This window comes from Hyaena hyaena, unplaced genomic scaffold (assembly GCF_003009895.1).
Source record: "Hyaena hyaena isolate Hyena2069 unplaced genomic scaffold, ASM300989v1 scaffold_990, whole genome shotgun sequence".
Taxonomy (NCBI): domain Eukaryota; kingdom Metazoa; phylum Chordata; class Mammalia; order Carnivora; family Hyaenidae; genus Hyaena; species Hyaena hyaena.
The window spans coordinates 37056-325413 of NW_024081616.1; the positions used below are offsets into that span (position 1 = coordinate 37056).

At 38.6% G+C, this 288358-nt stretch overlaps 4 protein-coding genes across 6 annotated transcripts; 3 read left to right on the plus strand and 1 right to left on the minus strand.

The window, feature by feature from the left end:
* Window positions 1–28047: 28047 nt before the first annotated feature.
* Window positions 28048–158170, plus strand: LGR5 (leucine rich repeat containing G protein-coupled receptor 5). Of its 3 annotated transcripts, XM_039221429.1 has the most exons (18): window positions 28048–28259; window positions 85382–85453; window positions 103203–103274; window positions 113864–113935; window positions 131120–131335; window positions 133029–133100; window positions 135908–135976; window positions 137575–137646; window positions 141261–141332; window positions 141484–141552; window positions 141694–141765; window positions 145085–145150; window positions 146630–146701; window positions 151869–151940; window positions 152737–152862; window positions 154110–154255; window positions 155982–156065; window positions 157083–158170. In XM_039221429.1, exons 1-18 carry the CDS (start codon window positions 28048–28050, stop codon window positions 158168–158170), a joined length of 2724 nt encoding a protein of 907 aa, XP_039077360.1. The 3 variants fall into 3 exon arrangements, with proteins under 3 accessions (XP_039077360.1, XP_039077361.1, XP_039077362.1); XM_039221430.1 differs by lacking the exon at window positions 137575–137646; XM_039221431.1 differs by lacking the exon at window positions 131120–131335.
* Window positions 158171–181692: 23522 nt separating this feature from the next.
* On the minus strand, window positions 181693–235049 carry ZFC3H1 (zinc finger C3H1-type containing). Its single transcript, XM_039221420.1, has 35 exons — window positions 234243–235049; window positions 229210–229626; window positions 220738–220802; window positions 216395–216593; window positions 215723–215946; window positions 214387–214510; window positions 211758–211855; window positions 210205–210414; window positions 209844–210008; window positions 208767–208904; window positions 207557–207678; window positions 206826–206975; window positions 204095–204269; window positions 203707–203838; window positions 202809–203351; window positions 202614–202723; window positions 201468–201599; window positions 201242–201363; window positions 200181–200282; window positions 199730–199849; window positions 198609–198792; window positions 196938–197124; window positions 195337–195525; window positions 194459–194696; window positions 192117–192222; window positions 191834–192032; window positions 190937–191031; window positions 187267–187377; window positions 186902–187006; window positions 186606–186771; window positions 185440–185540; window positions 183718–183819; window positions 183018–183057; window positions 182713–182775; window positions 181693–182583 (listed from the first exon to the last, which is right to left on the minus strand). The coding sequence occupies exons 1-35, from the start codon at window positions 234838–234840 to the stop codon at window positions 182446–182448; spliced, it is 5970 nt and encodes a 1989-aa protein (XP_039077351.1). The 5' UTR covers window positions 234841–235049; the 3' UTR covers window positions 181693–182445.
* Window positions 235050–235076: 27 nt separating this feature from the next.
* Window positions 235077–245267, plus strand: THAP2 (THAP domain containing 2). The gene is given in 6 exon segments (XM_039221421.1): window positions 235077–235784; window positions 241798–241993; window positions 243708–243983; window positions 243985–244007; window positions 244009–244082; window positions 244085–245267. Coding segments are annotated over 6 exon segments (678 nt in total). The 5' UTR covers window positions 235077–235713; the 3' UTR covers window positions 244123–245267.
* Window positions 245268–252343: 7076 nt separating this feature from the next.
* TMEM19 (transmembrane protein 19) lies at window positions 252344–273596 on the plus strand. The gene is made up of 6 exons (XM_039221428.1): window positions 252344–252994; window positions 254631–254744; window positions 268707–268844; window positions 269452–269706; window positions 270514–270723; window positions 272548–273596. The coding sequence occupies exons 1-6, from the start codon at window positions 252865–252867 to the stop codon at window positions 272709–272711; spliced, it is 1011 nt and encodes a 336-aa protein (XP_039077359.1). The 5' UTR covers window positions 252344–252864; the 3' UTR covers window positions 272712–273596.
* Window positions 273597–288358: the final 14762 nt, after the last annotated feature.

Below are 288358 nucleotides of genomic sequence, written 5' to 3' on the forward strand. Positions count from 1 at the left end.
AGACAAGTCAATTTGCAAAGTCACTGATAAGAGGTGGTAAATAGGTGTAATAGAAGGTTCAATCCTCTTTAAAAACAAATAGAGGGGTGCCTAGGTGGCTCAGTCGGTTGAGCGTCCAACTTCAGCTCAGGTTATGATCTCACGGTTCATGGGTTTGAGCCCTTTGTAGGGCTCTGTGCTGACAGCTAGCTCAGAACCTGAAGCCTGCTTCAGATTCTGTGTCTCCCTCTCTCTCTCTGACTGTCCCTGCGCATGCTCTCTCTCTCAGAAATAAATTTTAAAAATTAAAAAAAAAATTTAAATAATAAAAAAATAAAGCCTCGGGGCGCCTGGGTGGCTTAGTTGGTTAAGCGACCGACTTCGGCTCAGGTCATGATCTCATGGTTCGTGGGTTTGAGCCCCACGTCAGGCTCTGTGCTGACAGCTAGCTCAGAGCCTGGAGCCTGTTTCAGATTCTGTATCTCTCTCTGACCCTCCCCTGCTCGTGCTGTATCTCTCTCTCTCAGAAATAAATAAAACATTAAAAATAATAAATAAATAAATAAATAAAGCCTAAATTTAAGAGGAAAAATATGTAACACATATTGTAATAAGATTTTGTGAATAAGAAATAATTTTTAAATCTATACTTTTATCTTCACAGTGTCCCTGTTGTTAATTTCTTAGACATCATATCTTCAATCTAAATATAAAACTATGCTAAAAATTTAACAAAAGAAAGGCAATTTATTTTAAAAACTGAAGTTAGTACTGAAATAAATACCTGTGAATTTCTGTCCTCAAGGCTGACCCATGTGCCAGACTGAGAAATGCAAGACTGCTCTGCGCTCTGCCCTCAAAGCACCTTACATCTCCACCCATGAAGTGAGCCACCAGAAATTCTACTGTCAGTTGAATTCAGTTGAATTTCAGTTATGAATGATAATCAGCTTCATCATTAAATGGCATTTTAAGGGCCACCTGGGTGGCTCAGTCAGTTAAGCATCTGACTTTGGCTCAGGTCATCATCTCACAGTCAGTGGGTTTGAGTCCCACATCAGGCTCTGTGCTCAGAGCCTGGAGCCTGCCTCAGATTCTGTATCTCCCTCTCTCTCTTTGCCCCTCCTCCACTCACACTATGTCTCTCTCTCAAAAAGAAAATAAACATTAAAAAAAATTTTTTAAGGCATTTTAAGCACTTGCATGTGTTGAAGACTGTAAAAAAATATACAGAAAAAATAACACATAGAAAACGAACACTAACTAATCCTAAAATTTTTTTCTAATAGTTAAATGATTATGATTACTCAAGACCAAGATTTGAGGAATGAATTCGAATAATAATTCAATTATCTAAATTTAGAACATAGGCAGTTACCTGACACTGATGGGCCAGTGGAGAGTTGGGGTGCATTTAGCCTAAAGAGAGAATATATTCCCTGCTGCTTTACCCACAGGATAGGTATCTTGGGCAAAAAGGGGAAGGTCCTAAAGGGCTGAGAAAGCCCACATGAGTTTCGGAAGACAACTCCAACAAGGGAGACACCCTAAGACAAAGGTAGAACCCCAACATGGTCAATAGGAGTCTATGATGTAACATGGAGTTTTAGCAATAGCTAGACAAGCCCTCTTTTCTGAGGCCATAAAAAACTACTGCCCAAAGACTTAAGCCTAGGGAAAGCTGTAGCTGTGCCTTGAGAATGCAGTCTGCAAAGTGTCCTCTAGTGTCCAAAAGTGTTCATTGCATGTCAAAAATCAAAACCTTTCTCAGTTGCTAGGATCAAGGATTGGCTCTCTTACCACAGTCTAATACTTGGTAGTCATCAGGTGGTTTTTCAAGTTTCTACTTGATCTTTTTTTTTTAGTTTATTTATTATTTATTTTGAGAGAGAGAGAAAGAGAGAGAGAGAGAGAGAGGCTGGGGAGGGGTTGGGGGCTGAGAGAGAAGGAAAGAAAGAATGCCAAGCAGGCTCTGTGCTGTCAGCACAGAGCCCTGCACAGGTCTCAAACCCACCAGCAACAAGATCATGACTTGAGCCAAAACCAAGAATCAGGTGCTTAACCAACTGAACCACCCTTCCATTTAGTATTGTTAACAGTAGACAAAGCAAACAATGTAATCAAAAGCATAGTAATTTAGCAGCCAAAAGGAGGTGATAGAGAAATGATTCTAATACAGGCCCAAGCCTTGGAGCCATCCAATAGAGTGACATGAGTGTCTCACTGTCATTTAAGGTTAAATTAAGGCCTGTGGACATCAAACCCAATCCAATTCAACCATCACTAGCCTATCTTCAGATGGGAATGTCCTCACAGGTGGACAGAAAACAACTCATATGCCACACTGTCAGGCTCCATATTGTAGAATCTCCCATGTCACACTCATGGCTCCACTTCTATCTCTTTCTAGGAGTCACTACTTCAATAGAACATTTCCTGGCTGCAAGCACATCCAACACAGGATATCAAATAATCAGTTTTGTATCAAACACATGAAATGAGAATTTTTAAAAACAGTCTAGAGTCATGAAAAATGTGTAATGGATTCCCACCTCTCCTTTTTTGGAACTGTATTTAAACTTGTTATTGGCTATAGAAAAGGTAACTGGCAATTGCTAAGCTGTTACTCGTGCCCAATACTTTACATAAACTCCTTCATTTGATTTAATCCCTACAACAACAATAATCTGGGAAGATTGGTATCATCACTGACATTTTGGAACAGGGAAGATGAGCCATGCCCTCCAAACCTCTATAACTCCCAGTGTTCCCCACCTCAGTGAATGTCGCCACCACCCTTCCAGTTACCCAAACAAAAGAACCTATGTATCATCCTTGAAGTTTATGCAAGTCTTCATGTCCACTGTTCCCACCAGTCAACGTAATCATTATGACTTGAACTACTGCAAGAGCCTCCTAACTCATGTCCTTATTTCCACACTTGTCCACTCCATACTCTAACCCACCAGCCAGAGTGATCTTTGTAAAACATAACCCATAAAACAAACTAGCCTAGGCACTTGAGTGATTCCCCACCATGCCTCAAATAGGAGCCAAATTATTTTATCCTGCACACAAAACCCTGGAGAATCTGCCAACAACTCTAACTTCATGCCTTCTCTCCCCTCTCTCCAGCCAGTAAATCCATTTCTACTCCTAGAATCCTACTCTGTAACTATCTTACAGGGCTATTCATGTGAAAAGTTCACTGTCATTCAGACAATGGGATATCACCTCTTCAGCTGGGTCTTTTCTCAGGACAACCTAAAGAAGCCCATTCACATCTTCTTATCACACTACCCAGTTTTATTTTATCACAGTACTAATTACTCCTTTCTGTTTTCTTTTTTTTATAATTAATTTTTGCATTTATTTCTTCCCATCTCCTCCCACTAAAATGCATACTATTAGATACCCTACCTGTCACATTTAGCATTGTAACTCCTACACCTAAAGCAGTGCCCAAGATAGTACAAGGATTCAATAAGTGTTAGCTAAGCATCGCCTAAGCTTACACTGTTAGATCCAGAGCCAAAATTAAAATTCGGATGTCCATCTACAAATTCTTTTTACTACATTCTGACCTCTACATAAGTTTACATTGGAATATAATACATTTTAAATTTTACTACTTATTTTACATATTCAACTTTTATCACCTCCTTTAAATTACAATTCTGCTTATTTTTCAAGGCCTGTTTTATTTTCAGTATGATGCCTTTTTTCATCCCCCAGTCAAGTTTCATCACTCCCTTCTCAGTATCACTAAAACATCTTTATTATACTCCATTTTTGAAACATCTCACATTGTTTTTCTTTATCTGTCTCCCCACCTAAACTATAAGTTGTTTGAAATAGGAATCCTGTCTGATTGTTTTTCATTTCTCTCAATGCCTATAAGACTGCCTCGAATACAGAAATTTTTCAATAAATCCTTGCTGAATTATTTTCTCTTCATACAAAGGTCTTGTTGATTTCCAGAAATATAGGGTGATCATAATACAATAAAAATCACTCAAGGAGGCAGAACAACCTGTTTATTGACAATAATGATACTTCCAGGGAATTGGTTGGAGTGACTAAGTTCAAGGCAATATTCCACACATTCTCGAATGAATTCCATGGAGGAATAAATTGCATCTCACTGACTCAGAACCTATAAATATTTTTCAAGTAATATCTACACAGAATGTTGAATTCCAAACAGCTTTTGAAAACCACTAATCATTTACATTCTTCCCCAAATGTCACACAGTGTAAAACTGATGGATATTTTGTGACCTGATGACATTTGTCTCCATTCCTGAAGGCATCATAATGGAAATGTGGTCTTCTATCATCCTGCTACAGTTGGTAAAAATCCACTAGATACTTTTTAAAAATATTTTGGGAACACACAGTCATGCAAACCAATGTCTGCCTGTCCCAGCAGGGGATAGTAAAAGACTTTACAAACACCAGATGGGATTTAACAACGTTAGTAAAACATAAAATGCTCCAAGAGTGCTAAGTCACTTCACGAACAACTCAAAGCAAATATATTTGATTTCCATTTTACATATTTGTCTTTCTTAAGAAATTCTAAAATTTTCCAATAAATGTTTTATTATGGTCCTCTAACATGTAATTTCTCTTGAAATTAAATTATAATTATTTACATTTTAGGTACTATGCATAGATTATTATTTGTGGATATATTAAAACTTTCTAATTTTGCCACAAGTCTAGAACATATGGAGTTCTAAGTAAGCATTCACTAGATTTCAATATGTTAAATGCTTGCTTCTGCAGAAATCCAAACAATCCAATGTGAGTTTTTATTTTTGTCCTAAGTACAACCTTCTAATTATGCAGGTATTGGTATTTTAATAAATATTTGATAAAATAGTAATTGCTAATCATTTAATAAGATATGCCCTAGAAAGCCATTGTTATGTAATTTTATTTTAAAAATGATTTTCTCAGATTTTTTGGAGAATGTTAAGATTGTGATAATAAAATGGAATCAATTTTCTATTCAGAGTGAGCAGAAGCACAGATAACCTTCCCATTCCACAGAAAGAATAACTTATGCAATTGGATTTCATTGTGTGTTTCATTCAAATAACAAGAGGCAGGTTGGAGGTAAGAAGAGACAGAGGGTCTACAAATGTTCCTTACTATTGTTTTACTTACATTAAAGTTAGACAAGGGTTTGCTTTGCCTAACCATCTCTCAGTAAATGGCTGCAACTGAGAAGAAAGCAGTTGAAAGTCAACCTGAAGACTAAATTTTAGCTGCATTTAATATATTAAGTATAGGCAATAAGGCAACTCAAGAAAAAATGTATTCGTGTGGCCCACACCACAGTCCACAGCCTTGTCTATGATGTCCTTTCCTATCCTTAGAACCACCCCACCTGGGGCACCTGGGTGGCTCAGTCAGTTGAGCGTCCAACTTCAGGTCAGGTCATGATCTCATGAGTTTGAGCCCCACGTCGTCGGGCTCTGTGCTGACAGCTCGGAGCCTGGAGCCTGCTTCGGATTCTGTGTCTCCCTCTCTCTCTGCCCTCCCTACTCACACTCTGTTTCTCTCTGTCTCTCAAAAATAAATAAACATTAAAAAAACGAAAAGAACCACCCCACTAAGACAGGGAAATAATTCAGACTCATAAGAGGTTATAGCAGAAATCACAGCAACGGGAGTCAAGTACCTGTTTGATGACACTTGATGTCACTTGCTGACAGTTCTAAAACCAGAGGTCAAGATCATAGATTTGCTCTAATGTGGGGTCAAGAAAGGGTCTCTGTTCACACAGTATCTTTAATCTCAAAGAGAGCGGACGTCACTGAAAGCAAATCTAATTATGTCACTCTCCCACTTCAAACTCTTCACTGGCTCCCTCCGCCTCTGACCTCAGGAGAAAGTTCAAGCTCCCTAAAATGCCATCCAAACTTCTTTAGGAACAGGGTTGCCTAATTTTCCTGCTTGTTTTTCTACCTGCCCGCTTCCCGACCGTGCAGCTGTGCAGCAACAGGCAATTCCCCAAGAACACACTAACCCTTCAACCCAGCACACGCATCCCTTATTTTATGGTGACTTGCTCCCATCCATAACCCAAGCCTCCACGTAGAGAGCAGCTCCTTGAGGAAATCCTGGGAGACTATCCCCAAAGTCCTGGGAGAGCAGAAAATCCTCCTGCAAGATCTTCCCAGTGTTACACGCCCGTATCTCATGGATCTCACTGAATTCAAACTGCAGGGTCATTGGTTGTCTGTCTCTGCTACTGGCCTGTATTATTTAATCCTCACCAAAATCAGTGAGGTAAGCCTTATTGTGCTGTTTTACAGATTAAGTAACTAAGACTCAGAGAGTACATTACTTAAGGTCACTAAATTTCTGGTAGAGGAAGAAGAAAGCCCTATACCTTCCCTTAATCATCATACTATGCAGCCCTTCAGGGTGGAGGTATTAATCCAAGCATTATGAACTTTATATTAAGTAAGATCATACATATTTTTTATGTGTGTGTGTATATATATAATGCTTAGCATGGGACTTGTGACATACACTATGTGCTCAATAACATTAGCCATTGTCCTCATCATTGTTATTAGCATAAGTATTATTGCTGTTTGCTCATCATCTCTGTCAAGGCAAAATTCCAAGACTGATGCCAAACCCAGGATCCTTCCAAACAGTGAGAACAATCATAGGTGATGGTTTCCTCCAACTATTTCCTCTCCTTTCTCTCCTCAGAAATCTTAAAGACCAACCTGTGTTATGCTTCTAAAACAGACAAAAAGGGATTGCTCTCAAATGAAAATCCTTTTCACTTCCACTGACCAGCAATCACTCTTTGGTTATTGAGGGCTATATTAAAAAGGCTAAAAAAAAAAGTATGTGTTTCACATCTTTAGTGTTGTTATTCTATCACTGTTTTAGCATGATATCCATCTTGATCCGTCTGGCTTGACTTAGGCTCATTATATGCGAGGCCAAGGTAGAGTGGATTTTTACAAAACTCTTTATTTCTTTAGGGATGTGAAACTGAACCTTGTCTCAATGGCAGCAGCATCTATTTAAAGACAATCTGATTTTGTAGGAACTTAGATGGAAAACAATGAAAACAGGAACTGTCTGCTATTAAATATGTTTCCTGTAACCCAAGCTCAGTAAATTGAATCTCTTGGTTTTGCTGTTCTTCCACCTCTGGGAGTCCTGTTTAAATCAACAGGGTTTTGTGAGTACAGATCAATGGCAGGATTTTTGGTTTCACAGAGAAACAAAGCTTTCCCGGAGAAAGAATCAGCCAGTATACAGCAAGTACAGTGTCTTAATTGCAAATAAACTTAGAGCTCTGAAGAATTTTGTTAATTCATTGAATCTGGGATTCGTTCCTCCACATTAAAAACTAAGTGCACGATTTAACATACTTGGCATTTTCCTTTTAAGGGCAGTCCAAAATTTGAAATGCCTCTTGCATTACAGGTCCAAAGAGCCCTCATGAAAAAATACAATAAAATCTTTGATTATCATCTTATTCACAGTAGCAGATTAGAGTTGCAGTTTATAACTTTCAGGTTTCCAAGACTACATTTAACATATTCAGCCATTCAGGTCAGGCTGAATAAATTCAGGTCAATTTATAAATGACCGTACAATTTTTTCAGTCAGCTTCCATACTGAAGATTCAGCTTCTTTATTTAGAAATCAGCTTCATTTTTTTTTGTTGTTGTTTATTTATTTCTGAGAGAGAGATAGAGTGTGAGCCAAGGAAGGGCAGAGAGAGAGGGAGACACAGAATCTGAAGCAGGCTCCAAGCTCTGAGCTGTCAGCACAGAGCTCAGTGCTGAGCTCAAACCCATGAACTGTGAGATCATGACCTGAGCTGAAGTCAGATGCTTAACCAAATGAGTCACCCAGGCACACCTATAGTTTCAATTTTTAAGTTTACGGGTAAGAATGAAGAGCTAAAACTTGACCACACCTCTGTAGTACAACACTAGAAAATAAATCCAACTAGAGCTCCTAGGTATAGAAAGAGTATATCTCACATCATACACACAGGGCTGAGTATTTGGAGAGGTGGCAAGCAAGCAGAGAGGAACTGAACAGGTAATAAAATGTAGCCCACGAAGAGAGCAGAATAGAGGGGAAATCGTGAGGCATGATCCTCATTTAAGAGCATCTATATAAAGATGAAAAAGGTGCCCTCATATCACATCTGCTCTCAACCCTATATTGCAAGCTCTGGAGACCAAGTGGGAACTCCTCAGCCAATAGGAAATGAACTTCAAAGCACGAACCATCTCCCACCTCCCTTGTCTACACAGTCTCAGAGAAGCTGACAGAGCTCCAAGATCTAGGAGATTTGGACTATTCACAGATCTCAAGCCTCCTGGAAACATCAGAAGGGACCACAGTCTTCCCTCAGTGCCGGTTCCCCTGTCCATTCCAGCGTGAAGAAAAGGCCATCACATTCTTCATTCTACTCTCCTACCTTTGTGTAGAAAATATTCCAGGTTTTCATAGGCACAGGTCTTGTCTCCTCACAGTTAAGCTCAGGAATGTTTACATACTTGGGAGCCATGACATTGTTCTCTGAGTATCCTTTTTTTTTTTTTTTTTTGTCTCTGCTGTGCTAAGAGCTCAAGCTCATACTATCTTTCCCTAAATTCCATAAATATAATCTTTTTTATTAACTGTAAGGGGAAAATGAATTGAACATTTTAATGGTTCAAGTACAATGATTCTACATGCATTTTCCAAGTTTTCTGAGGAAAATGATAGGATTTTTTAAAGGTAAAAACAAAAAACTTCATAATGCCTAAAGGGGAGCTACATAAATAATCTTGCACATTTAATGAAGCACTTATTAGCATGGACCTCTGTGGTCTTTGGTGCCTCTGTACGTGACTACCCTGAAAGTTTATGAAAATTTTAGATAGATACACATATCAGCATTTTTTATAGACAGGGGTCACTGCTTTTGTAAGATTTTAAACGGGGTAAATGGCCTCAAAAATGTTTTAGAGAAGCCAAATTAATAAGAAGTTCAAAATCTCTATCTCATCCAATCTTTCAGCCCTTTAATGCCACAGAATTTTCGCCAAGGTTGAGTATTTTGCTTCTGAAGATGCAGATATAGATTGAAGACTCCACATATGTACATTTCATACAACAACATTCATCCTGATTGTTTATTCTTTTCCTCTCCATGCTTTCTAAAGGAGCCCCTATTGGGGTGCATGGGCGGCTCAGTTGGTTACACATCTGACATCAGCTCACGTCATGATCTCACAGTTCGTGGGTTGAGAGCTCCCTGCATTTGAACCTGGTACTGTGTGTGGAGCACTTTGTCTCATTTAGTCTCCATAACAATCCCATTAGATTACAACTATCATTATCCTCATTTTACACATAAAACTTAGGAAATTAAGTCTTTGTTCAAGGTTATACAATGAGGAAGTGGTGGTGGATCAAGGATCTAAACTCAGATAATCTGACTCTAGAGTCAATGTTCTAAGCCACTTATCTAGTAAGATATTACAGCAGTGTCATTGAGGAAGCTAGTGATCAAGACAGTATTTTGGTTTTTCATTCTCACCTGATATTTTTGAGTTGAGTGGAAGCTTAGATATCATTTCTTCACCCAAATTTACAGCAGGGAAAACTGAAGAGATTACACAGTAATAATGGAGAAAAAGAGAGTGAGCACAATTAAAAAAGCAAATGATAATAATGTAAAAGTACTTCAGTAAAATAGAATAAGTGATAAGTAATATTTATTAAAGTTCTCTTTCTCCTAAATACTACTTTTTAAAAATTTTTTTTAGTTTATTTATTTATTTATTTTGAGAGAGAGAGAGAGAGAGCACACACAATTAGGGGAGGGGCAGGGAGAGGAGGAGAATCCCAAGCAGGCTCCCTCCCTACTGTCAACCCATTGCCTGGTTCAGGGCTCCAACTCAGGAACCGTGAGATCATGACCTGAGCTGAAATCAAGAGTTGGACACTTAACCAACTGAGCCACCCAGGTGCCCCTTAAGTACAAAAGAGAATGTGTGTGAGGCTATAAAATGTTGCAGCCACTTTGGAAAATAATTTGGCAGTTCCTCAGATGTTAAATATAGATATGACCCTGCAATTCTGCTCTGAAATATACACACAATAGAATTAAAAACATATGTCCACATAAAGCCTTGTACACTAATGCTCATAGTAGCATCCTGTATAATAACAAAAAAAATGGAGACAACAACTCAACTGTCCATCAATTAAAGAAAAGATAAATGAAATGTGGTATGTCTATGACATGGAATACTGTTTAGCAATAAAAAGCTATGAAGTATTGGTACATGCTATAATATGGGTGAACCTCAAAGACAGTATGCTAAGTGAAATAAGGCAGAAGACCACATAATAACATGATCTCATTTATATAAAATGTACAAAGTAAATAAATTTAAAGAGACAGAAAGATTCGTGGTTGCCAGGATGCTAGGGGCAAGAGGGAGTTGAGTGAGAAATGAGGAGTGATGGGTAAATGGAGGGAAAGCTAATTTTGGTGTGTGGGGGGGGTGAGAATGTTCTAAAATTAGGTTATGATAGTACCTGAACAACTCTACAAATATGCCTTAAAAACTCTTGAATTACACATTTCAAACAGGTGAATTCTGTGGCATGTAAACTATATCTCAACATGGCTGTTAAACATTGTTTGAGAAAGAGCACGTGTGCTTCCTCCCTTTACGAGAGGGAGTGCAGCCTCTATGGCGAAGAATTCCATCCCGGTCTTTTAGCAAGATTTGCAAGGTCCACTCGCCTTCTGCTAAAAGTATCACTCACCACCAGCAGAGGGAGCTAAAACAATAGCTTTACCTCGTCTCCGCTCCCAATCTTGTTTCCTGGGAGGACAGGAAAAGTATTTCCAAATTTAAAGAAAATAAAGGATAGTTAAGTTTGTCTTTCCTTACCCCCATCAAAATGATATAAAAGTCTATATGAATATTCATTTCTTTAAAAGAAACCCACACTGATACACTTACATATCCCAACCTTTCAATTGTACGTTCTCTACAACAGAATTATGTAGACACAACAGAATAGAATATGATGCTTGACCCAGTCTTTCTGTGCTCCTTCCCTATCATATGCTTGTATGGCAGTCAGTGAACTCTGGTAGAAAAATCAAGTTAGCCTAACTATCCATAATATGCCCTTATCATTACCCGCTACATACATGCACCTCCTATCTTTGCTTGAGTGGTAATATCATCATAGTGCTTAGGATGCTGGTGCAAAATTATCATTTCCATTGCATTCCAGGCTGAGAAAACAGTTTGTGAAAGGGCATTCATCTGTTCAAGACACTGTATTGCGTATCTACTCTAAGCCAGGCTGTACTGAAAAAAAGCAGGTATAAAAACTGTCCTCATGCAGCCCATGTCCATGTGGGGGGAAAGTGATATTAAACAAACACGCAAATCAAGTGTAATCTGAAATTGTTATAAGTACTTCAAAGGAAAAGCACAAGACAGTTAGAGAAATGATAACAGGGGATCTAATCTAGATTGGGTGGTCAAAGAGGATCTGTCAGAAGGTAGCACCTCATGGACAATACAGCAGAGAATATTCTAGGCAGATAAAACAGTATTATGTGAGTCTTGAGTCTAGAAAAAACTTGAAGGAGCCCATTGGGAGCACAACGAGCTGAGGGGAAATGGTGCAGTCTGAGGCTGGAGAGTAGACAAAGGCCAGGTATGTACAGCCCTATAGGCTACAATAAGGGGTTTGTATTTTATCTTAAATGTAATGGGGAGCCATTGAAGAATTGTAAGCACATAAGTGGGTTATCAGAGTTACATTTTTTTAATGTTTATTTATTTATTTATTTTTGAGAGAGAGAAAGAGAGAGAGCACATGCACAAGTGGGAGAGGGGCAGAGAGAGCAGGAGAGAGAATTTCAAACAGCCTCCATGCTGATAGTGCAGAGCCCAATGTGGGACTCAGTCTCACAAACTGTGAGATCATGACCTGAGCCGAAATCAAGAGCCAGATGCTTAACCGACTGAGCCACTCAGGTGCCCCAGAGTTGCATTTTTAATAGACCATTCTGGCCATAAAATGGAAGCTTGACTAAAGAGCCTCAAAAGTAGAAGTAGGAAGAGTATGCTCGTTTAAAGAGACCAACGATATTGTTGTGAATGGAATATGAGGTGGGGGAGTAGGGGATAATCGGAAGTTGTAAGGTTCATTCTAGAAAACCAATACATAATCTCTGGCCCATTTCAGGGCAGTCTCCAGATGGCATGGCACAATTCTGTGTTCACTCCAGCTCTCTACCAACACCAATTCCAGCTACATCCTCAAAAAAGATGAGCAACTATGAAAAGCATAGCTAAGCAAACAGTATTGAGTATAGTTTTGTCCTCAATAAGGTTAGGTGGAACCAATCTTAATAGAGAAAAAAAAATCGACCCACTGACATATTTCCCATAGAAAACTTGACTAATTAAAAAACGTATACGTGCTTCCTAAAGTTTCAGGCCCCTGTTGCACCAGCTGTTAGAGTTCCAATGGTGCATCAAATGAGGGTAATCAATTTTACACAGATAAGGAAAGATAATATTTCAAGCCGTTCTTTGGAATTAACTAAATTTGTATGCATGTTGTAGTGGAAAGAGCATAGAATGTAATTTCAGAGGACGTGGGGTCAGGCCTTATTCTACCACTCACAGCTCTGTGGCTGGGTAATTTACTCAACTTTTCCAAATCTCTGGTTCCCCATCTGTAAAATGTAGATGATAGCAACATCCACCTCACAGAGTGGTTGTAAGCAGGAAATGAGCATATTAAATCTTCAATGGTTTTCCATACCATTGTCTTAAGTATATGCTTCCAAAAATGCAATCAAGTTCTTCAAAAAAAATTCTATATAAAAATAGAACTCATTTTAGTATACTGCTTTCTCTTTAATATTTTAACATGAATGATCGTGTAAACCTAATTCAATACATGGAAACATTTTGGTAATTCTCTACATCAAAAAAGAAAGAAGAAAACAACTATTAAAGCAACTGGCTATTAATTTTCAATATTGTAGAAGTGCTACATATTTGGAAAATAATGACACATGGAATGAATGAAATGAAGGAATGATACTTAGTGTCAAAAGAATGAGACTATTAGTTTCTAAAAACAATAGTTATATCTTGAAAACAAATACTTGTGTACCTTAAGAGAAATATGGAAATACTTTCAACACCCTACTCTATCACTTACTCATTATATGACTTGTGAAAAGCCTCTTAACCTTTGCAAACTACAATTTCCTCACATAAAATGGAGAAAATGGGACCTCATTCATAGATTCATTGTGAAGGTCAGATAAAATGAGGCCTCTAAAGCACTTCTGTACAGTGCCTGGCACAAGTAGGTGCTAAATAAATGTCAGCTGTTGTTTTTTGTCTCCGTATCTTAAACTATGTTTTTGGTCTTTTGCAAAGACAGTATTTTTGAGTGCTTCTATTTACCTCAGAGATTTTCATGTAGACTAAATTACTTCTATTGCTATTTCAAAAAGGTTAGATGAGTTCTCTCCAAGTAGATTCTGTTCCCATCACTCTGTCAAAATTGCTCTTGTTAAAATTAATGACCTCCACCATGCTAAACCCAACAGACAGCTCCCCCTCTAATAGAAGCATCTTTTACTGTTACTCACTCATTTCCATCTGAAATGTTTTCTTCCCTTGGCTCTCGGCACACATCATTCTACTGATTTTCCTCTTCCCTCACTGGACTGATCATGTTTCTGTGCCCCAGCTTCCCTAGTTGGCCTGTTACAGGGTAGACTTCAGAGTACGTCAGGCTCAGGCCTTGGATCTCTTCTCTTTTTGTTCTGCACTCACTCCATTAATGATTTCAAAAAGTCTTGGGGCTGTTAATACCTCCTATATTCTGACTATTATCAATTTTAGGTTTCCAGCCTAGAGTCTCTGAAAGCCAGACTTATATATTCAACTATATAGTCAGTGTCTCCATGTAGACATATAATATTCTCTCAAAATTAACATGCTCAATTCCAACCTTCTCCATCCCCCCAAACCTTTTCTTCCCACGGCCTCGCCATCTCACTCAATGGCAACTTCAATCCATCCAGTTGCTCAGGTCAAAAACCTTAAATTCTTCCTTGATTCCTTCCTCCTTCTCACAAACCCCACATCCAATCCATCAGTAAATTCTGTCAGCTCTATTCTCAGAACATATCCAGAATCCAACCCCTAATCCAGCCACTTGTCATCGCCTCCCCACTACCACGCTGGCCCAAGCCATCACTTGGATTACAATAGCCTTGCCTTTTCACTTAGCCCTCTTCATAAATCACCTATTCCTCACCTAGCACACAGAATCATTCTTTTACATGTAAATTATACCACGTTGCTCCTCTGCTCAAATCCTCCAGCGGCTCCCACTTCACCGAGAGTAAAAGTCAGGGTCCTTGCAATGACCCTTCCCTCCTCAGTGCTGCCCTGGCCTCTTTGCTGCCCCTCAAACATGGCAAGCCTGATCCTGCCAATGCAGAGGGCTTTGCCTTTGCTATTTCTTCGGCCTGGAGAGGTCTTCTGCACAGATGTCTGCAAGGCCACTCTTTACTTTCTTCAGGTGTTTACTCAGATGTCACCTCTCCATGGGCCTTGCCCTGGCCATGCTACTAAAAACTGCATTCACCCTCTTGGCTCACACAATTCCTACCTCCCCATCCTTGCTTTATTTCAGCTAACCACCTCCCGCTATCCTATATATTTAGTTATCTACTTGTTAATTGTCTGTCTTTCTAGAATGTAAATTCTCTGGAATGTAAAGGGTAAGAACTTTTGTCTGTTTTATTTGCTTGCTGTGTCTCCAGAACCAAGAACAACATCTTGCCTTAGCAGGCACTTAATAACTGTTTGTTGAAAAAGTGAAAATGATGAAGGGGTAGTTTTCCTAGGCCAAAAAAAAAAAAAAAAAAGATGTTAATTAACCATAAATATAATTAAAGCCTTAAGGCTTTTGGCACTTATATAGATCAATATTAAATTTTAAAAACTTGCTTATGAAACCAAATCTATTATAGCACACTTAACAGTTGGTCCCTTAGCATGCAATAGCCTTTGTGTATATGCGAGTGTGTGCCTCTGTGTCTGTGTGTGTGTCTCTCTGTGTGTGTGTGTCTGTGTATACACGCATATACAAAAATATCTATAACCCACGAGGCAAACACATTCCTTTTATAGTACCTCACTAAGTTTAGTTTATACATCACACTAGAATTTAAGCCTTAGCAGTACGGTGCTTCTCTATTTCTTCCAAGGATTACCATTCTTGCTTCTCTTTGGGGTAACAGTGATTCTTTGCAAAGCAGCCCCTTTTTGGAATGATAATTAATATGTATAAGAATTTAATTGGGGGCGCCTGGGTGGCTTAGTCGGTTAAGCGTCCGACTTTCGCTTAGGTCATGATCTCGCGGTTCGTGGGTTCGGCCCCGCGTCGGGCTCTGTGCTGACTGCCAGCTCAGAGCCTGGAGCCTGTTTCAGTCTGTGACTCCCTCTCTCTCTGACCCTCCCCTGCTCACGCTGTCTCTCTCTCTCCTAGAAATAAATAAAACATTAAAAAAATTAAAAAAAAAAAAAGAATTTAATTGGAAGGCAAGAAACAGCTTCCCTTCTTTTGGTAGAGTTTTCAATAGAATGAAAACTATCAATTTTTCTTCCTAGAATCTAGAACCTAGGTGAAATAGACAAGAGGAAAAGAAGTCACGGGTCCTTAATTAACTACATTTTTTGGATTTTCATGTTTGGTTTTTGTTTTTACTATCCCCTAGTACTTCTCAAAATTCCGATCCTTCCAAAAAGCCATCTGGCCAGTAAACTAGCATAAGATCTTATGTTCTACTAGTCAGATATTAACTACATATTATTATTATTACAATAAATGTTTTCCTTTACTATTCTAAATTCACCATGTAAGGAAGCACTCTTTTTAATACTCTTTTAAATGATTTCTATTGTCTTATCCACATTATGCAAAATAAACAAAACTTTTACATTGTAAATGGCTTTTAGTGAAAAATTTTGCCTATCTCAATGCTTTCTAAGGAATGGCAAGTTAATTTTAGAAATCATATCATATATATTTTCCATTTACACTTCATAATAAATTAAGTTGTTTGGCTTTTTTTTTTCTTTTCAATGGGGTCTCTTCTTTTGGATTTTTCTCCATTTCCAAGGTCTGTGATATTCACTTTTTTCTTTATAATATACCTATTCCTCTGAAAGAAGACTTACCAGATTTTTGCCACATGTCCTGTTTTGGGCTATGAGCACAGGCTCTCAGTGTGAAGGTTGAAAAGCATTTGGAAATGGAATAAAAACGTGTTGTCAAATGTTTTGAATTTCATGGAAAAATACAACCCTTTCTGACATTTTATATATAGACAAATCCATAGTATAAAACAACATTAGATATCAACATTTGTGTCAATTACCAACAGTCTGTGGTCACTGGGCACTAGAGTAGTCACTTGAGATTTTTTTGACACTGTAGGAAATACTCATCTTGCCCTCAAAAGATTTCAACTTACTAAGTATCAAAGGAAGTTCAACTACTTAATATAGCTACATATCTCTATGCTGAAGACAACACACCCGCACCTTTTACAACACTTAAAGCAGCGTTAAAATTGAGGTGTTAAAACCGCATTTATCAATATGATTCCTTGCTCCATTTTCCTTGTCCGCTTACCGCTAGAATGAACTTGCAACCAACAAGCCACCCCCACAATTATATAGCTTCATAAGCCATGGAAAAATAAAAAGAAAGAGGAGAAAATGCCCAAACTTAAAAAGGCAGGTGCAAAGTAAAACTGTACCCCCACTAACTCAGAAGGACAATAATTTTATTAGTGTTTAGATTAGTGTTCACTTCTGTCTAGGAGAAGAGGGATTGCTAAACAAACTAATGGTATAAAAACCATTCTAGGAAAGGTACTCATTTTCGCATCGGATTTTATTTTACTCTTTCACTGGAAAATCTTACTTCCCAGAAAGATCATTCATGGCACTTGGTCAGTTTGTTAACAAATATTTATTTGTGTGTGTCTGTTTTTAATCATTGTCTATCACTCTCACTAGACCCCTAGCTTCAGGAGGCCAGAGTTCTGTTCTACTTTTCCATTGTGTCTCTAATGCCAAACACAGTGCCAAGCTCAGAGTAAGTTCTCAATAAATATTTATTCAACAAATAAATAATTGTCCCTTTTATAGCACTCAGTGCCTAGCATACTTGAGGCTGTAATAGTGGTTAATAAATTCTTACTGAATTGCATTAAAAGGGTAGTCTTGAGTGAGGTGGTTTTGCAATTACAAATTTATTCATTAAAACGCTGAAATAATACTTGCAAGTCAGTTGTAACTTTCCTTCAGGCATGTGCTTAATTTGACATAATTTTGTTAAACCCAATTCCAGTTGCAGTTTTCTCTTCTGTTCTGGCCCTACATTATTAAATGCATTTCTTTTTAGCAAAAAGCATAGAAGTCAGGCTTTCCTCTCCCTCAAAAAACTGATTCCTCCAGGTATCCAAAATTATCAGAGGGTGTGCTTATATCAAATTTCCAATTAGTTTGATATAATTAGTCCAATTATATCAAATTTCCAAAATTTCCAATTTTCTAATTAGTAATTAGATTTGGTATTGAAAAACTGAGCATATTTAAACGTAGGTACAGACTATTATCAACCAGCCAGATAGTAGATGCTTAATAACCATATTTCTCCTGAATATTCTTCTTGGTTAAGTAACTGAACAAAACCTTGTTTCAAACCAGGTAGATGCAGCCTTAGTGTTCGACCTGAGCCTGCTTCCTACCAATATGATGTACCTTTCAACAGATACAAAATGCTTATAGTATCTGACGCTGTGCCTACCCATCATCCTGGCCACAGCCTCACCGGGCTTCTTTTCAATGCTCTCTTTGAACTGCTCCTTTTTGGTTTCGGCTAACTCCTCTTCCTGACATCTGCTCTGAGCATTGATCCTCCCATGTGTTTCCTCTTTCAATTCAGTCTGGCAAGCAGCATAAAGTAGGACCTAACAACACAGGTTTTAGAGTCAGCCTGCTTGAGGTCAAATCCCACATCTAACACTTTGTAGCTGTGTGATCTTAGGCTGCAGTTTTCCCATCTATAGAATGAGCATTTCTATAAAGTGGAGATGTTAATAGTACCTCTCTCATTGGGTTGTTGTAAGGATTAAATGAGATAGCATCTATAAAATGCTTAGAACAGTTCCCGATGAGCAGTTAGTGCTCAAAAAAAGTTAGATATTTATCTATAATCTCTTCCTCCACAATTTCATCAGTCCCCACACTTATATCCATCATCTTTCAACATCAGAATCTACTATGACCACCTCATGAACAGAATTCCCAAACATAAGGATATCTACCCCTGCCCTCTCTCAGAGGCACCAGCCTGAATAGCCAAATGAGTGTTGGACCACTCAAACTCAAATCTGGACTCTTCTTCCCCAAATCTTCTCATTTTTAAATAGCACCAACTTTCTCTCAAAAAGTCAGCTTGGAAACTTCTCTATCTGTTGCATTCTAGCTGATATATTGGCACCTAATAGTAATCAGTGAGTTTACGCTGAGTCAGTGGTCGTTCCGCCACCTTCCCCCTTCAATCTGTCCCCTACTTGGCTGCCCAAGTAAGCCTCCTAAGGAATAGTTCCTTCACTACCCATCTTGTATTGCTCTTGTAACTGACTCATCAAACAAACATTTATAGAATGCCTTCAGAAACTATATTACGGCCCAATGATATAAAAAGGATTAAGAAAGAAGACATTTTATAAGAAGAAATATTAAATTACTGGTATAAAAGCTCAGTACCATCCAAAAGAGAGGGGCATTTATACCTTCAAAATGCATCAAATTTCAGTTGCAATGGGACTGGAAAAGCTCAAATATGATAAAGAACTTCAGGAAAAAAATTTGCCAGAAATATTTGCCACCATCATTGGTTAGTACACCGACACAGTTCCTGTGTCTAAAAATCTTTTTGGTTTTTAGAGCCCTGCATCCAGTCTACCATTGGGAGAAAGCAATAGAAGCAGAGAGGCCATTGCAACAGGCCCGTTATCAAGAATTTATGTCCGGCTCCAATCAAAGGGTCCACATCAAGAAAGATTTGAAGCTGCAGGGGCATCTGGGTGGCTCAGTTGGTTAAGTGTCTGACTTCAGCTCAGGTCATGATCTCATGGTTTGTGGGTTCGAGCCCTGCATCAGGCTCTGTGCTGACAGCTAGCTCAGTGCCTGGAGCCTGCTTCAGATTCTGTATTTCCCTCTCTCTCTGCCCCTCCCTTGCTCATGCTGTCTCTCTCTCTCATTCTCTCTGTCTCTCTCTCTTTCTCTCTCTCTCAGACATAAATGAAACATTAAAAATTTTTTTAAAAAGAAAGATTTGAAGCTGTAAAGGTGCATGTTATAGTCATCATGTTTCATGATTTTAGAAACTTTTCTCAACTGCAAACTCAACATAGCCAAAGTTAAATTTACGATCTTCTTGTCAAAGCCTGTACCTTTTCCAGGGCTTAAAAGCATGGCTTCAGAGTCCAGTAGACCACAGATTCAATGTCAACTCTGCCACTTTTTGGCAGAGTGACTTTGGAAAGTTATTTGGTTTCTCTGAGCCTCATTTTCCTTATTTGTTTAAGAGGGTAATTATATTTACCCTACAGGTTGAGAGGTATAAATTAGAAAAAGAATGTGTTTAAGTCACTTAGCACAGCACCTGGCCCAAATAAGGGCTCAAGAATGGTAACGATATTTTGCAGTAAATAATCACTGTCTACCCAGTCTCTCAGGCTAGTGACAACAGAGATGTTACAGCTGTTCTGTTCCCTGGAGTCACCACAGTCACCAAGTTCTGCCAGTTCTGCCCCAGAAACCTAACACCTGTCTCCTCCCCATGTGCACTCCTCTATGCTGACGGCTGCCTGCTGCCCAACTCTGCATACTCACACCAGCAGTAAGTCCTGACTCCTGCCCCTGCCTACAACTCATGTCTGACTTCTCCAACAGTTCCCTGTGCAGATCCTCATGTTCTCTTCCCAAAGATGAAACATGACGATGTCATTTCCCTGCAATAAGATGCCTGGGCCCTTAGATGTACCACGATCAAGCCCAAGCTTACTAAAAATGGCATGTAGCCCCCCCTCTCATAATGGCCCTGCCCTGGAGTATCTCTGCAGCTTTACCTTATGCCTGTCTCCCAAGCCTCACACAAGTTCACCCTAAGCTAGAGTCACCCTACTCATCATCTGAAGATTACATTGTGTCACCATCCAGCTCCTAAGGATACCCTTCCAAGCCCCTTCATTTAACGAATCCCTGGTGCCCTTTTCTATGAAACCTAAGGCAGTTTCTCTAAGGCAGACTTAGTTGCCCTCCCTAAGAGCACGTATTTCCCCCCGGTATTCTACTGCATCTTAACAATCTGTTTTCCACATCTGTCTTCTCAGCCTAATGATAAATTACTTGAAAGCAGGTGCCATATGTATTTATCCCCCTTTCCCAGTGCTGGCCATCTGTCCCATATGCAAGAGTTACCTTTGATTAACTACATTCCAATTAAAACTAGGAACTGAGGCTTTACTAAAACTGAAAACTGAGGCATGCTGAATGTAACTCAGACTGTTTCACTAGCAAATGTTGCCAACCAAGGTGAATTCAAAATTTCATGATACATTCTACTCTCATGAGAATCCACAGTAAATGTTCCAAGTACCCATGCCACTAGCAAAAGAAAAAAAAAAGTGAAAGATCTATTTACCAGTTTTGATCTTACAATGTCTATAGAGTTGAACAGACTTTCTTAAGGAAAAAGCTCTTAACACTTCAGAAACTCTTACTTTCCAAGCATGGAAAGGCCACATATTAAGTGCTTTCTGCATGCAAAACCCTGTATTGCATTAGTCCCTGTTCTACTAACAGTCCTACAAACTTGGTAGATCCTACTTATTCGTCTTCATCTTGCAGATGAAGAAACTGGGCCTCAGGGATGAAATTCCTCCAAGCACCACAGCTTGGGGATGACACAGCAGAGATTTGAATCCTGGTCCGTGACAACCCAAAACCCAGACTGTGCTGTTCTGCCATACTGCCCTTCCCCTAAGTGACCCAGCCAATGACCCTCTTGCTCTTCTGCCCGCTCCCAGAAATCCTGACGGGAAGTCAGGGAGAAAACTGGGAGTGGGAAAACCAGAGAGAATGTAAACAAAGGACAGTGAAGGTTGATAAGGAAAGGAAGGGGATTGTCTCTTAGAAAATACGTATTTCTTGAAATTGCAATGAGATTTCTTTCTGCCAAGTATCAAGCTAAAATCTATGCCAAAGAACAAAAATCTATGAAGCTTAAAATCAAAATGTTAGTCCTAGTGAAAGAAAAATTAAAACAAACAGGCTCATTTTATTAATCCACAAACCTAACAACACTCAACAAAAGGTTTCTGTAAATTTTAATTGCAGCAATCTGGACAATGTTTTATTATGACTCATTTACTTGAACCACAATGTTTGTGCAATATATTATGCCCTGCTTTATGAGATTGTAATTGCAGTGAAATGCTACTATGCATACTCAATTAAAATACACCAGACTTATCAAAATAAAGCATTTTGGGAAACAGCGTGCTCTGTATTTGTTTATTTTACTTTACAAATCCTGAAAATTCAGAAAATTGTTCTTCTAGGTATGCTCTACAATTTCTTCTCCTTTTACTCTTTCTGTCTAGCATCTTACTTTTCTTTTCTCAAACATGCTTACCAATCATTAGGAGAGAGCTAACTCCTAACATCTAGAATGTCTTCTACTGGCCGTTTCACAAATATGTGTCCAGAGCAAGAGACAGGAAGTTTCTGCCCTGTACTTTGCAAAGGGCACCGTATTTCAGTGATGGCCACTCACTCACCTGAGATGACTACTTCCTTTCTCTGAGTCTTGTTCTTGATGGTACGAGTTCTATCTTTTTTTTTTTCTTTTTCCTCTGAAAATTGTTTATGAAATAAATATTCCAAATATAACTATCTATAAGTCTATAATCCCTTTACCAAAAACGTCAGGGTCACAGATGTTGCCAAATGCAGAATTTTGGAAGATTTTAAAAAATGAACCACATTGAGAATGATATCCCATATATTATATGGAATCCGGGTAGCAGCCTGCAATTGAGTGCATCTATATTCCTGCAGCAACCTGAGTGAATATGAACATAAAGAAAGACAGACTCGCATCCGATCAGTTCATATGGTGCCACCAAATTTGTTTCAGAAAACCTCCCTCTTTTCAGAGTTCTTAGGATTTCAGAACTGCAGAGGAGAGGGTTGTGGATTTGAATATACTATAGCAACAGGCCTTGGGAAAAACAGTTCTGGGAATAGGAAACTGTTAGCACCTCATCATTTTGGAGTAAGGCCTATGCTCTGTCTGAGCCCTGCCATTTAAATATGAGCATGTGGACATGGTAGATGTTTAAAAATCCAAGAAGTGTACCTCTAAAAAGACCAGAGAAAGAGCCATCATATTGGGCATATGGAAGAGTTTGTCTGGATATTAAAGTAGTATTTAGCAGAATTAAATAAAGTTATGAATAAACAGTAAGGTCATTTAATTTTGAAGTATTTTATTATCTTTTTTCTCATTTCTTTTATTCTTAGTTTGAAAAGAAAATCTACCCCTGGCTTACATGTGAGTTTGGTTGGACATATGTTCTCAGGAAGTAGACCACATACCAGTAGAGCCATGTTCATTATCATCTGTGAAATAAGACAAGGGGAATCAAAACGAGTTGAAGAATTGATAATATCATATCTCACTGTCCTTTCTTTTAGCATGTTGTGAACATGTGGATATATTTAAAAGTTCCCTTATAAAAAAAAAATAAAATAAATAAAATAAAAAAAAATAAAAGTTCCCTTTACGTTGGATAATATCAAAGACAGATCCAATTGACTGTGTATAATAGGCTATTTCAAAGTAATGAACGAACTGGACTAGTGCTTTCTCGCAAAATAAAGAATTCAGAAAGAAAAATAGATCTTTATTCTTAAATCCTCCTCCCTTCTCAATTAATTAGACTTTGTTGGTGAAAGGAAGTTAAGAAATTCAGCATTAGCCTGATTATATCATGAATGTAAAATGAGCAGGGCAAATAATGGGCTCTATACTCTTTCAAACAAGTTAAATAAGTCCATAATAGCCCACCAGTTGTGTAAACACTATTTCACTATACTTGTAAAAGAAATATTGACTTACCTGTTAACTAAAATTATCCTGGCATGCTTCAACTAAGCTTATTAGTAATTCTTGTGGTGCACATGAATGTTTTTAGTTGTGGACTTTTATCAAAGATTAAAGAATTAGGAAATCATCCATTTAGCAAGCCCAGAAGGTAGACACGTACCAGATTGCACTTTACCAGAATCGATTTTAAGAACTTGCAATCAAACAGTCTGAGAAGTAATAAGTGATTGAAATTCTGGCATGAGAAATTGTATTACATACCAGCTCATTAACACTGAGATGCCTTCCAAAATCATAAATAAGGATATTTCACCCAGACACAGTGCTAAATGAGTCTACTTTAGCCTATTAACTTTACTATCACAAGTAAGGGTACTGCTGTTTTGCTCTGACACCTCACCAGCATGCATTCCTGAGTTGTCAAGAGAAAATAGAAAAGAATATATTTAAAAGGAAAAATCTTGAATATATAGTTGCTCCTACTCTTCACCATAAAAAACCAACATTCTCTACTCCAATTGGGTCCACTGCAGTACTAAAGATTATACTTTTCTTTAAAAAAAAAAAAAAGATATGTGATGAGTTGCCTGGCTGGTTCAGTAGGCAGAGCATGCATCTCTTGATCTCAGAGTTGTAAGTTCGAGCCCCACATTGAGTATAGAGATTAATTAAAAATAAAATTTTTCAAAAACAAAAATTAAAAAGTACACAAATTTCTTTCTCAGGGAAATGAGAGTAAACCCAAGATCTTATCCAGTTTAAGTCTCTCTCTACATATATACACGTTGGGGAGTGGATGGTCAGAATTCCCAAGGGATTTGGAAAATAACTGAAAGTCATAAGACTCCAGTTAGAATTTTAGTTCTGTGACTGACTTACTGGTCACTGTTTGGAAAACCACTTACACTGCCTTTCCTTAAACTTGGAGTCAGAACAATATCTATTTCATAAGGTTTTATGAGGACCCAGTAAAAGCATATGAAGGTGTAAAAGGCTCAATCAATGTTGATGGTCATTAGGACGCAATTTGAGAACCTGATCCTATAAATTAAAATGGCATTTGCCACAAAACAGAGAGACTACTGCTCAGTGTCCTTACTAAAATGTTTTAATCTCCCGGTGTTCAAGGAATCTGACTTGCTGTATTTTCATCTTTATTAGTTAAGATAAAGTGACTAACATACATGCATTCAGGCAATAAAATTACCATTAGCCAAATCATTCTTATTTTCAATCTACATGATTTTCTATCTTTTAAGACCTATAAGGCCTTGGGAGTTCCTCAGGTCACTCCTAAATGTTCATGCTTCCTGTGCTTTCAGGTTTTTACTGAGCATTCTTGCTCATAAGTGATCACAACTAAAACCTCAAGCAAAGCAAAACAAAATTGATTGATTCATCAGTTTGGAGGTGATGGGTAGAAACCGTCTTATGACGAGGTGTTTAAAAGATGACTCTAGAGGGGCGCCTAGGTGGTTCAGTTGGTTAAGCGCCAGACTTCAGCTCAGGTCACGATCTCACAGTTCATAGGTTCAAGCCCCTCCTTGGCCTCTGTGTTGACAGCTCAGTGCCTGGAGCCTGCTTTGCTTTCTGTGTCTCCCTCTCTCTGCCCCTCTCCCACTGGCCCTCTGTCTCTCTCAAAAATAAACAAACATTTAAAAAAATTAAAGATGACCCTAGGATTTTGCTTCTCTCTTTGCTAATGTTCATAATATCTGTGAGTTTTCTCTATAGCAGAATGGCAGCGCCCCTGACTCCAAATTTCCTTGTTCTTACAGCTCAAGAAGCCAGAGAAGATCTTCTCACCCCAGGGTATATGACAATCCCCCAAACAGATTCAGACTGCTTTGCTTGGGTCGTACATCTGCCCAGGGGGCAGAGCATATAATAGATAGCCCCACCAGAACTACTTCAAGTTTGGGAGGTAGTTTCCCAAGGAGAAGTGTGGAGTGTTCCCTACCAAAATGAGAGAGGAGAAGCATTGGGCATGCACATAGATGATAGATAGATAGATAGATAGATAGATAGATAGATAGATAGATACTCATGATACCTGGCTTCATGCAGCACAGTTGTCTGTTCCCATTTAATTGAATCAGAAATTCTGCTCTACATGAATTTATTAACAAGCTTCAATTCCTGAAAGAAAAGGAAAAGGCACTAACACAGGTTGAAAGTCTACTCTGCTCTCGACCAATCCAGACATTTTCACATTTAGAACAACACTGGAGAATAATTATCCCCCTTTTACGGAGAAGGTAACTGAGACTCAGGCGGGCTCTTTCTGTGCCTCTGATCAAATAGCCTAAAACTGGCAGAACTTACATTCAGATCTGGTTCTGCCTGATTCACTCTGCAACTAAAGTGTTATGCTCTTTTCAGCAACCCTGAAGCCACAGAAGTATTGCCAAAAGTTTTGAGGCAGATGGTGGACACAACCCTATTTGGATGCCTGTGCTGATAAATCGACCCATCAGTAAATATTTGTGAGGTTTGGGGTCACTACTGTGAGCTTCAGCCCTACAGGTAAAGATAAGACACATGGCCCAGGCCCTGCCTCCAGCGTTGTTACAATAAAGTTGGCAAAACAAAACAAATATGCTTTCAAGAAAACTTCAGAACTAAGTTTTGTGGTATTTAGAACATACTGTTCAGTGAGACTCATCTTCCACAGGATTCGTGCTCAGTCTGTGGTCCTCTTTGGACTACAAGCTCTGTGAGGTTGCCGCCGCATCGTGATAGTTGGTCGACAAATACTTGTTGCCTGATGATGAATGCAGACTAAGGTCACGCATGGGAGGTTCACAGAAAGAATATGTCTTGTGTTGCACGTACAAAGTAAGTAATCTGGGGAGAGAAAAAAAAGTGGGAAGGAAAATAGGTAATTAGTAGGCATTCTATGCATGTGGAAGGAATGGCTAGAGAAAGAAGAATAATGCAAGAATAAGCAAAGTGTTGGTAGGGAATGTGGTGTGAACAGGGCCAAGTGAAAAAGCAGTCCGGGACTGATACCCAGAAACCAGGGTTAACTCTCGGTTTTCAGCAGCCACTCACTGTCAAACCTCCCAAAATCTGGGGGGCCACAGTTCCTTTATTTGCAAAATGAGGAGGATGGAGTTTAAAATTCTTAGCCACCCTGTCCCTCCGTCTAATGCAGAGAATTACAAACTTGCTAATGATGGGAGTCACCCAAGAAAAGAACATGTTCAGAATACTGATTTAGGGCTAAGTACCTATATTATCATAAACGTTCCACAGGTGATCAGCCAGCTTTGAGGGTCATTCCTTCAGTGAAAGAGGGTGGATATACCCGACAAAAAAGAAAAATAGCTTCCCAGTTGGAAAATTCAGAAGTTTATATGAGAAATTTGGCGGGAAAGGCTAAGTAGAAGAATACTGAGAGGCCTTGAGAGCTAAGAGGGTTTTCCACCTTCACGAAGCAAGGAGGCATTGGTGCCCCAGAGTGAAAAGTGTGCATTTTTATGATTTGATGTGACCGGCTTGGGCTGTCACCTCTTTCAGCCACTCTCTCGGGTCTGGAGATGTTCGACTTGTTGCTACTGAGGCCCTCACTCCAAGAAAGCCGCAAGTCCTTTTTCTCCTTTCTCCTGCAGGTTTACTGTAACACACTTGCTGAGGTGTGTGAGAACACACATTTTGCACTGGTACTCGGTAGCGTTCTCGAGCCCAGTCAGCGCCTCTCACCTGCGGGGACTGCACTTCGAGAACTGGGGCACTTGGGAAGAAAGGGCCCCTGAGCAAAAGCAAAGAGCCATCTGTCTGTCTGGTCGGGGCATTGTCTTATCAAAGGTGACTTCCGGGGGATCCAAATCAGTTTGAAAAATAGCCACTTCGACTTCTCACCCCAAGAGTTAGGAAGGCAGTATTGCAGCACTTGCTCATAAGCCGTATTTATTTAGCCATTAACCCGGCACTTTGATTTTAGGGCAAAAGCGAGCTACACTGTGTGCCCTGAGGTAAGGATCTAAAAGGCCACCCATCGTTCGCCCGGGAATGCCTGCCTCCTTACCCTGATAACTTCAGCTGTTTTTTCTGGATTGAATTTTAGCCTCCCCCCCCCCCCCCATTCACTCCATGCGTTGCATCCATTATTAGAAGTGGTCTTGGAGGAAGCGTGCAGCATCCTTCGGTCCCTGAGCGTCTGTGTCCCTCAGGCAGGTCCCTTTCTACTCTCGGGGCCGGGTCACCGAGACGCTTAAGAGAATGAAGGTGTGGGGTCCCCTGGCCCTCCCACGGTGCCGAGCGCCGGAATGCGCCCCGCGGCGGCCAAGCCCTAGCGCCGGGAACCCGCCTGCACCTCGCGCCGCCAGCCTCCTCCCGGCCCGGGAGCGGGAAAGGAGGGAGGGGGCCGGAGGAGGGAAAGTGCGGCCGAGCGGGGGGTGCCTGGGAAGCCGGGCTGCGCTGACGTCACTGGGCGCGCAATTCGGCCCGGAGCGCTTTAAAAAACAAGCGTGCGAGCGGAGATGCTGCTCCACACAGAGCAGGGCGCCTGCAGCAGCAACGCTCTCTGCCCCTGCAGCGCCTGCAGCCAGGGCCGCTCCGGAGGCCCGCGCGGCTGCAGCGGGCACCTCCCGGCCCCGCGGCGCTTCTCCTCGGCGCCCCCGCCGTGGGGCAGGAGCGCGGCGCCCGGCGCTGCGGGCGCCCTGTGAGCCGCAGAGGCCCGCGGCGACCCGGACGCTGCCCTCCCACCGCGCCGCGTTCGCGGCCCCCCGCCGGGGCACCATGGGCACCTCCCGGGTCGGCGTGCTCCTGTCCTTGCCGGTCCTGCTGCAGCTGGCGGCCGGGGGCGGCTCGCCAAGACCCGGCGCGCTGCTGCGGGGGTGCCCCGCGCACTGTCAGTGCGAGCCCGACGGCAGGATGCTGCTCAGGGTGGACTGCTCGGACCTGGGGCTCTCGGAGCTGCCCTCCAACCTCAGCGTCTTCACCTCCTACCTGTAAGTGCGCCCTGCTCAGCTCCGGGAAGGGGGCAATCGGGCGAAGGGAGGCTAGCCCCAGACCGGCCTGGGGGTCTGGAGGGGGCGGACTAGTTTGCAGAGGGCGTCTGGGACCGACGTGTTTGGGCCCCCTGGGAAATGAACGTGTCTCGGGGGAGCACGGGCGCACTTTGTAAGGGCCCGCGGAGAAACCGCTTGGTGTCCAAGCCGCGGAAAGCGCCAGTGCGTCGCAGCTTCCCGGTCCAGCTCTAGGCAGGTCGCAGGTCGAAGTCTTCCCAGCGTAGGCATTTGCCTGCTCTGTGGGCATTTGCGCCCCTGAGCCTGGACCGTCAGGGCGGGCTGCCCGGGCGATCCCTGCCCCAACCTCCCCTCCGCGCCCTGGCGCGTTCCACCAAGACGTGTAAAAAGTTGCCCCAAAGGAGAACTGCAACTTGCCCAGCCCCAGGAACTTGCTCTGCATCCCTTTCACGGGCGTGTGATGTAACCTTTTTCTTTTCTTTCTTTCTTTCTTTTTTTCTTTTTTAATGAAGTGATTAAAATGTGGCAACCACAAACCCTGATTAGAGCTGCCAGAACGTTATCTTTACCTTTGGCTGCCCGAGCCGCCCTTTGAAGTGCCCGCGGCCACGGTGTAATCTTTAACCATCTCCTCCTCCCGGGGAGGAAAAGGGAAGTGGGCCGAAGGCGGCGGGGAGGGTAAACAGCGGCGCCGACACCCCAGAGGAGACCCAAAGCTCTGGGTCGTCCCTCGGGGATCCTCCCACACACCCCCTCCCCGCCCCCACCACAGCCACAGGAGCCCCAACCGCGAAGACCGGGCAGCAGCTCAGTCCGCAACTTTGTCTCTGGGAAACTCAGGCCCGAAGGATAACAGGTGGTTGGGTAGATGAAGTGACCCGGGAGGAACCCGATTCTTGGGAACAAGGCGACTACTCCCCTCAAATCCAAGAGACAAATGCGGCGCGGTTCCTTCGGGCGGAGAGACTAGGGTCGGAGCCACTCTGAAAAAAGGGCACTCGTGGTCACAAGGTGACACGTGTAGGTTTTAATTCGAATCACTGAGGTGAGCCCACCCCACGCCCACGCAATCCGGGTTTCGGCTTCTCTCACGTACCTTGGCGGGACGGGTTGGAATGTTTGTGAACTCGCTCTTCCCTCTGTTTAGCTGTTTTCTGGAGAAAAGAAACATGAAGAGGCTTGCACAGCGCCTTCCACTAGATAATTCTTTTTCCCGAGACAGAATGAGAAAAAAAATTAATTTGCTTTAATATTGCATTGAGAAGAAATACTGGATTTTAGTATTAGCAGAGAGCAGTGCCCTTCTCATCCTACCATATAAAACTATTTGGGGCGCTTTTCTTTACTTGAGAGGATGGTAAGTTTTTTTGTTTCCCAGCCGGTTTCCCTTCAATTGCACTCATTGCATCTGGTCGTGATATTTTACACGGATGGAAATGACCATTCTCCAAGACTTCACATCTACAGCTGTCTGTGCTGCAAAGTGAAATGCTCATCCCTCGTCTCTGGTTTAAATGCTAAACTCATTGTTTCAAGGATCCCGTGGTCTTCTATGTAGGGACTTTTTGCGAGTAGTTTGGCAACTACACTTAAGAGTCTGGGACTATCCTTCCCCATCACCCTGAGGAAATCGATTATATGCAAGGGAGGTGTGCAATCCCCCCCAAACACTTAACTATTTAAATCATGCACTTGTTATAAAGCATGTTTAAGAATACAGAAAATAAATTTATGAGCAGTGTCAGGATGCTTTTTTTCTCCCACTTGAAAGAATGAACATTTGTTAGGCTTCTGTTACTTAAAGTTGGCATCAAATGCTGTTTCAAATTATTTCCCGCATACCTCAAATGCATTTAACTGTGTCCTGCATGTGTCAGATCTTCCTGCTACTGTTCCTTATCTATCATTATAGATAGCCCCTTGGAGTTAAGATACTATTAGGAAGTTAAATTATCATCTTTTTCTCCTGCTGTTTGATGACAGCCTGTACTCTGGCCTAAGGGGAAATTTTCTCAGTGCCCTATGAAATATTAATCCCAAAGCGTCTGAAAAGTGTCACAGCGAACGTTAAATACCTGCTTCTCATGGCTAACATGTCAGACAAAATGAGTGCTAAATGTGGAAATGAGTCCTGACATAAATAGCCAAACTGATGTTCTTCATAATGTGCGATTTCAGAATTTGGTCTCCTTTAGAGCACAAAATGTCAGAGCCACGGGGTGCCCTTTCTTCGTTAGGTGAGGGGTTTAGGGGTTTTTTGGGTTTTGTTTTTACAACCACAGGAACTCTGTGCAGACGTTAAGGGTAGATGGTGCCCTCTTTTGGTTACACCTAGAATTACCTGATCATTTCTGCCTTCACGTACACACTCATAACCTAAAAGAGAAATTTTTATTTACTCATATTCAAATAAAAAAGCATGTATTGTAATGGTTTACTTATTCTAAGAAGTAATTTCCCCCTGCTCTTGAAAGAGACCACTGAGTTGTAGCCCCTTACCCCTGGGGCCCCATGGTAATTAAGCTTTGGCGAGAACATGGAAGTCTGCCAGGACTGATGTGGGTAAAAACCCAGACTACTGTCTTCTATTGTTTGTAGCAGGTTATCACAATTTATTTGAGTCGAAATATTATCTGTTAATCTTCCTCCTCTCCCCGCAAAAGAACAAGCATTTAATTTTCTTCAAACAGATTGATGATGGCAAGTTGCAGCTATAAACATTTGGCAAATGGACTTGCCATAATCTGGTGGTAGCTGGCTAGTTAGACTCATAGGTAAAGAAAGTTTCCTAACTCTCTTCATATAAGGCAAGAGCTATTTATGTGCAGTTTTATAATCTTCTTTCCCTAGAAAAGCTCAGTCCTATAAGCCAGTCTAAACATTAATATTAATTCTCCTTTCTTACTGAACTGCATTCCCCACTAGATCTGCAACTGGACCACCGAACATTCTGGAAACATCTCTGTCTTAATCTCTCTCTCTCTTTCTCTCTTTATCTCTTTCTCTCTCTCTTGGAGTTGTGTTGGGCTCTGATGTCACAAAATAATAAATAGGCTAATAAAGCTCACTCTGCATAAGATGAGGAAAACACTAAGGTTGACATAAAAGCAGGCAATGATTGTTCACAATGTTTAATACAACACAACCTACCAGTAGTGATCTGTCAGAAATAAAGTAGCTCTAACATATAATCTTATTATAGGGAAACTATTTTAATGCATGAAACGTGGACATTTTTTGCTAACTGGGTCTTAAAAGTAAGTTCCCTTATGCTACTTAGATGTGTCTTTCATCCAGTTGGTGTGGCATCCACGTAGAAAACTAAATCCGTATGAACATCCTAATATAGTTTTAGTATAGGAAATATACTTTTCTTTATTGATCTAGAACAGACATTTTAATTTTTAAATGAAAACTGAGTTTTTCCCTGCTGTTGCTTAAAGACATGAACATTTCATCCACAAGCAAATTCATGTCACATGCACTAAAGGAACCGGGAGAATGATTTTTTTTTTAAATTTTCGTATAGTTTGCTTACTTTTCCATATGTAACTTTATAACAAAATTTAATTTTACACATAGTTAGCAAAACTGGAATTAATAAAAACTGATCAAAAACCTCAATTATAACTAATTAAGTATGGCCCTGGTGTCATACATATGTTTTAAGCATTTAAGATGCAGTTTCAAAATTAAAGAATATTGTTAGAATCTTCTTTGAAATGGCTTAATATATTTCTGCTTCTCTTCAAGCAAAGAAAAGTATTTTAAATCAAGGAAAGTGTCTATAGTTTAGAAATGGTTACAAAAGCCATTAACTGTTTTAACGGTCTTAATATTTAGATCAGTTGCAAAATTTACACAGTTTGCTCTACAGACTGCTTTCAAAATTCGTTGCAAATATAATGATGTCAATGAATATTTCAATTTAGAGAAGTTCTTTATTTTTCCCCAGGATTCCTAGGATTGTTTTAGTAGTGTTTTTGTTATGGGGGCAATTACTGAAACTAATTGACGAAATGATTCCGAGTGATTTTTTTAAGTACTTGTTCTGATTCAAAAAATTTTGTGGTGTAGACTTAAAATAAATATTTTATTGAATATGATCAACATGTGCATGGCAGAGTTTGTGTGACAAGAATGAATTTTTACATATAAGAAATATGATCTTCAATCAGAGACTTAATCTTTTTTCTCCTTATGCGTTTTCTTCAAAGTAAAGGAGTTCTGATAGCAATCACAAACAAATTAGAAGATGGAATTAAAAAGGAAAGCCTTTGTAGTTCAATAAAATTCTGCTTTGATAATGGAATCATTCCCACTTGGATGTGTTTAAAGAAGTTCAGAAACTCTAAGCTGGTCTATGATTTCTCATAGTTAACTTTTTATCTGAATGGTTTGACTTTTTTTTTTCCCATTTCCGAGACATCTAAGTGTCAAAGGCATAGAAATAGTATCCATGTAAGCAAGTAACCCAATAAAGCTGTCATATAATTAAAGACGTTGCAGGATATTTGTAATTTAATAACTGATACCTCATATCTACCTACCTTAGTAAAGCATTTTTCTATATTTTCCTATTAAACTCATACATTTAAGTCATTTTAGCTATAAATTGAAGTATGTTCCCAATTAACCCAAATCATATGCCATAAGATAGAAATGAAAAACAGTAGTGAACTCTGCATTGAGCAATTTTGTGAAGTAATTTTTTGTTTTTGTTCGGTTATTTATATGAATTTAGAATAATGTTAAATGGCACATTGCCTTGTAAACACCCCACAAGCGGATATTTCTGGAAAATTGAATTCGTGAACAAGCGAATTCCTTCCTATGAGATTCAACCTCTTCACTTCTGTTGCAATGTTTTCTTTTATGAAGTCTCATTTTATAGTAGAAAGATGAATCAGACTGGCATCAGAGCCACAACTGCTATACCACGTACGAAAGAAAACAAGCTGATTATCTAGTCCTGTTGCTGTTTTTGCTGTATCTTAGCAGAATTTCATTTGTTAAGTGTACCCATGAGTTCTAACCTGCTGCAACTTTTTTATTCCCACATCTGTCAGCTTCAAGCCACATTTTTATTCACTCGTTATAGATTCCAACTACACTCTTGGTTTCACCCAGGAACTCATTTTCTATCGGAAAGGGAGAGATTTCATAGCCTATAAGGCAGAATTTTTCATAACAGTTTTCATAATTCAAAATTAACTTTGTTCTCCAGAGGTAGGAAGCAAGGCCCATTCTTGAAACCCCTGGCATTTTCTCCTACCTTTCCCAGGTAATTTTTTTTTTATTACATTGATCGAGGCCAGTGGAAATGCCTTATTTGAAATTGGTAGGTAGAAGAACATTAATCATTTGGTCTCAAGAGATAGAATTCTATTATCTAGTGGCAATGCTAAAAGACTGTTAACAGGGTGTTGGCATTGGTTGGAGAACTGTATAAAAGAGGCTTCGGAAGCCAGACTCCTTCCTCATACCTTCCTATAGTTAGTACCTCCGTTCTAAATGTTTAAGTCTGGGATTGGAGAAGCAGAAATTTACTGTGAAAGGTTGCAGAGGAACCAGCCCTGTCCATGAAACCATCTGTCTGCCTTACGGTCAGGTGGAAGAACATTCTAGGATGTGATGATGAATTCTATTTCTTTCAGGGTTTATCGACCTCACTAGACTGTGAGCTCCTCCAGGATAGGAAAGTTCCCACTTTGTAACCCGAGTGATCACACCCAGTGCCTGACATTTAAGGGATGTTCAGGAAATATTTACACTGTTGAGCCGAATCGGCTGAACCAGCTGCTGAAATCCCAGCGGCTAATTATCAGTCGGAGAACAACTACTTGTCCGCAAGTAACGGGACAACAGAGGGCTTTCCGCAGTTATGGCCCAGCCCCACTTGAAAAAAAAATTGTTTCCAGCTTAAATGATGCAATGACCTGTAAATTTGAACAAACACACCATAATTTACATATCAAAATTACTTTATTATAATAACAGCTGACATTTATATTGTTCCTCCTGAGTACTAGGCATTATGCTAAGTACTTTACTCATTCATAGGCCCCACAAACACCCTATGACACAAGTATTCTCATCATCCCTAACTGGTGGGCCTACCTGCTTATTGCAAGGGTATTTACTTTGTTCAACATGTTTGGGGGCCTCTCTGAAATTATCTTCAGGGCCAGTTTGCCAGAAACAGAGGAAAACCAGCCTTCTAATTTACAGTTATGCTTCACAGTAATGGTAATTGGTGCTGAAATATTCCAGCACATTTTTTTTTTCAGGAGGAACACAATTTATGAAGCTCTAATACAGAAACATGCCTTCAAGGAACGGGGCTATGCAGTTTTTTAATTTTCGGTAAAATGAGAATTACATTATGTAGCTTCCAGCCAATATTTTAAGTTTAGTAGATATCTTTTCATATGTCCATTTTGTTACTACCACAGAAACCATTTCTCTTATCTCCAAGCCAAAGATAAATTGTGGCAGCTGCCTAAGTATCATAAAGAGTGATCAACTGACTAGTAATCTTCCAAGTAAAAATAAAACTTCTTTTTTTTGTCTATGACCAGATCTATATGTCAAATAAAATAGCTGAATTCTTCAGAACTATTTCTCAATTCAGAGAGACATGAACTTTCTTAATAAGCAAATTTTATGAGTTCATTTTCACTTTAAAACCAATAAGATGAATTGCTGTCATAAAGGTTGCCATATATCATTTGATTCAGAATAGAGATTATGTCAAAGTTTTACCTACTCTATCTACTGTCTGTAAACTATGCATGGTTTAATGGTTGGGCCAGTGATACAGACTTCTGCATAAATTAGAAATCTGAATAAATCATTGAAAAGTTCCCTCCTTCCAACAAAGAAAACCTCTTCCTAAACTATCCATCCTATTTCTTCAGTCTTTCATTTCATTTGCTGCTGTAAACCTGATGTGTGTTAATCATTTATGGTATTACAAAGTCAACATGAGAAACCAATAGCTGGCCAATTAAATTAATTATAGGATGTATTCAGTATAAAAAGAACCTCATCAAGTAAGAATTGATGTTTAGAAAATGTACAATACATTGGGATATGATCTCTAAAATCTAAAACGCCACTCTCAACTCTAGTTTTCTGTTAACATTAACAACTGAAAATTTCCAAGTGTCTCATTTTTAATGTATACACATTTAGTTTCTGCATTCATTTTATCCTCCTTGCCTTCAGAAGGAGTTTGGCTTCATCTTCTAAAGAGGACTGTGGTCGTCAGGGGGGAAGAAAGCAGTCTCTGTCATGCACACACTCACACACACAGCATCAACATACCAATAAGAAGCGGTTCCTTTAGTGCCACTTGCTGGGTGGAAGGGATACATAACGTGGACATGGCATGACAGGGGAGAGCCGACTCTTTCAAGGGGAGAGATGAGGAGCTGGCTGTGTGAAGGCACCTTCGGTTTAGTTCAGAAGCTGAAATGCAGAAGACAATTGTCCTGGCAAAGGGAGCCCAACTCCAGCTGAGAACGCGTGCACTGAGCTGACCTTCCTCGTCAGCCTGCCAGCTGAGATTAAGCTTTCCTCAAGTGGTCCCTTGTTAGCCCAGCCTTTTCCCCGGCGTTGCTCATCTTTCACGACTGGAAGCCAAGTGTTTCAAACTGTTACTCGATTTTGCAGCCAAATTCCTTTATTTCCTCCTTCCTCCTCCTCCTTTTCTCCCTCACACATTCACACACACACACACACACACACACACACACAGTGATGGCTAACCTTACATTCGTGCCATCCTTTCCAAAGTCTACACTCGGAAAAGAACGTAAGAATTTTTATGTTTCACTAAAAAACTGGTAAATATTTTTGTGCTTCTTTTTGTTTTCTCGAAACCTTGATTAAGTAGAACAGGGACCTCTACAAAAGATGTCTATTTGCAAAAATAACCTGCCTTTGATCAAAAAACCCACAAAAGTGTACTTCTCAGGAAAGTAGAAAAACCACACATGATCTCAAGTGGAAAAAATATAAAGAATTTGCTGAATTTTTAACCTTAGTACATAACAAAGATATTATTTTAAAGTTGGTTGGTTAATGTGGGCTGTGTTAGAAATTTCATTGTGTTGTGTTTGGGTTTACCCAATGTTATTTTAATGAGTTTATTGGTTCAACACACAAAACACCACATGGCACTTGAAGTTTTCAGGTTATAAATTTTCTTGTGAGGCACTTACTTGGAGGAACTCTGTTACATAATCAATTGGTCTTTAAGTCTATCAGCACAAAATAACCTCTCACTTTTTGTATACATATACAGTGAAGATGATTTGGTTATAAAAACCAAATAAAATTTTCCATGGAAGGAGCTACATTCTTCAATCATCTATTTTGTATATATATTGAGACTTTTGCAATAAACATTTATTTCACCATGTTTGTTGAATGAATCTACAGAATGAGTTTGGAGTCTTCTAGTTAAGACTGAAATAAGAAATCTTTATTTTCTCTTCAAACTTCCTTTCCCGAAGGGCCCCTTAGCAGACACGCCTGCATTTGGCCTTAGACCTACTCAATAATTGTTGTCAACTGCCCAACAGAGTAAAGCCTAGAAAAAACAAATGCCAAGAGAGGTGGAAAGACTAAATGAGGAAATCTGCCACCCAAAAAACAGTGCAGGCAGAACGGAGAGACTGGGAGGCCTCCATGAGGCATGGGACACACATGGTCCACTTCTCCTGTGTCTCTTTTTATCCTTCTCCATCCCCTGATTCCAGATAGTATCAGAGGACTGGAAGCGTGTATTTTCCTTATCTCAAACCCTCCTCCCCACCCTCCCCCCCCCACCTAGGGCTTCAAACAACAAGATGAAGGGAAGTTTAGAAAGAAGAGTCTTCGGGATTAAAGTATCAACTCTAAGTGCACTGAAATTGGGGTCTTTGATTTTAACTCGGGGGAAGCCGCATCACTATTCCCGGGTGGGAGGCCTTCACTCACAGCGGCCCTCTCTCCTCGGCAGCTGTTGGCTCAGGCAACGGAGGAAGTTCAAGATCTTTTTTCATTCAGTCTTCAAGCTCGGGTAGCAAAAGGAAATCCTAGTTAAACCAGATTCTCCCAGGGTGCAAGCATATCTCATTTGAAGATCTCAAAAGTTTTAGCAACATGATTAACCAACAGCAAGTTTCCACCTTCCACCTTACAGCTGCTGGCCATCCAGCATAAAGTCCACTTCCCCAGGGTCTTATAATCATGAGAAGTGTTAGGTGGATATGGTCTGGTCCCGGATGACTATTAGATAGTAATTTGAAGCCCCCTTTTACCTTAGCTATAGAAACTCCTCAGAACATAGCTTATTGTATATTGGGAAAAAAGGCTAATTTTGATAGATGTACATTAATTACAATAAAACCAATTCAGAACTTGAGCTAATAGCCAGCTACATTTAGAGTAAGTTCCACTATAAAGAACTAAGGGGGCACCTGGGTGGCTCAGTCGGTTGAGTATCCAACTTTGGCTCAGATCATGATCTCGCAGTCCATGAGTTCAAGCCCTGTGTCGGGCTCTGTGCTGACGGCTGAGAGCCTGGAGCCTGTTTCGGATTCTTGTCTCCTTCTCTTTCTCTGCCCCTCCCCTGCTTGCACTCTGTCTCTGTCTCTGTCTCTCTCTCTCAAGCATAAATAAACATCAAAAAGAAATTTTAAAAAAAGAACTAAGGATAATCTTTTATGCACAAATTACCAGAAGGACTAAGCTGTATTACCTAAGTTCACATTACACAGTGCAAAACTGAAATTTAATCATGATTGCTAGAGCATTACCCTAATTGCCCAAATAAACAGAATTAAAGTCACTTAGATGGGTTGCAGAGGTTTCTGATGAGCCAAAAGCTGTGTCTCTACCCAGGGGATTTAGAATGTAAAGGACCTTGGAGTTCACCTAATCCAACCCCTTCATTTCACAGATGATGAAATTCATGCTCATAAGAGGTAAATGGAATTCCCGAAAGCCACATGACTGGCAAAGATGGAACTGGAACCCAGGTCTCCTGAAAACCCCAGATGAGTGTTCCTTCTTGTCACTTTTTTGTTCCAATGCCAGATACTCAAGTGAATTCTAAAATCCCCAGTTACTTTTCTAGATGTGGCCACATATCCTGTTGCTTATGCATATTGTATACATAAATTTTTCTGTCTGAACTTTGACCTTTTCATCTTTTGGGGGCCCATTGTAAATGCAGATACAGTGTCTATCACCTAAAAATCTGCAAAACAGAAGGAAACAGTCAGACCTGGTTTGAGGAATAAATAAATAATTTCCCATATTTCTGATCATAGTAGCTAAACATGTGTTTATTATCATTTGAATTTCATCTGTGACTTTAATTTGACCAAGTTTCGGTTGTCTTTGTGTCTCTTGTATGTGCTCCCTTTCTCATCCAGCACTGAGGCTGCATTAGTTCAGGCTCTTGTTGCCGTTTGTGCGGATCACTGCAGCAGTCTCCTATCTTGGTTTACAAAGACCCTCAAGACACACACATTCTCTACCACCACACTAGTTGGTCCAAGATGCAACTCTGGTCATGCCTCTCTTATAGTCAATCCTTCAGTGGTTTCGCATGATTTCGTGAGGAAGTTTCATATCTCAGTTAACCCGCAAAGTAAGCTTCTCTTGCCTCATTCCTCACCCACAAACTCTGCTGCCAGTTCCACTGCCTAGCCCCTCATGCTGTCTTCTCCAGCCACATTAAACTACACCTACGACTTCCGTGTTTCATTCCTCCAGGGGTCCGTTCACATATGTGAGTGTCTGCTTGGAATGCCTTTCTTCTTTTTCATTTTGCTGAACTCTATGAGTCTTTCCACAATCAGTTCAACCATTACCTCCTCTGGAAAGCCTTCTGTGACCCACCACTACAGAAACCTCTATCTGATGCTTCCACATCGTGATGAGCCCACCTCTGTCATAGAACTCATCACACTTGATTACCATACTTGATCTGCTTGTCTGTTTTCATTTCCTGGACTATGTATACCCCTTGAATTGTAGATTCTCTTGGACCAAAGAAGAAAGAGTCTTCCTGGGACTTAGATCTGACACAGAATCCCATGTACTTTTTTCCCCCCAGCATCCCTGTGTATTCATCGTGTTTTATAATTTCTGCATTTTGTAATGCTTTGCTCTCTTGGGGACTTGCTGACCCAGGAGAGACTGCCTCTCTTGGGGCAATCTAAAATTCCTAAAAATAGCCGTGACTCTCACGCTAGTGTGCCTTTCACATCCAAGCCAATGAATGCAAAGCCCACACCCTCACCACCTTCATTATTGGGCTCCTACAGGGCTTTTGCAGTCTAGGTCAGTATTGCCTATCTTAATCACACAGGGCCAGGTACCAGACCACTCCCATGGCCCCTGCACCACAGAACCTGCTGAAATTATTTAAATTAATCAATTCCTAGCCTGCTTACCCCATCCCTTCCTTCACGTGGAAACCACGATAAAACTTCTTGCCCGTGCTTTCTTCTCTCTCCTTCTTCCTGCTAACTGACCCTGTGCTCACCCATGTGGTCCCACATGGCCTTATGTGCCCCTACTCTTGGGAACTGTAAGAAACTATCTTTTCACTAACAATTGTCTCCTAATCTATTGGCCATACCATACCTAAATAACATTAAAACCTATATTTTATTTTTTTAAGTTTTTTCATTTTTATTTATTTATTTATTTGGGTTTTGTGTGTGTGTGTGTGTGTGTGTGTGTGTGTGAAAGATAGAGAGCAAGTGGGGGAGGAGCAGAGAGAGAGAGAGAGAGAGAGACAAAATCCCAAGCAAGCTGGGCATGATCAGCGCAGGGCCCAGTTCAGGGCTCAAAACTCACAAACTGTGACTTCATGACCTGAGCAGAAGTCAAGAGTCGGATGCTTAACCTTTTGAGCTACTCAGGTGCCCCTAAAACCTAGATTTTAAAACACCTTCTCTCCATGCATGCCTGTGTCAGGGCCCATTCAAAGGACAGTCAGTACCATTTCCTCTCCTTGGGGGCACTCACCTTCCTGTTCCCCTAAACTCTACAGAAAACCTGCACTTTTCCACATCTAAAATATAGGGCACCATTTTTTTGTCCATCAAATGTGTAACAGAAACTGAAATAAACTGATCATCTCGGTCTTATAACGTGATAGAGGAAGGTCCTTTCCTCCAAATGTGGCAGACTGCAACATTTGTAAACTCCCAAGAAAGAAAGAGACAAAAAAAAAAAAAAAAAACAATTCAGAAAGTGCTCTTAACACTTTTACCCCCAATTTCTCATTTGACCCTCATAACAGACAGTAAAATAGTTACTATTACCCCTACTTTAGAAATGAGAACATCCTTGACAAAGATCACAGACCTATCTTAAGTAACCTTGGCAGGCTACTCTGTGTCTCAGTTTCTCATCTGTAAAATGGCAATAATTAATGATATCCACCTCACTGGAATGTTGTGAAGATTGCTAAGATACTGCATGTAAAGCACTTTTACACAGTACTTCCTATGTGGAGCATGCATTAAATGTTAAGTGCTATTGTCTTTGTTAGTGATGAAATAACAGTTGTTAAAACACTACACCCATGTTTTTCAAATATAGTGTGGCCTCTTATTGGTATTCTCCAAAATAGCTAAATTCATTGCCCTAAAACTTTACAATTCTCATTAAATGGAATTTTTAATGTTAAAAACAAGGGGAGAACATCAGGGAGGTACCTACTGGGCAAAAGAACAGGGAAGCAAAAAGGGGCAGCTTCAAATGAGTAGTGTATCACCCAGCACTTGTTAAGTAGAAAGATTCTTTCATCTCTGATCCTTGGTATCAAGTAGCTAGAAGCTTCTGTGTGCTGATTGAAGTCTCATATTTTCACATGGGTACCTAGCATTTCGTAGACACTGCACAGGCCTCCAGGGTGCTTGATGACTGAGTAAATGCTTTGTTACAGATCGAAGTCCGTGCTTCACATGCGATTCAATGAGTAGCCCACACTTTGTGGTCCTGGGCTTAAATTGTTTTCCTGCTCTCATTTTCATCTCACCCATCCCCATGATTTTTCCGGAGTATGTAGGCAAAATTCAGTTTGGTACCTGCCTGAGCTATCAGAAGCCCCATCTCAGCAGCTGACCTGCTGTAGCATCAGACAAGAGATAATGGATTTAGGAGGGCAGAGAGGACATAGGGAATCCAGCCTTTCTCAGAGCCAGTGATGCACCCAGGAAAACTAAAAATGTGTTTGATTTTTAAAATATATTAACAGCTGAACAAATAATTCTACTCTAAGGGAAAATAAAACGTGTATAAGGAATAGGTTTATGTCCATCTCCTGAAAACACCTTCAAAGGAGTCGAATTTTCATGAGGAATTTCGGTAGCTGTCTTTGATAAAGAAGCAGTTAGTTAAATACAATTGCAGGAAGGATCTTTGCAGGCAGTGATGACAACGAGACTAAAATTATTTCCTGGAGAATAATAGATACTGATGACTTGAAATTGTTAGGGGGAGGGGATTCAAAGTTAAATAGAGGGTCAAAGTATCACTCAGGCTTGTCTTTGAGCAGGGGGCCTTGGAATTAGGCCCAATGATCCCCAGCAGAGAAGAGAGATGGGTGGGCGGTTATTGGACCAGACAGCCTTTTAATTCTGCTGGATGAGCCCTGTGTCCCCATCTCTTCAGATTCTCTACAACCTCCTGCAGAAGAGGCAAGCTGCTTCACCCATGACCAATGAAATCAAGAGAGCAGGTCTGAAAAGGACAAGGAAAATCTCCCCTATAGGAGCACTTTCATATCTTACTACATGTGAAAAGATGATTCTGGAATTCTCCAAGTGCCTACTGAATTAGTAAAGTTAGGAAGCTGATTTATTTTACAGCCCTAAAGCCAAAACTGAAGGAACGTTCAGGCAGACATCTATTACATGTTACCCAGCAGCACAGATCGGACAAGTGGGATCTCTCGGATGAGCTTTCTTAAGTCATTTAAACAATCACCAAACCAGGCTGAATCAGAAGGCAGCAAAACTCAAACAATTTCCAATGAAGAGTCAGAAGTGTCTCCCTCAGGCAAAGTAAAATTCTCCAGGTGCAGAGGGGATAAGAGAAAAGTGACAACCCAGAAGAGACGGTGGCAAATAAGAAAAGGATAAAGAAGTGTTAAGAAACACTCAAAGGTGAGGTGAACTGCAGAATAGAGAGAAGCATGAAGCATGAGGACAGGCTGCCAAGATGACATAGACCCTGGCTGCTATCTCCTGGGGGGAGTTGGTGCACCCAACCGGTAGACATCAGTCTCAGGGCATCTACGTGCACACTCACACATACTGCTCATGCGTGCACGTGATGGCGGCATATCTCAGCATTTACATGTGGAAGAAATGGAAACTCATTTTGGAAACAACCTCAAAATCTCTGAACACCTATCTACACTAGCTGTAGGATGATAAGGCAACTGGCATCCTCCTAAGAGATGAGAAATAATTAACACTATAGTGCGACAAAACAAAGCAAACGTGCAGAGGAGCAGTGTGCTGGATTAGCATCTAGTCCATGATTCTCAAATTGTCTGCACATTAGCTCCATCTGGATTCTAATATAAACCCCCTCTAGGCCTAGATCCCACACCATACCGACTCAATCAGCATCTCTGGGGGGACGAAGCTAGGCATCAGAGTGACTTTTTACTCCCCAAGGCAAATGCAACATGCAGTCAAGTTTTGAGAACCATTGAACTAGATCTAGCTACCCCACTAATCAGCATCTGACAAGATGCATAAACTCCTTGCCTCAGTTTTCACATCTGTAAAATAGGAGAGGGGAGCACATGCTCTGAGGTCTCTCCAATTCTCTATGAATCTATCAGCCTGACATTTGCGTGTGTTGTGCTGGGACAGGTGTAGCAAGATTGCAGAAAATGGAAGGTTTCTACACACCCACACCCACACCCATTTTGTGCAGCAAATCTGGGAGCATTGTTTACTCTCCTGCAGTGAGCATTACTTAAAATGACTTTATTTGTTTTGCAGTTTAGAGGGCCTCTGTAGGTAGCCTCAGGAGCCCATTCATTTCATTAACATTAAATCAACAAGCAGACCTTCTTTCTGCCTCTCTCAAGCAGGATTAATGGATTTTGGCATGATTTGTGCATCTAGCAGCAAAACCTCTTGCTGAGAAAGCTGGCAGGCTTGACTAATTCCCAGCAGTGCTAACTTCATAAACTTACTATAAGCTTTTAACTTTGACTGAAGATTAAAGGTAATGACTTCACACTGTTACATTTGAACGCATGACACTCAAGATGTATAAAAACTATACAAAAATGACAAACTTTGATAAATTAGCATTATATATATATATTTGCATGTGTGTATATAGATATGGTTTTTATGCTTATGAAAATATTCAATTCTGTGTATGTAAAAAAGGATCCTCTTAAGCAGAGGAAAAGATTTATGCAATAAATAATGTATACTAAATAGAGCATTGACAGTTGTATACATTAAGTGGAAGCATAAAAACCTATGGTTAGGATACGATAAATATGCCAATAGAAGACCCAGTTTTGTGTGAAGCTGTAACACGATGGACTGTTGAATATGAACAATTTTCTAAGAAACAAAATGATTCCGTTCTATGAGACCAGTGTTCACCTATAAATAATCCCACATATGAACTATGCTTATATATTTTTTTCTTCCAGACAGTCTTTAAATTCAAAATTCAGAGAAGTCTGCATGAAGAAGGGAGAGAAAGGGAGAAAAATACAATATTTCCAGCCCATCTGACAAGACTACATAAAAAGCTTTTGATCAAAGGGTCTTAAGTACACTTTACTGGTGTGACAAACAACATTTTTATCCCTTTATTAGATTTATTTTCTTCTGAAAACTGCAGTGACCAGGGTATGGTTTGTGAAAGAAAGCTGGCAGGGTTGTGTTCTTTGATTCCTAATTAACACCTTCGGTCTCAAAAGAGAACCAACAGAAATACCATAAAATGTTGCAGCTGCATTGTGATTCCGCTTGGTTGGTTTGTTAAAAGTCGGCTGGGCATTGGCGGCTGCAATAAAGGGAAAGCTCAATGGATGTTTTGTATTGTGCCCACTGAAGTGAAAGAAGGCAACCATTTTATTTTTCAAACGGGCAGCTGCAGAGGGAGCTTAAATGGAGCTAAATACAAGATTTACTGTTAATTTATAGTAAATAAATAAAGAAAATAAAGCTTAACATTCCAGTTTTTACAGTCACATAGAAATTTTAGAGAGAAATTATTAAGGAGGACAATTTTGGAGCTTTTTAGCAACCAATTTGGGGAATTTGGCAACAAGGAAGAGCATTCATTGTTAAAATCAAAATAGCCTTTTTGAAAGAGCTGAGTAAGCCAAAGCTTTGGAAATTGTCATTTCCTCTTTGAAAGGTAAAGGTATATCTTCCCTGTCTTTGGTAATGTAACTCCCTCATCCCACTTTATTGAAACCCTAAAATTTATTCAGATCGGAATTAAGTAAGATTCCCTACACCCCCACCTCACTTTTTTTTAAAGAGCATGGAGTTGAATTTTGCCTTGGGTAGGGGAATAAAGGAGGCATTTAACTCTGGTCAGATAAATCTCACTCACATTCAAAAATGCAATTAAGGAAATATGTAAATCTAGATGTTTCATCAAATGCTAGCTAAGGGGTTACTAGTTCTTTTCGAACACAATGACTGAACTAAAGAACTTTAGTGTCTGTGTAAGAACCATTGTCCAAGCCGCAGTCCCTGTTGGAAACAGAGTCCGGCCTGGCCGTGGGAAATACCTACATATTTGACACAGGCCCTATTTCTGAGAGAAAGGGGATGGAAGAGAAAGTATGGCGATTTTACTGTTGCATTCTAATCAGCCATGATCTGCCTAATTTGCTTTGATCAGGAAGATAAACTAATTTTTCTATGGGCTGGATAAAAGTAATTAGCAAGCCAAAGCTTTCATGTTATTTCAAAAGAGCTAAAGTAAAGAGGATCAGAAATTGTAATGGTGGGAGCTAAATACATCTTTTCGGCTCATCTGAGAGCATTGTTAGTTCAAAATAGGATACGGACACAGAAGAGGAACTCTGGCTAACGATAGTTTCATGGGCTGCACGACCATTGTAAATCCTGGGATCTACAATGCTATGTAACTAAACAGAATTGCCAAGTGGTGATTTATAATTGGTGTCTGTGTCATGTAGCCCTGTTCTTGTACCTTTGCACACCTTTACCTTTACTACCTAGTCCTAAAACATTGTTGGTTTTTCCAGCAGCTCTGCATTTAAGTTGTTATATTTCAGTGGGGGTAGCTGGATGTGATTATTTGAACCCTAAGCTGCTGCTCCTCTAAAGCACACAGACATGGCCAGCTTGGGATCTTACGATCCTGGATACACTAGATTGGGGATCTGAGATCAAACTGAGAAAGCTAATCAGGAACCTGACTCTCCAGATGCTTAAATTTCACAGCCTGGTTCACCGGCTTTTGTGCCAGTCACCAGCTTCAGTAATGCCACGTTCTCGTCTCTTGTTTTTCCCTAAACACCCAAACACATGTAGTTATTAGATGAGAAGGAAAGATTCTGGAATATGGGATTTTGTTTCTTAAAAAAAAAAAAAGTCTACTATTTAATGTTACTTTTTTTTCTTGTTGATATGACCTTTGCTTTACTTCCTTTTCCAAGCTGTTGTACTAGATATGGTATCTGTAACCCTACTGTAAACTTAATTGCTTTTTTGGCTACTAATCTCTTTTGCTAGGGTTCTTAGATACCAAAGTGTACATTTCATGTCAGACTCAATGTGTCTTATAAAATAAGTGAATCTTTTAAAAGAATCTCTCTGTGAGGTTGGAGCTCACGAAACTTAAAGATTATATACAAACTGCTGTTACAGAATAATTACAGAGGACACTGGGAAATAAAACCACCATTCTACCCTATTTTTAAGATTATTCAAAATAATTTGACTTACTTTTTCTCATGTTTTTGTCCTCTTTTTGGAAAGCTGCAGCCAACAAACATTTTTTAAGCTTATTCATTTATTTTGAGAGAGAAAGAGAGAGCACAGGCAAAGGGAGGAGCAAAGAGAGAGAGAGGGAGAGAGAGAATCCCAAGCAATCTCCTGTCAGCACAGAGCCCGACGCAGGGCTTGTGGTGGGGTTTGATCTCACGACCATGAAGTCATGACCTGAGCTGAATTCCAGAGCTCAACCAACTGAGCCACCCAGGGCCCCCCAAACATTTTAACTCTTTGTTTAAAAATACAAATAGGTTAGGGCGCCTGGGTGGCTCAGTCGGTTAATCATCTGACTTTGGCTCAGGTCATGATCTCACGGTTCGTGGGTTTGAGCCCCGCATCTGGCTCTGTGCTGACAGCTCAGAGCCTGGAGCCTGCTTCAAATCTGTGTCTCCCTCTCTCTCTCCCTTTCCCCTGCTCACACTCTCAAATATAAATAAACATTAAAAATTTTGTTTAATTAAAAAATACTAATAAGTCTTTTCATTTTGTTCCTGACTGTCATAAGGTCTAGAAAAGGTGGCAACTGTTAGGAATAAGAATTCAATCAATGGCTGTGGAGGAAATCCTTAGTCGTGTTAACATCATGGTCCTGCATATTCATTAATTCATTCACAAAATTAATGTTTATCTATTGCCAACTCTCTTCTAGATCCTGAGAATATAGCAGTATAGCTTTTGCAGGGGAAATAGACATGAAGTAAATGCTTATTTAAATTTATGTTACTAAGATTATGAAAGACTCTCGTGGAGAACAGAAGTGCCCTTCAAGAGAATCTGCCTGGTCTTGGTGATCAGGGAACACTTCCATTGGGAAGTGACATTAAATCTGAATCCTGGAGGACCAGTTGGGGTTGGCAAGAAGGAGAGGGAAAGAACATTCTAGACACACTTTCCCATTTTAGTCTAAGCAATGGCTGGATTCTCTCCTATGCGTTCTGCACCTGTAACATACAGCATGATGCCAAGGACTTGTAAATACCTCCTACTGTAGGAGATCTTAACATAGTTACCCCTAGGGGGCAGGATCCTCCTCTGAGATCCAATCTATCATTTCTAGGAAGACTCACAGGAATACACTAGAAAGATCTGTGTGGCAAGGGGCTCTGCAGCTGTGTTCTGGTCTCCCAAGTGTACCTTCTGCTTTATTAGCTTATAGTTTTACCTAGCATACTGAATTCGTTTTAAGTTATCTGAAACATAATTATGATCTTATTTATTTGCACCCCTAATAATCACCTGAAGAAAAGTAGTAATTGTGCTGTATGGACCGTATGTTTCTCCTGCATTAGATGGGGAGCCAAGAAGCAGAAGCATGATCTTCCCTCTGTCCATCTCTCATTCACAGTAAACTTTTCCAAATTCTGTTCACATGGGGGAGTTGGTCAGACCTAAGTGTACACATTTATTAATTCTTTTCATTATTCACCTACCATTTGCTTGGCACTTACTATCAGGCAGGTTCTAGATTAAGTCCAAGAAACAAAGATGAATCAAGTAACAGCCTCAGCTCTCTGGAGTTCACAGTTGAATTGAGGAAGACAGACGAGTAAACCAAAGCAGTGCAGTGTTTAAGAGCCTCATTCTGGCCTTTTTGGAATCCTGGCACTGCACTTATTACCTTGGGCAGATTGTTTAGCTCCTCTGTGGCTTCAGTTTCCCCATCTGTAAAACAGAACATTTCTCATAGGGTTGTTCATGAGGGTCATTCTTTGCAGAGCAGTTAGAACAGAGCCTGACAGGTAGTAAATACAAGGCAGGATTATGTCTGATTATTACTAGAGGTCAGTATAAAGTCCTGAAGAAGTATAGAGAAGGAAACCATTCATCACCCCTGGAGTTGAAAGTACTTCCCAGAGAGGGTTGTGTTTGCCCTGCTTTTAAAGGATGGTGAGGATTTCACCACATGGGTAGGGAGTGTCCTTCAGAAGCACATCAGCATATTCATTAATGAACATGCCGAGTAGGAACGCACATGGAAATGTTCAGATTTGCTAACCACGAGGCCACAGTGACTGGAAACGAGAGAGCTTTGAAGAAAGAGAACACAGAAAACATCAGAATGACTGCAAGGCACCCTGAGAAGAGATTGAATGTTCAGTAGGGATAAACTTGCTAAAGCACAGGTCAGGTATGACTGACACCTGTCAAATGAAGTCATAGGTCTTTATTCAAGTTTTCCTTCAAATGATTGACCCCTCCACAACAGACCGAACCTCTGAGAGCCAGGGTTTTAATCTTATCCTGCCACTGAGTAATTATATGACCAAAGGATACCATTTATCCTTTCTCATCTGTTTTGTCCTCTGCTAAATAAGAGAAGCCATCCAGTGTCCATTTTAGTGCAAAGGTCACCCCGGATTAACTTTACATATGGCAAGGAATTCTTGACTTGCAAATTAATGCCCCAGCCATGCTTAATGCACAGGCATTGCGTGTGGAAAAAGTGGATGTGGAATCAGACTCGGGGCTTCCTCCACAAGCAGTTTCTGTTCTCCAGCTCTTCCTCTTCCTTTACCAGAGTGACTTCCATTCCAACCTGCCTTAGACCTCACTTCTATTTCCAGTTGTTAAGACCAGGTTGGGTTTCTTCCTTCTCCATGTCCTTTTCCAAAACCCCAAAACAAAAGTACATGAATGAATGGTTTCTGAATGACGCTTTCAACTGTACTGTACCTTGAAAGTCAATCCTACTCACTTCTGAGGGCCTTCGGTCATTACTGCCTCTGCTGAAAACAAGATTATAACAGATCTTCCCCCCAGAAATTGCTCCCTATCTATTGCCGGAGCATCTCCCATTTGAGGGTCAACAATCTCAACTCTTGCACCTTTCCTGGTCATAAGCATTGCATCTGGAATCTGCAGTTGAGTTTTATCTAGAACCCCAAGCTTCTGATGTCCTATGAGTCCCCCCTACCCCACCTCTCCCTCCCTTATGTCTCAAAAGGCACCTGTCCCACCTTTTTGCCAAAGCTGCTCCCCATCTTGGATTTCCCTTTAATCTCCTGACACCCATGGTTTACTCCTTCAGCAAACTTTTATTGAGAGTATGCTATGCAAGGTGCTATGGGAGGACACAAAGATGAAGACAATATCCATTCATTGTCTTCTAGAAGCTTGAAGTCTAAAAGATTCAATCACTTCATATATTAAAGTTGGTAGCCTGACATGTTATCTGATAAAGGGATTTCCATTTAAAGATAGTTATTACCAGGACCTCCTCTATTTCTCCCCACTTAATTGACTTATCATGGTGTTCCCTACCACCTAGTATCATATCAGACACACATGCATGTTCTAGAAATGTTTTCTGTGGGTGGAATGAGGGATTATTCCCTCTGTTCTGCTATTTCCCCAAACTGTTGCCCTGCTTTCTCCTTCTTCTCATTGCAAAAGTTCTTCAAAGAAGAGGCTATATCCACTGCTGCCATCCATTCACTCATTCATTCCTTTTGAAATTAGCCTGCCACTTCCATCATTCCATTGAAACCACTCTTTTTTAAAATTTTTTTAAATTTTTTTAAATTAAACTTATTCAAGATAAGTTTACTTATTTTGAGAGAGAGTGAGAGAGCAAGTGTGTGAGCAGCGAAGGGACAGAGAGAGAGAGAGAGAGAGAGAGAGAGAATCCCAAGCAGGCTCCACGCTGCCAGCACAGAGCCACATGTGGGGCTCAAACCTACTGACCGAACAGTGAGATCATGATCTGAGCTGAATCAGGAGTCGGACACTTAACCGACTGAGCCACGCGGGGGCCCCAAAATCACTCTCTCTTAAACAAACCACCACTGACCTCCTACTGCCAAATCCAAATGATCTCTTCTCAGCCCTTAGTCTTCCCAGACCACTCTGCAGCATTAGCCTCTGCCAATTATCTCCTCCTCCCACCCTAAGTGAAGGGAGTGCACCATACTTTCAGCCTCAAAATGCACACATTCTGGAATCTGCCGGGCCTGGGTTTGGCCACAGTCCAAAGATCAGTTTCCTTATCTGTGAAATGGAGCTAATAAAGCCTATTATCTATGTCTGGCACACACCCCTTCAACCTCCTAATTGCTCTCCTTACCTCCCTCTCATCTCACACGTGCCCTCCTGCCAAATTGACCTTCCTAAACTTCATAATGATCATGTCACTTCCCTGGTCAGAAAGCTTCAGCAACACTGGAAAGCTCCACATCCACACACGAGGTCCCCACAGCCCCTCATCGTGCCCAGCTGTGCTCCAACAACAGGAATTCTGGACACTCTTCCACCTGGCCTCTACTTGCCATTTAATATCTTTATCTCATTTAATATCTTGCTAGTGCCTCCATTAGCAAATTGAAATATTAGATTCATTTAGAGCTAAAGCTCCTCTTGGCTATAAAATTCTGTAATTCTACATTGTGGCCTTTCCATAATTTGCCTTCAAATTTTTATTCTTCGGGCAAATTGGATAGGACCCCACTTCCTTAACACATTCCTTGCTTCTCTGCCTCTGACTTCTGCTCTTACTAGTCTCTCTGGTTGGACTGGCTGCTTTCCCATCTCCATGTATAAATATTCTTCCTTCAGGCTCTTCTCAAGTGTCATCTCCTCTTCCATGCCCAGGAGTCATTGTCCCAACTGATGGATGTCAACCATCCTCTTCTATTATGGTGGATTCACATTAGCTAAGTCTTGTCTGGACCCCGGCAATTTTTCTCCTTACTTTTCCCCCAATGCCCCACTGGCTTCCTTTGTGCTTTGGTCAATTCTGTCTTCTTGCTAGCTTTGATTGTGCCACCCTTTACTTAAAGGTCCACCATGCCTTAACATCACCCAGTACCCCAAATCCAATGCCTTTGGCCAAGGCTTCAGAAAACGTCACTGAAATATCCCAAATAACCTTTGTTTTCTCATCTGTCAACCACTCTTTAGAGCAAACTTAAGCCAATGTAGCTGGAGTCATACAAGGAGACCAATGGGCTGTAAGGAGCCTGAATTTTTAATATTTAATTGTGTCATGACTAGTGTAATGCATTTACAAGTTAGTGTATAATCAACAAAGAGGAAAAAATGTGCTTAAAAAAACTTTAACTGTGATTATAGTTTATTAAAAGTCTGGTTGTGGTATTATGGTTACAGCACATTTAACCACTTAACAATAGATTTTAGGTAAAATTCCTTAAATATTTGAAAGTGTTTATACTCTAGTTCAAGAGTTCGTAACTGGGGCAAAAGTCAGAATCACTTAAGGAGATTTTTTTAAAGTTCACGTTCCTAATTCTGATTCAGTACATGTCGAAATGAACCTGGGCATCTGTGTTTGAACAGTGCCAAGGTGATCGAGCTCGCTGGACCACACAACTCTAGGAATTGTACAGTGCACAGCTTATACAGCAGCTCAGTGTAGAGTCGGACTGCACAGTCTCTTAGCCTCAGTTAAGAGCTTTACCCAGACTTTAGCATCAGAAACATTTGGATTAGTATCTTAGCTCTGTCACCTATTCATTATGTGACTTTGAATAAATTACTTTATATCTCTAAACCTCGGTTTCTCCATCTGGTAAATGGGACAATGATAGTAGTTACTCTACAGAAAGATAAAGGTAGATCGAATCTACACAGTACTCAATCAAGACAGTACGTAATTAATAAATGTCAACTATGATGATGACAATGATGATTATTGATGTCCCTCTCTTCAAATCTCTAATTGGCCAGGCAGCTTCAAGACCAACGTATACAGTACTGAAATATTAACACAAGTTAATTGATCACTCTACTGGTGAAAATTATATCTCTCTTACACTTCTTATTTATCTATCTGAAGGTTATTAGAATAAGTGCTAGCATATATGAATTATATTTTGTTTATGTAATATATATCCGTGTGTGTATGTATGTGTATTTGTCTGTGAATGTGTATGTAATCTCTAATATTTCAAGTGGCCATATTAAAGTCCTTGACCTTGTCTGGCTTTTAAACCAAAAGTGTTTGGAGGCCTTTTTTGGCATAGGTGAAAGCAAAGTGCTATCTCAGAAGTTACTTGATGGTTCTTTCATGTGTCCATCTTTGGTCAAAGTGATATAAGCTTTGCCATAGATATAATATATGCTATATTATAAATATAGGACTTACATGTTAGTTTAATAAAGACTATTTAAGTCATTTTTGTTTCAAAATATGTTATTTTTCTTCACAACACTTACAATTATAATTAAATAATCATTTGCCTTACAGTTCGTTTACTGTCTGTTTCCATTACAAGTATCTCAATGTAAGATTCTAGAAAGACAGGCACAATGTCTGTATTGTTTACTCTTGAACTCTCTGAACCTAGCACAGGGCGGGCCAATGTAGTAAGTACCAAGAAAATACTTGTTGAGTGGGAAATAAAAAAGAAAATGAGAGATAGGGGATGAGGGGCATCAGACATACATACTTCCACATATTTTCCCCAGACCCAGGAGCAGTGTACAGAATAAACTACATGGAACTACATGTGAAATATATAGAAGACTATATAAAGACTATATAGTCATATAAAGGCTATGACAACCTCAACTTACCAAAGTTTCCAATCTTGCTATCTGACATTCAGAAATCTGTACCATCCAGTACACTTAATTAATGTTTTTAGGAAGATGATGACAGCCCAGAGGGGTTAACATAATAGAGGAGAGGTAAGGTTCTAGACAGATCTTGAAGATAGGGTGAAAGAGACAGAAAAAGAAACAACCAAGTTAAGAAAAATTGGAATTATATCATAGAAGCTACAATTATAGCCCTCAAATAGATACAAGGGAAATAGTCCTATGTCCATATGAAATTGAGTTCCAACAAGCTAAATTATATGAGTTTATATGTTGTTTGAATAAGGTACATTCAATATCATCATTGCTTTGATTTATTCTAGTAGTGATATTTAATTTGAAATCCTTTGAACATTAAAAATTAGGCATGAGATTTCTATGTTCAGAAAAAAGGATTGGAGGTTAAAAAAGAAAAGTTTTCCTGGGAAGCAGGCTCAGAGTTGGAGATTTGAATTCAGAAAGTTTCCTGGGGCATGCCCTCAAGATGAAACCTTTATGGGGGAGGGGAGTGAAGGAGGCAGGATTGCCCAGTAGGAGAAGTGGAATGAGATGAGGCTGCAACAAAGCCCTCTGCCAGTCCTACGGGGGAGCTTTAACATTGGGGTGGCCTCCAGAAGCATCCCTTCAGACCTCAAACTGACCAGTTGCTGGAGGTACATCTTCCCCTCCCAATTTCCCTCCAGAGTGTGACCTTGAACAAGGAGGCTCCCTTTAATTGTTCAGCAGGGCGACTCCGCTGGAGCCTTAGCTGTGGAGATGAGTGATTCAGTCCTGAAAAGGGGTCATCTGGACAGCATACCATAACATTCACTACAACTAGTTTAGAAAGATTTCGCCTGGAAAAGGGAGGGAACAAAGATACCATGTTTCTTAGCAGAGTAATCGGACTTAGTACATTGAGGCCGTGCTACTCTCTGAGAATGGCCAACCCTTAGTAGGATCCTGAAAATTATTTCAGACTTTAATTATCCTCCTCATCTTCCATTTTCTTTCTCTTTCTGTTCCATAGGCTCCTTTTACATTGTAGCCAGTTTCTGTCCCATCGTAATCATATGTATATATATTTGTGCATTTCTACTGTCCCAAAGAATGTTTATGCTCTTTGGCTTTCCTCCACCTCTCTTTTAAACGAAGCTCTGTCCTAGGATTCCTCAGGGAGTTATAGAAGAGCCTCAGAATACTACCATACTAGCACAACTCCATCTCCCAAACAGCTGCGTAAACTTCCTTCCTTCCTATATTTATATTCTCCTGGTCCATTGGGTAAGCCTCCTGCCTTTTAACACCTGGCAAAAGTATGTTTCCCAATTCCTCCAGTAGAAACTCACCTCAAAACTCCCTTTTTAAGTAACATAAACTCATTAACTGGAAGTGAGAAAACAAGCAGTCCCTGGTAATTCACACAGCACAGAGGTTATCAAATGCCACTTCTTAACCACTCAGAAAAATCTAAGTAAAAATAATTCAGTGAAACAGCAGCAGCAAAGACTTTTTGTGGTCTTCAACCATGAACTCCTGAAAGGCAGTAATTGTTGCACCTGTTCTATGCTTCTTTCCATTGCACAATGTCTAGCACACTGTTAGAACTCAATAGAATGAGATAATTTTTTATCCAAGACTGCACCTGGGAAGACTGGCAGGCTGCCACCAACTAGATGGCTGGTGTACTTGAGTGATTCCTGTGTCTTTATGTAGAAGTAGAAAGTCATGAATTAAAGACAGACTGCTATGAGGATTATCTATTCAATAGAACAGTTTTCTGTTTGTATTTTTTTAATGAGGATGAAATATACTGGTATAATCTTTCTTTATGAATCAAGAGAAGAATTAAAGGAGCAAGGAAGATTATGAAATTATGTTACTTCTGTAATATCAATCCTGAAGGAGCTTAACATTCCTTCATTTCATTTTAGCAAGGATTTCCTTTCATTAAATAGAGTTCAAAAAATTTAAGGTGTTCTTATTAAGCTTGCAGTAATTCAGGACTTCTTGCTTGGTAAAATATTAGATGAAGTGGAATTCAGAGTATCATACAGAGAAAAATCATTTGCATCAATACCTTTAAACTGGGAAGATGATGAAGAAATGGAAAGTAAAGGTAGCTGATTAAATAAAAATCATCCGGGGCGCCTGGGTAGCTCAGTCGGTTAAGTGTCCAACTTTGGCTCGGGTCATGATCTCACAGTTCATGGGTTCAAGCCCCGCGTTGGGCTCTGTGCTGACAGTTAGCTCAGAGCCTGGAGCCTCTTTCAGATTCTGTATCTCCCTCTCTATCTGACCCTCCCCTGCTCATGCTGTATGTGTCTCTCTCTCAGAAATAAATTAAAAAAAAAAAAAAAAAAAACATTTAAAAAATAAATAAAAATCATCCATTTATTTGGGAGCTAAAAAGAAAGTAATATGAAAAGATGTTCTGCAACTACAGTTCTTAACGATGATACTACTTTGCATTTGGCTACCTGCTAAAAGAACCAAACCAGAATCTACATGTGATTGATGACTTCCTCCAGCTGCCTTGGCCTTTTATGAGTAGTAGCTAAGGAAATCTGGCATTTTATAAGGAATTAAAAGGCTTTTTTGGGTATCTAAGATCTGGATGTCATTTTCAGATTTTCCAAATTTAAGGAAACTGAGGAGATAGGAATGTACTTTCGGGAGCTATTCTTAAGTGAAATTGGCAACATGTCCTCATTGGAAACAAGGAGAATGCCACTGATTTTAACATTGCAGTAGATCTTGAGTGATAATGAGAGTTACCAAAATAGTTATGTGAGGCAGGGTCTACATATTTGGAGAATGAGGAAGGCAAAAAAGAAAATAATGTAGACCAGATTTTCTTTTTTTGGCAAAAATAGCCACCGTTTATGATGTGCCAGACTTTCCATATGTTATCTTATTTACTGCTGATACCAAACCACTGAGATTTGTTATTTCTGTTCTATAAATAAAGAAATCAGAGTAGTTAAAGAATTTTCCAAGGTCACCAACCTAATAAATAATGGAGAGAGGGGATTTGAAAAGAGGTCTACCTGATTCCTACACTTCCCCAGGACTACATAAAGAATTTTCAAATATGAACTTTGCCTTAACATCGAGTGTGATGAGTATTTTAACTTGCTTTCAGAATGTTGAAGTTTTCATTAATAAAAAGTTACTTTAAAAGGTGGTAAAGGTAATTGTACAATTGTGAGAGGATTGTTCAACATTTCACTGGTGTGGAAGTACCTTTGGAGTGAATTTGGCCTTGAAGAAATGGGAGCGCAATAAATGCAAGGGGTGTTAGTACTAAAGATACTATAGAGTCTCCATTGTTGTCATTTTTCACATCTGCATCAGGGCTGGCTGGCTGTTGTTCCAAGGATGTCTCTAACTATCTTGATCTTTCTTGGGGTAATCAAAGTGGTTTTGTTTGTTTGCTAGTTTTTCGTGTTGTTTCCTAAGGATGGTGTTATCTGCATGTAACTTCAGTGATAATTAGTGCCCTCAAAAAACATCTTGGAATGATGGTAGAGCTCAAAGTTGATATTTTCAATTGTACCTGAAAGTCTAGAATAATTGAGGCCAAATTGGCAGATTGCATGAAAATGACATGGACAGTAATTTTTGTTGCCATAATTTGGAATACCGTGCCTAGAAACTACTTGTTCTGTTCATGTCATTTCCATGAAAATGCTGTAAGTTCTGGAGATAAACCTCAGGTGAAGCTCCTACATAGGTGTGCTTTAACCTCATGGAAATCCTAAGAAGCGCATTGTATTGTTTAAGCTTGTAGAGCAGCACTACATCCAAAAATGCCCCACAGTCTTATCTGAATTCTTATTAATTCTCACAATATTTCTAAAGAGTTGACCTAAATTATTTTTAAAATATTATAGAGAGCAAGGAACATTATATAATATTAATGTGTGATACGCAGATTAATTTTCACTAGACATTGTGAAAGTTAAAGATTATAATTGAATATTGTTCATGCGTTCATCTATTTTGTTTCTATGTTTGATCACCAGAAACTATGCTATAAATAAAGAACTGGTAAGCAAGACAGCCTCTAACTCAGATATATGTAGTTTGAGCAGGACTACTGGTGCCCTTGGAGAAATAAAATAAAATGTTGTCTCTTTTAAATAACAACAATTGTAAAGTTGTCAAACTAAGGCACTTATTTGAACTGATTACACTTGATAAAAAAATAACAAGCTGTGAGAAATAGAAAGGGCAAGATTTCAGTAATTCACTAAAGAATGTCTCTACTCAAAGCTTTGTGGAAAAAATGTCTTGTTTGGGGCACAATTGCAGAGTTGAAATAACAGCCCATGAATACCCTAGAGAAATGACAGTGTACCCAAGGTGAATGCTAAAGCCTTCCCTCTTGAATGAGCCTTTTAATCAAGGCATTCTCCAGTCTCTGAAAAAGTCTTCAGTGGTCCTACCTAAAGATTAATGGGAAAAGCCGAAACCAAGTTAGCCTATTTGCAAAAACAATTTTAAAGATTTACTGATGGTTGACAAATGCCACTTAAGCTTTCAAAGCCAGCCATATGCTTTTGAAAAGGATTTAAAGGAAATCCTCCCACTGTAGAAGAAAACTTTGAAAAGTCTCTATGGTAGCCTCTGGTTTTTAGGTGTGTAGATATGTGGTTGAGTTTTCTCTTTCCTGCCTTCCCCCTCTCCGCCACCCCCCCCCGCCCCACATCTCTGCTGAATTCCTAAAATATGTGGCTCAGAAAAAGAAGATAGTGAGCTTTCCTCTAATATCTTTCCATGTTCAGAAGGGACCCATATAGTTTTGTCAGGGAGAGTTAGATAAACTCTTACCAGACAATTGTGCATACAGAGTGTCTTTCTCAATTACCTTTCTACTAATATAGGTACTGTAAATAGCCCCCCAATTTTGAAAGTATAGAACACATTGTTCAAATATTCAAAGCTTTTTAAAGGTGTTTTAATTATTTTTAGGTTTTTTTTGTCAATATGAATCTAGAAATCCTTTAGATTTCTAGAATGTCAGTCACATATACATTATAAATCAGATTTTAATGACTATTGGCATCATTTTCCTTGCCAGTCAGTCTCTTGTGCATTTTGCCATTGGTTTTTAGTGCAAGGAAAACTTACTCAGCCTGAAGAGTAATACATTTCCAGAGAGATCATATTCAAAATGTTTCTTCACAGGATGAAAGTCCGAATGCAATTTTTGAATATCATGCAATTATAAAATACCGGTCACAATGTGAATTAGAATTGGCCCCACTTTATACTTTGTCATCATCTTCTTCTACTCATTACAATGAAATCGCAAAGGGATTTCATAAACAGGATGACACCGCCTATCTTCTTGACTGATCCCCAGAAAGCTGGATGAATCACTTTGTGCTGGGTGCGGCCTGTTAGACTCCAGCCTCCCTGTGGCTGCCCCGGGCGCCTGCGGGTTCAGGAAGAGCATGCTCTGGCCTTATTTGCCCATTTCCCTGGGTCGCTGACAATGATCTGACAGAAAGAGACACTGACACAAAGAAGCTGAAAGGGGCAGGAGATGAGGGTGAGGTCAAAGCAGAGAAACTGAGAAAATCCAGTGACGTGGAAGCAGAAGGGATAAGCACATGAAGGCTTAGAGCCGGTTTCTGGGCTCACTTCAGTTGGCCACACCCACCCCCAAACCAAGGAAGAAATACTACCACTTAACTGCCTTGGTAACAATTAAAGGCCCAGTCCCATGAAGGAAGGATTTGTATACATGATCCTCAAACCCTTCCCCACAACAGCCAGAAAGCTGGGTGGTCAGTTTCCTGCTCTTTTAAAAGCTAGCACCCTATAGGGGCGCCTGGGTGGCTCAGTCGGTTGGGCGTCCAACTTCAGCTCAGGTCATGATCTCACTATTTGTGGGTTGGAGCCCCGCATCAGGCTCTGTGCTGACAGCTAGCTCGGAGCCTGGAGCCTGCTTCAGATTCCATGTATCCCTCTCTCTCTCTGACCCTCCCCTGCCCACACTGTCTCTCTCTCTCTCTCTCAAAAATAAATAAAACATTAAAAAATTTAAAAAAAAAAAAGCTAGCACCCTATAGAGGCTCACCTATAACCAAAGTAGCATCACAGACACATGTACAGTAAACATAACCCACTTCTTTCTGGTCCTCTTTTCTCACCTGGATTATTGGAATGACCCCCTCTGGGCTGATTGGCCTCCAGTTCATTCTCCAGGCAACCCAGAGTGATCTTTCTAGGAATGCCATCCTAAAACCATACATGTTTCTGCCAAAAAAAACCTTTACTGACTCCTTGGGTACCCATACCCATCAGTATCTGAGTATTGGTATTTGGTCATGGTATCTAAAACAATGCATCACATAGTGGGAAAGTTACTCCGTTCCTTTTTGATTCTTTATCAATGAGAAAGTCTTATCAAGGGCTAATTTGTCTTCAATTTCTCGCTTAAACCCACTACACTCCATTCTTATCAAAGGGAAGATAGGTTTCAGGCTGAGTTTGACTTGGCAAATACAGCTAGGCATCTAACTAGAATTTAATAACATCATTTGACTTTCATTGTATATACTTGAACAGTTTCCTTCTATTTATGACAGGTGATACTGGCTTTCTGGTTATAGGTAGTAATAGAAATTTTCCCTTTTTATTAAACTTAGGCAGTTTGAGTCAACATATATCTATAGGTACATCTACACACACACACACACACACACACACATACATGTACATATATATGTATATGAAGATATACAAAACAATATAAATATAATAGTTCGGGGATGCCTGGGTGACTCAGTCAGTTAAGCGACTTTGACTCAGGTCATGATCTCACAGTTTGTGGGTTTGAGCCCTCCATTGGGCCCTGTGCTGACAGTGCAGATTCTGCTTGGGATTCTCTCTCTCTCTCCCTCTTTCTTCCCCTCCCCTGCTCACACGTGTGTTCTCTCTCTCTCTCAAAATAAATAAATAAACTTAAAAAATAGTTCAGCTACTCTCTTTATATGGCAAAATAATGAGCTATGAAATAAAGTCCAAACTCCTTACATGGCCTATAAATCCCACTACAGTCTTTCACTCGCTCCTATCTCCAGGCAGGCTCAACTGCCTCCACTACCTCACGTCCATCTTGTAACACATCATAACAAACCATGCATGACATAACTATGCATGTACCATGAATAGTCTGTGCTGGGCTCCCTCGTGGACCATGTGCTGTCCCTGTGGCCAGATTGTCTTCCTCATTCTTCTCCACTTAGATAATCTTTGCTCATCCATCTAGTTCTGGCACGAAGGCACCCCTCAAGAAAGCCTTTCTGCCCCATTATTTTACCCATCTTTCCATGCTTCCCTTGGCTAAATTAGGGTCCGCCTCCATTGAGGTCCCACATCTTGGTTCCATTTATATTTACATTTACATCTTGGTTAGAGCATTTATCACTTTTGCAACTCCTAAATTGTTTATCTCTCCTATTCAATAAACCCCATGAAGACAGGAGTTTTCTTTAAGTCTCTGGAATATAAGTGTCTGTTCAATAAATATTTGGGTTTTTTGTGTGTTTTTTTTATATTTTTATTTATTTCTAGGAGAGACAGAGACAGCGTGAGCAGGGGAGGGTCAGAGAGAGAGGGAGTCACAGACTGAAACAGGCTCCAGGCTCTGAGCTGGCAGTCAGCACAGAGCCCGACGCGGGGCTCGAACCCACGAACCGCGAGATCATGACCCAAGCGAAAGTCGGACGCCCAACCGACTAAGCCACCCAGGCGCCCCTCCCTCATGAGTTTTTATCATACATGAATGTTGGATTTTGTCAGATACTTTTTCTAGATCTATTGAGATAATAATGTTATTTTTATCCTTCATTTTTATTAATGTGGTGTATCATGTTGTTTGATTAGTGGATGCTGAACTATCCTTGCATCTCTGAAATAAATCCCACTTGATCATANAGGGAGATACAGACTCTGAAACTGGCTCCAGGCTCTGAGCTGGCAGTCAGCACAGAGCCCGACGCGGGGCTCGAACCCACGAACCGCGAGATCATAACTTAAGCGAAAGTCGGACGCTTAACCAACTAAGCCACCCAGGCGCCCCCTCAATAAGTTGTTTTTTAAAAAAAGTTCTCAGATCCTCCACAATTTACTAGGTAGTGATCATGGGTAAGGTACTTAGTTTGTCTGTGACTCAGTTTCCCTTTCAAAAAACAGAAGTAATAATAGTATCCATCACAAAAGATCATTAGGAACACTGAATATGCCTAGTACAGTGCCTGTGAAATAATAGCACTCAAAAAAATATTAGTTATATCATTATTGCTAAAAGATTATGTAGTATATTCTGAATCATGAGGGAAAATATGATATATTTTGACATACTTGTAAAATGGACTGTCTTAATTCTTTCAGAAATTGGATATGCCCATTATATGTAATATTCGTGGTTAATAAGCCATCCTGTATATACCATCAACAACTCATAATAAAATTCATGCATATACACACATAATCTGCAGATATCTGTGACATAACTATTATTATTCCCAGTTTGTAGATAAATGAAGGAGTACACAGAAAGGGTAACTTGCTCAACTTCCTGTGCCTTGTAAGTGGAGAATGGAGAGCTTTTGATCCCCCAGGTTAGTGCGCTTTTCTGGTGCACCAGGCTCTCCCACATTCAAGTGTACCCGGATACGTGTACCCAGCAAATAGGGCAATTGCCCATCGAAAGAACTGTCTCAAAGGATGTGATGGACTCCACAATGCTTTCCTTATTTAAACACATCTCCCACATTAAACGGTCACAACAGCCCCTCCTGTCTTGTGTAAGATTTTACAATAAGAAATATTCTTTTGAAATGGAAAATAGGCAGAGGCTTTGTCTCAAGAATGCTGTTAAACAAATATAAGCTTAGAAAGGATAGGCCTGGGGGGTCTGTACCAGAAGAGTGTGAGGGAGCCTTTTCTCTCAACACCAGCATTATGACACTATTAAGAATAGTGCTTATAACATCTGACTTCAATCATTGTAGTCAGTAGCAAAAAATGTGTTACACATGGCATATGCATACCGCAGCACAAGTTGATTGTATGAAGCACATCCTATGATCAAAAAAGACAATGCAAAACTAATCCTAAGTGGATAGCAGAATTCACTTGGAACATCTGGGAACAAAGTTTATGGCGCTTCAGATTAAATTCTGTCTCTCCATGAGCATTCAATGAATCCACAGGTCAAATCTTCAGCCCACATACACTAAATTATAAATAATTCATTTATGAGCATAACCATATTTTGGTATTTAATTCTCACTACACCTCTGCTGTCAAAGAGGTTGCAATCTAATCTGAAAGGTTCTAACAGTGTCCATGTATTATTGGTTTTTGCATTCTCCACACTTTCCATGGGGCTGACACATAGAAAGTTCTTAATAAATGTTGGATGGGTCAAAAAATGAGTGAATGAGTGAGTGAATTATAACTTGTGGGGAAACTGCATAGTGTATTTATAAACTAACACCTACTCAACACTTTTTAAAATGTTCATTATTAACTTGTTGAATGATGAATGAATGGACTTTAAATGCATTTCATAATGTATATAAATGTTGACTTACTATGTTGTACACCTGAAACTAATATAATATTAGTTTTATAATATTAACTGTACTTCAGTTTTTAAATTTAAAAATTTTTTAAATGTTTATACTCCAGTATTTAAAAATTAAATAACTAATATGTTGAATAATGAATGAATTGATTTTAAATTAATTAATATGACAAGCTGAGTTTTTGGAAAGAGACTGAAAGATGAATGAGGTTTTCATTCATTTCCACCATTCTGTCTGTTTAATTAATTTAAAATATTTTTTAAGATTGGATTTAAAAAGAGTAAATCTGGGGTACTAACCTAAGTCATCCTTAATTTTTGGAATATGATTATTCAATGAAATTGAAATACGATTTCAGAGTATGACATTCAGTGAAATTATGAAACAGTTATATATCTTCAGATCCCAAAGTGATATACTTTGTATTTGTCAGCAACCATTAAATAGTTGGCATGGGGCGCCTGGGTGGCTCAGTTGGTTGAGCGTCTGACCTTGGCCCAGGTTATGATATTGCCATGCATGAGTTCAAGCCCCATATTGGGCTCTGTGTTGACAGTCCAAAGCCTGGGGCCTGCTTCCGATTCTGTTTCCTTCTCTGCCCCTCCCCTGTTTGCACTGTTTCTCCATCTCAAAAATAAACAAACATTAAAAAAAAAAAAAAAAGTTGGCGTCCTACAGGGCAGATGAGTAACACCTCACTTTCCCAGAGGTCAGTCTTCTAGCAAATTTCGTCTCTAACAACAGAGCCAGGAAATGTAATAGGACTCTGAACATCAAGTATTACTGTACAAATCCCTCTTTGAAAAGGAGGCTTTGACTCTCTTTCACATAGTATTGGGGTTTTTTTTTTTTTTGATGTATAATCTTGATAAGGTTGATTATTTAGCTTTTGAGTTCGCATTGAATATAAATAGCAATTACATAAAAGCTGAACACTAAGAAGTCTTTCACTTTTCATTGATGACTGCAAGATTTATCATCTGATAATCTAATTAATAGCAAAGGAGAAAGAACTCCTTAATTAGATACCCAAAATTAAAGAATACCCTCTGCCATCATTTGGTATGCAGACAAGAAATCCTATGGCCCTCATTCAATAGTTTCAAAAGATGTTTCAGCCTAGGTACTGGTGTTTTTACAATGGCAACCATGAATAATTAGGAAAAATGTTAATTTATTTAAGATGGCATTGTAGTATAGAATCAAAACTTTTAAAGTTCTCTATATATAAGTTTAACACTGGAAAAAAATTAGGCATTTTAAAGGATAAGGGTCAATTTAAGTGGGAAACCCACATGTATGGAGTATCTATTCTAAGATAGATTCAGTAAATCAGGAGAAATTGTTTTCACATTTAAGGTTTATAAATGAGTGTTCTTCCAAAATCTTTGAGAATACTGAATTAGTAAAAATATTGGAAAGCAACATGCATTCATAAACTCTAGACCATGTCCTTGCCTGTGTTCAGTTTCACGTGACAACATGTGGAAAATTCGATTTACTTAGCTTTAAGTTTGTAAGGTTTCTTTTAGATGATGTTAAAAACTATAAACAATGTGGCAACTGACCATCTACAAGAATGAGGCTGATAAAAAGGGAATTATATAATGCTTAAACTTGGGAAAGGAGGAAAAATACATCATAGCATAGAATTACTTTAAAGCTGTAATGTTGGCCAAAGGAGATTAAATTGCCTTTGGGGTGTACAGATGCAGAAGATTCCACTGGTGTGCTTTTCAAAGCAAAGACAGATGATATTAGGAAATAAAGCATGAGGACTTCTGCTTTAATCTGTCCACATTAATGTTTTGATCTATGACTAATTGGAATTGCAAGTAGGGTTTAGAGGATTCTTACAGCCAGTCTGAGGCTAGCAGACATGTAAAGTCTCCTAAAAATGCATCGACAAAGATTGCCCGACCACAAAAGAAAGAACATGTGAAGGACTATTCTAATTTAAACCACTTAGTGTGTCTAATTCAAAATTAATATGCAATATGCACAAAAGTGAGAAAAAAAATTCAGTGCTTATTCTCAAGAGAGAGCATAAAGTTAATATACTCCAAAAATAAAACTTCATTCCTTTTTAAGTCTTTAAATAAAAGGAAAAAGGCTACTGTCCAACAGATTCACTAAATCCAGAGATGATTTCTCTGCCTCAACCCCGGCAGTGACTCTCAGAGCCCCCAGGATGGTCTGAGCTCCTGGGCAAGGCATATGAGGCCAGCTGGGTTTGGTTCTTGCCCTTAACGCGCTTTGCTCTTCGAGCCTTGTGTTGAGTCATATTACAACATAAGCACTTCCATTCAACTATGCCAACCGATTTGTAGCTTCTGGAGAAGAGCCTACTCCTATGCCCTGATGCTTCTACACATGCTCTTCTCCTCCAGAAATGCTTTTCCCCCTTTCACTCCTCTCTCTGTCTTAGCCAGTACATCTCTCAAAGCCTCAGTTTACCTGTTGATGTCTCTCAGAAGTGTGGCATTAGAAACATTGTGATTCACTGTTTAACATGAGTGAAAAGAAAGTCCTTTGAGAGTTTGGTGGCAGAAAAGATTGATTTCTTCTTCTTTTCTTTTTTTTTTAACTGGGGTAATGTTTAATGTAAATTAAAATATAAAATGATAAAATACAGTACTACTCACTAAATAGTTTATTTTCCTTTTGTACCTTCATTGTAACATTCTTGATTCCCTAGTTAATTAATCATTTACCACTACAAATAAAATCTTCCTGTCTTCTTTTTTTTTTTTTTTACAAAAAAAAAGCCGGTTTTTTTGCGTCCGGCTTTCGCTTAGGTCATGATCTCGCGGTTCGTGTGTTCGAGCCCCGTGTCGGGCTCTGTGCTGACTGCCAGCGCAGAGCCTGGAGCCTATTTCAGAGTCTGTATCTCCCTCTCTCTCTGACCCTCCCCTGCTCACGCTGTCTCTCTCTCTCCCCTAGAAATAAATAAAAATATATATATATTAAAAAAAAAAGAGTCTCTCATGGTTATGCTGAGTGAAATAAGTCAGGCAGAAAAGGACAAATATCATATGTTTGCACGTATAGGAGGTTTGGGAGGAACTTAACGGAGAACCATGAGAGAAAAGATTGATTTCTAACCAGCTTAGATCGGGGAGGGATTTTATGGGGAGATTGGTCTTATATTAGATCTCATAGGACTAAGAAACTTAGCATTTTTATCTTACTTAGAAAATGAAGATGTTTATTCTGTCCATTTCATTTCCTCTTTGGTCATTTTACTCCCACCTTGGGACCTTGAGAGTTAGCTTGGAGATACTAATAGAATAGAAAAAGCACCAATATGTCAATGATTGAAACGCAGGTTTCTTCTGTTTAGGATGGTTGTCCTCTTTGAGCAGGTCAAATGGGACTCACATATTAAGGGAAGACTAGGATACTGTCCACCAGTCAGATTAGTAGGTAGACAGCAATTATATAAACTCACCAGCTGGGACTCCAACCACTCCCTTTTAACACCCACTTTACTATTCTTCTTTGACACTAAGACCACTGCTGAAATCTCAGCTCCTCTAAGAAACCCTCCCTAACTAATGAAAAATGTACCAACAGCTTTCTGGACCTGTAGTTATTCAAGACATATTCTTGGAGGCCTATAGACTTACAAATGGAATCACTCTGGGTACATTACTTAACTTGCACCCAAACTGTCTCCACTTTGGGATTCAAGTTCATTTACATGGGGGAATCTTCTAAGAAGTATGTAAAAGAAATTGTGCTGAGGGGCCTCTGATTGGCTCATTTGGTTAAGTGTCCAACTGTTGATTTCGGCTCAGGTCATGATCTCACAGTCGTGGGTGTGAGCCCCTCGTCAGGTTCCTTGCTGACAGCACGAAGCCTGCTTGGCATTCTCTCTCTCCCATTCTCCCCCCCCCTCTCTCTCTCTCTCTCTCTGCCTTTCTCTCTCAAAATAAATATATAAACTTAAAAAAAAAAAAAGAAATTGTGTCTAACTGGAGAAGTTTGGGTCAAGAGCCAGATTTTGGTAATGGTGGCACTGGTGATGGTGGTACCAATAGAGCTGGATATTTTTTAGTCTCAGATAGAAAATGTCTGAGATGAGTGTCTAGGGGACAACTGACTGATCATTTTCATTGAAAGCATCTTGACACAGCATCTTCTGCCCTGTGGTAACTCAGGGCAGAAGAAGGGGTGAACAGCAGATACCATATTGTGGTAAAAAATACTAGTTCTTGCACTGGAGATGAGTCACCCCAGCCAAGGCTGGAACTTCCAGAATGATTTGGGAAGGAAATCTGTTGGAGATTAAAGCTCCTAAGTGTGACTGGGAGCAACACCCTGTAAATGATATGTTGTGGCTATTTTTAATCAGGCTGGCATAGATTGGAAAAATGAAAGATTATACCTAAAACAAGCAGATATTTGAATAATTGTCATGTGGTTTCAGCTTAAGAAAAAAGTCAGTAACACATACTAGATTAAACATATGCTTATCTCAAGTGGCAGAAAAAGAATTTAAAAGGCATGAACCTACAATTAGACAAAGAGAACCGGAGAGAAAATTATAATAGATGAGATGTGTTAACAAATTTGTGACATGACTTAGGAGAGAAATGGCATAGGGTTAGTCAAGAAGCAACCCGATTCCTGCATAAAGCCCTAAAAAAGAATACTTTTGAAGGTCCAACTATTATTTAAAATAGGGAGATTCACTGAAAGTCTTAATAAACTAAACATCTCCCTTAGCACGCAGAGCCAGACAACTGTTTCTTCACCACCCAGACTTCCAGGACAGACAATTCTGGTGGAAAGCTAGAAAGTTACAGTCTGAAGAGACTGAGCACTGAGAGACTCCAGACTAAGAAATACAAATGGTGGCCTCTAGAAAGTGAGAATCAGGGATGGAAGGGACCTGGAGACTTTGTTTTTGTTTTTGTACTTGTTTTTTCATTGTAAGGCTTGTAGTTGCTTAAATTATATATATATAACACACATGTATATAACATAGATAATATAATATATTAAATTACATATATACACACATATATATAACATAGATAATATATTATAATGCATATGTATATAGTGCAAATATACACTTTGACCTAAAATGAAGCTTAAATTTAATTTTAATTTAAAGTAAAATAAAAAACTTAAAAGTTTCATATTCATTAAAAATACACAGTATTGTATCAATGAATAAAATTGTTATCTTGTCACCAATATGTTATTCCACTGGCTGCCCTGGGGATTTGTCTTTTCAATGATGACCCCTTCTTGACACTGAACTACCAGGGCCATAGTACGAAGACCGTCACATAAAGCCACACAGTTGTGCACATCCCAACCCCAGGGCAGCCAGAATTGGCAATGTGACAACTAACAGTAAGTTTCTGTGAGAGTTAGAGCTCTCTTTCTTACTGTTGAATTTGTGGGAAGATTTGTAAACTCGCTTTCTTATGGTTAGTACATCTCCTTTGTTTTCATTGTTTGTTTAGCTTAATCATCAATATGCACTTGTTGGGGCGCCTGGGTGGCTCAGGCGGTTAAGCATCAGACTTCACTGAGGTCATGACCTCGTGGTTGGTCGGTTCGAGCCCCACATCAGGTTCTGTGCTGACAGCTAGCTCAGATCCTGGAGCCTGTTTCAGATTCTGTGTCTCCCTCTCTCTCTGCCCCTCCCCCACTCGTGCTCTGTCTCTCTCTGTCTCAAAAATAAAATAAACAAAAAAAAATTTTTTTAAGAAAAAAATATATGCGCTTGTTGAATTCCCACATGCAGTTCAGTTCCTTTAGCAAGATTTATTGTGTAAATACAACCATGGCTTTTCCCTTTTGAGGTTTCCCCATTTATTCTCTTCCATCTTTTCTCAGTTAATAATTATACCTTTAATGTAGCTCATATGGACATTTTGAATTTCTAATTATATATGTAGTCACACTTGGTCTAAAAGACTGTAAATGTTATACTTATTTTTACATTTTCTTAAGCTTTGTAACTCATTCACCAATAACAACAAATGGTTATGCCTTTGGCTGTTTTTAAAAGTTCATCAGTGACTTATTGGTTCTTGAGTCCTTGGAGCATGTAAATGAATGGTCTGTAGCAGATGTTTAGGGAAAGTAGGCAATTGCCTTTATGACAGATAAACCATGTTATTGGCAGCAAAACTGAAGTCTTCCCTACTTCTCCAGTTGACTTAGCCCTTGATTGTTGCACTGTTGAGTGTCTGAGTTTTTAAAATCTCTAACTGTTGACACTACATCCAGTCCTGGGATCTTGGTTAAATTGAGTGAGAAAACAGTTTGTTTATCTGAAATGGAATAGTGTCTCTTTAGAGTAGGTCTATCAGTCCCAGAGAGAAATGAAGACCAGCATGAAGCTAGAAATGGATTGTCACTGCATAATTGGAAAGTGCCACTGTGACATGAAGACGGGTTTTGTCTTTCATCTTTCTTATGCAAGCAGTAGTCTAATGCAGTGTCCATAGAGTTGTTTTAGTTTAAAGAAAAGGAATGTTTAAATCAAACTCTTGGGTAGTTGGATTCAGTTCAGAGTCTATCTTGTAGCATTTGTTCTTTTGGAGAATTACATTTCTGTTTTTACTACTTTGAGTTTAAAATGCTTAAAAGCATTGCAAAAATAACAAGAGCTCATCAAGTATATTGTAGGCACTTCAAAGAATCTCAGAATACACTTTATAAATATTTCATTCACATTCCCCATATCACTGAGGAGAACAGTAGAGATTTTTCCATTTAGTGGGAGAAAAAATTCAATTTGGGACAAGTTTGTCTCTGCAGGTTCAGAAATTGTTCAATGGCAAAATGAAAATACAATCTATGCCCTCTGTATTTGTTTAAACTGCAGTCGTGTTTCTATAGCTTCCATACTTGGCTAGAAACTAATTCAAAAATTAGTGAGATTTATTGAGTTCTCTTTTATATTTTCCTATCCATTATTCATTAATATCTTCTTGATAAATAGATTAGCATTTGTAGTCGTGTTATTTTTAAAAGTTATTTTTAAAACATTGTGCCAACTGTTTAAAGGAAACACAAAGTAGACACAGTATTCTTTAATCTGCTTGCTGTACTCTCCTCGGAGACCCACAAAACATACTTAGTAAAAATAATCCTCCCAGAAATAAGAAAGGAAGGGAATAATGCCAGAGAATGCAGCATTCATTCAGCTGGTCAGTCACTCAACAAGAGTATTTATTGATCGTCAAGCATGTGCCAGACGCTGTGCTAAAAGCTGGTGATTTAACACACCCTGCCTTCGTGGCATTCAAGAAAGGAAGACAGGAAAGTAAATAAAGATGTGACCACAAACCATTCTAAGTGAGAAGAATAGTGGTGGGAGGTAGGGAGACGGGGAGGAGGCCAGGGGTAAGCAGGAAGAAGAGCCGGGAAAGGTGGGGAAAGACCTATTCTGGATTGGGACACCAAGAGGAACATCTGAAAACTTGACAGTTTATGAAGGAGGAAGAGCCAGCCTTTGGAAGGGAGGGTGAGGCACAGATGAGCATTGTGGGTGCACGTGAATGGACAAGACAGGCCTGAGGGAGAAAGCTCTTGGGAGGTAGGGAGACCAGCACAGTGGCAGCTGTGCCCTAAGTGGAGTGAGCAAGGAGACAGTGAGGCGGGATGAACATGGGTGGTCAGGCATTCAGGGACTGCAAGCCATGCTCAGGCATTTGGGTTTAATCTAAGAACAAACAGGAATCCACTGGAGGATTTCGGGCAGTGCCAGGGAATTATCTAGTTCTGTTTTGAAAAGCTAAGTTTGGTCTCCATGTGGAGCATCTGTGCAGGGGGCTAAGGGGCTAAGAGTAGAAGCAGGAAATGGAAGAGCACTTAGAAATGAGGACTGAGGGGCGCCTGGCTGGCTCAGTCAGTTGAGCGACTGACTCTGGGTTTCGGCAGGTGGTGATCTCACATTTTGTGGGGTCGAGCCCCACATTGGGCTCAGCACTGCTGGTGTAGAGCCTGCTTGGGATTCTCCGCCCCCCACCCCCCTTGCTCCCTCGCTGCTCCTCTCCCACTCGTGCTTTCTCTCATTCTCTCTTCTCTCTCAAAATAAATAAATAAACTTAAAAAAAAAAGATAATGAGGACTGAGTGGGACCTAAGCCCTAGGTGACTAGGAGTTGATGGCTGCTTCCCCTGGACCAGCCTTGTGCCAGGCCCTTGACATGCATACTCTCTAGTCTGCACGACTCCAGAAAAGCCTGGGTGCAGGAAACCATGGGATGAGATTCCTCCAGATCCCTTCCCTTGAACAAAAAGTTCACTGGAAATAGACTGTGTCAATCTAAAAAGCAAAACCTCAGGACACAATGGGAGAATAAAAAGCAGTCTGGTGTGACTTGAATAGAGTTGACATATGGTCCCCAATTTACAGTGATTGGGCCTTGCAATTTTTCAACTTTACGATGGTGCGAAAGCAATACACACTTAGTAGAAACCACACTTGGAATTTTAAATCTTGCTCCTTTCAGTGCTGGCAATATGTGGTATGATCCTCCTTCGTGAGACTGGGCAGTGGCGACAACCCAGTCAACCCCGCGATCACAAGGGTCAACAACCCAGATGCTTACAACCATTCTTTTTCCCACTTTCAGTACAGTATTCAATAAATTATATGAGATAGTCAACATTGTGTTATAAGGTATGTGTGAGATGATTTCACTCAACCATAAGCTAATGTAAGTGCCCTGGGCACATTTAAGGTAGGCTGGGCTAAGTGATGATGTTCGGTAGGTTAGGTATATTAAATGCATTTTGACTTATAGTATTTTCAGCTTATGATGGGTTTATCAGGATGTAACTCTATCATAAGTCAAGAAAGATCTGTATTTGGAAAGGTTGAGAGAGGTGGAGACTTCAACCCACAACTGATAAAGCCCTTTCAACACCAGACACCGAGCCAAGGGTGCACACCTGCATTATCTCATTTAACCCTCACCATGGCAATATGACAGAGCTGTTGCAATATATTAAGAAGTTAAGGCCACAAAAGCAAAAAAAAAAAAAAAAAAAAGGTGACAGGGTATAATAGCTAGGTGGTGGCCAAACCATCATTTCAGACCCTGACCCATTTTCCTTCCCACATACCAAATAACAGCATGGAGGCTCCATTTTGCAGATGATGAACTACCAACAAAGGTTTTTTGAACCGATAGGATTGGGTAGGATGATGGATCAGATCCACCTTTTGAAATAATAAGCCAGATTCTTTGCATGTGCTCCAGGATATTAGACAGACTGTGAGTAGGAGAGAAAGATCTCATCTTGTGGGGATGGAAGGATCCCATAGTCACACCATGTTGACTGCAAGACATTTCAGCATCTTGCTTACTGCCCGGGACAGGAAAAACAATGGCACTTTCTGCCTGGGTGAAATAAAATAGATCTAGTGCTGGGGCGCCTGGGTGGCTTAGTCGGTTAAGCGTCCGACTTTCACTTAGGTCATGATCTCACGGTTCGTGGGTTCGAGCCCCGCGTCGGGCTCTGTGCTGACTGCCAGCTCAGAGCCTGGAGCCTGTTTCAGTCTGTGACTCCCTCTCTCTCTGACCCTCCCCTGCTCACGCTGTCTCTCTCTCTCTCCTAGAAATAAATAAAGACATTAAAAAAAAAATAGATCTAGTGCCTTTAATGAAAGCTCTTGAAAGATTTTCTTTGAAACATTGTCTTGGAGCTATGTATTTATGTTATTATAGCCTTTTGCTCTACTTTTTCTTGCATATTATTGTTGTCCAATAATTAAGTAACAAAATTATCTGCTAAAGGGATTTATGGTATGAAAGAGGTGTAGGGAGGGAAGGTTTTTCTTAATTTCCTCTTTTGAAGAAAAAAGTCATTAGAAACTTACTTTTTCTGTCATCGCAAAAGGTAAAATTAATGTGTGTGATTCATGTGTGCTAGTTCAGTGATTCTCAACCATGGGCGATTTCACCCTAGGGGACACTTATTTGGCTATGTCTGTCCATTAGTTTTTTAGGGCTTTCATAACAAGGTACCTGACTGGGTGGCTTAAACAACAGAAATGCATTTTCTCACAGTTCTGGAGGCTGGAAAATCCAAGATCAAGGTGTTGGCAGTGTTGTTTTCTTCTGAGGCCTCTCTCCTTGGCTCATAGTTGGCTGTGTTCTCCCTATGTCTTCACATGGTCTTCCCTCTGTCCCTATGTCCATATTTCCTCTTCTCATAAGGACACTAGTCATATCAGAATATGATCCACCCTAATGACCTCATTTTAACTTAGTTGCTTCTGTAAAGACTGAATCTTCAGGGCGCCTGGGTGACTCAGTTGGTTAAGCCTCTGACTTCAGTTTAGGTCATGATCTCACAGTTTGTGGGTTGGAGACCTGCATCAGGCTCTGTGCTGACAGCTCAGAGACTGAACCTGTTTTTGATTCTGTGTCTCCCTCTCTCTCTTTCCTCCTCTCCTGCTTGAGCTCTCTCTGTCTCTCAAAAATAAATGAATATTTAAAATAATTGTTTAAACTATATTTTCAAATCAGTCACATTCTGAGTTGGCAAATATTAGAACCATATACAAATGAAGGGGGTGCAGAATATAATTCAGGTCATAACAGTCTATACAAGTTCTTGGTTGTTACAACTGGGGTTTGATGGGAGTAGGGGTGCTCCTGGCATCTCGTGGATACAGCCAAGGATGGTGCTCAACACCTTACAATGCACAGAAAAGCCCCCACAGCAAAAAAAAAATCATCAAGCCTCAAATGTCAATAGTGTCAAGATTGAGAAATCCTGTTCTAGTTCCAAAGTCGTTTGTCTGATTATTTCTAAGTGTAAAGAAAAGAGAATGTATTCTTCACGTGAACATTACTATTGTGAATCATAGCACAATCTTAAGTAGAATTTTATCCATGTTCAAATATCTCACACAGAAACCAATTTGTGACATGAATAAGCTTTGTAAACTGTATTGACAAATAAATGGAGTTATCATTAAAAGAAGAAAAAGAAGCATAATATAAAATATTAGCTCCTTTATCCTTCAGGGGAAAAAATTAAGATGACTTCAAAAGGACTGGGAAGGGGGAAAGAATGAAAGCAGAGAGGACCATCAATATCCCATTGCAGTTGCTTGACCTCTCTTCCCAGATAAGGGAAAGGTCTAGGGTTTTGACTGGAATTCTGAAATCTGGGGCTGGGAGAGAAATGGACCAGGGGCTGCATACCATGAAGCCAAGAAAGACCCAAAAGATGATAGCCAAAGACTAAAGGGAAGTAGAGTCGATGGTCCAGAGAGGTGTTCTGAATAGTGTACTCCAAGGGCCTGGCCAAGAGGTAAAAAGAGCCAGAGATGCCACATAAAGGTGTAAACAGTGGAAAGGAGACTTTCCTTGAGGCACATGTGGTGCTCCTGAAGAGTCAAAAAGGTCAAGCAAGTATTAGGACCTGAACCTAGGCTATGGCAGGAATTAGATCACAGATCTCAGGATACGATGTATATATATATATATATATATATATATATATACAAGATTGTATATAAATATACATATTGTGTTTCTATATATTTATATTTTTATAATTTTATTATAAATTATAATTTATATATATTATATATAATTAAATATAATTTTTATATATAATTATAATTTTATAATTTTTATATATATTTATATATATATACACACACACAAATACAAATACCAAAAAAATACCAAAAAAGAAAAAAGGCCCATCTCACAGCTTTAGTGTCAGATGGACCAGATTCAGACCCTGGCTCTGCCATTTACAAGTTATTCTGCGTGTCTGTTTCTTCATCTATAAAATGAAGTTATCTGAAGATTCATTAAATTGTGTGTGTGTGAGAGAGACAGAGAGAGAGAAAGAGAGAAATGTTACTTACCATTATTTGGCCCAGATAAATTTTATAATAAATAGAGCTAATGATGATTTAGAAAGTGGGGGATAAATGATAGATAGGGTGATGTTAAATCAATCAACCAATAAACAAACAAACCCAAGGTTTCTAAAATGGTTGCTTGAAAGAACCATGATGTACTAGTCCATATGAGAAAAAGCAGAGGGGAAAGCTGGTTTCGGGAAAAGAGAAAACAATGAATTCAGTTTGTGTTTAGGTGACTGGTTGATTAGCCACATGGAGAAGTTCAGAAATAAAGCCTTTGGAAATAAAGATCTGTAACACAGCTGCAAGCTCAAGGCTAGAAATTGTTCCTAGAGAATAGAGAAAAACAAGATAGGAAGCATCTTAGGGTATTCCTAGATGTGTAAGTAACTTTTCGGGTGATTTTGGCGGTTGTATAGTCCTTTAGAATATATGAGGCGCTACACTATTTTGGAGGGAAAAAAATTGGTTCCAAGTTGGATGAAAGCTTTTGAAATGCTGTGTCTAGAATTATTACATTCCATGATCAAAGACCTGTGTGATGACAATGATGATGATGATGACGATGATATTTGACTTCTTAAATCTGCTGTCCCACATCATTGCCAACCTTGCTGTGTTTGCTTCCCACTGGTAATTTTCTGCAATGGATTTCAAAATGAAACAAAACCCACCAAGAATGCCCAAATAAGGAATACTTCCCTTCTGACTGGGACCTTTTCCTCTGAGACAAGTACATAAACATTCATGACTGATTTTGTGGGTTTCTAATTCTGACGGTTGTAAAAGGGTTTGGTTTGCTGTCATAATTTTTTTTTCCTTTGTCTACTTGTTTTTGTTTTGATTTGTTGTCTGTTTGCTTATTTCTCTTTTTGGGGTGTGTTCAGAGTACATGCGGTTTTTAGATAAGTGACCCGCCCACAGATAACTACATTGATCTCTACTCTTGCTATTCACGTAATATAAATAAGGCACATGACTACCCAGCCACATTGAGTCTTTCTATCAGATTAGGATGACAATGTAAGATGTTTCAAATGAGCTTTATTTTGAGGCTCTGTCTTTTCAAAGCATCTGTTAAAAAATTAATAAAGCAAAAAGACTCATCGTGCATAAGCCAGGTATCTCTAAACATTTTTTAAATTATACTGTGATTTTAAAAAGATTTTTCAAGGTAACCAAGTATCAACAAGCTAACATTTCTCTACTCCTGATACATCTGTACAGGTAACAGTTTTAATTTGTAAATACACTAAGAGATTCTATGTTGTAGTAATAATGCTAGCAAACTCTGCAGGGCTTATAACATGCCAGGTACTACTTAAGTACTTTATATATATTAACTCAATTATTTCTTCACAGATTAGGTAACTGAGGCACAGAGATGTTGAATATTATTTCCGTTTCACAGATTAGGTAACCGAGGCAGTCAAGGTTATTGAGCTTAGAAACAGCAAAGCCAGGATTCAAACTAAGGCAGGATAGCTCAAGAATACAGGGTCCCAATTATTACATTACTAACTATTTCAAAGAATACCTTTGAAACCTCTGGAAAAATAATAATATTAGAAGAGAAATGAAGAAATTATTAGCTCTTTCTTTACATATAAATGAATTGCTTCATTTACAATCTGTAAGCTTTACTTTTAACTTAAAGGTCATCAAATAAAATAAAATATTTTTCTGGCACTTTGCAACAAAAGATATCCTGATGGCCAAAAGTTCTATGAAAAGATACCCAACTCTTCTAGACATGAGGGAAATGCAAATTAAAGCCACAATGAAATATCATTGTACATTTAGCAAAACTAAAATTTAATAGAGAAATAATACCAATTTTGGTGAAAACAAATGGAGAAAAACAGGTGTAAAATAGTTAGAATTCTCATACCCTGGATGTATGACTCAACATAATCATTTTTGAAAAGTACTTGGCAGAATCTATTAAAACTGAATGAACATATGCATAAACCAAGACTCAGCAATTCTACTCCTAGATATACACCTGACAGAAATGCACACATATATATGCTCAGCAAAAGATATATTTAAGAATGTTTATAGCAGCATTACTCATCTTAGACACAAACTAATCCAAATGTCCATCAACAGGTTAGTGGATAAATACATTGTGGTATAATAATAAAACAAGATACTGTATTGGATTGAGATGAATAAACTATTGCTACATGCAACACATGGATAAATCTCATTAACATAATGAGTGAAAGAAACTAGAAACATACACACACACACACACACAAAACTCTGCTTTGTATTACTAAGAGAAAGAAGCAGTCTGAAAGGTTACATACTGTATGGTTTCAACTGTATGACATTCTGGAAGATGCCAAATACTCTGTATGATGCTATAATTAATGATGGATACATGTCATTATACATTAGTCCAAACCCATAGAATGTACAACCCCAAGAGTAAACTCTAATGTAAACTACAGAGTTTCAGTGATCATGAAGCATCAATAGGTTCATCAGCTGTACCAAATGTACCACTCTGGCAGGGGATGTTGGTAATGGAAAGTCTATGCATGTGTGGGGGCAAGAGGTGTATGGGAAAGCACTGCAGTTTCCTTTTAATTGTTCTGTGAACCTAAAATTGCTCTAAAAAACAAATTGTTTTTTTTTTTTTAAAAAAGGGAACTATGCACTCTGTGATTCCATTTATAGAAAGATAAAAACCAAGCAAAACTAATATAAGTGTTGGAAATCAGCAAACTGGTTCCCTTTGGGGGAGATGTGGCTGGAAGGGAAGATTAGAGAGCTTCTGAGGCAATGGCAACATTCTGTTTCTGGATTTGTGCTGATTTAGGAAGGTATGTTCACACTGAAAATTCATCAGACTGGACAGTTAAGATTTGTTCATTTTCCCATATATGTTACACTTCAATAAAACATGTTTTTCAAGATACGTTGTTTTGGAGTTAATAACATGAGAAAGTACGTGGAAATAACATTATTCATACTATCATAAAATGCTACTCAAGCCTGCACCTTTCCTTTTGAAGTTCACAGGAGGTCTTATCTCTAGAAGCATATTTGAAAAGTGATCAATTAAAAAGTGCTGGAATGGCTCCAGCCTGGATCCGTTGTTAACAAAGGTATCTGGCAGAGGGCTAAATGCTCCTGGATCTCCCAAGACAAATCTAAAATGCTTGTACTTAGAAGAAATAGGAATTGCACTGTGCTGCTAAAGAAGAAAATATTTGTCTTCAACAGCGGCAGAGATTAAAGAACCATTTTGGGGAGTTGTTTTCTTAATTCTTTTAATAGTTACACTATAAAGAATGACCTCTTTGTTCACTGATTCATGTACCAAGGCTCAAATATAAACAGTATAGCTGGATTTTAAGATGGTGGACTAAGTACCCAACGCAATCATTCCTCCCATAACAAAACAATAGAAATGATAGGAAAGATATTTTAGCAGAATAAAGAGAAGAAAAGGGAAAGTGGAAAGAAAGAAGAGGAGGGAAAAAATGGGGTAAGACGGGAAGGGGAGGGGAAGAAGAAGCAATAGCAGCAGCAGTAGAGGTATTTGAGAGTGGGGGGTAGAAAGGAAACTTTCAATGGACTAGAATCTTTGAAGAATCTCTAGGACAGAAAGCAAATAAGACTGAAGAGAGAAAACATAACACTAATTTTGAGCAAAACTTATTGCGGAAGGTGGGTACACACAAAGTGGGTTTTGTTTCCAAAAGTGTTTCATACCAGAACTGCTGTATACCTCACACTTAAAAGCAATGTAGCCATTTGATGAGAAACATGGATTGGGTAAGATCATCTCACTTATAGGAAGGCTACAGTAGAAGAGATTTCAATTCAGCATTCATTGTGTATCTTCTATATGGCAAGGCTCAGCTAGATGCTGGAAGTACTATAATAAAAAAAAAAAACCCACAGCCACTGACAGAGGAGTCACAGCCTACTGTGGGAGACAGACATATAAACATATCACTTCAATATGATGTCATTAAATGGGTGGGGTGATATGGGAAGACAGAGAACCAATCACTTACCCTAACCGTACACTTGGGCAAAGGCTTGGTTGAGGAAAAGACACTCTACCTGAGTCTTAAACAACAGATGAGAATCAATATGCCAGACTGGTAACGAGTTGGTGTGCTATACAATGGAGCTTGTATACAATACTAACACATGTGGATTTTATTTGGAAAATGATAGCAATTGAAAGGCTTTAGGTAGGGTGGTGATTTGGCTAATTCTGCATTTTTGGATGGATCTATCTAGCCATTAAAGGGGGCCTAAAGGGATAAGACTGGTAGTAGGCAGCCATGGGGTTGGGAAGTGATTTCAGATGACTGGGGAAGAGATGGTGAGTACCTGCAGCTGGGAAGAGTAAAGACAGAGGAAAAGAGATTGGTAAAGAAGATGAAAAAATGGAAGAAGACTTGAATAGTATATAAGAGTTGGGCTCTTTTGACAAGAAGATGGTGATGACGCTAACTAGAAGGTAGCATTACAGAAAAATAAACAAGTTTGGAATAAAAATAATTATTTCTATTGTGGACATGATTCATTCCTGCAAGATGGTTAAATGGAAATATCCAGAAGTAAATTAGATATATGATTCTGAAGTCTAAGAGACAGAGATTAAGACTAGGAATATGTATGTAGAGAATTATGGCCATCTAAGAGATACTTAAATCCATGAAAGTAACAGTCTCCAAGAAGAAAGGGAAGAGATTGAAGAGCACTAGGCCAGGGGCAGAACTCCAGAGAACACTGACATTTAAGGGATAAATAGAATAAAATCCCACAAAGGAGCCTATAAAGTGGAAAGTATGGAAAGAATCCTGAGAGAATGATGACTTGGAAACCAATGGAGTATAGAGTTTCCAGAAAGAGCAAATCTAATGCAGGAGAGAGGCCCAGTAAGTCATGTGTTCATTAAACTTGACAATATGGAGGTTGCTATTTCTTTGGCAAGAGCAATTTCATTAGAGTGTAGGGATGGAAGTCTCTGTGTTGTGGGTTGGAAAGAGAATGGGAAGTGAAGACTATAATTCTAGGCTATAAACAACCCCAAAGGGAATGAGAAAGATTGGGTAGCAGGTAAAGGGAGACATGGTATTAAAAGATCCTGTTACCCATCTGCTTTGGTAGTGGAAAAGACTTGACTGTGTTTATGCATTGAAAATAAGAAGAATAGGTGAAAAATAGAAGAAGAAAAAGGAATTATTCATGAAGTAAAGGGCTATAGCATCCTAGTGAGGATGAGACCCATAAGCATGGCTAAGCAAGGATAAAAGTATGGGCATAGTAAGCAGGGGACAAAAAAAAAAAAAAAACCCCAAGAATTTGGTTTATTTCATGTTTGGTGGTCTAAACAATCACAGTTGTTTCCATGAAGTAAGAGGGAAGGTGTCCCATGATAGGAGTCATTGTTGATTAAGAGGTTTGAGGCAAGTGGTTAGGACTGGCCATAGTCCCGTAGGAGTAAATTGAGCAATCACAAATAATGGAATTGTGCAGCAGTGTTGAGAACCCACAAAGACCATGAATTTATGGTCACTGCTCTACACATTTGTGAGTTACTCTTTTCTAGTAGCACTCAGTACACTGAGATAGTAACAGGAAATGAATTATGGTGTTTTCCTAGAGCTAGAATTTTTCCAGGAGAATGAAATAAAAGACAAGGGACCAGGGAGTTGAGGGTGTTGGTGAGGTGGTGATCCAGGTGACCAATGTGTGATCTAAGCTGGAAAGATAAAAAGACTATGTCAGAAACACAAGGGTATGTTAAGCTAGATCTTAAATGGGGAAGAGGCAGGTGGGGGAGCACAGGAGGAGGAATCTGGAAATAGAGAGGCTAATGCATTCCAGGGAAAGAGAATCACATGTATAAAGACAGATGCAAAGGAAAACAGCAAGAATTTCAGTGTAACTGGACCACACATTGCATAGAGGAAAGTGATGTAGAATCAAGATGGAAACATACATTAAGCCAGATTGTAACGAGTCTAAATAGTTTAGGCATTCATTCCTTTAAGAAGCCTGGAGCCAGCAGAAGTTCTCAGATGGAGGAGTCCCAGATGGCCACAGCTATGCAGGTTGTGCCCTACAAAGGGACTCCTCCAGTGGGACTGAACTTCAGGCCAAGCTCTGCTTGCAAGCCTTTCACCTTGTTCTGTTGCTTCAATGCACAGAAGAGGATCTTTCCTATAACTCACCATACCCACCTCCAGAGGAGGCCCCCTTTTCCTGTGGATGCACCTGAGGGGTTGCCTTTCTTATTGTCTAACAGGGGTATGAGGGGAGTGATGATCAGATGGGCTTTTCAGGGCAACCTCCCTGGTCATGGTACAGAAGATGCTCTAGAATGAGGAGACACAGTAAGCATGGAGAGCAGAACAGTTATCAACATAACAAGGATCAGATAAGAAGAGGGAAGAGAGGCCAGATCCAGAAGTAAGCTCCATAGAACAAACACTAGGTGTCTTATGGATATAGGGACAGCAGGAAAGGGAAAAGTTGAAGATGACTTGGATTTATTCTCCACTGTGTCCCTAAATTTGCCCACATTTAATGTTCAACTCACATTTGTCAATTGAAGAAAAACAGTAGAGTTGCAAGCCACAAAGATATTTTCAAGAAAGAGATACTGTCTGCTTGGACGGAACTTTATTTCTAGCAAACAGTTAACACCTCCTCAACTCTGAGCGAGTTGTAGAGTTCAGAACACTCACCTAGAAATTCAGAGTTGCTCCTGTGCTGTGGTTTTAAGCCTTGCCTGAACATTCGAATCACCGGAGAAGGTTTCAAAAATCCCAGTGTCCATACTGGACTAATTAACTCAGGTACTCTGGAGATGAGACCCAGGCATCAATATTTCATATAGCTTCTGAGGTGACTTGAATACGGAGTCAACTACTCCCATAGAACTTTACAGTCCCTGCTCTAGATTTCCAGACATGGACATTAACACAGCATCGACAAGAGCAGGGTCAGAGACAGGGCAGAATGGTGGAGCATATTTGACCATCTTGTCACAATGAATCCTCCGTGTCTTATGAAATCTTTGTCCACAGTGACCACTTTTTCAAAATTAATTCCAACATCTTGGCAAAAGATGAAAAAATTAAAGAAATCCATTACATTGTTTCACAAATGTTAGGAAACTGAATCATAGACAGGATGGTGCAAAATACAGCCTCTTTTTAAAATAATAGTTTAAAAAGTAAATAATGTACAGGTTTAGAAATTATTTTAAGACCCCCTTGTTTGCTACTAATGTTATATGTGTTCCAGGTGTCAAAAAGACCAAATACTTAAAAGAAAAGATTAAAAATAACTTAAGTAAGAAAGGGAGTATTTTTGTACAGAGTTTTAATGTTGTTCTCATTCTATCATTTTTAACTAAAATTAACATGAAGGCAAGAAGGGCATTGCTAATCAAAGAGTGGTCCAAGGACCCTTCCCAGGTGGATGTTTTTTACTGATCACAACAAATAAGAATTTGAGAGCAAAGGTTTACAAACTTTTTTAGTAATTGAATAATGTATGTTGAAACACATAGCAAAATATTGAGGCTCCTATTTTGTGTGTTTTAGCTTTTTTAATTCCCCTTTTCTAGTAATTAATTTTACTATATTTTTTTTTTTTAGAAATTATAGACCCATAGCAAATTCAAAATTTTCTAGATGGGTGATGGGTATTAAAGGGGGCACTTGTGATGAGCACTAGGGTGTTGTATGTATGTGATGAACCACTGAATGCGACTCCAGAAAGCAATATCGCACTGTATGTTAACTAACTAAAATTTAAATCTAAAAAAGAAATGGTCTTTCACCATAGATAGTTTGGGAAGCACTGAGCTAAAGGACCACTATTCCATTTGAACATCGCTGCAAAAGTGATTACAGAATGAAAAAAGTAAACGCAGACAAATTCCTTTTTACCTAACCCACTTTGAATTTCTATTGTGCAGGCCTATTTCATTTTACCTTAGATTGTTGATCTTAAAAGTGATTTTCTGGGGAACCTGGTTGGCTCAGTTGGCTGATTTTTGTTCAGGTCATGATTTCATGGTTTGTGAGTTTGAGCCCTGCATCAGGCTCTGTGCTGACAGCTCAGAGCCTGGAACCTGCTTCAGATTCTGTGTCTCCCTCTCATTCTGCAACTCCTCTGCTTATACTCTGTCTCTCTCTCAAAAATAAAGAAAGATTTAAAAAATTTTTAAGTTATTTTCTGTTATAGGCTTATATGCATTGCTTAGAAGCTCTTTAAAAGAAAATAGCCTTATTAGAAAACAAGTGGTAAAGGATGGGTTTAGCAGTATTTGCTCATTTTCTAAGAGGACCTCCAATATCGGGTAACACAGAGAAGTTGTTAATTCCTTTTGGGAAAAGGAGATACTCTTCTTTTTAAGAAGTAAATTAAGTCACCCTCTTTTGATTGGAAACAGCTAGCAGAGGGTCTCAAACTATTAATGTAGCTCAGTTTCCTAGTTTGAAGACAAGGAAGTCTGCCACATGGAGATCAATTCTCCCAAGATCGTGCAGCTACTGAATAGGGAGGTCTGGATCCAAACCCAAGCCACTACCCTCTGACCGTGCCTGCGCTCTTTCTGCTGCTGTTCTACTGTAAAGAGTTCTGTGGGGGACCCTGAGAGTGAAGGTTCATGTAAGCTTCACTTTCAGGAGCCTGAAATAAGATAATAAGTATTAAAATAATGTGGAGGATTTATGACTCTCCTAAATATGTACATTTCCTTGTTCTATTTAGAGCTTTCTGCATATGGACAAGATAGATGTTTATCCCCGACCGATTTGCACATCACACAGAAAAACCTAAGAGCAGGAGGAAGTCAGTGGTCTCCATACCACTTGTCTTCATGTTGAAACTTGTTGCTAGTAAACATGATCCTAAACAAACTACCTTGATTCTTTTAGGGAATATGTGGAATATCAATTAGAAAGGAGTGAATACTTGGGGCGCCTGGGTGGCTCAGTCAGTTGAGCATCCGACTTCAGCTCAGGTCATGATCTCACGGTTCGAGGATTCGAGCCCCGCGTCGGGCTCTGTGCTGACAGCTCAGCACCTGGAGCCGGCTTCCGATTCTGCGTCTCCCTCTCTCTCTACCCCCTCCCCTGCTCATGCTCTGTGTATGTCTCTCTCTCAAATAAGGAATACACAATAAAAAAAATTTTTTTTAAGCGAGTGAATACCTGAGAAATATCAAGTCTTTGCAGAGATGATACAGTCCCTGTAAGGAATTCAGAAACTTCACTGATTAGTTTAATGCATGTCTGGTCAGTGAACTAAACACCTTTGCTACTTCAGAGAAGTATCTGCACAACAAACTTAAATTGCTAATCAATCATTTGGCACTCTTATATAAACAAAGCCAGAAAAAAAAAATCTAGATATTTAATATATGGAAATAGAAAAATTTTAGTGAATACATTTGGCATTGTTTAGTTTTAGCCCAAGAAAACAGCATTTTACTCAGCTATATAATTGTTCAGTAGCAGACACTAAAAGTTATAATTGTTTTTGTTTTTTTTTACCATACTCTAAGCATTTAGCTGAATATTTTATCCACCTGTACATACTCATGACTTTGTAAAGAGTAAATGATCAATCCTCCAATTTTACCATCAATGATTAAAAGTTAATATTTGATAAGGGAACCAAGCAGTCCATACTGACATCAACTGGTTAGGCGCTATGGATGTGGCCACTTAAATAAGAAGGATTTTTTTTTAAAAAGCTCATGGGTGAAATGGGTAAAGGTGGTCAAAAGATAGAAACTTCCAATTCTAAAATAAATTAGTCCTGGGGATGTAATGTACAGCAGGGCAAACATAGTTAACAATACCATATTGTTTATTTGAAAGTTGCTAAGAGAGTAAATCTTAAAAGATCTCATCATAAGAAAAAAATGTTCTGTGTGGTGATAGATGTTAGCTAAACTTATTGTGGTTATCATTTTGCAATACATACATATATCAAATCGTTACGTTGCACGCCTAAAATTAATACAATGTCATATGCCAATTAAATCAATTTTTAAAATAATAAATGAAAAGAAGCTCATTGTCTTATCTTGAGGTAAATTTTAAGTATGTACACCTGATCTGAGATTGTGATGAATTCTGAATATAATGTGAGTTTTCGGGTTTGACCAATGGGTCATTTTTAAAGTCGACCTGTAGCTGACTGTTATATAAAATCTTAGTTGGTCTTGAGGACGATCTGTCCGGCACTTGGTCTTTTGTCCTCTCAGATCCAGACGGCATATATCAGTGATGCTGTAGGGTTCTGTGGGAGACAGTGAAGAAATAAAAAAGTAAAAACGGAATAAAATCTAATTACACGGAGTTTCCCTTAAAACAAAAATTGATTGAGTTCTGCCCAAAGTGGCTTGTTGTTTCCTGTGCCAGGAACTACCGTGTGGGCCCAGCAGGAAGTGTGCTCCAGAGCAGGATCACATTACACCCTTGTTTTATGGTTCATTTCACTTATTTAATGCAATCCGAGAACCTGCAAAGGGAACATGTTAGAAGGAGGGAATAGGCTTTTTGTCTTGTTTTGTTTTTTTAAGTTTCTTTGAATCAAAACATTTGTTTTTACAGGGTGCTTATAGCCCCACAGAAGCAGGACTTTCAGAGCTGCATGGTGAAGACATTTCTCTTTGTCACAAAATCCAAAGCAAGTCATGAAGTTGGGTTATGTCTAGGGTTGAGTTATGTCTGTTTCCTTTGCTGTCCTACTCACATAATTTTAAACATGAAGTATTACAACCATGTCCATGAGTGGCCTAAATCATTTTGAATTCACATGAGCTCCTCCTAGGCTCTCTAATTTGATAGAGGGACCAAGATGGTTTGGGGCAGGGAAGGTGATGGGCAGGAATATATTTCAGATGCAAAATAGCAATTCATTTGTCAAGCAAAAGAATGAGTTTGGCTGTATAGCTTGAAACTGTGTGAAGCGAGCAGCCGGATTTCCTTGTGGTGGCGCACACCACTCCTCACATGCTGTCTGTTTTCCTCTGCAGAGACCTCAGTATGAACAACATCAGTCAACTACCCCCGAATCCCCTGCACAGCCTCCGCTTCCTAGAGGAGTTGTAAGTATCGCCCTAGTAGTGATGCGTCCAGTCAACATTATGCGCATTCTTCCGTTTCCCGTTCATTCTTGCGTTTGCCTCCCACATCTGTGGGAACCAGATAAAACAAGGCAAAAAAACCTGTCAGCACCAACAATTTTGGCACATGAGGAAACACTTAGTTGGGAGGGGAGGAAAAAAATTGCCTATGATTCTGGAAATCAACTTATAAAAGAGTTTACCATGACGCTACAACTTTCTAAGGTGAGACTGAGCCAAACAAATTAAAATTTTAAAACAAAGCCTGTTTAAAAGAGCTGGATGTCTCTTTGGAAATAGTTAAGCAGCAGGATATTAAAAGTTTGAATACTCATTCGTGTTTATTAAAATAGCAAGTAAAGCTATAATCAAAACCAAAAACTGCCGCTTGGTTTGGGTTGTGACAAGGAGAATTGGGCCCACATTCCATAGCACCAAAACTTCTTGTCCTAATCACTTTTAATTACTATTTTCCTACTTCTTAATTTAGCTTCCCTCAAGGCTTGAACAGAAAAACATGAAATCCACAGAGGACTTCAGACTGGGCTCTCCCAAATTCACTGTAGAAAAAAAGTAAAAAATAAAAAAGGAGGAAGCTAAAATTAGCTAATGATACACAGAGGAATCTTGATTAGGTCTAGTAATCATTTTCCAGAAGATGAAAAAGAACTGTATAATCCAAAAATCTGCATTTAAAAATTCATTTGATCTTCTTACCCTTTTGAGTGATGGAGACGAAGGGAGTGATGTGCCATCACCGTCTTCATGAAGAAAGTTTGGCACCATCACTAGAGTAAATCCTCTGACTGTTGATTAAAGGAATTGCTTAGGCAATGACCTCTTTTGAAAATATTTCCTTTATAATTCTTAAAGTCAGGGTCCAATCTGGAGCGTAATTTAAATGGTTGATGCACTCACTGCATGATCCACCATGGGAAGTGGGAAGAATATTCCATCATAACCAAATTATACTATGTCAATTTTTTCCTGTTTCAAGAGGATAATATTCCGAAACTTCTCTAAGGGTTTTATCTTTATTTTTGATGGCCTTATATTTTAGCAAATGCTATTGTTTTACTACTGAACATCGAATGTGTGTCCAGATTGTTATCCAGAGGTAAGGTGGGGAAGCTCAGAAGACGGGATTATACAGCAAGTTTTTAGCATTCAAGGAATGGGTTTTCAATCGGGGTTTTCCAGCTCCTCTTTTCCCCTTTTCTTTTTCTCTCTGGCCATTTCTGTTGCTAAAAATTAACCTTGATCAGGGCTGAGAACTTGTCTATCTTAGTCATGGCCTGTATGTAATAAATAATCAATATATTTTTGGGTGCTCTGTTGGTTGAGCATCTGACTCTTGATTTTGGCTCAGGTCATGATCTCACGGTGGGACTGAGCCCACCATTGGGCTCTGTGCTGAGCCTGGACCCTGCTTGAGATTCTCTCTCCCTCTCTCTCTGCCCCTCCCCCACTCATACTGGCTCCCACTCTCTCTCTCTCTATTTCAAAATAAACATTTAAAAAATAATCTATGCATTTTTGATGGATGAGTAAATGAATGAATGAACAATGAGAAAACAAAACATGTAAAAGGAGCTTCTCGTACAAGTTAGCTGCCTTAGATAAAAATAACAGATGTGGTAGACATTAGCCAATATTTCTAAAGGTTACCTTTAGCAAATTTCAGTTGGGATTTTTTCCTCATTTCCATCCTTCTCATCTTCCTTTTCTCACCATAATTAACATATGACGCTTAGTCGTATTTACCCCTGTATTTCTAAGGTATCCATTTCCTATGCTTTTCTCTTTAATTTCCTTACACTATGCAATGGCACAAGGCTTCCGTTCTGTGTCAGCATGCACCTCAACTTTAGATCACAAACTGAATCAACAAATAATTCACATCCCTAACGACTTTGTTCAATAGAATTCCTCCGTCAGTGACCCAACTCATTGAAAATAACTCTTCTTTCTTCATGAGGTAAATGTTAATTCTGTTCCAAGGCCAGTTTCTCAAAAGGTAATTGAGAAATGTCAGGGGGTGGGGCGGGGACGGAGAGAAGGAACTACCATTTGAAAAAGATATTTTTCTATATTGTCTTATTTTGATATCTGGAAACTCCATTAAGTGTCTTGACAGTGGAATCATGGAATTTCAGAAATAGAGGGGACCCTTAAAGGACTATTCCTTCTAGTTTTTCATTCTGCCCTGGCATTCCCTCTGCTGAGTTGGCCGACTTGCAGAATCTAAAAGCTAGACCACTTTCTCATATATAATTCTGTGTTTTATCTGACTGATGTTTTGAAGACATCATTATTCATTTCATGGCAAAAGGGGATAGTATTTATAGAACCTGGAAAAATGATTAGCTCTGTTTGGTTTATTCTTTTGTTCCCAAGGCTAACTTTTAGGGTGTTATGTTTAAGATAAAAAAATTTTCATTAGACTTAGCTATGTTTAAGTCTGTATTCTCTTCTAGAGTATAAGATCTTCAAAATAATAATGTAATTATAATGACAATAATAGTAGCTTACTCTGTTCAAAATGCTTTACACACATGTTTCCACTGAATTCAACTAATAACCCCATAAAGGTAGACATTATTATTATTCTCACTTCATAGATTTTTTTAAAAAATGACATACCGAGAAAATAAGAAATTTGTCCAAGACCATGAAGTAATAACTGTCAGGGCTAAAATTCAAACCCACCTTTAAAGCCACACTCAGAAGGTAGAGGAAGCGGTAGGAATTATATGTGGTTTGTGCATCTCTTTTCCCTAATAGTACCTAGAACGGTGGTTTGCACAATTGAACCCTTTAAACTGTTATTTAAACTGAAATTTGTAATCATAGGTCTGTCATGTATCTGTGTCTATCTGTGTATATCTGGAAGAATGAAATAGAGAGAGTAAGAGAGAAATCTGTCTACCCAGCGGGGAGAGATTGGATTGTCAGGTTATTAATTCACTACCATCACTGATTATTGGCTATGTAGAAATGTCATCAGAATTTTCAGATGTAGAGTGTCACCAACTTAGCACTGCTCCACAGGTACAAAACCTTAGTGATTATTTTTACATGTACATACATAGACTTAAACAGCATATTTACATAGTATTCTACCTGAACTAACAAATGACAACCATACACTTGGATATAGACATTTAGATATCTGTCATTGTGTGTGTGTGTGTGTGTGTGTGTGTGTGTGTGTGTGTGTATCTTTTGTTATGACAGTAGAGCCCTGTTCTAAAAGTATTCTTTCATTCAGTTTATTCAGCTTATCTCTGTGCTTTTCTCTTTATTAAATAAGAGGGTGTTACCAATACTATTAATGATTTTAATAAAACCCCCACCACAAAACTCAGTTTTTAAAAATCACTATGATCAGAGGCAAGTAACCACTCTTCCCTATTCGCTAATTACCCAACTTATCATTTCTGTAGTTTAAGTCATTTAACTATGTTGTAAACTGTGTAGATAGCCATGATTCATCCCTCATCTCTCCCTGGAGCTTAGCAAAGGTGTCGCAGTTTAAAATCCTCTAAAAATCAAAAAAGCCCTAACAGTACCCCCTGACTCAGTGTTTAGAAATATGTGTATATTATAACCCTGGAGAAAGTGACTACCTGAGGCAATTATTTAAGAAGAATAAAGGCCATCACCATTGATGAGCTCCTCTCCCTCCTGATGTTCTAGAATGCTTGCTACCTGTGCCATGTATGTTGGCACATTCAAGTCTTATTTATCATGTGTCATTTATTTTTTTAATTCTACACAGAGACTAGACATGCAGAGACCAAAAGTCCTATTGTTACAAAGAGAAGGAGAGCCTTTTACTTTTGGGTAAAAAACAAAACCACGGTATCTGAATGTGGTGAGGCTGTGCTGTGTTGGGAGAAAAGTGCAGGATCTAGAGGCAAAGCCCACGTCTGTCTCTGCACTACCTGCTAATCCACTTGACCTCACTGGATCTCCGGGGATAATGGTGAGAGCTGGCCTTCCCCGTGTTTTGAGATGTTTCTGAGAATCAAATGAAATGATAATGAGAGAACTTTGGTGAGCTCTCATTCACGTATTGAGTTGTATTAGTAAAATGAAAACACTTTCAAGAAGAATCTAATCTCTTTCTTTCCTCATTCACAAGCCTGATTTTGCAGTAATCCAGGGATCCATGACTTGGGAAGGAAAAGTTCTTTCAGGGGCTCCTGGGTGGCTCAGTTGGTTAAGTCTTCAACTTTGGCTTAGGTCATGATCTCATGGTTCATGGATTTGAGCCCCATGTCAGGCTCTGTGCTGACAGCTCAGAGCCTGGAACCTGCTTTGGATTCTGTGTCTCCCTCTCTCTCTGCCCCTCCCCTATTCCCCCACTCATGCCTGCTCTCTCCCTCTCTCTCTCTCTCTCTCAGAAATGAACAAACATTTTTTAAAAAGGAAATTAAAAAAAGAAAGAAAAGCTCTTTCAAACTCTTTCAAACATGACGAGCACAGAATAGTTCTTTCCCAAATTTGAACATGCTGAGCGCTAATTTCATTTCTCTACAACAGTGTCTCTCTCAGTTCTGTTGATTCAGTTCTGTTAGGGACTTATGTTAATGTTTGCTATTTGGACAAATTAAACAGCCTACATTTGGTACTCAGAGTTTGGTTCAGATGTCAGGAGCTAATGGCAGAGCGTTGCTAATGCTGACATCCACAAGTCCCATTAAACTTAGATTAGTAGTCTGATGAAACCAGAGGGGAAAATGAACTGTTACCATTTAAAACAGTGTGAGTTGAAGGCCTTTATTTCCGAGTAGTATTTTAAAATCTTTCCAGATTCTAATGCTATTGGAATCAAATACTCGATTTAGCCGTCAAAGAAACACGAGAAGCTCTAGGGAGGTCTGTTTTTAAGTTACTATTGTTCCCTGGAAGTGTTTGCTCATATTATGGTTGGCCTTGAAGAATCTCTATATAAATAGTAGATACCGATTATTGCAGATGAAATTTGTAACGAGAAATACCACCAAACTTCCTGAAAGCACAATCTACGCTTGATACTTCTACTTCTTCATCAAGTGGCTGAAAATGGTGAGAGCTGTCCTGCCTGTCTTTTGAGATTTTTTTCCTCAGGATCAAATGAAATAATGATGAAAGAACTTTGGTAAAGTCTAATTCACATATTGGATGTGTTAGTAAAATGAAAACACCTTTGTGCCCATGAATAATCTTCCTGCCCCTTGGCTTTGTCTCAGTGTTCTGTCTCTCGTCTTCATAGATCTGGCAAATGATTAAAAATGCTGCCTCTTTGAAACTCGTTTTCTCTAATGTTATTTCATGGCAGTCATTTTGGTTATTTTCCAAATGTCTATCCATATATCCACATGTCGTCCATATAGATGGACATTTAGATGTCTGTCCTTGGGTGTGTGTGTGTGTGTGTGTGTGTGTGTTTGTCTGTCTGTATGCATGTGTGTATCTTTTGTTATGGCAATTTCAGCAGCATTCTGAAAGTTCCCTAAGTTCTCTGGCTTCTTTGGCTTCTTTTTCCCTAAGTCTTCTTCTTTTTCTCTTTAGCATCCTTCCTTCTCCTCCTTTAAAAGGTAGACATTCCAGATTTCTGTACTTCGTTTTACTGTCTCCTTTCTCAGGGACTTTTTAGTTCGTTCATTCAATGCATGTTTATTGAGCCACTGGGAACATAAGAGAGAATAGGACTCAATCATTCAGCAAATCCTTGCCGTAGGGGATCTTACAATCTAGCGGGGGGACACAGATGGTGAGTGAGGACACCTGCACCTATGATATTTGATGATTGTAACAGGAGTGATGAAGAGCACAAACACAGGGAGAGAGTAAATGACAAGAGAGGACAAAGAGGGAGGTCTGAGGAGATGACATCTACACCAACATCAGGAGGATAAAGGGACGTCGGGGTCCTAAGAGCCGGGATAGAGTGTTTCTGCCAAAAGAACAGTGTGAGTGGAGGTCCTGAGGTAGGAAGGAATGTAACGTGTTTGCAGACATGGAAGAAGATCACTGTGGCTGCTACAGGGGGAGAGACAGAGGGACTGACATGGGATGAGGTTGGAAAAGAAGGCAAAGATCAGATCATGCAAGACCAATCAGGCTACGTATAGAATTAAAATAAGAGCAGTGGAAAGCCATTGGAGGGTTGTGTACAGCTAGTGAGATAATAGGATTTATCATTTTAAAAGATTTCTCTGATTTCTATATGCAAAAGAGATTGGAGAATTATAGCAAAGAGACCTGGTAGGAGGCTACAGACCCTTCAGGAGATAATTGCAGTTGTCCGAGAAGGAAACCCAAGAGCTGAACCATTTTTGTTCAGCAGACAACCACCCAACCAATGTTTTTGGTTCAGATTTCTTTTTTCTTTCACTGCTGACCCGTGGTTCTCAAAGTGTGGTCCCTGGACCTACAGCATTGACACCCCCTATGAGCTTGTTAGAAATGCAAATTCTCTGCCCCATTCCAACCTATTGAATCAGAAATTCTGGGAATTAGGCCCAGGAAACCACCCTTAACAAGCTCTTCAGGGAATTTTGATGCATGATAAATTTGAGGACTACTCTGGGCCAGTGGTTCTCAAATTCTGGTGAGATCAGAATCATCTGGAGTGCTTGCTAAACCACACATTGCTGAACCCCACCACAGCGTTTCTCCAGCAGGTTGGAAATGGAAGGGGTAGATGTCAAGAATTTGCATAATCAAATTCTCAAGTGATGCTGATACTGCTCGTCTAAGGACTATACTTGGAAAATCCTCAGCCAAGTGGCACTTCCATCTACCCCACCAATGCTGTAAAACTTAGCAAGTGCAGAACCAGATTTATGCATCCTGCCTCCCAACAGGCTTTGTCTCTTGCCTTTCCTACTTGCCATCAGCATTCTTATTATCCAAACGTGTGATCACTGTGTCTGTCATTCCTTTCGTATCTGTCATTCTTTCTCTGTCACCCCCTAGTATCAGCCATGTTCCAAGATCCAGAGCTCATAATTCCACACTCTTTCCCATTTTTAATCTATTTCATCACCACATAGTTCAGGTTCTTATTGTCTCTTTTGGATAACTATTAAAACCCATTAACTAACCTCTCCTAATTCTCCCAACAAGTAATGGATGAATCAGCATCTCTGGGGATGGAGACATAAAGGCCTTAGTTGATCTTATCAGTATTAAACTGCAAATTTTTTCAGAGTTTCCTGCTTTTCCATATGCATTTGAATCACCTGAAGCGATTTAAAAAATTTTTAAGTTTATTTATTTATTTTGAGAGAGAGTGAGCAGGGGAGGGGCAGAGAGAGAGAGAGGAAGAGAGAGAGAGAATCCCAAGTAGGCTCCATGCTCAGCCAGGAGGAGCCTGACACCGGGCTCCATCTCACAACAGTGAGATCTGACCTGAGCCAAAATCAAGAGTCAGATACTTAGCCGACTGAGCCACCCAAGTGTCCCTCACCTGGAACATTTTTAAAACTATTAATTCCTGTGGCTTATTCCCACAGATTCTGATTTAATGGGTCTCAGTGGGGATCCAGACATTATTTTTTAAAGCTCTGCAGGTGAGCTGAGACACACTGGGATATATGGAACCATCACAGGGCAGAAAGATAGTCATGGACTCATCAGTTAATTGTGAGGACCTAATGGGATGTCCAAAGGTGAGAGATGAATCTAAGTAAGGTTACAAGATTATGTGCCAGGAGACTGGTGAATCACAGTCAGTGAAACGGGAAGTTCAAGGCGAACAGCTGATATTTTGGAGGCAGAGGATGTCTGGTTCTGGAGATACTAGGTGTAAGGTGCCAGTGGGACATCCAAGTGGAGATGTCATTCCAAGTTGGAATATGAGTCTGGAGCATGATGAGCCTGCTGTAGAAAGACTGACTGAAGAGTTGTTTACAAAGAGGTGATTCTTGAAGGTCCTGGGGCACATGAGGATCTGGAGAGAAGATGTAGGGTCTCTATTTTCCAGGGTGGCTCTCTACCCATATCAACATCACCTGGGCTGCATATTTTAAAATGCAGTTTCCTGAATCCTTTTCTCTCGAAGTTCTGATTCACTAAGTCTGGGTGAGAGCCCGGGGATCTGAATTTTTTGTAGCTTCTCTGGAGATGGCAATGCACACCGAAGTTTGAACACCACCAGACAGAGAAAAAATAAAAGGCGTGAGGACAGAAACTTGATGAGAATTAAAAGAGGGGCTAAGCAATAAGAGAAACCACTAGTCATAGTGGTGAGGAGAAATAAGGGTGCCCAGCGTCTGCAGGGCGCTGGGAGGAATCTGAATAAGAAGCAGTGAACAATGAGCAGTTTTCTTATGGCCTTAACCTCAGTGATACAGCCATTTGTGTCCTCACTGTTTTTCCTGTTTTAGACTGATTTTTCCTGGCCAATCTAAACTCCAGGTCAACCTACTTTTAACAAAAGTATTGGTTAAAAACTGAAATTTTTGAGCCAAAATGCTATGTTGAACCAAATTTTCTTTTGTAAACTTTCTTATGTAAACCTAAGCAAATAACCTCTCGGAGGCTCTGTAAAAGGCAAATAATCATGTTGTTTCATATGGTTTTTATAGTAATTAAATAGCACAATGTATATAAAGTACTTAACACTGTGCCTGAAACTTACGAACTGTTTAATAAAAGGTAGATACTACTCGCATGCCCCAAAGCACTGTACATGGCATACTGAAACCCCTCAAAGAAATTGCTGACTTTCAATTTGATGCATAATGAAGAAGGCATATTCTTCAGCTGTTTCTGATCTGGTTATGTGACCAGCCAGCTGTCTTGCAATAGTTATGCCAGACCTAAAGCTACTGTAGCACAATGGCCAACTGTCTTTAGAGATAAGATCAAATGATCAATCAGTAAATATTGATTTAGCTCCCTGCTGTGTGCAGGCAATAAGATTCTTGGCCTTAGGAATCTATAATCAGATCAGGTGGACTACAAATAAAAACGAAGAAAATGAACCTTACGGGCAGCCTTGTATAGAATATGTCCTATAGGAAAGATGACGGTAGACTGAGGTAATTAAGGGAGGTTTCACAAAGGAGTTAATATTGAACTCTACTAGTCTGTGGCTAAATAAACTATAGGGCTCTATGTCCACTGAAATATTCTATGTTGCCCTGAAGAATTCATTTATTCATTCCAGTGGTCTTAGCCTTCGAACCTTGAAATCTGAATATTTTTATCCTATATAATAATGAAAGCAAAATGGACAGTTCATAAACACACAGTTTAAAAAAGGAAAGATTTTTTTTTTACTGGATTTGACCAACTGGATATGCTTAATTTATTGGGGGGAGACCACATTATTTTGAAAATCACAACTTCTTAAGGCATATTAGGGAAGACACTTATTTCCTCCAATGGGAAGAAAAACAGTTGATGGAATTTCATAGTCCTTGAATCCAAGGCTGCTAAATAGGCTTCAGCAAACTTTACCAAAGATGAATGCCAGAGGGTTAAACTATAAGCATCTGGGCCTAGGGTGCCTGGGTGGCTCAGGCAGTTAAGCGTCTGACTTCAGCTCAGGTCATGATCTCGCGGTTTGTGGGTTCGAGCCCCCATGGGGCTCTGTGCTGACAGCTAGCTCAGAGCTTGGAGTCTGCTTCCAATTCTATATCTCTCTCCTTCTGACCCTCCCATTCTCTCTCTCTCTCTCTTTCTCTCTCTCTCTCTCAGAAATAAATAAGAAAATTTAAGCATCTGGGCCCTTTTCACTTGCCTGGGCATCTTATAAAAGAAAACCCACCATGCTGAGCTTGGTCAGCTGCAGTAATGATGTATTACTGCCAGCAGAGAGATTAGTAGATTACCTGACTATGAGTTGCATCTTACTTTTGTCTAAATCTTCATCACCAAGCCACCCGGCTCCTTTAAGGATAACTCCGAGCCACACTTATCAATGACCCTAAAACAAGAGCATTTAATCAATACAGTTGAATCACAAATAACAAATCTGAACTGATAATAATGTTTGTATTCATAATTCCGACTTTTGGAAGTCATTAATTACAGGGGCACCTGGGTGGCTCAGTCAGTTAGGCGCCTGACTTCGGCTCAGGTCATGATCTCATGGTCCGTGAGTTTGAGCCCCGCTTGGGGCTCTGTGCTGGCAGCTCAGAACCTGGAGCCTACTTCCGATTCTGCATCTCCCTCTCTCCCTATCCCTCCCCCACTCACATTCTGTCTCTCTGTCTCTCAAAAATGAATAAATGTTTAAAAAATTTTAATAAAGTCATTAATTACAATATTATTATGGTTCTTGCTAACTTTATTTTAGAAGAATTTCTTCATATGAGAATATGTTGACAAATCGTACAGGAATAAGAGACTTCAGAGATTTTATGTTTAAGTGATAGTTTAACTACAATTATTCAGGTAAATCACAACTCAGAAGAGTGAAAAGAAATCCATTAATAGTAACAGAGTCCCTGGAAATTAATATCAGAAAATCACAGAGAAGGAAAATAGTACCAGAAAACAGGAAATTGGCAAGTGTCATCAGATCTTCAGCATGGGAAGAGGGGGAAACTACTACCTTTAAGCCTGATGTTAGCCACCACCAATTTTCTAGAACAAATTAATTGTGCAAGGATAGAATGTGTGCCATCCAGGTCTCGTGTACTTTGTGGAAAAGTTAGAAAACAAAGCAGCAATTTCCCAGAGCCAGCACAAATTTGGTAAGTAGTCAGAAAAGTCTTCTTTTAAATCATAAGAGTTATCATATTCAAGTTCTTCTTGCCCTGAATGTTTAAGGGGCCCTGCTGTCACAGAGCTTCGATGCACCCTAAGAAAAGACTAGATTATGTTTAAATGATACCAGGAAAAAGATGTTTTACATTTTACATGAAACCTTTCTGAGCTTTGGTATCTTTACCTACAAAAATGTGGACAATAATAATTTCTGATCTACCTCCTGACATAAAATATTGAAAAGTGCTTTTAAAATGTTAGTGACATGTAGTAAAGGAATCTTACAATAAACAAGAAAGAAACAGCAAGGTAGAGGGAGGCCAAGTGGGGAAAGACTGAGGGTAACCAGAAAAAGCACGTGTACCAGAAAAACAGTTTGAGGACAGATAAAGACTTTTGTGAAAGGACTTATCATTTTAAAAGAATAAGTGAAATGAAGCCCAGGAAAGTTAAAGGACTTTTTTTAAGCCTCACAACACACTAATGGTGAGAAGAAAGAAAACTGAAAAGGGAAAGGGGAAAAAAAACCCCTAAGAATGACAAGGCAAAAGGCTCTCACAAGAATTGACCCAGGAGGCCTGGTAGAACTTGCCAGGCCCTCTCACTAGCTCTGGAAATGCTCCCCTGACTTTGGAACTCAGCCAGGGAAACCCATATTAGAACATGGTTCCCCACACAGTAATTTCTGTGAGGCTGTCAGTCAGAGAGCAGAGTCAAGCCCTTCCACTCTCCAGGCACACCCCATTCTACCCACACACTTTTCACTCTCCAGGCCAAGATCCAGAGAAGAGAAATCAGGAGAAAGGCCAGATATGACCTCCGTTTGCTTTGCTCTCGTCCTTCTGTTTTTCACAAAATGAAGCTGCCCAAAAGAAAACGACAACAAAAATCCTTGAGATTTCTTTACTTAGGGATTCAAATTACTATAGAGATGAAAAGAAACATACACTCTCAAAGATTTTTTTAAAATTTATTTCTTTATTTTGAGAGAGATAGAGAGAAGGAGCACCATTAGGGGAGGAACAGAGACAGAGGGAGAGAGAGAACCCCAAACAGGCTCTGCATTGATAGTGCAGAGCTCCGCCCAGGGCTCAGACTCACCAAGTGCTAGATCATGACCTGAGCCGAAATCAAGAGTCGACCACTTAACCCACTGAGCCACCCACGTTCCCCTCAAAGATATTTTAATTGGTGGTTAAATAGCAAAACATCTACTTATTTGACTTATGTAAAGAGGAATGTGTCTATTATAACTTGATTTTTTTTCTTTTTATGGCAACTGAGTCAGGGAAACTAACAAAAATGGGACAATATAAGTCATATATATGGAGCAGTATCTTTAGGAATAAACATGTTATTTATATCATGTAAAAAGATATAAAAGTTTTCCCTATTAAGTTGTATCTTATTATAGAAAAGAAGATGATGGAAGAGATATTCCCATGAAATAATTTTAGAAACAAGAAAAAAAAATCCAGCTCTCAGACAAATGGTATGTGGGTCTCTGGGAACATAGTTGCCAGAGATTTGTTAGTTCAGATTGTCACAGGAAAGATTTGTGTGCAGTTTTCATTATTCATGTATTCATTTGAAAGCTTTTCCCCCCTATAGTTGATATTTATTTAATTTTAGAATTACTAAAAACACCCACATAGTAAAGAAATAAGAGAAGGATCCAATGATTTCCTTAAACTGTTATTTTTGTCAATGAGACAGATCTTCCACCAGCTCAGGAAATAGTTCATGGCGCATCATAAATTCCTTTGCTTTGGGGCGCCCGGGTGGCTGGGTCAGTTGGGTGTCTGACTTCAGCTCAGGTCATGATCTCACAGTTCGTGGATTTCAGTCCCGCATCAGGCTCTGTGCTGACAGGTCAGAGCCTAGAGTCTGCTTCAGATTTTGTCTCCCTCTCTTACTGCCCCTACCCCACTCGCACTCTGTCTCTCTTTCTCTCTCAAAAATAAATAAACATTAAAAACTTTTAAATAAATAAAATAAATTCCTTTGCTTTAAGACACACTCAACTAATAACACAGGTTCGTGGTCCCATGGGTTAGTTCTGAATACAGACTCAAGGGTTCTAAAAGTCCTTGCCCAGAAAAGAAAAACAGTTCATGGGAAGTAAGCTACACTTCAGGAAATATGACAGAAAGGTATTTACGCTAACAATAATTTAAACTAATAAGATCAACAAATAAAAAGTTTTTACTTTCTCCTTTTCACGTCTAAAGTCAAGGTCTCTGGAACCATCAAAGCTACTTCATGACACTGGACACATGAGCAGCAATAAGAGTTAAACATTCATTTGAAAGCTCTGCTCTAGAACTCAGAAAGGTATTGTTGACATTATGACTGTGGGCAGGAATAGTTAACTACTTTTTGGCTGAAATAACCATTATTAGTCAGCTCAGTGTGATTAGCTAAGTCAAATGTGATCATCAACCAAGCCTGAGTCTGTCTTAAGTCAATAAGCAACTCTTAGTCGCACACAATTCATTTACTTCAGTATTACATGAGTATTTTGGATAACTAATCAAATGCACGTGAGCTATATAAAAAATATAACCATAAATATAAAATGTTGCTCTTTTTGGCTGCTTACGTTTCACCCTGACCCTAGTACTTGCCAGGTTGGCACCAAATCCCCCCACATCTGGCCACCTCTGTCACCAGAGCATTGCACCAGCACCTCCCACTGAACTGCCCTGGGGGCCTCCTGTGCTTCCACTCCATTCTCCCCCTTTAAAGCTTCCACTTGAAGGACCATTTTAAAGCATAGATCTAATCACATCCCCTCTCCTGGTTAGAGCCCTTACCTTGGCCTCCAAAGGCCTGGGTGAAGTGTCCCTAGACGCCTCTCCAACCTCATCCCTGCCATTCTCCCCCTCTCTCATTCCTCTCCAGCCATGCTGGCCTCCTTGCAGTTTCTGGACCACATCATGCCCACTGCCACCTCAGGGCTTTTGTACTACTGCTCCCTTCACAGAGATACCTGCATGTCTCAGAACTCTGCTGAAATGCCCTCTCAGTGGAGAGGTTTCCTTGACCATCTTATCTCAGATAATAGCCCATCACCCTCCACATTGCTCTCCATCCCCTTGGCCTTGGCTTTTTTTTTTCAGGGTGTGTTTTGTGTGATAGTATTCCTTTGTCTTTTTGTTAATAATGACTCTCTCCACATTAGAAAGTAAGCCGCGTTTATTTAAAGCAGAGGGAGGCAAACCATAAGAGACTCTTAAATATAGAGAACAAACTGAGGGTTTCTGGTGGGTGTTGGGTGGGGGGGTAGGCTAAAGGGGTGAGGGTTATTAAGGAGGGCACTTGTTGGGATGAACACTGGGTATTACATGTAAGTGATGAATCACTGAATTCTATTCCTGAAATTATTATTACACTCTATGTTAACTAACGTGGATTTAAATTAAAAAAAAAGAAAGAAAGAAAGAAAGTAAGCTGCGTGAGGTCAGGAGCTTTCCCCATCTAGTGGTCAGCGCTGCATCTCTGCACCTACAACAGTGCCAGCACAGAGCAGGCCCTCTACACACACTTCCCGGATCAGAAAAGATTGCTTGAAGGAATAATAAAGTAAATGCCTTCCCACTTTAGTGCGACTGTTAGAAACATAGAAACGTACAATGGCTGTGATAGTTTGGATGTGCCAGCTGCAAGCTAATGATACAAAGACAAAAGGGACATAAAGCAAGAAGAGTGGATGCTGATGTTTGTTTGGATCAGCTTTGCACACATGGTTCCTCAAGACCAGCATCTAGATGAGATCTCTAGACAGCAGAGGTTTACAAGCCTTGCCAACTAAATTACCCTTCAGTCGTGGACCCGTTTGCAGAGGACAACAAGGCATCCATCACGCCGAGCCCGTTGTCCATCCAAAGCCGACTTCAGGGCTAGGCAATGGCTCTCCTCCATAACGTCATCCAGGAGCTCAGATTCCTTCTGTCCCTTTTGCTGTTCTTGTTTTGCCTTCTTTGGAATGCTTTCCACACCAGAATCCTTAAGGCTGTCTCTCCAGTGCCACTTCTGCAGGAATAGCCTGTTAAAGACAAAATTGGGGACAAGCAAATTCCATTTAAGGAGGTGACACAGGAGTTTTCACACATCACTTTTGACCACAGCTAAATTTGGTTGTATTGCCATGTTTAGATGCAAGGAAGGCTGGGAAGTGTAGTCTCTAGCTCAGTGACCATACTCTCTGCTAAAACTCTGGGTAGAGGGAATCATTCTAGATGGAAGGAACAATGCATACTGGAGACAGTGAATAGTCTCTACTTGAATGACTATTGGACACTACTAGGGCATCCTATCTGTTTCAGACACTGTGCAAGACACTACAATGGATACAAAGAGAATTCCTACTTTTCAAGGGGCTCCCAGTATTATGTGTGTGAAAAGGCAGGTACACACTGTAACACAAAATAGCCAGCAAACCCATAAGAGAGGCACAAAGTGCTACCAAAGTGGTCCAAAATAGAGAGATAGGCCATCAAGTGGGAAAGCTCAGAAATAAAATTACTTTGCAAGAGAGGAAGGGAGAAGAGGGAGAAGATTTTAGATAGAGCAAAGGGCCGGAAGGGAGACAGCGGAGGGCATGTCTAAGAAAAGCAAGCCTCATAGTTTGATTTAGTTACAGCGTAGAGCACAGATCAAGGAATTATGGAGAGGAGGCTGGGGGCTTCGCATTTCTTTTCATTTGGCATGGGAACTGGTGAAGCATTTTGAATAGGGCAGGGATACAATCAGAGCTGGCTTTACAATGACCATCAGTGGATACAGAATGAGTGGGAGTAGGGAGGGATTCAATGTGGGAAACTAGATGGAAGGCCAGTGTGAAAGTCTAAAGAGGGTTTTGTAGTAAGACAACTTCACAGGAAATAAACAAAACACCTCTGAAACCACCCTGGTTAAATATTAGCTGAATTACATGTTATTGACATACATTTATTGAATGTCTTACTATGCTCTAGGCTGGTGGCCTTCAAATTTTTCTGACCATATACAGGAAGCAATCAATTTCTTCCCCTCAATCCAGTTTTGCAAACATATTTCAACACAAAGGTTTCATAAAATGATACCTTTCTACAAGAGTGGAAAATGCAGTTGGTCGTTTTTCTACTCTTTTTTCTTACTTCTATTCCAAACCACTAAATTTATTTACAGTTTGAGAAAGTTTCTTCAGGCACCATGAGGAAGACAAAAGGAGCTATCTGGATCTTAACAAAATTATATTTGTTAAGAGAAGGAAAAGAGGTACATGCACAAATAAACACAAGACAAGACAGAGAAACCATAGAGTGCAGGAGATAGAAGGGACCTGAGTAGCTACCTTATCTCAATATTTCATATAATTAGTGAGACAATTAAATTAAGAAATAAAACCTTCTTTAACAGCTCACACCAGGTTAGTGCCACAGACCTGAAAACAGTCAGAGCTTCTTGGAAGGTTCAAGTCTTGTTATGTATTTTAATTTTTTTTTAATAAATAAAAGGAAGATTATAAAAATTGTGATGTTTTCATTTTAAGTCAATTCAGTTTGGATTGAGAAAATATGCTCTTTAATACACATACCAAAGGTGCCATTCAGAAATTCTGTTTGTGAGCTACTATTTATTTCAATACTCACAGTTTAATCTCTATGACGTGGACCGGCAATGGGCCACTGACATGAAGTTGTATGCTGAATGGCTTATTTCAGTCTGATCACTGGGACTCAGTGGAAATGAATTCTCTCTCATGTGGAGATAATACCAAAATATAAATTTGAAGCTGTTAGGCCCTTCAGGAATAAGCACTAGTCAAATGGGATGCTCCACCCTGATTCCCCAACTTCTATCCACCAAGAAAACATGGGGGTGTCTTGATTCTCAGTTTTACCCAAAATTTGACAATGTGATCAGCTCCTCCACAGTGGTCTTCTGAGTCACTGTGTTCTTGGATTTTCCATTTTTGTGGAACCATCTAACTCCTGAGGCTTTGGCTTTGATGTGACTAACAAAAAGTACCGAACCAGATGCTTTAGGTACCATACCTTATTAATCATTTTTACATACGCTCTCACCTTGACCATTTCCCTCTTAGAAAAGCATTATAAACTGAACTTCTTAAATTTTACCAGTTAATGATGTCAAAACTTTCCATTAAATAAACCATATTAATGTCTTTCATACTAAACACTCTTTATTGTTTTCAATTTTTAAGGTATTGCTCAATTAAACCATTAATTAAGCTACTCTAGCCTTTTCTTTTTTTTTAGGTTTTTATTTATTTATTTTGAGAGAGAGAGAGAGAGACTGTGTGTGTGTGTCTGTGTGTGTGCGCACGCCCTAGTGGAAGAGGGACAGAGAGAGAACAGGAGAGAGAAAGAATCCCAAGCAAGCTGTGCACTGCCAGCTCAGAGCCCCATGTGGGGCTTGGACTCACAAACCAAACCATGAGATCATGACCTGAGCCAAAGTCAAGAGTCAGATGCTTCACCAACTGAGCCACCCAGCACCCCTACTCTACCCTTTTCTGAGAGTTTGGAAAAAATTGATTGTGATAGTCTGCATTCATTTGCCAAACTTAGTAAGAAAATAGGGTATTTTGTGGGATGATCACAACAGAAATATTGTTATGTTTGATTATCTGACTTATTTAGGCTTATAAAGAATTACAAAAATCATGTGACAATCACATTTTGACAGTACAATTCTTGAAGATTACCGTATGGTGCTAGCTTTTGTATACAATTTTTTTAGAAAGGAGAGTTAAACATATATAGTCTAAGCTATTAAATTATTTAGTGTAAAACAGGTAATTTATTATAATTCTTCATAGGCACTTCTTTTGTCAGCTTTTTAATTAGAAATTTACAGAAACTTTTTGGAAAATATAATAAGACAAGGTTCTTTACAGTTGTCTTTGGTACTTGTGGTTTGAACAAAATTCTATTGCATTTCTGAACAACTGAATGAATTCATGAAGAGTACTGTGCTTACTGTCTCTCTTCTCCCTTGAACCCCACAGACGTCTTGCTGGAAATGCTCTGACATACATTCCCAAGGGAGCATTCGCTGGCCTTTACAGTCTTAAAGTTCTGTAAGTAAACAGGGTGTTGTTATATTTCTGATTTTAATGTCACGTGGATGCTAATTAACTTGTAAAGACTGAATCCCTCTAACAGGCTATTTAGAACCATAGGAAAGCTAATGCCTACTCAAGTCTACCTTCATAGGTACCATAGGACACAGTAAGATACCTGGCTGGATTAGTGTATGAAAAAAAAATTTATCCCTCCTGTTCTACTTTAAACTCTAAAATTACCTCTAAAGAAGCAACTTATCAACTCAAACTTTTAAAAGAGTATTTCCCTTCCTTTTGTGTAAAGAAGTTGGGGACAATCTCTTGAATCATCTTGATCACCAAGTGAATAAATTGTTATGATGCTTGTATAACGAGATCACAGCCTCAAGCCATTTGTGAAGCTTGGCTCCTTATAATGCACTAAATAAGGATCAGTTTAAAAAAATGCCAAGTTTATGTTCCATTTGTGAATAGATGTGGAAAACCCTAGTGCATAATAGCTCTACTGAGTAATTATTTAATTGAGAAATGTTAATTCATTGAGACTTGTAAAAGTGGTTTTCTTTGTATGTCATATCCAGTTTCCCAGTTTGTTCATCAGAAAACTCATTTTTATTGAGTGCCTCCTTCTTCTAGTACCCATTGCTTAATTTTCTTTCATTTCTTCTGTGTAAGGAAAAAATCAACTAGGTAGAGAAAATAGGTAGCATAAGTTGAAAGTCATACCAGGAAAATATTATCTCAGAGACTGTCCTGATTTTATTTCCTTTCCTTGAGACAAAAGTTATAAACTCTAAGAAGGCATTTGATACATTTCTCCTTAATGGAAATTGCATTCCGTTGACCTGAGGGATCCACAGGTTATTAGAAAATCAGCTTTATTTAAATTTACTATATTGTTAAAAATTGAAATGTAACAGTAGAACCATCGTTTGGTCTGGTTAGATAGTGGAGTTCGGTCCCCCATTCTTAACTTGTTTTTTCTATTGGGCAGAATTTTTTTTTTAACGTTTATTTTTTTTTTTTTTAAGAGAGAGACAGACAGAGCTCAAGTAGGGGAGGGGCAGAGAGACAGATGAAGACACAGAATCCGAAGCAGGCTCCAGCCTCCAAGCTGTCTGCACAAAGCCCAATGAGGGTGCTCAAACACACAAACCATGAGATCATGAGCTGACCTGATGTCAGACACTTGACTGACTGAGCCAACCAAGTGTCCCTAGGCCGAAATATTTTTAAGTTGCCATATTGACAAATCCTAATGTGTTAATTAATTGTGCTAAAATTCTGAGCTGTAGCACCAACTTTTTAATGCACCTATGTCTCCATGAACTCAGCAAAATATTTGAAACCATTCAAAATGCATCATAAATAAATCAAGTTGAGATAAGACAACTAAGATAATGGTTTGTCGATGTTGAGTTATATACCACAAAGTATTTTAGATACATGCTAAATAAATTATACTAGAATCAATTATTTGAACTCCCTTAACAAAATGTATTTTGGAAGTACTGAGCAAGAGAGAGAGAGAGAGAAAGAGAGAGAGAGAGCATGTGTGTATGCATGTGTGTGTGTGTGTCACTGAACAAATTATTGCTAAAAATGCAAAGATCAGTAAGTATGGCCCATGCCTTTGAAGACTTTATAATGTAGTGATAGGTTGTGGGATCAAGATGGTGAGACAAAGTCAAACAAACAGATCTCTTCTGATTCATCTGAAAAGCATGTCTAGTGATCTGTGTAGGCCACTGCATCCAGAAATTGGGAAGCATTTAGTCCAGTCTGATGGTTCAGATTTGGCTTCCTGGGAGACATGTTTTTCCAAAGAGATGACCTGGGAGCTGAATCTTAACACATCTGCGACACAGCCATAAGGTAGTCAACTGAGGGGACAAATGCAGAGACACAGAGGCAGGAAGCACCTGGGATGAACAGACCACTCTAAGAAGACTGGTACTCAAGCATTTGGGAAAAGATGAAAAGTATCTGCAGAAGAGCATAGAGAGATGGAAAAGGTCCTGGTCCAGGGAGCCTGTATGTCATGTAAAGAATGCATGAGCATTGTTATGATCTAGGCATGCTGAGAAGCCAAGGAAAAGTCATAAGCATGGGAATGGCATTTCCAGACTTTGCAGTGTAGATAGATCACTGCCCGTGTGCAGAGAAATTTAGAGGAGCAAGACTTCTGCCAAGAATTATATTCACTCTTCCTTTTGCTTTGCTGACTTAGAACTAATAATCAATGAGCAAATTCAATCATCAAATGTTTTGAAAGGTTTTCAGCAGTAGAACAATGGTTCTCAACCGTAGTCATTCTGCCTGCCCCAGAGCATTTGGGAAATTTGTGGGGACATCTTTGGTTTTCCCAGATGATTGGCCTGTAGTAAACTGTCCTGGTATGTGCTACTCGGCCCAGCATAAAAGATGCTCCCTCATCTGACCTGACTTCTGTCTGTCCCTCCACACCAAATGTAAATCAATAATATTTTTATGCATAATAATCCTAAAAGGTTATATAAGAAGTTCTATATAAGCCTAATAATTTGTACAGGAAAAGTTAAATGGAATAAGTATATTCTCATAAAATCACTGAATAATTCAGTTTATGCATCCTGTCTATTCCAGGTATTGTATGATTTAGTTGAAAACAGTATTGGTACAGTAGAAGAATTACCTCAAAAGCCACAAAATAACTTAAAGATATATAGTCATGGGGGCGCCTGGGTGGCTTAGTCGGTTAAGCGTCCGACTTTCGCTTGGGTCATGATCTCGCGGTTCGTGGGTTCGAGCCCCGCGTCGGGCTCTGTGCTGGCTGCCAGCTCAGAGCCTGGAGCTTCTTTCGGTCTGTGACTCCCTCTCTCTCTGACCCTCCCCTGCTCACGCTGTCTCTCTCTCCTAGAAATAAATAAAACATAAAAAAAAAAAAATAAAAAAAAAAAAAGATATATAGCCATGAAGGTGTAAAACTTCTTCTTAAAAATAATTGTCATTAAGTTAGCAGAGAAATATGAATCATAAGGCTCTCATTGAATTTTATTAACAAAGTTTGCTTCCCAAAGATTTTGTATTATAGCCTTAACATTTTGGAGAATAGTCATAAAAATCTGTTGTGACAGTTGTATAATAATATATTTATTTGGAGGTGGTTTGTTGCTTTCTTAATCTTGCTCTTCCACTCTCCAGCAAGGTCTGCCACCCAACTTCCATGAAGGAAATACTGTGATTTTTTTTTTCCAGTTTGGCTTCAATTCTCTGTTGCCAATATGCTCTCCAGTACTGGAGAATGAATGGTTGCCTCAGCATATGATGGAGCTTTGAGAGAGGAGAAATGTGCTTTGTGATAGTTCAACCCTATCTTGTCCTAAAAGAGAACTATTTTGACACTACTCTCCTCTAAAAGGAACAAGCATTTGTGAAAATGCCATGCTCATTTGTGAGCATGTAACACTTATTAATTTTCTCCCCTAAAACAACTATCATGTATCTTAGCATGTTACCCTTATTTTAATAAAGGTTGTTTCCTTCTCTCCCATATAAGCGTAGTCTCTTATATATCTTAACTCTAGTTCCTAATCTAGTATCCATCTAGAACTCTAATCTCACTATCAGAATAGCTTCTGATCATGTTTCTCTCACACCCAACCTTATTCATTAAAAGTAGAGCCAAACACGAAGGAAACAATCAGTAAAACTAAAAGGCAACCAACAGAATGGGAGAAGATATTTGCAAGTGACACATCAGGTAAAGGGTTAGTATCCAAAATCTATAAAGAACTTACCAAACTCAATACCCTAAAAGCAAATAATCCAGTGACGAAACGGGCAAAAGACATGAATAGACACTTCTCCAAAGAAGACATCCAGATGGCTAACAGACACATGAAAAAATGCTCAACAACACTCCTCATCAGGGAAATACAAATCAAAACTACAAAGAGATAACACCTCACGCCAGTCAGAATGGCTAACGTTAACAACTCAGGCAACGACAGATGTTGGCAAGGATGCGGAGAAAAAGGAACCCTTTTGCATTGCAAGTGGCAGTGCAAACTGGCGCAGCCACTGTGGAGAACAAGATGGAGTTTCCTCAAAAAAATTAAAAATAGAACTACACTATGATCCAGCAATTGCACTACTAAGTATTTATCCAAAGGATACGCTTGTTGGGATGAGCACTGGGTGTTACATGTAGGGGATGAACCACTGGATTCTGCTGAAATCATTATTGCACTATATGCTAACTAACTTGGATGTAAATTTTTAAAAGAATTTTTTTTAAGTTTGTAATTTAAAAAAAAGAGCCCAACGTCTGACTCATTCATAAAGATGTCTCCTATCTGAGCATTATTTATATAATTTTACATGTATCACTTTATTATAAATTTCTTTTATTTCTCCCTTATAATATAATTAGGGCAGTATGTTCTATTGATTTTTTCTTTGAAATGATGTGTGGAAGTAGGCTATATTTTTATGAATTTTATCTAAATATAATAGATGGGGCATTATAAATATTTAGTATTAAAGGGAGAACTGAGTCCCATAGGGTTTAGCAGGGCTAGGGCTAAAATGCTGAACAAGACAAGCCTGTTTCTTTCCTCATGGCAACTCTCCCAAATGTTTTATGAAACCCAGAAGTCACTGAAAGAGAAAACTGATTATTGTATAGCATGGTAAGAAAGGTAGTATAAAAGCTGTATTCATCTGGGTCCCTGACCAGCTAGAAAGAGAAAGACAGGGGCACCTGAATGGCTCAGTTGGTTAAGCGTCCGACTTTGGTTCAGATCATGATCGCACAGTTTGTGAGTTCAAGGCCTGCATCAGGCTCTGTGCTGACAGCTTGGAGCCTGGAGCCTGCTTCGGATTCTGTGTCTCCTTCTCTCTCTGCCCCTCCCCTACTTGTGCTGTCTCTCTCTGTCTCTCAAAAATAAATAAATAAAAGTAAAAAAATTGTTTTAAAAGAGAAAAGATAATAGTAAGCCAGCCCATTAAGAAAATGAAGATAGCAACAGCCCTCCTTAGCTAGGACTCTTATAGCTGAAATCTTGCTACTATGAACTCCGGAAGACCACTAACATTTAAGATTACCCCTATAAATACTGGCCTCATACATAAGTTATTGGTTCTATATTGCAAACTTCTCAGTCCAGTGGAATTCTGAACTAGGCTCTCTTCAGCAAAGGTTCATTTTCCCGTCAACCGTCAACCATTCAGTCAAGGAACAGTTCATCCTCCCGGCACTCAGCACCAGAACCGAAGCCACATGGAGGTGATGGTAAAATTAACCATGGAAAAGTCACAACTAGCCAAAATTCTCAATTCTCTGTTTCCCATGTAGGCTCACAACAGAGTACTTTATGCCTACCTACCTAAACACAAAAACAGTTAGGCAGAAGGACTACCTAAGGACCAAGCCATCGACTGCAATGAAGTCCCCCTGTAACATATGATTTCTCTTCCTCTGCTTCACTATACCTGTTCCCATGTAGTCCTGGGGGCAAAAAAGAAAAGCAAATAAAATATTGTTAAGAAGCATGGGATGCTGTAGGAAATATTTGAAATTTTAAAACTTCAATATTTTAAAACTTTTAAAAAATGTATTTAAATTTTTAATAAATTTAAAAAATAGAAGCATTTTCAAATTTGTAATATTTTAAAATCAGGGAAAGAAATTAAGAAAATCCTGGGGCGCCCGGGTGGCTCAGTCAGTTAAGCGTCTGACTTCAGATCAGGTCATGATCTCATGGCTGGTGAGTTTGAGCCTTGTGTTGGGCTGTGTGCTGACAGCCCAGAGCCTGAAGCCTGGTTCTGATTCTGCGTCTCCCTCTCTCTTTGCCCGTCCCCGACTCATGCTCTGTATGGGTCTCTCTCAAAAATAAATAAACATTTAAAAAATTAATTAAAAGAAATATGCAGCCATCCTTTGTCTCTAGAGAAAGTGTTATATTTTCTTTTCTTACCCATATGTGAATGATAAAAATGAAGCTCAAAGTGCCTAAACCCTTATTCAGTTCATGGTGCTTTCTGCTTCTATTGAATGCACTGAATAAAGGAGTATTTGCAAAAGAAATCAGCTGCTATGTTGTGAATGCTTTCTGTTTTAATTGCACTCCATAGTGCTGTAAACCCTTTAATTGTTTTGTCTCCCACTAGGCTATCTTAAACAAAAACAGAATTTTCTAATTAACTCACTGGAGACTTATAAGGATATAATGGAGATAACTTGCTCTGGTTTTTGCCATTGAAAAGTAATTAAACAGTAGTCCTTTAGTTTAGGGAGAAATCAGGACTTAAGTGATTGCTAAATTATATTTTTGGTGTTTTACTTGAGGAGTAGTTCAAAAATTAAATTGCTGGGGGGTAGTTCAGGAGTAGCTATAAAAAGTACCATTAGCAAAGCTCATATAAGTTCTGTTTTCTGAAGCCAGATATATAAAACTTGGGAGAAAGTTTGCCACTATTTAATGGAGGGAAACCATCTAACTATCTCTTATCCTCTACTCCACTTTTCCAATTTTTTAGGAAGACCACATTTTAATAGTTTCACTCTTTGGTTAGCAAAGCATAGAAGGACTATTCAATACTTTATAGAGTAATATATTACCTACAAAGTTTAGACATCAATTAAGTCCACTATCTGTATCTTACCATCATTTAAGTGTATCACTCAATTAGTAAGTGACTTAAAAAACACTTCTGTGAAGTTAAAATTCTATAATATGTTAAAACTACTTGGAAAAGTGTAAAATAATGTAGAAATGTAAATTTTTAATATTCATGTAAATTATGTAAAATATGGGATTCAAGCTATAATTTTACCAATTCCTTAATGGGGAAGTGAAGTGTGAGATCTTTCTTAAATTTGACTTTGTTCATAAGGAGCAATGGGGCGCTTGGGTGGCTCAGTTGGTTGAGTGTCTGACTCTTGATTTCTGCTTGGGTCATGATCTGATGAACCATGAGATTGAGCCCCACCTCAGGCTCTGCACTGTAGGCCTGCGTGGAATTAACTCTCTCTCTCCTTCTTTTCTCTCTCTCCGCCCCTCTGCTGTTTGAGCTTTCACTTTCTCTCTCAAAACAAATAAATAAACTTTAAAAAAAAAAAGAACCAATACATTTGACACTCTTGATTTGTGAAATGTTAGTTGAATTCAAGCTTCATAATGAAATTACTTCAGTAAAACTATTAGGATACAAGTGACATAATTACGTTCCTTAGTAAACAGAATCTCAGCCATGATAAGAAAAGCGTAAGTTTTATGACCTCTAAATTATTTTCGTGTCTTACTTGTATATCTCATACTTGTATGTATGAAAGTATTATAAACACCTTCATATTTTTAATCCTCAAACACCTTATCTATCAGATGATATTATTCTATTCCCATTATACAGGTAAATGACAAAAGGTCAGGGAGAGTAAATGTTTGCTCCCCGAGACTTAAAGCTTAGGCCTCATCAGGGGCACGTGGGTGGCTCAGTCAGTTGGTTGTCTGACTTCAGCTCAGGTCATGATTTCACAGCTCATGGGTTTGAGCCCCATGTCAGGCTCTGTGCTGACCTGCTTCACATTCTGTGTCTTTGTCTCTCTCTGCCCCTTTCCAACTCACGGTGTGTGTGTGTGTGTGTGTGTGTGTGTGTGTGTGTGTGTGTGTGTCAAAATAAGTAAACATTCAAAAAAATTTTTTGTTTACTTACTTTGGAAGGAGAGAGAGAGAGACAGAGCATGAGCAGGGGAGGAGCAGAGAGAAACAGAGACACAGAATCCAAAGTGGGCTCCAGGCTCTGAGCTGTCAGCACAGAGCCCAACAGGGCTTGAAGTCACAAACTGTGAGATCATGACCTGAGCCAAAGTCTGATGATTAACCGACTGAGCCACCCAGGCGCGCCCCCCCCAAAAATGTTTTAACTTGGGTCTTCTCTCCAAGCTCAATGTAGCTGCAACTTTAGGTGAAAATATTTTAGTAGAAGTAACTTAGGATAGCACAGGGTGGTTCTCAGTGTGTGATGCCTTACTCTGCAGCACAGGTATCACCTGGAAGTTTGTTAGAAATGCAGGTTCTCTGGCTCCTACCCAGACCTACAGAACCAGAAACTTTGAGGGTGGGGCCCAGCAGGCTGTATTTTAACAAGCCTTCCAATGGATTCTGATGAATCCTGAAGTCTGAGCAACACTGGCACAGATTTTTCTTTTTCTTTTTCTTTTCTTTTTTTTTTTTTTTTTGGCCCATTTTATTTTCTGGTCAATTAAACTGTCACATACAGTACAATCCCATTGTATTGTTAGCTTTGAGAAGGAGTCTCTCAAGTCATACAAAAAGGGCCAACCTTTATTGAACGCTTACCATGCACCAGGTAGTGTTCTCTGTACCTTCACTCATCGAATCATAACAATAAGCCCTAGGGTCAGGCATGATCGCTGGTCACTGAAATGTAGAGAAATTGGATGATTTCCCTGAGGCCACACTGCTAGGGGCAGGGAAGGAGTAGACAGATTCAAGAACCCATACTCTCACCCATACCTTAATCATACAATACAACGTACAACCTGAGAATTTGTACATTCAGAAAATACCCCTCAAGAGATTGCTGCAAGGTACAGCAAGAAGTATATCAAGTCTGGAGTTAGACATGCCTGGGGTTGGGTCCCCAATTAATCATCCAATGGAAAGAAACTTCCATTGTGGAGATCAAGGAACCATACAAATTGTTTCAGAGATCCAAATATAAGTTTGTGACCTAATAAGTAGAAGCATTTCTGTAAAATGGCTGCTTTCTTAAAGTAGTCTGACTTTGGCTTACATAGACCAGGAAATACGGGAAGAATATATGCAAAATTATTGTCTTAGCAAATACTTATCAATAGGATAGCAAAATATGAAGAATAGAATGGGAATTTTTTTCCATGTTATTTCCCTACTAACAATGATAGTTTTATTTCCTTGTTGCCCACTGCTTCCATTCTGTAGTCATGTTCTGAAAAGAACTATTGAACCCAGGCAGGCAAGCAAAAGCTCAATGCTTCACAAAAAAAATTTAATTTATATTAAAATATGGCCACTCACAAGAAAGAAGATCTTTAATAGCCTCCTGCTGTATCCATATTTCCATTTTGTCTAAGTTATATAGTCCTCAAAGTGGTCCTTTAAAAACAAAACAAAAAAATAAATTTTAAATAAATTTTTATAAATAAATAAATAAATAAATAAAACAAGTGTTGGTGAAGGTATGGAGAAAAAGGAACCATCATGTCCGGTTGGTGGGAATGTCAACAGTACAGCCACCGTGGAAAACAGTACGGAAGTTCCTCAGAAAATTAAAAATAGAACTACCATATGATCCAATAATTCCACTGTGAATATTTACCCAAAGATAACAAAGACAGTAATTCAAAAAGATATATGCACCTCTGTGTTTATTGCAGCATGAGTTGCGATAGCCAAATTAGAGAAGCAACCTAAGCGGTCATCAATAGATGAGTAGATGAGGCTTGCACACATCCACGTGTGTGTGTGAATATTATGCAGCTGTGAAAAGGATGAGATCTGCCATTTGAAACCATATGGACAGACTTAGAGAGTATTATCTAAGTGAAATAAATAAGACTAAGAAAGACAAATACCATATGATTCTACTCATAAATGGAATCTAAAAAAAGTGAATAAACAAACAACAACAACAACAAAACAGAATCAGACCTATAAATACAGAGGACAAACTGCTAGTTGCCAGAGGGGAGAAGGGTGGGGACGTGAGCCCAACTAGTGAAAGGAAGTGGGAGATAAGGTCTTCCAATTATGGGGTGAATAAGTCACAGGAATAAAAGGCACAGCATAAGGCACAATACAGTCAGTGATCTTGTGATAACAATGTACGGGAACAGATGGTTGCTACACTTGTGGCGAACATAGAATAATGTATAAACGTCAAATCAGTAAGTTGTACACTTGAAACTAATGCTGCATTGGCATCAACTATACTCAAATTTTAAAAAAAGAAAAAAAACCATAAATAAGATCATGTCATTTCCCTATAAACCCTTCAACAAGACTTTCTTATCACACTTAAAATAAAGCCTCATTGTGGCCTGCAAATCCTCCATGAGACAGCCTCAGTCTCTCTCAACCTCTTGCTCTCACTTGCTCCTCCTCACAAGTGATCTTGTGCTGCTCCTTGAACAAATCAAGCAAGCTCTGGCCTCAGGGCCTTTGCACTTACTCCTCCCTCTTCTCAGAAAGTCTTCCCAGATATTCACCGGATTTGTTCCATGACTCCATTCTGGTCTCCACTCAAGTATCAACTCCTAAGAAAGATCTTCCCCGACCACCTTTAAAATAAAAATCTCACCCCTTGTATCCATCTATTCCAAATCCATGTTTTGTTTTTTATTGACAGTACCTGTCATTTGCCTGTTATATACTCACCCATTAATTTTTACTTATCTTTCACTCCACATAGTAACTCAGGCTCCCCAAGGGCCAAGGCTTCTCTGATGCTCTGCTGTTTCCCTGACACTTAGAACAGTGCCTGGCAGTGCCATGGCCAGTATTCTTAATTATTGTTAACTTCCTTTAATATGTTTCTTCATTTGTTTTCACGTGCAGTATGCTGCAGAATAATCACCTAAGACAGGTACCGGCGGGAGCTCTGCAGAATCTGCGAAGCCTTCAGTCCCTGTAAGTACAGTTGAAATTGCAAATGTTCCCGGGATCAATACGGGAAGGAGAACTGAAATGTCCAAATGATCACTTTCATCAATTCCTTGGTTGAGGACCATAGCTAAATGAGTTATGAATGAATGAGACTTTTCATTAGAGCAACAACCCTCTGAATCCTCATTAAACAATATGAGGTAGGAGGGACCAGTGCCAGAGTTTGGAGTTTCAGATCAGACACTCAATCATAGCATCTGCAGTGAAAGGCCTCTTAGATATGCTGGTATCACAGGACAGAACATCCAGGATTTGTCCCTCATTCCCCTGTAATATTTTAGTTCCTGAGTTCAAATCAGAAATAATGCTTTCTCCTCTTATCTAGAAAAATCTAGGTAAGATTAACATCTTCAGTTTATTCCTTTTGTAGATGATCTGAGCTGACTTATAATGAAACTTTTGCTGAATCAAGGGAAGGAAAAATAAGACAAAAACGGAGAGGGAATAAGAGACCCTTAAATACAGAGAACAAACTGAGGTTGCTGGAGGGGAGGTGGGGGGTGGGCTAAATGGGTGATAGGCATTAAGGAAGGCACTTGTTGGGATGAGCACTGGGTGTTATATGTAAATGATGAATCACTGGGTTCTACCCCCTGAAACCAAGACTACACTATCTGTTAACTAACTTGAATTTGAATAAATTTTTAAAAAGACTTAATCTTTAAAGTTCTGTATGTACATCAGGGGTCCTCAAATCAATGAGCTAAGATCTAATAGTATATCTTTTTTTATTAATTTTTTATTAATTTTTTATTTTTTTACATCCAAGTTAGTTGGCATATAGTGCAATACTGAGTTTGAGACTAGATTCCTTAATGGCCCTTTTAGCCCATTTAGCCCATTGCCCCTCCCACAACTCCTCCAGGAACCCTCTGTTTTGTTCTCCATATTTAAGAGTCTCTTATGCTTTTGTCCCCCTCCCTGTTTTTATATTATTTTTGCTTCTCTTCCCATATGTTCATCTGTTTTGTGTCTTAAAGTCTTCCTATGAGTGAAGTCATATGAAATTTGTCTTTCTCTGACTGACTAATCTCACTTAGTATGATACCCTCTAGTTCCCTCCACGTAGTTGCAAATGGTAAGATTACTGAGTAATACTCCATTGTGTGTGTATATATATATATCACATCTTCTTTATTCACTCATCTATCAATGGATGATCTAATGGTATATCTTAAAGCCTCACTGCACAGCTTCCCCATCACCTCACAGAGACATACAAATGTACTCACAAACAATCTCACTGATACACTCACTCGTACCTCAGATTCACACACCACACACAGACACCTACCTACACATGAACATACACAGCACTGGTGTTATTGTTCCTTACTCTGAGTATACAAGTTTTCTATCAGGAGTTTCCACTCTTCTTTGATTTAATAAATAAATAAAAATTAGTATTTCTCACAAAAGGAACTTTCTTACCAGCTAGATGTTTTAGAGCTTGGGTTGTAAGCAAGTGAACTTTACAGTGACTATTTGGCAAGACTGTCCCAGGAGTAGGTGGTCAGTAAATCTTCATCTCATCAGAATATGCAAGTGCTTGCAATACATCACATGATTTCCAATATATGCATGCATAATATATGCTTTTATCTTATGCTAGAAGTCCATCTCTGTCAAACAAAATACTGGTTTCTTTTTTTTTTTATTTATTTTTTTTACAAATAGTTTATTGTCAAATTAGTTTCCACATAACACTCAGTGCTCATCCCCACAAGTGCCCTCCTCCATGCCCATCCCCCCTCCCCCCCACATCAATCAGTCCTCAGTTTTTGTCAGCATTCAAGAGTCTCTCATGGTTTGCCTCTCTCCCTTTCCCCCACCATTTCCACCCTTCTTCTCCCCCTTGATCCTAAGTAAAATTCATCCTAATCCTCCTATACGTGCAAACATATAATATTTGTCCTTCTCTGCCTGACTTATTTCGCTCAGCATAACACCCTCAAGGTCCATCCATGTTGCTACACATGGCCAACATAATACTGGTTTCTGGTGTAGAATGATGCGGGCAATAGATGCATTTAAAAAGGACATAAATATTGCAGGCTCTAGTTGAAAAGTGTCTTAAAGAATCCATGGGTTAATAATTACATAGTCTGCTTAATGCCTTTTATTGAGGTGATACAAGAGGAGGAGAAACATGAGATTGAAGATGATACTTTCTTCCTTTGATCTTTTTTGTTTTGTTTTGTTCTTTTAATCAAAGCAAATCTCTGCTTGAGACCATTTTAAGCTTTGTAGTCCGGTCAAAGTGACTTCCTAGGTTTTCAGGAGCCTATAGATAAACAAGCCCACAAGGGCCCCTTTGTGGCACTGGATAGGTCTGTCGCATTTTCAGGCGCTCCTTAATGACGTCACAGTATCACTCCTTTGTTGCCAGAGGCTTTTCCTGGAGGAAAGAAGCCGATGGGCAGAACACTCTCAAGTCCGGCTGTCTGTGTAAGGGCACGGGGTCTAGTGGCCGCATTGAAAAACGAGATAATAGCAGTGGCCAATAGGAACTTTAAACAGCTGTGAGGCAGGCAACAGATAGAAGGATAAGAGTTTGTAACCGAAAGCCACTATCAGCTGAAAGAAGATCACAAACAGAACACACAGCAAAGTGAACCCTTTTGAGAAAGAGAAAACCATGAATCTTTTGTTCCCTCGAACAGGGAGGTGCCTCCCTGATAAAGGTGTTCAGATTTGGTTTCTTACCGTCTAGAGATTCACTGTTTACCAGGTGTCTCTTGCCTTATGGTTTCTGATTCACAAACACAACTGTGCTTGAAACCTTATAAGTATGCGTCCCCTGTGAAAAAGCCAAGGGTTAACTTTCTCTTATGTTTATCACATCTAGATAGATACTCGCCCCCGGTGCATGCTGAATTCTATCGGCCGACTGTGTAATGTTTGTCCTGTGGTCCCTTTGCCCAGAGTGCGGACAGGCCCATGTGAGGCGCTGAGTGTTGGCAGGGTATGCTACCATGCCACATATTCTCATGGTTTTTTTTGTGCTGCTTTGATACAAGGATTAAGATTGGACAAACGTATTATACACATAGACTTAAACCACCAACCGCACAGCACCGCATTGTACCAGCTGAAGGAGCCCCCTGCGGGTTTGGAGGGTTTGGGCCACAGTGAGCCCTTTTAAAGTTTGACGGTCATCCCAGATTCGAGATGTTTAATGGTACTTCTCCTGCTTCCTTTATTCAGTTCCAAAAATGAAAACATCAGGTTTTGTTTTGTTTTTTAAACAAAACTTGTGCACGCAAGTGAGGGAGGGGCAGAGAGAGAGGCAGCCGGAGAATCCGAAGCGGGCTGTGTGCTGACGGCAGAGAGCCTGACGCGGGGCTCAAACCCACAAACTCTGAGATGATGACCCGAGCCAGGGTTAGAAGTTTAACTGAGCCACCCAGGTGCCCCAAAAGCATCAGTTTTAAGGCTAGTAGTCATTCTAACATGCATTCCTTCTTTGTCTCCATTCATTTCCCGTGCCTTCATGCCACTTCTGTTATCAGTACAGTAACAAAGAGGAGGAGCCCTGCCTCGTCCATGCTGCCCACATCTGGGAGGCCTCCACGCCGACACTCGGCTTTCCTTGCACTACAGTCAACCCTCAGCCTATCACTTGGCCCTTTTTCTAATGGTTCCTCTTTTTTCCCTCTCTGGAATTCACTCTGTTTCTCTTCACTTTGTTATTTTCCCTGTCTTATACATTTGCTCTCTAAGCAATGCTCCGCCCTCCATGGGAGTTGTGAGCCCGCCACCCCCCTACATGGCTGGCCTTGTCATTTCCAAAGAGGGTTTCTCAACCCTGGTTGCAAAAAAGAATCATCTAGAGAGGCTCAAAGCCCGAGGCAGCACTCTCCGAGTGTTTTCTCCCTGGTCCCATTACAACGTTGGTAAGTGCTTCTTAACTAAAGGTTGTGAAAACTCGTGTTGGGCAGCATTCCTTCAAATGTTCTGCAAATATTCTCCTGAACTATTTTCAGACCTGAAATAATAACATAATCCATACTTTTTCATTCCCGTGTGAACTAATAATGTACTTGGAATATGAAATAAAAGTCCGGGATTGCACTGTTTGTGTCTAATTGAAACAGCTCCTACCTGTTTATTAATTCTACTGACAGTCTGGGGCAGATAAAGACAGGAGGCCACATGCTGTGTGGAGAGCACACCTTGCCACCCGAATGTGTTCATCATGGCACCAGCGCCTCCCAGATACACAGGACAGGACGCTGGGCCTCATCTCTGACTTAGTTTATCAAAAACTTCATTTTAACAAAATCCTCCAGGGGTCTGTATAGCCAACCCATTTGAGAAATTAAGATTTTTATTGTGCTCTGACACTAACAAGTGGTCTACAGACCAAAAGTGGCTGATAAGTACTGAAATCAGATCTGTTATACTTTGCCCCACCATACAGATTTGGCTTCATTGGATATAGTTTAAGAAACTTGATGCATTAAAATTGGTAACACTGCTGTGAGGAAGAAACAAATTGTACTCAGGTTTCAAGAGATGCAATTTTCATTTATTTTTACATATACAAAAGATATTCTTTGTTGTTGATATGGCTTTGTTCATAATGAAAACACATAGGTACGTTTGTGTTCTTTTAATTCTCTCCTGATGCTTACAAATTGCTTGCCTAGAGAATAAGAGGTCAAGCCCTGCACCAGAGCCCAGTAGCCCACAGCCTGCCCGTGTACAATATGTATGTTTGCTTCTGACGTGGTAATGACTGCCCAGACACCAGTTGGATTTTTTGTAATGTAATCAAATGTAACTTAATTTCCTTTCTGGTTTTTTGGAAGGGGATAGGAAATGTAATCAGAATTCACAATGAGTTGTATTTCACCAAGAAACTTTTGGCATTATAGACATTTGAGCACTAGGTTCAGATTACAGCGATTTGATGGAAACTCAAAACTTAACCCTCCCCTGCCCTCATACCTTTGTATTTGTAGCTAAGAAATCAATCTATGAAAAAAAAATCATTGCTTCATTTGTGGATAGTCATTAATGATGTTCCATCGTCTCACTGTCATTAGTGAAGTTCAAGATGATCAAAGAGAATGACATATTCATGTTTGTCCAGTTAACCAGAGTACTATTTAATACACGTTGGTTTTCATTTCAAGGGCCCTCTAGAGAAACTAATTGGGTTGTTAGATAGAAAATAAAAGAATTAGATGTATCTTTGGTCAGTGTTTCTAGTCTCCAATTGGCTGGTGTTCATCTTCAGAGTGTCAGACATCGTTTTAAAACCTAAAAAGAACATATAAATCTTGCCTGGAACGTGATCAGCCCGTGCATCTGTGGTAGCAGCTTCAGGGATACAGAGTACTCTACCCCTGAGCCCTGTGAAATGTTAATAACGTCACCCAGACTCTTCGTGGTAGAGTTTTGCTGATAATAGTCCTCATAGAGAATAAGCAAGAGGCAGGGCTCACAGTGCTGGGTGGAAAGTAAGGCAAGCCCAGAACCAGCCTCAGTTTTCTCCCATGAATATCCAGGAGCCTATTGGGTTTCAGACCCTGGATAAAGAATGGGAAGGAAGTAACAAAAGACAAGGAGGTGGAAGCAGACAAAAAGAAAGTAGAGTGAGGTAACCCAGAGAATAAGATTAAAAGATCAAAGAGGTTAAAAAAAACACACACACAGTGGTTTTAGTATTAGTGACATTATTTCTTCCACTAAAATAGTCTCCAGAAAGAGAAATTACAAGCTTACACAATAAAAATGCATGTTCAATAAATAAAAATTCAGTTTAGTTTGTTTTTTTCACCAAAGTGCCAGTGTAATCAGGTACGTCATAGGATGGAGGTGGACTTGGGTGTTCTAGGCCAAGGGTAATGTCTATTGCACCGATAGGAGTTCATGTCATAGAACCATGTGCAAACCAGCACCCAATGCATTGTTATGAGAAGTTTTCCTTGTCTCCTTCCCCCTATTAAACAACGGGGGAAAACTATTTTCAAAGGTAAAGCCCTCTCTACCCAATGTTTATAGCAAGAGAGAACTCAAATTGGAGCACCGTCCTCAGAATCATGTATGAAAAAAATGTGAATACTTAATGCAAGACCCCATGCAGGAACCATTCTTACATCAGGCTATCTACCAGCGCTCTGATTAAATCGTACATATGACCATCATATCAGATAGATAAATAACTAAAAGGGAACATAGATGTTATAAATGAGTAGAATAATACCACTTTTCTCAGCCTTGTGATGTGAAATGAAAGTTGTCTTTGGAAATTAGGTTAAACTCTTTGGAGAAGCTAAAGGGATGGCACCAATGGAAGGAACATTGTTTGTAAAAAGGCACATAAAGAGGAGCACCTGGATGGCTCAGTCGGTTAAGCATCTGACTCTTGATTTCAGCTCAAGTCATGGTCCCACGGTTTGTGAGTTCAAGCCCTGAGCTGGGCTCTATGCTGATGGTGCGGAGCCTCCTTGGGATTCTCTCTCTCTTCCTTCCTCCCTGCCCTTCTCCCCCTCGAAATAAATAAATAAACTTAAAAAAAGAAAGAAAGAAAGAAAGGTGCATAAAGGCACAATAAAACCTGGGAGCACTGCCAGGACAAAATCAGAAACACCCAGGGTGTTTAAACCCCCATGGTTATCAAAGCAGCAGCTGCTGCTGTTTATGAAACACTTTTACCGGCATCATTTCACTTGTCCTCAAAAGATGAGTAGGAGCCTCAGGAGGTAGGAGCTGAGATTAGTGAAGAGGAAGCAAAAGCTTCCTTAAGGTGTTAAATGACCTTCTCAAGGTCAAATGGCTTGTAATGGAGTCAGTCTAAGGTGAGTCTGGGATAAGAACTCTATAGTCTTCCTAGCTCCAAAATCTGCCGGACTTACCACCACGCTATCTTGCCTCCCTCCAAAATCCACTGCAGAGAATAGGCACACAGCAGGATGCCCTGATGTGAGGGAAATAAGCTGGATAGAATCACATCTTTCATCTAGACCTATGTTGTGAAGGTTTACAAAAAGAAAATAGTAATGCTGCAGGACAGAAACAAATAATTTAAAGAGAAGAGAACAATATTATTACATGTGGGCCAGTCTGCCTTTTTCAGTGTTTCCCTCTGCATTTGGTTTTCTGTTCCCTCATTACCTGTGATGTAAAATTTGCCCCCACTTTTCTGATAAGGAAACTATAAGTGAGAAAAGACTATCTTGTCCCTATTGCAAAGGTGAAAGTTGATCAGACAATGATAGGAGGGAAGAACATTCCAGACAGAGGGAACTACTTGTGCACTGCCTTGGGGTGGGGGTTGGGGGGGTGCTGGAGGAGGAGCTAGTACCTCAAGGAGCAGAAACAAGCTCCTTATGGCTGACACAGGAAGAGTGAAGTGCAAGAAGTACAAGAAGAGCTTAGGGAGACAGGTGGGGTCAGACTCCTTGAAAACCCTTTGGGACATGCCAAGGACTTTAGCCTTTATTATGAAGGCAGTGGGAATCCACTGGAGGATTTTAGGCAGGGAAGGGCATGGTCTGATCTGTGTTCCTGAAATAGTCTAGGAGAGAAAGGAGAACTTTGTCAGGATGGGGGCAGTGGAGATGGCAAAAGGGAAATGGATTTAGGAACCATTTAGATGAAATTACCGGTGTTTGGCAATGAACTGGTGATGAAGAAGTAAGAGATGTCAAAGATGATCCTTAAATTTCTGGTTTATGACCATGTGCTTAAGGAAGCATATCACTGAAAACAAGAAACACTGGCAGAAAGCTACATTTGGGGACAATAGCGGTGGATGATAATGAGTTTGGTCTTGAACATGTGTGTTTGTGGAGGAACAACTGAGTGGAAATGTCACATAGACAGCTTGAAATCCAGATCTGGATCTCAAAGTGAAATTTAGGTTAGGTCCTCCTACCATGCATTTACCTTCACCTAACACCTTCTTGTAACGACTTGGTTATCTGACTACACTTTAGGAAACATGCTGCATAAAGGTTGGATCAACACACTTAGAAAACATGTTCCATGTCTGTCTAGTTTACTTACTGTTAGATCCCAAGCACCAGGAACAGGGCCTGCAAAAACGCACGCTCCAGAAATATTTATTGAACTTAACTAAAGCCTCAAACCCTAAGTGACGTTCTAAACATCTGCTTCCGATCAGCTGTCTTCCCCAGTTTGACCGTAGCCCACATTCACTGATCTCCTGGCTCCAAACTCTTATCTCTGTGCCTGGCTTTTTCTACTTGCCCTTCCTACACTGAGAGTTGGACCCCAGGGGTTCCTTCAGGGATTTTGGAGTTGATCTGCCTACAAGATTTAGCTTTCTATTGTCTTAGCTGAGGACTCTCCACTTAAATAATTCAAGGGCTGAAGGCAAACTGGTGGTTGCCAGAGGGCAGGTGGGGGTGGGATGGGGATGGAGATGAGCAAACTAGGCGAAGGAGATAAAGAGGGACAAACTTGCAATTATAATAAGTAAGTCACAGAGATGAAAAGTACAGTATAGGGAATGTAATCAGTAATGTCATAATAACGTAGTCTGGTGACAGATGGTGACTACCTTTACCGTGGTGAGCATTGAGTGATGGATAGAACTGTTGATCACTAGGTTGTACACCTAATAACATTGTATGTCAACTATACCTTAATAATTTTTTTTAAAGAGTAAGGTTTGGGGAAGAATCATAATGCTAAGTCTTGGAGGGTTGATGAGATTTGGATAGGCAGGAAGTAGGGGATGCTTATGAATACAGGGCCCAGAAGTACTATGGAAGGGAGCTAAGTAGGGACAACTTGACTGGGACAGAGAAATCAGAGAGAAGTGTGGCCAGTGAAGGTGGATGGTGAGCTTTAATATCAGATGGGAAGTTTGGGTTTGAAAGGACAGTAATGCGGCAGAACTGTGGATTCCTAACAGGGGAATGACATAGAGCACGGTTTGAGGGAGATTAATCTGGCAGCAGCCAACAGGATTAATTGAAGAGATAAGAGATCAAAGGCAAAAGGCCCAGCTCAGAGACTGTTCCAGTAATGCAGGTGTTAAGAGATAAGAGACTTAACTAGACAGTGGAAGTGGAGAGTTTTGGAGATAAAGATGAATGGAGAGGACTTGGTGAATGATTGGCTGGAAGGCAATGGAAGATTGAAAAAAAGACCCCCAGATTTCAAACACTGATGGTACCTGAGAGACTAATGGGGCCTTGACGACACCCCCTCCCCCAAAAAAGTCTTTGTTTTCTATGGAGAAAAATGAAACTGGAGAAGTTAATGCTCATGTTACTTGTCTCCCTGTAACAAAATTCACAGCAGCAATGACCTCTGAGAAAGTGAGCGACATACTGTGAGTTGACTTTAAAAGAGTTTTCTCACTGGAGTCATGCACTCTCCAATGATGCTAGAAAGACAGGTTTGGTTCTGTTAGGCACTTCATCTAGCTTAGTCAAGCCAACCGACTAGTCTCTAAATTATTGTTCTTCAGTGAGCCTATAGACTTTATCTCTCCCCAAGCTGTAGAGATCAAAAAACTTTTTTACCTTTTCAGAGGTAAGTTTAAATCAATAATTTTTTCTTCCTGGTTTACATTAAGTTTACCAATAAATAAGATGGAGAACAGAAAGGTAGAAGCAGAAATTCCCATTATATAAATTCATACGTTTAATGTCTTCTTAGGATATAAACGGGAAATTTCATTAAAAGGTAGAATCCCCCATTGTGGTTACTTCATCAATATTAAATAACAATAAATAATAATAAAATGACTCTTATTATTATGAAGAATTCATATAAATCAGCATTAATTCAATCCATAAGAGTTCATATAGATAAAATTCTATCCCAGCTGTATTATTATAATGATCTGACAAATTCAATTCCAGTGATCCACTGGTCTTGCTGCAATAAAATTTCCAAGCAGCAAAATTTCACTGTAACAAATACTTTATATAACTGATCAAATTGTATTATATATACACTTGGAAATCCATGATTTTCATTTCATAGCAAAAGTAAGAGAATAATTGAGGGGCGCCTGGGTGGCTTAGTCGGTTAAGCGTCCGACTTTCGCTTAGGTCATGATCTCGCGGTTCGTGGGTTCGGGCCCCAAGTCGGGCTCTGTGCTGACAGCCAGCTCAGAGCCTGGAGCCTGTTTCAGTCTGTGACTCCCTCTCTCTCTGATCCTCCCCTGCTCACACTGTCTCTCTCTCTCTCCTAGAAATAAATAAAACATTAAAAAAAAAGTAAGAGAACAATTGAAAATGCTTTCATTTCTTAAATTTTTATAAATGAACTAAAAGTGCTCTTTTGACTAATCACGAATTATTCAAAATGGTCTCACAAAATGTACAAATGTATGTACAAGTGAGTTTGTCAATTTTTTTAAACTTGCAAAGAAAAAAATGTTTCTCCAAATATAAAGAGAAATGTCTGTGACGAAAATGCTATGCTTCATAGTTCTGTTCATTGAAAGAAACCCCAGGAGCCATACTCTACCTGCAGCTGCAATAGTCTTCACACCTTTGACTTCTTTTTTCTCAAGTCATCTATGTTAATAATTGACATCATTACAGTCATGTCAGATATGGAATTAGCCAAGATCTAGGGCTTATCTTTTGACTAACGCTTTCTTCCTTGTAGTTAATGGCTTATCAAAGACATTCACAAACAGAGATAGAAGTCTGTGTGATACACTGGCAAGGTCCCATATTTGAGATCTATGTAAAGGGCCTTTTTCTGGAAAAACAATAGCAAGAATGATCTCATAGCTTCTATAATCTCTACAATAATGCCATTTATAAATCAAAAATTCCTTCCAGGAGTATGGAACAGATTGGCCAAATGTTTCTTTTAAGAGAGAAAACTTGTAAAACTAAGGTTTTATACATGAAAATATTATGGAGAAAGCTTTAGACGGATGATAAGAAAGTGAGTTGTTTTTTTTGTTTGGTTGGGGGTTTTTTTGTTTTTTGTTTTGTTCGTTTTTTGTTGTTGTTTTTGGGGTTTGGTTTTTTTTTTTTTTTTTTTTTTTTTTTTTTTNTTTTTTTTTTTTTTTTTTTTTTTTTTTTGCCATTGCCTGATATCAGTGGGGTTTTTTTGCCTGTTACCTTCTAACTCTTCATCACACAGGATACACTGATATTATAGAACTGCACTCATAGGCAACATGCAGTTTTGTTTTATTTTTAGTTTACACAATACTGGATAACAGTCATCCTTGCTCTTGCGTGGTCTCCATCTGCCCACTTGCCCAGAATGGAACACAGAGTCACCGTAGCTTCCCGGCCTCCCCTGTGGCCACAGCTGGCAAGTCACCGCATTCTGTTGAGCCCACTTACTTAGCAATTCTCCCACTGGGCCTTCCTCTCCATCTCCATACTTCTTTCAGGCCCTCGTCTTTTCTCACCCTCATGACTGCAACTGCCTTGGTCACATGCTTTCCCAGCAGCCCATCTGCACACTGCGATCAGAGTGATCTTTCCACAGCACATGAAGTACCCAGTCAGGAGGCAGTGCAGCCAGCAGAGAAACATTTTTATGTAGATTTTGCAGATTATTTGGAAGAGAATGGGACATCACTCATAGGTAGATAACCCAGAAATCTTCTGAAAGTAGTTATCCAGACTCTGAATGCTTACCTTGGTACTCAAGGGTACTGAAGCCTGTCAGGGTGACCTGGATGGTCCTGGAAAGGTCCCAGCAGTGAGGAAAGACAAGCCCCAGTCCACAAGGGACAGCCTGTTAGTCAAGCAGTTTGTGCAGCAGAATCCCTTTGGTAGTTATGGAGTCCTCCAACCTCAAGCCCTCCCTCCAGAGAGGGAGTTATTTCAACATCTGCCCCAGAGTCATGACAGAACCATTTCTCATTGGTTGTAGTCCTCTAAGTAACACTGCCCAGACTCATACTTGAAAATTATGTTCTTGCACCAGAAGATGACCTGGTTTCCCTTAGCCATGTTAGCCTCATGGGCCTTTTTGGACCTTTGCTGGCCTAACACAGAAGAGGAGTGTATCTTCTGTTCTCTGTGATGGGAGGCTTCCTGCAACTCTAATCCGAACATGCAGTGTAGCTACTGAACTTAATGTGAAGGATTATGGTGCCTAGAAAATTGGCAGGCCTGCCAGCCCATATGACCCCCCAAAATGTCAGTCTCATTTAGAAAGATTCAAAATTACAAAGGGTTAAGACCCTGCAGGAAGAATTAAAGAAACTTTTCGAGGAGGGGGAAGCACTTCCTAAATGTGAAGATTTTTCTCAAATAATGACACCTATCATTTGTAGAGGGCTTCACTGTTTGCAAAAACACTTGCACATATGTTTTCTCCAATTCTCATGATAATTCTGTGACCTGTTATAATTCTGCTTTACAGATATGAAAATTGACCCTCAGAGAAATTAATCAGTGTGCCCCCAAATCTCAAAATTAATAACTGACAGAGTCTTGACTCCATTTGTCTCAATTTTTCTAATTCAGTGTACTTTCCAGTTTACCACACATCCATTAAGTAAGTAGTTGTATCACACAGGAAGTAGCGTAGGTGCACCTGGGTGGCTCAGTTGGTTCAGCTTCAGACTCTTGATGTCAGTTCAGGTCACCATCTCACAGTTCATGAGTTTAAGCCCCGCATCGGGCTCTGCGCTGACAGTGTAGAGCCTGCTTGGTAGCCTCTCTCTCCTTCTGTCTCTGCCCCTCCCCTGCTCATGCTCTCTGGCTCTCAAAAATAAATACATAAAACTTAAAAAAAAAAAAAAAAAAAGAAAGTAGTGTAAAATTTTATCAGTTTGCTGTAAGTCAAAAGTAACATAAGGAGCATAAAATGGGTGCCATTTCCCTTATAGTGATTACTTTTCAGAATGCATTTCAAGATCATAATGAAGAAGTTTTATTTGTCTAAAAGACAATCGGCTCATTCCCAGTGTTAAAGGGTTTATTTTGCTACAGCTATCTGCGTGCAGGTTCTGTGCTACCTCTGTCACATCGCTGATAGATACTTAAATGCCAGGATCATTGCTAGGAATTGTGTCTGAGAATGTGCTATCACATGTCACCACTTCTCCTTTGCCTTTGGAGTGAAGATGTTCTATTCAGTAATGTATCAGAAACAAAGCCATTGGCCCTTGGTGATTACACACGAACCCATACACACGTGCACACATGAGCATATAATTGTAATACTGAAGGATGAAAAATGAGGATAATTTCTATTAAGTCTAATTGCGAACACCTCTTAATTGTATCTGTCATGAGGGATGAAAGAAGTACCATTTTTCAGAACTAAAATTCACTGACCACATTGTACTCCTTTTAACAAACTTTTGACTAAGGCAAAATGTGAGTTAACCTCTTTTGCTATGCATGGTTTCTATGGTCAAAAAACAAAAATACAAACTGTTAACCAGGCTCAAGAAATAATAATCTAAAATCCTTAAGGAGACTTATAGTTTACAAAGCTTTGTTGTACTCATTCCTTTCATCATAAAGCAATCCTATAAAATAGAGAGATGTTACCCCCATTTTACAGGTGTGAAGGCTGAGGTCTTGACCATGATCACATAGCTACTATGTATATACTGTCTTGGACCTAAGATTTCTCATCCCAAATCTCTACACTAATTCAGATTCTAAGCTGTCTACACACACACACACACACACACACACACACACACCCTTTGTGACTTGCATGAAATGGAAGTGATAATAAACACTTAAAGGGTAGGGCCCCTGGGTGGTTAAGTTGGTTGTGCACCTGACTTCAGCTCAGGTCATGATCTCATGGTTTGTGAGTTCGAGCCCCACCTTGTGCAAAGCATAGAGCTCGTTTCAGACTCTCTGTCTCTCTGTCAATCTCTCTCTCTCTCTGTCCTCCCCCTCCCCCAAAATAAATAAACATTAAAAAAAAGAAACATTTGAAGGGTGCCGAGGTGGTTCAGTCAGTTGAATGCCTGACTTCTGCTCAGGTCAGGCAGGTCATAATCTCACAGTTCTTGAGTTCGATCCCCACATCAGTCTTGCTGCTGTCAAGGCAGAGCCCACTTCCGATATTCTGCCCTCCTCTCTCTCTCTGCCCCTCCTCCACTCACATCCTTTCTCTCTCTCTCTCAAAATAAATAAACATCAAAAAAAGAAACACTTAAAAAGTGGAGCTATATAACGCAATTAGTTTTGTTGCTCCTGACAATATTATAGAATCACATTTTTACGTGTGCTGTTGTGTATTCTGTAGTGATGTTTTTCTTATACAGCACTACTTAAATATGACATTCTCCAAGCCTATGCATAGAAAATGCCCAGCGGCCCGAAAAGACTAGACTGACATAACATGAGCTCCTTGTTTACTCACTGAATAGGCACAACTTGTGCCCTGCCAGCTGCTTTGTCCACAGCCTTAACCTTGTTCTGCGAGAAACACCTGTATGAGTGGCTGGCTGGATAATTAAGTCCATACTCTGGTTCAGCCTTAGGATCTTCTGTTAAGATTAAATCAGATAAAGCCTCTGCATGTGAACAATATACCACTCTCTGAATTAGGTTTGGACCACTGAGATCAGGTGGACATGGACTTCAAAACACGGCGTTCGGAGGGAATATGATTTATTGGGGTCTTCTTACATGAAGAGACTATTGAGGCAGAGAAATGTTTTAGTGCTACACTCAGGATACGGAGTGTGGGGTCTGGGAGGATTAGTATGTGACGTGTTAGGACTGCAGAATTGCCCCTGTCTCACTCAGTTCAATACGGATAGCAAATTGCTCTAAGATTACAGTGTGGAGGCAGATTACATTCTTTTTTCTTGGGGTGGGGGGAGAATTCATTAAAGACATTTATCCAGAGAAATGGGCTTATTGACATTGAAAACTGAGACCAAGGTCACTTCAAGATCTAGCAGGAACATTAACACTAACTTACATATCAAAGACAAGCCTGTGACTCAATGCTGAGAGAGCCTTTTCTGTCCATGTATCTGAATGTTTGCGCTGAACCTTAAGATGACTCATCTCCAGGACTCTTGGAAGCCACTTGATTTAATGCATAAGCAACTGGCAGTAATCAGACAATATGTCACCTAAAACGCGGAAGCTCACGTTATTTCAATAAAGTCTTCATTCTTTAATCATTAAAAAGAGTTGACATACGTGCTTTACTTCTGGTTAAAGAAAAGCAACCACTTCCTCACCCCTGATGAAAAGTATACCTGACTTGAACCTGGGCCCAACATGTCATCACTGCAGCAAAGGGGAAGAGAGGGTGTTGAGTTTTCCTAACTATTTCTGGTTCCGTTTACTGACAGAACCTGGAGATATTTACTTGGAACCTGTGTTTCTGCTGCCTCCAATACTTGTTGCCCTCCTGGAAGTGTAATTGTGAGTGCGCTGTGACACCAAACTCCTCAGATTCATTCCAAGTGACCTGGTCTCAGTTATTCTCAAAACTTGGTCCAGGGCCTCCCTGCTCCATCACTTGTTCCCATTCGGTCAGTAGCAGCAGGAACTAGAGGACAAGTGAAGTGACTTCTGTGACCACAGAGAATTCTCTCTATTTCTAAATTGTTTAAATTTGGTTTGCAAGGGATTATTTCATGATCCGCGTGCACTTCCTGCATCTGTTTAGTCTTAAATGCTTCCTAAAACATTTTTCAAAATCCATGCGTGATTTTCTAATCCTCTCTAATACATAGACTGCTTAAAATGCAACTCTTCTTCTTTTTTTTTAATCCTAGCTTTGAAAATGCAAACAAATGTGTGAGCCTTCAGAACGGGTGGGAAAAATGAGGGCCATCGGAAGCATTGCTGAGTGATGGTGGTTCTCTTGTTTATGCACCTTACAGGAAAGTTCAATTTTCAATAAGAAAAGTTCAGGCATGGTCATCACAGCCACTGCTCCCGTTCAGCAGGGGCGAAATAAATGCATTGCACTCCCTCTGCTGGCTCGGAAGCTGCAACAGCTCATTAACCAGATCTATATTTTGATGTAGGTCCCCATTTAAAAAAAAAAAAAAAATGGTGTGCAGAGAAAAGAAGCAAAACCTGGGAAAGCTGCTAATTTCAATTTTGCTTAAAATGTCAGGAAAAACAAACATCTGCCCAACGTAAATGGTTAAATGGGCAAGCAAGCAGCAGCTTTTAGGTATTTCAGCACTGTTGTAAGAAAAAGAGAGGCTGTCTCTTCTCTCCCTGAGGCGTATCCCCAACAGCCTTTAAAAATTACTCTGTTCTGGGGCGCCTGGGTGGCTTAGTTGGTTAAGCGTCTGACTTTCGCTTAGGTCATGATACCGCGGTTCGTGGGTTCGAGCCCCGCGTCAGGCTCTGTGCTGACTGCCAGCTCAGAGGCTGGAGCCTGTTTCAGTCTGTGTCTCCCTCTCTCTCTGACCCTCCCCTGCTCACGCTGTCTCTCTCTCTCTCCTAGAAATAAATAAAACATTTAAAAAAAATTTTTTTTTAAATTACTCTGTTCTTGGGGTACCCTGGTGGCTCAGTCAGTTAAGCGCCCAACTTTGGCTCAGGTCATGATCTCACGGTTCGTGGGTTGGAGCCCTGCATCGGGCTCTGTGCTGACAGCTAGCTCAGAGCCTGGAGCCTGTTTCAGATTCTGTGTCTCCCTCTCTCTCTGACTCTCCCCTGCTCATGCTCTCTCTCTCTCTCTCTCTCTCTCAGAAATAAATAAAACATTTAAAAAAACTCTACCTTTAAAAAAAATTACTCTGTCCTTTTCGAATACTGAAATGATCTTTTCCCAAAGCTCAATGAGCAAATTAGTAGGCTAGTATGTTTCACATGTTCGAAACATTCCAGAGAAAACAAAGGCACAGATTGGTCTGGGCTGAGGGGAAAGAGAAAGGGTGTCTTTCTCCTGGTGTCAGAAATGAAAACTAAAAGAGCATCACGCTGGAAGTCTGTACTTCAGGAGAAGCCACTTCCGTGCCTGAAGGCATGTTACCCACAAGCCTGGAAGCGAATCATAGCTCTGTGGAATTTTATGGTCAAGCGGACCAAAGAAGGCACTGTTCTACTCATGGGTGAGGACAGCCTACCAGGAGAGCAAGATGTTCCAGGTGTCAGGGCATCTTGGGGGCCCTGAGCCCTGCTCCGGTCCCGTTCAGCGGCGTATTGTGAGTTTTCCTTCAAGGCCAATCTGGCCAGGCTTTGCCCTCTTTACCTTCTTGCTTGCTTCCTTCCCCAGGCGTCTAGATGCTAACCACATCAGCTACGTCCCCCCGAGCTGTTTCAGTGGCCTGCATTCCCTGAGGCACTTGTGGCTGGACGACAACGCCTTGACAGAAATCCCTGTCCAGGCTTTCAGAAGTTTATCAGCACTGCAGGCCATGACCTTGGCCCTGAACAAAATACACCACATACCAGACTATGCCTTTGGAAACCTCTCCAGCTTGGTAGTTCTGTAAGTTTATTGATTTTTCCCCCTCTCTTTTTGTACTTTCTAAATGTTCCCTGCATGACCTTGGCCTACAAGTGTCGGCCCTTCAAACCTTGAATAGGTCCATTTTCAGGGAAGAAAACCTCCTGAACCCCTCCCCAAAATGACTCACACATGTTCTAATTGTATAAAAGAATTCAACAGCTTTTAGTAAGCACCTGCTAAGTGCCAAGCACTGCAAGGCAAAGATAAACTATGACCTCTGTCTTTGGGAAGCCGATGAATATCATCCAGGCAATCGTCACACTGTACAGTTAGTCCAGTGATGGAAGTTAATATAAATTCCTTATTTCTGGTAATAATTTATGATTCAGGTCAAATTGAAATATGCATTTATTACTTAATAAATACTTTTTGAACCCCTACCAAGGGAGGAGAAGTAAGAACAAAGCATTGACAGAGAGCTGTGCATTTGTGGGGCTTTTTTCCTGATGAGCCTAGATTTCTTTAAGTAAACCAAAATGATTCTCAAGTAGTAGTTTGAAAAATAATCAGTCTTCTTTAAGAGTGTAGCGATATGCCCCCGCCCCGTGTATAACATACTGGTCAATCAAAGTTGATCGAGGAAGAGAACAGCTGCTCAAAAGGCTGTAAGATCAGTGTACGTAGGAACTGAGGAGGGCTTCTTCTGCCCTATTTCTTCCGTTTGCTCCCTGCCCGCGCCTGTCCCTGCCTTCAGTTATTCAGTTTTCTTGATTACTCATCTCCCTCATATTGCAGGATCTTCCTTTGAGGGTTTCTTATCCCTTTCCCCATGTATTGTAGGTAAAAGATCGTCAGTAAACGTCACAAAGATCTCACATGAAACCAACATCTATTTATTAGAATAAAAACCTTAGTCTAAAAGGATAAGAAGTTTGGGGTGATATTAACAAATTTCGATACAGACTCTCACATATAAAGATGATGCTACTGACCCACCAGAAGCTGGGTCTGTGCTTTAATTTTTTTCCTCCACCTGAGGGAATGGGATTACGAGAGCCCCACCTAGTCTTTCTCACCCTGTTCTCCTAAAGCCCATTTTCCAAAAATCCCTTTGGGACTTGGTACAGTTTTCAGTTATGCACACAGCTGTTCTCACTGGCCCTGACCTAACTGACTTGCCATTGAGCCAAAGATGATAATTGTACACATTAATGCTGCGTCAAGATAACTAATCTCCCTGGGCAGCCAAAAAAAAAATCTGATCACTGTTCTCTGTGGCTAAACTCCTTGTTGCCTGTTAACCTGCGGCCTCACCCTGGGAATGTAGACATTATAAGCCAGGAGCTTTACTAGAAAATAGGCTTCACACACTTCCCTCCATCCTTCATTTGCCAAAGACAGCCAGAATCCTACATCCTACATCCCAAAGCTGTGTTAACAACCTGAATTTCCCTTTATCAGTCATGTGGCCCATATTATTATACACTCCCTGATATCTCAAACCCAAAAGATAAAACTGTCATTGCCTATTAAATTCTATGGTATAGGATCATCTATGGTAAGAGCGGATGGGTCATATAGCCCTTTAAAAAAAGTTAAGCAAAGCATTTCTTACGTATAATTAGTGTGTTTTTTACTCTAACTTTCTTTGGATTTAATCAATCCGAATGCTGTGCCTGAGAGTCCCTGTGCAGCGAGCCTTCCTGACTGTGTCTGTCACGTTCTTCTGCAGGCATCTCCATAATAATAGAATTCACTCCCTGGGAAAGAAATGCTTTGATGGGCTCCACAGCCTAGAGACTTTGTGAGTTGACCTTTTATTTGTTTCCCTTTTTTCAGTGTTTTCATGAGTATTCTGAAGGAATCAAAATAGCCTGAAAGTCAAACTTGCTGTTTGGTTTGGTTAATTGCCTGAGCTTTAAACAGATATTTACTGCAGCTTTATCTTACACACACACACACACACACACACACACAGAGCTGAGCAATAAAACTGAGATTTTATTTTAATCTAACAAGAGTGGTAAATGAGTTAGAATCATTATAAACTAAATGAGATGTTGTCTACTGAGCAGTGAATGTGTACTCTGTGTCAAGGATCAATTCTATACTGTCACTCAGGCTCACTATTCATGAGTCTGGTGTGCAACCCTCCCTCCCCCAATGAGAGGACACCGACCAGGCAAATGCCAGGACTCTCCAGTCTGAGATGAACAGGCGTCTCATTAACAAACCACAAAGGTTCACACTAAAGCAATTCAAAACACTAAAAAGTAATACAGTGACCATTTTTCGGGCATATCTATAACCAAAGATTGCACTGCATATTGGCACACGTTGTTTCAGTTAACAACCATCTGAGGAGAGCAGCCGTCACTGTCCTGCTTTCCGCTCTAGTCAGGTTAAGTTTTTCTACTAACATGACATATCTAGTCAGTAGCATAGCTGGGATTTGCTTCCTCTCTAGGTTGAGACTGAAATCCATGCTGAACAGTATACACTCCTTCCAAAGAATAGGCCAAAACTTCAGTTCTGAATTGGTACCTATAAGAAAAATAGAGTCCACCCAGCTGACCGCCAAGAGCCTTTCCCAGAGCCATGGCGAGAAGAAATCTCGTGAACCTCACCAGCCTCCAGCTGTTCCCCAGGAGAAGAGCTGCTCCTCATTGCCCTAGTTGAGTAAGAGAGGTATAATGAGGGTAAGGTGACAGGCAGTAAGGGTCCTGAGTGTTCTGGAAGAAAAGGTGTGGTTCCATTTGTATCCCCCTTTCACCCCCATATTTTTAATACTCAAGTCCAATAAGCCACACCAGGCCACTGAATCTACATTGTTGGCTCTGACCCAGGAGATACCAAAGACCACCTCTTCTGTGGCTTTGAAGCCCATTATTTATATTTGAATACAGAGCTTAACATTTGTACATGGTCAATTTAGCTTCTAACCAGGGTGAGTCTGATGATTTCATGAGGGAGTATCTGTTGCTGGGGGTTTCTCCATGTCAATGAGTGCTCACCGCTCTCCTTCCAGGGTTAGTTAAATCATTCTGTGCCTCCTCTTAGAAGAGAGGAACCATCCTCATAAAGAGATGCCAAAGATGAACTTATCAAGGCAGGACTTTGCAGTCCATTTCACGGCATAGGCGAGCCATTCCCATGAGCTTCTTGGTAAAATTAGAACTTCTCCCTTATCCACACAGGGCTGGGCTTGGTATCTTAGCAATGCAAAGCACCTTCCAGTCCTTTCCAACAGAAGAGGAACAAGAAACAGTATTGGCTTTGGAGGGTATTTCCATAATTAGTGTCTCTTTTTTCCCCCCCACGTTTGAGATGAAGACCTTGGATTTTATGTAAAGAGTGAAACATTTCTGCGCAAATTCATATGAATCTCATTGTCCCCCTCCCTCCCCTCACCTTGCCCAGGGCTACAGAGGATCAGTAAATTGGTTACTCCCAACCCCTTCCTTTCCCTCACTAGAAACCCAAGTAATTTATAAGGACCCAATTCTCGTTTAATCAAAACAGAGCATCTGGAGAGATTTACAAACAGGAAGAAAATTTATGTCCACAAAAGACACGCGTTTCCTGCCTGCAGTATAGCTTAAGGATGGTTTGTGCCAGACAAGTAGGAATCTTGATTCATGCTTAACTCGGTCAAATTATCTCTCTTAAAATTAAAAAGCAATTCTTCTCCATAGAGGAAGATCTAACCACATCTGATTGCCTGACCAAAAGGTTTTTCTGCATCATCTGGGAAATCTGCCATTCCCGGAGACTAGGAGGCAATTACTTTTTCATACGAAGTTGTAGCTATAAGGTGGTATAAGTCTATAAAGCGCTTGTGAGTAATGGAATTGAAAAGCCATTTGTGTCATAACAGATAGAGAAATTAATGTTTTGAAATTGTTTGGCCATTCCATCTCTGTGCCTGAAGGATAAGATAACATAGAGCTTTGCCTCACAGACCAAGGAACACATACTTCTGATCTCAATCATTATTTGTGACCCTGAAGAAATTCTAGACCCGATGTCCTTCCTGAGAGTACCCTGTACCACATAAACCTCTCCAGAAGCAGGCTGTCATCCTGGACCTCGGCCTGGGAGAGACACATGGACTCTTCAGGAGTCAGGGACAAAGGAGCTCTCCAAGATGCCCTCTCGGGCGAGACTCTGAAGTGCAGGGGGCATGTCAGAGGATGAAGGTGGGAACAAGAAAGGAGGGTGATTCAGGAGCCAGGATGAGACACGCAAGCGGGCAACTTGGTGAGCCGGGTCCAGTGAAGGGCTCCCTCAGCAAGCAGCCAACACCAGGCCAAGTGTCCCTCTTATTTGAACATTAACGCTGCTATCTGCCCCCTCCCTTTTTTTAAACGCCTCTGTGCCACTGAGACTTGACTCTGACACTCATGATCAGTGTGATGACCATTTTAACGCAGATGCCGGTCAGCAAGCCAAGAAAATCTCTCTCCCTGAAGAGAAGGAATAAGAGTTTTTATCAGTGACCTTGCCTCATTGGACAGCGTGTTAACTTTCTCTGCATAAGTAGTATATATGAATTTCTAAATGAGAAACTGAAATACTGAGAAACTGAAAATACTATTTACTTATTTTCAGAGATTTAAATTATAATAATCTTGATGAATTCCCTGCTGCCATCAGGACACTCTCCAACCTTAAAGAACTGTAAGTATTCAGGACAGATTTAATGGGAGAACTCTATTCTTTGTGAGCTCACTTTAAAGTATGTTTCATTATTGTACATAGCGTGAGTGACTAGAAGGTTTTATAAGTTTGTACAGGGGCTTCTGGGTGGCTCAGTCAGTTAAGAATCCGATTCTTGATACTGGCTTAGGTAGTGATCTTTCAGTCTTGAGATCAAGGCCCGTGTCAGGCTCCATGCTGAGCATGGAGCCTGCTTGAGATTCTATCCCTCCCTCTCTCTCTCTGCCCCTCCCCCACTCCCTGTCTCTCTCAAAATAAATAAATAAACATTTAAACAAATAAATAAGTTTGTATAAATGATGATTAAGTAAACTTGTGATATATTTTGATTTATTCTATCACAAGCAAACATCAGATAGTCTTTTTTAAATTTATAACGGATTTCTCTAATATATGTATATTTTAAATAATATATTTAGTTCTCTAAATCATACTCTTTTCCTAAGCTATATTCCCCCAAGATTTATATACTTCATGGATTTGTAGAGAACTGCCACGGAATTCAGTTATTTGCTGAGCATTTTGAAAAACAAACTTCTCTAAGGTTGCATAAGTATAGGACTAGAGAATTCAAATGCATGTGCCTAGTACCATGCTAGATGCTTCCACATATATTACTTCCTATTCTTTAAATATTTCATGAATCATATTTAATTTTTTAAAAAGTACAATTTTACTAAAGTAAAGCTAACTTTCAGCTCTTAGGTTGCATATATTGTCTTTCATATACTAAAATTCAATGAGATTTTCTTTGTACCTAAAAATATGAACACTGTATGTAAGGACTGTTCTAATACTTGGAAAGAAAGATAAACGTAGAGCCTATCCTCTTGGCTGAGAGAAATAAGGCACAAAGCTAAAGGAGGTAGACAACAGGGCTTGTTTGTAAGAAAAAGCCTTTACGAGAGGTTCTCCCTCAGGAGCCCCACATGTGGCTGAACTGGGAAGTCATCACCATCTCTGGTCAGGCAGCCCAGACTGTCAGTCACCTTATCAAGCCACTGGCCCACACGGGACCCAGAGATCACTGACTCTGCCCCTCTGCCATTGAGACAATATTAGCATCGACAGAGGAGAATCAATTTGTTATTACACACTCACTGAGCGCCTTCCCTCAGCTCAGGAAATTTTGTCCTCATGAGGAGATTACTTAAATCTCTACTTCATAGCAGCTTAAGTCAATTTTCTCTTCTCCTGGCTTCAAATGGGGTCAGAAGGAGTGATCATAATCCCCTCTCCAAAGATGGTTCCCTCTCTCTCAAGTTGTTGTACAATGGTGCTCTGTTGGATATGAACAGACAGATTTTCTTTTTATAACATTAAATTGTAAGTTTCCGTAAAGCACAACTATTATTTTCAGATTCTTTATTCCTCTTTCAAGATGACAGCTTGTGATTTCTTTTTCTCCTAGAGAGCACATAAGCTTCAAAATGCAGAGAGGAATTTAACTTTATCCTCTAGTTAAGATGTTGCTTATTGGCACAGGAGGGGGGGTACTATTACATAATTTTACCCTACACATTATTTTCTAAAAAAAATTTTTTTCCCTCTCTTCCTAGAGGATTTCACAGCAACAATATCAAGTCAATACCTGAGAAAGCATTTGTAGGCAACCCTTCTCTTATTACAATGTAAGTGGCCGTAGTTCTTTTTGATTTTTCCATCCTGAAATATAGTACATATTTCACTTTTAAATATAATACAATGAGTATCTTATATTTTCCCAAGTTTGGTCTTTGTCAGTGTATGAATCTCTACAGAGAAGTGTATATAGAGATGTTTTGCTAGGTCTTAGCTGAATGCTAAAATGACTTTTTCTTATTATTTATTTAGCTGAATGCTAAAATAATTCTTTTTTTTCCAGAGCCTACAAGTGTGCATTGCATCATGCTTCTTGTCTTCAGATGCCTTGTCTCACTTCACAAAAATCTTGTGAAATACTTTTGCTTATCTCTATTTTCTAACGAATAAAACTTATTTTTTAGAGCATCAATGTCAAGGTCACCTAGTCGTTTAGAACTTGAATCCAAGTATACTAGAAATATAAATTATTATATACAAATGGGAGTCCTTTATAGCAATAGACTCCATTGATGGTGGGGGTTTGGGACATACTGGTTTATGCGTGGTTTCCGTATTGATTTGTTATCAAGCCCAAGCACTGAGTCACATTTATAGACTTACAAGCCAGGTTATAATTCTAGAAAGCTGCGTATATTCTAAAAAGGTGTATTGGGGGTTTATATCCCATAAAAGCATAAAAGAGAGTTACAAGTACAGCGTAAAATTAATTGGTTATATGTTTCACATTTTAGCACAGGCAGAAGATTGATCATATGTAGACATACAGGAAGATGAAAACAGGCATGGATGGCTCTTAGTTCAAAGACGCCTGGCAAATTTGGGGGGTAGTACTGGCCTCAGGTCTTGCAGGAGGGGTCTTGGATATGCAAGAGAGAAGGGACAACTGTTGAACCTGACTCTAGGGGCATTTCTTGGCAGAAATTCATCCTGTGCCAACTTGATTAAGAGGCTTTCTGGGTAGCATCTGTCACAAATGAGCTGGAATCCCAATTAGCCCTGACAATTGAAATTTAAAAAAAAAAAAAATACCATTCATCGTTTCTGAAATATGCTGACAGTATGTTGGCAAACTAAGGGTTTTAAAGTCTATTGCCAATAAACATTAGGCCTCATTAGAGAGTATTTACATACTAAAAGTTGGCAAATTGCATTGCCTGTGCTTCTTTTTCCTTACAGCCACAAGCCTGGGTTTGTTTTTTTAATCGCTCTTTTGATATGCTAATACCACTTGAGAAAGGACTAGAAGCCCCCCAAATTTATTAGTGCTCCTACACAGTATTTTATGGTATTATTCACTGTTTTCTCCCTGATGCTCTCCTCTCCTTGCTTTTACCTCTTTCCATTTCTTGTCACTGTCAGGGATCCCCAGCTCCCCCTCTCTGTGAATGCTTCCCTTGTCCCATTGGCTACCCAGTCGCAATGTCTACCTCTATGGTCCCCACCCTCAGCGGGACTTCTTTGCACGCCCACTGCCCCCAGCTTCTGCCAGCCCCCACCTCGATTTTCTTGCCACCCTCCCTGCTTCCACCGCTAGCAGAGCTGTCACCCTGAATCACAGCATCCATCTTGTCACTCTCTTGCTGTGAAAAATACGGAGATTCAAGATGGTCTATCGTGAGTCTCCCGACCAGCGACCCAAAGCTCTCCTCAGTTACCTTATGCCATAACCCAGGTCCACTAAGCTCTCCTCATAGAGCAAAACTACTTCCTTTGTTTCTATGATTCCATCCCCTCACAATGTTAATTGAAATTCTGTCTTCCAGGGCCTGTTTCCAATGACATTCCATGAAGTTTTTCTCGATCTCACGAGAAAACTCCCTCCCGAGAACCGTGTAACTCCTCACCTCCTTATTTGTATTTGTGATACTTAGGTACACAAGCATGTGTATTCATAGCTGCCCAGGTTATGTACATACATACATGTGTGAACACAATTATATACATACAACCATATTGTCTAGACAAGGGACACTGTATAGTATCATGAAAACTCCATTTTTAATCATAAGACCTTCTAGCTCTAGCTCTTTTTCTTACCGATTATCTAAACCAAGGGAAGAGGTTGGAGGGTAGGAGGGCAGAAGGGGACTTAGGTTTGTTGATTAACAACTCTATCCCAGGTACTAAACCAGATGTTAGACAAGCATTAGCTCTTTCAATTTGTACACAAACCCTACAGCTAAGATTTATTATTCCAGCTTAACAACCTAGAAAATTAAAGCTCTGAGAAGTAATGTACTTGCTGAAGTATATGAACTTTAGTTTTTTCCTCCAAAAATGAGAAAAATGGTATCTGAATATCTGTGCTATGGATCTTTTAAAGCTGTTGAGTGGACCAATTGAGCTATAAATGTGAAAGTACTTTATCAACCAGGAAGTGGGATGCTGTTATTTATTTGATTCCAAGCTGCTTTAAGGCAAGAACATTTTATCCATCTTCAAACTCCCAGAATCTAGCATAATATCAAGCACATAATAGATACTTAAGTACAGTTTCCTTAACGAATCAGTCTCTAAAGTCCCATAGTACCATACTTTGAGCACACTAGACATAAATAAATACCAGTTCAACTCCACTGAACTAGGATGTCTCAACTAAGAACTATTTGTAGGGCTTCATTTGACCAATTCAAATACCATTACATTGAAAACATCTGTAGGGGCGCTTGGGTGGCTCGATTGGTTCAGTGTCTGAATTTTGATTTTGGCTCAGGTCATGATCTCAAAGTTCATGGGATCAAGTCCCACATCAGGTTCTGTGCTGACAGCACAGAGCCAGCTTAAGATTTTCTCTCTCCCTCTTCTCTGCCCCTTTCCCACTCAAGCTCTTACTCTCTCTCTCTCAAAATAAATAAATACTTTTTTTGTTTTTTTTAATCTGTAAGGGTGGGTGCCTGGGTGGCTCAGTTGGTTAAGCTTCCAAGTTCAGCTCAGGTCATGATCTCATGGTTCGTGGATTCGAGCCCCTCATTGGGTTCTGTGCTGACAGTTCAGAGCCTGGAGCCTGTTTCAGATTCTGTGTATCCCTCTCTCTCTGCCCCTCCCCCACTCGTGCTCTGTCTCTCTCTGTCTCAAAAATAAATTTTTTAAAAAATCTGTAAAACAAAATGTCATTTAAGTTCTAATAATGTCTCACCTTTAAAAGTAGTCATGACTTTTTAAAAAATCTAAATATCACCAAAAAAAGTAGAATAGCACATTTTCTCTCAAATACTCCTTCTTATATGTTATGGTAAGATTTGACTAGAGGATCCAGTCTTCATATAAATATATGGAACTGCATCTTTATTTATTTAACAATATGACTGCCATCTCTTTGAATTCCCTTTTTGCCACTTGATGAATAGTCCACACATGTTGGAGGAAGATTTTTAAGTATATCTATAGTCTGTTCACTTGCTTTTCTCCTTAGTAACTATCACTCATATCTGCCTTGGTATCAGGAATCTTCATTTTTATATAGTATGGATTTCTTACCAAAAGCCTCCTCATGTGAGTTAAAACACTTTTGAAGTTTTCCTGATACTGAGTAATCGGGAATGTTATGCAATAAAGTATAATCATGGTTACACACACTTAATATATTTCCTGAAATTTTGAAGAGGTATTCATTTGTTGTTCAACTTTTATACTAACACATTGGTGTTTGGATTTTTTTCAGACATTTCTATGACAACCCCATCCAGCTTGTTGGAAGATCTGCTTTTCAACATTTACCTGAACTAAGAACACTGTAAGTTTTTCTCTTGCAGATCACTTTCCCCTTGTATGGGTTGCTGTAAAAACCAAATGGATATTTTAAGTTAAAGTTCTTTGTAAATGGCACTAAAATTACCCCCTTCTGGAAGCTTCTGCCAATAGTACTCATGTACTCCTCCTTCTAGGACTTTGAATGGTGCCTCCCAAATAACTGAATTTCCTGATTTAACTGGAACTGCAAGCCTGGAGAGTCTGTAAGTACTTGAATAGGCTCTTGACTTTGCCTAGCACATGCACTGCCCTTGAAGCTTGACAAGTCTTAAAGTCAGCGAATAAAAATATATCACTGTGCGATGCCTGAATAAAAGAATTATGTCTGGTTTGTGTTTCAACAGGACTTTAACTGGAGCACAGATCGCATCTCTTCCTCAAACCGCCTGCGATCAGTTACCTAATCTGCAAGTGCTGTGCGTATCAGAAAGGCAGTAACGTTGTGTAAACAGGCAACTTCCATTTAGGAGCGAAATGGCAGCCGTTATTTCAATAATCCTTTAAAAGGGGAGAAAGTTCTTTCCTTGCAGGGCTCCAGCAGGCCGGTCCTCCCTTGCCCCCATGGGGGGCTAGGGAATTGGCTCTCTCGTGTGACCCCGGTAATGGTGGGGGTGCCCCCTTTGTTGCCAAGTTCCAATCCGTCTCCCGTTAGAGTTTCAACTGGCACACATTTCCTGTCAGAAAATGGATATGAACAAGCCTAGATAACTTCATTTCCCCTTCTTTGCAGAGCAGAAAGAAATTACATAATGGATCAAAAGCCCAATATGGATGCCAAAATAAAAAATTAAGTCATCAGACCCATACAAACCTTGATAAAGGTGATCAAACATTCTTCCAGTATAGTTGTGGGTGCCGTGTTCTAATGTTTCCACTAATGGTTAAACAGCTTACATATGTTATTTCTGTTGATTTGTTGTGGGTTTTTTTTCCCCCTCTGTCTTTCCCTTTCTGAAAGGTAGTTTATAGGAATTTGAAGAGCTTTGTTTTGACTTTCCATTTTCAGCCTTCTCCCTCAACTCGCAATCCTATTTCTGTCCTCTTATGCACTGTGGAGACTTAACGAATGGACCCTTAGTCTCCAGTCATGGCTCCCTTCTTGCAGAGGAGGCATCTGTGTCAGCTGAATGCCTGTAATTCCACCACAGGCTTCACCCAGTAGCAGAGCTACAAGCAGCACTACAAATGTGAAGTGGAAGAATGGGAACGTCACCACAATGATTCTGCCTTCCCCTCTCCCCAGCCCCCTGGCCACTTTGGACCTCAGTTGTTCAGTGATATGGGGTTGTAGTAACACCACGTGATAGCCTTGAAGTCAGTCATTTGTGTGTACAGGAAGGGAACATAGAGTAAGTCTCCTCTTCTTCCTCCCACATCGCCCTCTGAGGTGTAGAGAAGTTGAGAATTAGGACAGTTAAGTACAGTTGTCAAAGTCATACAGCAAGAAAGTAGCCGAGTCCAAATTCAAATACAGGCAGTTTGATTGAATAGCTCGGAGGAAGTGCGTATATACCAGGTAGTGGACATCTTAGGGGCCATTTTAGAATTCTGTCTACCGCACCCAAAATAGTATAATTATCCTCATTTCTCAAGGAAACTAGATTGATTACATGACTAGGGCTTCACATGCTATAGCTAATACTAAAGGAGCCAGCATTTAAACTGCATCCATCTCTGCTATGCCACATAGCAAATGGTAAACCACCCAGGTCTAGAATTGCACAAATTGGTAAAGAGCAAAGGCTCTGGTCTGTTTTTCTGGTTCAAATCCCATCTCCCTATATACCAGCAAGAGATCTTGAGCAAGTTATTTATCCCTTCTGGGACTCCATTTCCCAATCTATAAAATAGAGATATAGCCACTTCCTTCAGAGGATCATCATGAGGATTAAGTGAATTACTACATGTCAAACACTTACACTAGCACCTGGGACGTCGTAAACTCTCAGGCAGTGTTAGCTCTTACCAACTTCTTTCTCACTTGCCTTAAACCATTACTCTTTCTTCAAGCTATTCTTTCCTCAAGCTGAAACTTGAAAGGTCTGAAAGATCACAAATCCATTAACCACAGAAGCTTGTCATTTTCAAAGCACTTCAACCTGTAGTTTTGATTTGTTCTTCACAACACTCTGCGGGAAGATCAGCAGGTATCTTCTCATTTAAAGAGAAAACTAAAATAGGCATAATGCTTTGGGCAGCATATTGACCACATTGAAGAATCCGTTGAAGTTGAGAATAGGACTCAGGGTCCCGACCTCTACTACCATCTACTTTATGGTCTGGAAGCCAAGGTCTGCAAGCTCCACTCCTTTGGCTGAATCATCCACTGAGTAGCTGCTACATGAAGAAACTGCCCCCGAGTTGCCTCACCTCCGTGGGAATTACCTGGCTGTGTGTGGCTTTCCTCACTAAATAGCTGGTGATTTTAGGCAAATTATTTCACATTATATGGTGATAATCAGTGTCTCCCTCATAAGGTGACAACAGGTCAAATGAGATAATCTAGGTAAAGCTGTAAACACGGTGTCTTCATTTAAGAAGTGCTTGATCAATGTTAGCCCTGAAAATCATTAGGTAGAAGGCAGGTAGAAGGTGATACTGGGTCTTTACATGGAGGAAGCTTTTACAGATCCTCTACTAAGAGGCACACAGGAAGCACTTGTCTCCTTGCAGTCTGTGGAGATGAGTGAACCAAATTATTATCAGCTTTGATGATAGGTGTGTCCATTTTATCACATTCATTACTTTTTAAAACGATATGCCATATTGTTAACTGGGTGTTATTTTGTGCGTTGGTGTGGGGTCTAGTTTTGGGTTTCTTCATTTTTTGTTTGGTTTAGTTTGGTCTTTCAAACCTTGAGTATAAACTACAAACTTTTGTTTGCAAACAGCTTCATCTGCAGTATTTGTGTGTAGTAAATGAACTGTATTTCTATATGAATTCCATTAGCTCAATAAATGTAGAATAAAGTGATCAGTTATAATTCAAAAGCCTCTTAGAAAACAGCATGGGCTTTTCAGTTACATGGTGGCGATCTGGTTTTAAGAATTAGAATCAGGCATGAAAGTGTGTTAGCTGATTGGCTGATAACTTTTAAAACATGAGACAAGATTTTTTAAAATATCTATGTTACTTTATCTACCAGCTTTCTTTTTTTAAGCTTTCTGCAAATTACCATGGCTTGTTTTAGATTAGTTATATTATACTATAAATATGTCCAGATGTTTTTGTTATTCTGTAATTTGTTGAGTTTTGGCTGAAGACTTGCTTAGATTTTTTCCCCCCTTGTAGTGATTGATTTCAAAGTTAGTGCTATGTTTTGACTTGTTGTTGGATTTTTTTTAGCTGATTAGAAAAGAGCCAACAATGATTCTCTAAGCTGGAGAGATACAGCAGCTCTTAGAAAGAGAGGCACAATTATTTAATTTAATTTGGACTCACTTCAGCAAGATAATAGCTAGAACATTGTAGATCATCACTAAAAAAATATAAATAAATTTGTTAAGTAAATTATTTAAATCAATTAAAGAAGTACAACGGCTACATTTCAGTAAACGTTTGGATCTATGCTTAATCCAATAATGCCGCTGACTACCTGCTCCATGTCAGGTCTGGGGAAACGTTCAGAGTCTGCCTTGGGAGATAGATCATCTCGGAGGGGAAAGGAAAGCAAAGCATGTTTCCTTAGGATTAATATATAACAGATTTTCCCTTTTGTGCCTTCTGTTTTTCAGAGATCTATCTTACAACCTGCTGGAAGATTTACCCAGTTTTTCAGTCTGCCAAAAGCTTCAGAAAATGTACGTCTATAAGAGTTTCTAAGTCACTTAGCAAAGAACAAGAGCCAAAACTCACATTTCTAGGGGTCACTGGTTTGCTTGCCCTGTAGGTCACTGGGGAGACATTTGGTGTTTTCCCTTTTTATACACACAAGGTGTGATGGTGTAGGATGCCTACTAAGTTAGGAAACACAGATAATATTATTTTTCTATGCATTGTACTGTAAGCAATGCTTTTACTACGCTTTTTGTTTTTCTCCCCTCCTATAACAAACTTGGTGTTATAAGAACCGGGTTTATTTGAGCTTTGGAATTTTTCTAAGATTACATATCCAATGAATAGCGTGACTTTTTTGTTTGTTTGTTTTGTTTTATATAGTTTACGGTCAAGTTGGTTTCCATATAACAGCCACTGCTCATCCCAAGAAGTGCCATTACTTTTAAATACGGGAAGGACTTGGTGTTTGTTCCACAAGTCATCTTTAGAAAGTGCCGTATTTGTCATATTTGAGGTCCTACTGATGTTACTTCCACATGAAACATGTTAACATTCTTATCGTCAAATTGCCTCCTCCACAAAACATCAGCCTTATTGCTTTTTTTTTCATGTTTATTTTTTTTTCAAGAGAGAGGAAGAAAGCGTGTGCACGAACCAGAGAAGGGCAGAGAGAGGGAGAGAGAAAATCTTAAGCAGGCTCTGTGCCATCTGCTCAGAGCCCAGTGAGGGGCTCGATCTCAGGACCAGGAGATCATGACCTGAACTGAAATCAACAGTTGGATGCTTAACTGACTGAGCTCCCCAGGTGCTCCAGCGTATTGTGAAGTATGCTTTACAGTCATACTTCGGTTTTGATCAAAACAATATTAACCATCTGGCATGCCTAGGTGGTCGTGATTTCCACTCAGGTCATGATCTCACAGTTTTTGCATGATCGAGCCTGGCATCAGGCTCTGTGCTGACAGTGAGAGCCTTGCTTGGGATTCCCTCCCTGTTCTTTCCCTCTCTCTCAACCCCTCTCCCACCCTCTCTCAATTTCTCTCAAAATAAGTAAATAAACTTTAAAAAAAGAAAGCAATATTAGGCATGTGTCCTTTTCTGAATTTTTCTCTGAATGCCTTTCAGTGAATAAGAGAGAAAAAGAAAAGCAAAACTGTCTTTAAAAGGTAAGGATTTGACTCTCTTGAAGCCCCCCCAAAAAATACTAAAATGGCTCCGAAGGCAGAGCCAGGCACCAAGTGATTGAATGATGATGGCATTTGGAATATAGTTTTACATCCACCCAAAAGAACTCGTTGCTCTGAAAGCAAGGCAATACTTAAGTGTATAAATTGGAATGTTCTTCTTTAAACAAAACAAAAAAATTTTAATCAGTCACTTGACTGTCACATTTCATGTGTTCCTTTGATTGAGGGCAGGTAATTCCTCTGTAGAAGTTCTCTGAAGACTAATCTTTGAAACCAGTGACTTTGAAATCAATCTTTGGAACTCTGTCGTTTCAGAGACCTGCGACATAATGAAATCTTTGAAATTAAAGTTGACACTTTCCAGCAGTTGCTCAGCCTCCGAGCTCTGTGAGTACTGCCTCCCAGCACCTTTCCCAGCCACAGATCACTTTCTTTCTCTATCTGGTCTTCCCCAATATTTTCTTTCTGCTGTCTGCTAGTATCATTGGAGCTTTGTGCCTATATTTGCTACAAAAGGGCAAGTATCTTGCTCATGATACTTTCCAGGAATATATTCAAAAGTAGTAAATTTGTAGTCTGCTTTCTGACATGAAGCTTGGATAAAGAGGAAGAAGGCCAAGCTGTTGAATCACCTACGAAATGTGTTTCTGTCAGCAGCCTAGAGTTGGTAGGGATTTTCCACACAGAAATGGAATGACTACACAACACTGCCTGCCCATTCGTTTTTTCTGGGGCAACAGGTTTCAGTATGTGTCTCAAAGTGCTTCAGAATCATCACGGGGCCACTGTCAAGAGTCCAGATTCCAGGTCCTCAACCTGCCTCAGGAGTTAGAATCCCTGAGGTGGGTCCTGATGATCTGCATTTTAACAAGCACACTAAGGTTTGAGCACAGCTGCCCTGGAAAATGCTTCTGTTGATCAGATGAGTAAGAATTGTAAATATAGTATCTAATTCCATTTTATGAGTGAAAGCACCATATATTAACCATAAACTTAAAAAAGGAAACTTTGGTAACAGATTGTTTTCTGTGTCAGTTAAATCTTTTTCATCTCAAAACTGAGTTTCAGTGTAATTGTGATGAATAATGACAATATGAAATGTGTTTTTTATAACTTTTTAAATGTTTTATTTGTTTTTGAGAGACAGAGAGAGAGAGACAGAGCGAGCAGGGAAGGGTCAGAGAAAGAGGGAGACACAGAATCCGAAGACAGGCTCCAGGCTCTGAGCTGTCAGCACAGAGCTCGACACGGAGCTTGAACCCACGAACTGTGAGATCATGACCTGAGTCAAAGTCGGACGCTTAACCAACTGAGCCACCCAGGCGTCCCCAATATGGAATGTTTAAACTTTGGTATATTTTGGTAAAACTCCCTTTTACCGTCAAGTTTTTCTTTTTCTTTTTTTCTTCAATGTTTATTTTTGAGAGAAAGAGTCAGACCGTGAGTAGGTGAGGGGCAGAGAGAGAGGGAGACACAATCTGAAGCAGGCTCCAGCTGCTGTCAGCACAGACACAGGGCTCGAACTCAGGAGCCATGAGATCATGACCTGAGCAAAGTTAGACACTTAACCACTTAACTAACTGAGCCACCCAGCCACCCCCTAAAGTTTTTCTTAATGCTTAAGAGACTATTCCTTTGTAAAATAATACCATTCCTCAAAACATTTTAAATTTACCTTTAAGAATCTTCTTCTTCTTCTAAAAGTGTACCTTGAAAACTATCTTGTTCTGAATTTAAGTATGTTGCCCTTTCCTTACTTTTCCTTTTTATCAACTTGTGAAGTTCTTCTACTTTTTTTTTAATAAATGTAAAACAAAAAATATATTACCTACTTTCATTACCTGCCTTTTTCATCCAGTTGGAATTCTGAATGTTTCCAAAGTTCAGTTCCATTTTTTTTAAATTTCTTTATAGTTTATTGTCAAGTTGGTTTCCATATAACACAACACCCGGTGCTTATCCCAACAAGTGCCCTCCTCAGTGCCCATCACCCATTTTCCCCTCTCCACCCCCCCATGAACCTTCAGTTTGTTCTCAGTATTTTTAAGCGTCTCTTATGGTTTGCCTCCCTCCCTCTCCTTAACTATTTTTTTCCCTTCGTCTCCCCCATGGTCCTCTGTTAAGTTTCTTCTCTTCCATGTATGAGTGAAAACTTATGGTGTCTAGCCTTCTCTGCCTGACTTATTTCACTTAGCATAACACCCTCGAGTTCCCTTATATGCCCCCATGCATCAGCACTCCTGTATCCTTTGGGTAGGGTCAGTTCCATTTTAAAATGCTGAAATAGTTGATAACACTCTATTATGTCATTGAATTTGCTAATAGAGTAGAACTTAAATGTTGTCACCAAAAAAAAAGTTTTTTCATATGCATGTGAAATAAAAGGCTGATCTGTAATGATATCAAAAGAATGGGATCCTGAAAGCTGCGTGTCTGGGTGCCCCTGAGTTCCTCTGGCCCCTTAGACTTCATATCCATCACTCGCCCACCTCTGCCAGCTCCAGTTCATCGCCTCTTCTGCCACTGACCCATCATTCGTCTCCACTCATCCATCCCATTCTCTAAAGAGAATCTTTCTGAAACAGAAATCTAATCATGGCACTTGCCCTGCTTCAAGGATCTTTTTAGTCACCTATTGTCTTCAAACCCACACCAGATTTCCCAGCACTGCCTTCAAAATCTGACCCCGACCTCCTCACTCTCACCCGTGCCTTCTCGGTCCCCTGACACATGGTGGCCATTTCCCTGGTTCTTGTTGCCCATCGGATTCCTCTCCACCCTTGACTCACCTCCTGCCCATGCCGTAAAAGCAGGATCTCCTGCGAGCCCACTCCACTCTGATGCATTTTGCGCACTTTCTGCTACAGGACTCAACACTCAACACTGCCACAGGAAGACTATGCCCTGCCCCAAAATGACAAGAACTTTTTCATCTTCTTATCCCCAGGGTCAAGTGGAGTGGCTCTCTCATTATTTACTTAAGAATTCCAAACGTGTTCTGAGCAAAAGTTCAAGTTCTCTTGATGTTGGTCAGCTTGAGTTTGAATTCCAGCTCCTGAGATTATTTTGTGACTTTGAGCAAGTCATTTAATACTCTGTGCCTTTCTCTGCACCAGTAAAGTGGGATTAATGACAATACCTACTGCTTAGAGTTCTGTTAAGGGTTATACGTGTAAAAAAAAAAACAACTCATAACCAAACTTGGCACATGGTAAATATGCAATAGTATCATGGTGATGGTTGTTGTTGTCATTATTACAGCAAGTATATATCATTTTAAGATCTATCAGTAAGAGTCTTGGCAGGAAACAGATTTCATCCCAAATGGTAAGACTGAGGCTAACGGGACACAGGTACAGAGAAGAGATGCTGTGGTTGAGGAAGCGTACAGCTGCCACCAGACAAGATTCCATAATGGAGAAAGAGTACAGGTGCCCAAGTTCTCTCTCCTGAGCTTCTGGCTGCAAACAGTTGGGAGCCACTGGGCACGCAGACTGCAGGGTCAGCCCCAGGCACAGAACAGGGTAGGAGAGTGGAAGTGGCTCCTCCCCTGGTGGCTGTGAAGATTCCAGCACACAGGTCTACTAACATGAGTGGAATTACAGTCCTTTGAACACACAAGTCCTCCCATATTTGCTTTAAATCCAGTCAAATTGCCATAAAGCTGCACGGCAAGACTTGGCCTACATTCCTGATATTCCCCTCTCTGAAGCTCCCTGGGGAACCCATGTTCTTCTCACAGCCACCAGAGACTCACTGATGGCATGACTTGTTTCCCTCACTGGTCAGATGTTTTATGAGCAGCTCAGGAGTAAACCATCTCCTTGCTCAATCACCCAACCCCCATCTGTGGCTCTCCCTCTCCTTCCCTGCCATATCCTTCCCTTGTCAGCCAAATTTTTTTCTGTTCTGAGAGCAGAGATGGATCAAAATAAAAAGTTTCCATGGGACGCCTGGGTGGCTCAGTCGGTTAAGTGTCTGACTTCAGCTCAGGTCATGATCTCGCAGTTGGTGAGTTCAGGCCCTGTATCAGGCTCTGTGCCAACAGCTCAGAACCTGCAGCCTGCTTCGGATTCTGTGTCTCCCTCTCTCTCTGCCCCTCTCTGACTTGTGCTCTGTCTCTCTCTCAAAAATAAATAAACATTTAAATTTATTTTTAATTAAAAAATAAAAGTTTCCAGTTTTACCCAGTTTAAGGAGACTTTCAAAGGAATATACATGTTCTGCAAATACCATTTATCCAAAGATAACTCAAGAGGCCCAGTGCTTTAAATAACTCATTTGTGTTAGAGAAAAGTTGATTGTGATCACTTTCAATTTCCTCAAATGTCTACACTTTAGTTAGACTTATTAGTTAGGCATTTTAAAAATACAAGTTTTAAGTTCATTGCTCCTTTTTGGAAATGTGGAAGTTCTTATTCTTGCTGAATCATCTACATTTCAGTGTGTGTGTGTGTGTGTGTGTGTGTGTGTTGAGTGAATTTTATTTCTCCATAAATTATAGGTTTTCTGTTATCAAAGGATTTTATTTCCAACATATTAGCACCCTTTTTTATTTATGTTGCTGTTAAGAATTTAAATGTGCATCTCCTTTACTAGGAATTTTTTTTTAATGTTTATTTATTTTTGAGAGAGAGAGAAAGAGAGAGAGAACATAAAAAGGGAGAGGCATAGAGAGAAGGACACACGGAATCCAAAGCAGGCTCCTGGCTCTGAGCTGTCAGTACAGAACCAGACATGGGGCTCAAACTCACGAACCAGGAGATCATGACCTGAGCTGGAGGTGGATGCTTAACCAACTGAGCCACCCAGGTGCCCCTTTAAAAGAAATTTAAAAAATAAAAAACCTTCTCTGTGTGGAGCCTGGGTCACTCAGTTGGTTAAGCATCCAACTTCAGCTCAGGTTATGACCTATGGCTCAAGTCATGATCTCACGGTTCATGTTTTCAAGCCCCATGTTAGGCTCTGCACTAACAGCACAGAGCCTGCTTGGGATTCTCTCTCTCCCTCTTTCTGCCCCTCCCCTGCTCTTTGTCTCTCTCTCTCTCTCCCTCAGAATAAATAAATAAATATTTAATTTAAAAAAAACCTTCTCTCTGTTTCTTTTATGGCCTGACATACCTGACAATGTACACAAAATGTTGTTGAGTTTCATTACATTTCCAGGGACATTTTATGCACTTCACGTTTACTTGCTTGTCAGAGGAGCCTCAGAAGTTCCTGTCTCTTACTGCTCCTCTACCCCCACCCATCTCAGAAACACCCTAATAAAATTTTACAAGCATGTTCAAGTCACCTTTTTCATAAGCAGAGAAATAAAATCTAAATCCACCTGAATGATTTCTCCTAGATTAATTTAAAACAAGATTGATTTCAAGTTCACCCTTTCGTCATTTTATACTATTAATATCTTTATCTATTTGATAATTGTTTTACCCTAAATGGAAGTTAAATTTTGGTAGAAGAATGAATATATGTGGTAACACTTCATGCAATCTTTTTAAAAACATCATCCTGTCATTTGCCTTATATATATACTTTTTTTTTTAAATAGGAATTTGGCTTGGAACAAAATTGCCGTTATTCATCCCAATGCCTTTTCCACTTTGCCCTCTCTAAGAAAGCTGTGAGTATCTCCATGACTTGTTTATGGCGTATTTTAAGGAATTGGGAGCCACTTAACTTCCTCACAAATGTCGGTGTTGCTGAAGAAGCCGCAGCGCACTGATTGCTGAGTCCTCGGCTCTCTCTCGGCGCTGGAGGGGGTCAGACGCAGGGGGAGCCCCTGCCCCTCCAAGGCCACGTGGGCCCTGTCTGCGCATTTGAAGAGCTGGGTGACAGCTGGTTCTGGTTATTGAGGTGAAATTTTCCATTTTCGCCGAGCAGTCAGGTACACAAAATGTACACAAAAGTGGAAAAAGATGTCATTTCAGTCCCAAAGGGCTTTCGTTTTCCTTTTGCCCTCCTAAGAGAAAGCTTTGCTGTCCCGCCTTTCCTCGGAGGCCTCTGAACCCCTTGTCTCCCCTCTCCCGTGTCTAACAGAGAAAGAAGGAGCTGGTCAGATGGAAGTTAAGGGGAGGAAAAAGAATAAACCCAAAAGCATCTTCTGCCTCAGTCAACATCTCTTTTCAAATTAGGTGTAGCACCTCTACGGATTTTTGATGTCCTCGCCTGGCAAAATAAAGCTTATTATAGAAATTACAATTTGGATGTGATTAAGACCTCTTCGCCCTGCAATTCTGATTCTAAATAGACATGTTATCAGGAGCTAAACCCAAAATGGTTATTTTTACCATGGAGGGTACGGACCCTGCTTAGAAGTTTTTATGGGGGAGTTTAATAATCTTTAAGTTGCTTTTTTTCAACATGGACGCTTTCTGCTAACACAGACTAAAAGCCAATTGTTGTTTGATGTTTTGCAGGGACCTATCGTCCAACCTCCTGTCGTCTTTTCCTGTAACTGGGTTACATGGTTTAACTCACTTAAAATTAACAGGAAATCATGCCTTACAGAGCTTGATATCATCTGAAAACTTTCCAGAACTCAAGTGAGTTTGTCATTAAAACTAATAAGATACATTTGTGGTCATGCGAAATAATAGACGTGTTATAGTAGTTTTCGAAATTTATGAGGTCAAAGAACTCTTTTGAATTGCATTTCATGCCCTCAAGCCCCCCACCCCTGGGGCATTGTTAGGACAAGCCCTGAAGGCAGAGAATGTCTTCCTGACCACATTTCCGTTCTTTCTCGAAGATGCCTCCCAGAATCATAGTGTTCATGGGAAGAGTTGGAAAACCATTGATCCATGAGATATAAACTAGGATACGTAATTAAATAACATTATAATATTATTGTAGTACTGCTTACATTTCTAAATTTATCTAGCTTGTTATATGTTCTAATAAAATGTACTAAATTTGTATTTCTTTGAGGAACTAATGCTCTTTAAAACTTATTGTTAAAAAAAATCCCTTGAAGGGCTGTGTGTGTGTGTGTGTGTGTGTGTGTATCTTTATTTTTTTAATTTTTTAATGTTATATTTATTTCTGAGAGAGAGCGTGAGCAGGGGAAGGTCAGAGAGAGAGGGAGACACGGAATCTGAAGCAGGCTCCAGGCTTTGAGCTAGCCATCAGCACAGAGCCCGATGCAGGACTCGAACCCACAAACTGTGAGATCATGACCTGAACCGAAGTCTGTCGCTTAACCGACTGAGCCACCCAGGCGCCCCTATATATATTTTTTTAAACCATAGTACATTTTACATACTTTTAAAACTATAACCCCAAAAGAGAGTTTGGAAAGTAGAAGAAAGTAAAAAAAAAAACTAAAAATACCTCCTAAACAACTTTTTTTCATTTCCTTCCAGACTTTGTTTCCAGTGTATTTTTAATTGTTAGAATCACAGTACATACAGAAACTTACATCATGTTTTCCTTACTTTCCATTATGTCATACCATAAGCACTTTTTAATGGTGCTACAATTTTCCTAGCAGTCATTTTTTTAACCTTTTTATAATGGAAATTTTCAAGCACCAAAGTAGAGAAAATAATATAATATATGCATCACTCAACCTTAGCAATTATCAACATTTCATGGCGATAATTTTTAATAACTCCGTTGTTATTATAAATAGTTCTGTAATGAACATCTTTATACACATAGTTAATATTTTAGATTATTAATTAAGTCTATGAGCCAAAGACAAAATTATTGAGTGAAAGAAGATAAACACTATATTTAATAATTCATTTCTTTGAATATGTGGTTTTTGTTTGGTTTTGTTTATTTGAAGGGTTATAGAAATGCCTTATGCTTACCAGTGTTGCGCATTTGGAGTGTGTGAGAATGTCTATAAAATTTCTAATCAATGGAATAGAGACGACAATAGCAGCACAGATGACCTTCATAAGAAAGGTGCTGGAATGTTTCAAGTTCAAGGTAAGACCTGCTATGTCACAGTGATGAAATTGTATCTAGAATGGTCTTGAATAGTCATTAAACAGGTCATCTGAACTCCAGACAAGTCCCTATGTAACCAGCACAGCAAACTGGGTCTCAATCGCACTATTTTTTATTTATTTATTTATTTTGAGAGAGAGGGAGCAGAGCTGGACCCAGGGCTCAAACTCATGAACTGTGAGATCATGACCTGAGCCAAATCCAAGAGTCAGATGCTTAACCGACTGAGCCACCCAGGCGCCCCTCAATCCCACTACTTAAAAACCCCCAGAGAAAGAGAAATATCCCTTAGGATCATTCTAAAAGTTTGTTTTTGTTCTGTAAGCAATTTCTTAATACAGTACTTATAATTATAATTAGATCTCTCTTAGCATATACTGTCCTCAGAGGTAGTTCTTAATACTGATGTCAGTATTTCCATAAGATTTTAAAAGGCCCTTATCCTTCTGGATACCTTTTTTGTACATGTTTCTGAGCATATCTTCTCCAGAAGATAAAAATCCATTTTTATTCTTATGGCCTTGGAGGAGTGGACAACATAGGCATTTAGATGCCGCCATATGTCAGCAGAAAGGCTTAAGAAACCAACTTCTTATCCAACTAATTCTAAAACATTCTCCCTTCCCACCCCCCATGGGGTATCTGTCAGGAAGGTGAAATGAGATAATGTCTGTAAAGCGCTTGGCTTTCCTTGAAGTAAGACCTTACTTAAACAGACAGCAATGCACCTCCAACCACACCTGTGATAATGAGGCGGCGCCATGGCAGCCCCCACTTTCCTTTGCTGCCAGCCTTGCAAGTCTGCACATAGTCTAAACAGACTGGCTTTCCTTCCTTCGGACCCTAATGATTTGTTGATTCCCAAGCAAGTGTGTCCGTCTGATTTCGTCTGTCTGCACATTACCTTAACATTTCTTCCTGTAAACATATCAGTTTAAGGAGTGGATATTTTGGCCCTTGGCTTTTTTGTTTTAGGCGACAGCATGTGTCTTGCTCTTGTTTTTTCTTTAGTTTTTGCTCTTTCTGCTTCATCCATGCTAATTTCCACTGTATTTATTCACTCAGGAAAAAAAAAAATTAAGAGTGCCTACTATGTGCCAGAAGGTACACAATGAGAAAGGAAAACAAAATACTTCGAAGGAGTTTATTTTCAAGGGCAGCGATTCTGTATGTTAGATCACAAAACTCCGATTTTATGGATAGCTAAACTAAGCACCAAGCAGTAACTTGATTTGTCCTTTGTTCAGCAGAATTCCCCAGGAAAGACTGACACTTACTGTACCTGATTCTCCCTCTTGTGCTCAGAGAACACAGCCGAGAACATTTGCACTATAGCTATATAACTGTTAGGAAACTGGATAAAGAGAGGCCCACAACATCCCTCTAATTTAAGTTGGTGCAATTTGGGGCCATCATGAACTGCAAGGAATAAGAACAGAATGAGAGAGCTAAGTCAGGGGTTACCCTCCCTTACCCCCAGTTCGGCTGGAATACTGGGTCATAGAGTAGCTTGATTAGAACATCCAAAGGCAACTTTACAATAGACTTGCAAGAAAGCCAGAGCCCAGAGAAGAGTGGGATGTCTGGCCTTCAGTTCCCTTTGTGACATTTCATGTCTCAAGGACAGTCCGGGACTCTTTCCCTGGGAGGTGGACCCCAAAGAGAGAGCCAGAACTCACCTTTCCAGGGCTTCTCATTCCTGCAGATGAGCGTGATCTCGAAGATTTCCTGTTGGACTTTGAGGAAGACCTGAAAGCTCTTCACTCGGTGCAGTGCTCGCCTTCCCCAGGTGAGAAGGGCATCGGCACTGCCTAAGTGCAGCACCTACCACTGACTCTCAGGCCATCGATGACATAAAGGCTACACTTCCAAGCAAAATCTAGGTGCCACATTTGTGGCTCTTAAATATCCCTCCCCATGGGGACCTTTAAAATAGAAATGTTCGTTCCCTGGATTGGGTCTCTATTCATAAATAGGGTTTTTGTGAAAGACTTTTGATTCAGATTAATGAAAATTAAAGAATCAATCACGTAGTTGGAAGTATATGCAATTTTTAAAGTGATATTAGCAATTTAGCCTGAAATAGTATGCAGGAGTCTTGCTTCATGTAATCACTCATTTTTGAAAGTGATTTCTTTTGTCTTCCCTAAATAGCTATTTGATTAAAGCAAATAATAGTTTATACAGATAAGTAAAAAAAAAATAATAATAATGCTGTAAATACCGACTTCACATAACTGTCCCATTCCCAGGAACAGAATGGACCAGTTGGGAAAAAAAGACAGCTGGGAAGGGTTGATATTTTATTTTCAACAACTAGATTGTCTCTGGCTCTCAAACACCGAATATCATCAAACATCAAGACAAACCTAAGATGAAATGTTCATGAAATGCACTTTTATACTACCATTGCTTCCTCCTCTAATATTATATAGAGTGTTTCCCTGGGATTCTCTTTCTCTGCTTCCAGAACCTTTTTGAAGCATTCTGAAAAAAAAAATCATGAAAAGCCCAGGAGATCTGGCTTTTTACCTGGCCCCAACTCTGCTTTATTTGACGGATCTTAATCAAATGATTTAAATTCCCCATCTCCATTAATCTGTGTCAAGCTTCAAAACATGAGCACCTGGTGTTCCCGTTTTCACGGTAGTTAAAGAAAGTAGAGCATGCCCCAAGGGAACTGTGTGTTTCTCTAGCTGTTACCGGCCTTCCTCTTGGTGTCCTAATAAGAGAAATAAAAAGATAAATTGGCAGAAGTTGTAAGCCCTAGTTTGATACCCAATCTTTTTCTTCCTTGGACTTCCAGGACCCTTCAAACTCTGCGAATACCTATTTGGTAGCTGGCTGATCAGAATTGGAGTATGGACCATAGCGGTTTTGGCGCTTACCTGCAATGCCTTGGTGACTTCCACAGTGTTCAGAGCTCCTTTGTACATATCCTCCATAAAACTGTTAATCGGATTAATAGCAGCGGTGAACATGCTCATGGGGGTCTCCAGTGCTGTGCTGGCTGGCGTGGACGCGTTCACGTTTGGCAGCTTTGCACAGCATGGCGCGTGGTGGGAGCAGGGGTTGGGTTGTCAGGTCGTCGGGTTTTTGTCCATTTTTTCTTCAGAATCATCGGTTTTCCTGCTTACTCTGGCAGCCCTGGAGCGCGGGTTCTCTGTGAAATGCTCTGCAAAATTCGAAAGGAAAACCCCTTTCTCCAGTCTGAAAGCGATCATTCTGCTCTGTGCGGTGCTGGCCCTGACCATCGCCACGGTTCCGCTGCTGGGTGGCAGTGAGTTCAGCGCCTCCCCACTCTGCCTGCCCCTGCCCTTTGGGGAGCCCAGCACCACAGGCTACATGGTCGCTCTCGTCTTGCTCAACTCCCTCTGCTTCCTGGTGATGACCATCGCCTACACCAAGCTCTACTGCAATTTGGAAAAGGGAGACCTGGAAAATATCTGGGACTGTTCTATGGTGAAACACATCGCTCTGTTGCTCTTCACCAACTGTATCCTTTACTGCCCTGTGGCTTTCTTGTCCTTCTCCTCTTTACTAAACCTCACTTTTATCAGTCCGGAAGTCATTAAGTTTATCCTTCTGGTGATTGTCCCGCTTCCTGCATGTCTCAATCCCCTTCTCTACATCCTCTTCAATCCCCATTTCAAGGAAGATCTGGGGAGCCTAGGAAAGCAAACCCATTTCTGGACAAGATCAAGAAACCCAAGCCTGATGTCTGTTAACTCTGATGATATTGAGAAGCAGTCCTGTGACTCAACCCAAGCTTTGGTAACCTTCACCAGCGCCAGCATAGCCTACGACCTGCCTTCCAATTCTGTGTCACCACCAGCTTACCCAGTGAGCGAAAGCTGTCATCTTTCATCTGTGGCATTTGTCCCATGTCTCTAACACGTGAGAGAAAAGTTTTCAAACACTGAAAACCAAAATATATGAGATTGGGTACATCAGAACAGTAACTAAAAATAGCTGAGTGGAAACTTGTTTGTTTTTACTCTCTCTCAGTATGGAAAGAGCTGAAAACCTGTTGATACTGGAGAGTGAAAAACAAGTCTAAATGCTGCTTGTGTAATTCCTTCAGATATAAGAGATAGATCAGCTGCATTATTTAGGCAAGTCTAGATTTTAAAAAGCAGATTGAAATGTTCTAAAAAGATTCTCCATGATTTCCACCGAATTCTTTTTAAACTCACCAATCTAATTATTTGGGGCGAGGGGCAGAACCACTTGCTTACAAAGGTTAGTTTCAGGTTTACAAACCTGAAAACTCCTTAAAAGATGGTTGGAGGAATTCCAAAAATAGGGTTTTAAATGGCCTACTTTACTAAATAAAAGTTGCAACCAGTAAGATTTCATTTTAATGACCACGTGGATGTGTTAGTCTACCTTTGCCTTTCCTCAGAAAGGATCCTTCCGGGTCAACAGTCCCCCCATGAATGGATAAGGTAGGACATGTTAGTTTGCTCATATTCACATCATTTTCAGAGATGCCAGATTGTATGTATTGGCACTAGATGGTTCCACCACAGTGAAGTAAAATTGCCTGCACATATTTTGAAAGGAAAATAAGTTCTTAAGTTGCCATGAAGGCAATCATGTAGAAGTGAGGTTTGCCTTGTCTAATTAATTTTTAACTCTCTGCTGTCCAGAACTCTGAATAAAAGTCCATTGCCGGCAATGGATACACCTAGAAAAGATGGTGAGCAACCTGGGGGGGTGGGGGGAGCTGGGGGTTGTTTTTTCTTCCGATGCACACTTTTTGCAGGGGGTTTTATCAGTTGATTCAAACTGATATGTATCTTAACATAATGATCAAATGCAGATCAACATAAATGAAATCCACTGACATAATTTCTCACATGTGTATCTCTAGTAGCCCTCGCCATGATGTCTGAAACCACTTTGGACACAACAGGGACTTGGTAACATCCCTCTTTCTTTAGCTTGGTTTTAGCTGTGTTGTCTTTGGACCAACCCACCTGATGTCAGGAACATGGCTTCTCTGCTTATTCCACATGTAATACAGTACAATGTGTTAAGTATTTTAAGAAGCAAAATTATTAAATACTAAAGGTCAAAGGACTAATCTGTAACTTCTATTATACTACATTAGCTTCAATACATCCAAACCAAAAGACTGTTAGGTAGATTTATTTTTATATAAGCATGTTTATTTTGATCAGATGCTTTAACTTGGAATTGAAAACAAATACGTTTATGAGATGTTTTATAAGATGTGTAAATATAGAACTGTATTTATTACTACAATAAAGATTCGGTAACACTAAGGACCATGATAAGAAACCATGTACAGTGGTATATTCTTCATATATATTGTTTTTTTCTGCCCATTTTCTTTAAATTCATTAATTGTATATAATATGTGTAAATGTATAGTACTTGTAAATAGATTCCAAACCTGCTTTTCTACTGGGTACAAAATAAAAGAAATTTGTAATAAAATGTGTGACTATAAAACAAAATATCTTTAGGCCTTTTACTGAGCCCACAGGCAAATATATGTTCTAAATGTTTTTCATTTTTGATGTATAAATGCATTTGTTATCTAAGTATTTGCACCTTAATATTTTACATATTTTGGACTTATCTTAAGAAGTAAGTCCTTCATGAGAACAAATCAAAATATCTTTACCAACTCCTGGATTGTGTTAAGTAGGACTAATAAGCCAATTTGTCAAGGTAAATGACTTGGTAAAGTTTATTACCTCCAGTGAGAGTTTGGATTTCATAGCCAGAACCTTTTTCTTTTGCAATGTAAAAAGAAAAAAAGTCTACAACTTAGAGAGAAATATATAAGTAACAAATCGATCTTATAATTACTCAACACGAACATGAATTTTCTTTTAAAAAAAAACGTATTTCACAACCATGTCAAGGCCAAAACATTTTCTAAGGACATATGTTTCTCAGGAAACAAAGAAATACACTGTTCCCCTTTGGTTTCCATCTCCCAAAACATAAGAAATGGAATGATTTTCTTTTTTTTTTTTTTAATATTTATTTCTAGGAGAGAGAAAGAGAGAGACAGCGTGAGCAGGGGAGGGTCAGAGAGAGAGGGAGTCACAGACTGAAACAGGCTCCAGGCTCTGAGCTGGCAGTCAGCACAGAGCCCGACGCGGGGCTCAAACCCACGAACCGCGAGATCATGACCTAAGTGAAAGTTGGACGCTTAACCGACTAAGCCACCCAGGTGCCCCAGAAATGGAATGATTTTCTAACATCTAGTGCTAGACCCTCCCAGCTTCTGCAGTGATTCCTGCTATGTCCATAAAGGTTGCAAGAGGTGCCTCGTTAGCGCAGTAGGTAGCGCGTCAGTCTCATAAAGGTTGCAAGACGAAATGGTCAGGCCTGGTTGGAGGTCCAGCATTATTGCTAAGATGAACCCATCTTTACTGAGCACCCTCCGGGTACCTGGCATTGAGTTTGCTACCCACCCATCAGATACAACCATATGCTTCAACCTGACCTAGTTAACAGGCATCACATGGCACCAACTGTGCAGCCTGCATGTGGTTTGTCTTCAGCTGAAACAAGGACTCTAACACGATCTCACTCCTCTGAGCCCTGATGGTAGATACAAAAGTTGCCTCTAAACCAATGGATCTCAGTCCTTCTTGTCAACTTACTTGCTTAGGGTACTAAAGTTGGGAACAAGTCCTTGGCAGCCCACCTCTTTCTGTCCCACTCAAGAAAACACAAGTCAGTGATGTAATTTTTTTAAGGGGAAAAACATCCAGTCTAACATATTTCTTTAAAAATCCACAAATTTTATTATTTTATTAGCAAAACCTAGTTCTAATACACTTCACACCAAACACTGCTCTGTTAAGTATCTAATAAACGCTTTCCACTATAATACTGTAAATCAGAATGGCGGCAAGGATATCCACAAATAAATAAACCTACAGTGAGAAGGGAAAAAAACTGTTGACAGATGAAACAACAACAAAAACAAAAGCCAAAAGACCATAAACTGGGGGACTGGCCTAGAGTAAGTGGTTAACTTCGGGTTTTCAAAATGGATTCCTTCATTCAACAAACACTGTGTGCCTACTGTACGAAATGTTCTACACATGAGGATTTCTGTGCAAAACAAGGTCTGGAATTTGTACTCCGGTGGAAGGGAGACAGACAATAAGCAAATATAAACAAGGAAATATGTGATAGAAACATGAATGAAGGAAATGAAGCTGAATAGCATGGCAGGAGTGAATGGCATGTTACTTTAGATGCAGAGCTTAAAAAAGGGCTCTTTGGAAAGGCAGCTTTTAAACTAAGATATTATTCAAAAATGAGCTACCTTTCCTTTAGCATTCAACCAGTTACATCAGTAAAACTCATCATTTTTAGTCTCTCTATTCATATGTCACCCACAGCAAATAATTTTAAATGCCATTTTAATATAAATATATATCAGGTGGCTGTTAATGCACGTAATTTTTTCTTACAACTGTTACTAGCCAAAATCATTCTTGTACAAACTAGAAAACATCTTTTCATTTCGTTGTGGCCAAAAGTGGAAAAACAAGGTAGTAAAAAGTAATAAAATTAGCAACATCCTGTTCATTTAGAACAAGAAAAGCTCCAACATCTGAAAAAATAACAGTGTTTTGCTTTGTTTCTTAATCTTATCACTCCCTTTAGCTTGGAGGTCCATTAGCCAACACTAGAGTAAGTTTTAGATAAATAGACGGGACTCATTTGATCACACTAGCTCCATTCATGCTCTTCAGCATTTGGAAATTTCATTTTACAGTTCAACTATGTAGATGAAAGAGACGATCCCCCTCCAAGCCACTAAACACTGACAATCTTCTTTCTTAGGCCACAGAGGCCCTAAAATACAGTTAGGTTATGGTGGCTTTTCCTTGCAAATGAAGTGGTCACGGGCTCTGTAATCATACCCCCATTTCAATGACCTCCTTAACAAACATTTCTAAAGATGCTGGACTCAGATTTTATTCATTCATCTCAAACCCAAATTCCAGTATGTCTGACCCTTGAAGCCTATTGGGTAGGATGATAACAAAGCTTTAGTTTGTCTGGATGAAGAAACTAGAAGAGGGGCGCTTGGGTGGCTCAGTCAGTTAAGCGTCCGACTTCAGCTCAGGTCATGATCTCACGGTTTCTGGGTTCGAGCCCCGCATCGAGCTCTGTGCTGACAGCTCAGAGCCTGGAGTCTGCTTCAGATTCTGTGTCTTCCTCCCTCCCTGCCCCTCCCCCCACTTACACTCTGTCTCTCTCTTTCAAAAATAAATAAACATTAGGGAAAAAAAAGAAACTAGAAGAAAATGAATGATAGGCTGGAGAAACATTGTGAAATATGGGTTTTCCAACTCTAGCCACACTAAGACGTGGCTTCCCATTCTGATTACTACATTTTAAGTGGAATGTTTAAAATACGCTAATCCATAAGGACAGTGGATTTAATGATATGAGATAGGGAAATTGTAGTTGTTCATCAAAGAAAAAAAAAACTGAGGGGTGCCTGGCTGGCTTAGTCTGTAGAGCATGCAACTCTTTTTTTTTTTTTTTAATTTTTTAATGTTTTATTTATTTCCAGGAGAGAGAGAGAGAGACAGCGTGAGCAGGGGAGGGTCAGAGAGAGAGGGAGTCACAGACTGAAACAGGCTCCAGGCTCTGAGCTGGCCGTCAGCACAGAGCCCGACACGGGGCTCGAACCCACGAACCGTGAGATCATGACCTAAGCGAAAGTCGGACGCTTAACCGACTAAGCCACCCAGGCGCCCCTGTAGAGCATGCAACTCTTGATCAGGGTTGTGAGTTTGAGCTCCACATTGTATGGAACAATTAAAAAAAATAAAACCTTTAAAAAAAAAATGAGAACAAACTGAGAATATTTCCCCTGGAGAAAAGAAAGTTAAAGAAAAACACTTGAAATATTTGAATAACTGAAATTTACTAAGTGCTTTCTTAAGTACCAGCTCATAGCAGACAAAAGAATAAAATGGCAGAGCCCAGGGGTTTGCTGTCAGACCTCCATTCAAATCCTAGTTCTATTACTACCTGTGTAGTAGTAGGGCAAAATATTTAATTTTTCTTAGCCTTAACTTTGTCCTCACTCAATTGGGTAAATACCACCAGCCTCATAGGCCTGGGAGTATTAATAGTTCAGTATGCATAAAGCTCTTATCACAGCACCTGGAACAGAGTAGATGTTTAATAAGTGATTGCTGTCTTTTCCTCCTTTCCCAATAGTCCTATGGCATAAGCAAAGCAGGACTTGCTGTTTTGCAGATAAAGAAACTGAGAGTCAGAGTGAGAAGAAGCTCCCTAAGTTCAAAAGTGAGGAGCCATGATTAAAAATTGAGTTTTATCTAATAGCCCTGGAAAGGTAGTCACAAATGAGCCAAATTACTTTTGGAGAGAACAAAAACCAATTGTTGAGTAATTCAGGGAGACAGAGCTGGGTTTAATCTAAGCAAGACTCACTTCATCAGAAGTCTTGGATGCTTGGATAATAGATCAGAAAGTCTATTATATTGAGTGAGAAGGTAGATCAAATAATTGAGTCAATGTTTTAGATGAATTCTTGTGTTAATCTCCATGGAAAGTGTGGTACTGTGACTTATAATAAGAATACATAATTGGTCTTCTTCCCCATTCCTAGCACAGAGTTCCTAAAACCTTGGAATTTCTTAAATTATGAGAACCAGGAAGCTGTGTTTTGTTATCTTAATGAATGACTTTGGGGAGACCCCTAGGTCACCTAAGGATGGAGACTGATTGTCAGGGGAGCCAACCCTGTCATGAGAGGGTTGGAACTTTCTGTCCCCACCCAATGCCCAGCCCCTACCCTGGCGTTGACCTCTTGGGAGGGGAAGGGACTGGAGACTGAGTTAAATCACCCACCAACTGCCAATGATTTAATCAGTCGTGCTTATGTAATGAAGCCTCCATAAAAACCCAAAAGGATGGGGTTCAGAGTTGCTTCTGGGTTGGGGAACACATGGACATTTGGGGATAGTGGCTCCTGTGGAGAAGGCATGGGAGAAGCACTTTTTCCCATACTTTGCCATATGCATCTCTTCCATCTGGCTGCCTCTGAGGTATATCCTTTTATACTAAACTGGTAATGTAGTAGGTAAAATGTTTCTCTAGATTGTGGGAGCCTCTCTAGAAATTAATTGAACTCAAGGAGGGTATCTTTGGAACATCCCATCTCTAGCTGGGTTGTCAGAAGCACAGGTAATAGCCTGGAACTTGCAACTGGCATCTGAACTAAGGGGGCAGTGGGGCAGAGAGGGTTCAATTGTGGTTGCAGGAAGGAAACCCACATGTGGGACTTGGTGTCAGAATTGTAGGGGAAATTGTAGAGATTTAGGAATTTGCTGGTGAAGGCAGTGAGATCTTAAATCAACATCCTGAAAGCTAGAGCACATAGTTGTGTGTAATGAGTGATGGACATTCAGTCCGTTCATTTAGTGATGATGAAGAATAAAGACTTGGGATTTAAAGCCCCTTCTTAGAGACCTGCTGTGGAATCTGAGCAAGTCTCTTAATTTCTCCAGCTCTTCACTGTCTCTCACTCTTCCTCAAACTACTGAGGAAATAATATCAACTCTCTAAGATTATAGTAGATTTGAAGGCTGTCCTTTCTGCTGCTGTCTCTCCCCAGGTAGTGAGAGAAGCAGGTAAAGGCCAAGCGAGCTAGAGAATCACAGCACAAAGTCACAGAACATACCAGCCCCCAAAGCATGGGCAGTCCAGTTGATGCATCACATATCAAATCTCTCTTTAACTGTTTCAAATCCTTATACTCCCCTTTTTGCCTTTCTTCTTCCTTCCCTGTATTTTCGACCCTAGGCTATACATATTAAAATACTGAAGTGAGGTAATCAGTAATTGTGGCTAATTAGGCTCTTTCGATTATAAGTAATGAGGGAGAGTAGAGAGTAGATGGGAGGACACCTGTGGCGATAAAAAAAAAGCAGGAATCTCAGGAGAGCACAGAGACTATAAAACTGGGCCTCAGAACTTCAGCGTGGGGTTGGAGAACCAGAAGCCAGCCCTAGGAATGGAACATTCTTATTCCTCCTTAAACCTCCAGATCTCTCACCATTCCAGTGACTCAATCTTTGAGTTTCAACTATTACTGTTGCTACCCATTGATCATCTCTATTCGGTAACTTGTTTAACTTATAGTTTTGTTTATTTATAATTTGGGATTATTCACGACTTCAGCCTAGTGCCTCTCAAGGGGACCCCGCCATCCCTCAGGTTTCACTTTAGGACTCTCACTTGCTATCACCACCTTGGCTCATTCTGTATCTTCCACTCCTACTCTAGAAGGGAAAGAAGTTGATTGATCTCTGTTGTCCTTATGGAACAGAGCTTTGGGGGCTGGGCAATCTGAGAGGTCACTGTCCAGATGATGGATAGGCTGCCTCTGGAACCCTTTCTGGTCCAATTAATCATCTGGTAGTGATAAGGAGAAGTCAGGGTCACATGGTCAAAACCCTTACGTGCTGACCATCAGTGCTTCAGGAACCAGCCAGAGTCTCCTCCCTCTAGGCAAGGATCCTTTAGAAGAGTCTGGGGGCTCTTGATTGGTCTGTTCTGCAGATGTGACTAGTTTTGATTTTCCTTACTAAGGGAGTCAGATTGGAGGTACTTGTCCAGCCCACGCATGCACCATGTTTGCAATCGCTTCCCAGCCACAACCCCTATCAAATTCTCCTTGACTCAAGCCAGATCAATCAGATACTCTTTCCAAAGAATTTGGAATTAGGACATTAAGACAATCTAACTAAGTCAGATGATGATGGGATGGGTGCTTGAACTGAAAGATCAAACGGAATTTTGGCTAGCATTGACACCCTGAGAGGCCAAAACTATGTGTAAATTTATGTTTTGGAAGGCAGAAAAAGGCACTCTGCAGAGAAAAACAAAAGACTGGTGTAGCAAGCAGAAAGGAATAGAAGTGGCCAGCAGCCCCATGAAAGATTGACTTTCTAGAAAGTTCCATTCCCTGGGTGGCCTGGTCATGCTTTCTTTCTCTTTCGTATTCTTAGATGTCCACGAAGTTGTTGTATCCTCTAAATTAACCTTTTTTTTTTTTAACTTGAGTTAGTTTGAAGGGCTTTTTATTGATATTGTCCACACAAACAATCCCTGCTCAACTAACATGCTTAACTTCGCTGTCCAAAGTTTTTAAATACAGCTTTATCTTTCCTAATTTCCTAGGTAAGATCTCCCCCTAGTCCCTGCCAGGTTCCACTGGCATAGAGAAATCTAACAATGAACCACTAACTCTTCTGTAGATCATTATTTTCTCCCCCATTTGGTTACTTATTGGTTTGTTGGTTATGTTTGTATCAACTTCCAAGATGAAGTCTGCATAAAATACATTCAATACATGGAGTTTTGGGATGTTTTGTTCTGTTTTGGCCTAAAACTCTAAACTATTAAACTTCCTTTCTGTTCTCAAATCGGAAATTTGGACAAAGGGAATGGCAGGGTCCTGGGTCAGACAGCCCGACACCTGAGTGCCATTGTGGCCATTTTACGAGCTGAGACGGCATATTACTTAATTCTGGGTGGACATATTCTTTAATTAATCGTGAGCATATGAATTAATTCCTCAAAACAGCCATCTCTTCATCTATAAAATGGGGCTGACAATGGCATCTACCTCACAGCTGACCTCAAGGCACTGTTATTGTGCAAAGTACTTCGTAAGTGCTCAATAAATCCTTATCTACTGTCCGGTGTTTGGGAAGTTTCAATAAATAGAAATCATTTTTCCTGCCTTTGTTTGGAACCTGTGGAAAACTGGGACAAGGAGTAAGGCAGCTGAAGGTCAAACATCCCCTTTATTGCTGATAAAGCTGATGAAAGACAGCAAGGCTTTCAGCCGCAGACAAGCAGCTTCCTAATACGTAACTGAGAACTAGGCAGACTTGGCCACTGAGTCACGGAGAGCACTGGTCCAACACAGATCTCCCCATGTGAGGCTGTGTGTCTGTAAAATAACAGCACAGAAGAAAAGAACCTTCTTGAATGTAACCTTCAGGGGGGCACTAGCGGAGGGAAGAGGAGACGGAATGCTTCTACGTGCCAATCAGATGTGTCACTTATCCCCTGTATAGGACAAGTCAGAGAGAGGACAGGCTGCTGCCAGGAGTGCCCTCCTACCCTCCACATGGAAGGAAACAGGCGGCAGCAGGGAAGACGAGCCCACTCCCAACCCCAGCCTTTACCATTTCTTTTTTAACTCAAACCTTTCAACTTAACCAGTAGGGCTGTGACCAACCCTAAGTGTGGCTGTCCCCTCACAAGACAGCTGCATATCTGGGCAGTTTTATTCCATCTTTGCCAAGCTGCCCTCTTACGGCAAAGCACAGCTTCTGGAAATATTTCTGGGACCACCAGGACCAGGTTTGATCTCTAGAAGGTTCTGTGATGCCATGTTCTCAAAAAACACCAGTGTTTTCCCATCCTTTGAAGGCCCGAGACTTCCTTCACCCCAGTGCAGCCTGTATAAAAATATACACTCATCGGGGCGCCAGGGTGGCTCAGTCGGTTAAGCACCCGACTTCGGCTCAGGTCATGATCTCACGGTTCGTGGGTTCGAGCCCCGCGTCGGGCTCTGTGCTGACTGCCAGCTCGGAGCCTGGAGCCTGCTTCTGATTCTGTATCTCCCTCTCTCTCTGACCCTCCCCTGCTCACGCTGTCTCTCTCTCAGAAATAAATTAAAAAAAAAAAAACATTAAAAAATAAAAAATAAAAAAATACACTCATCTGTGAACGCAGTCTCTATAAACCTCACCAATCTGCCAAGGTCAAAACACTACAAAGCTGAAGGCTCAGACCTTAGACTGGATTTGAAAAGTTCCCACAAGTAGCATCCTTTCTCTCAGCCTGAGTTGCAAGGAAGTGAGAAATAAGAAAAAAATAAACCAGATATGGATCAATGTGTCACATTTTCTAATAACGAACTTAATATTACAGAATGTGTTTTAAAAAGTCTCAACAAGTGATTGGGCACCTGGGTTGCCATCTCAGCATTCATGGGTTTGAGCCCCACGTCAGGCTCCATGCTGACAGTGCAGAGCCTGCTTGGGATTCTCTTTCTCCCTCCCTCTTTTCCTCTCCCTCTCACACAATAAATAAATAAATAAATAAATAAATAAATAAATAAATAAATAAATAAAGTGAAAAGAAATCTCAACAAGTGAGCTTTCCAGAATTCACTGTATTCTTTTCCCAGATACAGGCAGCACTGGATGACCATGGCCTCCCCACATGGAAGTCAGGTTTTCTATAGTCCCTTCTTGGAGCAGCAGAGCTGATGGTTCCTGTGAACAGACTAGTTCCAAAAAAAAAGATTTTTAAGGTTTATTAATTTATTTTGAGAGAAAGTGAGAGAGGAGGAGAGGCAGAGAGAGAATCCCAAACATGGTCTGCATTGTCAGCACAGAGCCCAATGCAGGGCTTGTTCTCATGAGCCGTGAGATCATGACCTGAGCCGAAATCAAGAGTTGGACACTTAACTGAGCCAGGCAGCCTCCCCTAGTTCCAAATTTTAAAAAAGAGAGGAGGGGGCTTACACAAGTAGGCCGGAGGCCTCTCCCGAACCTTCCGTTATAACCTAGCTCTCCTACTCCCCTGGAAGAAGTCAATGAGTAGGCTGAGAGGCCAAGAGAATGACAGAAGAAAAAAAAACCTCTGACAAGTAATTATCAAGAATGAGAAACACCTTTTTTATTGCTAATAGCTCTTATTTTAGTTGTAAATGAATTTTAAATGTATCATGTCTAGAAAAGGCAGCTTGTAATAGCTGTTATTGGAGACTTGATTTTGATAGGCAGAGTTAGGTGCTTTAATGTACAATACTTCACTTAATTAGGAGACAAACCTATGAGATGGGTCCTGTTATCATCCCCATTTTATAGATGAGGAAGCTATAGTACTAAGTTGTCTTTTTTTTTTTTTTTAAGATTTTATTTTTTAAGTAACCTCTACCCTCAACGTGGGGCTTGAAACTATAACCATGAGATCAAGAGTCACATGCTTCTACCAACTGAGCCAGTCAGGTGGCTCCACAAAGTTTTGATCAAACAAAGGTTTGATCACCTGCCTAATAAATAGTGAAGGTAGGTCTCAGAGGCATTTCTTTGAAGAGCTGCACTAGTGATTTTCAAAGTGTGGTCCCTAGGAACTTAGAAATTCATATTCTCAGGCCTCACTCCAGATCAAGTGAATGAGAAACTGTGTGCTGGCACCCAACAATGTGTGTTTTAACTGGTCTCTCAGGTGATTCCGATGCAGGCTCATGTCTGAGAACCACTACAGTCTTCTGCCCAAGGGAGCTAAGTCTTCAGGGGGACTTGAACTATCACTCCTTTGGCAAGGGAGAACAGGAAACAAAAGGAAAAAGAAAAGTAGCTATCCTAGGTGTAGAGCAAAGGGTAGTAGTAGAGACAGGAGAAAATTTCTTTCAAATTAAAGAAAAATGACTGAAAATGCTGGCTAAAGCATTGACTAAGAGAAATATTTATAAAGTCATACAAACATCTTCATCCTTTGTTTAACATTTGTCTACAAAGAATTTGTGTAGCACACATTACATTAAATCAGTTATTTAGTAAACATGCACTAAGTGGTTACTTTGAGGAGGAATATAACATAGTGATTGAGCATTCAGATTCTGAAGCCAGGTGGCCTGTGTTCAAATCCCAGGTCTAATGCTCAAATGGTGGGCAAGTTTCTTCACTTCCCTTTTCAGAGTGCTCACTATAAAATGGGGATAATAAAATACCCACAGTATACTGCATCTGTCAGCAAAGTTCATTTTCCAATTAACTGTGAAAGTCAAGAGTAAAATGAAGCACAAACCTTTATTAATTATTGGAAAAGTTTTGTTTTCATTGAAAGGATTTGCAGTTCATTGTACATCTGATACCTATCTGATTAAGTTCTCAAATTTTAAATCTCCATTCCACAGTAGAAAAAGATCTTGCTTGACATTCTGGTCAATACTTGCTAACCACTGAGAGGTTTATTGGAAGCCACAATAAGGAAATGGTCCACAAAAAAGAAGCAGAAGAAAAAACTCTCATAGTTTTTACCCAAGGCTTTTGTCTTAACAAGAGCAGAATTGGCCCTCTGGGGTATGGTGGGGCCTCTGATCTAAAGTAGACCAAATGCCATTGTTTCTGATTAACATAACTTTATTTTCCAGTGGAAAAATGAGAGTTCTTGATGTGTTGCTTTGTTGTAATAATTAGAAAAAGATTGTGTAGCTGATTTTGCCTGCCACAATCTCCGGAATATTTCACTTTTCCTCTGAATACCTTTGTAATGAGGAAGAAAGTTTAAATATTTGTCATGTATGACTGAAGGGATGTGTCCCAGCCAAAATTTAGTGGAGATGGACAATAGCTCCTCTATACAATTATTTTTTCAATTTTAATAGCTTGTGGATAATGGGACGTAAAGTAAATTCGGTTGATCATATGCTTGGCTTGGTGTGGGAGATTGCAGAAAGATGCACAGAGCTGACTAAGAAGTGGCATCACCTGAAAGCAAAAAGATGCGTTTCATTTCAAAGGGAAATGATACCAAAGTGTTAGAAGTTGTTTGTTTTTTCCTATCTGCTGGTCTAGTGATAAGAGAAGTTGCAGAAGTTTCTCTAAAATGTGGTTATATTCATCATTTTGCTTCTTTGGCTCTAGACCAAAAAAGCCAACATTTGAACATGAGAAGGTCATTATGCATGACAAGTATGGCCTATTTAGAGGAATCAGTTTGGCTACTCTCAGGTAAAACATCCCTCCTCACTTTTCGATACAATTATAAGGAACTGCTGACGCCACTTTCGCATCCAGATTTTTTGGAATATAAAGGCTGTCTAGACTGAATGGGTGTTCTTTGCTTCCATATCTTCTTTTCCTCATCGAATTAGTACTAAAATCCATTTGTGCTAGGAATTTACCGAAGGGATACAGGAATGCTGATGCATAGGGGCACATGTACCCCATTGTTCATAGCAGCACTGTCAACAATAGCCAAACCATGGAAAGAGCCTAAATGTCCATCAACTGATAAATGGATCAAGAAGATGTGGTTTACCTATACAATGGAATACTACATGGCAATGAAAAAGAATGAAATCTGGCCATTTGTAGCAGTGTGGATGGAACTCGAGGGTTTTATGCTACGTGAAATAAGTCAGGCAGAGAAGGACAGATACCATAAGTTTTCACTCATACATGGAACAGGAGAAACTTAACAGAGGACCATGGGGATGGGGAAGGGGAAAAAATAGTTAAGGAGAGGGAGGGAGACAAACCATATGAGACTCTTAAATACTGAGAACAAACTAAGGGTTGATGGGGGGCGTGGAGAGGGGAAAATGGATGATCGGCACTGAGGAGGGCACTTGTTGGGATGAGCACTGGGTGTTATATGGAAACCAACTTGACAATAAATTATATTTAAAAAAAAAGTCCATTTGTGTTTGGATCAGTGGCTCTTGAAGCAATTCAAAGACGGGTGTGAGATCTCTAAGTCATTTATTGTTTGGGCTCCTTCCACTCCATGGAGACTGAAGAAGCTCTTAGCTGTACCAGCTGTATCTGGAGCTATACTGATGAGTTTCACTGTTCATACTGAAGGACTTCTTCTACTGTTGCAATAGCCAGACTCCAAGATGGCCCCTCAGTGACCTCCAGCTGCTGATATTCACACCTTTGGGTAATGCCCTCCCATATTGTATCAAGGTTGGGTCTGTGTGACCAGTAGTGATGACAGAAGTGACGGTTTGTCATCTCCAATGATAGGTTTCCAAAGACAGCAACTTCCATTTTTTGATGCCCTCTCTCTGTCTCTTTCTGTCTCTGTCTCTGTGTGTCTCTCTCCCCTGGCTCACTCACTATGGGGGAGCCAGCTACCATGCCATGAAGCTACTCAGGCAGTCTATGGAGACATACATATGGGAAGAAACCTAGGCCTACAAACAACTCTATGAGCAAGCTTGGAAGTAGACCCTTCAGCTCTTGTTAGGCCTCAGATAACTGACTGTGGCCCAGCCAACAGCTGGATTCAACTTCCTACAAGACCCTGAGCCGAATCACCTAACCACTTAGCTAAGCCCTGCTGGATTCTGGACTCACAGAGACTATGATACAATAGTTTGTTGTTTTAAGCTATTTGGCTTGGGGGTAATTTGTTACACAGCAGTACATAACTAATACACCCCTCCCGTGAATAAACAAGGAGTTACCATTCACTTAAATTTCAAGAGCACTTAAAGATATAAAACTTGTGGAGACAGAATTATTCCTTAGCATAAGTTTTACAGTGAAGAGCATTGATGACAATGTTGATCCATGATGAGTACTGGGTTTCTGAATCCCGGTAGGCACATAGCTCGTAATGAGACGGAGCCTAAAGAAAACAAAGTGACTTGTAGCCACTATATTCCAAATATTTAAGTAGATATTCCAATGACTTGCGACATTTTTTCTTCTTTCGTATTAAAAAAATTAAAACCCACTAATTTCTCTCTACCCTAGAAGAGTGATTCTCAAATTTAAATCACCCAGGGATCTTACAAAATACAGATTCTAGTTCAGTAGGTGTGGGGTGGGGCCTGAGATCCTGCATTTCTAACAAGTTCCCAGATGTCCCTGATGCTGTAGATCTAGAACCACACTGAGGATCATTGTAATCTCTTTAGAACATTCCCCACACTAGAAAACCTTCGACTGAAAAAGCCATAACTTCTTTTCATCTCTTTGCAAGTGCCAGCTCTGTCCATCAGCACCATTTTGTTTCCAAGACTTCATTACAACTTTATTTTGCCAAATAAATATAGGTCCAAGCTAACTTGACAATGATAATATGTGTAAGAGCTAACTTACTTGATCATTCCACTTTCTTTGTCCCAATTTGTTCTTCAGGTCTTCCTTACTCTGGGGAAGTTTTATGAAGTAATTAGACACCCCCACCACAAGCCTTCTCATTATGCTCAACTGCTGCCCTAACTTACATTGCTGAGGCTTCTTCCTCAAACTGTCTCAGTAATCTCACATCTGCTATGGCTAGCTAATGCTATGGAGTAATTGGTGTTCTAGGCACTGTTCTAAACTCTTAACCTGTATGATTTTGTTATCCTCTCAACCCCAAGTGAGAAAAATACTAGTATTAATCTCATCTCACTAATGACCAAATGTTGGCTTAGGCGTTAAACGAAATTGGGACGCCTGGGTGGCTCAGTCAGTTAAGTGTCTGACTTCAGCTCAGGTTATGATCTCACGGTTCGTGGGTTTGAGCCCTGCATCGGACTCTGTGATGACAGCCAGCTCAGAGCCTGGAGCCTGCTTCAGATTCTGTGTCTCCTCATGTATCTCCCTCTCTCTCTGACCCTCCCCTGCTCACACTGTCTCTCTCTCTCAGAAATAAAATATTTTTAAAAATTTTAAAAAAGGAGTTAAACGAAATTTCCCAAGATCATACAGGCAGGTGTTGAATCCAAAGTACAGAGATCTTAAGCACTAAGCTGTACTCTTCTCTCTGAAGAGTTTTGTCTTCTCAGCCCCACTTCTGTGTCCTCTAAATATGCAACTTCCTGGCTGTCTGTTCTTCCAGATCCCTTAACTTCAACATAAAGTTATTACTTAAATTGTTTTATTCATGTGGCTACAAGAACTTACTTCATTTTCTGTCCTCGGGGTCTTAAACAGTGAGGTTACTTAGTTCTTCAGGAATAGGTCCACAAGTGGTTAGCTGAATTCAGTTAACATATTGTCAGAGGACACGAACCTCTACTGAATCTCATTTTTAAAAGGTAGGAGGAGGGGCAGCTGGGTGCCTCAGCCAATTAAGCTTCAGACTCTTGGTTTTGGCTCAAGTTTTGATCCCTCAGTTCATGATATGGAGCCCTGAGTCAGGCTGTGCTGACAGCGTGAAGTCCTCTTGGGACTCTCTCTCTCCCCCTCCCTCTACTGCTCCCTAGCTTGCAAGTGCTCTCACTCAAAAATAAACAAACATTTTTTAAAAATGGTATGGGGAAAAGGGGAGGGAAGGGAGATGGTTGATGAGAATGAAAATTTTTAAATGCCTGAAAAATCCAGGGGTATGTGGTTTCGGACACAGTGAATCTTCCTGCCACCATGAACGGGTATCTTTCCACCCTTAGCTGGGCTTCCCTCTTGGGCCCGACTCCCAGCATTCAGAGCGGTGGTGAGGCAGCTATCACAGCTCCAGGCTTACATCCTACTAGCTTATAACACAAAGAAAGATCTCTTCTCAATAGTTCCCTCAAAGGCCCCAAGATTCCTTCCCAGTAGACCAACTCAACTCACTTTACACTTTAGGTTACCAGTTAAGGGCACGCACTCAGCAGTTAACCTCCTAGATTTGTCATTTACTCTGTCGGTGACTTAATTACTTAACTTCTCCGGGCTATGTACCACTTGTAAAATGGGGGTTATAACAGTATTTCATAGGCTTGTTATGAGAATATAATTAAGTTAATAAACATCAGGCATTTGACAGTAAGACCTCAATAGTCAGCTCTTATTAAATGCCCACCCCTGAACCTACATTAACTGGCTAAGTCTGGGAAGTGCGCTTTCTGCTTTTCTATACTGAACTAAAGATTTATAGAGTAGGACTACAGAACTGGAAGAGATTTTAGCAGTTTGCCATTGGAAAGCTGTTGAGAGATTAGAACAAGCTAGGTTCAGGTCACTAACTTCATCCTACAGTCCATTTACTCTTTGATGGTGGTGTGGCAGAGATGCTTAGCTGTCCCCAAATTATGTATTCTGTTCTTCATCCTTGAATATCCCAGCCTCCCTTGAAGTGGCCAAGTGTCTATGTTCTAAACACTGAGACAAAGCAGATGTGGTTATGTTCAGCTTCTGGGAAGTACTCTTAAGGGAGGAAGTTTCTTCTCCTTGTTCTTCTTTCCTGCTAAACAGAATGTGAACAAAAGGGCTGGGACTGGAAAAGCCACCTTGAATCATCAGGACCACCAACCGGAGGCCTGCTGTGCAATTTAGAAAAAGGCTCACCTTCCCATAGAATTTGGTGTCTGGGTGATCCCTCTGTGTGAATTAGAAAAAGTCGGATGGACCTTGAGGGTGTTATGCTGAGCGAAATAAGTCAGGCAGAGAAGGACAAATACCATATGTTTGCACGTATAGGATTAGGAGGAACTTAACGGAGGAACAAGGGGGAGAAGAAGGGGGGAAATGGTGGGGGAAAGGGAGAGAGGAAACCATGAGAGACTCTTGAATGCTGACAAAAACTGAGGACTGATGGATGTGGGGGGGAGGAGGGATGGGCATGGAGGAGGGCACTCGTGGGGATGAGCACTGGGTGTTATGTGGAAACTAATTTGACAATAAACTGTTTGTAAAAAAAAGAAAAAAAAAGAAAAAGAAAAAGTCCCTCTTTCCCCCAAGCCAACTCTGCTAGTGCCTTAGGATGCTTGATTGTGAGTTTAATTTCAACCTTGCTGTTTCAGGCTTTTGGCCATGAGCAGGAAATCACCAGCAGAAATGTATGTGCAGCCCTCTTGAGAACAGAGGTCACACAAGATAGAACAAGACAGAAGGTACCTAGGACTCCATCACCTCAGAGTGCCACACCCCTCAGCCTGTCTCCATACTTGGATTTTTACTTCAGGGAGAAACTTGAGCCTCTGCTGTTTTCATTTTTGTCCGTCCTAACATAGAAGGCTCATTTGCAACATAATGGAAGCCCTGGATTTCACTCTTGGCTATTTTGACTCATCCTTTTTATTCTCCCCAGTAGATGGCATTGCTTTTATTTAGTGCCACATTAATCAATAGCCAAAAGTGAATGCTACCAAGTACCCTCTGTTCTACATTCTGTGCCTTTTTCTTTCTCTTTCTGCCAATGGGAGCAGAGCTTCCAGCAGGATTGGTTTCATTACAGTAAAATTATGGTTAAAAAGGGGAAAAGGCAATCCCCTTCTCTTTAAAGTATGTTCCTGGAAGGATGTTTTTCCAGCTTGGGGATCATGCAAACTCTTGCCTGATTAGATCATTTTATTACTTCTGGCCTGCAAGAATACATAAGCTTAAATTGGTCAACAGTGCCATGCCTTTCATAACGCAGCTCCAATAAAATGTGTGGAAAGTGACTAGGATTATTGGTTACTCTCCACACTTACACTGGCAATGAATTCTTTTTAGACCCATCAAGTGAAAACTGAGTCCTGAATTCAGTAGTTTTTATCCTCCATTACAACACACACACACACACACACACACACACACACACCCCAAACAAACCCAGCTAGCATGCTGAGAAACCTCGGAATTGATAACAGTATTGAGGATCTTCATATTGATCCCTTTTGACTTAACCTGAAGTTAAGACCATCTGCTAGTGGTTAGTTTTACCTGTTATGTGGGGCAGTAACACCACTGAATTCAGATGGTAGTGCTTTCTGTTGTGTTTCTTACTCAGAGACAGCAAGTAGCTCATGCATGAGTACTGGTATGGACATACGCTCCAATGGACAGTAATGAAATTACGCCCCAAAACAGAACAAAAAGCAACTTATTTTGTAGTATCTCTTTGCCCTCAAATTTTGGAAAATGATCCCCAACCCAAAATATTACTTAGTTTTAAGATATTTTCTACTATACGATCTCTCAACACCTCTGAGGTAAATGCACATATTTCCATAGTTCATGTATGTGAAAACAGACAAGAAGCGATGAAATGACCCATCACGATTACACAGCTAGTTAGTAGTGGAGCGAAATCTAATATCCAGATCTTTTAGACACGTGCTTTTTTCATTACTCACATTGGTCCATACTGTTTTCTGAGTTTCTTTGTAGCGCCATTTCAACCAGCATGAAATGCCAAATCTATCCACAAGCAGTCTCATAATTTTGACTGTATGATGTGCTAAGTTGAGTGTTTGTTTTGGCCTTGGCAGCAGATATCCTGATTATCTCCATTAATGCAAACAGCTCACCAGTCCTCTTTCTTCCTAATTGGTTCAGCTCCCTTAGGCTGTTGGCTATCATTCTTTCACAATGTTTACATCACTAGGTAGGAACATTTGCAAGATTTAATTTGCTTCATTGACCAAACAATATTATAAATCTACCTTTGATTTTGGCTGAAGTTGATAATCTTGGAGGTTTTAAATTAACAATTTAAGGTAAGTGCAGTATTCTCTTTTAGAACAGCTGTGCAAATAGTTCTTATTTGGATTAGGCTTTTACTAAATTCATAGAATATGGCCCTTTGAAGAGTCACATTCATTTATATTTTGGGCAGTCCCCAAATTTATTAACATCTTCCACAAAGGGAAAATATTCGTTATTCTATAGTGTTTGTGATACAATGGACTCAGACACTCTTGATATTCTATTCACGGTCTTCTATGCAGCAAGATGTACCTTCTAAACTAGAGGAAAAAATTCAGGCCCACTAGCATTCACAGCAGTCATGTCACTTAAGACCAATCAAATTGGCCTCAGATATTGTGGATCTTCTACTTTATTGATAAAACCAGGAAGCACATATTCCTTCTAAATTCATGTACAATTTTTTGCTCCCCAACTGAACTATTTCAAGTTCCTGGCATTACTGACTTCTACCTTAAAACATTTCTTGGGTTGGGCTAAAATGTATCGTTTGGGGAAAAAAACAGTTTAAAGCATTGAACGCTGGGCTATCTCCAGGTAGTTCTTCTATACAGATAGAAAATTAACTGTGAATCTTAAAGAGAGTCATGGAAGGGAACTTTGTAGCCTTGACTGGGATTAAAACAGGGCTTCACAGAATTTGCAGATACTAGTAAATGTTCAGAGTAGCATTTCATTCGTGGATTATCCAAGGAATTGTGGAGGTGGGGGCGGGCTGCGGGAAAGGAGAAAACCAGCTGCAGCAGTTGTAATTCCAATCAGACTCTCCACACCAAAGTTGTTTAAATTGGTCCTGATAAGATGGACTTCTATTCAGCATGTTCATGTGGATTGTGAAGTACAGTGTGCCCCAAGAGTTCTTTTGGACGGATTCTGCTGCTATGGAGTTTTACATGTCATACCTGTCATCATGTTTACTAAAGTCTGTTGTGAATGAATTAGTACAAAGTCAAAGCAGCTTTTTAGGGAAGTTTTAAGAAATGCACAGGTTTCTCAACATGTATAAACCTTTCCATAATATTCAAGTGCAAGTAGTACATAATTTTTGGAAATTATTACTGGCCTTAATTTTTCCCATTTTATGACTTAGCCAGGAAGACTTTCCCAGCCTTTCTCAGCCCAAACTTGGAGCTCCTTTCAAAGTACCTCATTAGCACATCCTCTTCTGTTAGATTCAGGAGCCTCTTTTTTATCTCTGTATCTGCAATGTGTAGCATACAGCTCAAATTGATTCTGAAATGAAAATCTGATTCTGCAATGTGGAGTCTCTGAAAACTTGTTTTGGGGTCCTTGTGAAGATCCAATGAAATGAAAGGTGGAGAAAATTCTACATCCATTAAAGACACAGCTTTCTATTATCTACTTCAAAGATGTCAGAAAAAAAAGTGAAAAACCCTTCTTTCACATTTATTGCAAATACCTCTCAATCATGTATTATTCACAAAGTACAGCCTAACTGTTACTGATGAGGCTATGTGGGCCATGGTAATGAAAGCAGGGTGGGGCAGCATGTCCTTAGGCAGCTGTCCGCTGGCTCCCAGAATAATTAATGCACAACTGAAGAACACCTGAAGAAAGTGAGGGGACTTTCTAGAAGTAAATGAAAACAGCCCTAAAATAAATAAATAAATAAATAAATAAATAAATGAAACAGCTTGGAAAATAAAGATATAGACTGAACTGTGAAATTGTGAAGTTGGACAGAAAAGAAAATTTCAAAAATGTTTCTTGAGAAATCTGCCTTCTCTTGAATAGTTCTTATTCCAAAATGCTCTATATAAATACTATTAATTGGTACGGAGGGGCAAATGATACATTTGATAGGTTACTAAAATTTTATTTCCCCATTCTTTGCTTGAATGTTAACGTGCAGATATGAAAGCAGACTAAGGAAATTATGACTTATCTGTGAACACATGACAGCTTTGAGCAAGAATATTGGCCCTGTTTTGTATTACAGCCACATGTTCCTACTTTTTCAACCACCTTGAAAAATAAATATTTGAACTACAATCTTCAATAAAGTCTCTCTACATTTGTTGTCAGTCTTAATCACCTTTTGCTTGTCTGCTTAGTGCCTTTAGCTCTTAGATGTTGCACCTGGAGATTCTTGCTTGCTTTATGATGTAGGTTTATATGCCCTTTAATTGAAAGCAAACCGCCTTAGATAATCCAGTGACAACAATGTTACAAGGTCCACTTTCCGTTAAAAGGCAAATAGAAATATTAGGCTGTTCTCTAAAATGAAGAAAAACACATAAAAATACACCGCAATCTGCCACACCACTTCCTTTATCAGAGATAAAACCCCAAAGCCTAAAATGCCTCTTTTGTGTTCTCCCCCTACCCCCGCCCCCGTAGGGCTAAGGGAGTGCAAAGAACTGCAGTTCTCAATGACTAACCTTTCCTGTCTGTATGCCATTTCTCTACCAAAAGACTTCGTCATACGGTATGTTAAATATCATATTCATGCTACCACAGTTAACTGTCAAGCTATTAATATCAGGTTATTAACAACCTTATCAAGTTTACGGAGTTTTAATATTCAAATTGTATGTTGAAAGTACATAATTTAAAAATGAATATGGAAGGATGACCAAAACATATAGCTCACTTGTAAGCAGTAATTGCTTTTAGGGGGAAGGAGAATTAAAAGGAGTTTGTAAAATGACAAAGGGTGACATAAGAGGGTATCTTATAACTTTTATAAGATAGCTTCCTGATTTTACCTTTTAAAAACTTTTATTAAATGTTTTTTTTTTTAATGTTTCTTTATTTGTGTGAGAGAGAAACAGAGCGTGAGCAGGGGATGGCAGAGAGAGAGACGGAAGGAGACACAGAATCCAAAGCAGGCTCCAGCTTCCGAAATGTCAGCCAGGAGCCTGACTCGGGGCTCAAACTCACGAGCTGTGAGATGATGACCTGAGGTGAAGTCGGACACTTAACCAACTGAGCCACCCAGGTGCCCCTGTTTTTTATTTTTCAAAGTAAACTTCACCCCCAACGTGTGGCTTGAAGTAGATCAAGAGTCTCATACTCTACTGACTTAGCCAGCCAGGCGCCCCAAGCTTCTTGATTTTAAATAGCAGTATGACAACTGATCAAAAAGGAAACACCTGCTTTATGAATGCTAGGTCCTCTGCATGACTATGCACAGTGTGACAGCGACTCCTGGAGTTGTTATCATGGATAGCCTCCATGGACCATGGAGTATGCAAAGTATTCTTTTTTTAAAAAGAGGTAAAAGTTACTGCTGATGAATTGTTAATGTAACAAATGGTAAGTTGAAGAACATATAAAAGTTCAAAACTTAGCGCTGTCTGCAAAAAACTGACACATTCCAGTTAATTAACATCAAAACTGTTACATGATGAAGGGACAGACTGGAAAAATTTTTCTAAGCACCTAACAATGGTTTTCAAATAGTGCAGGGAAAGTTTTCAGGGTTAAACACTTAAATGCATACAGTGGAGGAACACACCCCTTTGTCGTTACTGTCTTCCACCCAAATTTCTTTGGTTTTAGAGAAAAATCAATTAGCCTCATTTTGATTGAATGAAAGACACTAGACAAGTGGGTTTCATCCCTGACCTCACCCAAATGCACTTACTAGCCAAATATGCATCGTCTGGTAGGCACACGGTTGGGCCTCAAAACATGGTTTTATTCTGGCTAAGCAATATACAGATAGCAGATGTACAAATTTGCCTACTCTTTCATGGGGCTGCTGCTCTGTCTCCAATAATCAGACTGAATTATAGTTATAAAACCAGATTTGTCAAAGTGTGTGTATCATTAACCAATTTTCTACCAGGTGCAAACAACCGACTACAGACTAGGAAAAAAAACCTACAAGGTCTCCTTTATATTTGGTCATAATGATATTCAACATAAGAGAGCATGTCATTAAGCAAACCATTCAAGCTACAGTTGGGAGATACTTTCTAAACACTGGGTTCTGAGAACAAGGAATTTAAGGGTATTGCAAACCTGTTTACTGTCCCCAAAACAGAAGAGAACTATCACCAGAATGTTTTTAAGGGAAAGCAGGATAGGAGACAGTTACAGTGAAAATCCGTATCTCGTATTGCAACCCTTTCCCACCACGTGTGTGAAAAGTGAATAAAGACAGCAACGTTTTTTAAAAAGTTAACTTATATTAAAAATATTTTGTTTATAAACAATTTTAATACTACAAAGTAGTATTTCAATACAAAGCAGTTCAAATATTAACTGTTCTTTAAACTGTTAAACTTTATTATAAATTAAAATTTCTTTACAAAAAAATTGCACATAATATTTGACCACTCTTAGGTTCTGATGCACTGGCATTTGCAATAGTTTCTTTAATCTTCAAGTTAAACAGTCTCAGCAAGGAGTCCAGAACGTAGAAAGGGCAATAAACAACCCTGTTAGAGCATTCAAGTGCAACTAGCAGACTTGTGGCCATGGCAGTTACACTTTCCTTAAGATGGACTGCTTAAGGTTTAAATCCTGAAATGAAGAATCTCAAAGGTTTAAAAGAAGAACTAAAAGGGACTGCCTGCTTTTTACTGTAAACACAGCCCTGGAAATTAAATCCCAACAAGAATCTCTCAGGCATCAGAGAGTGTCAAGTGAATCAGGAATAGCACAACGTAAAGAAAAGGGGGAAAGTAAAAAATAAAAACAAAAACAAAGCAAAATTAAAATAAATGTCAGTCACTTTGAGGAACTATACTTACGTACATGATGTTATGAGAATCTGGCAGGGCCTAGCAGTAGGCCAAACAGGAAGTTCATTTATCCAACCGAAGAGGGTCATGTTCATTGCTTCCGGTTTTGAGGATAGGATATTGTAGGGGACTTGATATGATCAGTAAAATGCTTGTCTGCCTTACGCAGACCTTAGCCAGGGATCAGCCTAATCTTGAAGGATCATTCAAATAATTTTGGCAATTATTATAAGGACTTAGAACTGACTGCACCCAGTGTTCAGTGATTCTTGCTTTCTGTTTTGTAACTGTTTAAATTTAAGAGCTCATTTAGGCTGACTCCAATCTCTTGGCACTTGGAAACTAGTTTTCTCAGGTTATCAGTTTTACCTCCTTCTGATGCTTCAAACAAGAGTTGCTGTAAAAGATAGGGAAGCACAGAAGTAAGACTTAGCTAGATTTTGAGCATCACCACATCAATGGATATGGCACATGCAGAAAATTTATAGGAAAACTTCAAGATGAAATAAAAGGTAAAAAGCATTACATCTTTCCACAGTGATGCACAAAGTGGTAACTTCTGTAAGGCTCTCTGATATAAACGGTGGACCTATAAGATAGATATACACACAATTCCATCAGAAAACATGATGAAAAACATCTTTATAATCCTACTTATTTGACTGGGACCTCATACAATACAAAATGGTTACATAGGGTTTTCAAGTTTCCAAACATATAGAGTTCTTGGCATGGTTAACATCTATGTATTAATCCTTTTAAACTGAGAAATCAACAACAGGGGCAGAACAGCTTAAAAACAAAGTGACCCATCTGATAATCATAGCTTACCTCTCTTTGTCCCTTTAGAACAATCTCAGCAGCAATGGCTCTAAGAAAAAACAAAGGAATATAGAAAAGGGAAAAGAAAAATTTATATATCTTTGAACGAAATGAGATACTACCACTGGCAGAATACTGACTGTGGGAATCTGAGTACAAAACTTCCTGAAAGTAACAGGCTAAACTTCCAAGGAGGATAACCTATAGTGAAAAGAAAAATTCAACAATTTTTATCAACTTTACAAAAATTAAGCAGACCAGTGTTTTGAACATAAATAACGTTCATGAAAAATATTCATAATTACAAGTAAGAACACCTGGCACTAATAATACCTTAAAAAAAAAGACATCAAACTATAAAAGGGGGGAAACCCCACACATTTAAAAAAGGATGGTCTTAAAAGGTGTAATAACAGATCTGTTTATTAACAGTACTGTTACCTAAATATTCTGCCTCAAAAAAAAAAATCCAAATTCTACCCAGTTTTGCTTTTAAAAGCCATCGTTAACGAGCATTCCCTTACTCTTGGTAGAAAACCTCAGCCAAAAACCATTTACCAAATGGCAAATCTAAATTAGAGTAGAGATCTGTTCAAGGAAAAAAAAAAAAAAAAAAAACCATAGATGTCATTTCAGATTTACCTGTCTGGAGCAAACCTTACAAATAAAAGAAATAGCTATAAAAACATGTACATGATTGCTGCATTACATTTTCCAGGTGGCCAGGCATGTTGGAATATTATATGTAAACATCTTGGCTTGAAGTTTCAGAATCTGAACATTGCTTTCTTCCCATTCATGTTGAAGTAGCCTGCAAAGCACATTCAGGAAAATGAACAAGGCACTGCAAGTGTAGGGAACCCCTAATGTGCTTATGAACAGAATGCTTGATGAGGTACAATTCTGATCAGTTAAATTCCCTCAAGGCTATTCAGCATGTGACTGTAGGATACCTCTTACAAAAATCACCCCCAGCGGGACAGGAACAGGCAACTTAGCAAGATACCCAGTCAAGACCCATGCCATATTCAATAAACTAAAATAAGGTCCACATATTCCTATACTAAAGCATTCCCTCCATGTGCCCCCTCCCCCAAATTTTTTACAATAATGATTTGGTATATTAATGCAATTTCCTAGTACTTTTCTATCTTTATTAAACAGATTAGATGTAATAGTGAAAGTTTCTTGGGCCAAAACCTGAGTACAGTGACTAATAAATAAGTTCTCTACTCCAAAAGAAAAAAGATAAGAATGACCACAAAGAAATAATTATCAAAACACAGAAGTGGAGCTTTACCAACAAACCCAACAATTAAATTACCTGTATTCCTATAATGTCTATAACTCTATCATAAGAGAAACTAATCAAAATACCACATTTTTTATTTTTCATGTTTTACCAAAGGTGACACTTTATAATAGAAATTTCTGTATTAGTAGCTTCTGCAGACTAGAATGCTTACTAAAAATTCTTATTATGAAACACTATTTTTGTCACAGCCTTGGGCCTTTGAATTTTTTTCCAACTTCATACCATTTTCCCACACACATGCTAAGTGGAATGTAAATACTTTAACACATAAGGAAATATTTGATAAATATCTTAGGTACCTTAGGATCCACAAAACAAACTTAGAAACATAAGACACAACTGATGTAGCAGGAATGACTGCACAAGTATAAGCCAAAGCATTAGCATGTAGGATACCATTTTGAATTAAAAAGCACAATTCTTGACAGTGAAAATAAGTTTACTCTGTCAGAGCACAGAAACTACAAAGAAATGCTCAAAAATCTCCAATCCAATGTACGAAATCTGCAGTTAAGTGACTCTCAAATGTGATTTGAGGGTTCAAAGCTCAGGAATCTGTATTTTTAAGTAAGCTCCACACCCAGTGTGGGGCTTGAAATCACGACTCTGAGATCAAGAGTCCCCATGCTCTACCAACTTAGCCAGCCAAGGACCCCCAGGAATATGTAGTTTACATGAACATCCTGGAGATACTGATGCATGTTAATACCTGAGAGCAACTGACATACATGAAAACAAGTCATAATAACCAAGATATATGCTGCTGGCTGTTATCTTTGTAAAGCACTTTACAAATCTCTTAAGCAATATTCCTTTGCTATGTAAAAGAGGGTTACTGCTTCTTATGTATGTGCTAAGGACAGATGGGATGTGCTTAGAGACACAAATGAACTTTACTTGAATTACATACCCCTTAAAACCTGCAGTCTTCTCAAGTTTTCAGGTTTTTAAACTGACTTTTATATGAAGCTATATATTGCTTAACTCTTAAAGTAGTATATATCAGTGAAAAAATAGTACAGAACAGACTACTCTTAATCAAGTTTTTAAGAATAATTTTATATGAAGAACTATGTACTACTGAGCTGAGACTGAAAAGAATTTTTTTTTTCTTACCTCAGTGCAAGTCCAGAATTAGTTGGCATAATTGAGCAAAACCGTTCCAAGGTTTTGGAATGCTGAGTCTTTGGAACACAGCTCAAATAAAAGAAAATAACCTGGAAAGGTCGAGGGGAGGGAAAATAAATGCAACAAAATGTGAAATCTAATTACTTAGGTGTTTTAATGAGAAAACCAAAATGGTCTTTAAGAAATGAATGTATAAATTATAATAATGTATGATGCTGTGAGTTACAGTTCCTACCATTAATTATATTAGTGACTTTCCAAATATGAATTAGGAAATATGATCTAGTGATGACAGCCATGGACTGAGAACACTGACAAGAAGCCAGGAGTCCGGGTTTTCATTCCTGAGTCTACCTGTACTTGCTGTATAGCTGGGCAAGTCATAGGACTAATAATACCTGCCACATCTTGCTCATGGAATGCCCGTGTGTAAATGACTTAATGTCCATAAAGTGGTTTGAGATCCTGGGATAAAGAATGGCATAGAAGTACAAAGCATAGTAATTGGTTATCCCGATTGGCAACAAACCATCCCACCAAAAAAATAGAATACATATATGTTTTAGTCTACATGGAATTTAATAGGAACTTTTAGTCTACATTGCACTGAGTAAAAGGGGTCTCTGAAAAGAAACTAAAACAAACAACTGCTTTCTTTCTTATAAGAAAATAACCTTGTAAATGGATCATTAGTTCTACTATTAAAATTCTAAACAGTCTAATTTCAGCTTTCTTATGCCCTATCTACAGCTATATTCACTTAACACAATATTAACCAAAAAAAGTAGCTCCGCTGTGTATGATGGAATTTTTCATTCAGTGAATTTCCAATGAATCAAGCAAAACATTAGATATTATAATCACATTTCTGATCTTTCTTCTTTAGTATGTATTAAACCCTAACACCTCTTCAATTTTGCTTCAATGTTAATTTTTCTATGTAAGAATCAATAAGCACATTTTATCTTAACTAAACCTTAAAGGGCTCTATTCCTAGATTGAAGAGATAAGTAGGAAACATGGGCAATAACAGTAAATGCTAGGAAAGTGGCCCTACAAAAACCTCTTTTGATACAAAACAGGAGTTTTGCTGTCATTTTTCAAGTCTCCTTCTTTTGTACAAATATCTAAAGAAAAAAGTTTTAAGTTCTTACCCTATTATGAAATTCATAGTTGGACCAGTAATCAGCACTGCTAAAAGGAATGGGGTATCGGGCAGGGACTGTAACCAAACATCTATTCACTAAATCAGTAAAAAATTTGAATTCTTGGACTTTGTTTCTGGATCCAGCAGCTCTATTATTGGCAAAGACAAGATAACTGCCAAAAGAAAAATATTATAATTTAGAATAAGGCAGTGAATCTCTCACTCAGAAAACTGATCAGCCCTTTCCTCCCACCATATCCGCTTACTCCAAATCCCATTCTTAATAAGAGGAACTAAACTTACTCCATCCAAATCTTCTGCACTATATCAGATCTCATGGCCACCCCTAATGCTGCCTCGTATGCCTCCACTGTCTCTTTAATACTTGATAGAAGAGGATGACAAAGGCTGTTTAAAAAATGAAGGAAAATAATTTATATCTACAGCTCACCTTGATTAGTGAAAGAATGACAAAGTATATTTAAACATTACAGATATTATTACAATAGAATTCTTCTTTTGATGTTTCTTCTTTAATAATAGCATCCCTTCAACTTTGCTTCATTGACTTTAACAACAAGTTAATTTTAACACAGGGTAGTTTGGTAATAAATAACAAATGCAAGCCTAATATGCAACATTTCTCTCCATGTTAGATAATGTCTCACCAGTAAATCAGCCATAAATAAGGAACTTGGTGGTTAAATATCTCATCATCAAAAGTTCCTTTACATAAACGGGCTGGAATGTCAAGTGGTCCTGGGATATTTAAAAGATACCTGGAAAAAACAAAACAAAACACTGTTTGAAATTATGCCTGTGCACACATGGATTACTAATATTTAAGAAAAACAGAAACAAAACAAAAAAGACCTCTGTTTCAACTTAAATGTCCTTGAAGTATACTTTATTTTTACATGTATACCATACTACTTTGGTCCCATCTCTAGCATCACAGTCTATTATTTTATACCTACATGAGTAACTCCTCTTCAAAAATGAATTTATTCTAACTCCCAAATTAAACCACCATAATCATCTAATTAAAAACAGAGAACAAATGAGATTACCATGTATACCTAAAATTTCCCCACAAAATCTATACATTTCTGTAAAAAAAAAGTTCTTTAAGAGTTACAAAAGGTAACATCTGAAAATAATCTCTTCCTCACACACATACACATAGTCCTTTAGGTATATCAAAGTGTATTTGGTAACATATTTGTCCATAAGACACTTGTCAAAAGAGGTCCAAGATCAAGTAAAATTGGAAAATACTGAAAATTACAGCACTCTTATAAAAAGCCACAAGAGGGTATTTAATAGGATATTAAAGACCCTATGAAGTCAATCAGTAGAGAAATCCAGTTGGCTGTCACTAATTTAGGTTTCTCCCCAATATATCTGAATTTCTGTGTACAACATTTACCTATGTTTTTAGAGGTAATACATTGATCTCAACAATGACAATCTAGTGTAACTTTATTTTCGATTTAAAATTTTTTTTAATTATTTAAAGAAATTAAGTTTTAATGGATTAAAAGAAGCTATATGGAGGCAGACGGCAGGAGGAACCATAAGCAAGAGAAAAAAATGGGACATTTAGGAGTCAGGTTATCATCCTGCTGACTTGGCCCTACTAGCTGTCTTACCATGACTTAATCACTTAACTTCTAAGGATACTAGATTTGTCAACTTAAAACTGAGGTAACAGAGTATGACTTCAAATCTAATCTTAAGACTCCATCCTAAGCTAACTTCAGTACACTGAATAAAATTCCCTAGTTCACATCTGGGGCTACCTACTAATCTTCAAATTGATTTTGAAACACATAAAAATTACATTATCTAGTTCTGTCTTTTTATTAAACATTACATAGAAAGAGAAATGATAGATCCCAACTCTACGTAAATATTACAACACCTACAATATTCTTAGTACTTTGCTTCACAATTTCTACTAATGAAATTTAAAAAATATTTTGAACCTATTAAGAGCATCGACTTACCCTATTAATAAATCTTGACTGTATTTATAAATTTAAAAAATTTATATCAACATCAATAAGAAGTATGGCAATGCTAACACCGACCTCACCTACTGCCATTCTCCTAATAACTGACTCATAAAATATTTCCTAAATTAACAAAAAATGCACACTGTGCAAATAAAATCTTTGGTACTGTCTAAATAAACTAAGCACAAGATACCTTTTCCTTGTAGCTCTTGGTGTATTATGAATTATGACTATTCCCATGAAAACTTCCATAAGGCAAGGTGATTAGTAAACAACAGAAGATTATTAGGAGGCAGCCCATTTCCAAATTTTTATTGACAGGTATTCAGTCTCCTTCATTAAGCTGATATCAAGAAGATCTGAAGATCTCTGATTAGTTACCACAGCTGAAACTGGCAGCATCTTCTTTTAAGCTAAACCAATTACCTCCATGCCCAAGGGAAGATCAGAACCAGCAAGTCTATAAAAAGTTCAGCTTTAGATCTGTCCTGTGCCTAAGTTTGAGACATTAAAGCAATCTAACTTAAACAGGGACAAAGTCAGCATGGGGAAGCTGAACAATCTTTAAGTTCCTCACAGACAGTTTAATTATTCTCCATAATTTTGTATTTAAATTATTTCATTATTAACTGTAAGATATTAATCTAGGTGTAACAGAGCAGAAAGAACTTCAGAAACAGTCTGCTATGTCAATAAGCTGGTTACCGTAAAAGGATACACACAAAGACTCAAGTTGAGGAAAAGAATATTGACCCCAATTTTTGCCAAATCTCAAGTAAAACTGATATTCTAGGGTAGATGGAACACTGAATTAACAAAATTATGGGTTACTTTTCAAAAATATTTTTATATAACACTGCTACACTGTGGGATAAACAGGGGAAGCACCTAAGAAATATTTGCAAGCTTTGGACTTACATATTTAAAACCAGAATCTTATCTGCAGTATTTTCTACAACAAAAAATTTTAAGAGATATTCAGCTTAAGGCCTTCCTTCTCTCAGTTCCTCCTAACTTAAAATAATAGTCTGTCATGATAAAATACTTTGATGCTGTTTGATTTGGGATCAGCAAACTATGCCTATTTTTGTAAATAAAGTTTTATTAGAATACAGCTACACTCATTCATTTATATACCGTCTATGGTTATTTTCTTCCTAAAAACAGCATAAGTAACAAGAAGTGAAAGACCATACAGCTTGCAAGCCTAAAATATATACTACATGGCCCTTACGAAAAAAAAGTTTGCAGGGCACCTGGTGGCTCAATCAGTTAAGCATCTGACTTCGGCTCAGGTCATGAACTCGTGGTTCATGAGTTCAAGCCCTGTGTCAGGCTCTGTGCTGACAGCTTGGAGCCTGGAGCCTGCTTTGGATTCTGTGTGTCCCCCTCTCTGTCTGCCCCTCCTCTGCTTGAGCTCTCTCTCTAAACTGAATAAACATTAAGAAAAAAAAAAAAAAGACAGAAAAGATAAAGTTTGCTGGAGTGCCTAGGTGGCACAGTCGAGCACACAACTCTTGATTTTGGCTCAGATCATGATCTCAAGGTTGTAGGTCAAGCCCTGTGCTGAGGGCTCCGAGTGGAGTATGGAACCTGCCTGGGATTCTCTCTCTCCCTCTCTCTCTGTCCCTCCCCCATCCATGCATACTTTCTCTCTCTCAAAATATTTGTAGAAAAAAAAAAAGAAAGAAAGAAAAACACTTTGCTGAACCCTACAGAGAGATGGGGAGCAAGAAGGGAAGAGAAGCCCATCCAAAAGCAATTCCTCATGACCTGCTGTGGCCTCCTATTGTTGTTAGAGTAAGAATTCACAACTAAGCAAGCAAAGGCAGTAATTACAGCACTCTTTGTAAATTACTGAGAAAGTGGTGGTTGAGAAAAGATTGCTTGAAAGCTTCTCACTCAATATTTCAGAGGCTAGAACAATTCTCTTCAGACTTAAAAAAAAAAAGTAAAAGGCATATTATTTACATCCACTTGAGCCCAACAAATGAAATTCATTTTTTCAGAATTCACTGATTGTCTCAGATAATTCACTGCTATAGTATTAAGTACTAAAATTAACAACAATGAATTAAAAGCAGAATGAGTCACCATGATGTTAATATAAACCTTCCTTTGTTAGGGTCTTTACTCTAAGGATGCACATTACATCTTTTCTCCATTTTTATTAAATTCTACTACCCTCATAACAGTTCTATTAAGAACGTCCAAGTACTTTTTTTTTACATCAGTCTAAAATATAATCAACCCACAAAAAAACTGTAGTTTTCCCACTATACTATCTCTTTCTTCTATAAGTCGAGTTCTACAAACTTACCGAAACAGATCCAAGTTACTATACTTCTCAAACCCAGGTTTAAAGAAGGATGCAATAAATTTCCGTAAAAATGGAGGAAGATTATCTCCTTGATTCTATTTTTTAAAAAAAGAGGAAGGATATACATTAGACTTACAGTGTTTAATTAATTCATTCAAGGGAGGGTTTAATTAATTCATTCAAGGGAGGAGGGCACCTGGGTGGCTCAGTTGGTCAAGGGTCTGACTCCTGATTTAGGCTCAGGTCATGACCTTGTTCGTGGTTTTTGAAAAAGTTCAAGCCCTGAGTTGTTGCTGTGGAGCCTGCTTGGATCCTGTCTCCCTTTCTCTCTGCTTCCCCTGCAATCCCTGCCTATGCGTCTCAAAAATAAATAAACATTTTTAAAAATTCTTTCAAGGGAGGAAAAAGCCTAAAAAATAAAACAAAAACAAAACAACAAAAACACTCATTAGATTAAGTTTCTTGAGTAAGTGGGGGTAGAGATCACTTCTACATTCTGATCTCCAATTAAAGTCAACTCACCATTAAACAGCTGAACACCCAATATACCACATTCACCAACTGTCTAATAAGCTTCTATTACATGTTTAGCACTGTGTGAGGTGTGTTGGGGGCTCTAAATCTGGTTAAGACATGATTCTTGCCCTTAAAGAATAGAGTATATAAAGCAGCTATAAACAAAATTACAAAGCACTGGTATAAGGGCAATGGTAGGACTATGCACAGAATATTTATAGCAAAGACAGAAGGAATATGTAACACAGTCTACAAAGGGGAAAAGGACCAGGAAAAGCTCCTTCAAAAGGCTGATGCCTGAAACATGTTAAAGGATGAATAAGAAAATGTGAAACACAAAAACATATTTAAGAATTTTGAGGCTTTTTTTTTTTTTTTTACCTGTAGTATGAAGAATTTGCACATATGATAAAAAATCTCTGCATTCTGAGGATTTTTTTCAAATGCAGTAAGCCACACTGCCCTGGCTTTGTCATGCTGATTTGTTTGCAAATATAAAGCAACAAGGGCTTCCAATAATTGGCAGTTCACTGGACACGTTTCCAATAAACATTTACAAAGCTCCACTGCAGCCTCATACCTTTAAATAACAACAACAACGTCTAAACACATGAAAAAAATCAATTTTTAACACAAGGTTAACTGCTTGTCAATTAAGTTTTACCTCTCTAGAAGTCGGTGCAGAGCAATCATATTTATGTAAAGTGGAACACAGACCTCTACTCTTTCCTCAACAGTGTGGCTCTCATCTCTGCAAGCTTTCACCGCATCTATCCAAAAACATCACAATAACAGAAAACAAACAAAATGAATTATCTTACTATGTTATCTAAACTCTGGGAGACTAATGCAACACAGTGGTCAACCCTTTTGCTTTGCTTATTCATCTTTACTCTGGAGGTATTTTCAGGTATCTCCAAACTCCCTAAAATTCAATCTCTTTCCCTCATATCCTTGGTAAGAATAAAACCATTCAATATGTGTTCTCACATGTATCAATGTTTTCACTTAAACAAGTGTCTCTGCTTTTACCTAAATTCCTTAAAACTGGTTTCAAAAAAAATCATAGAACGAATTATCTTTTCATTTTTCTTTTCTAAGGCCTCTGTTATACAGTCATTTAATTGTCTTCCCCTAAACTATATCCTTTCCTTACTCCTTCGAAACACATTTCCCTTGTAAAGAGTCCTATCCTTGCTGCTGTGTGTTAGAGAATGGGGCACTGTTTTCCTTTGCACAACTGTTACCATTTCCTCCTTGCTCACTTCTCAGATTTACAGAGTGTGTCATTCTGAAACTGCACTTCTGAAGTTCACTTATAAAAATCATCTAAACAAACCTAAAGGCCAATACTACACTTACTTCTTTCACATTTGATAATGTTCTTCTCAATTTTTTCTTCCCTATGCTACCAAGAGTTTATTTACATGTCCTCTTGGTCTTATTCATGGACTCCTCTCTTTCCCTACTGCTATACTCTTAAGTTTCCATTTCCTCAGAGAAAATATCTCACAGCTTCAACTACTAAAAAATTTACTGCAAAAGCACATTAAAAATTGTAAAGCACTTTACAATATAATAGCTTCTACAATAATAACTTTCAAATCATTTCTCTATCCATAATCATCCACTTATGGTCCACTTCCTTATTTCCTTCCGCCAATAAGCATTTCCACTCGAATGGCCAATTACCATTCACAAATATCACTCCTACTATCAAAATCAGCCTTCCCAAATTTACTTGTTTTCTATTAAATCACTTTCTTTTTCCCAATCTCAAAACCCTGAAATCACCTTTGACTATTTCTTCCCTATTTCTGTCACCATCTGCATGTGAGAACTTCAAATGCCTCCAATAAAAATTCCCTTTTTCCCAGGTTCCATCTTTTCGTGCTTCACTTATGGCCATCGGCTTCTGGTTATTTTCACGCCTTTCACATTCTTCTTTCAAGAAACTCAACTGTTATCAAGTCTACTACACACTTACAAAGTCCTTGAAAATCTGGTATCATTGCACTTACTGAGCTTAATTTGTACTATTCTCTAGCATGAAACTCTTGCTCTGATAAGAATTCACCCTTCTTCTAATCTCCCTTCAAATCCACTGCACCAATTTTTATCTATATGTTCCTTTTTATTTACTTAGCTCCCTTAACAGGAATGTCCTCCTTTTCCTTCCTTTTCTTTGCTGGTTTATTCAATAAATATTGACTAAGCACTTCGTATGCTGCCAGACATTATAGGTCCTTAGAAAATACAGAGATAAATAAGACCAGGGTCCCATCTTTGAGGAAGCCAACTATGTCACAACAGAATCAGCTTCAAAGTCCAGTTCTAAGTCTTAAGTCTTCTGCAAAGACTTCCTTCATGACAACCCACTATAAGCTCTTTCCTTTGGGTTTATGATCTGTAATATAATTATATAAATCACAGATCTTTGTCTTCTGAAGCACAGAATTTAGACTATAGACCAACACAGTTCCATGGTCTCATATATTTAATAACTGTATCAAATGGATAGATTTTTATCTTCTGAGAAGGCTACATAATTCCTATTAGGAGGGTATATAGGCTTTGTCCTTGCTGTTTTCCGTAGTAGATAAACTAATTAGTACACGGTAGTACTCAGACTCATTGATTAATGAAGAAAACATTAATTACTTGAAAAGATAAAATATAACCTTTTAACCTTCACCTTGTGGATTATTTTTAAAAAGTACCTGGTTCTCTCAATCAACTCATTAAACATATATAATATTTATTACCTGCATATTTAGCTGATTTTCTTTGCCACAATCAGAAAAATTATGTAATATAGTTCCTGGTTTTCATAAATGTCAAATGCCCATCTTATGTGACTCAACTCTTAAATCTTTAAAGCATTTATATAGTAAAGCACTAAACTACAACTTGCAATATGTAGATATAAATTTTCCAATTAATTACGAAGAATCACAATAAGGGATAAGTTGATGTTCTAAATAACTTATAAACATTTATACTTACCTTCAAAAACTGCTAACAACATGTCAGGATTAGTCTTTACATCTTGAACTGTTTGCCATGGCATTACAAATGATTCTGTGTTAACAATTCTTGAAGGATTGGCATTAGATGGATCATAAAATTTTGAAGGGAGAACGTTGAATTCAATAAGATGTATGTAGGCCAGCCATGCCAAACATCGATCACTTGTTTTAAGGTATTCAGCTACTATTCCACCATTAGCTGATTTCAATGCATTCTAGGTAAAATGAAAAAATAATCTGTGTTTTTAGAAAAAAATCTTAACGATTCCCAGTAAGATTCAAATTTAAAGGCACAGAAAAGTACAAGGCTCATATTTCTTTGGAGTGGTTTTATATACCTAAGTCAAAATTTTGATAGTTGCCAATTTTTTAATGAAAAAACTTAGAGATGTCAATACAGATTAATATAATTTTTATTCTGCTAAGATTTATGAGCTAATTACTGAAAAAAGGTTCAACTTATCTGTACATTTTTAGTGTCACAACATTCAAAATATAGAAAGATTAAAAAGAAACAGTAAAAAAACAAACAAACCCACCAACCCCATATAGGAGATTTTCACTATGGACTAATTTTTTTCCCTTATTATCTGGATACTGAAGTATATTCTGGTGGCTACTTAATGTCTTCATTTAAACCTCATAAATACTCTTAAAAAGGCATTATCCCCACTAAGCAAATGAGGAAACAGTCATGAACTGACCCAACTTTACACAACTTACTACCAGTAAACGGCAAAACAAAGATTCAAATCTAAAGCCTGTGTGCTTATTAAACAATGCTAACCTGTAATGTTTCAGACCTTAAAAAAAACTCTCTACAAAATGTAATTACATGCTAGGATAAATGTTTACCTGTAAAACTGCAAGGGCACTCTGACACCTTCCAGTAAAAATGTGCAGCTGAACTCTAAACAAGAGAGCCTCTAAGAGCTGAAAGGACAGAATATCTGATGCTTCCTGCTTGGCTGCTCCCATCAGAAACTCCACCATCCTTTCACATACGTAATCCTTTTCTTCAAAGGTGCTTTCAAGGTGCAGAAACTGCCCAAAGGATTTCATATAATTAATCCTGCTTCATAAAAATAAACTGTAAAGCTACAGACTTTCCACATTTCATTAAGTGTCATATTAAATCTTCAATTTCTGCAAAAAGGATAATTATAAATATTTGTAAACCTATCTTCTTGGAGCACCTATCTGGCTTAGTCAGTAGAGGAAGCAACTCATTATCTCAGGGCTGTGAGTTCAAACTCGATGTTGGGCAGAGCTTACTTAAAAAACAAAACCAAAACCATCTTCTAGTACCATATCCTAGATCTTCCCTTCTACAAGTTGGAAAGTAGAATCAAACGAAAACTAAAATAATACAGAAAGATATACTCTTAGAATTACCACTGAAGCAAATTCATCTTTCCTTTCTTTGAATAAATGAATTAATGGCAGCAAGGCCATGGCAAATTACAAAAGTTCAGGTTTCTGGTCAAGTACTATTTACATTGCTTAGGTATATGACTGTACACAAATTCTGAGAACAGCATTCATATTAGATACATGTGGCAAAACAATTTAAAAGCCTAAGAAATTAAAGCCTTCCTTAAAGACCGAACAACTTTAAGGACAAACTTTATACCCTATAAAATCTTATGCTGATCAATAGCATTAACTTTGGCACAAGGCTCCAGGTCAAAAATCAAGCATCTTTTGCTATCCAAAACTATTCGGTACCCGAGTTAGAAGAGTGTGGTAAGTTCATTCATTAAGGGATAGCATATAATCCAAGTCTATCTATTCTGAATTTCAGTTAGCAAATAAATGACAAATGTGACAGTAAGAGATTTGTCTAAAAGTTTAGCTAAATCTTATGGTTGCTGAGTTCAGAAGGTAAAAGTTCAGATATTAATAAATATTTACTCACAAGTGGATTAATTCTAAGTTTAAGCATGGGTAGGAAACATCCCACTGTCTCAGAGAATAAAGAACCAATTTTTTTTTTTACCAAATCTCTTTATCACTGTGAAGTTCAATATTAGTATGAATTAAAGATTAAGATTATTTCCTTAAATAATGAGGCAAGATAGCAAAAAGACCAAAATGTTTCCTGACAGTCATAAAAATGTTTTATGAACATACTTTCAGGTGCATTACAAAAAAATTCACATTGCCCAAAATAAAATTGCCAGTAAATAGGTTAAGTGTAAAATGTTTTAAACTGTTGTATTTATTCCTTACCAATAAAGTTAAAAACAAGAAAATTTAGCCCTTCACTATATATTTTCTTATTTTAAATTTAGTCCTGACCCAGGAGTGGTTTTGAGGTTATAGGACAATGGAAAGTCATTGCATCTACATGCAAATAAAGCATATGACTTTATTAAGCTATGTATCAATATTTACAATGATCTAAGAATTGTAACAACATATACACATAAAGCTATGCTATCTTTTCTACTCACAGTCCAAAAACTTTGATAGTCGGGAGCATATTCAACAGCTGTTTCACACATTTCCTGCACTTCTTCCTTGGTTCCCCTTTTTGAGAACAATCTGAGGTAATGGCACCAAATTTCTGGATTGTCTTTGTTGTTTTCCAAAGCTCGAGCCAGAACATTTAGGGCAGAATCCAAGGACTCTGAACATAGCCTACATAAAAGAAAAAAACAGAAACATTTTTTTAACAGGCTGATCTAATGAGTCAATTTTAAAATTCCATTAAAAAATATTTTTAATGTTTACTTATTTTTGAAAGAGAGTGCAAACGGGAGGGGCAGAGAGAGAGGGAGACACAGAATCCAAAGCAGACTCCAAGCTCCGCAGTCAGCACAGAGCCCGATGTGGGGCTCCAACACACAAACCATGAGACCATGACCTAAGCCAAAGTCAGATGCTTAACCAACAAAGCCACCCAGATGCCTTTAAAGTTCCATTTTCTATCGGAAACAACCAAGAAGCTAAAATGACCTATGACAAAGGAAGGCAGAGTAGAATCTTAAATCACATCAGTCAAAAAAAAAAAAAGGTCCTGATTTCCTACAGACCTAACAATTCCTTTCTAAGTGGATGTTCAGTGAGCATTTAACAGATAAAAAAGCACTGTTATAAAACCCCTAGATTATCAGCTTCAAATGTACTTTATGTCCATATTCAGTAGTATCTTTTATGAGTTACTCTGGTTTGGGAATGGGAAAAGTTAAACAATTCCCCCTCAAGGCCAGCTACTGCCAACACAAAATATCAAAGCTTTCAATGGAACAGTTCTTTCAAAGGATCAAGGGCTTGCTATCTCTTGAAGAAGATAATTGTCTCTCATGATCCTATTCATAAAATAATGTACAGTTATTTTGGCCTTCATTCAGTAACTGAGTCAGAAAAGAAAACACTGTAACTTACCCCAGTAACATGGAAAGGACACACATGTGTGGGTGATATATTAGCAACCCATAGTGCTGCCTTACTAACAAAGCTTTTATATCAAGTTTTCAGACAGACATTCAGAATAGCTTTTAAAAACTGAATTATTATAAATTTTCAATTACAGTAATAAAAAACTATCCCTGGTAGTAAAAGATTATTCCTGTTAATAATACCAAAAAGTTGGAGTTAGAAAATCCAACAAGTTTATAAGAAAAATTACTATTTATCTTATTTGAATACATACAACACCATCCACAGAAAAAAAGCAAATTCATCAGAATTGAGATGTTCCTAGACAAGCTTTAAATCTCTAAATTAAAAATTAACATAAAATTTAATTTGTTCCACTGATTTTACCATAATTTTAAGAGACTATCACTATGTGCCTGACTTAAAAAAACAAACTATTAATAATCAATCCTTACACCACTCAGAATTTACTATTTTAACTAATCCTACTTTGAAATGAGAGCCTAGTGGAGTTAAAAACTGTGGCTAATTTATTACCCATACACTGAGCCACTCACGCAACTCAAGATCTAACCTTAAACTTTCTCTAACTGCTTTTAAACAATACAGTGCTTTTGGCTTTGTCAAAAAACAAAGACCTCATTGATACCATGCTGTAAACGTGATTACCACAGATGAAATAAACTTCAAACCTAAAAATATAAATGCGCAACAGTTGACACAAAGATCAGAAGTGGACCTACCCCTCATTCTGATTCAAGTACTTGTATGCAAGCTTGAGCCAAAGCTGTACATGAGATGGATTTTCAAGAACACTTGCTTCTAAATTAGCAATGTCATCAGTCTCATTTGTAAAGTATCTGACATCATCTGGAGTGACAACTGTATCCAAAGCTGGAACACTGATTCGATTTTCTGGCTGGAAGGCTGGAAAGTAAAGTTTATCATTAGCATCACACTTTCTTTTATCCACAGACCAAGAAAAACCCACTGGCCTCAACTTTCATCTAAAAATCTAAATATCTGAAATATATACAGTAGCTCATAGCCTTAAAATAGAGTGGTCATATAATTTATAAACTAGGACACTTTTAAAAGTGAAAGGGATGTTATTAAAAACTATACCAGGATAACAGGTACACACTAGAATTCTGCTGGACAAACCAGGAGTATGGTCTCCCTACGTGAAGGGTAAGTGGCACCACCTGATAATTCACATTCACTAAATTGTAAAAAAAAAAAAAAAAAGGAAAAAGGAAAAGAAGTTATAATTTATGAAGATAAAATTATCCCACTACTTTTAGAGAAAAAGTATTAATGTAAATAAGCACATAAGAGCATGTATCTATCAGATATCTGCTAATCCAAAAATAATAAACAAATTATGCAAACTTTAAAAAAATAAGTAAATAAAGCAAAGTTAAGATAATAAGATATACTTGACAATAAACCATTCATTCATATTTACCTTGTTTGTTCACTTATTTGTTCTGCAAGCCTACTGCATGTCAGAAAACAGACTCAAAGACAAAAGAAAATACTACCCTTGCCCTCCAGGACACCCAGGTAGTAGTTCTCAAGTGAGAGCAGCACTGCTCTCTTCTCCCTTGCTCAAGTATTTGACACCATCACATTTACCAAAGAGTTATTCCTGTATTTACTGGGCAAGGATCATGAATACAAGGGGCAATCCCACACAATGAAGAACTAAATGCATTAAATGCCAAATGGTATCACTGTTTTAAAAAAATAGAAAAAAAAACAAACCCAAAAAATTAAGCTCATAGATACACCGAAAAATTAGTAAAGTATTAGACAAAGATGAACCCAATTTAATGATTCAGGATCTTAAATTACTTCTTACCATACTTAATTGGTCCTGTAGACTGTTCCTCATCACTACTGAAGCTATTCTCTGAAACAGGTTTTCTCCAAAATTTTGGCTTCCATTTTCTTTTATCTTTGTAGGTTGTAAATGGAGGTGCTAAAGTAGAAGATTATTAGTTGATATAACTAGTTTCTTACAGTTTTTAAGGCTACCCACACAATACTCAAAAAAAGCTAAATTTATTCTGTTAGGCAGAAATGACAAACACACATATATATATTCTGCCTTACAAGAAGAGACATTTAGTCTACCCTGTAAGCATGTTATATATATAAATACATATATAGTTTTGAAAACATAATGCCAAAAAATTGGCTATCATAAAGAAACTACAAGGTCCTTTTGTGTGTGTGTGTGTGTGTGTGAGAGAGAGAGAGAGAGAGAGAGAGAGAGATAGGGAGAAAGAGAGAGAGAGAGAGATACTCACTATGGCCTTTACTTTCATTGATATTGCTAACCAGGAGAACAGCCATCTGGTCCATTGACATTCGATCTTTATTTACTCCAAAAAGTTTCTCAACATATTTTTCTGAAATTAGAGGAATGCTATCTTCATAAAAAGGGTAAAAAACATGGATCATAGAGACGAGACTTAAAGAGTATAAAGTGAAGACCAATTTAAAAATTAAAAGGAAGTATATGTTATTAGTCAAAAACACATATGCCTCCTAGAGGGCAAGGACTCCATTACCTTAATGACTGCGGCAAACCCTACACATCATGCACCCAATTTGGGCTTAAAAAACAAAAGTATTTTCTGAAACAAACTAAACAAGTAGGTGAAAATTAAAGTCCCAAATTGAGAATGATCACATTGATTCAGTGACTTTACAATCACATTAGGTTGTGATTAACACTAAATTTAATAAACACCAATTCCTTTACTTCCAAAAAACTTGTACTTCAAGGTAAATCTGGAGAAAATCTTAACAGTATTTACTCACAATTTCTGACAGTAATCTACACTTCCTATAATATCATAACGTATAAAGTCCTTTTTATTTCTTTGTAGAATATGAAATCACATTCATCTTAATTTCCAACTTTTCTCTATTTTTTTAAAACAATAATGCATAAAAATAGGAGTCTATTTTAAAATCAATAAAACTGCTAAATGAACATGTTAATATATTCTTCCAAATAAACTGAACTATCTAGAGGAGCTCTGTCCAGAGAACTTTCCACAATGATGGAAATGCCTTATATCTACACTACCCTATTGGTAAGCACTTACTGCTATTGAGATCAAAAGCAGCTATCAAGCACTTGGAATGTGGCTAGTGCAGCTAAGGAAGAAATTTTAATTAATTTATATCTGAATAGCAACATGTGGTTAGTAACTACTATATCAGAACAAATCTGGATAAAATGCCACAGATGAATGTACTGAATTATTACAACTACTTAAAGATGCCAATAACAAAACATACAATTTTTTAATTGTTTAACTTCAAACTTTCATTTGGAGAACAAGAAGTTTTTAAGTACCTGCTGCAGCAGCAATTTCTTCATCAGTGCTTGTCTCTGAACAACCAATCAAAGATAGATTGTATGACAGAATGTCCTGGAATAGCTGTTTTCGACTAAGCGTATAGTCTTGTGTATGCTGCCTAAAATATAATAACAACACAGACAAGAGAATTATGTACACATCAAAACTAAATAACCAAGACTCTTTTAAATTATAAAACATTCACAAATAAAAACTACTCACCACTGACAATCATCATCATTACATGTTCCTGTTAAATCAAAACGGCAGAAACACTGATCGGGTTCAATCATATTACTGTATGACACTGAGCTTAAGGGAAGTTTTTCCTTGGTTCGATAGTATGGACTAAATCTGAGGAGGAGAAAGGCAGACAGGCACATTATACTCCATAAACATTCCCTAGGAAATGAAGAAATTTTTTATATTTTCCATTAAAATTTCTATGCTTTGAGCTTACTATTTATTTATCCAAAATGAACTCTAAAAAACCAGAATAATCAACTGACAGGGACAACTACTTTTGTACCTAAAACACAAACGATCTGAAAAAACAACAAAAAACATCGTATTTAAACCCAGTGTTTTATCACAAAATAAAATGGTATATAATATTGGCATTTTTGCACGTTACCAGCCAACAAAATAACTAGGGGAAAAGTCTGTACTACTTGATAGGTGCTTTACGATTTTATAATTAAATCCTACCCATTTAGTTTCACAAAGTCCAGAAGTCTTTAAAAAAAGACATCCACAAATCTAATCATCTGAAAATGTCTAAATCAGTTTTATGAACGCTGGCCAATGCATTCTTTAGAATAATGGTAAAATTCTTCTTAAAATTTAAAAATACTTGGGGCACCTGGGTGGCTGAGTCAGTTAAGCATTAGGCTCTTGATTTTGGCTCAGGTCATGATCTCATGGTTCATGAGATCAAACTCTGCATTGGGCTCTATGCTGACACAGATAGCCTGGCTGGGATTCTCTTCTCCCTCGCTCTCTGTCCCTCCCTTGCTCACTGAACACATGCTCTCTATCAAAATAACATTAAAAAAATTTGTTTAAATTCTCATTCAACTCCAGTTATTTTTCCTAAAATCCCTAATAGACAGTAATCCAGTTTTCTCCACAATTCCCCAACAGCCAGAAATTAGGATTTGGTAGGAATAAACCCACTATGAGCTAAACTTTACTTCCTAATATGGTTCAAATCTGACAAGATGATTTTATTTTCCCTAAGAGGACAAGTTCACTTTTCAGTCACCAAAATACAATTATTTTTTCGTCATCGTTAAATATCCAAGTTTATACTATAATTAAGATCCAGGAATAGGCCTGAAATTCAAGCTTATTGAATCTTTTTTATACCTGTAAGACTTAAAAACTAGAAGAGGACTATGATAGGGTCTAAAAGGACATGGCTTCACTTCTGTTGTTTTACTCTGTGCTGTCACAAAATCCACATCCACAGAAATCTCCTACAAAAGAAAATAATAATTACATAAAGCAAATAAGCCTAGGGTGAATCCTAGATTTTATACAGAATATGAAATGTTCAGATACCTGACCATGCAAGGCCTTTTCGGTAACGCCTACGGTGGTTTTTAAAATCAGTTGTTTTAAACTGTCAGCTTTTGAATATAATTTTTGCAATTCACCAATTTTTAACCCTAGAAAAAGTTCTGGTTTTTCTACCGTATTCTTAGCAGGTTTGTTTATGCATTCTTTGTTAGGTGTATCAGTGTGCTTAAGGTTAGGTTTAGTAAAAGAATTAGACTCTAAGAACGATCTCCTTCGTTCTCTGTTTGAACCAGACAAAATCTCATCATCAACATCATTCTCCTCAGTGTCCAGACTTAATTTATCTTGAGTCAGATCATGAAGTGATGGCTGAGGTAAGGAAAATTCAGGTTCCTCCTCCACAACTGGAGCAGTATTTTGTTGTTCCTTTGCTTTGAGGGCCCGGGCTTCTTTTAGTTTCTGAATTTTCAGGGCATATTCATATTCTAGCTTTTGTAATCGTCTTTTTTCCATAGCAATTAGTTCTGCTGAATGCTTTCTTGGACTTGATATTGGAGAATTGTCCAGTCTCATCATTTTGTTTGGCTGAGGGATAAAATGATATACGTATTTTACATTGCTAGGATTTCATAACCAATTCTTGGTAAGATAAATGTGTTATCCCTACAATACAATGCAAACAGTATAAAAATCACTGATGAGAATAAAACAATTTTACAAAAGTCCCCAACAGTTATGCCAGTTAATCTATAATCTATGGAAAAAAAAAAAGGAAAACAACTAAAAAATTAAGATTCCAAAACTATGGATGTCATTCAAAAACAAAACTTTAATATTTCTGAACATGTAGGAAAAAACAAGTTATTTTATACATCTCATACCCTAAAAAGTATCATAAAACTTTCTCCTTTCCAAAAATAAAATATTCCTACAAACTTACTCCAAGGCGATCTTGTTCCAGTTTACGTTTTCCTATTTCTTTACTAGCCACTGCCTTTGCCCGAGCAAGCTCCTCTCCGTACTTTAGAGTCAAAGCTTTCTTAATTGTAACACGTTGTTGAACTTTGTGAATCTGAAAATAAAGGATAATTCTGAAAATGTAACTGTAAACCTTTAGAGAGGAAATACCTTCTCCTTACACACAGCACTTTTATTAGAGTATTCAACTGAAAATAAAAATATTCCAATATTATGTCTCAATGGAAAACAATATATAGGTTACAAACTTTGATGGCTCTGGTTTATGGTTTTGTTTTACAAAACATTTAGCCCATAAAATAAGTAGTAACGTAAGACTACAATATCTTAATTTAAAAAAAGAACATTACTTGTTCCTGAAGCTTCTTCAAAAACATTCTGTTGACACTGAGAATTTTCTCTGTTGCCTGAAGCTGTTCTGTAAGTTTTGTAATCTTTGTTTCAGCATTTCGAACAGATTCTTTCTTCTTAGCTTCTTGCTGTACTAGATTCTTTAGAACAGACTCATCTTTCATCAAGAGAATCCTAATTGGGAAATAAAATTTTCTCAACTAGTAGACAAATACCAACAGAATAAAAAATTTACAAAACAATAGCTCATTTCAAAAAATATTATTAATACAGATGAAAATTTAAAAGGATTAAAGTTTTCATATTTGCTAACCACTCAGGTATTCAAATAAACACTATTACATTTTATGAAAGCCAACTATGGGTCTAATCTTTTTCAAAACTATCACTTAAGTCTGAATAATGTGAATTACAGTTGAAAAACTATTACTAGTAGATGTAATCCTATAGGATCCCTAAAAAATGAGAACCAAGACAGAAAATTGTTGTTTAGCTTCATTTATAATGCTCTTTATACACAAATAAATATAATCAAGCACACTTACAAATCTCCAACCCATTTTGTTTAAAGCTAGGCAAACAAGGGGAAAAGGAAGTCTAAATTTTTTCAACAACAACTGGCATCTAGAATGAATCTTAAAGCCAGAGACTATGTGAGAGAATGGGGAGTAGAAAGACAAAGACTTTTTTAAACCCTTTTCACCTTGCACCTGGGTAGCTCAGTCAGTTAAGCATCCGACTCTTGATTTCAGCTCAGTGATGATCTCATGGCTTGAGGGATCAAGTCCCACAATGGGGTCTGTGCTGACAGTGTGAGGCCTGCTTTAGATTCTCTCTCTCCCTTTCTCTGTCTCTCCCCTGCTCTCTAATACATAAACTTTTAAATAAATAAATAAAACCTTTTCACTTTTTATTAAAGTTAATAAATAAATAGAATCTAAATTAAGTTTATTTTAATCTCTTTTAAAACATACACAATACCATTTCTCACAAATTTTGGAGATTTACAGTCACCACAGCACTTCATTTATGAAGCATATTTTGCATATCTCTATTATCAGGATGTGTCTTAACATTATCACATATCATAGTTTGGCTAGCAGCAGGTTTTCTTTCTTAGTGCACAAAATAATGGCATATTTTAATTATGATAAAATATGGTAGTTAACACAAAGACAAATATTCAAAATACTTAATCCCCAATGTCTTGTTCAAAAATAAACAACAGGGGCAGCAGGGTGGCTCAGTCAATTAAGTGTCAGTCGACTCTTGGTTTCAGCTTAGGTCATGAGCTCATGGTCCTGAGATGGAGCCCTGCACCTAGCTCTGTGCTGACAGCCTGGCAGCATGGAGCTTGCTGGGGATTTTCTCTCCCTCTCTCTCTCTGCCCCTTCCCCATGTCCACTCTCATGTGTGCGCATGCTCTCTCTCTCACACAAAACAAACTTGAAAATAAATAAATAATAAAAAAAAGAAATGAAGAATAGAATATGCTTTTGTTTACTTATAAATATTTACATGGTCCTTATCTCCTTGATGCCTCTCCTTGAGGTATCTATGTGTGGTGTCTTGTCAAAACACTCCAAATTACATTCTTTTTCATGATTTAAAAAAATGAAGAGTACCAAGGTGGTTGTAAATTCTACTTTTTTCCCTTCACTAATTAATTATGGGTGGATTAACTTTTGAAGCTTGTTTTAAAAACCAATAAATTTAAACAATGTTAATGATTTTTAACATTTAGAATTAATCCATCCCTGTAATCATTTTTTCCTATTAACCTTTGAAGTTTAAGAATTGGTTAGTCAGTCAGTTATTAAAAACAGAATAGGGAAAGTCTCAACCATCTTTGCACAGAACCTCCCCTTACACGTGCAAACCTACAGGGGGACTAGCAGAACAAAACTCACAAGTACTGATGTTAACTAAAGCCATTTTGCTCTTCATCAACTAATGATTTCAAGGTATACGGAGTGAAAAAGATATATAGCCATAATATAATATTTCTATCAAATATACGCTAATGGTCTTCATCAAAGACCATTACAAAAAATCTAACCACATATGAGGACAAATGTTAACTAAACTTAATGTAGTGATCATTTCATGGGATATACACTTGAAACTAATGTGTTAATTATACCTCAATAAGATAACTTTTCCAAACATGCTAATAATTAAAATGAATTCTATAACTCATTATGTTCATCTCGTGAAGTTATACATTTTCAAAAGTTTGCAACACCATTTGGAAAAATAGTAATTTCACAAAACATGTATGCTTAGGATTGCAACTTAATACAACACATTTATAGTAACACCATATTTGACTATATGCTGTATTGAGCAGACTAAGTAATGACTATTACCAACAGAGTCCACCTTCAACAACAATATGGTTCTAATAAAGTAATTTCAAAAAGATGTCAAAGTTTTAAAGAAAATTCCAAAACAAGGAGTTTCACAAATGCTTTTAGCAATGAATAAGCCATGTATATATCTAAAGGGGAAAAAAATCTCCTCTAAAATCTTGATATTTTTATTTAAACATTAATACTATCACTTTATATAAATGTATTATTCAACAAAATGATAGCTTTCTATAGTTTTGCCAAGTATAAAAGAATGTGTAATTATAAAACATAGTTATTACTGACATTAACTGCAAAAATCTATCATTCAAATACAGGTACATTTAAATTTATGCTAATAGCAGATAATGAGGCTCACCTATGTTTTTTAAGTTTCGCTTCTGCATCTGTAACCTGCTTAGTAACCATTGCTATTCTGCCAATCCCATCAATTTCTACATCAGAGTTTGCTGGGGATGATGAACTTGTCTTCAGATGATCTGATTTAATCAAACGCTGCTTTTCTCGACTAAAATAATCAATAAAAGTAGATGAATCACACCAAAAAATAAACTAAAATTACTTATCTTTAAAGATGTATTCTATTTCATAAAATAAAGTAAAAATACTAATCATATTGACTAATAACAACACAATATGCATGACCAAGCTGGCATTCAAAGTTGACAGTGTACAATAGCTTAAGTATATATAGAGTTGTCAAATCATAATGTTATACACCTGAGACTAATGTAGTATCATGTGTCAACTACTGAAACTACAAAGGCAATCTACTACTGATACTGTGTTTTCAACTTTACTAAGGTGTAACTGACAAATAAAAATATATTTAAAATATAAAAAAGTGTAGTTCTCCTTTATAGCAGCTTTAATCCTTTTCTAAGCTGTTTTTATCTCAGTGCACCATTGTATTCAAGTCTATAAATGATCATCTGGCTTCCCCTCCAGTTAATTATAAAAACATTAACTCTGTGTTTTGGATAAAAATCAGCATCACTCACTGCCCAGTGCCAATAAAGTATATAAAGACTAAATTAAGTATTAAAAGAGCACACATCTTTAAAGCTAATTACATAAGATGCTACTTACTTGGCAATCTCTTCCTTTAACAATCTATATTCAATCTTCTTTTCTTCAGGCAAAGCTTCAGGTGTTCGCAAGGGATCGTTTTCTTTTTCAGATTTTGGAGGTACTTTCGGTTTTGAAGCTTGCTAGAAAACAGATGAAGTCAACCAGATCAACAGCTTTCAATAATCCCACACTAAGTTTTATATTTTACATTCCAACCCAGTGCACGTTTAGCTATTTAGAAATAACTGAGTATCTTCATCATTACTTTACATTTCTTTTCTTAAAACAACACAGCCTGTTAAACACAACTTAATTCTATGATCCACTAAGACCTACAGTTTTAAAGGAATAGAACTAAATCACACGTAATCAACATATGCACAATAAGAATAGGGGTAAAAGTTGTACTGAAGTGCCCGGGTGGCTCAGTCGGTTAAGTGTCCAACTTCGGCTCAGGTCATGATCTCAGTTTGGATATTCAAGCCCCACATCATGCTTGGTTTGGGCTGACAGCTCAGAGCCAGGAGCCTGCTTTGGTTACTGTGTCTCCGTCTCTTTCTGCCCCTTCCTTACTCATGCTTTGTCTCTCTCAAATACATAAACACCTAAAAAAAAATTGTTTTGGGTGGGGGGGGCGCCTGAGTGGCTCAGTCAGTTAAGCATCCGACTTCAGCTCAGGTCATGATCTCATTGTTCGTGGGTTTGAGCCCCGCCGAACAATGAGATGGCGTGGGTTTGAGCCCCGCCATCAGGTTCAGCTCAGAGCCTAGAGCCTGTTTCAGATTCAGATTCCTGTCTCCCTCTCTCTCTGCCCATACCCCATTCATGCTTTGTCTCTCTCTGTCTCAAAAATAAACTATTAAAAAATTTTTTTAATTTAAAAAAAAATTTTTTTAAGTTGTACTGAGATCACACAATTTAATAAAAGCTTTTTACTGATAACACGGTACAATTCCAAAGCAATACATTTCCTTGGTATAGAGGATAATTATCTACTCAATTTATTTTGAAAAAGATACTAGCCAATTCGAATAAAAATAGACTTTAATAGTTAAGTCTAACTAAATTTATACATGCTTCATTACACAAAGTCCTACATAACACAAATACTTAAAATACCCCCACAATTCAATATATTAAAAACTTAACACTTCTAAGGTCTAATTTTCAGGAAAAACTTTAATAATGATCAATAAATCATCTTTTCATCTTTCATTACTGCACTTACTTCAGCAGTTCGCCTTGCTTCCTTAATCATGGACTCCAATCCACCAAAAACACTATTTGTTGTCTTGGAAGCCTCTCCATCAGATTCACTATCATCTGAATCATTCAGTGTTACAACCACTGATTTGTGCTTTGGAAGCTGCAAAGAAGATAATACATCTGTTACTCTTGATGACAGAAGTTATCTATTCTTTTCTTGGCTCTACCACAATTAGGTATGTAGCCTTGGATAAGTCACTTCACCTCTCTGAATTTCAATTCCTAAAAATAATAGATTCCAAGTAGATAGTTTATAGTTTTTTATGGTTATGTTGCCTAACTTTGTCTCACTTCACCAATATTGGTTATCTGCCTACAAAATAATATATTCTATACTGTCAGTCTTTCTAGAAACTTACTATGAACACCCTTCTCATTAAGTTTTATATTCTCCAACTTTCTAGAAAGAACCATAAATTAACTCTTTTACAACCAAACAAAAAATAATTCTACACAATTACTGACAAAACTTTTTGGCTTTTGTGGTTATAGAGTAAGTAGCCAAAATCAGTTTACCTATGGGAGGCAAGTTTTCAACTTGGCTTTGCTCCAATTATTTTAATTCAAAGCCATTGGAAAACAAGGTAAAAAGAAACCGTCATTTCAATCTCTTTAATGAACGTCAATAAATATAAATAAATTCTGCCATTACAGTATATTCATCAACTGGAAAAATATGAGGACAGTATAAACAAAGATAAGAGAAATAAAAAATATACATACAATTTGCTAATAGTAACTCTAGAATAAAGAGATAATCTGAATGGACCAATTTATATAGGAAAAAATGGGGAAAAAAATAGCAAAAGAAAGCATACCACTCTAATGAGAATGCTTCCCCAAAAACATTACCACTAAACCTTTATTAGTTTTTAAGTGAAGAAACTGCCCCATTTCAACAATTAAAATTTTTTTGTTTATAAATACATATATAATTTATATATAAATAAACTGGGAGGAAGGGAATAAGACAGAAAAATTACATAAAATTTCTCACAAGCTGTGTAACAGTAGGATTAAATAGTTTGCTTGTTTTTACCGAGATCACAGTTCGTGGAAGACGAGGTCCTCTATGAAACTTTGGATTCTGAATCCTAGGCTGAGATACTGTATTAATACTGACTATTGATAGATTGCTTCTTGGCACAGGCTGTGAATTGTTCAGAACTGGAGGTGAAGGTGGGTCACTATTACTGGATGTTTCCTAAATAAGAAAAAGATAAAATATGAAACATTTTTACATAAAGGGACATTTCTGTCATCTTTAAAAATCTTGTGTAAATTATTTTCAGACTTAGTGCTACTATACTAAAAAAGCCCAATGAATCTCAAACAGAAAAGCGTAACTACCTAAAACTAAGCTCAAGAGCACCACCTAGAGGTTCAGGCACCTAAATTACCTCTGGCTTAAAAGCTCTTTTATTTGCAAGAGATTTGAGTAGCTCTTCTCGAAGCAGCATTTCTTCCTCCTCTTCCTCATCTGCAAAGGGTGGTTTTGGAGGCTGTTCTGGATCTTCAGGTGGGAGAGGTGGTAAAGGTGGTAGAGGAGGTAGAGGTTCAAGAGAAACACACAAGCCTTCCACATAAGGCTGGCTCAAAGGTGGCATAGACTAGTTATTTTTAGAAAAAAAGAAATTAATAATTACAAAGCAAATATTACCAATTCAAAATGTTTATCTTTGGAGCTACATTAAATTTAAAAAGGTAAAGTTTAAATTACTACTTCAATTATAAGCAAAGGTGAACTAAGCATCCTGTAAATCTTAAAACTAACCCAAATTCAATATTCAACCATGAAAAAAGTATAATTTTTGCAATAAAAAAATCAATATTTGAAACATTTAATTTATGAACTTCAGGGCAATTATAGAAACTCCTCCATTATCTTTCTTATTTTCATTTAGCATTCTAAAAGAAATCTAATTTTGCAGGGTCTTTCCCTAATAGATGACTACCTGAAAACAAGTGGAAACACTGAAAACAAAGATGATAGATATGTAAGTCAAAAACAAAATCAGGCACCAAAAGGATTCTGAAAATGGTCTAGAGTATCTCAAGAACTGTCAAGAACAATCTCTTAAATCCTTGTGAAATGGCTTCTTAGAAATTATAAAGAAAACTAATTGTATACAAATCCTTGAGTTTGGAAACAATTTGGTTTCAAAGACCTTCCAATATTTCCCTTGGCACTTAGCTCATCCATTCCCCATTTCACAAAAGAAAATATTCCAAGGAAAAAAAATTTTCCTTCGCTCTGTGCTCTAATACTTCCCTCACCTTAAGCTAGGATACCAGATGTCCACCGAGGAACTGTGAAATGGCAAAATTCCCTCTAACTCACTGAGAGAAATCCAGTGGTACGTAGGCTCTCTCAACCTCAAAATAACTTCAGAACTTTTACTTAATGATTCCCTCACTTCCTTTTTTCCTTTTTTTTTAAATGGAAGACTGGCAGTTCTTTAAAAGAAAGATGGGGGGAAAAATCAACTTCTACATAAAATGATCTTCTTTCGCTGAAATTTCAAATTAAAAATAACCATATTCACCAAAAGAGGACAAAGAATTTATTTCTAGAAGTATCCTTCATGAACCTAAATCCCAACTGCCAAAAAAGATAATACAAACAGTAGATAATCTTACTCTTCTTTGGAATAAATTTTTGGAGTTGCTACTAGCTGAGAAGGAAAAAGGAAACATGCCAAGTACTGAACAAAAGGAAACAAGAGATTAAAAAATAGCTATGAAAAAGAACCTGCCATATGGACAACCTACCAATAGACAATTAACTATTTATTCTATAGGTTTCTTAACTATTAATTTTGGTAAACAATTCTAATTTAAGCTCTTTTCAAACATTAGCTACTTTTAATTACCTGCCAGTTTTTCAGAACAAATTAGAAAAGACACAAAACAACATGTAATTTTCTTAGAAATCACATCAGTTCTCACTTACAGAAACCTGAGGTGGTGGAGGCAAAGAAATAGATGGTGCTGGAGAAAAATACCCCAGTGAACATTCAGAGAAGAACGGTGGTTGCACCGGCGAAGGGGCTGTAAAAAATTTTTTCTTTAAGAATTTACAGACAAATATACTTCAATGGTAATAAACTAAGATTATGACATGTTTGAAGAAATAATACATCAGAGTGCAAATTAATCTCTAACAAATTCTTTAATCTCCGTGAATCCTTTCTACCTATTTAAAATTATCCTTTATCATCATAAAGTCAGCCTTCCAACTTAAGCTGACAATCAGTGCCTTAAAACTCCTTAATTTGGGGGAAAAAAAACAAAAAAAACAAAACCTCTCTAGTTTGTTCCACTTTTCACCTAAGTATGGAAATAAGGAATAGAGCAGGAAAGGCAAGAAACATACTTTTTTTCTTTTTTACAAACACATTTTTTAAAGGAATAATAAAAAAATATTCCCTATTCCCTTGAATCTGCTAAAGTGCCCTAACCAATAAAACAAAAGAAAACCAGTGATGTGGTAATTCCATTCTTCCCTTCATGTAGAGCAAAGAAATGAACTTTTAAAGTTGTATAGAAAGAAAATAGGACTAGGAATGCAAAGAACTACCTATTGTATTTAATCAAATAAATGTACACTTTGTCACATAATTCTAAAATAGAATCAATGCACCTCTGTTAAATTTTTAGCAGGTTTTCTTCCATGGTAGCAGATAAAATAACTATGCATTTTATCTTCAGTGATTTCTTAAGACTGGGTGAAATACGGCAGATTCAAAGACTTCTTGCTACCCAGTAACTATATATAAACTTCAGGGAAAAACTAATGCTTCTTTATCCCAGGTGTCTCACAAATCAATATGGCTATTACCCACATGATTTATATGGTTAACTTGTACCATATAATGACAGCATTTGAATATACATTGGCCTTTAGAACACTTTACTTCTTAAAAATCAGTACCTATAGTGAATATAGCAAACAGTTAAAATTTGATAAAGCTGAGTGAAGAGTACATTCTCCATTAATTTTTTAAAATCTATTTATTTAAAGTGGGCCCTACACCAAACATGGGGCATGAACTCACAACCCCAAGGACAAGAGTCACATGCTCTACTGACTGAGCCAGCCAGGTGCCCTATTTTACAAAATTCTTTTGAAAGCATAGTTCATAAAGTTATTTTTATAGAAATAGAAAATATTAACAATATTATCAATACTTGGGAATGCAATGAATTATCTCAAAGAATCTACAAATAAGAAAACTTAATACTGACCAAAGAGTTACATGTCGAAATAAAAATAGGGATGCTTGGGTGACTCAGTCAATTAAGCATTCAACTCTTGATTTCAGCTTAGGTCATTCATGATCTCACAGTAGTGAGATGGAGCCCTGAGGCAGGCTCAGCTGCTTGGGATTCTCTTGCTCTCTCTGCCCTTCCTTTGCTTGCACTTGTGCTCTCTCACTCTCAAAATAAATATAGATGTGAAATTATCAAGCATAAACCTAAGAACATACAATATAATGTGAAATTATCAAACATCAGCCTAAAAACAATTAACCTAAAACAAGCACTTTGGGTAAACATTTCTCAAATCATATAGATTTTTCTTTGTCTCTGTCTAGACACACCAAAGCAAGGTTCTAGTTTTGATTTGCTCTGACAATATGACAAGAGGAAGAAATACACTGATCATACAATCTTTCAACTAAGTTAAGTATTCCAGTTCCCAGAATGGCAACTGCATTCAGTTATCTGCCTTAGTCTTAGGTGTGGTTATTTTTTTAAATTTTTATTTATTTTTGAGAGAGTGAGAGCACACGAGCACAAGCTGGGGAGAGGTCGAAAGAGAGCATGAGAGGATCCCAAGCAGGCTCCATGCTGTCAGCATAGAGCCCGACATGGGGCTAAAACTCACAAACCATGAAATTATGAACTGAGCCAAAATCAAGAGTTGGACGCTTAAATGACTGAGTCACACAGGCACCCCAGTCTTATGTATTTTAATTAGTGAGAAAATAGGCCTCTCACAGAATCACCCTTGAATACCTAAGCAAGTCTCTAGCTCTCAAGAATAGAGTCACATTCTAGAGTAGGCAATCGAATTGAGGTACTGCCCTGATCGGTTCTAACCAGCCTCTCCTGAGATGCTACTAGTAGTACTTTCCATCTGCAAATTCCTTGGAAGTAACATCACTGGAAGGAGAAATGAAGTCCCAAGATTTTTTTTTTTTTTTACAAAAGTAGAAAATATCTTTAATATAAAAGTAACTTAAGAGATTTATTGTGTTCTAATTAAAAGCAGTGTTCTCATAGTTCCAACTATCTTCATTTTTAGATCCAACCATAAATAAAGGAGTTTAAACACTGTCTCTTTATTTAAATCCTATCTAGAAACAAGCACCTAGAAATAAAGGTTCATAATACATACTTAAGGTTTGCTTTCAGAGTATTTATACCATTAAATGTCTACAGTTACAAAATTCACTAGCAAATATCACCTTTCATTACACATTTCTTCCAAGGTTTGGGTAGCTTCCAAGGTTTGGATCATTTTCTACTTATGAAAATTTGTGAATAACGCAAATGTTTTAAGTTTTGGTTCATACCTGGAGAATTGGTTTCACTATCTGTATCCATAGCAACTTCTTCATAGTTATCATATTGATATATGCCTCCTCCACTATCAGTAGGTTGCTTATCTAAGGATCGTCTTAGGTCAGGATCTGAAGACTAATAATAACATAAATTTTTTTTCAGTTTCAAAGTATTTTCTGTCTTAGTCTATTCTTATGCTAAAAATTATGAAACAGTTGACAGTTATCTTCTAGGGAACACTCTCAAAAATCATATTCCTCTGTAAAATTAAGATGTTCAAGTTCCTGAACACTTACGGCCTCTATGAGAAACTATATGAATAAACTCAAGTTTTAGGTCTCTGAGACTATATTTTGGACTATTTCCAAAAAATAACATCTTAGTTATGGATACATTAATGAAAGCTGAAAACTAGAAATTCTTAGTTGACATGTTTATGTGTAGTTTTATTTCTTACAACGTTTCACTCAGAGACAGTTCTTAACAAACCAAAATCTAATAAAACCAATCCAGATGGATAGAGTCATGTAAAACAACAACATTTTTCTCTAAAAGAGATTCTATCAAAGTACTTTTTACAAGCTCAAACTGTATTGATAAATTCCTTGCTTTAGCAAACCTAACTCATGACTCCCTACAAAGTGCTCTTATTTTTTAACATCCCTCTCTTCAATGGTCCATTCACAAGTATAGTCTCAAATCTCAAAATTCTGAAATTTGTCACTTAATACTACTAGAGACTGGTATTAAATCACCAGTTTACTGCCTAACACCATCCATAAAAACCAGTGACTTAATTATTAATGACTTTACATAATAAATTCTTATTGCTAAAACTAAATGTAACTAAAGTAACCACAAGCAGTAAGCCTATGATGATTTAACATTCTTTAAAATATTCCATGCCAATTGGTCATGACACACTTCTAATTCTACAGTACTAAACAAATGTTAAAAAAAAAAAAAAGAAAACTAATGAAATTCTGCCCTTATACCCTTATAAAAAAAAGGGTATGGCCATTTTTTTTTTTTTTTTTTTTTTTTGGGTAGGTCCACCCTACAATTTAGTAATCTTACTTTCTTCTAAATAGAGAAGGATAAAATAGCCAAAAGCAGACTTGGCTAACCATATTTTAGTCTTTCATTTCTTCTATTTCTATTATCTGTAATTACATACAACTCATTCTCAATTATATGAATTCTCAAACATTCCCATCTACCCAAAGTTATATCAAGTTCTATGAAATACAAGAGATCTACACTTTTTCTTAGTTGACTGAATTTATGAGATAACAAAGACACTTATATTTGAATAATGTTTTGATTTTATATTTTAGCACTCTTTACCTTACTTCTTGATCTCCTCTTTCCACCAACCAATTTCATGAATCGATTGTACTGCTCTTCCTGATTTGAGAGATCTCGAATTTTTCTGATCTCTTCTTCTCTTTTCCTTCTCTCTTCTTCTTCAGCTTGTTTCCGCTGATCTTCTTCTTTCTGTCTTTCCTGTTCTTTTTGTTGTTGTAGTTTCTTCCATGCCTTTGTTTGCTGCTTCCTTAATGCATGTTTAGCTTTAAATAGAAAATACAGGAACATCAGTTATCTATTAGAGTCAGAATTTCCTAGAAAACAAGAGCTTTATAATTTATTTACATTATGGTTAAGTCATATATATAGCTGTTCTTCCAAATTCTGTTTATACATGATTGTTCCCCATTCACGGCCCTGTAATTCTGTAAATTAAAATCTTTCCAAGTTAAAATCTTGAAATTAGGGATGCCTGGGTGGCTCAGTCGGTTGATTTCAGCTCAGGTCATGATCCCAGGATCATAGGATAGAGCCCCACATCCGGCTCTGTGCCGAATGTGGAACCTGCTTGAGGTGGTCTCTCGGTCTCCTTCTCTCTCTCTCCTCCACCCCACTTGCACTTTTTCTCTAAAATTAAAATTTTTTTTTAATCTTGAAACTATAGTGATATATGAAATCAATTAAAAGAATTTAACAGAAATGATCGATCACCTGTAGTGCTAACTTTTTTGGCTGAATGTGTTTTTGTACTGGTTTTAACTTTTTGCTGTACAGTTTTCGTCTTAGTCAACTTTTCTTTGCTTTCTTTCATCACCTGCTGTTCTTTTTGTTGCCATTTTTTACTGGCTGACTGAAGAGCCAAAAGACGAAGTTGTAGTTCAGACAGTTCCTCTTCATCTTCGCCAAGTTTCTTTAAAAAAATAAATAGTTGCAATTTTTTAGTTCTATTATTTGACCTTAAGCATTTTACCAAGTCAAATCTTTCCTAAAATCAGAATTTAAAGTTAACTGTAAGGAAATATTTAAATAGCAATGTAAGTAAAATAAGGAAACTAAACTACTTACCACAGCCCTACACCCTAATTCAGTCCCTATGATATAGACCGAAGATCATCTGTAAAGAGTGTGTGTGTGTATGTAAGTTGAAGAGTTAGAAGAGGTGGATATAACTGACTGAATAGGATGGTGCAAAAAAAGAAAAGTTAAGGGTCAGAGATCAGCATTTAACTGAACTTCCCTAACAAGAAGTAAAAATCTGATGACAATGAAGGCAAGAAGCAATCAACCCAGAGGCAAGGTAAATGAAGAAAGTCTCTGTTCCTCCCTCATTTGCCCTTTGTCTCTCTCAAAAATAACTAAATGTTAAACAAAAAAAATGGGGGGGGGGGCGGGAGGGGAACCTGGGTGGCTCAGTCGGTTAAGCATCTGACTTCGGCTCACCCGCATCAGGCTCAGTGCTGACAGCTCAGAACCTGGAGCCTGCTTCGGATTCTGTGCTTCTATTCTCCCTATTCCTCCCCCACTGCCCTGTCTCTCTCTCTCAAAAATAAACACTTAAAAAAAATTTTTTTTAAAGAATAAAGAATGAAGTGGTTCCATAATCATGTGATTTACGAGTCTTACAAGGAATACAGAGAACAAGTACACTGAATGTCAAGGTTGAAATTTGCAAACTTTAATAAAAAAATATGTATTTTGGGGCACCTGGGTTGCTCAGTTGGTTAAGTGTCCAACTCTTGGTTTCAGCTCTGGTCATGATCTCACAGGTTTGTGAGTTCGAGCCCCACATCAGGTTCTGTGCTGACAGTGCAGAGTCTACTTAGGATTCTCTCTCTCAATCTATATCTACCCCTCCCCTGCTCGCTCTGTCTCTCTTTCAAAAATAAACTTAAAAACCACATTTTAAATACGTATTTTATAATTCTTTAAATTAGATTTACTTATATTTGAACATTACATGTTCTGAAACTACAGACACTTATCGGAATATTTAAAATATTTTGAACACCCAAGACTTTTCTTCAGGGAAGCTAAAACAGGAAAACAGGTTAAGAACAAATGTTTGAAAATTTTTTTCCACTTAAAATACCTTCTTAAAGTTTTCACTCTACCTTTTTTGAGATAATTTAAAAAATTAAGCTATTCTCTACATTTTAGCTAAAATGTAATGTCAGGCAAACAAACAGAGGTTCTAAATTGAGTACATGGATTTGGTGCGAAGAAAGGTTTTGGGAGTCCTTTGGCCTCCCCACCCTTTAAAGTTAAATGCAAAACTGTTTTTCTTTATGTGCATGTATAAAGCAGGGAATCAAAAGAGACTAAGACTCACAAAGGTTAAGGCCCACTTATCTAATGACTTTTACTTATAGGTGAATTGTGATCACTTTTTTCTAATATCAATTAAATTCTTTAACTAAGATAGAGAATCCAGGGGCACCTGGGTGGCTCAGTTGGTTAAGTGTCTGACTTCAGCTCAGGTCATGATCTCATAGTTTGTGAGTTCGAGCCCCATGTCAGGCTCTGCACTGACCACTCAGAGCCTGGAGCCTGCTTCGGATTTTATGTCTCCCTCTCTCCCTGCCCCTCCCCATGCTCGTGCTCTGTCTCTCTCAAAACTAAATAAACATTAAAAAAAAAAAAAAAAAAGAATCCTTTCTTTATGGATCCTTCCTATAGGTTTCACTTTACTACTGTAAGTGCCTAACTGAATTACCATCATGTATTTCAGTACTTCAGTTTATCCAAACCAGGATATAGTTACTGTTTCCACTGCTTGGAAATAGATGTAACAAATGAATTAAAAAATTATCTTTTCAGGGCGCATGGGTAGCTCAGTCAGTTGAGGGTTGGACTTCAGCTCAGGTCATGATCTCAGAGTTCATAAGTTCCAGCCCCACGTGAGACTCTGTGCTGACCACTCAGAGCCTGGAGCCCATTTTAGATTCTGTGTATCCCTCTCTCTCTGCCTCTCCCCTGCTCTTGCTCTCTCTCTCAAAAATGAGTGTTAAAAAATTAAATGAAAATTTAAAAATTAAAATTAAAAAAAGAAACATTATCTTTTTTTACTATGTCACTTAAACATACCAATTCTACTGCTTTGTACAGACATTCTAAAGCTGTGCTATCTAGTATGGTGGCAATGAGCCCCATGTGACTATTTAAATTTAAATTAACTAAAATTAAATAAGAAATTTAGTTCCTCAGCCATACTAATCACATTTCAAGTGCTTAAAAGCCACATGTGGTTAATAGCTACCATACTGCAGAGTGCAGATAAAGGACATTTCGATTACTGCAGAAAATTCTATTGGATACTGCTGATCTAGAGAATTTAAAATAAAGCTATCATCACCATTCCATTGATACTTAAAAGTCTTTGATTATTTTTTGCAATTACTCCTTTTGTAATAAAAGAAGAAATTACTGATTCTGTCACACAACTATATGCTACTTAAAGCACCTACATGATCATTAAGAAGAGCACTGAACCTCATTCAACTACTTGCTCTGACACTTAAGTCCTACATAACCTTAGGCAAGTCACTTAATCTACCCATATGAATCTTACCTCATCTGTAAACCAGATAATTTCAACTTAATTTATTAGGTTATTGTGAGAACACTCAAAACATATACACCTGTGTATATGTGTGTGCATATATATACGTATCTGTTATATCATCAATCTTAAATTCAGTACCATCTCTTTCCTAAAGATCTAAGCCTTCTGCATCATTTTGATTTACTCATAAAAACCAAGTGAAATCTGGGGCGCCTGGGTGGCTCACTTGGTTAAGTGTATGACTTTAGCTCAGGTCATGATCTCACCATTCGTGGGTTCGAGCCCCGTGTCAGTCTCTGTCCTGACAACTTAGAGTTAGGAGCCTGCTTCAGATTCTGTGTCTCCCTCTCTATCTGCGCCTCCCCCACTCATTCTCTGTCTGTCTCTCAAAAACAAAAACAACTAAGTGAAATCTTAAAAGAAGGAACTGAAGGTATTTCATCTCTCTAATTCAATGAAGAAAAGGCTTGGGCTGGAGCGCCTGGGTGGCTCAGTCAGTTGAGTGGCTGACTTTGGCTCAGGTCATGATCTCGAGATTCATAAGTTCAAGCCCTTCACTGGACTCTGTGCTGACAGCTCAGAGCCTGGAGCCTGCTTCAGATTCTGTGTCTCCCTCTCTCTCTGCCCCTCCCCTGCTTGTGTTCTGTCTCTCTCACTCTTGAAAATAAATAATAATAAAAAAAAAAAAGAAAGAAAAGGCTTGGGATATTAAGAGCTATTATGTATCAAACACAGTACTTGATGCTTCTGTACTTTATCCTGTTGAACCTCACCACAGTCTAGAAAACAGAGGACATTAAATTCATTTTGTAGAAAAGAAAATAGAGGCAAGTAAAGGCTAAAGAGCTTACACAAGATCATTCAGGTAATAGGTGGAGCTAGCACTGAAAAGCTGGTTAAGGTCTAAATCTAAAGATTTCCCATAAAGGATAATCTCCCAAAAGTAGTAAGACACAATCTCTGGGTGAAAATTAAAAAGTTTTAAAAAACTAATTAACAAGAAGGTCATCTATGTGTATGTGTGTGTGTATATATATATCAATTAAATTCAGGGCACCTGGGTGGCTCAGTTGGTTGAGCATATGACTTCACCTCAGGTCACAATCTCACAGCTCATGAGTTCAAGCCCCACATCAGGTTCTGTGCTAACAGCTCAGAGTCTAGAGCCTGCTTCGGATTCTGTGTCTCTATTTCTCTGTCTGCCCCTCTCCCACTTGTGCACTCGCATGCGTCATCTCTCTTTCTCTCTCAAAAATAAACATTAAAAAAAATTTCAATTTGATTTAATTGAACCCAGTACAAAGATACTTCATGACATCTCTCCAGATTTTCTTATACTTATGGCTTATATCCAAATGGAGGTAATGATGAAAGAAAATAGGTAAAGAAAACGAGCAAAAAGCAAGATAGAATCTTCTTTCAACAGAAGTGAACAAAGCAGTACAAGAATCAGTTTAACAGAGACACCTAACTCCAAAAAGCAGTATCTTACCTTTTCAGATAAAATGTCAGAGGCACTAATTCTTCTTGTTAAATTTTGTTCTTTATCTTCTAATCCTTTAAAATAAAACAGCATACTTTGAATACTCAAAAAACAGCTACAATCAATTTAAAATAAAATGCTGTATGATATTTAGTAGTGATTATTTTAAAAGGTCTCTCATTTCCGCAATACCTGAGCCAAAAGGAAAGGATGCTATTAGAATGAAAATCTGACCAAACTTCTCATACCAGCTTTCTCTCTGAAAGTTATAAAGCAAAATTATTAAAAATATCAAATAAGTTAAAACTGTACTTTGATAAAATGACTTCTAAAAGTAATTATTTGAGGAACAGAATTTCCATTAAGCTGGCAGGTATCTTATGAACACAATGCTACCTTAAAAACCAGTACAAACCATAAATATAAGTTTACACAAAGTTTATAAAAGCAAGTAATGGTTTAATTCATCAAACATGTACTCAGGCACTGTCCAACCACGGTTACAGTTCTCTACAATACAATTATTTCAATTCTGTCTCCAATTTCAAAATGAAAATTGGTGTTGTACAGTCATGCAGTATTACCCAGAATACTAAACTGAGTTAAAGACAATCATCAGGATATACGTGGTAGTTAAAATGATAATAATTAAGAACACCCCTGGAGAATGGAACACTGAGAAAGGACATCCAACAGTAAGAAATTATGAATGAAAACTAATTATATTTTTTAAAAAAGTAAAAATCAGAAGGTTATAAGAAATTCAGATGTGTATTTGAATTTTTTCAAGAAAAAATTACAGAAACCCCACATTTTCAAAATTATCAAAACATCACTGAATATAGTAGATACATCTACTCCCTATACAATATTCTCGACATTGTAACCTAAATGGTCCCTTAAGAATATAAAACAATTATCCCAGTCCTTTGCTCAAAACTCCACAGTAGCTCACATTTCACTCAGTATAAAACACAAAGTTCTTATAAGGCTCTGTATGATCTATCCCAACCCATCATCCCTAACGTCTTCTCTCCCACTATTCAGCACTACTAAGTAACAGAATCAACAAGAATGGGGGCGCCTGGGTGGCTCAGTTGGTTAAGTGGGTTAAGCGTCCAACTTTAGCTCAGGTCATGATCTCACGGTTTGTGGGTTCGAGGCCCACATCAGGCCGTGTACTGACAGCTCAGAACCTGGAATGTGCTTTGGATTCTGTGTCTCCCTCCCTCTGCCCTTCCCTGCTCATGCTCTGTCTCTCTAAAATAAATAAACATTAAAAAAAATTTTTTTTTTAATCAACAAGAATGCTTGTTAAACATAGACTGTTGGTCCCCACTTCCAGAGTTTCCAATTCAGTAGATCTAAGATAAGGACTGAGTATTTGCATTTCTATCAAGTTCCCAGTAAGGCTGATCCCATGACCAAAATTAGAAAACCATTGCTCTATTTTTCTTTGCTTAGAAAGCTCTTCCCCAGATACCCATTTGGCTATTCCTTCACTGTCTTCAAAGGCTTTGTTTAAATCTTTGTCCAAATTCAGGCTTCTACTGATCACTCATTAACACTGCAACTTATTTCCGCTATCCCCCTCCTACTTACCCTCTTATACTTTTCCATAATTGTTATTTACTAATCATATTTACTTTCTCCCTTCTAAAATGGAGGCCAGTGAAGGCATAAATGACTGTCTATTTTGTTCACGGATATATTTCAATAAGCCTGGAATTAAAGTGCTCAATTTTGAGAGAATGGAAGAATGAAATTATTTTTGTAGGAAAATGAAAGTTACTTTTGCAATTAATTTACAATTATATCAAGTAACCCAGCCTTGACTAGTTTCAGTATTCAGGTAAGGAGCAGAAAAGCAGATTGCATTGGATTAAGAGGGAATGAGAGGTAAAATGAAGAGAGTCAGCACAGGCTAGCCTTTCCAGACGTCTGGTTGAAAAGACAGAAGTTAAGGGAGAATACAAAATGGGGAGAGGATGATTAAATTTGGGGAGGAAAAAACACAAATGTTTAGAATAACCACTTAAGAAGAGAATGTTGGTTAAAGATGAATCAAAATAAACAACAGATGGAGCAAGGTCCAAAAGATGGTAGAAAGTAGAGCCAGGAGTACAGGTTAAAACAAGTGACCGTTAAACAAAAACAAGGTCTCCACCTCATCAGCGTGGAAACACTTAAGTGAAAATCAATATGGATATAAGTTTACAATCAGAAAGTGAAGAGCTGGAAGTTAAGTGAGAGAACCTGAAATAGGAGGCACACTCATAGACTGACAGCAGAAATAAAGTTAAGTAAAAGGCCTGAAAAAAATAATAAAGGTTTAGAAGAGTTGTTGAGAGAAACGGAAAAGCTGATTGATCACTAACAACTTAAAAGCTTGATGGCAGAGCTGAGTCTTACCGAACATGGGGGAGGGTGGGACAGTGGCAGCTGAAGGATGCATATGAAGACACAGTAATCAACTAATTTATGGATTCAGATAAATTTTAGCTTTTTTGGTTTTCCTCCAATCCCTCCTTTCACACTGCTACCAGTTACTTTTCTAAAACAGATACCTGATAACATCATCTTCCTGTTTAAAAATATTCAGTGGCATACCTGATGTTTAAGAAAATCTAAATTCCTTAGTCAAGACATTTAAGGTCCTTTGCAATCTGATCTCAATCTACCCTTTTACCGCTCCCAGAAATATACCATGTATCGCAAACTGTACCCATACTAGATCAATCTCAATTATTCTTTAAAAGTTCTCTGTCCTTTATCTGCTCAGATGGTTCTTTCTAGCTTCCCAAGTCAAAAAAAACCAAAAAAACACCTCATTTTTTTTAGGTACTTATCAAACATTTCTATCACTATGAAAATCTTCCAAGCCCAGGTGGACATATTTGATCCATCCCCTGTATTACTGCAGGCTTTCACACCTAACTTTTATTATACTCCTATGTATGCTTTTATACATAACTCATTATTTCATACATAACTCTTATTAATAGTTACTTGCATGTCTCTTCTATCCACTGAGTTACACTTTTTGAAACTGCTTGCCTGGAATCATGGTACTAAACTGAAGAGGAAAAAACACATCCCTGATTAAGTGTAACCAAAATCAGTCACTACTCAGGTTTACAACCCAATTTATACTACATGGGTGGCCTTGAAAACTTCGAATATAAAGTACTCCCAGAGCAAGTCTACTCAGGTGCCTGACAGTGGCAAAAGCAAGCTCTTTTAGAAATTCATATTTGTCCAGGTCCCAAAAACTTCCCACCAAAAAACATGAAAGATGAACACCTTAAAAAAAAAAGGAAAAAAAGAAAAAGAAAACAATCATTAAACATTCAAGAAAAGAAGTTACCAAAATATGGGAACCAGAAATGAAACCCATAAAAACCTCAAATACTGGAAATTAGCAAAGGAAAAAATAAAAAACCAAAGCAAACCTATGGTTAACATGTTTAAAGAAATAAAGATAAATTTGAAGATTCTCTTTCTCTCCCTCTGCTCCTCTGGCCCCATTTGCTCACGATCTTTCTCAAATAAAATTAAAAAATATATATATATTTTTTTAAATTTAAAAAGGGGTATCTGAGCGGTTCAGTTGGTTGAACATCTGACTCTTGATTTCATATCAGGTCATAATCCCATGGTAGTGGGATCTAGCCCTGTATCAGGCTCCGTGTTGAAGGTGGAGTTTCCTGCTTCAGTTTCTTTCTCTCTCCACTAGGTGTTACATGGAAACCAACTTGACAATAAACTATTTAAAATAAAGTTTCTTTCTCTCTGTCTTTTTTTCTCTCAGGGGCACCTGGTTGGCTCAGTTGGTTAAGGTTTGACTCCTGATTTCAGCTCAGGTCATGATCTCAGTTTGTGAGTTTGAGCCCCATGTCAGGCTCTGTGCTGTCAGCCCAGAGTCTGCTTAGGATTCTCTGTCTCCCCCTCTCTCTACCCTTCCCCAACTTGCTCTCTGAAAGTAAATAAATATTTTTTAAAATGTATTTTAAAAAATTCTCTCTCTGTCTCCATCTCCCCAACTTACTGTCTCTAAAATAAAATAAAAAATAAAAAGTACTATTTAGAAAAAAAGTAGATAAACTTGAAAAACTAAGGAGAAAAATCTAAAAAGAATGACCATAATAATTTGAAAAACAAAATAAAAATGAAATACTAAAATAAAAACTGTAACTGAAATACAAAATTCCATAGGCGAGCTTCAGGCAAATCAGACACAACTAAAAGAGAAAATCCATGAACTGAAAGATATCTGAGAAGAAACTTTACAGAATATAGCACAGATTTACAGAGAGATGAAAACTAGGGGTCAGCTGGGCATCCAACTCTAATTTCAGCTCAGGTCATGATCTCACAGTCATGTCAGAGCTTGGGATTCTCTTTCTCCCTCTTAGCCCATCCCCTGTTCACACTCTCCCTCTCTCTAAGTAAACAAACCTTAAAAAAAAAAAAGAGAGATAGAAACTTAAAGGAAATTTAAAAAGTGGAAGATAAACTGAGATGATCTGATATAACATACAAATATACAGAATTCCACAAAAGAGAATGGGAAAATATTTAGGCAATAACGAAAAATTTCAGAATCAATGAAAACAAGTGCAACAAATGCTAAGCTGGATAAATAAAAAAAAATTTCTGCAGGGGCGCCTGGGTGGCTTAGTCGGTTAAGCGTCCGACTTTCGCTTAGGTCATGATCTCGTGGTTTGTGGGTTCGAGCCCCGCGTCGGGCTCTGTGCTGACTGCCAGCTCAGAGCCTGGAACCTGTTTCAGTCTGTGACACCCTCTCTCTCTGACCCTCCCCTGCTCATGCTGTCTCTCTCCTAGAAATAAATAAAACATTAAAAAAAAAATTTCTGCAATTAACACATCATAGTTAAACTACAGATCAAAGATAAAAATGGGATTTTTAAAGCAAGCAGAAAAAGATAAATTATCTTCAAATCAGAAACTAGTTAAGGCTGATAGTGAACTTTGCAAAAGTTGAAAGCCAGAAAATATCTTCAATATGTTGAGAATATAACTAGCCAATCTAGAATTTCAAACCTAGAAAGCGATCTTTTAAAAAAGGCAAACAGAAGGTGCCTGCGTGGCCTGGCTGGTTAAGAGTCTGACTTGATTTCGGCTTAGGTCATGATCTCATGGTTCATGAGTTCTTGCCTCCAATCAGGCCCTATACTGACAGTGTGGAGCTTGCTTGGGATTTTCTCTCTCTCCTTCCCTCTTCCCCTTCCTCTCTTGCTCTCTCTCAAAAAAAACTTTTAAAAGGCCACCAGAAATAAGTTTTCTATCAAGCAGACACATTCTAAAGAAAATTCTTAAAAATGTATTTTAAGCATAAATGATTCTAGACCTATGTCTAGAATGAGCCAAGAAAGTGTTAACTATATGAGCAAGGCTAGGCAAGACTGGCCTTTGTATACCAGTCCAGGGAAAAGGCCTTGATCAATTTTAAACATTAATAAGAATTCATGTTACAATTCCCAGAGGAACTAATATGAGACAAGAAACTTAATATCTACCTTCGAAACTAGTAAAAGTATTAAAAAAAAAAAAAAAGGCAAGAAAAAATATCCAAATATCAGTAATCATGAAAAATGTGAATGGACTATATATTCTGGTTAAAGAACAAAGACTGTCAGACTAAATTACCAATGAAATCCAGTTCTATACTATGTACAGTGACATTTGAGACATGAGGCTATGGAAAGACTGAAAGAATGGAAAATGATACACAAGGCATACATACTAATCAAAAGAAAGATGGTGTGACTATTAGCACACCCTTTAGGCAGAAACACTGCTAGAGACAAAGAAGGCCACTACATAATAATAACAATAATGAGTCCTTAACCTCCAAGTATTAAAGGAAAACCTGAAAACCACAAATCCACCAATCATAGTGGCTGACTTTAACAAACCTTCCAGTAATTAATCAAGCAGATCAAAAAATGAAGGAATATGTGAACATAAAAAAGCATATGATCTAACAATCCATATATTCCTTTCAAACACACACAGAAGAGTTATAAAAATCAATCATATACAATAAAGCAAGTCTCTATAATAAATGACGGTAAATTCTTACCCTGTCTCTAATATCTCATTCTGACAATATGACTGCCTTAGAAATCAATAACAAAAAATATAGCTAAAGGACACCACCAAGCTTGAAAGTTAAGAAACACACTTCCAAATAGCCTACAGATCAAACAAAAATCAGAAAATATTTAGAATAAATAGAAAAAAATCACATACCACAAACAGCTTAAGTAGAAATTTCATAACTCAAAATGAGGTTGAAAACTCCTAAGTTTAGGGGCGCCTGGGTGGCTTAGTCGGTTAAGCGTCCGACTTTTGCTTAGGTCATGATCTCGCGGTTCGTGGGTTCGAGCCCTGCGTCGGGCTCTGTGCTGACTGCCAGCTCAGAGCCTGGAGCCTGTTTCAGTCTGTGACTCCCTCTCTCTCTGACCCTCCCCTGCTCACGCTGTCTCTCTCTCTCTCTCTCCTAGAAATAAATAAAACATTAAAAAAAAATTTAAAAAAAAAGAAAACTCCTAAGTTTAAAAAGCTATGGACTTATTTCTAGAAAAATTAAAAAACATGGGAGACACAACTTATAAATGCTATAACAGAAAAATGAGATTCTCAAGGGGCACCTGGGTGGCTCAGTTGGTTAAGCGTCCGACTTCGGCTCAGGTCATGATCACACGGTTTGTGGATTCGAGCCCTTCATCAGGCTCTGTGCTGACAGCCAGCTCAGAGCCTGGAGCCTATTTCAGCTTCTGGGTCTCCCTCTCTCTCTGACGCTCCCCTGCTCACGCTGTCTGTCTCTGTCTCTCTCTCTCAGAAATAAATAAAATATTAAAAAAATTAAAAAAAATTTTTAATGCGATTAATAATAATTTTTTATAGGGGCACCTGGGTGGCTCAGTCGGTTAAGCATCCAACTTTGGCTCAGCTCCTGATCTCACAGCTTTTGAGTTCAAGCCCTGCGTCCTGTTCTGTGCTGACAGCTCAGAGACTGGAGCCTGCTTTGGATTCTGTGTCTCCCTCTCTCTCTGTCTCTCCTCCAATCATGCTCTCTCTCTTTCAAAAATAAACATTTAACAAAATTTTTTAATAATAATTTTTTATAAAAAAAATAATAATTTTTTATAACTGTTACAACTTACAGGAAATGGACACTTTACTAGAAAAATATATTTTACCTCAACTGCCTTAACCAGAAATAGAAAGCATGAACAGTCAATAGTATAAAAGCTTCCCAGAAAAAATTCCATCCAGGCCCAGACACTTCTACCAACAAAGCCTACCAAATATCCCAGGAACAATTCTAATCTTAATTTACTCTTGAGAATAAAGAGGAAACCACTACCCAGCTCATTGTGAGCATATCATAATCTTATACTAGAATTTGGCATGGAACAAGAGGGATAAAAAATTACAGGCTATAAAACCCAATGAAAAATTCTAACCAAATATCCCTCAATTGGGAAATGGATAAACAAACAGCAGCATAGCCATACAATGGCACATTCAGCAATAAGAATGATCTAATGATATATACAAGGATGAATCTCAAATACACTATGCCAATTAAGTGAAAGAATCTAGAATCAAAAGGCAATATACTGAATGATTCCATTTATATGACATTCTGGAAAAGGCAAAACTATAAGGGCAGAAAACAGATTAGTAGTTATCTGGTGGGCTAGGGGAGGAAGGAACTGATTGCAAAGGGACATGGGGGAATCTGAGAGTTGACAAACTGTCCTAAATCTTAATTGTGGTGGCTGGCAACGGTTAACCAACAGCCTGCATTTCTCAAAATTTGAAGAACTATACACTAAAAAGGCTACATTTTACTGCATATAAATTATACCTTCATAAAAAAGAGAAAAAAATTAACAAAACAAATCTATGAGGTAAAGAAATGACATATCATAAACTAGCTGGAATTACCTCAAGTACACAAAGGTGATTTAACACTACAAAATTAATATGATCCATTTCACCAATATAGGAGAAAAATAAGATGTTCTTCTCAATAATGAAGAAAAAGATATGATAAACTTCAACATCCATTCATGCTGAAAATGTGAAATGAGGAATAGGGGGAAAAAACTTGTTAGCCAATAAAGGGTATCGCCAAAAAACCTAACATCATGTTAAAAGTAAATATCCAAAGCATTCCTATAAGTAGGGAACAAAGGTGTCCACCATTATCACTTATTTTAAAAAATATATTAGAAGTCTTGACCAGCATGTAAGGCCAAAAAAGAAAGATGAGAATGAAACTAAATCTATCATTATTGAGTAACATGACTGTATATATAGAAAGTGCAAGAATTCACAGATGAGGTATTAAAATCATTTCAATGAAACACAATATCAAAACAACTAATTACCCCATAAAGAAAGAAGAATCTTAGTACTAATTGAAGTTTTTAATTTCATTACCTTGACTAGGTTCAGTAGTGTCAGATTTCAGGGAAAGCTGTTTTGTTCCATCTTTAACTTTTTTCAACCGGTTCTTATCCCCTGGTAAAGTCAGTTTTTGCCTGAGTGGTTTTAATTCAAATGCCTGAAAAGTTTTGACCTGTGTTTTCTCCTCAGGAGCTACTTCTTTACTTGGGTCCTTTGTAATACTGACATTATCAGTGCTTGTTTGGTCCTCAAAGTTCAATGTTTTAGGATCTTCCTGCACATTCTCTTCTTTGTTACTCAAAGCTAGTTTTTCATCCTTATTGATGCACTCTAGTTCCAACTGTATTTGCTTATACTTCAAAAGTAAGTCTTCAAAAGTTTCTTCCCCACAGTTTTCACTTTTAGATGAATAATTTTGTTTTCTTGATGGAGATCTTCCAAAACTTTTGGCTGAACAGCATATTAAGGAAACCAGTTTCCAAAATTTTTCCGGTAAATTTAACAAAAACACATTAAGTTATAGATTAATTGTCTCCCTTTTTAATTTGTCTTTCAAAAAAGATGAATTGCTATTTTCAAATTCCTAAATTCCATTTAACATATGTGCTAATGTCCACTTTCATTATATGCCCATATTTCAAATTTAATTAAGTAACCACATAAAATCATCCACTTACAAAATCACTAGTGTCAGTTGTTACCCACAGAAACTACAGGCATTCCACCCACTTAGGTTTACAGCAGCCTTCCTTCTGAGGTTATCAGAAAAAGCCATAATAAGCTGGATGTTAAAGATTCCTTTCTGAAAGAAGAGAGGAGAAACTGGTTTGTCACAGATGTAGATAATTTACACTGCTGATAATCAGGAGGAAAACATTTCTTCTTTTTAATTAGTTTTTTCTCAAGTCTCAAATTTTTAAAAAAGAGATTAAAAAATGAGCACTGACAACTAATAGCTAAAACTAGTTTATATATAGGAAACATTTTCTTAAAAACCTAATACATAACAATCTTAGAGTTCATCAAATATACTAATATCCAAAATATGCACAACTAAGACAAGGCAGTTATACCATAAAAAATAAAACCTTTCAATTAGCATTCAAAATGTATCTTATAAATTAATTTGTCCCTGAAGATAAGGATAACTCTACCAAATTTTTTCTTCTAACAAGTGATACATAGAATATAATTTTTTCCTTGGAAATGGCTACAAAATTCCAAGCTACAATTTTTATTCAAAATAATTCACATAGGTGAAAATTGCTATACCTCAATTCTCCTGCCTAGAAATTAACAAGACTTAAAGATAAGTAAGTATGTGGTTTTAATACAATATAACATTTATACACAGATCATTTAAACTGTCTAGGATATAACATTACAGTTCCCTAAAGATGGTTCCTCTGTTTAACAATTTACAGGACCATCAGTCCCCAGATATTTTTAAATTTCCCTAATGATTAATATAAGAACAGGAACCACCACCAAATACTGTTTTTTCACCACCAATAATTTTAGAAACTAAACCAGCATTACAACTTACATCTCAACATCTTAACACTCCTACAGCAAAACTGTTTCAGTGAATCTTTGGACCTCTGATCTACCTAACCTGAATCTTCAGAGCCAAGTTTCTTGAAAGAATACTAGTTTCTCATTACCTTACTCTTCAAACAGAATCTAGATTCTGCTGGCTGAGTTTGTTTATTCACCACGTTTCCAAACTTTATTTCACTTGACCTCTCTGCAGCTTTGGACACTGCAAACCACTTTTCTCTTGGCTTCCCTCACCCCAATTTCCTCCTGTTTCCCTACCTTCTTTTTTTCCTTTAAGTCCTCATGACTCCTTTCTATTTCCGCAATTATGGTGCTCTTCAAGTAAGCTCTATTTAAGCCTCTTTCACTTTTCCTTTTGAGCATTCTAATGCACTCCTATACATTTACATAATACAAGTGAGAAGTCTGGCCTCATAATAGATATTTGGAGTTTTATCTCCCACAAGCCATCCCCCACTGTTGCTGGACTAATCTTTCTAGAACACAAATCTGATCAGATCTCTTCCCTTGTTTAAATCTTATTAAGAATAGAGTCCAAAATCTTACAATGGCATATAATGCCTTCATGATTTGACCTGCACTTACTTTCCAATCTTACAATTTCCCTGTTCATCACAATTCATGCACAACTTCGTATTTAGATTTTTTGGTTCCTCAAACTGACCCCAATTCAAAATTGAAATGTCACCTCCTATGTGAAGCTAGAGCATTAATTGCTCCCCTAACCCACATTACTCTTTGTACATAAATTCACTAGTTATCTGCATTGACACCTCACTTTTCAGTGAAGCCACCTAAAGGCACAGCCACAGGGATTAAAAAAATAAAACTGAAGACCCTGGAAAGATTTGTAGAGAGAAAAAATTCAAAACACTTGACAAAAAAATAAAAGAAAAATGAGGAAAAGTAATTCAGTTGCAACTGTAACTAACTAATCTCCGTCAAGGCTAAATGGAATTATTTCTAATATAGGACATGAAACCAACACTTAAAAGATTTAATTTTAAGCTAGTTAAAATGCAATTTCTAACTCAAATCTAGTTTAAAAAAAGAACTGTTATTCAACCTTTACAACTGCAGGTGAAAATGAAATGACTTTTACTGATGAGAGACACTGGCCTAATTTATGTTAGCTCTCATCAGATTAGAAAGTTTAAAACAGTAGTCATCCAAAAGAAGCATATGCTAAGACTGACTGAGCTTGTGTCTATCACTAAGTAAAATTTTAAATCAATGAGAATTAAAATAGCTGCCACAATAGAATCTGGTTCCTTCTACGTTTTTAAAGTTGCAACTAGCATACCTTAATCATTACAGGAAAATAAGTTAAAAAAAAAAAAAAAAACGAAAAACTTGTACTCATATTACTTTACTTCTACGTTATGGAAATGAGTCACAATATAACCCTCCTTTTTTATTTTTTTTGTAAATTCTATCCCCAACATGGGACTCAAACCTATGACCCCAAGATCAAGTCACCTGCTCTACTGACAGAGCCAGCCAGGTGTCCCATAACCCTTAATTCTTTCTTGATGTTAATATCTGCAAAATAAAAATGTCATTATTATAATCACCCAGTGAAACATATGACTAAGCCTGGATAAAATCTTGGTATTAAGAAATTTAAATTAATAAAATTTTGTATGACAAATTTTGTTTGCTCACACTATACAAAAGTAGCTGGAAGCTATGTTTTCCTTCACAAATTTTTACAAAGAATATCACCCCTAGGATGGATTAATGATACTTCACAAGGAAAACAATAAGCAAGGATCAAAATAAGCATCCTTTTCTTAAGAGCAGCATCTGTGAAAAGAAAAACAGCAAGATAGCTCATTTCTGATAAGTTACTACAGAAATCAGATTTGGTATATTCATGTACTTTTTCACATTATATGCCTGTTTATTAATAAAAACATAAGCTTAGCAATTAATAAAGGTATATGTGATTTAGGCCAAATTGGTACTGAATGAATAGACAAAAAAAAAAGGCAAAGGCAGGAGGTGGGCAAACCCCCTCACCACCTTCTGTAATACAGATTAATTAGATGAAGAAAAAACTGCTCCCACAGTACTTTTTAGATACATCAATATGAACTTTTTTACATTAAACTGTGATTATTCACATTTGTCTCTCCAAAACAAGTTCCAAATTTTGTTTTGTATTTTTCTATTCTTAAAATATACAAAAAAAAAGCCTGTTTTTTTAGAATCATAAACAAGAAATCTTTCATTTAAAAAATGTCTTGGACATAGTTTTTTTTTTTTTTTTGAAAGAACATCCTTTATCTTTTTAAAAGTTAAATATCTACATGATTTCCTTTGAAAAGAGACTAGGATGCTCCTAACCCAACTTTTGGTTGCAATATCAAGTTTTTTCTGGGCACTAGGACCACAAGTTGCTACTTCTTACCTAAACTTACATTTCTTGTCCCCTTTATATCCTAACACCTGGGAAAATACATTTGGTCCTAAGTATCCTATAAAAATAATGTTGAGTGTCTTCCAAACGTTATTGCCTGTAAGTTCAATATACAATGAATGTTTTAAATCATTACACTATAAAATTATAACCAGTAATAACTGTGCTTAGTAAACTATTTTTATGCAATTATCATGAAATAAGACCTAGTTCTACAAACTCATCATAAACTAGCAAACCTTCAGATGACTGATTCCCCTGTATAAATCTTAAGTGAATTTAGGAATGTTAAAGATAATGGGCTTAGAGAGAACAAAAATCAAGTATTTTGCTATTTTCCTTCTCAGCCTCCCCATAATCTCCACCCTCTCATATACTCCATGGCTTCCAATATATTAAAATTAAAATGCTGTGTCTTTCTCTAACCTACATTTGTCAACACTGTTATAAAATGCCAAAAAGTGAACATAAATAGAGAACGCAGTAAAGTTTTACTAAAAGTTTATGAATTTTAAACGTCTGAATTAACAGACTTGGTAAAGGAATGGATCTTTTCCCTGGCCCCCACTTTAAAAGGCAGCAGTGTGTTAAGAATGAATCAAGAAAGATAAAAGCAGAATCACAAAAACTATAGAATTATGCAGAATGGAACTTTACAATTTTCAATGCCAAAGTTCAATATGGTATAAGCAACACTATTCCCCAAATTGTTTGACTCTTGTTTTTCCCCTCTAACAATCTAAAACAACCTCACAGGAAAACAAATTTGGTACAAATACTAATGAAACCTGGGCTTCTGATGTACTGTTATAAATCTGATTTTAGATGTTCTCGTATTTCACTAACTTGGTGCCAATCCATAACACATTCATATTAAAATCCAATAATACACCCAATAAACCGTTCTTAAGAAACAAGACTCTGTATGTAGTGTGACACATGGGAATCACCAAAGAGCAACTCTGACACTGACAAGCGGTTCTGATGGTTCAGAAAAGTTACTCATCTCATAGACCTAATAATGACGCTAAAGGGAACTTTGGTTAAGTGACACACCCAGGGCGGACCGCCACGTTAAGGATACAACTCTTCCGAGGTGGAGAGGGCTCTCGCCAGCCCTGACTGCTGCTGAATCCGGATCCTGCTCCTCCTCCCAGAGGAGGTCTGCCCCCCGGCTTGCCTCCTCGCTCACCCCCTCCTCGCCCCCGACTCCAGCGACTTCCACCCCGGTAGGGCCTGCCTCGAAAGCGGAAACGGTCCAAGGCGATGTGGCTCCGTTCCCAAAAGGACGGCCGGGGGCTGCTTTCGGACAGCGAGCTCGAAGGCATCCGCACGGAGGGCGGGTGAGACCGGAACGGCTCTTTGGGTCGGTAGCTGCTGTGTCCCCTGAGGTGGCCTCGCTCCGACGCGTGCCGCGAGCGTGAGAAATTCCTCAACTGCTGCTGAGAAGAGGACGACGACGAAGAGGAGCCACCGCCTCCGCCAGATCCACCGCCCCGGGCCGGGTGAGGAGGCCTTCGCCGCGGATACGGTAACAGCCCGCCGCCGCTGCTGCTGCTGCTGCTCCGGCTCCGTATCTGGCTGTTGTTATCGTCGTCGCTGATTTCCCCATCTTCCAGCTCCCCTTCTTCCTTGGGCGAGAGGCCACTGGAGGCCGGGGCCGGAATATCTGCGGTCGCCATCCCGGGAGCAGTGCCTTCCGCGCAACCTTAGCCCTCCGTCCGGGGATCCGCCCGACAACTGCCTTCCTCCTCGGTTCCCTTCTTTTCTAACGGACCCGGTCGGTGCGGCCTTACCCTGCTCGGACACCTAGCGGGCTTTGCTCCCCAACTTCCCCGCACCCCAGCTCTTTCTCGCCGGACCGTCGCAATCCAGTTCCCTTCCCTAGCGCCCCCTTGCTTCTCCGCGCTCGGGGCTCTTCCGCCTCGCGAGAAAGGGACTCTGGAAGTGGCTCGCCCGTGACGTCGCTTCCTGCGGCACGCAGGAAACAAGGCTTCCAGTTCACGCGATAATAATCCGGACAACGCGATTTCCAGTGGGGCTTGTAGTCTTTCTGTTCTCTCTCTTCGGGTTTGTCCTTCCAACCTACGGCTCACACCCACCCTGGGCTCCGGATTGGGATATCTGGGTGCGTGGCGGGGTGGGCGGGCCCGTTCTTCATCTTGGCCGCGAGAGAGTTTCATAGTGATGGGGGGAGGGTGAGAGACACATTCTAGTTGCTCCGAGGGCGGCTGCCAAAGAGACACAGTAGTCCCACTCCCTTTTGGGTGCCTGGTGGGGGTGGCTTGTGTCCGCCATGTTGGTGAAGGTAAACGAAGGAGACCGGACGTCCAGAACTATCTGCTCTGCTGGCTGAAGTCCGCCATATTAATAAAGAGACAGAAGGTTGAACCCACCCCCCCCAATACACACAGCCGTTTTTCCGACCCCGTTCCCACGACTCCTATCGCTGGGCCCTTCCCCTGCCTTGCTTGCCTAGCCTTTGCGCGAAGGAAGCGTAGCAGCCAGCGCCTCAGAACAGGCTTAAGACTGCGCCGAATGAGGGGGAAAGGGAAATGCCGACCAATTGCGCCGCGGCGGGCTGTGCTACTACCTACAACAAGCACATTAACATCAGCTTCCACAGGTAACCTGGGCAGGGAGTGGGGATGCCGGAAACGGGAGCTCCTAGACTGGGTACGCTTGTGTGGAAGGAACAGGAGTCTACTAATTCTAACGACTTACACTACCTAGCTAGTAGCAAGGAAGCATCTTTCTGCCCTTTTTGTATGTTTCTCAAATATGTCCAATTTTTTTCTCACTTCAGGGAAGGTTTGTTTACTCACTTTGTAAAAGAAATCCAAGTTCTGTATGGCGGTTACTCGTTAGAGAAAAAGTGAGAGGAAAGTATCTTAATTTTTTATTTTTTCATGTATTAGACTGGGCCTTGACATGAATGATGCCTTAAAAGGAAGCGAACCCTTCCTGTTCACGTCGGCAGTCACCTTAAAAGCCTGCTGTGTGCGTTCGTCAAAGTTAGGAAATTCTCACTAGCTATATTGACACGGGAAGCATTTAGATTTCAGTCGCATAACAATTGCTGCGGAGGAGTTGAGTCATCATTGATAGCCAAGGAATTAAGCGATGTTAATGAAAGTGCGAAAGATAAGCTTTCTATTCTTAACAGAACAGAGTAATAAGAACTCATGTTTTGCTTTTCCTCGTTTGTTGGAAGAGCAGTCATAATTATTTAATTCTGTCAAATCAGAACTCTTGAAAACATTTTGAACACTGCATAAAATAGAATAGGTACCTTCTGTGCAAGTGCCTGCCATGTGCCGGAAGAAGCATTCAAAGAAAGTTAAGTGCAAATAGTTCTGATTTTATATATCTCACAACTTAATACGATCTTAGAATGTGGAAAATTATATCCTTGACCCTTTCCCTACCTAAGTATGACTAAATGCCCCTCTTATTAAAAACTGCTGCTTTAAAAAAAAGTCCTTGTGATGTTTCTGATTTTAAGCTATTTCATGGAAATGTAGTGCTTCATTCATTCATTCATTCATTCATCAGATGTGTACAGAGTTCTTATTTGCCTGACATACTGCTAGGGATCTAGCAATAAGAAAATTCTTATTTAGCATGCAGTGAGAAAGACATAATTATGGGTAAGTGCCACAGCAGAGACACTCAGGGATACCTAACTCAGCCTTAGAAAGTCAAAGAACATGTCTTAGAGGATGTGAAAGTTCAGATAATACCAAAACATGACATAGATTTAGTCCTGTATGCTACTTTACAGATTTCTTTTTTACCTAGCATTTGAGAAGACGTGAAAAGTTTTTAAAAGAATGACATGATTTGATTTGGATATTAAAAAGCCATCTGGCTGCAGTATGGAGAATTATTTGACACTTAAAGTGCTGGTCAAGCATTATCAAGAGATGAATTTGATGAGAAAGGAGCTTATTACACAATGTTAATTTACCTACTGTTTCTTTCACAGAGAAACTCTGCTACAATGTCAACTGAGCTAAGCAATATACTTCATTGCTGGCCCAACCAGCAGTAAATTAAAAGTGAGAATTAATGGAGAAAAGAAACTTGCAGTAAAACAAGAAAGAGTCCACCAGTAGCCTAGACTAGATGGTACTGACAATGATGTAAAGAAGTGGACAGATTTAAGAAATACTTAGTAGAAACTACTGTATTTGGTAATTTGATGTATACGATGAGGGAAAGAGGAGTCAAGCAAGGCAAACAATATTGAGTGTTTAAGAGATACACAGTGATACAGTAACATGCATACTTGACCGGTTTTTTTCCCCTATGAAATTAACATTTTCATGTGTAACCTCAGAAATGTAGATTTTACAATAATATAATAAATTACATTTCTATTTCATAAATACAATGTTTGACTAACTTCTAGGATTTTGGTAGACTTCTTTATCCCTATGTACAACTTATGTTGCCTCAACCTACTGTCTCCATTTTTCTTGTATCTTAGCCCACTCCAGTCTAAGTCTCCCCAGTACTCTTCTGAAACCACTCTTGCTGAGTTGTCATTTTTGTTTCTTTTTCATGGCATGTGAGCATTTCTTCTGTGAAGTACTCTCTACTTTTTAATTATTTGACACAAATTTTGTGATTTTCATCTTTGATCTATCTTGTTTTCTCTGCCAGCACCTTTCTCTGCACCCTGACCTAGGTCTTACCACTCTTATCAAAATTATTTCAACTGTTCTTGTGGTCTCAGTTAACACTCCATGATGCCTCCCAAATCAATATCTCCAGTCCAATCTCTCTAATGAGATCCAGACCTCATAGGACAAGTGTCTCAGTATTTCCCTGATCTTTCTTCAGTTCCTCAGATTCAACATACCAAAACTGTACTAATGAGCTTGCTCTTCCACCGAACCTATACCACCTCCTATATTCCCTTTCTCAGTAAATGAAAACACCATCCACCCAGAAGGTGGTAGGTCATCCTCCCTTGACTTCTCACCATTCCCCCTTGATTGGATTATTACAACAGCCTCTTAACTGGTTCACCGCTTCCATTCATACACTCCTAACTTCTCTGTGTAATCAATGGTGTGGTGCTAAAGGTTTCACAACAGGATCTCCAAGGAAAGAGGAAAGCCCTGATTGATAGTTTTTGCCAATTTCCGTGATATAAATACTCCTACCATGACTAGTTTCAAGTTACCAATATGACATGACTGATGATAGAATTGGGAATAAATGTGCAGTACCACACTTCTATAGCAGTTATACCACACAGATATAACAGACATAAATAACTTCAAGAATATAGATATAGTAAAATAATTAAGAAAAGATGGGTTTCAGTATTTATTACCTTTGTTCTTAATTTAATTGCAAATTTATATAATCTTTAATAATGGCTGTTTTACAGCTAGTTAAAACAGGTTAATAATCAGCTCACTAAATTAGGCCTTTAAATGGCTTACCAGTGCCATTTTGGATAGCCATTTTGGATAGAATTCAAAATTACTCTTTAAAAGGGAAGGCCCACCAGCATCCCTTCCTGTCATAACACTCTTGCTGTCCCCAAGATAAAGCTCTTCACTATTCCCACTCTAATTTCCCTAGCTAATTCCTAACTCAAAGTGTCCTGACTAGCTCTTACCCTTTCATGACACATGATACCTGTAATTATTTTTATATTAATAAATAGCTCTTATTTAGTATTTAATGTGTACTGTGCACTGGGCTAAGCATTTACTCACATGATCTCATTTAATCCCTAGAACCATACTAGGTACCATTATTATTCCAGTGTATAGATGATAAAACTGAGGCCTAAGAAGGTTAAATAACTTGCCTAAAGTCACCCAGCTATTACATTGAAGGCACCAGGATTGGCACCTTGATTTGGCTCCAGAGACCATGCTCTCAGCCACTCTTCTTGCATCAAGCCATTTGATTATGTACCCTTCCCATAACTGTAAACATAAAAACTAACCCCATTAGTTTTCTCATTCACTGATTCACTGAGAAAGTTCATTGATTTCTTAACAGGATAAAGTAGTGAAAAATAGATCCTAACCAGGAGAAATTTGATCTAGGAGTGGAAATAGAAAAGTAAACAATTAGAATACAATGATATTCTGTATGATACAGGAACACCTAATTCAGCCCATGAACAATTTCCTTAGGAAGATGGGATTCCTAAATTGAATCTTAAGGAAGGAAAATTGGCTCAAGTTAAGCTTCAAATATGCATTGGTTTCATAATTAGGGATCTAGTTTTACAAAGAGCAACGTGTAACTACCTGGCTCAGATGGTAGAGCATGAGACTTTTGATATCTGGGTCTTGAGTTAAAGCCCCACATTGAGCGTGGAGCCTATTTTAAAAAAAAAAAAAAAAAAGCTTTCTACAAAGAACTAAAGAAATTAAAAGGTTGAAAAATAATTCTGAAATACAATCTTCATGTATCTGAAGAGTCTTAAAGCAATGATAATACATGACAGTACTTATTTGTTCTGTATCTTTATTGAGGCCAAAACAAGAAATGTAAACTAAAGCTTGACTTTTAGCTTAGGCTCCAGGAAATGTTTCCAAACCATTAAATATTGGAACAGAGATCTTTGAAATGAGAATACATTATCATCAATAGGCCAGAGCTATGTAGAGTAGGTAAATTCTCCATCAGAGATATCTAATGAAATAGAAAAAACTTATATAAACTGTAGAGTGACATACAAATGTTATCTTCAGATTAGGGTATGTTTGGGTGCTGGGGTCGGGGGTACAGGAGATGGAAGCGTACTTATAGTAAATGGGTTTCCAACTGTTTGTGCCTGTCACCCCTAGTAATTTAAGCAAACCTAAAATATCCTATCTAGCCAAAGCTATTGTTACCTAATAAAGTTTCACTTGGAGGCTTCTGAGCCATGTGATCTTTTAACATGATTTTAATGGTTCTTTTTAAACACTAGTCAGTTCATTATAATACTTAAAGGGTAAAGTACTCAAACTAAAGAAGAGCTCAACTCAAACTTCTATGTGAATATTGATGCTTATGTTTTCAAGTCAGTCAATACAGTGGTCACTTGGGGTGCCTGGGTGGCTCAGTCAGTTAGGTCCAACTTGGGCTTAGGTCATGATCTCACGGTTCATGGGTTGTGGGTTCGAGTTCCGCATGGGGCTCTGTGCTGACAGCTTGCTCAGAGCCTGGAGCCTGCTTCGGATTCTGTGTTTCCTTCTCTCTCTGCCCCTCCTCCACCCACACTGTGTCTCTCTTGGTCTCTCAAAAATAGGTAAGTGTAAAAAAAAATTTCTTTTTTAAATACAGTGGCCACTAGAACTTGGGGGCAGCCCCCTATAATTTTCTCTTCCTTAACCGGTATACTCTGATACATCAGTATATTTTGTATTTAAAATAAATACGAAAGGAAAAACATTCCTGCTGTGCTTGCATTAGCATTTTATTTCTTGGAATAATTATGCTTTCTACTGTACTACATAGCTTAAGAGTTCTTTTTTTTAAATATGTGTAGTTTGGGGCACCTGAGTGGCTCAGTCAGTTAAGCATCCAACTCCTGATTTCAGTTCAAGTCATGATCTCCCAGTTCCGGGAGTTTGAGCCCTGCATTGGGCTCTGGACTGACAGCACAGCCTGCTTGGGATTCTCTTTTTTCCTCTCTCTATGCCCCTCCTCCTCCTCTCTCTCTTTCTCTCAAAATTAATAAAGTTAGAAATATGTGTGTATAGTTTATTTACACGGAAGTAATACAGTAAAAATTTATATATTCTGTCTCAGAGCAATTAAGCAAATATTTGTTTCAGAGCAATTAAGCAAATATTTATTGGGCCCCTACTGTTTGCAAGGCACTGTGCTAAGTTAAAGATATATAGATGATATAATGATCCCTGTCCTCAAGAAACTTAAAATCTACTTTTATTTCACTGGAAATTTATTAAAATAGAAAAATTCCTACACAATGTGTTGGGTGTCACAATGAAGGAACACAGGAAGGAATACCAGAATCTATCTAGGCTTTCCTTGATAAAATTTAATCTGCAGATATTTTGTCTTGACCATGTACATCATAGCATTATGAATTACTCCTGCTTAAAATGGTTCTATATAACCTTGATCTAAATCAGTATGGTTGCGTTTATTTTTACTGCCCACGTTAAGGACTAGGTGGGAAAGAAAGTTCTCTAAAATCCTGGAAAGTAAAATAAAACCACCCAAGTCAGTTTTTGAGTAATTTTTTTTCAACTTATAAAAATTAGCATGAATTGGGGCGCCTGAGTGGCTTAGTCAGTTAAGCGTCCGACTTTCGCTTAGGTCATGATCTCGCGGTTCGTGGGTTCGAGCCCCGCGTCGGGCTCTGTGCTGACTGCCAGCTCAGAGCCTGGAGCCTGTTTCAGAGTCTGTGACTCCCTCTCTCTCTGATCCTCCCCTGCCCATCCCGCCCCTAGAAATAAATAAAAAATATTTTTAAAAAAAATTAGCATGAATTGGTTTCTGTTTCCGTGTCTGGATGTTAAAATGTTTTATGTAAATGGAAGACACTTTAAATCATCATCTTTTAAAATTTCTTTTAACCATTTAGGTGCAACCAGAAGTGTAATAGTTGGAGTTTGAGTTGCCCTTTTTTTTTTTTTTTTTTAAAGGTTTCCTTTGGATCCTAAAAGAAGAAAAGAATGGGTTCGCCTGCTAAGGCGCAAAAATTTTGTGCCAGGAAAACATACTTTTCTTTGTTCAAAGCACTTTGAAGCCTCCTGTTTTGACTTAACAGGACAAACTCGACGACTTAAAATGGATGCTGTTCCAACCATTTTTGATTTTTGTACCCATTTAAAGTCTATGGTAGGTAACATTTCTTTTACGCATTTTTACCATTTTTAGTACCCATTCTGTTTTATTTATAAAGTGGAACGATTCAAAATATATTGAAGTTCATATATAATGAACTACCTCAAGAAAGTTGCAAAACTTCCTCTTATGCAATAAAAGTGCAGGTCAGAATCAGAACTCAGGTCTCCCTAACTGCAATATTTTTTCCCCCTTTCCAAACTGTTTTTACTACATTGGGATTTTACATTATTTCCAATTATTATCTGTAGTTGAATCAATGATAAAACTTAGAAATCAGGAGTAATGAAACCTCCAGCATCATTCTGCTCTGATTTTAAGATAACATTCAAAATGAATGCAAAGAGCTTTAAAGACAGCACACCCAAAGAATACAAGAGTTACATGAAAGGATATAAGTTCAAAGGAAAGCATAACAAAGCTTCATACAGCTCAGGCATTTAGGCTGGCCTGAGCTTGGAGTTTGGAACTTAAGAGAGGGTTCTTGACCTTGCACAGGACAATTATGATAACATGATGAGAGCAAAAGCCAATGGGTTGAGGAGTAAGTAAATAATAATCAAATATTAGCAAGTGATATGTAAAAGGAAAGAGAATTAAGGCACATGATGTATGTATTTAAACACTGTTTTATCTAGCTGGGGAAAAATCTAGTCAGAGAGGAAAATTTATTTGTCCACAAATGAATTCCTATATGTTTTAATAAATGTTTGTTGAATCAATAAAAAAACACAAAGTTATGAGGTTATGACATACTCAGAACTGGAAGTGGTTTAGTATTGTGGGAGTATAAATCAAAATGGTGAATGGCAGAAGGAGTGAGATCCTAAATAGTTTGCCATGTAAATTTTTTCTTTAGATCATTAGGCAAAAAGGAATTTAGCCAGATACAGAAACATCAAATCTGTTAGAAAAATTATTCTGGTGGCAGAATATGAATTAAGATCAGAATAAAGCAGGTATCAATAAAGAGTTTCTAATATATTTAAGCCAGATGTGATATATGGGCCTGATATGGACAGTAGCATTAAGAATGATGAAGAGGAAAAGGTTCATTATAGAGATATTTAAGAGGTAGAATTAATGGGACTTGATAAGCAGTTGAATTAAAGACATAAAAGAGAAAAAGTTCCTCAGACTCCTCAGGTTTAGGTAAAAATGTTCCTAATCAGATTTTAAATCCTTGAATGGAAGATGTAACTGAACAATTAATAAGTAAATCTATTCAGGAGCTTGATACTTGGAAATAATTTTTTATTAAGTAGAACCCCAGATTTGAAATATTACCAAATTGAAAGAATAGGATGTACCTAAAAAAAGAGTTTAAATCCCTATCACAGGTAAACCAAATGTCTTAAATACATTACATTGGCCTTACTGAGAAAATTGCAAAAAGATTTTTAGAGTTTCCATAGAATCATACTCAATAATGTTAAAGAAACCTTGGAAGTTCATTGTCTATTTTCAAATAATATTCACATCCCTCTGGAGAGAAAACACAAAAAGAAACAGGTGGATAGAGTTAACCAACAAGTTGAGAAACTTGAATCCATGATTATATGAAATGAGCTGTTGATGTTGCATATCAAACTTTTGAAGTCAGTTTTTAAAACATTGGTTTAATTACTTGTGTACAAAACGGGATAAAATTTACTTATTTGTGATATTCTTTCGTTTATGTTCAACCCTTTGATTTTATTTGGCTTAGAAACTCAAGTCAAGGAGTCTTTTGAAGAAAAACAATACTTGTACTCCAAAAGGACCATCTAATTTAAAATCAAGCATTAGCAGTCAGCAAGTACTGCTTGAACACAGTTATGCTTTTAGGAATCCTATGGAGGCCAAAAAGAGAATAATAAAACTGGAAAAAGAAATAGCAAGCTTAAGAAAGAAAATGAAAACTTGCTTACAAAAAGAACGCAGAGCAACACGGAGATGGATCAAAGCCACATGCTTGGTGAAGAATCTGGAAGCAAATAACATAATTACCTAAGGGTACATCAGAACATTTTACCAACTGCCTTAAGCAGTCTTCCTTTGGAAAATTTCAAGATTCTTGAACAAGAGCAACAAGCTAAAATGTTACCAATTCTCTAAAACAGACTAAGGATACCCTCGTTTAAGATTAGTTTACATAGAACTTGATGCCCATCCTTCATTCTCTTCAAAAGTAAAGGTATTTAAGGAAAGTATGCCAAAATTGGGTATTTAATAGTTTTATTTGAACATTATCACTATATAAGTTAAGAAGATTTGATTACAAAAGATGGAAACTTTTTATGAAAATTTTATTTGAAAAAGAATGAAAGTGCCTTACATGAGAATTATGTACTTAAAAATTTTGCTAGCGAATTGTATGTTTGCAAGGTATTATGTGTTTTTGTCTTTTAAAACTACTTTTAAAGAACTGTCTATGACAATGTTTTTAATTTATATTAGAAAAACAGTTTTTTTCCTGTACCAGTGTTAGGGTATTACATTCTTAATAGGATGCTAAGTAGGTGTTAACCAACATTAAATATGACTTTAAAATTGCCGGATTTTGTATTATTATTGGCACTGTGATTTAGAAATTTTATAGGAAAAAAAAAACGAGATACAAGGCAAGTTCTTCTATTTAAACTTTCTGTATCTGCTTACCAATAAAAATGAGCTAATCATGGCCTCCCTCATAAAAATATTAGCTTTTAAAATAGATTGTAAAATATTTTGAAAATGAAGTTTTGAATAATATGAAATTTGAAAATAATATTTTGACTATGAAGTACTCTGGAGTCATTCAAGCAAGGTAAGGCCTCAAGTACCTCACACTAGTTAAAACTGGTAGCTGGTTATATCTTATGATATAATACAGACATTGTGATCTAGCTTTTACCTTAGTTAAACAAAAAGATAAATCTATACTATTTTTCTCATAATAAAAATACTACACTTTCAATTCCAAAATGTATACATTAGATAACATGATACAAAATTCTATATTGGGAATATGTTCTCTACCCCCATGTGTGATGATACCAAAACTCTTAAGCTTTTTTTCTCCCTAAGCCCACAATAGGATTTAATCACAGAAAAGTACTTATAACTTCACAACTTATAACTTAAAATGGAATCAATTTATCATATATATCAGCTTGCTTTTATCTCCTTTTTTAGTGAGTCAAATAGAGCAACTGTACTGCATAAGGGAAGTGAAATGTATTTTCTATAAAAATATTGTGTCCAGGGGCACCTAGGTGGCTCTGTGGGTTAAAGGACCTACTCTTGATTTTGGCTCAGGTCATGGTCTCATGGTTCATGTCGGAGCCCCACAATGGAGCCTGCTTGGGATTCTCTCTTTCTCTCTTCCTCGTGTGCATGGTCTGTCTCTAAAATAAATAAATAAACTTAAAAAATATATATATGTGTCTGATAAAGCTACACAAATCCTAATTTACAAAACAATATGAGAACTCTTCGTATAGTTGCCTCTTGACTAATTAAAGAGTTGACATTATTTCACCAGATAACTCGTAATTTTAATAAAAACCGTTTCCTGGGGGCACCTGGGTGGCTCAGTCGGTTAAGCGTCCTACTTCAGCTCAGGTCATGATCTCACAGTTTGTGGGTTTGAGCCGTGCATCGGGCTGTGTGCTGACAGCTAGCTCAGAGCCTGGGGCCTGCTTCAGATTCTGTGTCTCCCTCTCTATCTGACCGACCCCTGCTCACTCTATCAGAAATAAATTTTTTTTTAATTAAAAAAAAAAAAGAATCCTTTCCTTCAAAGAGCTTTGGGCAAATCACATTAGGTTTATTAATATGTAATCAAGTTATTCATTCCTAGTTCAAGCTTCTGACACTATTTTATGAAAGTAGCATATATACCTAATCATAATTGCTATATCTTTTTCCTTTAAAGTAATGGCTATTTTATTTTTAAAAACTGGGAGAAGTATTTTTGTTGTTTCTGTTTTTGTTTTTGTTTTTGTGACAGCTACTTGGATCCCAGCAATAGTCTTTTTACAGTATTAGCAACCTGTCCTTTAATAAGGAATGCCTTCCAAGCAACTGGAATTCACAAAGGCAAAAGTAAGAAAAGGCCATTTTAGTTATCAGGCACTTAAAACAAATATTTATGAAAGTCCTTTTGTGAATATTCTAAGCCTTGTGTTAGTCATTTTATCTTAAATAGTGGACATAGCTCCTTGGAATTGTCATTACCTGTTTTTTTTAATATGGTTCCAAATATCTCTTTACTGACTGACTGACCATAACTTTACACCTCAAAATAAATTGAGCAAATAATCATTTAAACATTAACTGTATTGGAGCACCTGGGTGGCTCAGTCAGTTAAGCATCCAACTTTGGCTTAGGTCATGATCTAGGGCCTAAGGGTTCCAGCCCCATGTCGGGCTCTACACTGATATAGCTCAGAGCCTGGAGCCTGCTTTGGATTCTGTGTCTCCCTCTCTCTCTCTGCCCCTCCCCCGCTCGTGCTCGCTCTCTGTCTCTCTCTCTCTCTCTCAAAATAAATAAACATAATAAAAATAAAATTTTAAACATTAACTGTTTTCCAAGTATAAACTCATGTGGTTCATCGCCCCTCCCAAATACAAAATACTAATTAATGCAGGTTAGTTTCCATCTACAACAGTATTTTGATATCTTAATATAACATATTAAAAATCACAAAATATTATAAAATACAAGCCTTTGGCAAAGTTAGTCTTCATTATTATTTGAAACCACTGGATACACTACCACTCAGTAATTTTAAGGTAAATTTATTTTGGTGTTTTCTCCATGTCATTTTCATATTACTGTTCTGATAACATGCTCTAAATACTCACTCCCTGCATCAAATTGTTTCATTAACATGCATCTGTCTACCTTAAAACTAGTCTCGCTCATAGAGAAAAACCTAAATCTTTTTAAATCCTGTTTTCAGTTGTTGATAAACTTTACACTTTGACCATCTACCATAAAAATAATCGAAATTAGAATAGCTCTTTTTCTTCTGCTGGACGCAATACAGATCCTCTGTTCATTCTATATCTGTTATTCATTCTATACCTGCTAGGCATTAACCTCTACAAAGAATCAGCCAAAGGCTAGTAACATGATGATATAAAGATGACATCATTATCTCCCCTTAAGTTCCTCAAAAGTTTCCTGCAAGGAAAAAATATATTTGTAACACAATACAATTAATGCTATAAAAGAAATATACATGAAGTGCTTTGGTAAATGCTGTTGAATTGGAATTTAATCAGCATATAAACTTTAGACCTTTTTCCAAAAACACTTTTCCCTTGAAACAAAACAGATTTATTCTTATGATTTAGCAAAGGAGACAGAAGGACACCAGTGCTGACCTGAACTGAACAGTGTTTTATTCTTAATTACAAGACATTTTTCCCTTGAAAATGAACACTGAACAAATTGATTATTAATGGTATCTTTGTCAACAGGAAAACATAAGTAAAATACTGTACCAAAGCCAAGTTTGACATTTGATATTTTTACAGAATAACAAACCCTACCAACAGATTTTTACAAATAGCTTAGAGTCTTAAGGTTAACAAAACACTATGGCATCCTTTAGATCTCTTGTTCTTTACAAATATTCTTTGTGGTAGATGGTATTATCTCCAATTTGCAGATGGAATCTTTGTTAATGTTATTTATTTATTTATTTATTTATTTATGTAGACGTTCAATATGTGCCAACTAGCACAAGGGGATAGAAATGCCAGCAATCTAAAATGTTCAATCTTAACTGAACAATGGTTGTAGCCTTCAAATTCTATGCTCTACCCTCCACATTATAACCCTCTGTCAAACATAATGAATCATGAATCATGTTATTAAAATAGGACATGTGTCTCAAGAAATAAATTATACATATGTATATAGTAAAAATAGTCTGTGAAGTCATTCATCTTTTCCAGGTAGACTATAATGTTGGTATTTTATCTCATTCCTCAATGTTAGGATACGGGTAAATTTCAATTTTGGTATAATAAAGAAAATAGTTCATTTTAATGCCCAAATATGGGATTCTTTAAGTAGTTGGAAATCTTCTAAAATTAATGATTTTATAATGTATACTAAACAACTGCATATTGTATTCTGACTATATTAATATTAAAAACTTTACAAGGAAATTACTGTCATGCCTATTGTTTTTAAATGTACATGAATATCTCTGTGGAAGTCTTTCCCCTAAATGGACCTCCTAAAATACTTCTGTAGAAGTCCTTGGCCCTAAATTGAAGCAAACTATAATCAAAATAAAGATATGTAAAGCCTAGAAGAGGAATTATCATTTTTACTTTTGTTGCTCAAATTCTATCTAACAATACATTATACTAGATTTGCACTGTTTTATAATGGTTATGCTATCTAAACCAGATACACAAAAGGCTATAAAAATTGTCAGTCTATCCTGACAATAGAGGATCACACAAAGATTTATTTGTAGATAGAATTATCAAAGTATTATTTCAATAACAATAGCATCTGTTCAATAACAATAAAGGAAATAAGATGTGATTTTTAAATTTTCATTTTATTTTTTCACTTGGTACTTTAATCCAAAAAAATACTATCTTAACATTCACTAAAAAAAAAAAAAAAAAAAGAGCAAACCAGATAGATGAGGTCCCTGTCCTCAAAGTTACTGGAAGTAAATATTCCATTTGTTTATTCCTCTCCTCATGGCTCCTTTCTCTTCTTAATGTTCTTTGGAATGAGTTGAATTAGAATCAAGAAATTAGTCTTCAGATTGCTACTTAGGCTTTTAAAATTTATGCTTCAGAAGCTGAAAAAATAAAAGAAACTTTGAGTTTAATATCAAGAAAGCAGATATGTACCTCTCAGCAGAAAAAAAAGCTTTCAGTTTAGATAATATTTCAAGCCTTATTTCTTTTTTTTTCTCTTTTTTTTAAATGTTTTAATTTATTTCTGAGAGAGAGAGGGAGGGAGACACAGAATCTGAAACAGGCTCCAGGCTCTGAGCTAGCTGTCAGCACAGAGCCCGATGCAGGGCTGGAACCCACGAACCACAAGATCATGACCTGAGCCGAAGTCGGACGTTTAACCAACTGAGCCACCCAGGCGCCCCTCAAGGCTTATTTCTAAATCTTCTCCATTCTCCTAAACTTATTTTCATGCTCTCCTTAATCACCAAACCTTTATAAATTGGTGTAAAGTGGTGGCACTTACAAAGTGCCCTTGGTCACTTAAACTTGTCATCTTTCACAATCCCTCTATGACACTTACCTTAATGTACTGAAGTGCTTTACTCCTTCAGTCCTGTTTTATACATAACTTGAACGAAGTCATATTAATATGTGTCTCCACATTGATTTTCACCTATGTTCCTTCAAGGGGTATATGCATATATGTGTTGGGTTTGGTTTTTTTTTTGTTTTTTTTTTTTGAGCTTTCAATCTGACATGTATGCATTAGGCAGTCAAATATTAGCACATTTCAGAAAACCTAAACTACTCCTTTGGCTTAGATTCAAAGGAAACATACATAGAATCCACTGACATTTCCCTAGCAATGGTAAGTGCTTTTTGCCATTGGGATGACTTTAACGATGGTATCAAGTACCAAATGTCTTATCGCCCCAAAAATCCAAATTTGTGTATATCAAAGAACAACTGAAATTAGGTATTCATATGGTTACATTCGAAGATTATTAGTGTAATAATGACTTTTCAGTCTATTGTTATTATTATAGAAATTCTCAAACTGTTGAGTTTTCTGGGGGAAAAGAATTTGATAAAACAGAATTAACTGTTGGAAAGATTTAAACAGGTGTTCAAGTTTCCTAACTTCTCCGAGCCTTTAAAATAACACATTCTGAAAGTCCTCTGAGGACACAAAATTTCTCAAACTTAAATCTGATCAAAGGTATTGTTTGGGGGAGAGAAGCAGAGTGGAGAGTGCATACTTATTAATATCTTAAGAAATATAGGAAATGCTTAACCAAAAATTTTGTGTTTCTAGAAGATGATTTTTAGTTTTTTTAATGTTTATTTATTTATTGACAGAGAGAGGGAGGGAGAGACAGAGAACGCCAAGCAGGCTCCTTGCAAATGTGGGACTCAAACTCACAAACTGTGAGATCATGACCTGAGCTGAAATCAAGAGTCAGACGCTGAATGGAATGAGCCACCCAGGCTCCCCAAAAATGACTTTTAATGTATGTAGAAAAATACTGTAGAAATTTTGAAAATTATCGAACTGTATAAAAATAATCAGACTGTAAAATAATGCTATTTTTTCAAATAATTAGTTTATCTTGGAGACTCTGGGTGGCTCAGTTGGTTAAGCATCCAACTTCAGCTCAGGTCATGATCTCGCTGTTTCTAAGTTTGAGCCACTTGTCAGGCTCTGTGCTGACAGCTAGGAGCCTGCAGCATAGAACTTGTTTTGGATTTGGCGTCTGCCTCTCTCTCAGCCCCTCCCCCACTCATGCTGTCTCTCTCAAAAATAAACAATTAAAAATTTTTTTTAAATTAGTGTATTTTAACTACATTAATTCCCCCAAATTGTTTCAGCCTTAAGCTAAAATAACTTAAAATAAATAAAATAACATGATGGAGAACAGCAGTAATTGGACACTGAGAAAAAATGAAAAAGAATTCATTTTTAGGCTCAATCATTGGCACTATTATTTATTATTTAATATGCAATTTTAGTCACAGTCACGAGATAATCATCCCTGGCATCCAGGAACTAGCCTGACACATCTAGACTTCAGTGTTCTTAGGAGATGCCTGACACAGCTAGGCAATGGTTTTCTATTGTATGTAAAAATCTCACAAAACACCAACATCGGACAAGGTTACCCTGTGACTGATGAAAGGAGAGGGAAGAAAAAAGCAAGATCAGTTCATAATACTGTCTGTGAGACAAAAGCAAGATCACTATGCAAATCACAAAAATAATAGGTTTTATTGTTAATAACTGTATCCAATTGTCTAGTGTGACTGATATTGGGTAGTCAACTTGCTGAGGTAATCCAATCATTTACCTGTACTGAACAGAGTGAGACAAAAATAAAGTGGACACATATTTTCTGCAGGGAGACCATATATGCATATAGTCTGATAAGAAGGCCACTTCTATTTAGTCCTACTTCACAGATTTGGTTCTTTTACTTTTTTTTTTTTTTTTAATTTTGAGAGAGAGAGAGAGCCATGGTAGGGGCAGAGAGAGAGAGGGAGGGGAGAGAGGAAGGGAGGGAGGGAGGGAGGGAGAGAGACAGAGAGAATTCTAAGCAGGCTCCACACTGTCATAGTGTAAAACCCGCCATTGGGCTTGAACTCACAAACCGTGAGATCATGACCTGAGTTGAAATCAAGAGTCAGCTTCTTTAACCAACTGAGCCACCCAGGTGCCCCCACAGATATGGTTCTTAATTAATCAGTTAATTCACTGTCTTACCAAAGGAAAGGATGTTAAGTTGTTTGGGTGTGTTATTTAAATTTAGACTTAGGTGTTTTTAAAAAATACTCAGTAGTTAAAAAACTATTCAAAGAAAAAGTATTTTGGGTTAAGCACATCTGGGTACTAGATGTGTACCATCTGCAACTCATTTACATCCTCTGAGGCTTACAGGGTCAACAATAAACTGAAAAAGTTCAAATATAATGTAATTATCAATTAGTTTTAACCAAGACACACAAATGTTAACATCAAATAAAGCATGAAATAAGCCACAAGATTCGGACTTTTAATGCTAATAAGACCTTCTGCTTTCTAAGTTAATTGACTTAATGCACACAAAGTATGAGCGGTGTGGGAACAGATTTCCTCCATAAATGCTGTCATGACAATAACTGTTTGGGCTCAATAGCAGGAACTAGCTTTATCTTTAACATCTCCAATTGAGTGTGTTCGCCACATACTAAATGGTGTCGTTTTAAATAATTTTCTGTCATAAAATTGTTTTTACAACACAATATCCCCCTTCCCCTAAAAAATCCATAATATGCCACGAACTCTCTATAAATGAAAAAGTAGTTGATTATGCTTGAAACAGACTCACGGGGTCTAAGTTTATTTGCATTCCTTTTTTCTATTATTTCCCCGGTGGTGGTTTCAGCATTCGGTGTTTGACTATGTCCTCAAACGCGAGTACCTAAGGTTCCAGACATCAGTATTCTGAGAAGCATTACAAACCCACCCGGCCCCGGTCGCAGGTGGCCTCTGAGAGGATCCGCCCCGCTCGCCGTCCGGGAGCCGCCCCTAAAACGCTCACGTGAACTAAGCGACGTCCAGGGCGGCCGCGGCGCATGCGCGCAGGAAGGGGAGACGCGACTCGGCTCGGGGCTGAGTTCCGGGGACCTCGGCGCCGGCGGGCTGGACCTTGACGCTGAGGCGGCGCGCGCAGCTGTCGGGACGTGACCGCGCTCCACCGCGCGAGGCTCACCACTGGGACCCACCTGGGTCCAGGCTGTGCACCCTGTCTCTCTGCGGCGGAGGACTTGCCTGCGTCGACGCGTGGGCGGGTGGCGGAGGCGGGGCTGGGGTCCTAACACCAGCGATTGGCTGATTCCGCTTTCCCGTCCCCTTCCACTCTGCAGAGTTCTGGTGTGGAGTGACCGCGGAGTAGGAACCGGCTCTCTGCGCGGATGCGCTTCGCTTTTTCAGGGAGGTGCTAACCTCGCCCACGGGAGTTTCAGCTCTCCACCTGCCGAAGTTTCCAGAAATAGTTTGGTTTTTTTTTTTTTCAGTCGGTGGGAGATGTTCGCGTTTATGTTTGACTCCGCATGAGTTTTTTGCTGACAACTTAAATGACTGATTTTTCTTTTTTGAAAAACATCGTATTTTCTCCCTCGGGGGCTCGCTCATATCCTTACTTTCCATGACAGATCTTGACGACAATATATGCAAAAAGTATATAAAGATGATCACTAATATAGTTATATTGAGCCTGATCATTTGCATTTCTTTAGCTTTCTGGATTATGTCTATGACTGCAAGCACCTATTATGGTAAGTATGAATGCTCTAAGTTGTTTTTCTGTAATCTAATGGGTGGAATTGAAAATTGTCTCATTAATGAAATCCAAAACTCTGTCTTCTCAGTGGTTATGAACTGTTGTGTTTACTTAACTCCCACGGTCCCAATTTACAAACATTAAAATATAATCACTGCCTTGAACGTTAATAAACGCAGCTTGTGGTAATACTAGTTAAACTTGTTTTTATGTTGTATGTAGTTATTACATCTATCTTGAGAAATCAGTGAAATGAAACAGTTTTGTAAAGCAATTGCAGTGATTTTTAAAATAGGAATATTTGTAACTATTAGTTTCTTATATCCTGCAAAAAATCTCAGTAAAAATAAAAGGTAGTATAGTGTTTACACTTGGAGAGTTGGAGGGTTTGTCAGCTGTTTTAGTCACTTCAGAAGAACAGATTCCTTTTAAAGTCTGAAACCACATTGCAGACTCTGGACTCAAATCTTTACAGTTTCGAAGCCTCCTTAGAACATACATATATGCCTTTACACAGATTCCTGGGTACTTCTATAAAAATGTCATGCTGTTCAGCCTTCAGTGAAAAGTAGAGTGAGAAAGCAATTGCCATCTCAGACCTGACCCTTTTGCAGACATGTGAATAATTGAATGGGTGATGTTCAGGGTTCAGAAGCTTTCAGAGTTTTTCGTTTATAATGATTCACAGTAGGGGATGAGGATTTAGGAGAGGTATGGGAGAAAAGTCTTGTTTGGGCTAGTATTAACTAATACTTGAACTCAGTGGAATAAACCAGGATTTTTAAACCCAAGTGTCCCTCTGCGGCCAAGCACCTGATCATTGCATCTTAAACACATGGGAATTAGTTTTCATTTTCAGACGTAGAAATTTTTGGTTGGAAATTTGACCCTCTTTGTCTCCCATTTTCCCATTTTTGATAGAAACATACACCCACGCAATAGTTCAGATTTTTTCGTTACCATAATCACTCAGTCTTGGTGTGTAGGAGTCTGTCAGGAATGGTGGGGACTTTGAACAAGAAAGCAATGGCCTGTCTAAAGGAAGTGGCCTCTCTCCACTGCAGTGAATTCTGCCACGTGAGCCTGAACTTCCACGTTTTAAAACATAAGCCAAAGTTCTGGATTTTTATACTGAAATATCCTTATCTTTAAATATTAACTTCCAATTGTTTAAAAACATTATACTAGCCAAACAAAATATCTGTGAGCTAGATGCAACCTTTGAAAAAATTGGATGGTTGTTAATTGTTGAATGGAGGTGTGTAGCTTTTGAGAATATTACTTTAAAAAAGGAAAAACTTCTACAAGGCAGAAAGTGGAATAATTTGATCCTGTTAAGAAAATAGTTTGCATTATGCAGTTCTTGAGATTTAATACATGACTCCTTCCTAAAACAATGTTGAACTATTCATTGAAATATCAAAACTTGGACAGGACTTAATTTAGTCATTCCCCAGTAGTGTTATCTCTCTGGAAATATAAAAGTCTCAACACATTTTACTTTGGTGACTTCATCTCTGTTTTTCTACTTATGACAGTATTTTAATCCAGAATGCAGTTATCAAAGTTTACAGCCAGAACTAACATGTTCACACTTCATACAATTTGTGCTCTATCTTTATAACTTTTAGGTACTTTACAGCCTGTTTCTCCTTGGCGTTGGCTGTTTTCTGTTGTCGTTCCTGTTTTGATTGTCTCTAATGGCTTTAAAAAGAAAAGTCTAGATCACAGTGGGGCCTTAGGAGGTATGTTTTTCTTTTGCATGTTAACTATAATAAATGCTTGCTAATATAATTTAAAATGATGTTTTCTAAATTCCAAATATATGAGACTAAAGTCACAATGTTTTGTATTTCAGACAATGATAGAGTTATTGCTCAGCATTCCTATTCTTTCAAAATTGCAGATACTAACATACTCAGTGTAACGTACAAATTTAACTTCTTAATTGATGTCAGGTTGATTAATAGAATACATTTTTTTTAGTTCCTTGGTTATTCTGCTCCTTTAGTTGTATTAAATTATCTGCTAGCAAAAACACTGGCGAACTCCTACATGTAACATAGAGGAGCTGGTGGAAAGAATTGTTCTTGGAAGTCGCTGTTAGTAGCCTCAAGCAGAGCAGTCCAAATTAATTATCCTGGATTTGTTTTTCAGAACTGAGTTAAGGACAAGCCATTTATTTGTTCTTTTAGCACATATTTTTAGAGCACTTACTATATGCCACTCTTATAGAAACTGAGGATGTGGCTGTGAACAAGGACAAGGTTTCAAGTTCTTGTGGAAATTTTATTCTTTAGAACAGATAGTAAAATAATACATAAAAGTTTTTATATAATAAAGTTTGTGAGAAAAACTAAGATAATAAAGAGTGTATGTTGGGGGACCAGGTGTTCTTTTGTAGATGGGGTCAAGCATAACCCGTTTCTTTAAGGAGGTAGATGTGAACCAAGACTTGAAGCCAGAGAAGATCTGAGAGAAGCATGTTCCAGGCTGGCAGAAATCACATGTGCAAAGACCCTGACATATACCCTGCCTTATTTTGGGTGTGGACATAAATTTGACTGGAAAATAGTAAAAAAAGGAAAAATAGTGACAGATAAAATTGAAGAAGTAGGCAAGGGCCAGATAATTAAGGAGGCTTGTGGGACACAGTAAAGATTTTATTTCAAACTAGGTGGAGTCTCACCTGCCTCAAGTCAATGGGTTACCATGATCTGATATGACATTGAGAATTTCATATCCTGGAAGTGTTACAAATCCCAAGACATGAGAATTCCCCTCAAATACTACATTGAGGATAAGATCACTACAGAATGACAATTGTTTAGAACTGGCAGGTCTTGGAGCCATCTACCCAGCCTTCAAAATATTGCTCATTAGCCTAACCTAGCATTGTAAACATACTCTGCCTCCACTGTATTCACATAAAGCAGATGTTTCTCAAAGTTTTATAAACTTGAGCAGACCTTCATGAAAGAATATAGCATGATGAGTAAAAGAACAAGTGCTAGAATCAGGCAGGATGGGTTTGAATAATAGTTACAGCAGGCTTCTGGGTGGCTCAGTCATTTAAGCATCTGACTTTGGCTTAGGTCATGATCTCATGGTTTGTGATCAGGGCCCCTATCCAAATCTGCATTGACAGCATGGAGCCTGCTTGGAATTCTCTGCCTTCCTCTCTACCTGCCCTTCCCCAGTCACATGTTTGCTGTCTTTCAAAAATACACTATTTTTAAAGGTAAAAAAAAAACAACAAAACAATAAATGAATATTAGTTATGGCTCTGGGAGAGTCACTTAACCTCCCTGTGCCTCAGTTTTTTCTTCAGTGAAATGGGATTTTTTAATATCCAACCTAAAGAAGGATATACCATGAAGTTAATACAGCTTAAACTTCATGGCATCTTCACTTGCAGTGGTACCTTCCAAGGCTTTGGGAAGAACCTTAGCAGTGTACTCTCATGGTCCTATGGTTTTGTAAATATTATAAAGGTAAGAGCTATTTGTGTGTGTGTGTGTGTGTGTGTATATATATTTATTTATTTATTTAATTTATAAGCATCAGGCCCTACAAAACCTTGATCTACCTCTGATTTCATTCTTACAGTTTGCAGTAAGAATTAAATCAGGTAATCACAATAAAGTTCCTAGCTCAGTGGATAGACATAGCCAGCATTATTGGCTGCTTGTTATTATCAGGCTAAGTCTCTTTCTTCATAATTGAGAAACGTTGTTCAAGGACTTTTTTCCTCCCATGAGGGTAGTTGAATTGCAGTTAACAGACACATTGACATTTTTATCTTTTATCTTACCATATAATCAGTATTATGTTTTATCTGTTTCGCAGATGCTTATGTTGTGCATGCTGTGTATCAGGCGCTGCTGTTAGCACTTTGGAAGTATTAACTCATTTAAAGTGAATAATTTGAATGGTCTCTAAATATAATAACACAGAGTTACACTTTGTTAAAAATGTCCTTTCTCTGGGCGCCTGGTTGGCTCAGTCGGTTAAGCATCTGACTTCAGCTCAGGTCATGATCTCATGGTTCGTGGGTTCGAGCCCTGTGTCAGGCTCTGTGCTGACAGCTAGCTCAGAGCCTGAAGCCTGTTTCAGATTCTGTATCTCCCTCTCTCTCTGACCCTCCCCTGCTCGCTCTGTCTCTCTCTCTCTCAGAAATAAATAAAAAACATTAAAAAAAATTTTTTTTAAGTCCTTTCTCAAGTAATCCTGCCTTGGTTGTTATCATTCTTGAAAGAAGGGTCAGGTCCTTCTTGAAATTCTTTCTTCCCCTGGTTTCCATGTTATATATTGCCCTGCTTTTCTTTTTCCAGTCATTACTTTTGTTTCTTTCCTGCTACCATTTCCTTTTCTGCCTTTTAGCCCTTGGGCCTCTACTCCTCTCCTAGTCAGCTTGATTTAGAATTAGAAGGTACATATTTAAATTCAAGGACTTCCACTTGCTATCTCAGTGAACTTTGCTGTCGCAGACTGTGCATCTGGAGTTCTCTTTTGTCCAGCAAGAGAGTGGACGCAGAATTGAATACAACAAAGGCTAGTGTCTGGGAAGAGAGAAGAGCCCCAAATAAGGGTTTCATCTCCGTATTTATTGAGCTTACAAGATATTACCCACGTAGTGAACCTGAAGAAAACAAGAACTTATACACGTGAACATGGAGAAAACAATAAGATAGTAATCATTAAGTTGTGTGTAAGTAACAAAGGGTCTGGGGGCAGGTGGCGTTTGTGATCAAAGTACAATAATATATTGGCATCAGATGGAACATACTCATGATCCTATTGGAATATATCGCTAGCTAACCTTGGGTGTTTTCACCCCGTGGTGGCAGCTTCTAAGCTTTTTTCCATTTAAGTAGAACCTGTTTCCCCACATTGTACCATATTACCCAACACCTTGGAGTCTCAATTTCTTCATCTCTTATGAAATAGTTCCTTAGGGCTTATTGGTGAGGTTCACACAAGATAATTTATGGGACAGTATGTCTTTTTAAAGCGATAAAACATTTTATAAATATTTACTCTTAGTGATTTATTGTCTGCTTTCAATTATATTGTAAACTTCCAGAAGACCGGAGTGGATCTTATGCTTCCATGTCCCATGCTTCTTTGAATAGTGCTACCCATGTAACAGGTGCTTAGGAAATATATGATTGATTCTTTTTAATGTTTATTTATTTATTGGAAGGGAGGGAGAAGGAGAGGGAGAAAGAATCCCAAGCAGGCTCTGTGTGTCAGCACAGAGCCCAACACGGGACTTGAACTCACAAACTGCAAGATCATGACCTGAGCTGAAATCAAGAGGATGCTCAACCAACTGAGCCAACCAGTCGCCCTTCTACATTGATTTTAAAACCTCTGTTCTTTTTTTCTAATCATTTCATTCCATGAATATTGGTATCTTTTGTTTGGAGTTTTTTTTTTTTTTCCTTAGGAATAAAAAAATTGTAATGCTAGTTCAAATTATATAGGACTTGGGAATACCATCCTGGAGTACGACTATAAATTACTTAAACTGTCAGTTTTGTAATTTGCCTATCTGTAAAATGAGAAGGAATGATAGTATCTACAGCATTGATTTAATGTGAGAAGCCATACACATAAAAAGGTTAGCACAGTACCTGGCACACACAATAAGTATTTTATAAATGTTAGTTATTGTTATTGTTTTTCTTCTATTCACAGTCATAGGAATTTTACTAAAATTGTCCATATCATTACTTTAGTGTGCGTGGGACTGGGAAGAGTTTCAGAACTTCCTTAGGAAATGGGTGTTAAAAGCCCCCCATGACACAGGAAGACATAACTCAGTAATGACGGAAGAGAGGAGGGCTTGAGGCAGTGCTTAAGGTGGAAGTGGAGGCCTTTGATCACTTTGAGAGAGAGTATTTCTAGAATAAGGAGGATCACATGAGGGGATGTATGGGAAAGTAATTATAAACTGTAAAGCACCGTGTAAATGATTTACTCTAAAGAAGTATTTGTGTTCCTTTGAACTCAGAATGGACAATCTGTCATCAGATTTTTGGTTTGACAAGTTTAAATTTAATTTCATTTACCAAGACTATAAGGCATAATGGTTTACCATTTTTTTTCCTTCATTCATTCAACAAATATATAGTCAGGGTCCCCTGTATGTCAGGCACTGTCCTGGACACTTAGAATTTAGTAGTAAAGAAAATGGATAAAAATCCCACTGTCACTCCTGAAACCAATATTATACTAAATGTTAAATAAGAAGAATTTATTTTTTTTAAGGTTCCTTATTTATTTTGAGAAAGAGAGGAAGAGAGAGAATCCCAAGCAGGCTCCTTGCTGTCTGCGTGGAGCCTGACATAGGGCTCGATCCCATAAACCACGAGATCATGATCTAAAGCCGAAATCAAGAGTTAGACACTTGACTAAGACACCAGACACCCCAACTAACTATAATTTAAATGAAAACCTAAAAAAAAAAATCCCACTGTCTGAGAACTTAAAGTTTTAGGGGAGACAGATGATAAATAAGATTGGTTTGAGGCATTTACTATTCAATTTTTTTTAATGTTTTATTTATTTTTGAGAGGGAGAGAGAGAGACAGACAGACAGAATATGAGCAGGAGAGGGGCAGAGATTGAGGGAGACACAGAATCCAAAGCAGGCTCCAGGCTCTGACCTGAGCTGTCAGTACAGCGGGGCTGATGTGGGGCTCAAACTCACAAACCGTGAAATCATGACCTGAGTTGAAATCAGATGCTTAACTGAGCCACCCAGGCGCCCCAGGTTTGAGGCATTTAATCCCCAGAAATATATACTATAAATGTAATAGAAATGCACGCAAATGGAGTATTGTCTGGAAAGGCCAGTGGTTGTATTCCATGTGGCCTTACAGAGGGTGGCCTTACCTCTTTTGGGTCACCATAGTTCAGATCTAGTGATCGGTCTTTCTGAAATAGAAGCCTCATTCTGTCAGGTACCCGGAGTTGACCAGACCTAAGAAAACCAGTTTATGTTGCTCATTGTCACAAGGAACTGGTATTACCAGTCAGTATGCCACTTTATTAATCTGACAAAATATGGAACTACTCAGGGTGCCTGGCTGGCTCAGTCTGTGGGGCATATGACTCTTGATCTCAGAGTCATAGGTTCAAGTCTCACATTGGGTGTGGAGCCTACTTTAAAAATAATAAAGTATGTCTTTACAAAAATATATAGAACTAGTGGATTGCAAACTGAAATACAAACATCACTGCTATGGCATGCCCAATTCTTGTAGCCAGGCCACTTGAGAAGTAAGATTGATTATAACTAGAACATTTCTTTGGTGGTATTAGATCTGAAAAACAGTCTATGTGATGCCAGCAAGCCGAGTCTAAGGATGCAGAGGCGCATCCCACAGGACCAACCAAGAGAGTCCCTGGGTGTGTGCAGGATAGAACTCAAATGTGAGTCAGCAGGAAGTGAAAGCGAAGTTTGTGAAAGATACAGAGAGAGTCCAAATACAGACAGAGTGCCTGTGAGACACAAAAAGGAAAGGGCAGAGAGTCCCATCTTTGTTTGGGGTCTGGGGTATTTGAGGATTGTGGTCTGGTGTATGTGCCCTCTTAGGCATCCAGGAACCAGTTAGAACAAAGAACAGGGCCCAGGTGTTACTTCTTGGAGCTAGGCATCCAGTAGTCTAGCACCGGTGGTCTGGAATACACATATGATGGCTTCTTCAGGTCATTCTCACTTGGTCCTTCCTTGGAAGTTATCTGTTCTAAAGAAATCATTAACTCCTTGTCCCTTACAAGGAGAACATACAATGTTTGCTTTATGAGGCATGTATAAAGTGGGGGTGCAGGTCCTAGCAAGAACAGAAGAAGTGAAAGGAGCAGAAAGCAGATTTTTATCGAGTCTCCATATTTTTATAGAGCCCCTATTTTTATAGAATTTCCCTATCTCCAATTTTGCAAATCCACAAGTCAAAGGGTCCCATCCCTTGTATGGGATTCAACAAGTCTGTCAACTCCTGGTTCTTTGGCCTTCATGTTCTTTACTTTGGGCTAATGAGCCTTCTATTGATTCCCACAGTCTTTCTGTAGGTAGATTACAGAATGATACACAATGATAGAATTGAGTATATTTGAGTTTTATTATAAAATTCTAATTCTGCCTTTCCCATTTTTGCCTGTCAGGGTTTTTATATCCAGGTCACCATGGTTGAAATTTTTAGTGTAACTCTACTCCTGCTATCAGAGACATTTGTAGACAGTGTTGTTTTACTTCCCCATATGGCTCTGTTAAGTACAGGATTTACCTGTTTAAAACTCAGAAGGCAGCCATAATTCTTGAATCTTGAAGTGCTTTGAGAGCACCCTTTTGTTATTCATATCAGCTTTTAGTAATGACAATTAGAGATTCCAGAGGTGGTTCCGGGAGATGGAATCTAATTACTAGATTAAGAGTTACTAATTTAAGAGTTCAGACATAGCTAGCAGTTGCAAAAAATTCCAAGGTATTTTTAGACTACATGAAAGAAATCATTCTTTCAAAGTACATTTCCTTTGATTTATTTCCTCATTCTGAACTTGTCATCAATATGAACATTGATCACTTCCTGTAGTATTTTAAAGTGGTTGAAGTAAAAAAGGATGTAGATGACTTACAGGATTTCGGTGTAGGTTGTTTTAGGGCCCTCTTCCTCTGGGTTTGTTTACAAACAGTAGAATGAATTGTTAATAGTGACTATAGAAAAGGGACGGGGAGTGGTGGGGGTGTACAAAGACATTTTCACATTTACTATGTATACTTGCATATTTTTGGCTTTTTCCTCCAATAGTTACGTACTACTTTTGTAATACTGTAAAATCAATCGAAAAAGACTTAAAGGTTGAACAGGGTTTTCCACTGCAGCTGCTTTTATTGCCAGTGATATTAGTAAAATTTATTAAAGGACTTCCACATCTGGGTAATATAATAAGCATAGTATAAATATTGTTTAACTTTTCACAGCAAGCCATTGAGGTAGGAATTGTCGCTATTCTCATTTCACCAACAAGAAACTGAGGCTCAGAGTTGGGAAACATTTATTCAGAGTTAAGTGGAGGAGCCAAAGTTTGAACTCCAGACTATTTAACTCCAGAGCTAAAGCACTTTGTTAGTTCTTTATACAGCATGACCCTACTTCTTGCACTTTATTTTTTTTAGTTTATTTATTTTGAAAGAGAGAGTAAGTGAGGGAGGTGCAGAGAGAGAATCTCAAGCAGGCTCCACACTGGCAGCCCAACTCGGGGCTCGCACGCACGAACCATGAACTCATGACCTGAGCTATAAATAAGAGTCAGATGCTCAACGGACTGAGCCACCCAGGCGCCCCCTACTTCATACACTTAAAATGCACTAAACTTGGGGTATTTGGGTGACTCAGTCCGTTAAGCATCTGACTCTTGGTCTCATCTTAGGTCTTAAATCAGGGTCATGGAGCCTACTTAAAAAAAGTACTGAGCTTGATAAACTTGAGTAAAGTGCCAATATTTGAGTATCTCTGAAGAGATCAGTCAATAAATGTCTCACTAGTTGTGGTATCTCAGTGTTGAGCTAACCAACACAGTTTCTACAGAAATAAAAACCTGGTCCCTTGTTCTGTTATTTTAAAAAGATATTATTTAATACTTATTTATTAAATAGATATTAACACCTGCTTAATATCTATTCTATTTATAGCTTTATTTAATGTGATAACTAAAATCTTTATATAACAAAACTGAATATATTTATCTTAAAAGTTACAGAGAATGAAAATTGGGGGTGGGGGGGGCATTGTTTGTTTAAATTTTAACTAGGCTCCACATTCAATGTGAAGCTTGAACTCATGACTCTGAAATTAAGAGTCTTATGCTCTTAATCCTGACTGAGTCATCCAGGTGCCCTGAGAATGGAAATTGTTAACAATAAGTCAGGGATAGAATTTGTACTTAGAAATACTAGCAGGCAGTCTGGACAGAGCCACATAAGATAACAGTCGCTTGGTGTGATTATCACATTCTGGGAAACTGGTCCCCAACCCTGCAGGGCCAGAAGGTGGATTTTTTTCACACACCCCCTCCAAACTGGAAGTTTAGACTTAAAGCGGCCAAACTCGTGAGAGATTAATTAACAATAAATATAAGTTTTTTGGGGGGCCACTGACCCTGCTTAAAGGCAGAGTTAGGACATTCTCTCCCTAAAAGGAAAATTATAAAATTATTATAAAAGGGATGCCTGGGTGGCTCAGTTAGTTAAGCATCCACTCTTGATTTGGCTTAGGTCATGATCTCATAATGTGTGAGATCGAGCCCCCTTGGAATTTTCTCTTTTCCTCTCTCTCTGCACCCCCCCATAAACATTTTTTTAAACCCACTAAAAAATTTTATTTAAAGAAAAACATGTTTATAGGGGCACCTGGCCGGCTCCGTCAGAACATCACACGACTCTTGATCGGAGGGTCATGAGTTGGAGCCCCACATTGGGTGCAGAGATTAATAAATAAAACTTTTTTTTAAAAATGTGCTTATAAGTTGAAAAGAACACATAGAGAAGAAGGAAGGTGCCTGGGTGCCTCAGTCAGTAAGCCACTGACTCTGGGTTTCGGCTTAGGTAATGATCTCATGGTTTGTGAGTTCAGACCCCACATCAGGCTCCACCAGTATGAAGCCTGCTTGGGATCTCTTCCCTGCTCTCTCTCTGCCCCTCACCTGCACATTCTCTGTCTCTCGAAATACCTTTAAAAAAATTTTTTAAAGGGAAAATAAAACTTGAATATATATACCTATCTTTATAAAAAGAAACACAGGAAAGATAAACTAGAAAATAATGAAGTTTGTTATCTACAAAGAATGGAGGGAGAGCAATATACAGACAGAGGGGGAAAAGGGACCTGGGAGGAAATGACCCTTCTCTGAATATGCCTTTTTGTGTAAATTTGACTGTTGAAAGGATGCTAGTGTTCTACATATTTTTTTTTAATTTTTTAATGTTTTATTTATTTCTGAGAGAGACAGCATGAGCAGGGGAGGGTCAGAGAGAGAGGGAGACACAGAATCTGAAACAGGCTCCAGGCTCTGAGCTGGCCGTCAGCACAGAGCCCGACGCGGGGCTCGAACCCAGGAACCATGAGATCATGACCTGAGCCAAAGTCGGACACTTAATCGGCTAAGCCACCCAGGCACCCCACCCAGGCACCCCATCATATTTTAAGAAATAAAATTAGAAAGGATAGGCAAAGAAGAAATCTAAAACTGAAACTAAAACAAATGAACCCAATTGTATTTTAAATTAATACTATAAGCACACTGGAGGGAAAAAGAAAAACTTATGAACACAGATTTAACTGTATTCCTTCAGTCTTGGGTTCAGTCAAGGGGAGAATTGCAAACAAATCCTAACCTATTTTTGGTGTGGTTTTTTTTTGTTGTAGTAAGAGTGAAATAATTCTAAAAGTTTTAAATGTGATAGGGGATTGAGAAAATGAGTGAAATTATTGTCGTTATTTGAAGCCGGGGTTCTCACCAAGGAAGGAGGCAAGCATACAAATGTGGAAGGGGGAGGAGGAAGAGAATCTGTGGAGATAGATTGTAGTGAGAGTTCTTGGTGTGACCTGTGATTTCTAAAGTACATGCATGTGTATATATGCACATGTACGTGCATGTGTGTATATTTGTGAATTCCTAAGTATGTATGTATTTGTCCTGTCCACAAAAAAGTAAATACTCCCCAGTAACAATGAGTACACTGTGAGATTTGCCACTAAAATGAGCCAAACCTTCTCAGAGAAATGACTGGTTCCAGGGCTGGGGAAAACTAGGTTTGGGAAGAGCCTAGAGCATCTTGTTATGCCAGAAAGAAAGGCAATACTAAAAAGAAAAGAAGATGGGGTTATGACACACGGGCGCTGTGGTGAGCTTATCTATTTTGTCTGTTATTAGTATAGCGCCCCCTGCTCTCTTTTGGTTACTGTTTGCATGGGCTATTTTTTTCAGTCCTTTTACTTTCAACCCTTTTGTGTCTTTAAAGTGCATTCTTTGTGGACAGCAGTGGACTATGTATTTTTATTTTACTTTGACAGTCTATGTCTTTTGATTAGTGTGTTTCATCCCCTTACACATACTTGTTTGTTTGTTTGTTTTTTGGAAGATTTTTTTTTTTAAGTAATCTTTACACCCAGTGTGGGGCTCAAACTTAACAACCCTGAGATCAAGAGTTCTCTATCAATTGAGCCAGCCAGGTGCCCCTATCCCCTTACATTTAATTACTAAGGAAAAACTCATTTCTGTCATTTTGCTATTTGTTTCTATATGCCTTATAGTTTTTTGTTCCTCATTTTTTGTATTGTGTTTTGTGTTTAATTAATTTTTGTAGTGAAATGTTTGAATTCCTTTCTTATTTCCGTTTGTGTATATATTATAACTATTTTCTTTATGGTTACCACAAGAATTACAGTTAACATCCTAAAGTTGTAACATTTTAATTTAAAATTTTGCCAGCATAACATCAATAACATGAAAACTCTCTTAATGTCTTCTTTACTTTTGAAAAATATTTTGAAAAATAGTTTGGCTGGGTATCAGCCCTCCAAAATTTCTGATAAGAAACCTGTTGATAATTTACTGAGGATCACTCGTATGTGATGAGTTGCTTACCTCTTTCTGCTTTCAAGACTGTCTTTGCCTTTGAACAGTTTGATTATAATGTGTCTCAGTGTGGCTCTCTGAATTCATTCTACCTGGAGTTTGGTAAGCTTCTTTCTTGCATGTTTATACATGTGTCTTTCATGAAACTTGGTAAGTTTTCAAAAAAAAAAAAAAAAGAAAAGAAAACCTGGGAAGGTTTCAGCTGTTATTTCTTCAAATAATTTCTCTGCCCCTTGTCCCTTTCTTTTTTTGGGGGATTCCCACGATGTGTGTGTTCCACTTGTCCCTTAGGCTTTGTTCGCTTCTCTTCAATCTTTGTTTTATCTGTTCTTCAGACTGGATAATTTCCTTTGCGTGCCTTGAAGTTCATTGATTTGTTTATTCTGCCTGCTCAGATGTGCCTTTGAATCTGTACTGAATATTTTCAGCTCCAATATTTCCTATTGGTTTTTCTCTAGATTTCTATATCTCTTAACATTTCCATATTCCGTATTATTTTCTTGACTTTCTTCATGTCTTCTTTCCATTCTTTGAGCATCCTTAAGACTGTTGTTTTGAAGTATTTGCTTAGTAGGTCCACCATCTGGCCCTTCCAGTGACAATCTCCATTGATTTTTTTTTTCCCCTCTGAATGGGCCGTACTTTCCTGTTTCTTTGTATGTCTTGTGTTATTTTTGTTGAAAACTGGATATTTAAATCTAATAATGTGGTAACTCTGGAAATCAGAATTTCCCCTGCCCCAGGGTTTGCTCTTTTTTGGTTTGGTTTTGTCTTGTTTTTGATTGTTGGAGGTTGTTTTTATGCCAGGGATCACCCTAAGGCGTAAACTTGAGGTCTTCCAAGTCTTTTCTGAGCCTATACCTTTCTCTGGGAATGCACTGTGACCTTCTAATTTTCCCCGTAAATGTAATTTCTTTTGAATGTCCTTATCTTTAATGTGTGGCTCTCCAGAGAAGGAAGAACAGAAATGAAGGGAAGCTGGTATGAACCCTTTAAGTCCTTTGGCAGTCGCTTCAGCCAGACAAGAAATGGCTTGGCAACAGTAAGGGGTGGGGTGCAACAGTGGCTGCCATCCTCTTTATCTATATCTGCCTTATCAGAAGCAGCAGTCATTGATCAGAGTACAAATCCTCATATTTGAAAGACAAGTCCAGGGTCTCCTGGGTGGCTCAGTCGGTTAAGCATCCGACTTCAGCTCAGGTCATGTCATGATCTTACCATTCGTAGGTTCAAGCCCCACATCGTGTTCTGTGCTGACAGCTAGCTCAGAGCCTGGAGCCTGCTTCAGATTCTATCTCCCTCTCTCTCTCTGTTCCTACCCTCCTCACATTCTCTCTCTCTCCCTCTCTCTCAAAAATAAACATTAAAAAAAATTTTTAAAGAAAGACAAGTCCTTATTGTCCACCCTGGCTTTCACAAGCTGTGTGCAGACTGCTCCTGCAATTCCTACACTGCCTACCATGGGGCAGACAGTGGTAGACGGGAAACTGACCAAAATTAACTAGTTTCCCTTCCAAGCCTTCCTTTGAAAGTTACAAGGCTTCAATAGCCTCCAGTGTTCCAAAAAAGTTTTGTCAGACAGAGTCTGCTTGCGCAATTGTTGTCTAGGTGGAAGACAGATTCCTGATGCTTCCTCCTCCTCCATCTTCCCAGAATCCTCCGTCTCATTCATTTTTGTAGAATTTACTAACCATTGTGATAATAGAAACTGGGGTTCTTTGCTATCTCAGCCACCAGGCTTTACTCCTAAGAACATTTTCTTTTTTATTTTATTTTATTGTAGAGAGAGAGCACACACGAGTGGGGGAAAGGGGCAGAGAGAGAGAGAGAATTTTAAGCAGGCTCCATGCTGAGTGTGGAGCCTCATGCAGGGCTTGATCCCACGACCCTGGGATCATGACCTGAGCTGAAACAAGAGTCAGTCACTCAAACAACTAAGCCACCCAGGCATCCCTCATAATAACATTTTCAAATTTTCTAACAAAGGGCTTTAAGGATTATCTGAGTGATTTAAGAAACTAATTCCAGCAGATATGCATTTTCTTTATAGAATTACTGATAGGCTTTATAACTTCTCAGTTTAGCAACCTAGAACAAGTTAAGTCTCAAGCATATTTGACTGATTTAGCAGTTACTTTCAGTGGCCTCTTTATATATTGGTATAATATCAGGAGTACATCTTTCTTTCTTTTTTTTTTTCTTTCCTGCTTCATGAAATGTAAGCTTCCCTCTTTTTTTGTTCTCCTGATTGAACAGTAAGTACTATAAGCCTTCCTCGAAATTGGTCATTCGTGGAAAAATGAAGGACGATCCCTTTCTTCTTTGTCCAAATAAACAAAAAGTTGAAAAATCTAAAATTACATTCACAGAAAATACTCCCATTTTTAATTTCATATAAAATCCAGGGTTGTTTTCATAGATCTACATAAGAAAACACAGCTAAGAAACACTGTCTCTGTCTTCTTCCATAGTTTATGAGGCTCAACAAGAGAGTATATAAAAGTTTTTTGAAAAGCCAGAAAGCTAGCCTTTAAGTAGAAAAAAAAGATCCAGGATATTGGGAGGTGGGGGAGGTGGGAAAGAAGGATGTAAAAATTAGAAGCCTGAAAGACTCCACAATATTAACCTCTCTGCAGAAATCTATGGTTAACTTAGAAATTTTCCAAACTAGCTGTCTATCCAGATGTTACATATGACATACATAGTATGTATTGACTAATAATAAATCACTGCTATTTGTTGTGTTCTGTTATTTTATTACAAAATAAAATATCTACAATAATACATTCATATATTCATAGTTTGATTGAATGGAGATCAAAATATGCTAAAAAATCTCTCAATTTAATGAAACCAACATTTAGTTTACTATTTGGTAATATCTGAACTGGTAAAAATGAAAATGTATTAGAAATGTACATTTCGGGTGTAATGTGAATAAGAACTGAAAAAAATTCCTTTCTTTTTTTCACAGCATTAATGTATGGACTAAATATAATTCTGTGTGTGTATATATATATATATATATATATATATATATACACATATGTTTCTTTCAGGACTTGTGGTTGGATTTATCCTAACCATTGCAAATTTCAGCTTTTTTACCTCTCTGCTGATGTTTTTCCTTTCTTCTTCAAAACTCACTAAATGGAAGGGAGAAATAAAGAAGCGTCTTGATTCAGAATACAAAGAAGGTAAAATGAATTATGTTTGACATCACTTAAAATAGTAACCTTTATTTCAGCCTAACATAAGCTTACAATCAGAACATGTTTAGATTGTTTAAACAGATAAATTTTATTTATTTTTATTTTTTTAATGTTTTATTTATTTCTGAGAAAGAGAGAGAAACAGCGTGAGCAGGGGAGGGTCAGAGAGAGAGGGAGATACAGGATCTTGAAGCAGGCTCCAGGCTCTGAGCTGGCTGTCAGCACAGAGCCCGACGTGGGGCTCAAACCCACGAACCGTATGAAAATGACCTGAGCTGAAGTCGGGCGCTTAACTGAGCCACCCAGGCGCCCCTGAAACATAAATTTTAGATGAGAATAACTTTAAGTAGTGGCCTAATTTAGTTTATCATTACTTCATAATAGTAAGTAGCAGCGGAATTTTAGAAACATTAGAAAATATCATTAATTATTCTAAAATAATATAGAATATAGGCAAAGGTACCACCCAACTTTTAGTTATTTTTAAAATTTTGTCATTTTTCTTTTCTTAAACTTTAAAATAAATTCCTATAACTGCATGATTTCCCTTCTGAGGAGAAAACATTTCTTGTCCTTTTTATGTTGTTTGTAGGCGGGCAGAGGAATTGGATTCAGGTGTTCTGTAATGGAGCTGTGCCTACAGAGCTGGCCCTGTTGTATATGATAGAAAATGGGCCAGGGGAAATCCCAATAGATTTTTCCAAGCAGTACACTGCTTCCTGGATGTGTTTGTCTCTCTTGGCTGCACTGGCCTGCTGTGCTGGAGACACGTGGGCTTCGGAAGTTGGCACCGTTCTGAGTAAAAGCCCGCCAAGGCTGATAACAACCTGGGAAAAAGTTCCAGTTGGTGAGTCTATATTTAAGTTTCTTAAAAAAAAACAAAATGAACAAAAAAAATACCTGATTGATTGTTTCTTACCTAAAAGCCTTTTAAGAATTTTGGTTATTCCCCTTAATTGGAAAATTACTATAGGCTGTTAAGTTAGTGATAATACTATTTGCAGGAAATGTTAATGAGTCCTAGATAAACAATACAGAAATGCAGAGACCTATCAGTAGGAGAGGAAAAAGAAGGGAATGGTGGAGTATCTCTTGAGGACCCGTTATGTGGTTAGTGCTTTACCATAGATCTCAGTTCCCTGTTACCACTGTCATCAACTACTACTACTGCTACATTTTGTCTCTGCTATCACCTGCCCTCCTTCCTCTCCTTCCCTTCCTTCTCCTCGGCTTTTACTCCTCTTTCTCCTGCTTTTCCTTTTCTTCCTCACTTCCTCCTTTTTTTTCTCTTCCTCATTATCATCATCCTTAATACTCTTAATATTCATGTGAATTGGTTCTTTAATTATTTTCCTCTTACAAACAAGGAAATTAAGAGAAGTGAAGTAGCTTAGTTACAGTCACATAACTTGGAGGTGGCAGAAGGAAAATTGAAACCAGGCAGTCTGGCTCCATTGAACCATTCCCCTGCACTGCTCAGACTGGCAGGAGTTAATGCAGAGAAAAGACTTCTTTTCAAGTAGGCTATGCTCTGTAAGAGAACCCTTACTTTGCACTAGTCTTGGTGAGATGGGTACCAAAATCTTTTGCTTTCCTTGATTTCATGTGTTCGTTGATTGTTAACCAGATCGTTTTATCTATGTTTCTTCTTCAGGGACCAATGGAGGTGTCACAATGGTGGGCCTTGCCTCCAGTCTACTTGGTGGTACCTTTGTGGGCATCGCGTACTTCCTCACACAGTTGGTTTTTGTTAATGACTTGGACATTTCTGCTCCCCAGTGGCCAATTATTGCATTTGGGGGTCTGGCTGGATTACTAGGATCAGTTGTAGACTCATATTTAGGAGCTACAATGCAGTTTACTGGTAAGAGCATCACTTCATTATTGCAACTTATTGGTGTGTTAAATGGGGAAAATATATGAGGGGAAAAACATGGCAATGAAAACAGTGTCAGAGACACAGGAAATTGAGAGGCCAGGAATGATAGGACAGAGTCTTTTCCACAATTTTGATTTAAAATCTTTTTGTGTATTAAATTAATCGAAAGAGAATTAGTCCTGCAGAACAATGAGGAGAAGCTGTGTGGGGAGGATATGGCAGTGCAGGAAACGGACGCTTTTGCTTATGGGACTTTAACCCCAGGAAAGCAGAACATTTGGGATCAGATCATTTTAATGCCCACCCTCCATTTGTTTTACAAGTCTATTTGAGAGAGAATTATTGTACTACTCTGTACACATGTGACCCACTTTTCTGCTGTGACATGCTTTCTGTCCCCACCGAATTTTTAGCCCCACTCAAGATATATGGGAGACTTGGGTTTTCCCCTGAATTTTCTGTGCTTTGCTTTTGAGACTCTCCTGTCACGTCAGTATACTGACATATTCCGGTCGGTGTGTATTTTGTCCACACTCTGACCAACCATGCCTTCTCCTTTGACTCCTACAGTGAAGAAGCTGGGAGTCTGGAGAAAGTTTCCGTGTGTACAGTCCTTCCATTTCTCTTCATGTGTCAAGATCATCTACTTGCCCTTCTGCTTTGCTCCCCACCAGTCAGAATATTTGTTCTCTCAGATTCGTTAGTCTCATCTAGATACTAAGGAGGAAGCAGTCTGATTTTAGTTCCATGTAAAGGTCAATAATTCTACACACACACACACACACACACACACATTCTCTCTCTGTCTCTCTCTCCCCCCCATGTTTTTTGTTTGTTTTTATTTTTTTTTTTAAGACCCTAGGTTTTATTCTAAACTGGGCTCTAACTGGGGAAGTTTCTGATCATATTGAGTGGGTTGAAAAAATAATGTGAACTGTGGGACAGATTAACTCATTCAGTAAATTCTTTGTGTGCCTCCTTTGCGCTGGCACCATGCTTAGTCCTGGGTTTCCAGTGCAGAGGTCAAAGACGTGATCCCTATAAGTCTTGGAGGCCTAATTTTCTCGTTTCATGACATCTCTGCTTTTAATATTCTCCCTTCTACCTGTGAAGGAATTCCAGCAGTGTTGAGAGAACAGTATTGAGGTGCTGAAAATCACATTTCAAAAAATCTTTTGTAATTGAGGGTTCCATACCTCTCACCAGTGGATAATTATCCACTGAAATCAATTTAAAAAAATTTTTTTAATGTTTATCTTATTTCTGAGGGAAAAAGAGACAGAGCGTGAGTGGGGGAGGGGCAGAGAGGGAGACCCAGAATCTGAAGCAGGCTCCAGGCTCTGAGCTGTCAGCACAGAGCCTGACACGGGTCTTGAACTCACAAACTGTGAGATCATGACCTGAGCCAAAGTCAGATACTTAAACCAACTGAGCCACCCAAGCGCCCCTTCACTGAAGTCAATTTAAGTGGCTGAGAATCTTTCAAAGGTTGTATCCTTTGGGTGGGGGAAGCTTATTTGTTTTATTTTATTTTTTTAATGTTTTATTTATTTCTAGGAGAGAGAGAGACAGCATGAGCAGGGGAGGGTCAGAAAGAGAGGGAGACACAGACTCTGAAATAGGTTCAAGGCTCTGAGCTGGCAGTCAGCACAGAGCCCGACGCGGGGCTCAAACCCACGAACCGTGAGATCATGACCTGAGCGAAAGTCGGACGCTCAACCAACTAAGCCACCCAGGCGCCCTGAAGCTTATTTGTTTTAAATCAAGTCATTTGGATTTTCCAGCTCACTTGCTTCTTTTCTACTCCAGGTTTAGATGAAGGCACTGGCATGGTGGTCAACAGCCCGGCGAATGAGGTGAAGCACATAGCAGGGAAGCCGATTCTTGATAACAATGCAGTGAATCTGTTTTCTTCTGTCCTTATTGCCCTTTTGCTCCCAACTGCTGCTTGCCAGTTTTGGCCCAGCGAGTGAACTTTATTTCATTTACAAAGGCTGAAACTTTGGTAAATTCAGCTAAGTTTGCAATTCTGAGTTTCATCGTAAAAGAGTAATTGCAATGGCAGAGAGGAAATACCAACTCTTCCCATATTCCACTGTCATGAAATTTCAAGTTTTTCTTTAACTCCCTTGTAACTGCTAACATCTTCATAGTGAAAAATAAGTGTACAAAGAACTTATTCATATTTTTCTTCTGCTGAATAGAGCTTCTTGAGCAATGAAGCTATAATATCTACATATATTGTTATATACTGAATTGAAAATTCCTACATAGTAAATATAGATTTTGCTTTCCTTAAACCAGTGTAGGGATTAAAAGTGTAATGCCAGTTACCCAAATTTTAGTTCTGGGTGGTTTAAACTGATGTGTGTGTGTGTGTGGAATCCTGAATAAGTATAGTCCTGGACTTCCATTACTTGCCGTATACAGTTGTGAAAAGTGTGGAGCTTGGTTCTTAGTGAGCTCGAAGGCCTACTTCACATTTGTTCTCCCTTTCTCAGGGTCAGTAATGGAAAGAAAGTAAATGTCTTTTTCATATGACCATTAGAATGTGTGAAAAAGGTATTTTTAAGTAAAAGCAAAAGAGATTTATATCTTAAATATGTGCACCTTCTATTTCAGTTGATCTTTGAGCAGAAATTATCTTGTATTTAATATTTTTTAATGTATTTTCTAGCTTTCTTTGAAATGTGTATAGGAATTTGTTTTACTTTGGCATCCTGAATAATTAGAGTCACTGGAAAGCTACTGTAATTATTTTTTTATTTGCTACCTAGAAGTCACTGGAAGATGCTATGATTTCCTATTCTGTACTTAAGTTATGCTCTTCTGTACAATATAGACTCAACTGAAATGAATCCTACTTTTCAGTTTTGTTCTTCACTATGATTTACTGTATGCTAAGGGAGTTTAATATGGTATGGATTATTTTGCTGAAAATATTTTAGTATATGTGCTGCCGAAGCAAGCACGTTGCCAAAAGTATTTAAAAATATTTCTCATATGGGGTGCCTGGGTGGCTCAGTCGGTTGGGCATCCGACTTTGGCTCAGTTCATGATCTTGCGGTCTGCAGGTTCAAGCCCCGCATTGGGCTCTGTGCTGATAGCCCAGAGCATGGAGTCTATTTCAGATTCTGTGTCTCCCTCTCTCTCTCCCTCTCCCCATCTCTTGCTCTCTCTCTGTCTCAAAGATGGATAAACGTTTAAAAAAAATTTTTTTTAATATTTCTCATGTGATTTCCATATATCCCTCCTCTTCTTTTGCATTGAAATTAAAATTGAAGAGAGATTCCATCAACTAAACCATTATTATTACTAGAGTGGATAAAGCTTAGAATTCTTTACTGGTGGGGCACCTGGGTGGCTCAGCTGGTTCAGCGACCAACTTTGGCTTATAACCAACTTTGGCTCAGGTCATGATCTCACTGTGAGTTTGATCTCACTGTTAGTGCAAAGCTTGCTTCAGAGTCTCTTCTGTCTCCCTCTCTCTGTCCTCCCTGTCCATTCATTGTCTCTCTCTCTCTCTCTCTCTCTCTCAAAAATAAACAAACAAACAAAAAAAGAATTCTTTACTGGTTGCTCTACTACAGTGATAATTGAGAACGGAGTTGACTCAGGAAGAAAGAAAAAAAATGCTGACATATTTAATCCTTAAGCCAAGCAGCACAATGGATCTCAATCATTGGTTTTTACCTTTAGGTATAGATTGTAATCACCTGAGCATCTTTTAAAAAAAATACTTGTGTCTGGACTTTTCTTCCAAGGATTCTTTTTAGGACTTTTCTCAACTTTTGTTGTACATTAGAATCACATAGAGTGTTTTTTGTTTTTCTTAAGTAATCTCTACACCCAGTAGGGCTTGAATGTACATCCCCGAGATCAAGAGTCCCATGCTCTACAGACAGAGAGCCAGGCTTAAGGCATTTTTAAAAACATTTGCCAAGTCCCCTCTCTAGACCAAGTAAATCTGAGCATCTGAAGGTGAAGCTCATGAATAGGTTATTTTTGGAAAGCTCTCTAGGAGATTCTAGTATTTAGACAGGTTGGGAACTACTAAATAATGTCCTAGAGGCGCCTAGGTGGCTCAGTCAGTTAAGCATCCGACTTCAGCTCAGGGTATGATCTCACAGTCTGTGAGCTCGAGGCCTGCATCCTGCTTCAGATTCTGTGTTTCCCTCTCTCTCTGTCCCTCCCCCCCTCGCTCTCTGTCTCTCAAAATAAAATAAAGACAAAAAATTTTTTTAAAACTGTCCTAAAGCACCATATATAAAAGAAGCTTCAAAAGAATGGGACTTTTCATTTTTATGCCGACAGCTGGTAATAGCGCTGTATGTTCTCTTTATGCATTTATAGCTTCTGATAATTACACTGTGTTTTACAGCCACATCACTTACCAAATCATTCCTGTGTCAGTTTTTGATGCAGCCTATTTATTGTTTGAACAGCCTGTATCTATTCCAACATGCCTTTTCTCTTTTCCTGGTGATTCGTCCTCATGACATACTATAGAATAAAAATACTTATTGCAGCCATCTTTGGATTTGGTAGAATCACCATTTCATTAACAGTTTAAGGAAATACTGCTTGACAAGCCTTTACTTGAAAACCTGGGTCTAGTTGTGTTTTGGAATCAAAATTTTCAGATTTTAGAAAACTAATGGAGTGCCTATATTTTACTTAAACTCCCCAGAAAGAGTCTCAGGTGGCACCTATTCTCAGATACACTAATGTTTCTATGGTGGATGTATGAATAGTACCACTAAGTATAATAACTGAAGACTATAAAGAGAGCCTCAGATCAGGTCAATTTTGTCACCAAATTTAGGAAGAAACTTTCTGTCTTCAGAGCTTTTCTTGGTTATGAGAATTATATAGATAAAGAATTGTGGCTCTTTTTTTTCTTTAATCTTAGATGTATTTTATTGTAACATCCTTCATAATCGGATATTTAGTTCAACATATTCTTCCTCTTTACTGAGTGAACAGTTTATTTTAAAAACACTTTCCTGCACACCTGTGTAGCCCAGTTGGTTGAACACCCAGCTACAGCTCAGCTCATGATCTTGTGACTTCATGAGTTGGAGCCACATCGGGCTCCCTGCTGTCATTGTGGAGCTGGCCTTGTATCCTCTGTCCCTGTCTCTCTGACCCTCCCCCACTTGCATACCCTCTCCTTCTCTCAGACATAAACATTAAAAAAAAAAAAACAAAAAAAAACCTTTTTTAAAAAAAGTAAAAACACTTTCATAGAACTCCATGTAAGAATATAACAAAACAATACGTACTGCCCTACCTAGGGAAGCCTAAAGGTGTACATACCATTTTTATCATACTGTTTTACAGTAAAGGAGAGGAAGGTTACGTGCTCAACGCTTTTGAAGGAGACCTAAAGACTTCAGGGAGTGGCATTTGAGGACTCAGCAAATGGAGCTACCAGGAGAACAATGAATTGATACAATAGATCATTCCAGTCTTAGCTATTCTCATTACTTGGGTTATGAGTGCCTCAACCAAGCTGTACACATCTCTATTCTTCTATCTAATTGCTGTCTGTGTAGGAAATGCCAACCCACCCCAATTAAAGACACAGTATAGAGAAAAATCATGTAAGGTGAGATATCATAAACTTTGTCTCATGCCTGTAGTATTAATGGCTGCTACCTATTATGCACAGCAAATATACTGGAGCCAAATCATCTGATGTCCTTGATGTTTCAGCTGCTGCTCCTGATGCCATCACAGTGAGAAAAAAAACTGTGTTAGCCCCCAGATATCAGGTGAACTGTACATACTTTAAAGATGAAAACACGGGGCCCCTGGGTGGCTCAGTCGGTTAAGCATCTGACTTGGGCTCAGGTCGTGATCTTGCGGTTTGTAGGTTCGAGCCCCACATCGGGTTCTGTGCTGACAGCTAGCTCAGAGCCTGGAGCCTGTTTCAGATTCTGTGTCTCCCTCTCTCTCTTCTCCTCCCCCGCTCATGTTCTGTCTCTCTCTGTCTCAAAAATAAACTATTTAAAAATAAATAAATAAAGATGAAAACAGAATTATGTAGCTAAATTATTTAATCTCTAATAGAGAGATGTTGCTATAATTCCAATTTTTTTTAATTTTTAAAAATATTTATTAATTTTTGAGAGAGACAGAGCATGAGCAGGGGAGAGGCAGAGAGAGGGGGAGACACAGAATCTGAAGCAGGCTCCAGGCCCTGAGCTGTAAGCTTAGAGCCTGATGTGGGGCTTGAACTTAGGAACCGTGAGATCAGGACCTGAGCTGAAGTCTGACACTTAACCAACTGAGCCACCCAGGCGTCCCTGGTCCTGAATATTTTAAAAAATATATAAGTGTTCAGTGTATGTTTGATAAATTAAGTTGTTTGACTTTAATCAGTTTCCTTTAAGAAAGGAAACTGATTCCTTTAAGACTCACTGAAAGCTGATAATCAGGAATATTGTTCTGGAGGAAAATCAAACTTAAACCAGTTTGGCTACCTGAATTCCTGAGGACTGTGATGATTCCAACATTTCTCAGTCATGTGATGCACTATTAATGGTTTTAAAACTAATGAGTCAGGAAATGATAATGAGGGTAAGGCTCCTAAAATTGTTTTCTCTGCTAGGAGTAGACATGTTAACTCTCATTCATCACCATCTTCAAAATTTATTTTATGTGTGTGACAACTCTTTTTTTAATGTTTGGATTTTTTTCTTTTTTAAAAAATTTTTAAAGTAATCTCTGCCTCCAACGAGCTTGAACTCATGACCCCAAGACCAAGAGTCACACACTCCACTAAACTGAGCCACCCATGTGCCCCAGATAGTTTTTCTTTTTTTTATTAATATTTAATTACTTATATAATACAATGAATTTATTTTTATAAATATTAGTATATTAGAGATAAAACTAAAATACCCTTTGGCCTCCACAACGCCCTCAACAGACCTACCCCTCTTCTAACTTTCCCAAAATAACTACCACTAGAAATCTGAGATATTTTCTACACAATTATTGTTTTGGGTGTTTTTTTTTTTTTAATGTTTTTTTTTTATTTCTAGGAGAGAGAGAGACAGTGTGAGCAGGGGAGGGTCAGAGAGAGGGAGATACAGAATCTGAAACAAGATCCAGACTCTGAGCTGGCAGTCAGCACAGAGCCCGACGCGGGGCTCGAACCCACGAACCGCGAGATCATGACCTAAGCGAATGTTGGACGCTTAACCGACTAAGCCACCCAGGCACCCCATGTTTTGGGTGTATTTTAACACACATTATTTTCAGTCAACGAAGTTTTATTATAATTAATACTATGACTTTGCTGCGTCAAGTTGGATGCGTACATCCAAGAAAACTCTCTTAAGGGAAAAAAAAGGTTGAAAGGATGTATACCAAAATATTAATGTGGTATTTCTAAAATGCCTACAATCAAATGTGTTTCTTCTACCAATCAAGAAAATACCTAAACAAAATAATCTCTGGAAATTACTCCCCTTCTCCATCTACCCCTCCCACCGTTGTTTTAAATGGTATTCCTTTTTATAAACTACCTTATTACCAATCAATTAAAAGACTAAAATGAGAGTTTAGTATAACATAATGAAAAGTAACAATAGATACTCAAAGCAGTACTTTAATACCTTCACTTTTAGATTATTGCAAAAATTAATACAAACATCACAGATCTCTGTACCTGTGTGGTATATTTTGAGTGTGATTTTTTTTTTTTTTTTGCCAATTTTTCACTTTCTTCTGATCTTAGCTGCTTGCATTTGGAATTATACACGGCAAACGCCTTTAACAAAATTCTCAACACATTGTCGTTGAATTCTAGAACAAAGAACCATAAGGAATCTTCTCAGCCCATTGCCTAGATTTGAAGTTAAAAAATACATATACTGGGGTGCCTGGGTGGCTTAGTCGGTTAAGCGTCCGACTTTCACTCAGGTCATGATCTCGCGGTTCGTGGGTTCGAGCCCCGCGTCGGGCTCTGTGCTGACTGCCAGCTCAGAGCCTGGAGCCTGTTTCAGTCTGTGACTCCCTCTCTCTCTGACCCTCCCCTGCTCACGCTGTCTCTCTCTCTCTCTCCTAGAAATAAATAAAACATTAAAAAAAAAAATTTAAAAAAAAATACATATACCATCTCATATGAGTGAATGTAGTATTTTCTAACACTGTCCTTTCTACCTGGACTTCCTCCCCTCTCTCTTCCCTTATAGAGCCTTCAGAAACTGGCTTAGTGACACTTCCTCTAAGAATCTTCCTAAGCTGAATTAGGTATCCCCATCCACATTCTGCACTTAACTACAACAGTTATTACACAATGAACATTTATTGAGTCATCATATTAATACTTAACCTTCTTTAAACTACTAGTCTTCTTATTGCTAAGAACTAGCACGCATAGAGATGCCTCAGTGGCTCAGCCAGTTGAGTATCTGACTCTTCATTTCAGCTCAGGTCATGATCCCAGGGTCCTGAGATCCAACCCCAAGTCAGGGCTCCATGCTGAGTGTGGAGCCTACCTAAGATATTCTCTCTCTCTCTCTCTCTCTCTCTCTCTGTCTTTCCTGTTCCCTCTGCCCCTCTCCCCAACTCGCTCTTGCTCTCTCTCTAAAATAAAATTTTTTTTAAAGAAACACGTGTAGAAAGGGCTCTAAACATTTCTTTGGAACTAAGTAGAGTTTTCAGGTCCATTTGTGGGGCTAGAATGGTAATACAAATTCTATTTTCTCTTAATCTCATCAGGTCCCACAGTGTTTTAAATGCTGATAGCACATTGGATTACAAGAGAATAAACTGATTAGAACTGGTGGTGTGGTAGATATAGGTCCCCACATTTCTGTTGTGTTATGTAATAACCGCATGTAATTACTCAATTATAGTCCTATAAAATTTGATCCTAAAATTGATCATCATAATGGACTTATATACTGAACAAAACTAATTCCTCAATGTTTTCCTTAAAGTAGGCCACTAAATTTATCCAAACACTAAACATTCTAAAGTGTATTTCCTTTTTTTTTTTTTAATTTCAGAGAGAGAGTGCAAGTAGGGGAGAGGGGCAGAGGGGCACCCCAAGTATGTTTCCTCAGTGATTAACAAGCAGCTTCTCATTCAGTTATACAACCTGTACCCTGGCATATATAGAAGTATATTTTGAGGGGCACCTGAGTGGCTCAGTCGATTAAGCATCTGGCTCTTGATACCAGCTCAGGTATGATCTCATGGTTGGTGAGATCAAGCCTTGCATGGGGCTTCATGCTGACAGCAGCACAAAGCCGACTGTGATTCTTTCTCTCCCGCTCTCTCTGCTCCTTCCACACATGAGTGCATGTATTCTCTCTCAAAGTTAAAAAAAATAAATAAGTAAAATAACCTTTTTCAATTTAAAAAAATTTTTTAATGTTTTATTTATTTCTAAAAAATTTTTTTTTAATGTTTTATTTATTTCTAGGAGAGAGAGAGAGACAGCGTGAGCAGGGGAGGGTCAGAGAGAGAGGGAGTCACAGACTGAAATAGGCTCCAGGCTCTGAGCTGGCAGTCAGCACAGAGCCCGACGCGGGGCCCTAATCCCCGAACGGCGAGATCAAGACCTAAGCGAAAGTGGGACGCTTAACTGACTAAGCCACCCAGGCGCCCCTATAAAAATTATTTTAATGGCCATGTGATATTTCATCATATAGCTATAACATAATTTACTTAGTCATTTCTTTATTACTGAGAGACTGCTTTGTTTCTGTTTGTTGCCAGTATAAGTAAAGGTTTGCTAAACATCTTTTATAAACATTTTTATTATTTTCATTCTTTATATTCCCCAAAACAAAGTCACATAAGCACTTAAAACTTTTTTAAATGTTTATTTAATTTTGAGAGACAGAGAGAGACAGTGCATCAGTGGGGGAGGGCAGAGAGAGGGAGACACAGAATCCCAAGCAGGATCCAGGCTCTGAGCTGTCAGCCCAGAGTCCAATGGGGGCTCGAACTCACAAACCATGAGATCATGACCTGAGCTGAAGTCAGATGCTTAACCGAGCCTCCCAGGCACCCCTGAACAATTTTGAAGCTTAAAAAAATTATAAAGAGAAACATCTTGAATCACCCTACGAAAAGTGTATTTAATTTTCTCTCTTTTCTCCCCCTGCATTCCAGCAACACTGGACACCTAACATCTGCTGATTCCTTACTAGGCACGGCCAGGAAGGTTCCAAAAGAAATGTAGCTGGAGGTTTAGATTCTTAGTATCCAATTTGGTTACATAAATATCGGTTGCTTATTGCACTCATGTGATGCATCATAATAGCAACTGGCTTCTGATGAGAAGCAGGCCTTCCCAAAGCTGTCAGAGAAGGTCTGATTGCATCCTCACACCAACCTATAATGGTCACAATATTGTTGACCTGACTTTACAGATGAGGAAGTAGATGCCCAGAGAGATGAACTGACTTGTCCAAGGCCATGTAGCTGATGAGATGCAGGACCGGGATTTGAACCTATGTGGTTCACAGCCCCTTACTCTTTACAACATCGTTTTTCCCTCAAGAGCACTTGTGGTTAGGAAGTAAAGGTCCACAACATCTTGCATTTTATCTTTCCTGCCCATGTTTATGTTCTAAGAGCAGNAGAAATAAATAAAACATTTTTAAAAATTAAAAAAAGAAAGAAAAAAGACGAGATGGAAAAGGCAAATGGCACCTGATTTATCACAATACAGTACTGAGGGGACATGATGATTTTTCAATAAATGGTACTGGGTTATTTTAATATCCATATGAAGAAAACAAAGTATCTTGACCCCTTCTTCACATCATATGGAAAATCACTTCCAGATGGATTACAGATCTAAATGAGAAAGATTAAATAAAGATTTTGAGAAAAACAGAAGAACTTTGTGACCCTGGAGCATGGATCACGATTTCTCAAATAGGACACAAAAGTGCTAACCAGAATGAAAGTTGGACTATATTAATTAACTATTTCTGTTCATCAAGACACTATTAAGAGTGAAAAGCAGACCATGTGTATCCAACAAAAAGTTCATATTTAGAATATAAAACAAATGCCTGCAAATCAGTTTTTTTTTTTTAATGTTTTATCTATTTTTAGGAGAGAGAGAGAGACAGCATGAGCAGGGGAGGGTCAGAGAGAGAGGGAGTCACAGGTTGAAACAGGCTCCAGGCTCTGAGCTGGCAGTCAGCACAGAGCCCGACGCGGGGCTCGAACCCACGAACCGCGAGATCATGACCCAAGCGAAAGTCGGACGCTTAACCGACTAAGCCACCCAGGCGCCCCTGCAAATCAGTTTTAAAAAGAAAAATAGAAATAGAAAATGGAAATGCGAAGTATAGAAATAGAATATAGGCAAAAGACCTGAACAGTGTTTCCATAAAAGAGAGTATCCAAATGGATAGTAGATATCTGCAAATGTGCTTCTTTAGGTCATCAGAAAAATGCAAATTAAAACTACACTGGATGGTGGGAGGAGGGGAAAAAATTGTGGAATGGTCATGGGATGGAAATGCTGTAGAACAATGAGAATGAACAGCCTACACCGGCACTCAGCTCTCAGAATGGCTGAAGTGACAAATGAATGTTAAAGGAGATGTAGTACAGCTGCAACTCTTGCAGGGCTAGGGGAAGTAAAAATTCGGTATAACCACTTTGTGAAAGTATTCAATAGCATCTACTAAAGTTGAACATACATAGTTTGACTCATCAATTCCACACCTAGATATATACTCAAGAGAAATGTTCATACCAGTTCTCTTCATAATGGTCCCAAACTGGAAACTACCCAAATGGCCATCAGCCATACCTCAGATTAATATACTGTGGAATGGTCACAAGATGGAAATGCTGTATAACAATAAGAATGAAAAGGGGCGCCTGAGTGGTTCAGTCAGTTGAGCGTCTGACTTCGGCACAGGTCAGAATCTCACGGTTTGAGTTCAAGCCCCGCATCGGGCTCTGTGCTAGCAGCTCAGAACCTGGAGCCTGCTTTGGATTCTGTGTCTCTGTCTCTCTGCCCCTCCCCTGCTTGTGCTATGTCTGTTTCTCTCTCTCAAAAGTAAAAATTTTTAAAAAATGAGAATGAACAGCCTACACCTGCACTCAGTATAGACAAGTTGAGCAAGAGAAATTAGACACAAAAGAATATATACTGTGATTCGGGGCACCTGGATAGCTCAGTTGGTTGAGTGTCCAACTCTTGATTTCAGCTCAGGTCCTGATCCCAAAGTCATGGATCATGGATCAACCCCCACATCAGGCTCTGTACTGAGTGTAGAACCTGCTTAAGATTCTCTCTCTCTCTCTCTCTCTCTCTCTCTCCCCCCCCCCCCCCCCCCGCTCTTCTCCCCAGCTTGCTCATTCTTTCTAAAATAAGTTTAAAAAATACATACTGTGGGGCGCCTGGGTGGCTTAGTCGGTTAAGCGTCCGACTTTCGCTTGGGTCGTGATCTCGCGGTTTGTGGGTTCGAGCCCCGCGTCAGGCTCTGTGCTGACTGCCAGCTCAGAGCATGGAGCCTGTTTCGGAGTCTGTGACTCCCTCTCTCTCTGACCCTCCCCTGCTCACGCTGTCTCTCTCTCTCTCCTAGAAATAAATAAAACATTAAAAAAAATTTTTTTTAATACGTACTGTGATATCATTTATATAAAGAACAAAAATGTATAAAACTCATCTATGCTATAGGAGGTCAGGGATAGTGGTTACATGGAGGATAGAGACTAATGAATGGAAGATTCATGAGAGGAGCTTCTGAGGTGCTAAAATATGTTTCTTGATCTGGGTGCTGGGTATATGAGTGTGTCCAGTTGAGGAAATGTGTCAAGCTGAACATTTATATGCATTTATTATTTCAATAAAAAGATGAAATGTCACAGTAAATGGAACGTTCTATTTGATTATTATTGCTTTAAAAAAAGGGGGGGGCGGGCACCTGGGTGGCTCAGTCGGTTGAACGTCCGACTTCAGCTCAGGTCATGATCTCACAGTTTGTGGGTTCGAGCCCCGCATCGGGCTCTGTGCTGACTGCCAGCTCAGAGCCTGGAGCCTGCTTCAGATTCTGTGTCTCCCTCTCTCTCTGATCCTCCCCTGCTCATGCTGTCTCTTTCTCTCTCTCAGAAATAAATAAAAAAACATTAAAAAAAAAAAAAAAGGAAAGAAAATACCTAATACCTACTCCTTTTGTGAGTTTGAGCCCCGTGTTGGGCTCACACTGAAAGCTCGGAGCCTACGTGGCATTCTCTCTCCTCTCTCTGCCTCTCCCCTGCTCACATGCGTGCACAAGCTCTTTCTCTCTCTCAAAATAAATAAACTTTAAAAAAAGAAAAGAAACTCTTCATTACTCTACTTGCTGAAGCTTTCTCCTCTCTGGCCTCACTTTATAACTCTGATCTGGCTGAGGAGCCCAGGAGATGTGCAAGAAGTTGTCAAATTCTCCATGGAAGGCTGCATGTGGTACCCTCACTTCAGTCTTCTGATGTATATTATACTAACATCTCCATCACAAGAGTAATTTGAGTCATTCCCAACCTAACAGAGTGAGAACTCAGATAAATAAAAGTTTAGAAAGTCAAGATGCTCCCTCCAAAGGGTATAACAACACATCTAAAGACTGAGTTTTGAAGGGGTATAACTTTTTGAGGGCAGAAAAAAGTTCACTGAGACTAGAGATTAGGTGTAGGGCAACTGTATAAAATGAAGCCAAAGAAGTAGGTTGAGATCCATTCATAAAGAACCCTAATACTAGCTGTACGATCTTGGGACAAAAAACAATAATTCATTTCTCTATATGGAAAATGAAGTTGATATGCATTTATCTACCTACCTACCTACCTACCTATTTATTTATTTATTTCTCTTTATTTATTTATTTATATTTGAGAGAGAGCACAAGCCAGGGAGAGTGGGAGAGAGAGAGAGAGAGAGAGAGAGAGAGAATCTCAAGCAGGTTCCACACTCAGCACAGAGCCCAATGTGGGACTCAATCCCATGACCCTGGGATCATGACCTGAGCCAAAATCAACAGTCAGATGCCTAACCAACTGAGTCACCCCCACGACCTTATATGCATGTTTTCTATTCCACCATATTGTTGATCTCACATGAGTCAGTATATGTGAAAAGCCTTTGGAGAAAATGTGTGGGAGGCAGAATAATAACCCCCAGAAGATGTCCATGTTCCAGTCCTCAGAACATTTACATTACATAACTAAGAGGACTTGCAGATGTGTTCAAAGTTAAGAACCTTGAGATGGAGAGATTATCCTGGATTGTCCAAATGGGTCCAATTGAATCACATGAACCCTTAAAAGTAGAGACCCTTTCCTGTCTGTGATCAAAGAAAGAGATGTGATAACAGAAGAAGAGTCAGAGTGATGCTGAGGAAGGAGGCTGTGAGTCAAGGAATGTGGGAACCCTGTAGAAGCTGGAAAAGTCCAAGAAACATATTCTCTCCTAGAGCCTCCAGAAAGGAAAGCAACGCTGCTGACACCTCAATTATAGGACTTCGGTAGTACAGAGCACTAAGGCGTACATTTGTATTGTTTTAAGCCATTAAGGCTATAATAATTTCTTTCAGCAGCCACAGAAAACTAATAGAACACGCAATAATGCCGCAACAGGCTCTGCAGCTAGAAGACTCCCCCGGACTCAAATCCTAGTTCTACTGCTCAGTAGCCTCAGGACCTCTGTATTTTAGGCTCCTCATCCCTAAAATGAGGCTATCAATAGGACCTAGCACAGGAAGTTGTTGTGAGAATCAAATAAGAAAAGTCATGTAACATATTCAGCACAGTCTCTAGTATAAATTAAGCAGTGTTATCATTACTATGTAACATGTCAATAGTGCCATGCAACGGCAAGCTAGTCCTGCTCTTTTATATTTAGTATTGGTGCTATTATTCTCTGAAAAAGATAACTCCCAATATTATATGAATGAACTGTGCCCGTGTAATTCACTTTGCCAGAGGGAAGAAAGATGTTATTTGTTTAAAGTTTATTTATTTATTTTGAGAGAGAGAGCATGCACGTACATGCGGGGGGAGAGAGCATGAATGTACAGAGAGAAGGAGAGAGAGAATCCCATGCAGTGCAGAGCAGAGCCCAACTTGGGGCTCAGACTCACAAACTGCAAGATCATGACCTGAGCCAAAATTAAGAGTCAGATGCCTAATCAACTGAGCCACCCAGGTGCCCCAAGAAAGATATTCTTTTTCACACTTAGCTATTTTAACCAAAACCTCATTCTTTTTTTTTTGTTTGTTTCACATTTGAATTATATTTGATTTTTCATAAGAAAAACATTCTTTTTCATTAAAATGTTTATTTTGGTTTTTTTTAAATAGTTTATCGTCAAGTTGGTTTCCATATAACACCCAGTGCTCATCCCTACAAGTGCCCTCCTCCATGCCCATCACTCCCTTCCCCTTCCCCTTCCCCTCACCCCCATCAGCCCTCAGTTTGTTCTCAGCATTCAAGAGTCTCTCATGGTTTGCCTCCCTCTCTCTCCCAAACTATTTTTCCCCTTCTTCTCCCTCATAGTCCTCCGTTAAGTTCCTCCTAATCCTCCTATATGTGCAAACATATGGTATCTGTCCTTCTCTGCCTGACTTATTTCGCTCAGCATAACAACCTCAAGTTCTATCCATGTTACTACACATGGCCAGATCCAAAACCTCATTCTTAAGCTTTTGGTATCATTTTTCTCCTAGTGAGATAATGAGTGCCTACTGTTAGGCACAAGGATCCTTAGACTCTTTGGCCTTATCAATAGTTATTCCCCTAAACACACTTTATCTCTAGGCCATCTGGATTATTCCTAGGCCTAGAATATATCCTATGCTTTCCGATATCTCCACATTATTCCATACTTGAGGGTTCTGGCAGAAAGTTCACTGGTGTCTATGAGAAGACATATGTACTTTCACATTAAAAATTAGATCCTCAAGTGATAGGAGTATGGTAAAATGATCTCTGTGTCCACTTTACAAATTATTTTACTCTTCCACTTGATTCCTATCCCCACACCCACAGCCAAATACCCTTAAAGCCTTTGAGGGAAGAAAACAGGAAATGTTACAAGTAGTAGATGCTCTCTAAATGTCGAGATCACCATGGTCCCTGCTCAGTTTCTTCTCTTGGGCGGAAGAAGGGAAAAAATTGATTGGCTTCAAAGGAAGCATGGTCTTAGCTATCTTTGTGTCATGTTTGCTGGCCTACTTTCCCTAAGAGCTTAATGGGTTTCACCGATTTTTACATAATTAACAAAACGGGTAAAAATGTGCTCCTGGAAGATTTTCTCACTACCCATCTTCCACCACCAGATTTTTGTGCCCTAAATGTAATCAGGGTTACTAAGATGCTCTGACTTTGTTGCTATGCAATTCAAAATGCAGCCTTCACAAGATACAAATGCTCTTATTTTAGAACAAAGGAAAATATAAACTTTTACACAAAGGAATTAGAAACTTATTACACAAAAGTTTGGCTTTAGTTTTTAAACTTATTTGGTAACGTTCAAACACATACCAAGTAGACAGAATAATATACTGAGTCCTGATAAATCTATCACCCAACTTCAATAATTAATGTTCTGCCATTCTTGTTTCATGTATACTACATTCATGTGTACTCATTCCCAATGCTCACCTGATTTTTTTATGGTGTTATTTTTTGAAGTAAATGTTTCTACATTGAAATATACGAGTATTTTTCATTGTACAGCTCTGAAAAAGTTATTCACCCATATGAAACACACCCTATCAAGATACAGAACATTTCCATCACCCTAGAAATTCCCTTGGTTATTTCCTGTCAATCACTCCCTTTCCCAGAGGTAATAACTATAGATTAGTTTTGCCTGTTCTAGAACATCATATAAATAGAATAAGGTATGTACTCTTTAGTGTCTGGCATTATTATTATTATTATTATTGTATCTGAGCTTCATCTAAATGGTTGCATATATAAGTGATTTCTTCTCACTGCTAAAAAATATTCCATTGTATGTTGTCATAAACAACTTCTAAGACGGTTCTTGGTTTAGTCCCCTTGCATACTGAATAAAGCTAGTCTCTGCTACCAACAGGATATTGAGGAAGGACAGTATGTGACTTCTAAAGCTAGGTCATAAAAGACATTACAGCTTCTACCTTGCTTTCTTTTGGATCATTCATTCTGGGGAAAGCCAGCCACCATGTCATGAAAACACTTAAGCAACCAGTGTCTTGAGAGGCCCACATGGGGAGAAACTGAGGCCTTTTGTCAACAACCAGCACCATGTGATATAAATCCTCTTGTCAAATCTTCTACTTGGCCAAATACTTGACTGCCACTTCATGAGGGTTTCTAAGCCAGATCCACCCAACTAAGATGCTCCTGAATTCCTGACCCACAGAAACTATGTTCATGAGAGATGTCAGTCATACTTTTCCTTTCTTAATAAGGTCTCTGTCTGATTTCGTATTAAGGTAATGTTGGCCTTACAGAGGAAGTTAGGAAGTTCCATTTGCTTCTACTTTTTATATCATTGTAGAGAACTGGTTCCTTAAATTTGTTCCTTAAATGGTTGATAAATTCACCAGTGAAACCACCTGGGCTTGGTGCTTTCTGTCTTGGAAAGTTATTAAT

Coding starts and splice junctions, on each gene's coding strand:
- ZFC3H1 (XM_039221420.1), bottom strand. CDS start 234,840: ATGGCGACCGCAGATATTCCGGCCCCGGCCTCCAGTGGCCTCTCGCCC. Junction 203,839..204,094: donor TGAAGAAGCTTCAGGAACAA/GTAATGTTCTTT, acceptor CTTTATTTTCAG/ATTCACAAAGTTCAACAACG. Junction 186,772..186,901: donor GTGCAGAAGATTTGGATGGA/GTAAGTTTAGTT, acceptor TTCTTTTGGCAG/TTATCTTGTCTTTGCCAATA.
- LGR5 (XM_039221429.1), top strand. CDS start 28,048: ATGGGCACCTCCCGGGTCGGCGTGCTCCTGTCCTTGCCGGTCCTGCTG. Junction 141,766..145,084: donor TTACCTAATCTGCAAGTGCT/GTGCGTATCAGA, acceptor TCTGTTTTTCAG/AGATCTATCTTACAACCTGC. Junction 145,151..146,629: donor TGCCAAAAGCTTCAGAAAAT/GTACGTCTATAA, acceptor CTGTCGTTTCAG/AGACCTGCGACATAATGAAA.
- TMEM19 (XM_039221428.1), top strand. CDS start 252,865: ATGACAGATCTTGACGACAATATATGCAAAAAGTATATAAAGATGATC. Junction 269,707..270,513: donor CTGGGAAAAAGTTCCAGTTG/GTGAGTCTATAT, acceptor TTTCTTCTTCAG/GGACCAATGGAGGTGTCACA. Junction 270,724..272,547: donor AGCTACAATGCAGTTTACTG/GTAAGAGCATCA, acceptor TTTCTACTCCAG/GTTTAGATGAAGGCACTGGC.